Here is a 251,918-nt window from a genome sequence, read left to right on the forward strand (position 1 = left end):
GGACATTTGGCAACATCAGAATAAATTTTGGTTATCACATTTGGAATAATGGGTACAAATGATCTAGTAAGTAGAGGCTAGGGATGCTGCTAAATATCTTAAAATGGATAGGATAGGCCTCCGGGACAAAGATTATCTGGCCCAACATGATAATAAAGCTCAGATTAAGAAATCCTGCTTTACGGATTATTATATGCATCCTTCATTAACCATAGACTACCTTGGAATTATATTAAACCATGTTTCCATTAAGGGAAGAATCTTACAACTACACATTTCCATTTAACTTCTCCCTTCCTTTGTGTTACTGTTATATATTTCACTTCTCATGCTACAACTCCTATAATATATTGTTATTTTTTTGTTTTATAAGGTCAACCATCCTTTTAAAAATTAAAATAAAATAGTATTTATGTTTATCTATATTTCCAGCGCTCACCATTCTTTTTTGTAAATATGAGCATCAATTTGGTTTCATTTTCATGCAGCCTGATGAGCTTCTTCTAGCATTTTTCCCTTAAATTCTAGGTTTATTTCCTATACCCTTGTTATAAAGTTCAGAGCAGATTTTCAGCATTAAATAGTGACACATATCAAGTTTCAGATATTTATTATTCATTGTAAATCCCAACACAATACACCAACATGATTTCATGCATTTAAAGGGGAAATATTTTCTGGGTAAGTGGAAAATTGTGTGGATGCCTTCTGGAATATCTTCAGTCTAAGCAGCTTTATATTGAAACGTTTCATTGAGAAATCTGGACCTTCTTTCTTCAGTTTTCTTTTTTTTTAATATTTTTTTATTTATTTATTTGATAGACAGAAACCACAAGTAGGCAGAGAGGCAGGCAGAGAGAGAGGTGGGAAGCAGGCTCCCTTCCGAGCAGAGAGCCCAATGTGGGGCTCGATCCCAGAACCCTGGGATCATGACCTGAGTCAAAGGCAGAGGCTTTAACCCACTGAGCCACCCAAGTGCCCCCTTTCTTCGGTTTTCTGTAACCTACATTCACTGAGCAGAACTTGTATTGATCACTGGGATGCAGTTTGTTCCAGAGTTCTGGGTTATTCTTCCTATCCCGACTAACGTCTGGATTGAACAATGCCAGTCACAAGACTACAGCACTGCTTTAGTACCTCCTGCCCCAATAAATACTAAAAGGGGGATCAAGCTCAGACGCTCCTTGGCCTGACCAATGATCTGTCATAACATGGCTGTGGCAAAGGCTTCTTGTCCAGAAGGAAAAAGAACAAATCTGCAAGGCCCAGCACTTGTAGAGTAAACCCTACCATGGGAATGAACCCCTTTAGACCCCCCTTTTTTTTTGTAGTAGAAATCTGTTATATTGAATTCTCTCAGTATTTATCAGAAAATATCCTTATTTTGTCTTCATTTCTGAAAGTTATTTTCCCTTAATGTTTTATGTTGACAATTGTTTTCTTTCTCTTTCTCTTTTTCTTTCTGTCCTTTAAAAATATCATTCCTTTGGCTTGCATTTATTCTAAGGGGAGGTCAGGCGGAGTTCTTATTGTTGTTCCCCTATAATGTATTCTTTTTCCCCAAGATTTTTTTTTTTTTTTTGGAGATTTGCTCTTTATCTTTTGTTTTCCACAATTTTACTATGATATGCCTAGGTGTAAATTCTTATTTTTCACTTTGAGGATTTATTGAGATTTAGGAGTCCATGTTTGGTTTTTGTTTTGTTTTGTTTTTTGTCAAAATAAATAACTTTTTTTTCTTTTGCCATTATTTGTTCTTTAAATACTTTCTCTATCCAATTCTCTCTTTCTACTCCTTTTGGAACGTAAAGCACACAAGTATGTTGGACCACTTGATATTATCTCATAAGCTGTTGATGCTGATGTTTTTTTCCAACCCTTTTTCTCTCTGGATTAATTTCAACTGAACTGTTTTCAAATTCGATAACCCCTTCTTCTATCAAACCTGCTGTTAAACCCAACTGATAATTTCTTTTAAGATTTTTATTTATTTATTTGACAGCGAGAGTGAGCAAGATTACATCCATATTTTCTGATATAGGCTTTCAGTATTTATAGTGGTTGTACTAAAGTTCTCTACAAAGTCTAATAAACGGGTTATCTTCTTAGGTCTACTTTTATTGTTGTCTTTTTCTTGATTATGGGTTCCATTTTTATTTTCATGCCTGTTAAAAAATTGATTTATAGAGATTATATGTAAAACAACAGTGAAGCTAAAGCATAATTTTTGTTCTGTTTTGATTCTTCCCAAAGCATAAGCCCTTTCCTCAGGTAGGGTAAGAATGATAATTCAGATTCTTCCAAGAATCATGTTGCAGTCAAGCCATATATATATTTTTAAACTCAACTGTTATTAGTCTTTGATGATAATGTTTTTTTTTTTTTTAAGTATTTGAGCTCGGAGTAGGTCAGGTTACTTTCAGGTAATTTTGGCTCATCTTCAGATTCAACTCCAGCAGGATTCATAATCCAAACATTGCAAGGATGCAGAGAAATGTACAGTTTATTCTGGTTGTCCAGCCTTTCCTCCAATGCAGCTTTCTTGGCAATATTTGGATGTGAGTGGCATGTGGAGAGAGAATTTTTAAAATAATTTATTTTTAAATCTGGAGCTTATTCTGGTTATCCATTACACTACGTTTAACAGTTTAAACATTTGAAATGAAGATATTTCAGTTGAAACAAAATGATAATTCTTGAGGGGTGCCTGGCTGGCTCAGTCAGTTAGCCACCTGCCTTCAGCACAGGTCATGATCCTAGGGTCCTGGGATTGAGCCCTGTGTCTGACTCCCTGCTCATCAGGGAGTCTGCCTGTCTCTCTCCCTCTGCCTCTCCCCCAATCTGCTCTTTCTCTCTCTCAAATAAATAAAGTCTTAAAAAAAAAAAGTAATATTTGAGATAAAAATACTTTATTATGGGGGTGCCTGGGTGGCTCAGTCAGTTAAGTGTCTGATTCTTGACCTCTGCTCAGGTCTTTATTTCGGGACCGGAAGTTCTAGCCCCACGTTGAGCTCCACAGTGGGTATAGAGCCTACTTGAAATTTAAAAAAATAAAAATTATTATGTGGACCTGGCTGGAGGTAACCCAATGGCAAGGAACAAGAATTATCTTGAGATGGTCTAATTACAGGCCTGCTGGTTGGTATCAACTATTGGCTGGGAACTCTACTTGGGATGACCAGACCATCCCCACACATCATATCACACATGGACTCCTTATATTGCACTCAAGGTTGCAAAATCATGTGTCCCAAGAAGGTCAGAGAGAACTGTATCACCTTTATGATTCAGCCTCAAAAGTCACAATTGTTTCCACCATTGTTGAAACCTGACCAGATTCAAGAGGGATCATGGACACTACTACTTGATGGGAGGATGTCAATGTCACATTGTAGAAAAGAGAATGTAGGATGGAATATATGGTTGAGGCCATTTTGAAAACTCAATCTGCTATAGTCTACCTCCAGATTTCAGTGTCTCCCACAAACCCACACTGCTGTCTTAAAGCTTAGTTGGTTTTTCCTGATCTCCATCTTTGGTGGGCCAATTCTTCAACTGCCCATATTTTGATTAGCTGCCTACTCCCAAGTATGAATTTGTTCATTTATGAATATCTCATTTCTTCCTGAGTATTAGTTCATTTAGACATTCTTCTGTTTATTGTACTTTGCTGATCTCATAAAAAATGATTTTAATTTTGTTAATGTTTTTGTTACCATGTGCCTTTCATGTCCTATATTTTAACTGGAAGCAGAAATCATTAATGTTTAATTTCAGTGTCTTTTTTTTTTCCTATTTCTATTAGTTGCTTTATTTTAATTAACTTTTCTTTCATATTTCCTTGTTTTCCTTTTTATGACATTAACTATTTTAAACATGCTTATTTTATAGTGTCTGACTGCTTGTTTATATTTGGCCTATAAAACCCATGTTTTGCTTTGTTTTGTTTTTTTCCTCTGCTATTCCATGAGTCTGCTTTGTACCATGGTAGTTTGTTTGTAATATGTGATTGTAGGTTCATTTTCAGTGCTGTTTTTTATCTACGGAAATCCTGTGCAAGCTAGATGGAAAGTATGTGTGCCCCCTTCTCTACTCCAGTGAATGTTTTTGCTTTACAACAAATCTCAAGTATCAATACCTAAAAACCACTTCTTATGTTAATTTCTTACCCTGGGTTTCCAAGACTAAGGTTATTGTAAATCCCAATTCCTTAACAGAAAAAGAGTATTTTTTTTTCTAACCCAGATCACAACAGTAATAACAAATTTGCTTCCTGTCTCCTACCCTTCCTAGTCCTACTTTCCAATGCTAGTACTGGAGTCAGCAAAATACTTTCTCTTTTGCTAGCAGGTGCTATGTTGCGATCTTCCAATGGGGGTACTGAAGGGACAGTACAAGATTTGAAAAAGCAACTTAATTCTTTTTTTGCTACTTTGTTCTCCATATGATGGCAAATGGATCAGCAGCAAGGAGTCCTGGCGGTATTTACCACAGTGGCCCCAGCCCTCCTGCTCCAGTGGTAAGTGCCCCCAGGTCCACAGAGGTGGGCTCACAGACAGATAACTTCCATCTAGATTTTCCATGATCATAATGGCAGAGCATATTTCTAAGGCATCCACAGTCTTTTCAGAGGTCTAAATATGTACCTTGTAGGGCTGTCCTGTAAATGTCTAAAATCCTCTTCTGTTTACTTTTACTTAGTCCCAGGGTGATGGCTGCTCCTAGAAGTAGCTACACCTGTTTACTTCTAGCACTAACCGCCATTTATCTATTTAATTAACTTCCAATGTTCCTTGTTCAAATTACTAGCTCAGTTTCTGACCAGGCAAAAGAGATCTGGAACAAATTCTGCTCAGTGGAAGAACTCCATATGAATTATATAACTATTCTTATTAGTTCTTCTGTTTGTGAAATGTAAATGTAGGGTGAGCAAAAAGGGAAGCAAATCACTTAATGTGCATTGTACTCAGAGACAGGACCAGTTAATGAAGCTCATCACATACCCAAAAGTCAGAAGAAATGGGGCACTGGTGATTCAGCCAAGAAATTAAGTAATTTCCTCTTGACTTTCCCTTTTCTCTTTAAGCACATCTTTGCTTTTGTCTTTTGTCTTTGTTCTTGGAAAAATCACTTAAATGTTTCATTGAGCTATTTAGTTATTCAAATGTAAAGTAAAAGACCATTGCAGAAATAAAGGCATTTGAGAGCAGCAATTTTTAAAGAGCTAAACCACTCTGCATAACAACACAAAGGTTTGCATTATAGGCATTGTTAGTTCACTTGGGACTTTTTTTTTTTTGGAGAAATATTTGGTTTTTACATATGAAATTTAGCTATGATGTGCTTGCAAAGTGTTATTCTTATGAAATTATGTTTGTCGTTGAGCCATGGTTTACCACTTAGTTACTGCAGCCAGCCAGCCTTAGTGCACCTAAAGTTTCACTTTATAATGTACATAAATATGTACAAAAGAACTAGGCAATTCTGGATCAAGTCAAACCTGGACTGGACTATAGTTCTTTCACATATTACTTAAGACTTAATATATACTTTAGGAACCATAATGATACTGGATTATTATATTATGAAGAGAATGTTCTATTTGTGTTTCCAAGGCCAATACTTCTAGTTGGCAGGGGGTGAGGTCTCCCCATAAATCAGTGAATAATCTTATATTCAATCATCCTGAAAAGAGGCAGATCATAGGACAGACAATGCCTGAGAGATGGAGAATTCTTTCTTCCCTGTAAGCCACACTTTCTTAGAGCCTGACTTCATAAAGTGGTGTAAAGTATGCCTGAGTGCATGTTGAAGAGATAGAATTTTTAAAAACTTCATGTTTTTCATAGGAAGCTAGAGATACAGCTACAAAAAATAACTTATTGATGACATCTCCTTCAATCTGAGGACAATTAAAAAAACAGCTAATATTTATATTATACTTAGGGTATTATAGGTAATTCTAGTATGGTATATACAGTACATTATGGAAATTATAGTATAATCATATTATACTAAGCAATGGTTTTTAATATTATGCTAAGCTTTTGATTAAATAATCATTTATCCTGACAACAAACTCAACAGGTAAATTTTATTATCTCATTATCTATATATGTTATAGCCATTGTATCTAGTATCCTGCTCCACGAATTAAAAGAACGAATTTAGGGGCCCCTGGGTGGCTCATTGGGTTAAAGCCTCTGCCTTTGGCTCAGTCATGATCCCAGGGTCCTGGGATTGAGCCCCACATCAGGCTCCCTGCTTAATGGGGAGCCTGCTCCCCCCCGCCACCTTCTGCCTGCCTCTCTGCCTACTTATGATCTGTCAAATATATAAATAAAATATTTTTTAAAAATCAAAACATTTAAAAAAAGAATGAATTTATGTCCATTCTTGGACCAATGTGGTAATGGAGAGCACAGAATTCTTCCCTTTGAAGAACCTCCTAATCCTGAGAAAAAAACATGATTGTAGCAATGGATCTCAAGACAACAAAAAGTGATTAGTAGCCAACAGAAGAATTCTGAGCAAAAAGAGATTCATATTTGGAACCACATAATCCAGAAGACAAGTAGAGGTACAGATTGCATGCTGACTGACTTCAGAGTATTCATGAGAAAAACTCTTCATTTGACTTCAGAATAAATCCCTAAAGGGAAAGGAATTTTGCAAGGCATGGGGAAGGAAAAGGTCCTGCTACCCGGAAGGTGGGTAGGTGGGGTCTCTAGCAAGCTGATATTAAGTGGCCATCACTGTAGATAAGCTCTGTATCTCCTACTGGCAAATTGAATAGTCTACCTGGCAAACTGCCATAGATATGAATGCGCTAGCCATGAATATATCTTTCTGGAATATACTTGACTATTGTCTTTAATGATCTCATAACCATGTCCAAATGTGGGATTGGTGACACAATACTGTGCCATGGCAGAAGAACAACAAGCCTTGTTGTCCAGAGACCTGTGTTTTCTTCATCTTATACCTTTGATTCAGTGTGTGACTCTGGGAAAATCAGTAATTCCTCTAGAGGTCCTCTTTCTCATCTGCTTTACAAACATCCCTTCCACTTATAGGGTTTCTCCCTGCTAATTCTGCTTAACTAATAGCAGATCATTCAACTGAATGTTTACAAACTTTTAAAGCTACATTGCAGTGAAGATAAGATTCTTGATGTCAAACTTGGTAAAAAAAAAAAAAATTGCATAATAAATTTTAGAAACAGCCTATATTAGCTTCATAATTTATTTCCAGAAAAATATTAAGTAGCTCAACTCAATTTATTAGAATCCACCCACACTTATATCCTAATCACTTTCTAAATGTCTACATTTGTTATAAAACTTAATTAAGCTGGCTATCAATTAATCTTTCCTGTTGATAGGCCAGATTAAAAAAAAATTTTTTTTCTAATCATTTAAAAAAATTGAGACAATACAAAAAAAGAATCTCCCCAAATCCACATTCTTTTTTTTTAAGATTTTATTTATTTATTTGACAGACAGAGATCACAAGTAGGCAGAGAGGCAGGCAGAGAGAGGGAGGGAGGCAGGCTCCCTGCTGAGCAGAGAGCCCAATGTGGGGCTGGATCCCAGGACCCTGAGATCATGACCTGAGCTGAAGGCAGAGGATTAACCCCCTGAGCCACCCAGGCACCCCCCCAAATCCACATTCTTGATATAATATTATTAGTATTGTTATTTACCAACTAACTTTTATTTTCCCCTAGGAATATATTTAAGAAAGAAAGTATATGAGTATTTAAGAATGTATATGCTTTGTTTTAAACATGATTTGGAACACACAATATATAACTTTCTATCCTGATTTTTGACATTATTCAGCAGCATTTTGCCAGGCTATTAGAGTTTTTTCAAAATATATTTCAGATGGTTATGTGATATTATAAGACCATACCAGCAAATTTAACCATCTTTCAAATTATTGAGCATTAAGTTTGTTTCTGGCTCTTGACAAGTTATTTCCAAATGATTTTTCAGAATGAGTTTCACTAGCCCCAGTTCAGAATACTATTTCATTGTCCCCTTGCAAAAACTGAACATTTTATTTGTAAATTTTTGTTGACCTGACAAGTGAACAATGACTTCTCTTTGTGTTTTAATTTGCATTGTTTTGATTAGTGAAGTCAATTTTTTTATTAATTAAGTCAATTTTAAATGTTTTAATCATTTGTACTGATTCTGAGGATCATTCACATAGATCTACTTTTAACAGAGGTTTATAAGAATGCCTATAGCAAAAAGTATCCATCAAGTGTCCATAATTGTGGTGTCCCATGCAATTGTGAAAAATAATAGAGAAATCACCACATATACCCTTTACCCAGTTTTCCCCAATGGTAACATCTTGCAAAACTGTAATGTAATATCACAAAGAAGATACTGACTTTGACACAACCCAGATACATGTTTTCCATCACAAGATTCCACTCCTTACTCTCTGACCCCTGGCAATCATGTAATCTACTCACTGTTCCCATAATTTTGTCATTTCTGGAATGTTATATAAATGGAATTATACAATGTGAAAGCTTTCCAGACTGGCTTTTCAATTGTATATAATTTCCTGCAGATTTATTTAATATGTGTGTTATACCAATAGTATGTCCTTTTTGTTGTTGAATAGTATTCCACAGCTTTCTTTATAGCTTTATAGTTGAATTTTAAAGATTATTTCAGAATATATTTGCTTGACTTTAGGGGCTAAAGAAGGGATAGAAAATATAGCTGCTATTTATGAAGTTATTCAGTCGTTTCCTTAACTTCCACTGATTGCAGACTACTGGGCTAAACATCCTTATGCACTTGGTTCCAAAAACGACTAAGACCCAAATAAGGTCAAAATTATTTTTGTAGCAGTGCTAAGACTGAAATCCAGTTGGGCCTAGATTTCAGGAAACAAGAAAATGACTAGCTCAAGAACATTTTTTCATGAATAACAATTTTCTAAAATGTAACAACTGTCCTAGGTTAAATTACAACTGGTTATAAAAAGACACAGTTTTTTTTTAAAAAGCATTTTATCCAAAGGACTAGGCGCTTATTAAGCCACGCCTTATATCCGATTTTTCCCCCTTATACTCGATTTTAAGGCCAACTACAAAAATCGAGTTTTACAGGAGCACTTGAGTATGTAAACCAAGCCGCGTCTGAGTAGCCATCTCTTCCCATCTACTACAGTTCCCTGCACCAAGCTTGGATCGGAAAGGCTGGTGTCGCTGAAAAACTCTAGCCTTTTACTTCCTCTGGACTACAACCACCTATCCGAAATTATTCGAAGGTCTGATTTTAAACAAAACTAAACAAAAAAGATGCTAGTAGGTCGCCATTAAAAAGTTTCTTTACAATACTGACAACACAGAGATAGAAACGCAAAGTAGAGACCGGAAGAGAAAAATTTGGGGGTGCGTTCAAAACGTCAATCAGTCCCTTGACACTTACGGTGCGGTATTAGCAAAACCTAAGCACACACTACACAAATAAGTGCCCCTTCTCATACCCGATGACTCCCGGCCTTGGGCTCTAAGTAAGCCGCTCACAAGGCTTTGGTACAAAGTTCGAAGCTTGAGCCTTGACCGTTGCGACACACGGAAATAGTCGGGAGCCAGTGGCGGGAAATGTTAGGAGAAAAGAAGGTTGCTAGTCCGGTCAAGGTCCAACGAAACAAATGCAACCAGGAATTGGACTAACCGCAAGGCAGAACTGATTCTGAGGAGCTTGTGGAAGTGACGTAAGAACCAGTGGCCGGAGGAGGCGGGGCCGCAAAGGGAGCGCGCCCTATTGGGGCCCGGGAGAGGCCGGGGGTGTGGCAGTGCCGGCCGCGAGGCGTCCGCCCGGGTGCACGGGAGGGCGGGGTCTGGGCGCGCGACGCGCGCGGACTGGCTTCTTTCAGGGGCTGGAGGCGGTCACTTTAGCTAGATTGGGGTCCCGAGGCGAGCGAGGGCCATGAGGACGGCGAGGGAGTCCAAATTCCGCAGCCTCACACTCCTCCCTCAAGCGGCAGCGACTCGGTGGCCCGTGGAGTAACCGCTGCCTTTGTTCCGAGCGCCTGTCTCTCCTGTCACCTCAGCCCCTCACGCCGTCGCGCTCCTGCTGGCCCGCCCTTGGTCCCCGAAGCCTCATTCGGCTCGTGCCGCGCGGATGCGGCTGCCGGGCCTGACTGTGGGCTTTGAGAGGGAGGAGGAGGAGAAGCGGTGCCTAGGCGGCATGCGATGGGGAACTGCTGCTGGACGCAGTGCTTCGGGCTCCTCCGCAAGGAAGCGGGGCGGCTGCATCGTGTAGGAGGCGGTGGAGGGTAAGCCCGCTGGGGGAAGGGCCGGGCTCCTTCTGGCTCCTCCCTTTCGGCCCTTGCGGGGAACTCTCTTCACTGTCTGAACTGCGACGGCTTAGAGTAGGCCGGGAGCCCCTCTGCCCTCACCACCTAACGGGCGTCGAGCTGGTGGTCATAGAGTGGAGGCCCTGGTCGAGGGGGGCCTCCCAGGGAAAGCTAGAAAAGGGGGCGGGCGTCGCTCTTGCCGCCTCCTGCAAGACTCCCTCCGATTGCGCTGTCACGCGGTGTAAGAGCCATGGAGGGCATCACCTCTGGGAAGCATGAGCCTTTCCCACGAAAGGGCAGTGGAACGGGCTCCACAACAACCCGGACACACCCTACGTTGAGTTTGGGCTTGATGCCAAAGGTTGTAGCTCTGTGTTTGACCCTCCCTTTGCGCTGATGGAGCCGCTGAGAATCTGGCTCCAAAAAGTTGAGCCTCAGAGGGAATTTTAGTAAAAGGCATTGGGATGCTGTAGTCAAATAAGTAAGGTTCCAGACATTGAATAACTCTTTGACAATGTGAGAAGACTTGCCCAATTGCTGGGATTCCAGTGGGCTTTCGGATTCTTAGTATTGATAATAAGAGCAGTGTGTAGCTTTTCCATATTAATATTTTGGTTATTTCCAGAGGAATGCTGTACTCTGAGTGCTACCCATAAGCTCTGTATACCTAGAGAAATAACAGTCCTTCTGAACCTTACTTCTCTTTATTAAAACTGGTATATGTAAAACACACCACCCATAAGATAATAGAATTTCATAATCCATTTTTTGTGTTGTTGTTTTTTTATTTCTTAGGGTATTGAAAAAAATTGAACAAATTCCTTTGAAGTTGGCTTTGTTGTAAAATATTTCCCAGGAATTCAAACTTAGAATAAAAAATCTGAAAGAAGCCACTTTCTGTACGGAATAAGACTGCACTTTATAGAACAGATTGCTAAGTTTTCTGATCTCCCTCATTTAACCAACATTAGCAGGTCATAAGGTGTTCAGAATACAAACTGGAGCCACACGATTTATAATCTGGATCTTTTGGTGATACAGATTTTATATATGATTCACTCATTGGTTCATCAGGCACAGATTCGTCGCGTTCATTGAGTCACCTCTCTCATACAAAGTAGCCAAAATTGTATATTAAGTATCCCTGAATGGAGAAGTAAGGAATTAAAGATTTTGTGCCTAGCTTAGTATTTTGATTTCCCTGACTTAAGGGCTGTTACTGTCAAAGGGGAACATGACAGCTGTTTTTATCATATCAGAGAGAATCATCTAATTTACTTCTAATTTTTGTGTGCATGTGCACCTGTGTAGTCAAGTATGCTTAAATAGGTTTGCCTAAGGACGAGATGCCGCAAAGTCTTTGGCTTTGTTAATATTTTATTTGTAGTTGTGTTGTAGCATATTCAATTCTAATTGTGGCAATCAGGTCTTATACTCTAATTTTTGGGTAGACAAAAATCACTTGTTTTTGATTTTTGAGTACAATGGGGTATCTGGGATTTTTGTTTTGTTCTTTCTTTGTGATTTGACTAATTAAGTTTTCCTTAGAGGGTAGCATTAAAATTGTAGATTTTATTCCCTGAGCAGGTGAGGTTGGCAGCATAGGGAAGGGGTTTGGAGAGATCAGTGAATTAGTGTGTTAATTGTCTGTAGATATGCCATAAAAATATAATAGTTGGATCTGTATTCTTCTGTTATGGGCAAAACTTGAACAAACAAATCTTGTTGAAGCAGTGAATGTCTGTGGGTGTGGGCACTGTCATCTAAAACCTTATAATGGTGATATTGCTACTGTTTATTTCAGTCCATAAACATAGGTGTAGACAATTTCTTTACTTGAATATTCTGAATAACTTATTGTTTTACATTACTTTTCACATTGTTTTAGTAGCTTCCTGTAAGCATGCAGAGACAGGTGGATATAGTTCATTGTTATTTATAGAATAAAGTTAAACTTTACCTCATTTTAGTTGCTTTTCTTTTTCTTTTTTAATCACCTGGGAATTCTGATTTTAAGTGTACGTTTTTTAACGTACGATTTTAAGTGTACGTCTAGAGAGTTAACTAATAGTTTATCTAAGGGCAAAATATTGAGGGGTGATCACAAAGACTTGATCTGATTTATATTTATCACTATAGTGGCCACAGGTAGAATAATCCTGGGCTTTCTTAGACTGTTTTAAGCTGGACATCACAAGGGTGCTTTATGATATAGGGCCTTAGCCTGACAGATTTCTCGAAGGCATCTCCAAAGTCAGATCACTCAGTTTTCACTTTCCAGTTTCAAAACCAGAATTACTAATGCTTTAGTTTATAAAATATAAGAGAATTCTAGATTTTATATTCTAGAATATCTGTCAATAGTCAAAATATTAATATCAGTATTGAGATATGTCAGAAACCTTTCTACTAATAAAATTATCTGGGGAGTAAAGCAGAGGGAGTTAAATATCTTTAAGCAGTAAGATTTAGACATCCTAAGGAGTCACCTTTTCCACTACAGGGAGTTTTGTTTACCAACATGGTCTAGAGGGCTCCACCTACTAGTTGGTTCTTGGGCAGTACTAGAAATCTTGTATAGATAATTTTGGTGGTTTTTCTTCTCAAACTGAAGACCCATTTATGTTTTGTTGTATTTTCTCATTTTTATCTTGCCATATAATTCCACACAGTGGTTCCAGTTAAAATGTACTATAGTTTTATATAAATGTATGATCATGTTTTGTATCCTTGATATTAACATTTGTTGGCTTTTTGGCTCCAGTAGCAAAGTTGCCTTCAGGCGGTAGTTTGCGGTGATTTGCTATTTTCTTTCCTGGTAAGAAATATTTTAGTAATAGCTGCCAACATCCAATTACTTCCTATATGTGCTGGCTCTGTTATAAGTACTTTACATTATCTCATTTATTCCTCACCACAATCCTGTGAGGAAGATAAGTACTATTACATAGATCATAGATTAAAAACTGAAAAGTTTACCTTGCTCAAGACAGCTGAACTGGGATTGATTCCAGGTCACTCTGAATTCAGAGCCTTTACCCTTAACTTCTAATGGCTCGTGGCTTTTTATTTTGTAGGTAATGTGTGCGTACTTCTGAAAAATTTGACTTTATTCTGTGTGATAAAACTGTTCTTTTCTTGAAACTATGCACTTGACCTTGGCAACATTACTTTTATTATTTTCCTGTTTATCTCCTGACTAGTTCTTACTCTATCTGCCTATTAAATACAACATTTTTCTGTCCTGTCTTCGCTTTATTTAGTTCTCTTCACACATATACCCAAGCCTGAAGAAATTTTATCCATTCCTATGATTTCAACTACCGTGACTTCCAAATCTCATTTCTTCTAAACAAACCTCTTGAGGCTCCTGGGTGGCTCAGTCGATAAACGTCTGCCTTTGGCTCAGGTCATGATCCCCAGGGTCCTGGGGGATTGAGCCCTGCATTGGACTCCCTTCACTGGGCAAGCCTGCTTCTCCCTCTCCCTTTGCCTGCTACTCCCCCTGCTGTGCTCTCTCTCTCTCTCTCTCTTTCCGTCAAATAAAAAAATATTTAAATAAATAAACAGACCTCCTTCCAAAGGTTCAGTACTATATTTTCAGTTGCCAACTGAATACACTGGATACATTTGGATATATGAAGGCTCCTCAAATCAACCTATCTAAAATACCTAAGAAATATCTAGAATAGGTATTTCTCTCCCCCAAGATTTCTTCTTCCTCTGCTTCATGTATTCTCTCATTCCCTTACCAGCTACATTCATAGTTTTCCAAGCTACTAACTCAACTTCATAGTCCTGTACCCCTCTCTTATCTGCTAAGTTCGTCTCTCCTTAATACATAATGAACCCATTTCCTTTGTTGGTATTTGTGCCTTAAACCTTGTCTTTCAGATCACCAGGTTTCCCATTCTTAACTGTTCTCCGCTCTTGTATCTCTCATACTTCAGTCCCATCTTCCCTTTCTGTCATTGGAGTTAGGCTTTCTAAAACCCATATTGGATCATACCATCCAATATGTGGTATTGGTGCTTAAAGTGCTTAAGCCACTTTGTCTGTGTCCCATTTCCTGTAGGTAACTTGCTCAGTCTTTTTTCCCTTCTGTGACAGATGATAAGTTCCTTGGCATTCAGATGTGCAACATAACATCCATTTGTATGCTCGGGATTTTATGCAGCTTCTGTGTTTGGGGGTGAAGAGCGTAATCTCACTCTTTGTTCTCTCCTTCAGAAAATCATTTCAGAATACAAATCAGTGAGAATAACATTGAAAAGAAAACAATGAATCTATTCTAATTTCAAAAAACATAACTCATTCATAAACCTTAATATCTTAACTTTTTTGATCAATGATACCTTCATAGACAGTATCAAAAATAAACTCCTGACAAAAATAAACTCCTGACAAGGGCATCTGACTCTTAATTTCGGCTCAGGTCATGATCTCAGGGTTGTGGGATTGAGCCCCATCAGATTCTTTATCTCCCTCTCAATCTGTCCCCCCACCCTCCACATGCATGGTCTCTCCAAATGAATGAATGAATGAATGAATGAATGAACGAACGAACGAACGAACTAACTAACTCCCAACAAGATAACCATATCCATTTTACCATTTACTAATTGTGTTTTCTAATTATATTTGTCTTGGAGTATTCCATTTAAAATTGTAGATTTTACTTCCTGCTCACATGAACTTGGCAGCATAAGCAGGAAAGATCAGTGAAAGTATTCTCTGCCATTCTTTCACTTGCCATATCCCCAATATGCTATAGACTAGATGGGCTATATGCATTCCTGGTTTCCTAAAATACAATATTCTCTCATCCTTGCCTTTGTGATATTTCTTCATTTCCTATTCTTCGTGAGCTTTAACTTATCCATTGCGCATTGCTTTTTCTATGAAACCCGCTCTAGCCCCCTGAGACAATATTATCTCCCTGAGGAAATAATATTTTCTATAGGCTTAAATCTGTTTTATAACAGATTGGCAAGCTTTTTCTTTTTCTTTTTTTTTTCTTTTAAAGATTTTATTTATTTATTTGACAGAGAGAGAGAGATCACAAGTAGGCAGAGAGGCAGGCAGAGAGAGAGAGAGAGGAGGAAGCAGGCTCCCCACTGAGCAGAGAGCCCGATGCGGAGCTCGATCCCAGGACCCTGAGATCATGACCTGAGCCGAAGGCAGAGGCTTTAACCCACTGAGCCACCCAGGCGCCCCGGCAAGCTTTTTCTGTAATGAGACAGATAATATATATTTTAGGCTTTGCAGGCCATAAGGTTGAAGCTTTGTTGCAACTGCTGTACTTGGCTGTATTAGTTCAAAAACACAGGCAATATATAAACAAATGCATGTGACTGTTACAATAAAACTTTGCCTTTCAGAAACAGGCATTGGGCCAGATTTGGCCCATGGACCACAGTTCGCTGACTTTTAGTATCTTCCTTGGTAGACGGTTAAAAGCTCCTCAAGGTCAGGGACTATGCTTTATCTTTATTGCCCTCTACTCTCAGTGTCTCATATTTGTTGAATGAATAGGCAGAGAGTATTATTTTTGAACTTGGAAGATTTAGAAAACACAGTTTTCTCTTATCCTTCTTTTTCTTTTAGATGTTTGTCTAACTTTGGCAAAAATGTCACTCATTCACAGAGTTAAACATAAAACCTACCAGTTTAATGTTGATTTACTTTAAAAAATCATATAGAGTACCAGTGAGCATTTAATATTTTATCATAATATATGTTGCTAAAATGGTAATCAGTAGTGTCATTATTGAGAGATTCAGTTTACTTTTCTACATCTTTGTCAGCTTTGAAAAATATACAAGTTTAAGATGTTTCTTTTGAAATTTCAGAAATTAGGAAGGAAAACTGTAATAGATTTAAATGGATATGAATTTTCTGAGTATTCTGTATTTTACCTTAAAGACTTCCCAGAGCTGTGTTCTGAACCTTACTCTATTCTTCCTTAATATATTTTTTTCTTCTTTAATGTACTTTTCCTGGGCAATGGCATTAAAACACATGTCTTTACCTATTATGTGCATACTAATGAGCCTGGTCATCTCAGTGTTAGCTCTGAAATATCATACTGCCCACTCAGTATTTCCATTTGGGTATCAAACATAACTTCAAAATCAGTTTACAAAGCCATCCTCATCTTTCTTTCCTTCTCATAGGCCTTTCCTCATTTTTTTTCTTTTGTAAAGCACCAACCATTTCTGCTACTTTGTGCCCTACCTTGAGAGTGGTAAACAATGTATAGTCACCTAAACCAGGAACCTGAGAATCATGTTAAACTCCTCCCCTTCAATCACCCTCCAAACCCAGGTTGTTAAGGTTCTGAATGGCATCTACATCTTTCCAACTTCTACATCTTCCCTGCCTTCGTACAGATCCTTTCATCTTCTATATATTTGTAGCTCCACCCTCTTGCTGATAACTTTTTGAGCTGATGTCTTTCTAATCTGAAAACCAAAAAGAGACACTAAACCTTACTTTCCCTTTAACAAACTAAAGAATTGTCTTGGTATCTCCATTTGCTCACTTCTTACTCAGTCTTTTTTTTTTTTTTTAACACATTCTTCTCTTGTTTCTTTTTTTTTTTTTTTTAAAGATTTTATTTATTTGACAGAGATCACAAGTAGGCAGAGAGGCAGGTAGAGAGAGAGAGGAAGGGAAGCAGGCTCCCTGTCGAGCAGAAAGCCTGATGCAGGGCTCGATCCCAGGACCCTAAGATCATGACCTGAGCCGAAGGCAGAAGCTTTAATCCACTGAGCCACCCAGGCGCCCCTTACTCAGTCTTCAAGGCAAGCTAACGTTCATTATCCCTGCTACTGCTGATGTTGTTGCCCACTACCAGCATAACATCAAAACAGCCATCATAATCCAGTGGATATTAGTAATCCTTATTGTACGTGATTTTTTAGCTGCATTTATTGCTGTTGGCTCTCCCTTCACTCCTGTAATTTCATACTTACCATATTTTCTATCTACCTCCCTGGGTAGTGTCTTCTCTATCTTCTGTGAATGTTCTTTTTCATCACTTCAGTCATTAAATGTTGGAGTCATTCAAAACTGAATTAGACTCTTCTTGTACTATACTTTCCTTAAAGCATAGCGTGCATGTCGTCACTAATCTAGGAGCATCTTTTAACTCTGTTCCCACATTTCTTAGTCTATCCCCAAAACCAGATTTTTTTTTGTACCTTCTAGTTTTTCAGCCTACCCATTTCTCTCACCCCTGCCACATTAGTCCAAGCTGTCCTCATAGCTTGCTTAGATTTCCAATAACCTCTGTTAAAATAGCACTCTTCCTCATTCATCATTTTCTGACACTGCTTTAGTTCGTCATAGCACTTACCACTCCATGACTTTGTAAACTGTTTGTTGTCTGTTCCCCTTTAATATGGTAAAAATTTCATGAGGTCAGAAACTTTTGTTTATTCCTATGAATCCAGTGTAGCAATAGTGCTTGCCAGTATTAGGCACTAAATAAATATTTGTTGACTGAGTGAGTAGCCTACCCACATGTACCCACATCTATTCTTGACCTATTTCAGTTGGTCCTGTATTTTGGAGTCAAAGTAATCTCATGCAAATCCATAATGCAAACACAACTTAAAATTCTTCAGTGGCTTATTGTACTTTTAGAATAAACACTGAAATCTTTAACTAGGTTTCAAGGCTTTGCATTATCTATTCCTTGCCTTCCTTTTGGGGGAGGGGTGGCCCTCATCTGTGTCACATTCTTCCTTGAATCCATTTCTTCTCTTTTACTTATGTAACTTCTCTCATCTCTAGATGCCAGCTCAAGGATTATTTCTCACAGAAGTCTTCCCAAACCACCTCCTAATATCAGAGAATAAGTCCTCATACCATCATGGAATCATCTTCCTTTTCTTTTGAGCACTTCTTCAGGTTTTTATGATACCTAAAATAGTGTGATTAATATCTGTTTTCTGCTTTCAATGTAAAGGAAGCAGCCCATGCTTGTTTTTGCTGACCATTGAACACTCAGCTCCAAGTTATATGCCTAATATGTAGTATGTAGGCAATAAATACTTGTTCACAGAATTAATGAGTATGTTTCTTAAATGTATCTTGCTCTTTTCATTCCCCCTTGCTTTTGGTACCTGCTACTCCCTGAAACATTTTTTCTCACTACTTGGGGCCTGGCTAATTCCTCCTCCATCTGATTTTTGATGCCCCTCATTTGAACATATGCCACTCAGAGTGTGCTGAGTTATTAATGTAGTTGTTAATTTACCTGTGTATCTACCCCCATTAGATCCTAAGCCTCTTGGATATATGGGTCAGCTTTTATTCACTTCTGTATTTTAGCTACAAAGCTATATATGTCTGTCATTCAGTAATCCAGGGAACTTCACTTAGAATTAGAAAGTTCAATATCATAGATACATAAGTAGCAACAGTTTCTAAAAGAAGAAGGTGGTCAGCAATTTCAGATGCTGCACACAGATTACAGAGAATGGATGAGAAAGAACCAAAAGATTTCTAAGGTCCCTTCTAGTTACTAGTTTCCTCTAATTCAGGCCCCTTTAAATAGCAGTGACCTTCATATCATGCATCTTTTTTGGACACAGTGCTATAAACCTAGAAATCAACCACAAGAAAAAGTCTGGAAAGACCACAAATACGTGAAGGTTAAATAACATGCTACCAAACAGTGGATGAGTGAAGCAAGAAATCAAAGATGAAATTTTAAAAATTACATGGAAACAAATGAAAATGAAAACATGACGGTCCAAAACCTCTGAGATGCAGCAAAAGCTGTTCTAAGAGGGAAGTTTATAGCAATATAGGCCTACCTCAGGAAGCAAGAAAAATCTCAAATAAACAACCTAACCTTGCACCTAAAGGAGCTAGAAAAAGAACAAACAAAACCCCAAACCAACACAAAGGATTAATAAAAATCAGCAGAAATAAATGATGTAGAAACTTAACAACAATAACAAAAGAACAGATCACTGAAACCAGGAGATGGTTCTTTAAAAAAAATCAACCAAATTGATAGGCCTTTAGCTAGACTTATCAAGAAAAAGGACTCAAACAAAATCACAAACGAGAGAGGAGAATTAACAGAAATACAAACAATTATAAGAGATTATTATGAAAAATTATATGCCAACAAATTGGGCCCTGAAGCCAAAAGAGATGGATAAATTTCTACCCAAAGCTAGAAGAGATGGATAAATTTCTGGAAATGTATAATTTACGAAAGCTGAAGCAGGAAGAAATAGAGAATTTGAACAGACCAATTACCAGAGAAAAAATTAATCAGTAATAAAATAAAACTCCTAAAAAACAAAAGTCCAGGCACCAGATGGCTTCACAGGGCAATTCTACCAAACATTAAAAGAAGAGTTAAGTGATAAGTTCCATGGCATTCAGATGTGCAACATAACATCCATTTGTATGCTCGGGATTTTATGCAGCTTCTGCGTTTGGGGGTGAAGAGTGTAATCTCACTCTTTGTTCTCTCCTTCAGAAAATCATTTCAGAATACAAATCAGTGAGAATAACATTGAAAAGAAAACAATCTATTCTAATTTCAAAAAACTTAACTCATTCATAAACCTTAATATCTTAACTTTTTTGATCAATGATACCTTCATAGACAGTATCAAAAATAAACTCCTGACAAAAATAAACTCCTGACAAGGGCATCTGACTCTTAATTTCGGCTCAGGTCATGATCTCAGGGTTGTGGGATTGAGCCCCATAAGATTCTTTTTTTTTTTTTTTTTAAGATTTTATTTATTTGACAGAGATCACAAGTAGGCAGGGAGGCAGGCAGAGAGAGATGGGGGAGAAGCAGACCCCTGCCGAGCCCAGAGCCCGATGAAGGACTCGATCCCAGGACCCTGAGATCATGACCTGAGCCGAAGGCAGAGGCCCAACCTACTGAACCACCCAGGCACCGGAGCCCCATCAGATTCTTTATCTCCCTCTCAATCTGTCCCCCCACCCTCCACATGCATGGTCTCTCCATAAATAAATAAATAAACAAACTAACTCCCAACAAGATAACCATATCCATTTTACCATTTGCTAATTGTGTTTTCTAATTATATTTGTCTTGGAGTATTCCATTTAAAATTGTAGATTTTACTTCCTGCTCACATGAACTTGGCAGCATAAGCAGGAAAGATCAGTGAAAGTATTCTCTGCCATTCTTTCACTTGCCATATCCCCAATATGCTATAGACTAGATAAATTACTTCTCAAATTAGCCCCAAAAAATAGAAAGGAAGAAAAACTTACAAATTCATTCTATGAGGCCAGCATTAACGGGATAGCAAAACCAGACAAAGGGCCACCAAAAAAGAGAACTATATGCCAGTATCTCTGATGAACATAGATGCAAAAGCCCTCAACAAAATACTAGCAAACTGAATTCAACAATACATTAAAAAAATCATTCACCACAATCATGAGATTTATTCCTGGGTTGCAAGGGTGGTTCAGTATTCAGAAATCAATCCTTGCGATATATCACATCAAGGGGAGAAAGGATAAAAACCATGTGGTCGTTTCATAGTGCAGAAAAGGCATTTCACAAAGTACAACATCCATTCATGATAAAAACCCTTAACAAAGTAGAGTGAGAGGGAACATACCTCATATATGTTATGTATGTTAATATATATGTTATATATGTTAATAAAGGCCATATATGAAAAACCCACAGCAAACAACATACTCATTGGTGAAAACAGAGATTTTTCCTTATGGTCAGGAACAAGACAATACCACATAGTACTGGAAGTCGTAGCCACAGAAATCAGACAATAAAAAGAATTAAAAAGACTCCAAATTGGTAAGGAAGAAGTAAAACTTGCACTATTTGCAGAAGACATGATACTATATAAAAAAATCTTGAAGACTTCACGAAAAAACAAACTGATAAATGAATTCAGTAAAGTCTTGGGATACAAAATCAATGTACAGAAATCTTGCATTTCTGTATACTAATGAAGCAGCAGAAAGATAAATTAAGAAAAACAGTCCCATTTACAATTGCACCAAAAATAATAAAGTATGAAAGACCTGTACTCTAAAAACTATAAAACACTGGTGAAAGAAATTCAAGAAGAACCAAAGAAATGGAAAGATATTCTATGCTCATGGATAAGAAGAACATATATCGTTAAAATGTCTATACTACCCAAAGCAATTTACACATTTAATGCAATCACTATTAAAAGACCAACAGCTTTTTTCACAGAACTGGAATAAATAATCCTAAACTTTGTATGGAACCATAAAAAACCCTGAATAGCCAATGCAACCTTGAAAAGCAAAGCTGGGGGCATCACAATTCCAGACCTCACATTAAATTACAAAGCTGTAATCATCAAGACAGTATGGTACTGGCACAAAACAGATACATAGATCAGTGGATCAGGATAGAGACCCCAGAAATGGACCTTCAACTCTATGGTCAACTAATCATTGACAAAACAGGAAAGAATATCCAATGGGAAAAGGACAGTCTCTTCAACAAATGATGTTGGGAAAATTGGACAGCCACATATAGAAAAAAGAAAGCAAAAGTAAACTGAGACTGCAAAACTACAATGAGAGATCACCTCACACCTGTCAGAATGGCTAAAATCAACAACGTAAGAAGCAACATGTTGGTGAGGATGTGGAGAAAAAGGAACCCTCATGCAGTGTTGGAGGGAATGCAAACTGGTGCAGCCACCAAGAAAAACAATGTGGAAGTTTCTTAAAAAGTTAAAAATAGAACTACCCTACAATCCAGCACTACTAGGTAACTACTCAAAAAAATATAAAAACACTAATTCAAAGAGATATATGCGCCCCTATGTTTATAGCAACATTATTTACTATAGCAAAGTCGTGGAAACAGCCCAAGTGTCCATCTATAGATGAATGGATAAAGAAGATGTGGTGTATATATTCAGCCATATAAAAGAATGTAATTTTTCTATTTGCAACAATATGTGTGGGATTATAGAGTATAATGCTAATCGAAATAAGGCAGTCTGAGAAAGGCAAATGCCATAAGATTTCACTCATGTGGAATGTAAGAAACAAGCAAAGGGGGAAAAAAGACAAAGCAAGAAACAGACTCTTAACTATAGAGAACAAACATGGTTACCAAGAGGGGAGGTCGGTGGGGGTATGGGTGACCTAGGTGATGGGGAATTCATCCATAAGCCTTGGAGGTAAAGGGGAAGTTTATCCTAATGGGCACTTATCCTAATGGGCACTGGGCGATGTATGGAATTGTTGAATTACTATATTGTATACCTGAAATTAATATAACACTGTATGTTAACTGTACTTCCATTAAAAATTTTTAAAAAAAGGCAGTGACCTTTTTAAACCCATGTTTTCTGTCTTAAACATGTGTAACAAAGAGTTGTCTTTCCTTTCCAAGGCATAAAATGAATTTTCTGAACATCCATTCTTCCTAAATTTGCCCTCATTAATGAGGGACTTAATAAACAGTAAATATTATTACTTTATTTTAAAATCAGTTAAGCGTCTGCCTTTGGCTTAGGTCATGATTCCAAGGTCCTGGGATTGAGTCCTGCATCAGGTTCTCTGCTCAACAAGGAGCCTACTTCTCTCTGCCTGCTTCTCCCCCTGCTTGTGCACTCTTTCTCTGACAAATAAGTAAAATCTTTAAATTAAAAAAACCACCTACGTTGACACTATCCCCACCTGGAAAATCTATTGATGGATCATCCCTTGAGATTTGAATTATTAAACCTTCATCGAAGTATTTGATAATAATTGAAAAATGATGTGTCTATCATCTTTATTGTAATAGTCTGAGAGATATCTGATTTGTAACCTTTCCAATCTTCTGTTCAGAAGAAAAAAAGTATTGGGAAGCTTTTAATTTTTAATATACTTTGAAACAATTTACCACAGTTCTTCATTATTTATTTATAATGTTAAACAGAAGATGTAGGGAAAGACTTTCCTATTTTATTTTAACATATAGAAGTGTATGAAAAAAAGGTACAATGCCAATGTAGGATTTGTGAAAATTTTACAGTTATCTTTTAGTTAAGTCACTTTGGTGTAAAAGAGTATCTGCTATGCAAAATAACATGTAGAAGCATAAAAAACTGCACTTTTGGTCTACTCTTTATGAGACTGATTTATTAATAAAAGATTGTCTTGATATCTGCTTTTGATAACATTGATAAAGATATATACAAGAATCTTCACTTGTGTAATACATTTACTTTTAAACTCTCCCAAATTCTTTTAAAGGTTTATTTATTAGAGAGAGAGAGAGAGAGCCCTCAGTGGGGAGGGGAGAGGGAGATGGACAGAGAATTTCAAGCAGACTCCCTGCTGAGTGTGGAGCCTATCGCAGATCTTGATCCGCACAACCCTGAAGATCATGACCCAAGTTGAAATCAAGAGTCCAAAGCTTAAGCAACTGAGCCACACACGTGTCCCACTCGTCTAAGTTTTTTATGTGCCACCATCATTCAGAGTATGTTAGCTTATCTTTTCTCCCTCTTTAATATCCTTTACATGTTTGTGTCCATTTTCACTTTTTTGGCAGTAGTAGAATAAATATACAGCAACTTGGTTTAGAGACATAAGGGATATAAGTATTATGTACAAATGAATGTCCATGGATGACTTTTGGGAGTTCTAGACTGTTATGGGAGAAGAAAAATAACCTACTATTTTCTTTAAATCATTGTTTTTGGAGCCGCTTTTTTTCAGCAGCTTAGTTTTCACCATAATTATACACCTGAATATAGATGATCTTAAATAGAACAGTGGATTGTTGCCCACATTATTTCAAACTTCCCCTTTACCTCCAAGGCTTATGGCTGAATTCATAAAAATTAAATGCACACATGTTGTGACTTTAATCATTTTCTTTACAGTTAAGCTTTACTTTTTGTGATACTGATGTATTCCTGGAGGACTCTTCCAGCTTCTCATATCACTTAGTTCTTTATTTTCACCCCTGGCATTTAAGTCTTATACCTTGGATTTGTCACATTTTTTTTTCCCTCTCACACCTTCATTCTTGACTCCTGCTTTCATACTATGTCCCTATTAAGATTCTGATCTCCTCTCCATCATACCATTTTTCCAGTCCGTTCCCCATCCAGATGATTTTCATGTTCTAAATGTTTCTTTAATCTATCAATTTCTCTCACTGACTCCACTATAGTACCTAGACTCAAATTTAATTGCAAACATTATTCATGTATTCCCTTATTCTTTATGCATTTATCTCTACTCATTTCTCTAGGAGTCACATGGTTCCTGACACTTGGAGGAGCAACTTCTTATGTGGACCTAAGTTTACTCCCAGCTTGAAGGGAAAAGTGGTGTTTTTATTCCCCTGTAGTCATTCTGAATATAGTAAACATTGATTGATTAGTTCTTTGACTGAGGGTATTGATTTTACCTGGAGTATTTATTCAAAATTTCCACTTTCATACATGCAGTTCTGGTTCATTTCATTCATTTATGCTCCTGTGTAGTATGTCATTGTATAAATAGGCTATCATTAATTTATCCATTCTCTTGTAGATTATCTTGAGGTTTTTTTGCTATTACTACTTCAGTTAACATTCTTATAAATGACTCTTTGTATGTGTGTATGAGAGATTCTTTGGGTACCTATACCCAGGAATGGAATAGCTTTGTCATAGCTGACATATATCTTCAAACTTAATGGAAAATATCAAACTTTTCAAAGTAATTTTACCAGCTTATACTTTTACCAACAGTGGTTTACATTGTTCTACTTCCTAACACTTGGTGTTGTCAGATGTTTTTCCCTATCTGTTAATGTGAATGCTGTCTAATATTTACACTAAAATTTTATTTTATTCCTATATTCTAGCAACAAATAATACATATTTTAAAAATTATTTTCCATGTTAGCAGTGAAAAATAAACTAGGAATAAGTCAATAGTAGATGTGTAAAATCAAAATAGCATTTAAAAACAAAAAACAGGGGCACCTGGGTGGCTCAGTGGGTTAAAGCCTCTGCCTTTGGCTCAGGTCATGATCCCAGGGTTCTGGGTTCGAGCCCCGCATTGGGCTCTCTGCTTGGCAGGGAGCGTGCTTCCCCTCCTCTCTCTCCCTGTCTCTCTGCCTAGTTGTGATCTCTGTCCGTCAAATAAATAAATAAAATATTTTTTAAAATAAATAAATAAATAAATAAATAGAAACAAAAAACAAATGGAGGATAGTGACATGTTTATGGGTAGAAAGATGAGAACTGAGTGCAATTCCAGCAGTTGCACTGAACTTAACAAACTGATTCCAACAAATTTTATGAAAGAACAAAGAAACCAAAAATAGCCTGCAAATTTTGAGGAAGGCAACTTGCCTTATCAGATATGTTCTAATAATCAAAACCCTGTTGAATGGTCCAAGGCCAGATAAATAGATGAGTAAAACAGAATATAATACCCAGGCTCTGGAAATCAACGGGATGGGGAGCTCAGGAATCTTCATTTTTTAAGAAAGTGACTGTTACATGCCAAAGTATAAGAATGGCAGATTATTAAAACAGCTGTTAGAACTAAATATATATTATTAGAGGTATTTTCGTGTATTGTGTCTATTTCAGGGACTTACTTTTTTTCCCTTTCTTATTTCAGCTCTCAGAGGTGTACTTCAGTTTCCTGTCAGTAATAATAACTTAATAATTGATTTTTGTCCCAAGGTAGGAATGGATGCCATTCCTAGATTTACCATTGCCATTTTCTCATGTTGTTTTCTCTGATACTTCCAACATTCACTCCTCCAAAAATCTCTGGTCCGTATGAGCTTGGGAGTTCTCTCTTGGAGTTTTGTTATTATAGATGAAACAAATTGAGATTCTTTGAGATTCAATAGCTTTAGTCAAGAGTTACAAATATGAAAGCAGATAATATGGTTTTTAGCTGCCTATTTTTATTTTTAAGCAGTTATATTTGCATAATGAAAAATCTTAAATTGTTCTGTACTGATTTACTTCAAATTTTTTAGCGACGTTTAGGGAACTTTGTACAACAAGACCCATTTATATGCTAACAATAGGTCTACAAAGTAGGATGGCTATTCTTTATTTTTAGATTTTTAAGAAGTTAATGAAAGTATTAGACCAGATTTTCTTATAATTTTAAGTGTCAGCAGGTTTATTTACTCCTAATATTTAGTGAAGAACTTTTTATGAATAATAGAACAAATGCTTTATAAATGCTAAAAGCATATACTGTAAGCAGTGTTATGTATAAAATCACACGTTTAGATTCTCAGCTGCACACAGTATTGGAACATGCACATCAGTGTTTTCAACTGAAGAACTATGATCAGTTGAACTTGGAGGAGGAATTGAGGAAGATCTAAAAGATGTTTGTGTTTGATCATGGATATATGTTGAAAAGAGCTTAGTTACCGGAGTTAGATCATTTTATTTTTGATGTTGTTGTTGTTTTGGTTTGGTTTGGTTTGGTTTTTTTGGTTTGGTACTAAGTCTTCAAAAATCCAGTATCTATTTGAAATATTCAGACTGAATTCTTAATTCAGACTAGCCACATTTCAACTGCTCAATAGCCACACCTGGCTAATGGCTATCATATTGAACAGTTCAGATCCATAAGATTATAGTATCTCGTAGAATTATTGTGGAGAGGAAATGTATATAAAAATACATATAAAAACTAAGTTCATTTAAAAAAAAACCCTGAGTTCATAATACATTATAATAGCCTGTTATAGGTACTGACTAAATGTAAATCGCTCTTTGATCTCCATTACAGTAATAGCTTGTTATACTTTGGTTTTTGTAACATTATGTATACCAGGAAGCTTCAAGTCAATAAAACATTTTTTTCAAATTGAAGAAAGCAAAGTGTTATTTCTCTAAACCAAGTAACAGTAATCAAGAGTCAGGCCTTTGGAATAGACATTGCTACTTTTTTTTTTTTTTAAGATTTTATTTTTATTTATTTGAGAGAGAGAGAGAGAGTACAAGTAGGCAGAGCAGCAGGTAGGGGGAGAGGCAGAAGCAGACTCTCCGCTGAGCAGGGAGCCCGATGTGGGACTCGATCCCAGGACCCTGGGATCATGACCTAAGCTAAAGGCAGCCAGTTAACTGACTGAGCCACCCAGATTACTACTTTTAATCATTTTGTTTATCTTCTAACATTTAACTTTGATCAAAGGTTGTTGTAAATGTAGTTTAATTAGTTGATATCAAATCTGGTTTTAAACTGACCCAGTTTCTTTTTTATCTCATTTTCCTCTGTTCTTTTTTAATGGTGCCATTTATATACAACTAAAACTTCATTTTTGAAGAAAATATTCTCAAATAGGACCTATGTACTATAATGAAATATTACTGCACAGGACTTGGGAGACCTGGATAAAACGAGTCCTGTGATTTTTTCCTAGGTCTAGCTTTGTTGTTTCATTAACACATAGCAATTTTGTTTGAACAATCACATTGGTGATTTCTCCTTGTCCCAGCCTCTTGCCCTCAGCTTTATTGGGTTAAATAGAGAAAACCAGAAGGCATATTTGGCTATTAAAAGTGTGAGATATAACTGTCCAGGAACTGCTTAGTACTTTTATGTTCAGATAAGGACATTCTTTCGCTGTGAGTAAAGAATAATGGGGTGGAAGCTCTTAGTGAGTACAGATTTAGAAAAAGTTAGGCAATTCAAATAACCTGTTACCTGGGAGCACAACCTACCACTGGAGCCAGGAAGATCAGTTCCTTGAACCAGGGACTCCTCTACATATAGGCTTTGGATTAACTCTGCTAACATTTGTTTCTCTGTTTCCTGTACTTCCATTTCCTCTACTTTACCATAGCTTCTTTTAGATGTTAACTACTTCTGTTTAAGTCTCAGAGCCCAAGAGCTATTCTGTTTCTTTAAGGTAATTTAGCTTGTCAAGGTAGCAGGTGCATTAATGGTATATTGCTTTTATAGTTTTAACTTTTGTTTCTTGGTATTTCACTTTTGGGGAAATAACTCATTCTTCCTCTCTTTCCCAGGAATAAGCTATACTTCTATATCTCCATAGTGATTGGAAGTAAAATTCTTAAAAATAATAGCCATGTGTATGTATTAGTAATAACATGAAGCAGACATATGGGAGAGGAAAAATTGCTGGCATTGCATCTTTGTTTAAGGAAACCTTCCTTGAGATAGGAAAAGAAAACAAAGATGAATTTCCTGGGTTTGAAGCCAAGAAGAAAAGAATGGTGTTCTTAAAGATTGGGAATTGAGAAGTAGCCCCAGTGTTAATTATAGAAAATACAAGGGCATTTTGGACTGATGTTTATCTTAATGTAAGAGACTTGGAATTTGAATAGCGAACTCTCATCTAGAGTTCTAGAGAACTTTAACTACGTGTGGACGTCAAGCTTAAGGCATCTAAAAACACCAGGCCTCTCCTTTCCTAGCTTTTTTCATCTCAGTAAATGGCAACTTCTCATTCTTCTGGTTGTTCGGGACAAAAACTTAGGAGATATCCTTGATTCTTCCTTTTTACATACATTCCTACAACTAATTCATTAGCAAATTCTGTCAGTCTTTTTTTCAGAACTGCTTTTTAGGACTTCAACTTGATGATCCATCCAAGCTACCATCATTTCTCTGTTGTGCTAGTACAAAAGATTCCTAATTGGCCTCTTAAAACTTAGATCAGATCATCTGTTTAGGATCTTCCAGTGAAGTGCTTTAAGAATAAATTCTTAAAGAATGGTAGATTTAGAAAGTCATGATTTTGTACCTTCTCATGAAATAATGGAGCTAAGCAGTGATTAGTAGTGGATGCTGAAACCATTTGGTGAAAGGTTGATGGGAAGCTTTATATTAGATGAACTAGGCTGACGATACCTGAACCTACAAATCATTCTCGGAGTCAGTAAAAGTAAGGCAGACAAAAATAAAATTCCTCATAATTTGGTTCAGTAGCAGGTACCACATACGAAGAGTTCTTGCCTTAAAAAACTGCCCTCAATTTAAATCAAATTGTCAGTACATAGGAAATACAGAGAATAGAGGAGGCAAACAACACCAAGAGGAAAAAAGTCAGCCAAACCTAAGAAGTAAGAAATTCTACGGGACAAATGACACAATTTCTCCAAGAAATTGGGGCATGAAAAAAGGTGGTGGCACAGCAAGGAGGGCTGTTATAGACTTTAAAAGAGACTTAGACGGGGCCTAACAAGCAAATGCAGTAGGTAGACCTTGTTGGAAATCTGATTTGACCAAATCATTTATAAAAAGATAGGGAGGTTGAAATATAGACTGGCTATTAGGTGATGTTAAGAAATGATTTTTAATTTTGTTAGGTGGTAATATGGTTAGGTTGACAAAAATGTTCTTAACATATAGAGGTAGTAACTGAGGTAAGGGTAAGATAACATACATGTCTGGGATTTGCTTTAAGATACTCTACCAAAACAAAAGAAGGGAGTTGTAGTAATAAGACTAGGAAAATGGTAATTTTTTAAGTAGGGTGATGGGTACGAGGAGGTTTATGATGCTTTCCTCTCTACTTTATTATATATTTCAAATTTTTCATAATAAAAGCTAAAAAAAAAAAAAAGGTGAATGCCAAAGACCAAAATATCTCTTGTGAATTCTGAGCTACTGAGAAGAAACTCCAAAATCCTCTCCATGGCCAACAAAGGCCCAAAGACCCTGGCTGTTTCCCAGACCCTCTCTCTTTCTCCTCTACTCCAGCCATTCAGGTCCCCCGCTCATTTAGAGTATGCCAAGCACAATTTTGCCTCAAAGCTTTTGTTTCTCTTTCTTCTGCTCAGAATTCTTTTCCTCCAGTTATCTAGCTAGCTGGCTTTGTCATAGCCTTAGGAGTCTTTGTTCCAGTTTTTCTTTAACAGAAAGACTCGCCCTGACCACCCTATGTAAAATAACCTCCCTCTCCTAGTCTCTATCTTTGCATACTCTGAGGTATTTATTTTTTCATAGCACTTCTCACCACCTGATCATTTATGTACTTACTGTTATTCATTCCCAAGAATGTTAGCTGCAAGGCGGCAGGTTCTTTGCCTGTTTTATTGACAGTCGTTATTGCCAGCACTTTAGAGCTGTGCCAGCCACTTAGTTAGGTATTCAATAAATATTTATGAAATAAAAATGTAAATGCTTGAGGCCACATTTAATAAACAAGTACTCCCCACCCCCCACCCCTGTTGTTCTACTTACCTTTCACTTGTATTCTCATCTATACCTAGAAGTAGAGGAGGATTGCCAGGAGTCGCGCTCCTTATTCTAGAATAAAACTGTGAGGTAGAAAATACAAAATATCAGGGCAGTTTATTACAGGAAATACTGAGAAAGTTGTATTCCAAATGTATTAGGATTTTAAGGATCCAATAATATGAAAAGATTTTAGTTTCAATTTCTTTCATTTACTGCTTAAGTAATGGAGAGCTCTGTGAAATCTAAAATGCTACTTTCTTTTTTTTTTTTTTTTAAGATTTTATTTATCCATTTGACAGACAGAGATCACAAGCAGGCAGAGAGGCAGGCAAAGAGAGAGAGGAGGAAGCAGACTCCCTGCTGAGCAGAGAGCCCGATGTGGGGCTCGATCCCAGGATCCTGAGATCATGACCTGAGCTGAAGGCAGAGGCTTAACCCACTGAGCCACCCAGGCGCCCCTAAAATGCTACTTTCAAACAGCTGGCTTTCCAATTACTTTTAAAATGTGTATCACAATATTTCTCGACTTCCTTTCAGATAAATCCCAGGACAAAGCTCTTCTAATAAAAAATGTTGCCTCTGAGTTTGCCAAATTGAGTATTTACTTTAATCTATTAATCTAATCTTGGCATTTATGATACTAGTAGCCAATATATGCCCTTTGTGAATAATAAGGTCACAATCTAATCTATCTAAAAAAGGAAAGCTTAAATGTTATTTTCACATATTTTGCTTTTCTGTTTACCTTCCATTTTCATTGTTTTGGTTTTAGTAGGTTTTTTCCTACTAATTTGCTCTTTTGCCATTCTATATTATATAGACTCATGTTTATTTATTAGTCGGGACTTTGGTTGTGAGATGGAAATCCAGATCAAACAATCTTGGACAAAAGGTAGAATTTCTTTTTTTTTTTTTTTTTTAATTATTTGAGAGAGAGAGAGAGCATGAGAGAGAGCATGAGAGGAGAGAGGTCAGTGGGAGAAGCAGACTCCCTGCTGAGCAGGGAACCCGACATGGGACTCAATCCCGGGACTCCAGAATCATGACCTGAGCTGAAGGCAGTTGTCTAACCAACTGAGCCACCCAGGCGCCCCAAAAGGTAGAATTTCTTATAAGAATACTAGGTTTCTCAACTACTGCCAGATCATGGGCAGATTGGGGATGTAACTGATTATTAGGGATGACTTCAGCACTGTCAGAACATTCTTTTGATTGATTTCAGTCCTCTCTTTGCAGATTTTCAGAAGCTTAACTCCTAGCACCACCCTAGAGCTCTGAGGAAAATATTGTCTGTCTGCTCAGTTTCTGTATAACCCTGAATCAATAAAATGAAATCTGGGGGTTGGCTATGGTCTTGTTTGGTCAGATAATCAGAAAGTCAGTCATGCAAGAGCATGATCATCCTCACTATAGTTAGATGTTAGTAAAAGGGACAGAAAAGTGAGACGTTTACCACAGCCAACACCTTGGAATTCTAAGTTTAGTCATGTATCTGTGTATAATTGGAATAGAACATAGTGCTCTGCCATCTAATATAGTGTAGTGCAGTAGTTACTTCCCTTGGTTTGGACAATGTACCACTCGGCTTTAGGTTTTGCTTCAGCAGTAAAGTCACAGTGATGGTTTATACTGAGATACTTAGTATTACTGAATTTTATTTCATTATCCAGCTACATCACTCAGTAAATCTGGAGGGAAAAATTGGCTAATCAGAGACAATTTCTTCATTCAGGAAAAAGAGTGGTAGTTACAGGGAGAGAGCATACAGTATTTTAAGCATGAATCCAAATGCTAGAACACAGTGCTATTTGAAAGCTCAACTCATTTCTGTTTTTGTCTCAGAAATAGGGAAAATAGAATAATGGGACAACTAAATGCTTGGAGAATTAAGGTTATTTTTTTTAATACTGGATATGTTTTATAAATTATTAAATCTGGGAAATGACATTACCAAATCCTCTTGTTTTTATTAATGATCTCTTAATGGGCAATAAAACTGTTTTGCATTTGTTAGCAAATAAAGATTGTACTAAAAATGGGGCCTGTGATTTCATTGTTCTTTCTGTTCTTTATAAAAATAAAAATTTAATCATGATAATATAACATTTTCTTTCACTAAACCTATATGCCCCTCCATACAAACATATACACATAATACTCACAAAGCATTCTGAACTGTCCTAATCCAGGATTCTTGTGATCTCTTAAGAGAGTACTTTCTGTCTAAGGATCCTGCCACATTAGGAACCCTCAGTGTGACTTTTGATCTCTGTGGGAGCATGGAAGTCCTTTCCTCCATTAATTTAAGCAGTATAACAGGAACCACATTTTAAGTTAAAGTCTTACAGTCTCCTGGCACTTCTAGTATTAAAGAAATTTGGGTGCTTCTGCCCTACAACCAACTTTCATACTATAATAGAGGACATATAGTTAATAGAGTGCATACATGTCTTTGGAGCAGCTATAACAAAGGTTCTCATTTGATTACATGTAAATTTCACTAATAGGCATGGAAGAGAATGATTAAAATTTGTATGGGTCTGGAAAGAATAGAAAGCACCTAGCTTTATATAAACATGGAATCCCAGCATCTGGAGATAACCACTCTTAGCATATTGGCATATATATTTTCAGATTTTTATTATTTTGCAAATGTTTAAGAAAATTGGAAACATACTCTTACACATTATTTAACACATTGGTATTTTAACATGATGCTTTCCTTGATACAGTAAAAATAATGAGATAAATTTTAAAAATTATATTCTGTTCTGTGTAGTAAATACAACAAATTTATTATTACAGGTTTAGTAAATATTAAGATTAGTGGAAAAATATTGGTTGAATACTTCTAAACTCATAACTTAGTTTGAAACTCTCAAAAATGTTTTTACAGAAATGTTTTTATGCTACTATATTGGCTCAGTTTTGGGATTAATTGTAGTTTTGTAAAGTTTTTCTGTTTTTCTTCCCAGATCCAAGTATTTTAGAACATGCTCAAGAGGTGAGCACTTAACTATAGAGGTGAGTAGAGTCATGAATCTGATTGGATAAAAATACCTTCAGGAGGACAGGAGAGACATTTTTCTTTTCATTAAATTTAGTATGGACTTTTTATATTTCAGTATTGATGCTAGTGAAGAGGGAAGGAATTGGGGTGATGAAAGGAGGGGTGAATAGAGAAAAGTTTGTGGATTAAGGGTCTGACCTTCCAATAGAATTGCTGTTTCTACTTAAGAAGTGGTGTTTTTGTTTTTTTCTTTTTCACTCCACACAATTCAGAGAGGGGGTACTCTTCTTGCAGTTATAATGGCTCAATAGGCAGTGATTCTAAAGATAGACGGTTGGCCTGCCCTAGTAGAGAGGTGTAGCAGGATCAAAGCAGAAAGCTAATTTTAAGCAACTTTACGATTCGAGTCACTGAGTTGCTTATTCTCTGTATGTAAAAATATGATAATAGAATCTAGTCAGCTCCTGCTATGTATTACCTATTTCACCATATAGGTTATAAATGTCATCAACATAATTCTTGATACAGTTGCGTTGAACACGTTGGCAGTCATCCCATTTTAGGGATGAGAATCAGAGGCTTAGTTAGACAGGTAACAAAGAAGTTGGGCTTTGTTACACAGCCCCTTAAGTGGCAGAACCTAATTCTAGTCCCAATCTGCCTGCCTTCAAAGGTTGAACACTGTACTTTACTGCCTTCTATATTAAATAAAGAAGCATATAAATCAGAAACTAGTTTTTTTTTAAATCTCAAATTAAAAAAGTTCAAGATGATTTGAAAAATTTTTGTCATCTCTTTAAATTCTTGTCTTTCTAAACCTTTTGAATTCATTGTTTTCTTGATCTTTAAGTAATAAAACAATGTAAACAATAAAACTATTTTCTTTCAGTGGTTATTTAGCAAATTATTTATATTTAAAATGTACATATATTTGTAACATAATTTAGTAGTAATGACTTTCATCCAATCATTTGACATACTCCTGTTTATCACATCATCATCTAATTGTTTACATTCCTTTATGCAGAAAGACACTGTATTTGGGATAGTGACTACCGTCTGGCAGATATTCAGTAAATAGTTAAATGAATGAGTAGATGAATAAATATAAACATTATAAGATAAATTCTTATTTGGGTATCTTTAAAGTCCCTGTTTCTTGAGTAAATTCTCCTTACGACATTTAATTTGTTCGGAGCTCAAATGGAAACTGGTAGTGTGGGTTTAAAAAACCCATATGAAATAATTCAGATGAAAGTTTTAGTTTATAAATCTTAAAAAGTTTCTGATTGATGAAGAAAATTGCTGTAATTCTCCTTTTTTTTCCACATAAAATCATAAATAATAGTATATGCTTATCTTGGCTATCTGACTGGATTATTGGATATATCAAATGAACTCATGTATAACGGGACACATGACTCAAATATCCTAAAAATATAAAGGTATATTATTTTCAAAGTGAAAAAAAGTAACAGTTTTTTCTGAGATATGTACCTTAGACAAATATCCCTTCTAACACTTGCTTTCTTGTTCTTTCAGTTTGAGAATCTAGTAGAAAGTGATGAAGTAAGTATTTCCACAATAATACAAAACCCATATTTGTTCTCATGGGTCATCTCATTAATTCTAGCCATTATTTTTGAAATGTTTATTTTATTGTCTTTATTTTAGGATTTTTATCTTTTGGTTCTTATTTTGTCTTTTTAGTCCTTTACTATGTCCTTTTACTAATTTATATTAGTATATAATTCATAATTTTCTTATATATAATGTATATAGTGCTGTATATATGATATGTATATAGTTTTATGTATTCATTTCATGTACTCTATATATGTAAGTGTGTGTATATAGACATACTTAAAATATGATTTTAATATTTTATATAGAAAGTATATATTATATAAATATATAAAATATATTTTAAAGCATGCTGTAGAACTCCAGCAACTTTAAAAAGAGCTATTTCTAACCTCTTGCCATTAGGTAAGTAAAATTCCTCAACAATCCAGGGTTCTTTAACCATAGTTTTCATAGATTTCTTTAACCATATTTTTTCTTTAACCATAGTTTTCATAGATTTCTCAGGGTGGAATTTATACATGTCCATTCTACAATCACTTTCTGACTTTTTAGTCATTATCTTTTTTAACAGTTATTCTTTTTGTTGATTTCTTTGCATTTCATCCCATCTAAAACTGAAATATAAGATGCATTTCAAGTACAGATATATGAAAATAGGGAGAAAGTAAGGTGTAGAATTATGAAATGTAGTGTGTATTTCTGATGCCCTGGTTGTAGTTAGAAGATTTTTAGTCTATGAGCTAAGTTTCAACTTAACTAAACTAATTGTATGAATTTGTACAAGTTACTTAGCCCCCATTGGGCCTACTCTATACAACTCTAAAATGAGTTCTACTGGAAGAACACTGCAAGCTCTGACCTTTTATCACTTTTGTTTCCTAAAGAAAGAGGAAAACGTATCAAACAAATTTAAATTATTCTTTAGCCCAACATTTCCCACAGTGTGTATGGAAGAATACTTGTCTCAGAATGTAAATTAGCACATTAAAGCTTCTAAGAAGAACTATTAAAGAAACTGTTAAGAAAATTATTTAAACCTATTTAACTTAGCATTTCCCAAATTAATTTGGGTGTAAATCCTTTTTAAAAACAATAATACATGTTTATTATCATCTGGTAGAACACGTTGGAAAACTTAGCCTTTTGTTTCCCAGTAAAATTTCTGCCAAATATTTTAATGTTTCCTAGAACCTCGTTTCTTTCCCATTTCAAAGGTTACTTTAATTCCATGTGTTTTTTAGAACTAGTATAAGCAAACACTTAATGTAGTATTTTTAAAGTTTCTAAACTTCAGAAGTGCTAAATGTAAGAGCTCTTTCAGTCTTTATTACGGTTCATCCCAGCATCACACTGCTTTTTAAAAGAATATGGTTCCATGGGGCGCCTGGGTGGCTGGGTTAAAGTCTCTGGCCTGGGTTAAAGTCTCTGCCTTCAGCTCAGGTCATGATCCCAGGGTCCTGGCTCTCTGCTCAATGGGGAGCCTGCTTTCTCCTCTCTCTCTGCCTGCCTCTCTGCCTACTTGTGGTCTGTGTCTGTCAAATAAATAAAATCTTTAACAAAAAACAAACAAACAGACAAAAGATTATGGTTCCATGTATTTTCCTAAGGTGTTTTTTGTTTGGTTGAGTTTTTTGTTTGCTTTCATTTTTACTAACCAGTCTTTTCCTCTTTCGTGTCATATTTTGTGTTTGCTTTAACTGAACATCATCTTGTTTTATAGTGCTATTCCTTATCATTTGGAGTTTTATTCCTGCTGTTACTTGGCCATATATTTTAACTATCACATATGAATAGCTTAAGTGTGTAAAAAAGATACATAAATCCGAATCAGTCTTGGAAGTAGTTATGATTTACTTTGGAGGAAAAAAAAAAAAAACTATAGGTAATTTCATAACCATGTAAAAAAAAAAAAGAAAAACAATTAATTCTCATTATTTATGGTAATTATGTCCTATAAAGTTGCCATAAGTGCTGAGTCAGTGAATACCAACTGGAACATTACTCTCAGGGGGAATAGAGAGATTCCTGTAAGCTTTTAGTCATATTTTCATAAACCAATCAGTAAATAACCTTGTTTCATGTGTCTGTTTGACAACTTATTTTAATATATATTATTGATTCATTAACTTTGAACTCAAGGCCAGCAGCACTATAAGTCATACCTGAAGTCTGTCTAACACACACATTTTCTCCCTAAGGCTTGATTCAGCCTCCTTGGGACAAGGAACATTAGACAGCACTTCAACACCACACAGGGGGGTCATTTTAAATAGTGGAATGACCAACAAAAAAGCACAAACATACAAAAAACATGGTCCTCAATAGTCTGTAAAGAGGACAGTATGAGAACTGAAACGAGAAGGCAGAGCATCACCATGTTCTACCTCCACTGGGAATATGCATTTTGGGCAACTCAAAGTTTTTGCTATTTTGTGCAAGTCTATTCATGATCACAAAAGCACAGGTATTATTAATTTTGATGTTACATAGGTGAATTTGCAAATATGGAATTTATAAATAATGAGGATAACTGTAAATGATAAAGTCATAGAAGATATCTTGTCTAATACTATCCTGACCCCAGAAGTTCATTTGGTATAGAATATATATTAGTTAGAAAAAATTAAGAGAGGTGCTTTGGTGACTCAGTCGGTTAAGCGGCTGCCTTCGGCTCAGGTCATGATCCCAGGGTTCTGGGATCGAGCCCTGCATCAGGCTCCCTGCTCAGTGGAGAGCCCGCTTCTCCCTCTGCCTGCTGCTCTGCCTACTTGTGCACTCTCTCTCTCTCTCTCTCTCTCTGTCAAATAAATAAATAAATAAATCTTTAAAAAAAAACAATTAATTATTGGACATTTCTTATTTTTTTTTCTTTAAAGATTTTATTTATTTGACAGAGAGATCACAAGTAGTCAGAGAGGCAGGAAGAGAGACAGGAGGAAGCAGGCTCCCCGCTGAGCAGAGAGCCCAATGCGGGGCTCGATCCTAGGACCCTGAGATCATGACCTGAGCCGAAGGCAGAGGCTTTAACCCACTGAGCCACCCAGGAGCCCCCCGATTAATTGTTATATAATTTAGCTATATATTAAATTTTGCTCTTGAGAAATAGTAAAATTTTAAAGCTTTTAAAGATAGTTTTAATAATAGAATTTATTTACTGTGATAAAAATAAACAGGAAATATTTTGATTAAGTAAAAATTTTGTTGACTTGCCTTACATAACATTCAGCAAGTGAAATTTCTTTGTTTAATTTTTGCATAGGGGGAAAGCCCAGGAAGCAGTCATAGGTAAGGCTTTTTATATTTTAAACAATGTCTGTGTGAACCATAAGAAGCTAAGAATTGAGGCTCTGTCATTTGCTTGCTTTGAGGCATTGAATAGTTTACACTTCAGGACCTTAGTTTTCTCCTTCTATAAGTTTGAGGCAAATAATATCTCAAAGTATTATTTTGAACATTAAGGAATTTAATGTACATAAGTACCTAGTGCTCTCCTATTGAACCTAAGTCATGTATTTTTTATTTTAAAAAACTATTTAATATCAATAAATACATTTCCTTGAATTTTTAAAATATTAACCCTCTTTTCCTTCCTCATGACATTCTAAAATCTTGTTTTACTAATAGGTTAACTAGAACCTTGATATTCTAATTTAAGCAACCTTTTTAGATTCTTTTGAAATTATATGAGCTACTTGAAAAAAGAACCATCTGTCTTTAACTGGAGAGTTCTTCATATCAAGAGAATATTTTCATACACTGTTTCATATTTTGAATGCATATTCTTTACCTTTTTTACTTTAGCATACATTTATTAGGCAATTATGTGGCACTGCGCTAGGCACTGGAATTAAAAAGTCAAACATGCTTCTCTACATTAGAAGAAAGAATATCCTGGTCTGGGAGGTAGTTCGTGTAAATGACTAATTTCAACATAAGATGGAAAAAGAGATTAAATAGCAGTTATAAAATATGCAAGGAAAACCTAAAGGAGAGAACATTTCCCCAAAATGTGTGAGAAGAGGTGTGTCTAGGTAGACTTTTTTAAGGAGATGACACTTAGGTTGATCCTGGAAGTGTTAGCTCATGAGAACTTCTTCAGACAGAAGAAATTGCAAGAACAAAGTGGGTTGAATGAAAAGAGGCACAAGAGAACTTTGTGGAGGGATGGATATGTTTTTATCTTGCTTTGTGTGGCAGTTACACAAGTGTATGCAATTGTCAAAACTTAATGAACTGAACGCTTAAAATTTTATTTGTTATACCTAAAAAAAAAAAAAAAAAAAAAAAAAAAAAAGCCGTAGGCAGAAAGGGCTAGAGGAACAGAAGTAGGGGACATTAGCTTATACTGGTGGTTAAAACCATAATTATCAAGTTAACCTAACCTGAGATCGAGAACAGGAGGAAGTGAGGTGCCTAGAGCATGGAGAGAGAGTAGCAGTCTGAGGATTGAATAAGCAAATACTATAAGAGGATTCTGAAGACGACCAAGACTAGGTAGGCAAAAACAAGTATGAGAGTATAGAAAGCCAAGGGAAGTCATAGAGATGATGGGCCGACAGAAGGAATGGAGAGAATGGCCATCACTGTTGCATCAAACTGAAGTAAGAAGATGAAGACTTAAAAGTGTCTACTGGGGGGGCGCCTGGGTGGCTTAGTGGATTAGGCCTCTGCTTTTGGCTTAGGTTGTGACCTCAGGGTCCTGGGATCAAGCCCCCTATCGGGCTCTCTGCTAGCAGGGAGCCTGCTTCCCCCTCTCTCTCTGCTTACCTCTTTGCCTACTTCTGATCTCTGTCAAATAAATAAATAAATAAATCTTAAAAAAGAAAAAAAGTGTCTACTGCATTTGGCAACATAGAAGCCACCTTTGCTAGAGTTACTGGGGAAGAAAGCAAAGCTAGACTGCCATGAAGTAATGAGAGAATGGGAGGTAAGGACAGAGAAGGTAAGATAAGCATAGTAGTTAAGAGCAAGGAGCTAGACTACTTGAATTCAGATCCGAGATTTGTCACATATTATGTGACTTACTTGGACATAATCTTTCTTCATCTCATTTCCCTCATGTGTATTATCTCTATATCTACCTGATAGTGTTGGTGTGAGGATTAAAATTAGTTAATATGTGTAAAGTGCATGGGAGAGAACTTGACGCAATAAATGCTAGATGCGCTAGCAGTATACATTCAGTTTCATGAGTTTTAGCAGAAATGGGAAGGAGAGAGGGTGTAGCTAAAGATAAATACAGTCAAATGAAGGTTTCCCTCTCTTTTCTCCTTTTTTCTTTCTTCCCATTTCCCTTCAAAAGGAAGAGAGGTGAAGACAGAAAAAAAAAAAAAAGAGTAGGTTAAGATGAAAGAGAGGGGCTAATTGTTAGAACAATGTCCCAGAGAATTCCGTGGAGTAGGGGAGAAAGGGTGGTATCAGTGGTGAATGAGTCAAGATTATACTCTTATGTGTAGCAGATGACCTTGAGCAAGTTAAGCAATGTCACCTCTTCAGAGGATGGAGGGGGAAATAGAGAAGATCGACTTTAGCTAAGAGGAGGAGGAAAAAGAAGTTGAAGGAGTTGCTGGTTGGTGCTCCCCATGTCTCAGAGTGGGATGGAATTGACTTCTTAGAGAAAAGAGTTTGAATGAGGAACTTAGAGTACTTGAAGATTTTAAGTAGTTAGCTTAAGATGTGAGAAGGAGTTGACCATGTCTAAGAAAAGGGTTATTGCTAATGTTAGATTTTCTCTAGCAGCTCTCAGGAGAAAGGGCTAATCGTGGAATTGATCCAGGGTCAGAAAGTAAGCTGGGTGAATGAGGTATCATGATAGGATTGCAAGAAGGTGAGATGTTGGTAAGAAAGTACTTCAGATTTGCCATGGTGTCCACATTGGTTGTATGTGAAGTGTAGCAAGGTAATAAGGATAAGTAGACAGGGAGAAAAGGGAAGGATCAAGCCCCTGGAGTACCCAGAGCGACTGAGCAGGATAAACAGGAGGGTAGTGTGTATGTGAATTGAGAGTTCCAGAATGGTAAGAGGGCTATCAGAGCATAGTGTACTGAAGTTTATACTTTATGGTGAACATTTTAGGATATGGTCAGATGGCTGAAGCAGAGCCAAAGTGATAAATGTAGTCCGCATTTCTTAAAAGTGGTTATAGTACTGAAAAATACTCTGATGATATATCATCATGTTCAATGTATATACCAAATTATAGCAAATGTTAAAATGTATACCTTTTTACTCTTAACCATTAAAGTTATAGCATCATGTTGCTTTAATACTTTTTTGACAATACAATTTTAGTATTTTTCTGGTTGATCAGTGTTTTGTGTTTTATTTGGACTTGTTCTCACCAAAAATGTTTTTTTCTTTTCTTTCTTTTTTCTCCCTCATTTTTTTCTGTAGGCCTCTTACTGAGGAAGAAATTGTCAACCTAAGAGAGAGGCATTATGATTCTATTGCTGAAAAACAGAAAGCTCTCGATATGAAAATTCAAAAAGAGGTAAATAGTATTTTTATGTTGCTTAAGTATATGTTATCATAAGACCTCTGTTTATGTTATGGAGAAAGTTTTCATTAATTAATATGGTCCTTATGAACAGTCACTGGATCTATATTTAGATATTATATAGATGAAGATTATTTAAAATTTAAAAAATTTTAGTTTATTATAGTTTGTTTTATTTCAGTTTAATTGATCAGAAATCATATGCTGCCAAAAATGAAGATAATATGTTCTTTTAAAAACTAATTCCTTAATTCACAAATAGAGACTCTGACGAGATACATGTATTTTTATGTTTAAAAACAACTTTTAAAAAGTCTGTTTAACAGTAAATATTTTTTAAGTCCTTTTGTTTGTCTTGACTTGTTTATTCTTAGTAAGTGAACCATAAACTATAATCATAAATGTTATACTTACTTTAATGTGTTTATAGGAATGGTCTGTAATTATAGTTTTGCTATTCACTAAATGGAATTAGTCATATTCTATTATAGATTTAAGAATAATCTTTTAAGTATTAACTAGTGATTTCAGCAGCATTCATTTATGCTATGCAATAGATGCTAAAGAGAAAAATTGTTGAAATTTTTTTAAGTTTGATATGACATGCAATGGATTACCACTAAAGCAGTTAGTATGCTATTATGAATGGCAAGAACTTAAATTTGAAAGTAACTTTTGATTAACTGGATAGAAATAAAATTCAGAACACATGTACATCAATGAGATATGAACTTTGTGAAAGCTTACTTCACTTTGATAGATGGTGATATGATTGGCCTTAGTTTAAAGACCTTGGACTTACGAAAGCCAAAACCATTAAACTAGTCAGGGTGATAGGCATTGGAACAATTGTTGAGAATGAAGATCACTGCATATTCTAAAGGAAGAAATAGTTTTGTATTTCTGCAAATTAAATGCTACTACTTCATAATTCAACTTCTAAAGAGTTCGATAATATGTTTGATATCATTGGAATTATTTTATAAAAGGAGAAATTGAAATGAGAAATCACAAAAATTTTGATTCTATTATGCTTTGTAGAGATCATTTATTTTTTTAATTTTTTTTTAATTTTACAAACAAACATTTTATTTTTAGAGCAGTTAGACAGGTTCTGATTTTTGTTAATCCTTATTGTTTTGTTCATGTACAGTTAGCCTTACAAGAAGAGAAGTTAAGACTAGAAGAAGAAGCTTTATACGCTGCACAGCGTGAAGCAGCCAGGGCAGCAAAGCAGCGAAAGCTCTTGGAGGTGAGGGGAAAAGACCCCAACATATATTAGGGCTGCTTTTCTCCTGATTTTCTCTGACAAATCCTAGTTGAGATTCTTTCCCCATCCTAGAATCAAGGGCTTCTTGTTGAACAACGAATGTATTTATGTATATATTCTTAGGAATTTTAAAGACAAATTAGCTTGTATTTAAAAACTAGAAATAACATCAAAGTATGTGCTTGATATTGAATGTTGTTTCGCTTTAAATTAGCAGAAGCTAATTCTTGTTTATCCCAAAGATGAAATGTAGTTTTCCAAAATCCAGTATTCTTTTGGAAAAATAAATATACTCTTAGGTGGAAACATTGTAAAACTACTCTTTAAACATAATTTCTGCAGCGTTTTTTAGTTTATTTTTGTGAGTATTTTTTTAAACAACTCCTTGAACTACTGCAATTTCTTATACTTCTTTGAATCTGGTAAGCTGGGCAATTTGCCTCTTTTTCAAATATTGTATATTTCTTGTCTTTATTCTTGTGTCTTTGGGAGATTGGGGTTTGAGTCTTGAGAAACTTTGGCATATTATCAGAGAAAGCAACAGATTTATTATATCTCACCATGCTACATGCTAATACGGCATTACTATAATGCCAGACCATTATTAATAACAGGCACTTACAGTATTACTGTTTTAGTTAGTTTACATGTTTTACTTTGTTTAATACTCGCAACAATCCTAGCAGGTAACATTTTCAATCCTCATTTTATAGATGGGGAAGCCAAAGGACAGAGATGTTAAATAACTTGCTTAATAAAATCCTAGTTAATAAATGGTAGAGCCAGCATTCAAGTACAACGGTGTTGAGCCAGTTATCCTACTTAGTATCTTCCTCCGTATCTTGTCTATGTGAACTCTCTACTCTAACATTAACTGAAGTAGTACAAAGATCATGTCACATTATAATTATTGTAGCTTAGAGAAACTGAAAAATCGTGTCATACTGCTGTGAGTTTACATGTGACCTGTGTCCTTTTTCTCCCTCTCATTCTCCCCATGCTCCCCTGTCATTTTGATTAATCTGTTTCAGCAGACTAATTAGATTATATGGGAGAGTGGGGGGGGTGTTTTTTTAGTAAGTTCTAACTAGTGGAAAAGTTTAAAAATTAACTCACCTACTAAGAAATAAAAATATTTTTCTGGCTATAATTTGTATAACTCTTTTTACTATAATAAATTCTCTACTGCTCACCTTTTTTTTTTTTTAATTTTTATTTATTTATTTGACAGACAGAGATCACAAGTAGGCAGAGAGACAGGCAGAGAGAGAGGCAGAGAGAGAGGAAGGGGAAGCAGGCTCCTGGCCAAGCATTGAGCCTGATGCGGGGCTCGATCCCAGAACCCTGGGATCATGACCTGAGCGGAAGGCAGAGGCTTAACCCACTGAGCCACCCAGGCGCCCCTCTACTGCTCACCTTTTAAAGTCAAAAGCATTCCATATGCAGAATCTATTTGGGTCCTCTGAGTTTTTCCCGAATTCTCTGTTTTTTCTTCCCTGACTAAATACTGATGCAGGAACATATAGCACTCTGTACAACATCCACTGATACAGAAAAGATACACAGATATATGAAAGTTCATCTGATTTTCACAATAGCTCTGCGAGTTTGCTTGGGCAGTATTATAGCCATCTATAATTTACAGATGAAAAAAAACAAAGTAAGGTACATGCCACGGGCACATAGCTAATAACTGTCAGAGCCTTAACTATCTGACAGGTCTTCTAAATCCTTTGTTTTTATTATTTCTGAGTCAGTTTAGCCAGGTCTTGTAGATCTTTAGTTCTTTTGCTACTTATTTCAGCCAAAATAGAACATCATCTACTGTTTTAACTATTTTTTTTTCTTACCATTCATCCTTCCAGTTATTCGAAGTTCTTAGGGGTAAGAAGAATGTTCAATACACCAATATATATCTGTTTAAAAGTTAGTTTTTAATAACATTATGAATATTCTGACCCTTAATGATTATACACTGAAAGATCAGGAGAAATTGCAACCATAAATAAGAGGATATAGAAATGAACAATGATACATTTAAGGAAAAAGACTTAAGTAGAATAACTTTTAAAGTTTTTTTTAGGAACTAGAAAAAGTAATCTTTTGGTGTTGCATGAATGATTTTTTAAAGTATAATTTTGCAATAGAGAGTGATTTTGTATTGCATTATGTTTCCAAAGCAAGAAAGGCAGAGAGTTGTGCAGCGATACCATCCTTCAAACAATGGAGAATATCAGAGGTAAATAGTGAAACATACTACTTCCCTTTGTGGTAGAAAATGTAATTTCCAAAGAGAGTACAGTTCAGCTCTGGGTGTTTGTATACATATTATGTTTGTGTGTTCCCTAAAAAACATAGACACTATCTTGTAAGAATACTGAAAACATTTGCTTTCTTTACATTGGAAAGTGATCATTATTTAATTGAATTGATTTCATTGCATTTTTGAGAGTGGTCGTATCTTCCATGTAGAAAATGATGCAGTCATACACTGAATGCTTTTGGATAAATTGCTTATCTCTTGCCTTGCTTGTGTTTTCCTTAGCACATCTCTCTTACAATAAAGTTTATATGCGATCATTTTTTAGAAGACACATTCCAGAGTCATATTTTCCACTCATTAAAAGAACCTTGTTTGTGATTCATTATTATAAATTATGAAGATGGGCTTACTACTAAACATTGACTTCAGTGTTAACCAAAATCTTATCATTTTCAATTTATTGCTAGCATTAAGAAAATTAAGACCCATTTTCATTAGGTTACTCTAATTGTGTAGCAATTATAAATTTGTGTGGGATAGACCTTCAGACTAAAATACCATAAATTAACTTAAGCATGCATTATGTTGCATCTATTACGAATATATTTCTTTTACTTTACTTACAGTTCAGGACCAGAAGATGACTTTGAATCTTGTTTGAGAAATATAAAGTCACAGTATGAAGTTTTTCGAAGTAGTAGTAAGTCTTTTAAAATATATGCATACTTTTTTACTTCATGCCACTGTAAACAGATAATTGGAGATCTTGGCTCTTTTTCGATAGAACTTTCTGCCCTCTAAATTTGTATTTTCCAGATAGGTCAGTTAACTAGTCCTTAATTATACAATTTTATTATACAATTTAATTATACAATTATACAATTTTCCTTTTTACTTTTTATTTTGTTTATTTTTTTAAGTAGGCTCCCTGCCCAGCATGGAGCACAACAGGGGGCCTAAATTTGTGACCCCAAGATCAAGACCTGAGCTGAGATCAAGAATTGGATGCTCAACCAACCAAGCCACCCAATCACCGCCTATCTTTCCTTTTTAAAAAGGAGTTGGAGCAAAGAAAAATCTCAGGCTATTACTATAGATCTTGATGGAGAGTCAAACACTCATTTTTCCATTTCTACTGTGGTACCCCCCAGAGGGCTTACCTCTCTGCCTCCCAGAAAAAGGGAAGGTGGGAAGAAGTAGTACAAAAGTGTACTTATTTTACTTACTACAAATTGAGTTATAAGATCAAAGTGTTTTTCTCTAAGTTTCAAAAGTCAGAATTCCTGTACTTCCAATAATGGAAGCATAGTAGTGCTACTACTACTATCCAGTAGTGTTTCCATTTTGAAAACATTTCTTTCATTTTTATTTTTTTCATTTATTTTTTGTTCCTCTTTGTAATTGACTGTTACCTAGAGTTCATTGTATTGGAAAAGTTTATAATTCATTTAAATTTGCATGTTTATTGTGCTGTATGGCAAAAAAAAAAAAAAAAGAAAGAAAAAAAAGGGAAAAAAGCACTATGTTGTTCCTAACAAAAACTTGCCAGTGTGATGATTTCAATAATTGTTTCTTAAGCTATTAAAAGGAATAATAATAATATATATTGTTATATATTAATATATACTTGGTATATATTAATATATTATAAATTATATCATTATAATAATATTATAGATAATATTACAGAATAAATGGTTGTGATCAAAGAGTACAAATGACCACATTTGTGGTATAGTATAATGACCACATTATATTTGGTGTATATCCTAGGACTCTCATCAGATGCCACAGTTCTGACACCAAATACAGAAAGCAGTTGTGATTTAATGACCAAAACTAAATCAAGTGGAAATGATGACAGCACATCCCTCGATCTAGAGTGGGAAGATGAAGAAGGTATTTTATATTCACAGTTTTACCTTAAATTTTAATCCATGATAGCCTATAGAAATCTACTTGGTATTTTACTTTATATTGAAGGGAGTGCAAGGCCTTAAAAAATCGATATAAAAATTTCTTGGTCTCTTACCTTATTAGTGATTATCATTTGTTGATAAATGGTTTAGAAAATAGTATAATTCTTAGTGTTTGTTGAGCTTTTAAAAATAAATGTTAATTTTTCACTTTAATATTTCTGTAATCCACCCATTTTGTTACTCAGTAAGAATTACTGCCCCCTTGTGGTCAACCTAAAGCCAAAATTTTATTATCTTTTGGTTCATTATATATATATATTTTTTTATAACTTTAGCCATTTGTTAGGAGTTTTTTGTGTAGTACAACAGCTTTAACATGAACATAGGTTTTAATTTTAGCTGGTATGTTTTCCTAGCTGTAGTATTTTAGGTAGATTTCTTACTTTCTTTAAGCTGCAGTTTGTTCATCATAAAAAGGGAATAATCTTACTTTAAAGGATGATTATTCACCGTTATATATCCAGGGTCTAAAAATGCCTGGCACATAATAAGCAGTTAGTAAATATTGAACAAATAAACATATGAATGTTGTGAGGATGAAATGAAACTTATATAAAACACCAGTACAGATGTGACAGATAGCAAGGCCTCTAATGTGGGTTTTTTTTTAAGATTTTATTTATTTATTTGACAGAGAGAGAAAGAGAGAGGTATCACAAGTAGGCCGAGAGGCAGGTAGAGAGAGAGAGGGAGAAGCAGGCTCCCTGCTGAGCAGAGAGGCCGATGGGGGGCTTGATCCCAGGACCCTGAGATCATGACCTGAGTCAAAGGCAGAGGCTTAACCCACTGAGCCACCCAGGTGCCCCTCAAATGTGGATTTTTTTTTTTAAGGACATTTCACTGAATAAGGCTCAAGTTTTCATTTTCACTTTAAGAACTATGTAATCCATGAAAATGAAGAACCAATTACAGAATGTAGGACTTTAAGAAGAATAGTAAGCATGAAATATTTCATAGAATTTTGGGATGTAATACCTTAGTCCTCTAATTGAGCCATTTTTTTTTATCATAGAGAAACAGAGATATAGGAAGCTTGAATAACTTTACCAAAGATTGCATTAACTTAATTAAGTCTTCTTCTCAGCCAGTGTTAACACAATCCTGTACTTACGTTATTTCCTATCTGAATCCCAATCAGCAGACTTTAATAAAATATATTTTTATTGTAGCATCTTGTTCAGTTTGATCTAAAGCCTTTCAGATCTTTTAATTCCTGATTCTGTCATCCAGACTATCCGTATGCTAATTAGATTTGTAGATAACATGACTTTCAAGGTTATTCAAGTCATTAACACAGTTATTAAACTAGACTATGTAGAAGACAGAACCCACCAGAAACCTTCCCATAACATAAGGCCTCCATAGGACTGACTCTTTAAGTAAATTTACAAATCAAGTCTGATTATTAAACAAAAAGTACATTATTAAACCGTAATGTCTTTTAATATAGCCTTTAAAATTTTCACTGAGATTTCTAATAATTCCTTCCAAATAACAGGAATGAATCGCATGCTTCCAATGAGAGAACGTTCCAGAACAGAGGAAGACATTCTCCGAGCAGCACTTAAGTATAGCAGCAAGAAGACTGGAAGTAATCCTACATCAGCCTCTGATGATTCCAATGGCCTGGAGTGGGAGAATGACTTTGTTAGTGCTGAAATGGATGATAATGGCAATTCCGAGTATTCTGGATTTGTAAATCCTGTATTAGAACTGTCTGATTCTGGCATAAAGCAGTCTGATGCAGATCAACAGAAACGATAGGGTAAAATTGTATGACCCTGTTTATCAGTTGTGACCAAATGTTAAAAAACAACTAGAATGTATCAGTGGTTGTGCTGAGCCTTTTTGTAAGAGGGAGATAAGAAAACATGTTGTAAATGCTTATTAGAAAGGAATAGGAATGATAGGCTATATCTGAGTTGCTTCAGAATTAAGTGCAATTTCATCATCTGCCTTCTGCTTTTCAAAAACAGTGTAATGGTTCTGTCATGTTATCAGTTAAATTTATTTTAACTCTTCTTTATAGCATTTGTGTTTACTATTTGTAGATTTTCACTTTTTAAAATAGTTTTATTAGTTTTACTTTGAATGCTTCCTTAAGCCTATTTCAGTAGTTAACTGTGAAAATATTAAGGCATTTTGTGTTAATTCTCAGCAGATGTGAAGGGAGCATGAGGAGGGACTGCCAGATCAGATTTATAAGTGTTCCCTTTTCCAACATTATTTATTCCTGTGACTTATTTAACTTTTATTATCTAATAGTAAGCACAATTGAGTTGATGACCCTAAAGAAATGCTGAAATATCAGTTTTTTCCTACACTTAACTGCATTTCCTAGTATAATAATGTTGATTCAGTCTGAACAAAGGATATGAGATGTTCAAATAGGCTTTCAGAGTTCAGACACTTGAAGCTAGTATTCAAAAGTAATATTTAAGAAAATACATATATTTAGGTCTTCACTTCCTTTTACATGCTGCCACTATAAATGAATATTGACTTTAAGTTAATTGATATATTAAATTTCTAGGTGTCATTTTTTTAAATTCTGTATTTCCAATGAATGGTCTTAGAAAGATTTTACACAGAACATATTCTCTGTGCATGATTTATAAGAAAGGAAAACCTAAAAAGGCAATACGGGTATTTCAAAATAAAATCCTTTCTGGTGTGAAAGGATTCATTGATTTTATTAAGCTTTCCTTTGCCTTGTAATACAAGGTACTTTAATGGGATGGAACTAAGCATATCAGTATAAATAACTGCATTTGTGATATACAGTGAACTGTTCTTTTCCCTAAAGCTTGTGTCTCACTTTGAAAGGCCAAGGCTATAAAGCACTCCCTAATTGCTTGTCTTAATTTTGCTGAGGATTGAATATGATTTTAGTAAGCAAACTCTTTTCTGATTTTTCCTTGGTGTTTTTTTTTTCTTTTTTTCTTGCAGCGATGACAGTGCATGTTCTCAAAAATATAGGAAGGTCCAGATATAAATAGTAACTTAAAGTTCTTGCTGTACTTAAAAAAAAATCATGTGGCCCTTTCAATATTTGAACTGCTAGGCAATGATGCTAGGCAATTTCTTCTTCTTTTTATCTCATAGAAATAAATATGATGCTTTAAATATGTAAATATATTAGGTAATGCTATTATTTATGACTATCTTAACATAATTTAAGTTGTAGCTTTGTCACTGGAAATATTTTAAAGGTAATCTATATTCACATTGCCTGTGTTATGCTTTTTAAAGTTTGTATACATCAGATGTATATTTTTGGTTTGGCATAAGCTACTATTGTAATTTTTCTTGGCATTTTGTTCATAAAAAATTTTTTGAAGGAATGGTAACTTCTCAAGGATTGTGAATAAACACATTTTTACATTTAAAAATAATAAATTATTTGACCATTACTAGTTTTAGTCTAAAAACATACCATATTTATGTCTCCTTAGGTATAATTACTTTATTAAATCTGCTGTGAAGACAAAAAGGAGTGAGTTAGGAAAGCAGGATGGAACTAAATTTGAAAATGTTTGTGTTTTAACTGCTAAGAAAACATTAATTTTCTTGTTTTATGTATTTATAAAAAAGACTGGAAATAACATTTTTTTATTCAGCAGATATTTGAGAATCTACTGAGTCTGATAGCTTGTTAGGGACAGAGTAGTAAAAAGACTTACAGTGCCCAAGCTCTTGCCTACATTCTGATGAGAGAGACAAGACAATAACAAGGAAACATGTAAATAAGAAAACAACAGATCACAGTTAGAAAATATATGAGATGATAGGATGCAGGATAGCTGGGGACAAGAAAGTCTTCTCTGAGCTGATATTTGAGCTGAGACCTAACTGTTGAGCAGGAACCAGCCAAGTAAAAAGCCTGTCTATAAAAAGCATGTTTATAAAATTCCTGAGGTGTAGGAGAACGTTTGGTATGTTCTGAGAATGAAAAGATCACGGGGACTGAAGCATCATGAGGTAGAATGATATATGATATTAGAGGTGTATTTAAGGGCCAGATCATGTAAGGTTTTATAGACTATGGTTAAGAGTTAATTTTATTTGATGTATAAAGCCACTGACTTTCTGTAAGCCAGAGTGGACCGTGATCCAATTTGCATTTTTTAAAAATTCCTCTAGCTGCTGTGTAGAGAATGGGTTATAAGAGGACAAGAGTATATGTGTGATACTTGCCATGAGACATGATGTGACTTGGGTTAATAATCGTGATAGGAATGCAGAGCTGATAAACTTCAGAGGTAGAGTTAACAAGATTTTCTGATGGGCTAGATGGGGGGCAAAAGTAGAGCTGGAATCCAAGAGAATCCAAGAGAACTGTAGGATAATGCATCTAGCATGGTGCTCTGGCGACCTTGCTCACTGCACATCTGTATAGCAACACTCAACCACACTCCTACTGAAATCTTAACAAAGCCCTGTGATCCTCCCCAGAACATGGCAAGATAGGCAGTCTTCCAGGAGATGGGACAAAGCCATTTATCATCTGCTCCCCTATCTTGCAGAAGGCTGCCATGAGGCAATTTCTCATCTCACTCCCTGGTTCTAGTGAAGCAGAGATTTCCACCTCACTCCCTTTCACTACAGATGTAGGCTAATAGGCTGGAGTTTAGAGTTGGCTCTTCAGCAACAGAGCTGCCCTCCATTTAGGTGTCATTTGGCCTCCCTGATCCAATGTCCAAGGGATAGCCCTAGGGACCAGGGATGTGGAACACTGACTTCATGCTGACCTTGCTTTTGCAATCTGTGGAAGTAATTAAGTCTATTTGAGCTTATTGTCTCCCTGCTGGTTAAATCTGGAAATATGACAGCCAATCTAGCAGCTACAACTACACTTCACAATAACTTTGGTTTCCAACTTGACAAATGTAGTGGGAGGAACAGATTTAGGAAGGTGAAGGAAATTGAGTTCTGTTTTGGAAGTTAAATTTGAGGTGTTTATGAGGAATTTATATCAAGACATCAAGAAGGTGATGGGATGCATATGTCTGTAGTTCAGAGACCAGGTCAAGGTACACGTTTAGAAGTCATTAATAAGTAAATGGTATTTTAAGTCATTATGCCAGGTAGGATCACCCTGGTGCAGCATATTGGCAGAGCAGCCCAACTAAGTGTTGATATTTAGAGGTCGGGGGTAGCGAAACTGGCAAAAGCAGCAGATTTAAGATGGATGCAGGAAACCAAAGAATGTGTATCACAGGAACTACCGGTGGCCGTGTGCCACCACGTGGAGTGATGAGTGATGTATGGAGATTTGGAGCTAATACGCATTGAGGGGCGGAGCCAGAGCCATCTTAATCCCCAGTCACAGCCTCTGCCTGAGGCCTATGGCACTCCTTCCTTAGAGTAAGCAGTCTAAGAACAGTTCTTTCCCTTCTCCAGAATGAGTTTCAAAGAACATGGTTACAGAATTAAACTTGGACTTTATTATATGCATGAATGTTGTTAAAATTTCAAATTCATGGAATTTAAAAATGCATGGTACATAAAAGTCAATGTTTGGTAAGAAAACTGAAAAAGAATCCTCAACATAGCAATGGTTCATTAAAATGTCCAAAATACTGGTTTTAGATACTGAATATATACAAGGAAAACTCTATTTTTGGGAATGAACACTATTATTCTACAGAAAGGAAATCATAGAAAAGGTATTATTGCTCAGATAGGGCTTCCTATACTAAAACCACAATGATGCACTGACAGTTCTCCAAAACACATTACGCTAGTACCCTAGTACTGCAGGTACCAACAGGCTACACCACAAGTAACAACACGCCCACAGCCTTGACCTTGAAAAACAGCTACGTGTGAAATAATATGACCAAACCAAGAGACTGTTCCTTACAAAACAAAACATAGGACTAAAAGCAAGCATAAAAAGAAAATAATCCTACTGAGAACACTATCCCTTCATCAGCATGGATACTTCTTGTACATTAACCCTCACAGATGTACACTTAAATATGCTTAATAATTCTTAATAACACACAGTAATTCCAAAATACATCTAGGAATGTAACAAATGACTAAACTGATGACTAATACAATTTAAAAACTTCAAAATGATAATAAGAGTTGCCAAATTTGACAACAGATGACTTTAATAAACTGTGAAGTATCCATTAAATGTCTACAGATTTCTTCATCCTTCATGATTCTCCTCTCAGCCCTCCGTGTTCACAATTCATTTTCATCCATTTCTGTAGGAGAAGTGTTTTGGGTGGAGCAGGATGGGTAACCACCATACTCCGGTATGGGCTTCTGGAGCGGCCAGTTGTTTTCTTGCAAGAGTGATCTTGGAGACAAAATAAATTGAGTCTCAAAAAACTCTAACGACTCTCCATCTTCCTTCTCGATCAGGAACTGATACTCACCAAATCTGACCATGCACTTGTAAGGCAGGTCTATTTTATTTAGGTAGCACAGCTCCTTGTTGTCCACAAGCAGACTGGTCTTCTTACTCATGTTTTTAATTTCAAAAGAGAGAACTGAACTATCAAACTTTTTAAACAGCTGCAGAGAAAACTGAACTCGGGAAACCTGTTTGTCCTGAAAGGTATAATGACAGATGTTGGAATTTCGGCCAAATTTCACCACCTCGCTGGAAGGAAGTTTTTCTCGGTTACAAAACCTTATTGATTGGAATACACCACTTTGCTGCTGGCCAGGATGGTAAACAGTTATCTGGAGACAAGTCACTGTCTCTTCCGTATCAGCATCTTCGAAACTGGACATGATGCGTCTTGGAATATGACTTGCCTGCAAGAATCAAACCAGCATGTTAGTACACTCCCATTTTTTAGGCACTGAAATCTTTAATTCTAATATTTTGATGAAAATCTGATAGGGATTTATTTAGACTTTAGGAAAATAATACATAGACTATGGTGAGTGCTGTGAAGTGTGTAAACCTGGCGATTCACAGACCTGTACCCCTGGGGCTAATAAGACATTATATGTTTATAAAAAAATTAAAAAAAAATAAACAATGCTAAAAAGAAAAGATAATACATAGAATACTCAATTAATTAGCACATATGTGAAATTTTATACCAAGTCCCATGAGATCTGGTGTATTACTTTTTCTTTTTTTCTTTTTTAAGATTTATTTATTTGAGAGAGAGAGAGACAGAATGAGAGTGAGAGAGAGAGAGCATGAGAAGGGGAAGGGTCAGAGGGAGAAGCAGACTCCCTGCCGAGCAGGGATCCTGATGTGGGAATTGATCCCAGGACTCCAGGATCATGACCTGAGCCGAAGGCAGTCACTTAACCAACTGAGCCACCCAGGCGCCCCTATTACTTTTTCTATCTCTTTTTCCACTTCTAGTTTGACAACAGACCATACACACAATCTAGACAATAACAAGAAACACTTGTTAATAATAAAGTGATTTGATAGGGGCATAAAGAAACTTCAGTTCCATTCTCATTTAAATATAGTGACTTGGCCCATAGAAAATATGACAGCTATATTTTAAAAATCAGGAATAAATAATCCCTTTGGTTTGAACGCCCTCAGAGGATATACACATGAAGAAAACCTACAGTTTATTAATTAAATTGGAATTAGATGTTATGAATTATAAAACCTGATTAAAGAAATTTAAAAATTATAAACAATTTCAACATTTGTTATTTACATACTCATATTTCTAGTAGGTAAAGGGTTAAATATAATAAATACTTAGCTAAGATAGGGAAGCAAGCTAAGTGTCCACTGATAGATGAACAGGTAAAAAAGATGTACACACACACACACACACACACACACACACACACAGCCATATTATGCAGCCATAAAAGGAGATGAGATTGTGCCATTTGCAATAACTAGGATGAACCTAGAAGACATTATCCTAAATTAAATTAAGTCAGACTGAGAAAGACAAATACCATATGATTATACTCATACGTGGAATCTAAAAACAAATGAATAGACAAATAAAAAACACAATATGACCTGCAAATACAGAGAAACAAACTGATAGTTGCCAGAGGGGAGGGAAGTTGTTAGGCAAAATGAGTGAAGGGGAGTGGGAGATACAGGCTTCCAGTTACAAAATGAGTAAATTACAGAAATAAAAGGCACAGCATAAGGAATACAGTCAATGTTACTGTAATAGTAGTGTATTGTGACAGATGGTAGCTACACTTGCAGTGAGCAAAAGTATAAAAAAGTTCAATCACTATGTTGTACACCTGAAACTAATATATCATTGTATATTAACTATACTAAAAAAAAGTACTTAAGTGCTTTATAAGTTTTATATTGTAAAATTAGACATTACATAAGTTAGTTCTAAATACCATAGTCTGTACTCCTACTGGAATTTATTTATTTTTATCAATTGTTCCCTAATGACTGAACAAACTGTCATTAGTCACATGCTAACTACTATTAAGAGCTAAATCCCTCTAGAGCTCTTGGCCCTGTGGTGCCCTCCATCTACACTTGCCTACATGCACCTTTGATAATCAGTGGAGTAAAGCAGTATAACAGGACCGGAGAATTAATTACCAAACTCTTGGAGAGATTATTCTGACACAGATCTGCCATTTTAAAACTAATTTATTTTAAAAGAATTAAATGCACACAATTTAAAAACTGATATGGTAAAAAAAAAAAAATTTTTTTTAAAGAGTATCTTCCCTCCACCCTAATCCTTCTAGAGTCAATCACCATAAAAGTTGCTCTTATCCTTACAGAAATTATCTTTATACAATAAACATAACTATGTGTGTGCTCCTACACACATACACACATAGTTCTATGTAGAACATAGAACTTACATTCTACACATACAGAAAATTTTTTCTGACACAAACAGGAACAAAGTGTATTTAGTTCTAGACCTTGCATTCTTTTTTTTTTAAAAGATTTTATTTATTTATTTGACAGACAAGTAGGCAGAGAGGCAGACAGAGACAGAGAGAGGAGGAAGCAGGCTCCCCGCTGAGCAGAGAGCCCAATGCGGGGCTCGATTCCAGGACCCTGGGATCATGACCTGAGCCGAAGGCAGAGGCTTTAACCCACTGAGCCACCCAGGCACCCCTAGACCTTGCATTCTTAAATTAATAATACAAATGGGTGATTTGTTTCCATATCCACACATATACATATACCTTATATTTGAAGGCTACGGAGAATTCCTTTAATCCAGCATGGTGATAAATTACATCAACAGAGTGATGCTGACTGTTCCCTGCATTCCTTAAAAACTGTTTAGGGTTTGGAAATCAATGATCTTAACTGAAGTTGATTTGTGGTTTTGTTTGCCATCTATATTAGATGTTGGTATCAGAATTATTATGCTGCTTAAAAAAATAAAACCAAAATGCTTTCCTTTTCTTTCTACACTTGCTGCTATTTATTTCTAAAATACAATCTTTCCTCTTGTTTTGCAGCTATGGCGCTATTTTTTTTCTATTATTAAATTCTTTATTTAAATTCAATTTAGTTAACATATACTGTATTATTAGTTTCAGGGAGAAAATTTAGTGATTCATCCTTTGTATATAACACCCAGTGCTCATTTATGTCAAGTGCCCTCCTTAATGCCTATCACCCAATTATCTTCCCTCCACCCACCTCCCCTCCAGCAACCCTCAGGTGCTCAGAGTTCAGCGTCTCTTATGCTTTGCCTCCCTATTTTCGTCTTATTTTCCTTCCCTTCCCCTATGTTCATTTGTTTTGTTTCTTAAATTCCACATATGAGTGAGTGCTAAAAATCAAACTCTCAATTTATTCAATTTTCAACAAATGATAGAACAAAGCAAAATTTCTTTAAAAAAAAAGATTTTATTTATTTGACAGAGATCACAAGTAGGCAGAGAGGCAGGCAGAGAGAGAGAGAGAGGGAAGCAGGCTCCCTGCTGAGCAGAGAGCCCAACGCGGGGCTCGATCCCAGGACCCTGAGCCTAAGGCAGAGGCTTTAACCCACTGAGCCACTCAGGTGCCCCCAAAATTTCTTTTTTATGGATTCGGAAATATATTTTTAATTTTAAATTTACTTGTCATACATTGTTTTTGGACATTATTACATCATATCATACTACCCAAGCAAACAGGACATGCCCAGCTTGTGAGAGGAACCCTCAAAATCATGGACCAAGGATAGTAAAAATTACTATGAAACCAATGCAGCAAGAATTAACACACAATAGGTAGAACTGTGATTTGAAGTTGACTTTAATTTTGATAATAAAGTCTCATTATTCAAGAAGCTGACAGCATTAAAGAGAATAATTATAACAAATCCTCAGATGATACAATTAGTGGTTGACAAGAAAAAAATTAGCTGTTAACAAGTAAAGAACCTAAAAAGGAGGGGCAAGAATCTGTCAGTGATCTCGGCCTTGTCTAGGACACACCACCACCATTCTGGTTTGTTCTTGGGACTTCGGATAATAACAGTTCCAAAGGGAGAACTGGATTAAAAACCACTGTGTATTCTGGGTACAATCTTTTGGTAACACCCAAATTTTGTTTTGTGTTCTTCCTATAACGAATTAGCTTAGAATTCATGCTTTTGAGCAAATCTACCAAGAAAAGTTTGCCCCATACAAGCTCTTATGCCTAGTTCTCAGGGTAGATATATTATTCACTGCAAGGGGGGAAATTGGCATTCTGGTTTGGCTACTAGTTTCTTGGTGTGCATCGATTCTTAGGGTTTGACAAATTTTGGGATCACAATGTGACTCTCCAAAAATACTGAGGTAGACAGTACTACTGTCTGCCTATTTGCTGCCCCTCCCTACCAGGCCTTGCCCCTTCAGAGAGATGATACTTCCCACTGCAGTGACAATGAAACATGAATGGAAGTGACATAGAAGCTTCTTTGCAAGCAGAAGCTTTAAAAGCCACTGTGTAGTTCCACCAATACTCTTGGCCTCTGCCACCTCGGACGTCCCAAGATCCTGGCTGGGATCATGACCTGAACCAAAGGCAGATGCTTAACTGACTGAGCGACCCAGGTGCCGTAGTAGATCTTTAAAAAAAAAAAATTACTAATGTGCAAATGCTCAAAAGCAGCTTTTTGAAATGCCTGGCATAAGTTGTCAAAGATAGAAAAACAATGAGCTTAAATAGACAAAAAAGTGGTTACCTCTGGAGGGAACCTAGGGTCAGAGGTGGAAAGGAGACTTTTCATTGCACATTCTATACCTTTGAAATTGTTTACCATGCGTACTTAATGTCTAATCAAACATTTAACAAATATTTTCTTTACAAAATTACAAACCATCTGATTCTTATGGAATTAGATGGAAGTGGAGATTAGCTAAGTATTAAAGGGGCTAACTGTGATGATAACTGACATTAAAAAATTATAAAACAGGGGGCGCCTGGGTGGCTCAGTGGGTTACAGCCGCTGCCTTTGGCTCAGGTCATGATCTCAGGGTCCTGGGATCGAGTCCTGCATCGGGCTCTCTGCTCAGCAGGGAGCCTGCTTCCCTCTCTCTCTCTCTCTCTCTCTGCTTGCCTCTCTGCCTGCCTCTCTGCCTACTTGTGATCTCTTTCTGTCAAATAAATAAATAAATAAATCTTTAAAAAAAATTATAAAACATGGTTTGCCTGGTTGGCTCAGTCAGTAGAGCAGGCAACCCCTGATCTCAGGGTCATGAGTTCTCACTCCACGATGGGTATAGAGCTTAAAGAAAAAGTTCCGAAACACTGTGGTGATACATAGTAACATCTATATTCACAAATGAACCACAATAAATAGATAAATATATAGAAATGAAAATGAGCAAATGAGCCCCGCTATCAAGAACTTTATCACAGAAAGCATAATACATAAGGTGAGGGCCCCATTCTTGAGTGTCAGAAGAGTAAACCTCTCCTTTGCTGGACAGGAAGAAGTAAGTACATACTTACCTGGGAGTCTTTGAGCTGTCAAGAGAAGGGTTAGACTCTGAGGTTGCCTTCTGACTCCTCTCAAAGGAAATAAAAATAGATATGTATAGAGGTGTTATGAGCAAAAATATAGTCTCTAGGGGCCTGCTCACACTCCCACATCCCCACCCCTGCCTCTCTCTCTCTCTCTCTCACACACACACACACACACACCCCAGCTATCCCTCCCAAAGTTGGGCAAAGCCAGTAAAGAGACATACTACCTGACCTTGCAAAAAGGCTGTTTGGACCTCAACTGTCATGAACAAAAAGAAATTTCTGCTCAAAGGAGGAACCACGTGTCGAAGCAGTTTAACAGAAAGTTTGGTGCCCCTGGGTGGTCATGCATGCCAAGAGGATTCTCATGCTTTAAGTTTGTTTTTTAAGGTAAGCTGTAGTGAAATAATGGAGTTTGTTCTGGGCCATGTGTTAATAAGCAAGGTATTCTAACAGTTTTATTTTCATCCCTCCTCAGCTCCCACCCTATGGATAATCTCAAGAGAAAGTATGTCATTGGTCGTTGCAAGTAGCCTTTTTTAAAGGCCCTCTCCCTGACCAACACCCAACACTGAGCTAACAAGAGGGAAGAGAAACCCGAAGCACAGTCAAAGGCAGGTTTATTCCCGCGACTAACCTTCCTCGCCGGTCCTCACCCCCAGTGTGTCTTCGAAGACATCTGTGAACTCTACTACCGTTTAGCAGAATCAATTCTTAAAGAATAGGTTTCTCAAAAGGAGTGGTGAAAACCCAAAAAAGCAAGAGGAAAACCTTAAGAGAGCTCACTTTTGCTTCTGAGACAGGGTCCTCCTTCTCCCACTCGACCTGATTAACCTGTTACCCTAATCAGATCTGCAGAGTCCAGCTTCTTGGCGGCTGTGGACATCCGCTACGGGGTACAGCGTGGGTTCTGGCTTCCGGAGGCTTTGCGAAATTCCTCCTTTCAAGCTGAAAACTGGGGAAAGTCCCAGAAAACAGGAGATCACTGTATTTTCCTAATGAACCACTGGGGCAAGAAGGGCAGGTCCAGAAGAACCCTCGGCAGAGAACCGGAGTTCCCGGGAACCCGAAGCCCCGCGGAAAAGTCCCCTGGGGGACGCCGAGGGGTCCACGCACAATTGCTCTGTGAGCTCCGCTTGATAAATGGAATTCTTTGTTCTCTGATTAGGAAAACAAACAGAACTCTTGCAAAGCACACGGAAAATTATAAAGAAAACGCATCCCATTTCTGGTATTTCCTTTCAGTAGCCCCCCCCCCCCCCCCGCATTTATAAATACTCCTAAATTTTATAAAGCTGGAGCCGTGCCGCATCGAATTGTTCGAGCGCGCCGGGCGCTGAGCCCGCAGGAACAGTGGGTCTGACTTCCCACCGAGCCCCGCGAAAGACTCCGGGACAAAGCTTCCCTCTCGGGGCGATGAACAGACAAGACACCCTCCCCACTTCACCCCCAGCCCGCAGCCCGCCAAGTACCTTGGGGCCCGGGAGTCGGTGAACTAACTCCCCAGAGCGGCTTCGCTTTCGGGGTTCCGCGCGACACTAATGGAGGCCACCCCGCGGAGGCCGGAGTCGGGAGACGGTCCCCGCCTACCGCCCCGAGCCCTCAGCCACACTAGAAAGCGCCAGCCGGCCGCGCCGCAGCTCCTGGGGCAGGGACAGGGCGGGAGGGAGCCGAGGGGGCGGGGCCGAGCTGGGGAACCGAGGGGCGCAGACGCGCGCGAAGCCCGGGAGCGGGCGGCTGCGGGCCACGGGTCCTCCCGCGCGCGCCACCCTCCTCCCGCTCCCGGCTGACTGCGCCCCCTAGCCGGCCCCGAAGCCTTCATAAAGCCGGGACGCAAGCCCCGCGCCCGCACCCTCCCTCCTCCGCCAGGTGCCTGTGGCTGCAGATGCCGGATCCACGCGAAGCCCAGACCCCCGACCACCTTGCTACGCTTCCAGGCCAGGTCTGAGGCGCAGTAAACTGGTGGGGACCTCACCGCCCCAAACAAGAGGCCCCTTCGAAGAGGATGTGGCTAGTGAGCTAGATTTTTGAAAACGGAACAGAACCACTTCAAAGTTGAGGACCCCTCACCGCTCCCGCCCTTCCGCCTCCCCACTTCCAGTGTAGGCCTGGGACCGGCTAGGGGCAGGCGGGGAGTTGAACTTACTTCCTAAATTAGCCAGGTGCACGGCTTGTATTATCTCATTTAATCCTGACAGTAGGGAGGGTAGGTCCCCCTTACAGGTGACTGAACTGTGGCCTTGAGAGTGGCTAAGTGTCCTGTTGAGCAAGAGCAGAGACAGGATTTGAACGCGCCCCAGAGCTCCAAATGAGTCCGTGGCTACCCATGATGCCCTCACCTTGCCCCAGACCACTCCAGGGGCTTCCTCTCCCGCCCCAGCCACCGGACAGTACCCTCACCCAACATCCAGGCTCTGCGGTTCCACAGGTACAGGCTGGTACAAGGTACATTGAGAAACACTTAACGTCCCAGGAGTCCTTTATAGCCTCCAGTGAAATAGGTAATAGTATTTTTCCTGTCTCAGGGGGAAGGTTTGAAATGAACTAAAAGTGAAGAAAACCTCAAGACAGTACATGTCAAGAGCAGGATAGGAGTGAAACTCAGTAAGGAGTAGAACACCGAGAAGACAGGAGGAAGGACGTGACTGACATGGAAAGGGCCCACTTAACGTCAGAGCGTGGGACTCTACCCGCCAATCCTGGTAGGTGTCAGATGGAAGCCGTTTATCTGTCTGGATTCTAGCCCTACCTTGCAGAACAGTTGCTCTTTGCAGGTCAGTTTCCTTGACAATAAAATGACATTAATACTTGCTGCTTCCCCATCTGATAAAGAGATTCTGTGGGGTTAAATTTTGACCTCTCAGTTAGATGTGATCAGGAAGGGTAAGCCTGGGGAAGGAGGAGTACAATTACATATGAGGCTGACTTCCTGTAAGGCTGCAATTTTGTTTGTTAATCATCAGCATTTATTATCTCTTCTCTGGAGTGGGGATAGCCACAGTATCTTCTGGAGAACATTAGAGCATGTAGAAGGTAAGATATGTAACTTGTCAATGCCGATAAACCTATACAATAAAATAATATTATCAGAACTGGAGTTTCTGATCTCCAGCCTTTAAAATTAAGTAAGACTTGGAAATGCTTTAAAAGCTATAAAGGACTGGTGTAGTAGATGTTATTAATAATATTAATGAAGAAAATGAAATGAAACAATTGCCAAAATTTAAGATGAAGATCATTTCATTTTTCTAGTAAGTAAGTATTCCTAGGCTACGGATTTAGGAAGAGATTAAAAGGAACCCTTCAGAGAAGTGGATACCCCAAAAGTCAGGCTAGGATTGTTTATCAAGGCAAAACAGAGGAAAACAGTAGGCAGGTATTTTGTTGATACAAAAAAAGAGGTATTTACTATTTGAAATATCAGTGATGACTCATTTAGTGTAAAAATAACATAAAATGCCCACAATCTAGTATATTTTTCCATGGAAAGATTCCATGGAAAGATATTTTTCCATGGAAAGATTCTTAAGAGTAGTTTTTGGATATTTTCAGTAGCCCATAATTAAGCAGATATACCTGAAAGCCTATTGTATTTCACTTAAGATCAAAAACAGAGGAAGCTAATTTGTGATAATACAATCACACCTTATAGGAAAAAAAAAAAAAGAAAAACATTGCTTGTTTGTGTTGCTTGCTAGTAATTGGGTTATATGAAACCCAACTTCTGTTCAATGCACTCTATGCCCATTGGATACACATTCATCCAAGCCTCCACTGCCCAGCTCAGATGCTCAGATTTGGGGTAACTCAGCTCAGGAGTGCCTCATTTCATGGCTGATGTTTTCTACCAACTGGTGAAAATACTCAAAATTACTTGAAATTTCTCATTTAACTCTTTTTCCATTATTCTCTAAATGGGAGACAAGTGGAAGCCCGAAGTGTTGGGATTGGGACAAAGGAAAGCTAGTGTGGACTTCTCTTCCTCCTCCCTATTGCTGGAGTCACGTTAACCCAAACAATTTAGATCTATGTGGAAAGATCTGCCAAATGCACTACTAAAGAAAAAAGCCAAAGTGCTGAACAAAGATGCTGCCATTTGTAGAAAGAACAACAAACCAAAAAAAAACCTGTCTGTAAATGAATGAACTATCGGCGAAGAAATCCAAGGAACAGAATAATTAATCTGAGAAGAAGAATTTGGGGGAAAGAATGCAGAAGATCTATGTGGGGAGATATTTTTCATTATGTACTTCTTCATGCTGTTCAGAATTTTTCTTATTTGCATGCATTGTGGTTACACACTCAAAAAAAAATCAGCTTTTAAAAGAAGAACCAAGTAAGAGGAATCTCCCAGGAGACAGGTTTCAATGCTCTAATGCCTCAGTATTTCTCATAAGATAGAAGACTACAATAGAATTCAGGTTCTCAAGAGAGTGGTCAGATGGTGAGATGAAAATTAAAGCCTGTAAAGGCAGGGTACCGGAAGGTGAAGGAGGAGGAGTCAGCCTGTTTGGGGCCATCTGTTCTGCTCCTCCCTGGAGGTAGTTGTGGGAAAGTTCTGTGGTAAGATAGCCCCCAACATACCCACCCACTGGTGTACGTAATTTATATAACCTCCTGCCCTTGAGTGTGAACAGAACCTGTGACTATAGTGGGATATCACTCCTACGACTAGGTTTCTAATCATTTGTCTTTGAGATAATCCAAAGGGAAATTATCTAGCTGGGCTGGACCTAATCACATAAATCCTTAAAAGGGACTGAGCCCTCCAGGAAGGCAGAGACATATGCCCATGTTAGCCAGGAACTGCCTATGGAGACCACGTGGCAAGGAACTATTGGTGGTACCTAAGAGGTAAGAGCGGTCCCTGGACAACAGCTCGCAAGAAAATGAGGACCTCAGTCCTGAAACTAGAATTCTGCCAACAATCGGAATGAGCCTAGAAGGAGATCCAAGCCTTAGATTAGGATTGCAGCGTTCTCAACTATAATGTGCCCAGACTTCTGACTGCTGGGAACAGAAATAACAGATGGGTGCTGAGGTTTTTTACTTGTTTTCCTATATCATAGAACCTTTATTGTTTTTTCTTCTAAATTTTTAAATATTACATAACATCCATCTTTTAGTTATGATACCAGTTACTGACATCTAAAATGTATCTTCGTGGAGCCCCTGGGTGGCTCAGTTGGTTGGGCACCCATTCTTGATTTTGGCTTAGGTCTTGGTCTCAGGGTAGTGAGATCGATCAGTGAATCAGGCTCCTTGGTGAGCAGGGTATCTCTTCATCCCTCTTCCTCCCCCTGCTTGTGTGCATGTGTATGTGCATGTCCTCTCTCTCTCTCTCTCTAAAATAAATAAATAAATCTTTTTAAAAAAAAAATAAAATAAAACATATCTTCATTTACAAATATTTTATGTTTTGTCTATGGAACAGATTATTTAATGGGTGCTGCTTTATGCTGCTAAATTTGTGGTAATTTTTTAATGTAACAATAGAACAGTCTACTAATAGAGTTTTTTTGTTAGAGGATCTCAGTGGATTATGAGAATCCCCAGTAGATCCAGTCCTAATAACCCATTATGAGATCTAGAGGCTTTGTAAGCAGGGAAAAAAGGGTCAGTTTTGGGGGGGTGCACAATATCTACCTATCACATGTCCTCCAAACCAAATAACTTAATCTTTCCCTTGTTGAATCTAAACTTTGTCATATAGCACTCCTCACTGGTATAATTTTTAGGAAAAAACTAAAACAAAACCCAAAAACCTCACATCTCCTTTAATATTATACTTACATATTTACATTACATTTGTTAGTGCTTCTTATTAATTTTTAAAATCTAAGGAATCACTAGCATTCTAGCAAATAACATTTTATACTACTGAGAGATCAGAAGCTATACATTAAATAATGTATAACACAATACTTTTATTTTCTCATTTTAAAAAAAATATTTTATTTATTTGACAGAGATCACAAGTAGACAGAAAGGCAGGCAGAGAAAGAGAGGGGGAAGCATGCTTCCCGCTGAGCAGAAAGCCCGATTCGGGGCTTGATCCTAGGACCCTGGGATCATGACCTGAGCTGAAGGCAGAGGCTTAACCCTCTGAGCCACCCAGGAGCCCCTTATTTTCTCATTTAAAAAAAGAAAACATTGCCTTAGAGAAATGCCATACCTGGAATAAGTTCTCCATCTGGCCTCCATCTCTAGTTTTCTGTTTATGTTTACCATAATTGTGCGGCCAACTAAGTGCATAATTCAGGGGAAAAAGTTCCAGAGTTAACATTCTGGCCATTAACACCATAGAAATATCACTATTCCTTGCTGTTTGGTGGCCCTCAAGTTTATTATATATTGAATTATAGGATATAATAAAAGGGTAAAGTTAGTCTTCAGATCATCTTGCTCCAATCCAGAAGTAACTTCAGAAGTGTAACCCCTTCTGAACATGGGCTCCATGTGCACACTTTATGTAACCTAGGATGGAAAGACTTACCTAATCCAAGATGGAAAGACTCTCTATCTACGCTACTTAGTTATCTTCTTAGGATTTAAAAATATTCCTCCTGTTTTCTGCCACCACTTTACTGAATTTGTACTTGTTAAAGCAATCTTTGACCTACTTGCCAAGCCAGTGGACACTTCGTGTCCTCATCCTTTGTCACTTCTGGGCACCTTTTAGTACTGTTGACCACCCCCACTTTGAAATGGAGTCCTAACATGAGTTTGTTTTTTGATAATAGATGAAAAACAATGTCATGTTCATTGTTTCTTACTGACCTTCTTTTTCCTTGGCCCTCAGGCAACGGACTCCATCCTGACTTCATTCAAATAAGGAGTTTCCTTGCACTTTGTTTAAAAGAGGAAACTTCTCTGTAGTAATACAACTCCCAGAATACCTCTCACCAAAGCCATCCCTAAAGGGGTGTGTCTTACGGTGCAAAACTGCTGGAAGTCCGAGTTGAATTACACAATCAGATTCTGGGACAGTGACAGACTGTTTTCTTTCAAATTCCTACTTCCTGAAACCGAGGCTGTTTATGAGAAACAGTGTATTTCAGGGAGATTCCACTAAAATTAACCTTTTTCAGAGTCAGATTTGCTGGTCTTAAAAGTGTTTATCTTCTTCTTCGAGACAAAGGTGAGTATCAGCCTTTAAATGACAAAACACAGTAGATGTGGATACAAAAGATGGCATAATGTATAAGAAAGTATTTTTTCTGAACTGTGACCTTGTTTCTACTTCCTGATCTTGTCTACATTTAATAACTTTAAAACTCTAAGAATACTTGCACTTCCAAAAAACGCCACAGAAAGAGGGTGAGGGTTGGGAAGGGGAAGGAGCAACAAACTCCGGTTACTGGAGAAAGAAAAAAGGAACCTGTTTTTTAGAAGGTTTTTTGTTTTGTTTTGCTTTGTTTTTTATAGAAGGTTTTAGTAACAAAGTCCCTATGTCAGGTAGCTTGCTATTGAACATCTGGCTTTGTCACTGAATTGAGGTGTTTGATTAAAGTGTTAAAAGAGATGGGATTGGGACGCCTGGGTAGCTCAGTCGGTTAAGCGGCTGCCTTTGGCTCAGGTCATGATCCCAGGGTCCTGGGGTCAAGCCCCACATTGGGCTTCCCTATTCAGCGGGGAGCCTGCTTCTGCCTCTGCCTGCCTCTCCCTCTGCTTACTCTCGTCCTTTCTCTCTCTGTCGAATAAGTAAATAAAACCTTAAAAAAAAGAGAGAGAGAGAGAGAGGTGGGATTACTTACATGAAAAATTAACCCCAGGACTTTTGCCTGGAGTACGTAGGTAATCATAACAGAAACTATCACTTGTACGATGACCTCAGTGATTTTGCCAGGAAACAGATAAGAGTGGAGAATTACTCTTTTTGTTTGGGAAGAACTGACGGGAATTCTGGGTGTGGTGAAGCATTATATAGACAGAAAGCAGTTAGAAAAATTAAATTACTTCATGCTTTATGCAAAGGAGTCTTTTCATTAACAAATTTTATCATTTGGAATTAGGGCTCTAAGACTCATTTGGAAAGCCACAAATTATGAGCTTTAGAATAGGTTGGGACTTGCAGGTGGGCAGAAAGGAGGGGATTTGTGTGACAACATAATGGCACCACTGTAATATTTGCTTCTAGCTCCCTCTGCCTTTTCTTTTCTTTTTACTTAGTGCAGCTAGTGCTTTTATGAGAAGCAATCTCTGCTTTTGGCTGATACTTCATTGTTAAGAACCTTTTAAATTCCTTACACATAATCACTGCTGCTGTTCAAGTCTACACATGATACTTCAGCATAGTCTCCACGCTCCTTTGTTTCTCCTGTTTCCTCCTTTGCCTCGAATACATTTTTAGTATTGAACTATATAGAGCATTTGTAATTGTACTACGGGAGCTGTGCACCCCTATCTCCATGGGGTGTCAGCAGATTACATGTGTGGTGAACACAATTTTGGGTAGGGCTGGGTGTAGTTTCACTTACCACCTGAGAGACACACCAGGCTTAACCAAATGCCAAGTCAAGTCTTTATATCCAGTGACCAAAATCATTTACTTCTCTCTTTCCACCTTCCCCTCCCAAACTCTGTCAACTTGCAGCCTCGAGAGAAACAAAGCACTTAAAAGTATTCTGGCAGTAATTTTACTTTCCACTTCAAATATCTTTTGAATTGGAGTTGAAGGAATTCAAGTTCTTCCCTAACAAGACACCAGAATTTTATAGTATCCCTCACTGGCATGAGTAATGTTAAGGTGGTTGGTGATGGGGGCAGCAAAAAATGTACAAAGAGTAGAGCAAGAGGCAGGAGACAAAGTTTATTCACTCTCCAAGGGAAGACAAGGGCCGGATGTCAAGAGAGATGTCAGCCTGAGTTTCTATTAGATTGGGTTTTTTGAGGGATTTTAAAGGATGTGTGAGGGTTTCAGCTATGCCATGCGGGCGGGGTGTGTATGACATGACTCTTGGCCAGGTAGAGCGGGAGGTGACAGGTATCTCCAGGAGCTCTCTCCAGGGCTTGTCCAGGATGTGCATTGTGGTCAGGCCAGAGAAGAGTATGTTTTGTAGTGGGGTCTGTTTTCTGAGAATAAAGGGTACCATGACATAGAAAAACAAAGAGTGAGGGCCAGGTATAAATACCTATGAGTTTTGTCTGTAACATTGGCTGGGGAGGGGGCTTTAAATAGATTCCTTTCCAGAAAGGAGCCAATAATTACTTTAAATATATATATACATATATGTATATATATACATATATATATACATATATATAATTATTTACATATACATATATATATATACACACATACATATATATGTATATGTATATATGTATATACATATATACATATACATATATATAATTATTTTTAGAGCCATATGTAAATCATGATGGATGTTATAAAATCTCACATGAAATAATACTGTATAATGAGCACACCTGGCATATTAAGCTCTAACAATCTCCCCTTGAGTCCTATGGGATCTAAATTTGGGTTTAGAACCTGGAATTTTCTTTAAGAATAAGTGCATTCATTTGAAAATATTTTCTGAAACTCTGTGGTTCCTCCCATTCCAAAAGAATTTCACTGACCCCTTTCCCTGAACACAGTACACTGACTACTTTTACTGTCCCTTAATCTATTTCAGAGGATGATGGCTTTTTAGCATAAAATGTTCATTGAAAATGCTTTCCTGGAATTTTAAGCACCTAAGTTTTGGAGAATTTTCATAAGAATGTGCTTTCAAAGTTTTGATGTAAACTCATGCCATATTTTTGTTATTGTATCTGTTGCCTCTCTATATAGGGGAATCCGTTTCTTGTTATTGACAGAGATATCAATTTTTGCAGGACATTGTGGTTTCCTGTGTTTCTAGAGTTCTGTGAGATAGACAAATTAAAAAGTAAGAATATTATCTGGTGCCACCATTGTATGTGTAAGGAACAGAAAGAGATGATCATAGCTTTATTTTTTTTTTATTTAATAATTTTTTTATTTTTTCAGCATAACAATATTCATTATTTTTGCACCACACCCAGTGCTCCATGCAATCCGTGCCCTCTACAATACCCACCACCTGGTGCCCCCAACCTCCCACCCCCCACCCCTTCAAAATTCTCAGATCGTTTTTCAGAGTGCATAGTCTCTCATGGTTCACCTCCCCTTCCAATTTCTCTCAACTCCCTTCTCCTCTCCATCTCCCCTTGTCCTCTATGCTATTTGTTATGCTCCACAAATAAGTGAAACCATATGATAATTGACTCTCTCTGCTTGACTTATTTCACTCAGCATAATCTCTTCCAGTCCCGTCCATGTTGCTACAAAACTTGGGTATTCATCCTTTCTTTTTTCTTTTTTTTTTTTTTTACAGCTTTATAAACATATTATTTTTATCCCCAGGGGTACAGGTCTGCAAATCGCCAGGTTTACACACTTCACAACACTCACCATAGCACATACCCTCCCCAATATCCATAACCCCACCCCCTCACCCAAACCCCTCCCCCCATCAACCCTCAGTTTGTTTTGTGAGATTAAGAGTCACTTATGGTTTGTCTCCCTCCCAGGGGGTAGGAGAAGAGTAAATGATCATAGCTTTAATATCAGTTATACATAATACAGTTTTCTTGAAGTATGGTGTACAAACTACTGATTTCAGCTGGCACATATCCAAACTTCGAAAATTTGAGTTTTATCTTTGGTTTAATGTGAATTAAAACTATAATTAGCTCGGGACATCTAGTGGCTCAGTCGGTTAAGCATCTGACTCTTGATTTCGACTCAGGTCATGTTCTCAGGGTGGTGGGATGAATCCTAGTGTTAGGCTCTGCAGAGTCTCAGGGCAGAGTCTGCTTGCGATTCTCTCTCTCCTTCTGTCTCTGCCCGTCCCCCTGCTTGCATGTGCTCTCTCTAAATAAATAAATAATTTTAAATACCAAATAATTAGCTCATAAAATTTATGATTTAATGAATATTATTGCTCAGGAAGATGTTAAGTGAAAAGAAAGTGAGGTGTTTACTACCAATTTTAAGGAAATGAGGAATTACTCTCACAGGTAATATGCAGATATGGTAAAAATTATGGAGGTGAAATGTAAATGGCTAAAGTTTTAGAAATATTGAACTAATGTGTTTGATAAGTGGATATTTTCTAAATCACTGTAGAGATTTGAACCCCACTGGTCCTTGATTATGCAGCTCAATTAATAATAACAATCTGTTAAATTTCATAATTACAGATATACAAAATAGCTGATAAAAAATGCTTTATCATTTTGTCATATCTTCAGTCCTCATGAATTGCCATAAAATTGAAGGAATATAGAAGGTAACCAGTATTTTTTGAAACAACAATCATAGAGAGGATAGGGGATCTGAGTGGCTCAGTCATTTGGGCAACCAACTCTTGATTTCCACTCAGGTCTTGATCTCAGGGTCATGGGACAGGCCCATGCTGGGTTCTGCACTCAGCGTGGAGCCTGCTTAGGATTCTCTCCCTCTCCCTTTGCCCTTTCCCTGGCTCTCTATCTCTGTCTAAAATAAACAAATATAAAAAAAAAAAATAAAATTGGAGAGAGGGTGAATCAACCCCAAATAAAAACTGTAGTTCTATTCTGCCTGTTTTCCCACACACTGATATCTTTGCAGGGCGGAGAGGGGTGGTGTGGGCTAAAGGGTGAGAGAGGAGGAGGGAACCATGAGCATCATCTAGGTCAAGGGTCATTAATGTATCATGAAGTATGCCAATGGTCCTTTAAAAAATGATCATATTGGTCATATCTTCTAGGGAATCCATTCTAGGGAGGATATAATTCTTAATATGGAGAAAATTCACAAAGATGTTTATCATAAAGGTATTTACGGTAACAACAAATTATAAGCATTCTTTTTTTTTTAATTTTTTAAATTTATTTTCAGCGTAACAGTATTCATTGTTTTTGCACCACACCCAGTGCTCCATGCAATCCGTGCCCTCTCCAATACCCACCATCTGGTGCCCCCAACCTCCCACCCAAATTATAAGCATTCTAACAAAAGGGAAAGGTCAAACAAGTTATAGTACAGTAGTCCCTCGTTTATCCATGGTTTTGCTTTGCACTGTCTCGGTTTCCCACAGTCAACCCCCACCAGAAGCAGATGATCTTTGCTTCGTCACATGCCTGCATTGTTCACCTGACTTCATCTCTTCACACAGGCATTTTATCAGCTCACATCACCACAAGAGAAGAACGGTGAGTACAGTACAGGCATATCTCTTTTTATTGTGATTGCTTTATTGCACTTTACGGACACTGAGCTTTTATAAACAGAAGGTTTATGGCAACCTTGCATGGGGCAAGTCTGCCGGTGCTGTTTTTCCAAGAACCTTTGCTCACTTCATGTCTCAACGTCACATTTTGATAATTCTCTCAAATGCTTCCAACTTTGTTGTTATTGTTATGTGTGCTATGGTGATCTGTGATGAGTGATTACAACAACTTACGGAAGCTCAGATGACGATTAGCAGTTTCTAGCAATAAAGTATTTTTTCATTAAGCTATGTACATTTTTTAGACATAATGCTATTTCACACTTAACAGACTAAAGCATAGTATAAACGTAACTTTTATATGTACAGGGAAACCAAAAACGTTTATTTGACTCACTTTATTGCAATATTCACTTTATGGTGGTAGTCTAGAACTGAACCCAAAATATCTTCAAAGTATACCTGTACAGGAGTGCCCGGGTGACTCAGTCGCTTAAACATGTGCCTTCGGCTCTGGTTGTGATTCCAGGGTCCTGGGATCGAGCCCTGCATTGAGCTCCCTGCTGGGCAGGGAGCCTGCTTCTCCTTCTTCTCCATACTTGTGTGCGCGCGTTCTCTCTCTCTCTCTCTCTCGCTACCTCTGTCGCTATCTCTGTCTCTCTCTCAAAAAAAAAAAAAAAAGGTATGCCTGTACAATAACGTATTTTGAGAGAGATACTACATTCACATATGTTTTATTACAGTATGTTGTTATTACTGTTTTCTTTTTTTTTTAAAGATTTTATTTATTAATTTGACAGATAGAAATCACAAGTAGGCAGAGAGGCAGGCAGAGAGAGAGGAGGAAGCAGGCTCCCTGCTGAGCAGAAAGCCCAATGTGGGGCTTGAACCCAGGACCTGGGATCATGACCTGAGCCAAAGGCAGCGGCTTAACCCACTGAGCCACCCAGGCGCCCCTTATTACTGTTTTCTTATTATGGCTGTTAATCTCTTCCTGTGCCTAATTTATAAATACATACTTTATGTATGTATATATGGGAAAAAAAATACTGTAAAAAATCTGTAAAACAAGGTGAAGAATAGTACCAGCATAGAAAATACTGAGTGAAAAACAGATTCAGGATCAATTAACTATTATACTTACAACTACACAATTCATGTACAAAATATAGAAAGATATAAATTCACAAATATTCTAAAAGTGGTTGTTGTCTTAGTGATAAATTAATTGTTCCTTTTCCTTTATCTATGTCTGTATATTTATTTTTATATTGACTTTTCATATTACTATATAAAATAGTAATATATAATATATATAACATATAACATAATATATATAACATATATAATATATATATTATATAACATGCTTGTATTACTTTTGACATAACTAATAGAATGTGTTAAATAAAACTATGCTGCTGCCTAGTTAAAAACAACTGTGCAGTCTTTGAAAAATAAATCTTACCTTTCCTTTATTTGGCATACAAATAACTAGCTGTCTGAAAAAGAGAGGATTGAGTCTCAGTGCTAGAGAGAATGGGCATAGAGAGTCAGAGAACATAGATGGACATACCCATTGAAATACTACTCTCGGTTGATTTTTCTTGCATTGATTGCTTCAGTCTCAACCATGGTTTTTACTGCAGTCAACTTATTCTTCTGAAGAAAGGAAAAAAGGAAGGAAAGAGGCAAGGAAACTTTACATGATATGCATGCTAATAATTTCCTAATTAGTTTCTCATTCTTTTGGATTCCCATAAGCTGGAGTTGTACATTTATGTCTGTATGTGTTATACTTAACATTCATTGTTGCTATATCTTTGCATATACTCCTAGCACCCCTCAAAGTATATTGTGTCGTTGGCTTGCCCAGGAAACTTCGCTTAGAATCTTAACCCTAGCATATCTAGTTACTGTGATACATTCCCCATGAGTGCACTATAAGCACGAAAAAAATATGAAAAAATTTCAACAAAATTCGTCTGTTCATAAGTGTTTTTCTTTTCTATAAAAAAGAAGACGCTTAGGTCCTCATCACATGTCCTTTTATTTGACCACTTTTTCAGAAGAACTTAATCTCTGATTATAGTTTGGATGCTGCAGCTCATCATTTTCCAAGATAACTGTATTCCTACCCAGAAATTTGCTTCCCTAAATCCTGCCCCGTGTTATTGTGAGGGATAATAAAATGTGAGTGAATAGCATCTCTTCCAAGATATTACTCAACCAGGTTTGATTCACATCTCCAAAAGTTGCAGGTTCTTTAATAAGAAACATTTGAAGCCTTTTGAGCCCAGATTCCCCCTGCCACCTCCCACCTCCCCTCTTCCCCAGTGGGCCAGAGAGGTGGGTGGAGGACACCAGGAACTAGGTGGAGCTTCTAAAGGCACAGCTTGCCAGGCAGCTAAGAAGCAGACAGAAACACCCCTACACCGTCAATTCCAGCCTGCAGGCTCCAGCCTCTCAATGTCGATGTGGCAAAGCACTTCACCTTTGTAGCTCTCCTTCAGGACTTTTTTGGTTTTTTTTTTAAGATTTTGTTTATTTATTGACAGAGAGAGACACAGGGAGAGAGGAATACAAGCAGGGGGTGTGGGAGAGGGGGGAGGCGGCTTCCAGCAGAGCAGGGAGCCCAATGCGGGGCTCGATCCCAGGACCCAGGGATCATGACCTGAGCCAAAGGCAGATGCTTAATGATTGAGCCACCCAGGCACCCCTCCTTCAGGACTTCTGGAAACATATTCTTTAAGTATATATCCACTCAGTAAAATGACCTCTCATTACTTTACTCAAATCCAAAGGTGATTTTTAGACTTCATTTTTCTCTGTCTATGCAATTTTGACACTGTTGACTTGTGTGTATTTTCTTTTTTGGTTTCCATATCACTGTGCATTTCTGACTTCTTTCCTACTTCTCTGGCTGCACTTCCTTTTTATATGCTCTTTCTCTGCCCACGTCATATACTGCATTGTGCTCTCTGCCTCCTCTCTCTCTTGCGTGTTCACATTGGATGAATGCCTGTTGCTGCACTTGTACCAGTTTTCACTAAAGGTCCTGCGGTTCTTCTTCCAGAGTTCTGGACTCACATCCAGGTGTGAACTTCTATTAGTAAGTATCTGTATTCTACATCCTACAGGCATCTCACATCAAACATTTTCAACACTGGATTTATTTACCACCTCCATGAATATTTTTTTATATTGATATCTGGCACTAAAAACCATGTACTTGCTCAAGCTAAACACTTGGGGCTCTCCTAGACCCCTTATTTCTTAATCAATAATATCTAATCAATTTTGAAGTGACCTTGATTCCATTTCTTAAATGTCTTTGGAAACTACCCGTATCTGCGCATTCCTGGTTTAGGCCCTCAAGATCACACAGTATATCCTGATCTCCTCAGCCTCTAGCCTTTGTCCTGTTGGACAAGATATTTCCAAGGGCCTAGAGCATTCTTCTACCCGAGAACTTTTTCGCAGTAACCATTTTGGAAAACTAAGTCTATACCTTTTATCTCTGAATTCCCATTACCTAACCCAATGCATGACACATTGTAGATACCCAATATGGATTTGCTATAAAAGTAAAATTTCATGGATTCCTACTTCTCTGCCCTATTTCTTTTGTTTAAATGAGACTTACCACAACTTAAAGCTCTCTAGCTTACAAAGGACATCGTTTTTCTCCAGAATTAAATTTCTTTAAAAAATCCATCAACTCAACACTTGAAGAATTACATCTGCTTTCCCACACACACATAATGATGTCTACTCAACTAGAGGCAGTAGAAGGTTGAGACATTTGACAAGTTGTGAACCCTGCCAAATGTGTCTTCTAATTTTTTTTTAATCTGATAATAGCTCTTTTGTGTGAGATGACATACTTGTCAGACAAGATTTTCCTCATCTGTGTCTATAGTAGCTACAGAGGTGTCCGCCCTTCAAGGAGGTTCTGGCCCTACTCCAGTCTCTTCCATCCTGCTCTATCTGCATCACGCCTGTCCTAGACACAATGTGAGGGACCTTTTCCTTAGATAAGGTGTGATAAAGGTGAATACACCACTGACGAAGTTTGGTTACTGGGATTCATCATTTGTGTTAGGTGGGATTAAAGAGGGAGGCAGAGAGGTGAGACTGTCTAGTTCTAAAGTAAGGCTGAAAGAAAAGCAGAAGATTATACATGCAAAAAGCATCCCTAACTTAACCATACGACTTGAGTGGAAAGGAAGTGTCACTAATATATGTACAGTGTCACAATGTTTGGTTAAATCACTTCTGACTACACCTAGCTACCTCAATTGAGAGGCAAAAATCAGACTGCTCAGTAATTGTCAAAGAATACTTAGTTTAATTTTAAAAACTTACACTTTTAAATACTTTATTATAAATATGAAGATATATGTATATATAATAAAATATTTATATAAACATATAACTATGCAAAGAAACAATGATATCAAAATGTTTATAGTGCTTATGTCTTAGTGGTACTTTGGGTAATTCTTATTTTCCTTTTTGCCACATTTTTTTCTCCACATTTTAAAATAACATCATTTTGTGCTCATTATAATGAAATGTTTCAAAAAATCTAGATCTTTAGGGGCACCTGGGTGGCTCAGTGGGTTAAAGCCTCTACCTTCAGCTCGGGTCATGATCCCAGGGTCCTGGGATTGAGCCCCACATTGGGCTCTCTGCTTGGCAGGGAGCCTGCTTCCCCCTCTCTCTCTGCCTGCCTCTCTGCCTGCTTGTGATCTGCATCTGTCAAATAAATAAATAAAATCCTAAAAAAAAAAATTTAGATCTTTAAAAATACATCAGAGGTGGTGGCTTAGATGGTTAAAAATACATCAGAAACCACTATGGTACGATCTTCAAGATTTTCATGACTTAAATACGTTGTGATGGAGGCTACTGGAAGACATCCAGTAGACTGGTAGTACCTTTCACTCGCAAGCCAGAAGCTGCCATGTATGAAAAAGCAAGTTACAGTGAAAGAAAAGAAAAGCACTAATTATTATGCAACATAGATTACAGAAGTCTTACAATATCTCAACACGGTCTTTCCCCAGATCACAGTTGTCAAGGAAAAGCTTTTTGACCACAGCTGCACATACACAATGTGTGAAAGTCTGAGGGAACATGAAGGAATTAGGGAGTTCCCCCTGGCCAAGTTTTCTCCAAAAGATATATCCCTTCAGGGAGGGGCGCCTGGGTGGCTCAGTGGGTTAAAGCCTCTGCCTTCGGCTCAGGTCATGATCCCAGGGTTCTGGGATCGAGCCCCGCATCGGGCTCTCTGCTCGGCGGGGAGCCTGCTTACCCCCCTCTCGCTCTGCCTGCCTCTCTGCCTACTTGTGATCTCTGTCTGTCAAATAAATAAATAAAATCTTTAAAAAAAAAAGATATATCCCTTCAGGGAGGGGAAAAAAAAAGAGTGGGGTCGGGGGACAAACCATAAGAGACTCTTAATGGTAGAGAACAAACTGAGGATTGATGAAAGGCAGTGGGTCGGGGGATGGACTAGATGAGTGATGGGTAATGAAGGAGGTCACTTGTTATGATGAACACTGGGTATTGTATGTAAGTGATGAATCACTGAATTCTATTCTTGAAACCAATATTGCACTGTACATTAACTAACTAGAATTTAAATAAGAATTTGTAAGAAAAAATATATATATATATCCCTTCAGGTCACTCTATCTCTTCAGGTCACCCTATCCCATTCAACTTGTTCTGAATGCACAGCTCAACTAAGACCTGGCCCTTTATTTCACTTTCCCGGAAAGATAGAGACCTTAGCTGAGACCCGTTTGGAATTCAAAGTGGACATGTTGAGAATGTGATGCTTACTGGGTATCCAAGTGCAGATATCCAATAAACAGTTGGAAATATGCATCTGAAAATTTTAAGAGAGAAGTTTGGGACTTGGGAACATAAGTTTCCTCTATTCTCTTATCTAGATGTTTCAAGGAGCAATCATGCAACAATGCCTATGACATAATGCAGGAAATAAAGAGTAGAGATTATCCCTTATTCTGTTCATTCTCTTCTTATAATAAAGTCCTCTGTATTCAGTATTATTTTAAACTAGAAAGTTCTAAATTAGAAATGGATCAGAATCTATGAAAATCTATTTGGGGTGTTTTCATATGAGGCTTTTGAATTAATTCCTTTTCCTCATTATATAGCTACACATAGTCATTGTAGAAATTATGAAAAGAAGGGGAAAATAATTGAAAAGTATCACTGAGAGCCAAGACTTAATATTTTGGTGTATTTTTTTCTGATTATGTTTCTTCCATTTTAAAAAATTATGGTGAGGTGCACATAAAGTTTGCCATCATAATCATTTTAAGTGTACAGTAGAGTGGTGCTAATTTACATTCTCACTCTCATACCCCATCACTCTCATCTATCCACAGAATTCTTTTCATCTTGCAAAACTGAAACTATGTACCATCAAACCATAGTTTCTCATTCTCTCCCTTTGCTCTACCCTTGCAAACACCATTCTACTGTCTGTCACTATGAATTTGATGACTCGAGGTACCTTCATGTAAGTAGCATCTTGCAACATTTGTCTTTTGGTGACTGGCTTATTTCACTTTGTATAATGTCCTCAAATAGCATGTGTCAAAATTTCCTTTTTAAGGCTGAATAATATTCCATTTATGTATATACCACATTTTGTTTATTCATCTGTTGATGGGGCCATAAGTTCCTTCTACCTTTTGGTTACTGTAAATAGTGCTGTTATGAACATGGGATACAGATGTCCCTGAAAGTTCCTGCTTAGGGTTATTTTGGACATGTTCTCAGAAGTGGGATTCCTGGATCATATGATAATTCTATTTTTAATTTTTCTGGAAATACCATGTCTTCCATAGCAGTTGTACCATTTTCTGTTCCCACCAACAGTGCACTAAGATTCCAATTTTCCACATCCTGGCCAATACTTCTTTTCTTTTCTTTGCTTTGCTTGCTTGCTTGCTTGCTTTCTTTCTTTCTTTCTTTCTTTCTTTGTCATGTAGCCATCCCTATGGGTGTGAAGTGGTTTCTCATCGTGATTTTTATTTGCATTCCCTATTAGTGATAATGAGCATCTTTTCATGGGCTTATTGACCATTTGTATATCTTCTTTCAAGAAATGTCTATTCAAGCCTTTTGCTATTGATTAAATTAGGTTGTTTGTATTTTTACTGTTGAGTGGTATGAATTCTTTATATATTCTGGATATTAACTCTTTATCAGATAAATGATTGGCAAATATTTTTCTATTCCATGGGTTTCCTTTTCACTCTGTTTAATATGACCTTTGATGCACAGAAGTTTTTAAAATTTTATGTAGTTCTATTTATTTGGGTTTTTTGTTTGTTTGTTTCTTATCTGTGCTTTTGAGATCATACCCAAGAAATCACTGCAAAATTCAGTATCATAAAGATTTTCCTCTGTTTTTTTTTTTTTCTAAGGCTTTTATAGTTTTAGGCTCTATGTTTTTGAGGGTTTTTTTTTTAAGATTTTTATTTATTTATTTGACAGAGATCACAAGCAGGCAGAGAGGCAGGCAGAGAGAGGAGGGGAAGCAGGCTCCCTGCTGAGCAGGGAGCCTGATGTGGGGCTCAATCCCAGGACCCTGGGATCATGACCTGAGCCGAAGGCAGAGGCTTTAACCCACTGAGCCACCCAGGCGCCCGGAGTTGGTTTTTTTTAATGGTGTAAGGTAAGGGTCCAAATTTATTCTTTTGCACATGCATATCCAGTTTTTCCAGTGCCATTTATTGAAAAGATTGTTCTTTCCCCCATTGAATGGTCTTGACATCCTTTTCAAAAATCATTTGACCATATAATGAAGGTTTATTTCTGGGCTATCTCTGCTATTTCATTGGTCTGGGTATCTGTCTTTTTTTTTTTTTTAAGATTTTTATTTATTTATTTGACAGAGAGATCACAAGCAGGTAGAGAGGCAGGCAGAGAGAGAGGAGGAAGCAGGCTCCCTGCTGAGGCGAGCCCGATGCGGGGCTCGATCCCAGGACTCGGAGATCATGACCTGAGCCGAAGGCAGCGGCTTAACCCACTGAGCCACCCAGGCGCCCCTGGGTATCTGTCTTTATGCAAGTACCACACACTGTTTTGACAAGTGTAGCTTTGTAGAAAGTTTTAGAATTAAGAAGTGAGAGATCTCCAACATTGTTCTTCTTTTTCAACATTGTTTTGGCTATTTGGCTATTCAGCATTTTTTGAGATTTTATATGAATTTTAGGATGGATTTTTTTCTATTTCTGGAAAAAACTTTATTGATCTTCATTGACTTTTTTAAACATAACAGCTATCACACTGTGTAGACAATGTTATATTCTGCTTTTCTTCTTTCACATTATATTTATCTTATTATTAAAAATAAACATTACTTCTTAGGGCACCTAAATGGCTTAGTTAAGTGATCAGCTCTTGATTCCAGCTCAGGTCGAGATCTCAGGCCTGTGAGATCAAGGCCAGCATCTGGGCCTGCAATGGGTGTGGCCTCTGCTTAAGATTCTCTTTCTCCTTCTCCCTCTGCCCCTCCCCCCCTCTTGAAAAAAATAAAAAACAAATAAAAATAAGTAACCATAACTTCTTTTAATTTAAATACTTTGTAAACATACTTTACAATGACTACATAAAGGAAAATGGACAAATGAAAGTATAACTGAAAGATTAGAAAAATTTATGCCTCAAATTATGTGACTTGTATATGCATTAGATACTATAAACATAGAAGTGGGAAAAATTTGATCCAACATTGTAATTCTTATATTATTTTTGACCAACTACAATTCTGGGATTCATTTATTTACTTAGCAAACTTAACTGAGTCTTTATAGTTTTTCAAGCCCTGGAAACCTAGACATAAATTCGATATGATCTTCACCCTCTGCGGAAAGGAACAAATATTAAATTTTGTGAAAATCTAGTATGTGTCATGAGTTTTCACTTTCTATTTTAATGTTTGCCTTAATCTAATGGGGAAGTGGTGTTAATCCCATTTAGAGATGGGGAAAATAATGTTCGTTTCAGAAAGGCTGAAGCCACCTGTCGGAGGTGACACAGAGTAAGTGGCAGGGCTGGGACACAGCTCAGGGCTAACTGCTTCCAAAGCTCATGCCCTTTTCCCTCTCCCTAGTTGCCTTTTGGCACTTATGACCTTGAACAAGAGACAATACATACAGCTACATGTAACATGAACAGAATGCTGTTATAGCTATTAATTGTGCTGGAAGGGAGTCAACAAGGGCTTTAGAGAAATAGCATTATAATTTAAGACTTCAAACCTGAGAGTTTCATTAGCTACAATGGGGAGAGCAGCATTCACTGATTCATCCATTCACAAACCTGCACTGAGCTTCTACTGTGTGCTAGTCCCACAGGTAGCTCCAGCTGTGCTCCAAAGACTTGAAAGAGAATGAGTGTGACACTGACCACCCTCAGGAGTCAGTCTCTTGGGAGACTAGTAGGTAACTGACAAATGACAGAGCCTTGTGTCAAGTTCTGCCACAGAGTCAAATACAGAGTGCTGGGGGCCACCCTTCCAGGGTACTCAGGCCAGAAGCTATGCTGTGTTGCAGGTGTGCTGAGCCCGGCAGACTGGATTCTCCATGCCAAGTTCAGATGCTTGCACTTGATTTGATAGGCAACAGCAAGTCAGAAGACATTTTTAAGCAGGGGAGTGACAAGGTTAATTATGATTTTTAAAAGCTATCTGGAAGCGTGTGAAGTACAGAGTGTAGAAACATGGGAAGAGACAGGTGGCAGGACAACCCATCTGGAGGCTAACAGTGCCAACTAGAGATGGAGAGGACCCCGTCCAGATAACAACAGAAGAGACTAGGAGAGTAGAGACCCTATTTATAAGAAGATGGCAGAATTCATGGACTGTAGGATGTATAGCGAGAATCAAGAGAACAGAATATACAAAAGCTTCAGGTCATATATATGTTCAGAACCACTGCATTGTTTACAAGTGAAGGACTCATTCAGCATTTTATAAATAAGTAATGAATTCTCTTTGAATTATCAGTACTCATTTTAAATATTTAGTCATTCTAAAACACTAATAGTTTAATATTTGTTTTTTTCTCCCAAGCAGTTTACACATAGCCTGCAACGCTATTTACACTGTTAATTCTGTTAGCAAACTCTTCCTACATGGATAATATAAATGAACTTTTTATCGTTGTGATATTGAAACATAAATTTTGAGAAAATGGATTAGAGAATTTTTTTCTATAATGAAATTCAAAAGATTAATGGACTTTTTTCTAAAATGCGGTTCAGAAAAGGTCAGAAATGGTCAGGTAAATAATATGCAACACTATTTTAATGTTTCACAAAAGTTTTCCATTTTTTTGGTCATTACTAAGTCTTGTAATTTATTTGGTTCTTTTTCGTTTTGTAGAGCCACATTTGTTTTCATTAATAAGCAAAGATATACATCCGGTTAAAAGTTGAATCTCTTGCGCCTGTGCTGTTATGTGTGACCAGAAGAGGGCGGCAGTGAGGCACTACAAAGAACGAACAGGCCCTTAAATTGCAGAGGCAATTACCACCATCCTGTAAATGACCTAAACATCCGTTTGGGCTGACATCTTAATTAACTGATTCATTTTCTGAACCAGAGACTATGACATAAATATTGTCACAGAATTTTCAGAACATCAGATGATGTCCTTATAATGCAACAGAGTAATAATTTTGTGGAAATTTCTGTTAAGATTGATGACCATTAACACTGAGACATATTCTGAAAATTTTACATCAGAAGGGAAAAGATTAGAGGATGGATTAAAAGTAAACATGTTATTTCTTGTTCAAGAGCATAGGCAGAGAATTTAATAGTTTACAAAGACAATAAAAGGAATCTTATTTACTTTGAATATTGCAGATACTCCTGAAATAAAAAGAAATATTTCCAATTTATCAAATATATGGTAAGCAAGGCATAGGATTAAGCAACTAAGAGATTCAGTAAATATCTCCTCTTATTTCAATTACTTATTTCAAATATTTCAATTACTGAAAACAAATATATTTTGTGTACCTCATATGTGCTAGGAATTACTCCAGGCTATAGAAGGGAATAAAACAGACACAGGCCCTGCCCTATTGCAGCATATATTACAGTGGGGAAGAAAAACATTAAGCAAAACCACAATTAATTCCTAGTTTTACAACTAAGAAAAAAAATGAAAACCAGTCTACCACAGGGCCCCAAGTAAACTAGTTTACTTTCATTCTCAAAATTGGAAATTAAATAAAATTTAAAATAGGATTTAAGAACAACTCATTTGCAGTTCTTAATACCAATTTATATTATGTATTTCCCTTAACAACAAGTAAAATGGGTAAGGAGGAATTTACATGTTGATAAAAATATCATTGCGTAAGAGTTTTTGGGTAGTTGATATACGACAATAAAACACTGTCAATTAAGTGTCATAAAATGCCCCAAGCCTTCTCTGGTGGCCTGCATTTGATTAAACACCATGTCAATCATCAGGCTGGCTCCAGCTGCAACTGAGAATCTGTCCTCACTTGATCCGCTCTAAATCCTAGGTCCCAAACCTAGAGAACATTTGTGCAAATAGAATCCCCTACCTCCTCTTTTTCATTCATCTTCATTGGCATCTCTGACATCCCGGATTTCCAGTTTTCCCAGGCTATGAGCCCATTTGTAGGCCCTCCAACCTTTCTCTGAGCAGGGACCCATTGGCTCAAAAGGTTATCTATATATTTAAACGCACTTTCGACTTTTGTTATATTCCTTCCCTCCACTGTATACCCTTTCCAGATGTGGGTTGACTGAGACAGCCAGCCCCTCAGCTGACTCTGATGGGATCCATTACTGATGAACCATAGCTGGGCCCTCCCTGATTCTTTTATTCATCCTTAATTGATTGTCTTTCTAATTCTGTACAGTCCCTGTTTCAATCCAGGATCCGCCTTTTCAAGCTAAACTCACTCCTCCCGCCCTACCTTTCAGATCTCCATCTGTTTGATTTAGGATACTGGGTTATCTACGTTTAACTCTCAAATTTTCTCCTTCCCTTCTGCCTCACAGAGACAATGTTCTCCCTTGTATCTAAGCCATCTCCTTCTGACTTCTTAAACCAACCCCTTTTTAACTTGTCTCGTGGTTTTTCTCATTCATATTCCCTCTTTCATCTTTTTTTTCTTTTCTTTCTCTCTCTGTTCCTCTTTCTTTCTTCCCTTTTCTCTCTCCCCTTTTTTTTTTTTTTTTTTTTTTTTGCCTACTGACATCTTCTTGGCCTACACACATGTTCAAATCTAATGGTTGTTATGAAATATTCATTTCTCCTGAGACCGTATTCCACCTTTCTCCTTCCCTTAACAGCAGTGCCTCTCAGAGTAGGAGTCTGTATTTATCCCTTTCACTTCCTTGTTTAACACTTTTGCATCCATTTCTTCTGGTCTTCCCTCTTCTGAAGTGTCTACTTATGTGATCAACGAGAACTTTCCCATCACTTGATCTAGTCACCTTTTCTTAGTGGCTACTCTGGGTCTTCCTGTGGAACTTGTTGCCCATTGTCATGTCTCCACTGTTCTTTATTCTCACATTTCTAGCTGTTTCTTTGGAAGCCATTATATCACTATCTGGCTCCCGGGTAGAGGCATTCTCTAAAAGGCCACGTCTTCTTCAGATTCTACCTTTGCTTCTTTTAATCTAGTGTAATGACTTCTATTATTGCCAAACCCTGCCCTTGTGGATGCACCCCAAATTCCTCTTCAGTCCTAATCTTTCTCGTTAGTTTGACTCACATTTCCCACCTCTTACAGAGAGCTTCATTTCTCTACAGGATTCATGGGTACATCAAACAGACTGACCTGAACTCATCATCTCTCAGTAGTGCTCCATGCACCCTAGACTACCGAACAGCTGATTCTGATCATGATCTGTGAGGCCCTTCCTCTTGCTCTTTGCTCCCCACCCCACCCCATCCATCTGAAATGCATCTCTTTGTACCACTCTCCTTTTCCCCAGACCCTGCCTCTCCCATTTTCTCCATTTGTTGGAGTCCTATCCATTCTTCAGTTTAGTTCATATTTGGCCTTCTTAACAAACACTAGCTTAACTGACTCTCCCCATCCCCATTTTTCATCCATTCTTTGCTTGGAAGTCAACTACACCTGATCCCCGTCACTCTTATATTTGAGATACACATTTGTGTTTGTCATCTCTATTAAGCCCTGAGGCCTGAAACTGTTGAAACTGTGTCTTATTGATCTTTATATCCCCTGTAGGACCTGACACATAGGAGAAGCCCTAGAAATTTCGGTTAATTTGCATTATTGGAAGGAAAGTTTCACAAACCTTAATTTTTTCAAAGGTTTTATTTATTTATTTGACAGAGATATAGAGAACATAAGTAGGCAGAATGGCAGGCAGAGGGAGAGGGAGAACCAGGCTCTCCTCTGAACAGGGCACTTGACATGAGTCTTGATCCCAGGACCCCAAGATCATGACCTGAGCTGAAGGAAGATGCTTAACTGACTGAGCCACCCAGGTACCCCACAAACCTTAATTTTTTTTTTAAAGAATTGTGAAGAACATGATATTTTTAATATGCAGGCTACACATTTGAGAGACTATAGGAAGTTAAAAAAAGCAAATTTATATCAAATATGGTTGACATTCTTGTCTCTGTCCTACTTCAGTTAAGGCAGATTTCTAGAGCATTACATAAAATTTCACTTTGTAAGGGAGTTTTTTTAGGAGTGAAGAAATTCCTGGAAATTAAGATTAAGTTTCAAGCTCTGGGATTTTATTTAACTATCTTTAAAGTTAATAAATTGACCTGCTACTGTTTCATGGATACTGACACAAGACATGAGACTCTTGGGTCAAAGACAGAGGATGTTATTATTCAAGAGCACAGCAAGAAGCATGAGCATCATGTAGACATCAGTTTCTCATGTCCTCCAAGTCTCCAAGGAGTGACACTGAGCAGTCCAGGTGCATGTGGGTAGGTTTGTGTTGCAGCCAATGAACATGGATCTTGAGGAAGCTACTGCTTTTATAACAAACCTGTTCTTGTTCCAGAGGGAGACATTACCTCATCCCTCAAGGTTGCTACAAATACAAACCTGATTAATTGCCCAGGAGAGGAGGAATTTGGTGGGTATTCTTGACACACTCAGCAAGAACTTGTAGTGATGCCCACAGACCATGGTGGATGGCCTCTCCCAAAAGCATTCTGTGAGAATAAGACTTTTGGTTATCTTAGTGCATCAGAGGGACTTAATAAATATTTGTTGAATCTAATTAATTAATTAGTGAGAAGAAGCGAAACCACAGAGGAATTTAAAAAGTCAAAAAGAGTGAATCCCTAAGGGAACAGTTCTAGATTTCAGATCTGATTAGGAGGAAAAGTCAGAAAGAGGAATGAGAACTAAGACCACATGACTTTATAACAAATAAAATTTCTAAAAACTTTACATCATGGGAAGTGGGAAGGACTCATGTACAAAGCAATCAGATTAAGTCCCAACAACCTAAGACAATGCCTGTAGCTTGTATTAGTATTACAGTAACTACAGTCCTTTGTATCTGCAGTGTCTTGCCACACACTAAACTTCATTAAAAGTTTGGATACTATGCTCATTTAGGAAATGTTAGCACGCATTTCTTAAAATGGTGAATTGAACTACAAATCAAAGTAGATTATGCTAATGAATTTGATCAGAATTAAATACTCACTTCGAAAGTTGCAGTCGAACAAATGAAATATCTTAAAATCCCATGATTCTTTTTTTAATTGAAGAATAATTAATATACAACATTATATTAGTTTCAGGTGTACAAGGTATTGATTCAACAATTCTACATATTCCTTAGTGCTTGCCAAAATATGTGTAGCTACCATCTGTTACCATACCAAGTGATTACAATATTATTGACTGAATTCCCTATACTGTACTTTTCATCTCTATGACTCATTTATTTTATAGCTGGAAGTTTGTACCTCTTAATTCCATTTATCTATTTTGCCCACACCCCCACCCACTTGCCCTCTGGCAACCACCACTTTTTCCTCTGTATTTAAGAGTTTGATTTTATTTGTTTTTTCATTTGTTTTGTTTTTTCTGGATTGCACATATAAGTGAAATCATTGGGCATTTGTCTTTTTCTATCTGACTTTTTCACTTAGCATAATACCTACCTGGTCCATCTTTTGTTGCAAATGGCAAGATCTCATTCTTTTTTATGGCTGAGTAATATTCTGTTACATATACCACAACTTCTTTATCCATTCATCTATCAGTGGACACTTGGGTTGCTTCCATATCTTGGCTATTGTAAATATCGCTGCCAGTAGACATAGGAGTAGATATATCTTTATGCATTAGTGTTTTCATTTTCCCAGTAGTGAATTATTAGATCACACGGTATTTCAATTTTTTTTTTAAGATTTTGTTTATTTGACAGAGTGAGAAATTGTAAGCAGGCAGAGAGGCAGGCAGAGAGAGTGGGGGAAGCAGGCTCCCAGCCGAGCAGAGAGCCTGATGTGGGGCTAGATCCCAGGACCCAGAGACCATGACCTGAGCCGAAGGCAGAGGCTTAACCCACTGAGCCACCCAGGTGCCCCTCAATTTTTAATTTTTTGAAAAACTGCCATATGTTTTCCACAGTAGTAGCACCAATTTACATTCCCACCGACTAAGCATGGGGGGACCCTTTTCTCCACATCTTCATCAATACTTGTTATTTCTTGTCTTTTTGATCCTAGCCATTCTGACTTGTATGAGGTGGTATTTCATTGTGGTTTGATTTGCATTTTCCTGATGATTAATGATGCTGAGCATCTTTTCATGTATCTTGGCCACCTGGATGTCTTCTTTGGAAAAATGTCTATTTAGGATCTCTTCCCATTTTTTAACTGAATTGTTTGTGGGTTTTTTGGTGTTGAGTTGTATAAGTTCTTTATATTTTTTGGGTATTTACCCCTTATCAGATATATCATTTGCAAATATCTTCTCCTGTTCACTAGCTTGTGTTGTACTAAAATTTTGTCTTTGAACTAAGGATGCTGAGATCTAGTTAGTTTCTGTTGAGGATTTCAATCAGGAGGTCATGTAAAGCCATGGTAAGTGGATCAAATAAGGATGATCTATAGAGAAGAATAGAACAGACCTTGTATGTTCTGTTTGCCTCTATACTCTTACAACCTGGTGTGGTACCTGATACATAGCAGGCTCCCAGTAAGTCTTGCTGGAATGAATAAAACAGACTCTGGAGGGGGAGAAAGAGAGGGAGAGAGATTACTTTTGCTCCCAACAGCTTTCCATTCCTGACTGTAATCCCTCAAGAGGACTATCTGCATTTCCTATCCTTATGTCCATGAGAGATCCCTGTGTCTATCCAATAAATTCCCCTTTCTGCTAAAGTTAGTTTGGGCATGTTATATTCCTTGCAGCTAAAATAAACCTAAGAATCTCTGAATATAAGATTCCCAATCATTAGATTTTAAAATCTTCTGATCCCCAGGGAGCTGTGGTTCGCCCATGCAAATCAGAAATCTTGATGACTTGTCCAGAAATCACTGAATTCCAGAAGTAATCATGCCTCTACTTTGCTTAAGTGTACCTCACATTTTTGGGACAAGGAAAAGAATAGAAACTCAAATTCACCTGAAAATAAAGGATTACCTCCAAAAATAGAGCTTGATGATCTTTCTTAAAAAGGCAACTTCTCAGGGCACCTGGCTGGCTCATTCAGAGAGGCATGTGACTCCTAATCTTGGGATCATGGGTTTGAGCCCCATGTTGGCTGTAGAGGTTACTAAAAGAGAATTTTTTAAAACTTAAAAAAAAAAAAGTAACCTCTGAAGAAAAACTCCAGAAACTTCAACTTGAAGATCCTTTTGTAAAAAGGGCCAGGCCTTAGGCATTATTGATTGAATATGACTTTATTTAAGGTCCATAGGGAAGATTAGGCATGACCTGGAGACACCTGCCAACCTAAGCTCCGGAAGAAGGAATAGCAGGTCACAGCTTCACCTCAACTTCTGGAATTCTGTTGGACTAAACTTGGTGATGCAGGAGACTTCTTTACAGTTTACAGTTGTACTCTCAATTTTTGTGCAGCACGTGGAGAAGAAAAGTTATTCTTTCCCACTCACTGAAGTAGCAGGGAGAAAATGCCTATTTGGGAGGGCACATATAAACCTCCAAAGTGGGAGGGAGGTAGTTGAAAAAAGCCACAGGCAATCATTCTCAGTTTGAAAAATAGAAAAATAAAATACCTGGAGGCAGGGGCGCCTGGGTGGCTCAGTTGTTTAAGCATCTGCTTTTGGCTCAAATAATGATTCCGGAGTCCTGGGATGGAGGCCAGCATCTGGCTCCCTGCTCAGTAGGGAGTCTGCGCCTCCCTCTCCCTCCACCCTTCCTCCTGCTGGTGTGCTCGCTCTCGCTCTCGCTCTCTCTCTCTCTCTCTCCTCTCTCTGTCAGATAAATAAATAAAATCTTTAAAAAAATACTTGGAGGTAGTTTGGTGCATTTGCCAAGAACATTGGAAGTGAGACAGATCTCCAAAACCATTTATCCAACTTACTAGCTTAGCTCTATGCCCTGGGTTAAGCTGTCTAAATGCTTATAACTTCAGATTTCCCATGTACAAGATGAGAATAGTAATTCATACATTTGCTCTAAATATTAAGTTGGATGATGTCTGTAAGTTTCTTGGCCAATGGTACCAAGCTAAATGCTCAGTACACAGTAGCGATGATTAGGATTGTAATTGCTTAGTAATTCAAGCATTAGTGAAGAGTGTGTTGCTTTTTTGTGGAACAAAAGGGAGATTGATATTTTTGAAGCTGAAGAAACATGGCACTAAAACATATGATTAATAGCTCTTCGCTATTGCTTTTGTAACATAAATCTCTATATGATAGAGAAATGTAAAAGAGACGAGTAAACATCTTAACAAGATGGTAGGTGTACAGTAAACAACCCTTGATTGTGGTATCAATCAACAGTTAGAAGTATAAACTTACTTTAAAAAAGGAAGAAGGAGGAGAAGAAGAAAGTCCCTAAATAGGAGGCAGGAGTGAATTCTCACATGCAATCTTCTGACCTTAAAAGCAGTTGTGAACTCTATGACCTGTAGGTGGCGAACTTGGATAGGGTGAATACTAAAGAATGACTACCTAGAGAAGAAAGCAATGGTTTTTGTTTTGTTAAAGGAAGGCCTAAGTAAAATTGATACATTTGTAAAGGCGGCACACTACACCAAGCCAAGAGTATTCTTTGCTGACACATTCTGTTGCTTCCTCTAAATGGACTGTACATCTACTTGTCCAAGTGAGTCTGTCATCAGTCATATGTGCTGTTGAGGGACAAGACTGTTAGTTTCTGAAAGAAATGTTTTGGTTCAGCATTCTTGCTGGCTACTAGTCACTGATAAGAGAACAGAGTATCATGTAGGGGACATAAATAGATTTCTTAAAGTCTCTTGAGGAATACAGAAATGTTACCCTTTCAGAATATCCATATGTAACATTTTAATTATCTGAACCCATTGTACATGTCCAAAGTATCCACATCTTTTGATCTATATGAATAATTATATCCTCCCTTGCTTCTTTATTGCCACTCTTGAGCATTTGTTCTGTACACTTCCCAAGGCAATCCTTTAGGGACCAATTACCATCCTTTATTGACATCATCTCACTGGCTGATGGAAATGTCTATGGAGTACCACACTGGGCATTCAGGAGTCCTAAAGGAGCTTTGTAGTACTTTACATATCTATGTGCCCTGCTTGAGAAACATTTTCTTACTTAAAATTCTACCCTGGGGTACTAGTTTTATCGTATTTACTAGTTTTATCAGATCACAACTACATATAATATGTGAATTAATGGGAAAATTCATGTGACTTTCCAAAACCGTGGTTACTCGTGCAGTGGCTTGAGATGTTTTGTTGGTTCTTTCAGTTGTGTAAAAGCCTAGTAACTCACCCAACATGATAGATTGATGACCTTTTGCTGCCTTATAAAAGGGTCACTGTCCCCAAAGAGCCTCTCAGCTTGTGGGTCAGGTGAAGGGACATTTTTAGACTTCTATGGTGCCTCTGTCCTGTCATTTATCATAAGGTTGAAATTATTGCCCACACGTTGGCCTCCCCACAATTGTGTACTTCTGAACTCCAAAAACTATACCATATTCATCTGTTTATTATTAAGCAGACTGTGTCAGGCACATAGTAGGTACTTGTGAAAATGTTGAATGGATTAAAGAATAAGTATATGACTTTGGAAGAACAAGAGAAGGCAGGATAGAAGAAAGATCAATTTAGGGGGAAAAAAGAGGAAAATAAGCCAACCATCCATGAGGAATTGTACCTATGATAGACAAATATTATTCCAAAAGTATAGAAAAAAAAGAGAGAACAGCAGTAGATTGTGTCCAGCCCAATACATTTATTTTTACTAACCAAACTCTCAAGAGGTTGATTTATAAACTAACGTGCTATTTTACCATCTCTGGGAGAGAACACATCCCTTCAGAGATTACAGTGTTTGTGTCGAGCTTACACAATCCCTTACCCAATCCCATCTACTTCACATCTGCATTCATTCCAAAATGAAGAAAATCCTTAACTTTTAGGATGAGACCGTTCTGGTTTTCCAGTAGCTTCTAAAAGCTTCTAAAAAGTTGCAGGTGCTCTAAGATATGGTAGAAAGAGAAGTTATCAGGAAGTTTAGAAATTGTAAGATCTTATCTAAGAGTAGATTTGGATTTAAAGGTCCACTGGTGAAAGTCATCTCCTGGAAGGTGGGAGCAAAGAACAAACAGAAACAGGTTCTGAAAGACAGTGGAAATAACAGGAGCCACACATTATCCCAAAATGTTACCATGGAGTTTACCATGGGGCATCTCACAGGAAATAATAGGGATGGCAGAGGACATGAAGACCATACACGGTGATGGAGAGTGTAGGACAGTCATGCCTGCACATGGTGAGCACTGAGTAAATGCTGACTGAATGAGTGGGCCATTGTGGGCCTGAACTGCGGCTCTGGGAAGTCATGAATTGCTTTGTGAATGGCAGGGTTTGTTTATTTATTTACTTATGTATTTACTTAGGTACATCTAAAAAGGAATTGAAGTGATGTGCACTATTAAAATGTATATAAACCAGAGTAGAAAAAGTTAAAGCAGAAATCATTTAAAAGAAAGGAAGAAAGCAATGTGCTGGAAACCTGAGGCTAGAGAATTATGACAATGGAGCTAATTGGAAGCTCTGAGCTTCTTAGCAACTAGTTCAAGAAAGAAACATGCTGGATTATACAGTCTCATCAGCCAGTAAAGGGAAGTTTGTAAACTTATCTGGAAATGGAGACTTATTCTTGGAGCTTAATTCTAGAAGGAGTTTATTGCATGGACGCTTAAATGAGGAAAGAAGACATTTAATAATGTTTTGCAAAAGCTACATACATGTAATTCATAGACAAAGCTCTAAAGGTAACCACCAACAATATACCAAGTAACATAGTAGATGACAAGGAGAGGGGGAGAAGGGGTTAATGTATGCACACATACACTACCGCTCAAGCAAGAAAATATAAATATTGACTACAGTCCCCATGTTTGCAACTAATTGTGAGGCACTATCTATAACTTCCTTAATGCCTATGCTCGGTAAGGAGGAGGAGGGTAGTATGGAAGGTTCTTCTTCTACTTCCCTACACTTTCTGGACCTGTGTAATCTGCGCTTGGGTGAAACAACACCATATATTGGTTATTGATTTAAAGCATATACCATTTTCTCTAGACCAGTACCCCACCTCATAGGATGTCCTCCAGCTGGCTTTGTAACTGAGTCTTCAATAGACTATTGCTTTGCTCTAAGAGCCCAGCTGCTCCTGGGTTATGGTAAGACCAGTGAATCCTGTGGGAAATGGCCTATACCATCCTGACCACAAGCCAAGTTACATGGATTACCGTTGATGAATTAAGCCTTTAGTGAGTCCACAGAAGACATTGCTAATAGAAGCATACAGGAAAGTCAAATCTATATCCAGAACAAATACCCATTCTAGTGAAAAAAATTGCTACCAAGTCCACAGTGAAAGGGGTTCAGTATGATCAGTAACTAGGCGGCCGACCATGCCACCCGCATCACACACATTTGGAACTGTATGCAGGGCTCAGCGTGGGTCTCTGCTCCTGGTAATGTAAGCATTCAGTGATGATGGTGGCCAGGTCTGCCTTGTGAGAGGAAGTTCATGAGACTGAACCCACAAATCACTTCCCTCTCTGTCATGGCCACTCTGTTCCCGAACCCAGTGAGTAATACTCAGTGATGCTGGGGAAAGAGGACAGCTGACATTTGCAGTCCTGGTCTTCTTGCCCATCTGATTCTGGAAAGTCTTCTCTGTCCATTGGTGAGCTTTCACATGAGGCACAAGCATTCTCACACCATCAACCTATTTTGAGAGGTCCATGAGCATACCTCTACCCTAGACTTTCTTGTAGTCCAATTATTTTTCCTTTCAACTTCCTCATCAAACCAAACCTTTAGGTTCTATGTACAAATCTTCACTCTGATAATCTTCCATTCTAGATAAAGTATGCTGTTTGATCTCTTTCTCAAAGTTCTGCTTATTATAAACATTTATCTTCTACTTGTCCTTTGTGACCAACAGTGTGAAGAGCTCTAATGCTATTATCAACTTATTTATGGCTGATGCCAGTGTATTATATACATAATCATTACTAACTCAATCTTCAATCTTTTTTCCCTGCCTATAGGGAAATCCCTTAAGGCTAAGTTAATAGGTGTAGGGAGAGATGGCATTATAGGAGAATGAGGTGCCATGAGAGTTGGAGTCATTTGCTCATGAAACTTTCTTGTGCTTTTAGAACTTTCTTGAGTCTGCTCTTGTATATGCCACTTCAAGTTGAGGATGGAGAGCTGCTCCTCACATCCAATTTTGAGAACAGGTCAATCAAATAGCATCTAATTTGGAAGGCAGCTCAGGTCTCAAAACCAGTTCATTTCCCATGGCCAGATATTCAGTCTTCACCAGAATCCAACAACGAAGATCAGGAGATGTTTCCCAAGGAAAATAGTTACTTGTCAGAGAAGCATGGCTTTGCTCTCAATTATGTGGCAGTGTTATGATTCTCTTACTGGGGAATTTCATAGGCTCAATGATCTGTTATAGATATTTTGTACACAGTAGATTTTCTGAGTCACAAGATCTAAGTAGTTAGAGTGGCTTATTCTTTAAACTGAACTGCTGAAGAATATTCTTTTGCTGTTGGCCTTCCTTACATATAGAGCCTTATGGTTTATTTAATAAATGGGAAGGAACAACACCGGTGTAATATTATTGTGCCTCTATAATGCTAAAAGCCCACCAAATGTGTGTGCCTCTTTCTTCATGGAACTGGGTACAAGATGCCACAAATTGTCTTTCACTTTGGAGGGGATACCTCTAAATATTCCAGATCTCTGGACTCCCCAAAACATCAATGAATTGGCAGATCTCTGAACTTCCATGGAATTTATCTCTTATTCTCAGTCAGATATGTGTCTTACCAAGGCATCTTATGTATTTGTTACTTTCTGACCAAAATGTGATAACAAATCCCACCTAGTACAACTAGCACAGTGAATCCAGAATCTCTGGTAAAGGTACTCATGTTAATAATTTTGATTCAAAGGAGCTTTGTTGCTTTTTTCCTCCTTAGTCTAGTATTTTAGAATTCATTTTCACACATATTCTCCTGTCTTCTGCTATATAAATTAGAAGTCATACAAGTCTTTTGATATATACGCTGTCTCCTCTAGGCATAACCTGGTCAGACTCTCCTGATACTTCGATGCCTCAGCTGCATAGTTCCAAGAAGTAAGACAATGAAGCTCCTTGATTCTTTTTTTTTCCTTTTCCTTTTATTTGTTTTATATTTCCTTCCTTCTGTCCTTCCTTCCTGCCTTTTTTTGAGTAAACAGCATATATTGTATTTATTTTTTATTTTTTAACTTGATATACAGTAAAGTTGATCTTTTATTTAGCCTTTATTTTGTAATTTTAATGTATCTATAGATCTGTGTAATAACTAACACCACAATTAGGATATGGAACCAATTTCCCTCTAAGTACTGCTTTAGCTGCTTATCACAGTCCCAAAGGGAAACAGTGTTCCCAGTCCAAACTGCCAACAGTTGAAGCTTTGTGAAGACCATTGTTAAAATTGGCAAGTATTAAAACAGTGATTCAGATAGCATAAGCCTTGAGGATATTATGTTTCAGAAAGTGATCAGCTTGGTTCTGGATATATAGGAATTTTAGTATACAACAGGGGCTGTATATGTCAGAGTGGAAAGTCAGGATAAGGATGAATATTTCTTATTATTTTAAACCAAGTAACTCAGAGGCTTTCCTAAGTTTAACCGAACTCCTGTGCTCCTAGGCTCCCTTTGGATCTGATTACTCCGCTGTAAGTTGGATTAGAAAAAATCTTGGGATAATTTGGTTTCTAAATCTTTATTTCTTGCATATAGTTCCTGCTAGAACCAGGAAGGCATACTGGATAATGAAGATCTTTTCATTTGCTTTTGCCAATCTTGTCACATTCCAGAGAGAGGCAGGGGAGTCATCATAGTAGTTATAGTAAAAATCAGGAGAAAACAACCATTTGCTTTAGGGGGGTTGTTGTTGTCATCTTAATCACTGAGATGTAGTTTTGTCTGAAAGGAAAAAATAATCCAGATGGTTAAGTTTCTTTTCATTCTTCAAAAGATGGGTGTTACTACTTTTGAGGTATATGGGATGGTTGGGGGGCACTGGCCTCCTGTAATATTGGATGGTTTTAGCTGGAGTGGAAGCTGGTGCCTTCTTGAGCAGAAAGGAGTGAACTCATTGGGGTTCTATTTGAGGCAGGACAGAAGGTAATATTAGTATGAGGGTGAGTCTCAGAATCTCAGCTTTGGGAGAGCTGCGTAGTGAATATAATATACTAAAGCCACATATTCAAGAGGCAAAAATATAGTTTCTTATAATTTTCAATGACTTAATATAATCTCAATATTAACATGCCATTTCATCTGGATAAGGGAAAGCTTGACCTAATTAAATCCAAGCAGATTCTAGAAACAGGTTTTCCTCCAACAATTCCAGGTTTTTTTGGATTTCTGAGGGTGATAGATACAAGGTTTTCACAGACGGTCAGTCAAACATCTTTGATGAGCTCTTGGGATCTTTATTCAACCTGAATAGGTGGAGGAAGTGTTTACTGTTTATAGTCCTTTGCTATGAACTTTTCATGTGGCTTTGCATTTTGGAAAAATAAAAATAATCAAACAATAAATCCAGGCCTTTAACTTGAGTCTATCTCTCAAAACTATTAAGGCTTCTTTTGTTTACTGCTGTATCCTTAGTAGCTAGAATTGTGCCTGGCACATAGTAGATGCTCAGTAAATATTTGTTGAATAAATGGAAGTAAGTAAATAGATGAATGAATCAAAACTCTAGGCCTCAAGTGTGCCTGGGTGGCTCAGTCAGTTAAGCTTTGGACTCTTGGTTTCTGCTCAGGTCTCATGGGTGCTTAGATTGAACCCCTGTGTGAGGCTCTGCTTGAGGGAGGTCTGCTTGAAGATTCTCTCCCTCTGCCCCTCCCCCCCCACTTGGACACATACATGCTCTTGTATACACTCTCTCTGTCAAATAAATTAATGTTAAAAAAAAAAGTCTAGGTTTTCATTTGTTTCTTTTAGGCCTAGTTTCCCCAGCAGAAGAGTAATCGAATGAACAACCATATACTGTAGAGAAGAAAAAGAATTACCCTGGATAATGGAAAGAAGATTTACTCATAGAGTGGGTAAAAAGAGATTCGGGTAAACATCTTTCAGTTTTGAATCAGAGACAGGCAGACAGAAACTGTATTTGTAATTATAAATTCTAAGGTAAAAAAAAAAAAGCTTTAACTGCAAACAAGTTATTTAATTATCTCCTTGAATGAGTATCCTTTGCCTTTTGTGTAAATAAGGATGATCAAAAATAAATGAATGAAATTTAGCTAAATTTATAACATCTTTACTTAGATATAATTTATATACCATAAAATAACTTATTTTAAGTGTACAATTAAAGTTTTTAAAAATAAATTTACCAAGCTGTACAAATATCAGAATCCAGTTATAGAATATCTTAATCACCCAAATATGATTCCTTATGCTCATTTACACTTTATATTTACACTTACATTCCCAATCCTCATTCCCACTCTATTAAATCTACTTTCTACCTCTCTTGATTTGCCTTTTCTTAAAATTTCTAATAAACGAAATAATAAAATACTTGGTCTTTTGGGTCTGGCTTCTTTCACTAAGCATGTTTTTGAAGTTCATCCATGTGGTAACAAGTTCTTTTTTATTGCCAAATATTTCATTTCATGGATATTACATTGTGTCTATCCATTCATCAGCTGATGGACATTGGGTGGTTTCTAGTTTGGGGAAATATAAATAGTGCTGCTATGAACATGTGTGGGCAAGTCTTTAGATGACATATGTTTTGATTTCTTTTGGGTCAATACTTAGGAGTGGAATTACAGGGTTTCGTGGTAAATTTATGTATAACTTTTTAAGAAACTGTCAAACTATTTTCCCAAAGTGACTATACATTTTGTATGTCCACTAACACAGTATGTGGGCTCCTGTTTCTCTACATCCTTGCCAACTTCTGTTATTTTCTGCCTTTTTGAAAATATTGAATATAATCTCATGAAGAAAAAGCAATCATCTGTGTTTCTTTATGCCAGCTTTATTGCTAGTGATATAATGACAGCTAAGATATAATTGGGAACATTTAAAAATATTTGGAATGGAAGTTGTAAAACTTGAAAAGAAGCAAAAACTCTCTGCCATCCTGTTAATTTTCTTAAAGCTCTATTTTTTTCTAGTCCCCCTTCTATTAGGAACTCTTCATGACCCCTCTTGGTAGTCTGCTGGGGTTGTCTCATACTGGGATTTATGAGAACCAATTATTAAATTTTCAGGAATTTTGTGGGCCATTTGTTAAATACAACCACAAAATTAAATATTTAAACTTAAAATTACTAAGTTATTTAAATACAAAGACAAAACTTATTTCTTGATTACTTTACAGTATTTTACTATTATCTATGTTTTGAAATTTCCTATGTCTATTGCATTTGCATGGTGGACACACTACATAGTGGTGTGCTACTGAACATGTATCTCTTCCTAATGCTATTTCCGGTGATCCTAGCCTGATAGCTTAAAATCATCTATGGTAGGAATATTTACACCACAGAAATTGGCACATGCTACAAACCAGGGCTTTTTTTTTTTTTCCCCAGAGAAGTGGGTTGTTAAGTATTTACTGGGTCTAAATTTATCTTGTCAGTATTTTTTATTAAGTTTATTAAGGCTGTAGATGGTTTTGGAGAGAATCACATCATTAAAATATTAAGGCAACTAATTGGTTGTTAGTTCTTCTTCTATTCACCTCAGTAAAATTTTCTTTCCACTTATAGCTTGAATCCCCTTCTTAGTAATATTATTACTTGACAATTTGTATTTTGGAGATAGAGGTGGGCAACAACTATGTCTACCATAGTTATATATTTTTTCATTATCTTGGTCAGGCACTAATTATAGTATTATCTCAACCTTATACAATGAACTGGGAATGTCTTTCATATTTTTCTATCCTCTGTAATAATATAAGTTCCTAGAAATTACATGTTTCTAAAAGATTTGATCAGAATTGACTATGACACCTGAGCCTGGCAGCTTTCTTAGATATACTAGGTAAGTTTTTTTACTCAGTCTTAATTAAATCTTAGATTTTTCTTCAATTTTAAAAGTATATCAAAATTATCCTAGAAAATATATACTGTAAACAAATGTTCACGTTTTTTACAAGGATTTGTACATTATAGTCTCTCTCTGTCTTTTTAAAGATTTTATTTTTAAGTAATCTCTACACCCAACATGGGGCTTGAACTCACAACCTCGAGATCAAGAGCTGCACACTCCACTGACTGAGCCAACCAGGCACCCAATGATAGTTTCTTATGCTTCTAAAATCTTAATCATGATGGTGTTTATACCACTTTTCCCATTCTGAAATTATTATCTCTTCTTTTTTCCCATTAGATTTTCGTGAAAGCCAATTAATTGGCCTTTTCGAATAGCTACCATTTCGCTTTATGTGCTATTTCATAATTTTTATGTTTATTCATTCCTCCTACTCCCCTAAGACTTAGTTTGTTACTCCCTTTCCACTTGCTTAGTATGAAAGCACAGTTGGTACTTCTTTGTTTTTATTATAAAAAGTTATCAAGCTATGCATTTTTTTCTGGACATAGTTCTGTTTGCATCCTTTAAGTTTGGAAATATATTCGAAAAAGACAGTAAGATGAGTTGCAAGTGCTATTGAAAAATCCAAGCAGATCAATTATAAAATCTAATTTTTTGTTAGTAATTTAGAACTTTTATGCATTATGGCCAAATAATTTTTCCTATTGGGGGTTTGTGAAGTTTCTTTTGAGCCTACTATATTATTAATTTTTATAAATGCTCAATAGTTACACACATTTAAATATATATTTTGGATAAGAGCAGAAGGGTTTTCATTTTAAATACTTTTGATTAATAAACTATTTTATGCCTTTTTTATGCTTACGTATAATTATACTTAGTGGGGTTTTTTTTGGAAGTCACTTTTTGAATAAAATATAATAAGCAACTTTAAATACACTTCTATCTTTACTTATTTCCTACCTTGTTTAAATTAGAAGTATGAGAAGGTGATAATAAAGACAATCAGGAGAAGATGTGAGGGAATAAGAATCACACAAAACAGAAGCTTTAATAACTTTTAAGGTGGCACAGACATAGAAGAGGCACACTACCTAGGAAGAGTGTTCGCTAATATCTAGATGATTGACATAAAATCCTTCAGAGTACATTTTACCTTGGAAGTGACGGAGATAGAAAAATAAGCAGAGAATTATACTAATTATAAAGACTTCAGTCCGAATTTGGTTGGTGCCAGGATTAAAGGGCAAACAACATGTAGCTAAGTTTCTTTCTACTGTCTGTAAGTGCCCAAGGGGCTCACAGCAAGAGAAATAATTGGTCACCTGTCTCATAGCTTAGTCACCTCAGAGAAGCTGGCAAGTAATTCCTGCCACATAGTAAGTGTGTGACACATCAGGCCTCCTTAACTCCAGACCCTGAGTTCTTTCCATTTGCCTTAAAGCCTTTCTAGCATATGCTCATGAAGAAAATGGCCGAATTGAATAAGGAATCCTATTGTGAAATATATTTTAACTTCTATACATGTTCAAAATTATTTGAAATTACCTATTATGAAACCCATAGTTGTGCCTAGAACTATGAAACTAAGGGTAAATAATGTAGACCAAACAATGAAGGGCCTGGATTAGATGATTCATACAAGATTATCTAAGTGAAGGACGCCCGTGGAACTGTTTACAAAATTTGACTCTGAGTTTCCTGGAAGTAAAGGTGAAAAGGGACTATATGATAAGGTTTTGATCCTCATAATCCAATAAAAAGAAATGTATCCATTTAATATGAAAATCTGAATATCTCCTATTTTAATCATAGGAGAATTTATTATGTGGGACTTTAAATAAAAATAACACTAACCAGTATAATGAACATCCTCAATAGCAATTTTTATGAGACAATTATTTTCAAAATTATAATTTATAAACCAATTACATTTTTTACAAATTAATTATCATAAAATAAGGAAAACAGATAAAATCCATTTTGTTCATAGCATAGCACTTTCCTTTTAAAAAAAGAAAATTCATGAATTAGTAAGAGAATACCAGCAGTAGACTAACGGAATTCACTTGTTTTCCATTGCTTTAGATAAAAAATTACATACATTTTCTTCAGTGTTGTACAATTTTTACTGCTTGTTATATTTTACTGAAATTGGATACTGGATTATCTATCTGCTGTTTAGTTGGGTATCATCAGCTGAATCATCTTCATCTGTAGGAGTGACCTACAAATTATTGCACCTAAATGGTATCCTGTAACATCTAAATGTGATTCTATAAAAATAAGGTAAAGGAAAAAAGACCTCTGCCATCACTGAGTCTCTTTCCCCTGATTACCCAGGATCGGATTCCCTAGACAGAAGATGTGGTTAGCATTTGATCCTAATAAAAGGACCCCAAATACTTAGATACAGTTCATTTTAATCTTAGTTGAAAAGATTGTGGACAGACACTTAGGAGAAAGTGAAATCAGCATAATATCTCCTCTTCAAGTGCAGTCCAGCTTTCAGAGTGGTAACGTGGATTTCAGCCCTCCTCATAATTGTCCTTGATGAAAACAGAAGGATTTCACAGCACAGAAAGCAGTGGTTTATGAGGCTGGGTACAAGACAGACGTACAAGAGAACTCTGTTCATCGTCTTCAAAGTGAGGCAGCGATGGCACTGTCGCTGCTGTGGCCACATGTAATATAGCCTGTAGCTCTTTAAAGAGGATTAGCTTTAGCGGCTGGGAGCATTCAATGCTGGTTTCATGTAGAGTAGAATATGCTAATGAAATGTAAATGTCCAAGGCAAACATTGCGTAATATGGAAAACCCTCAAAACTGAGCTTTGTCTCTTGCACAGTGGGAAAACAAACTTTATCATCAGAAGAAGTAGAAAAGGAACGACCTTCCACTTGTCTGCCTTATGTATCTGCTTCTATAAAAAGTGAATTAAAATATATACATATATTTAATTTAATTTAATTTAATTTTAATATCAGTGAAAAAAACAAAATTCAGTCATTCAAAAATATCTTGATAGATCTATGCTCAGAGATGGGTGTGAAATAATTCATATTTGTAGAAAGGAATATATACATAATATGGGTTTTTTAAACACTATTTTTTAAATACTACTGTAGGTTTACAAAGGGCTTGACAGAGTAGGTTCCCCTCACCCATTTCACCTTAAAATTTTTTTCTGCATAATGTCCTGCTGCTCACTGTTGAAATATACTGTGTCTTTATCATAATTTTCCATCCATTGTTTTTACTGCCTTATAGGAATCCAGTATGAGGCTTGATCAGTCTCTTAAAGCTGCACACACATTCAATTAATATTAAAATTATTTTCACATGTTTAGAATTTCAGAACATATCTGACATTGGGAAGGTGAATTCATGATAAGGTGTGTGATTTGCATGTAACTGTGTGACACAACTTGGAATCCATACACATGGTTGCCAAAGATTGAAAGGCCACTAAAGAATTTCATTTCAACTGCTGGGAAATAAAGATCCCAGGAAACACATGGAACCGGGTGCCTATGTGCTCTTTCCTTAGTTACGAGCATTTCACTACACTCAACCACGTAGCTTAGGTTCTCTTGGTTTTTGTTGGTCAGTGGTTTGTGTGTGTGTGTGTGTGTGTGTGTGTGTGCGCACGCGTGTGCATGTGCATGTGTTTTATACCTCAGTTTTGAAGGGTTTGTCTCTGTAGACACCGAATGGTAATACATATTCATGAAAGAGTGCTCTTTCCAGGCGCTGCTACCACTGACAAAGCCTTAGCTGTTTCACACAGCAAGCTGACTGGGATTGTGTGTGGGGACTGCATGGCCAGATTAGTGCAAACAGCAAGCCCACTCCTCTGCTTGTTAGGCCTTGCCATCCTGACAATTTCCCCAATTGTCGCTTGTGACAAGGCTGTCATTAGGTGATGGCTTCTTTTGGCCATTTTCAGATAAAGATAATTTCCTTAACTTCCATTTTATTTGACAACAAGCAGTTTGGGAGAGAAAGGAAGTGCTTCAGTAGTTTATGGATTAGGGTTTTGTCACTTCAAAGGCATCTTTGATCTAAAAATATGTGCTGTACCAAATTCATTATGTCTTTCCTTAAAGAGCCTTTAAATTTATTGATCTTCTCCTCAATTATTCTCCTTTTACGTCCAGTCATGATGTGTGAGATGGTAGTGTTGGGAAAAGCCTAAGGAGGAGTGTGGGGAAAATGCAGCCAACTGGTCACTTCTAAGGCCATTACAAGAACGAAACAACAGGTGCTTTTGTTTAGTGTCGATTCTCTTCTGAATCCCTGTGCGGACAAAGGCCCTTCTGCTGTTTCTCGCTCAACGCAAAGATATCAGCACCAACAGATAAGACAAAATTATATTTGGTGTTATAACCTAATGAAGATCAAAACTTCACAATTTTTATAAAAATTGTGTCTGCAATTGTTTTCCTTCTCACCACTGACTACATGAGTTTCAAAAGCCCGTGTATGAGTAATAGAGACAGAGCAAGTGACTTCTTTATGGACCAATGCTTTGGCTTCCCCTACAAGCAATCTTACATTGTGCTGAGGCTCAGCTTGCTAAAATTCTTAAAACTGAATCATTATTCATAGCAGGAAATAAGAGGATAAGAATCCATATGTGAAAATTTACTTTAAAAACCTAGCAAGAGGAGAATTTACAGCTTCCGTAGTATCTTGTCTTGTTTAGAAAGTCTTCTTGCCCCTTTTGCCCTCTTTGTGTGATGGTGGTTGTTCTAACAATTGCTGTGTGGAATTATTGTGTTTTAAACAACATCTAGGACAAAGAAGTAAATAGTTTACATCTGAACTATCGTGGTTAACCATTGTCTTCTAACACTTCACATATAATAACTTCAATATAGGACAGAACAAGCTACTCACTTCCATTTCTGCAACTAGGAAAAGAGAGTTAAAACAAACAGCTTAATTTCTTTTTTCTTTTTTTGTCTAAATGTAGTATTTTATTAGCCTTTTGGCCTACTGTTTTCTAATGTAGAAATATCCTGATGCTTTTGATAATCAGGAAGTTCATTTGAGCAAAGCATGATTTTAAAACTTTACACATTAAAAGAAATAGGTAATTTGAAAGCATGACCTTAGGTTCCTAAAAGCAATAAAAGTTGTTTCTTTTGAAAAGTCAGTTTTCTGAATTTCCAAAGACTAGTAGAACATAATGTCTTTCATTTTGAAACTAGTTTAGAGGGTTGGGACTCTACCCTTAGGCCCATAATACTCCTCTCCACGAAGTCAGGATAAAAATAGCCGGCAAAGCAATGTCAGAAGCATTTTCCATGTGTTAGGTTATTTCATCCTTATTAAGAGGTAGATACTATTATTGACTCGATTTTCAGAAAGAAACTGAGGCTCAGAGAGGTTAAGTAACTTGCCCACTGTCTCATATCCAGCAAGTGGTAGTAGACCCAGACTAGTGTATTTTGGATACAGAGCCTCTGTTCTTAATGCTAGGGCCTAGAAGACATAGATCTGGACTATCTGCTGTTCCTGAATAAGTAAACGTTAGTTCTGTTGTCCTTTCCATCCTTCAGCTCCCCAGTCCTGGTCCCCTGCTCCACACAATCCAAGAAAATGGGAAGAGAAAGCAGGAGAGGAGAAGGCGAGGGGGTAGATCCAGGTTTCCTTCTGCCTGCATGTCAAACACAGAGGGGCTGGCATGCCAAAATCTGATAAATTCAGACAGTGGGGTTCATGGTTCCTTGTGCTGTCTTTTCAACGAACCCTCCACCACTTCATTACAGACCTCTGATGCCATTTCTCTTGACTTCATTGTAACCAGGAAACCTTAGTTTTGACTTCCTTGTGAGATCAGGAAAGGCCACTTTGGAGGAGGAAAGGAGTACTTCTTGAGCAAGAATGTTTTAGAGAAAGATCTCTGTTTTGTCTTAGAGTTCACCGGCTTTGTGACACGTGAATGTACCACATAAACTGGCAGGCAGCAACACCAACAGCCTGCCTCAGAGGAGACCGGAGTAAATACCCGCTCCAAAGAGATTGTCCTGAAATATGATACCAGTTGCAAGAGAGAGCCCTCTCCTCTGGTCAAATGAGAAAAATCATATTATCCTCACTGTGGTATACAAATAGCTTGTAAGCCACATTCTCCATTTGAATGATAACAATAAGTGCTAACCTCACTGCTGCGGGCCAGGGCCAGCCTGATCCCATCTCCAAACACAAACACTTCTGCCTTGGTCTTGGCTGGGGGCTGTGCAGCGGCCTCCCAACCCCCACCCCTTCTTCCCCCCTGTTAATTGGCTGAGACCACCAGAATTTGGAGGACACAGATGTCACTGATAGTTTTCCTAGGGAGCACATTCATGCCCATCTGTTGCAGCCTAGAAGGCTGTTCATATATCCACAAGGCCTTCATTTAATTCTTGTCAGAAAGTAATGTAAATCCAGTTTACCTCAGAGGTCGCAGCCGAGATTTATGCCAATGAGCCCCCTGCAATTTACACACACTGTAGTTGTATAGCATGAAAAGAAAGCCTTTCATGTTGGTGCATATTAACAAGAAAGCCTGCCTTCCGAGAGGGGCTTTTTGATTGAGGTTTCTCCTGATTTTAATACAGCCGATGCCAGTTGGTATACCCAGCCTTAGAAAAAGCAAAAAAAAAAAAAAAAAGAAGAAGAAAAAGAAATCTAATCTTTAAACTAAAGTTTCTTCTTTTATAAGATGTAAAAGAGAGAGAAATCCTAGCAAGTGGCACTGCTATGTCTTTAATTATCTGTTATGAGACAAACTCCCCTCCACTTGCTGAAGATGGAGTGTGACAGGAGAGCGTGTTCTGGCCAGGAGTCTGAGGAGAATTCAGTTGTAAGCAATTGTCTTTCCAACATGAAAATGTAGGAGTGACCAATTGAATTTGTCCCTGACTTTTCAGTTGTCTCTTTGTAGTCTGTTCAGAGGGAATTTCGGATTTTGATTAACTTTTTTGGACCAGGCTGGGTAGAAATTGATTCATCAGTACAGTGGTAGAATAATATGTGATATACACATATATATTTACAGAATTATTTTATTGGGAATCTAAGAGTACTGAAAGGACTTCCATTTATCCTATCTTTCTGTACATTTTGAAATAATTCAGGACTGTGTCAGTAAGCTGGAAGGCAAATGGTTTTAAAAACACCCATCCTGTCAAAATCTTCTGGAAAGTCTGAATATGCTTTTTATGTAGTATGTGACCTTGGGCAAGTTACTTAACCTCCATGACCTCAACTTTCTCAACCCTAAAGTGGGAATAATAAAGCCTACACTATAAGGTTTTGTGTCTGAGATATCTCCCATAGTACCTAAAGTATAGAAAGTATTCAACCAATGATAATTTCCCTTTCCATCCTGCCTTTTGGCGGTGTCTGTGACAGTAAACTGTATATTAAAAGTATTAGTTAACTTAGTTTAAAAACTCTAAGCATTCACATCATCAGATTACTTTTTCACATTAAAAAAAATTGAAACAGATGAAGTTGGAGATTTTCTTTCTACAGTTCGGAATTTTTGTTTTAAGGTGTTTAACTTTTTAATTCTGTAGAAAGTAGAATAATAGAAGTGTGTTACATAGTTTTGTTAAAATCAGGCTTGGCTTCTATACTCATTCAGGAGTAGCCTGTGATTTCCCAAGACAGTGTTAATAGGGGGCGTGCTTCTCTTGTTTTTGTAGACAATGCTCATTTACCCGTGCTCATGGCTTTGAAGTAGTGGGTATGATTATTTTTGCACACATTTAACTTTTTGTTTATATTTTACTTAAGATAATATTAAATTGGGTTGTGATTTCTGAGCACATACTGCTAACTGGAAAGTGTAGCAGAGAAGCCTAGATTATATGAGGAAAATGTAGGCGGAAGAGACAGATTAAAAATATGTGTTGCTGGTAACTCATTAAGCAAACACTTCCAATATACATAGTCATAGTCTGGACTTAATTACAGAATCAGATGAAGCAGTGGCTTCACTTTCCAGAAGAGAGTTCACATTAGGGAGGCTAAAGCCCAGTTTTGTTGACTCTCTAAACCTGGGAGTAGGCAGATTTAAAATAATTTCAGAACGGTCCTTTTCTGTTTCTCAGAGTTTATCAAGACCATTTCTTTTTGTTTGGAGTCCTTGAAACACAATCTTAAATTTTTTTACTATTAGAAATTTCAAACGTATTAAAGTAGAGGGGCAGTATAAGAAATCTGACATATTTTACTCAGCCTCAACATGTAACAATCTGGAGCCAGTCTTGCCTAATTTATACCCTCACTTGCTCCCCACCTCCATGTCCCAAATTATTTTGAACCAAATTTCAGACTTCATGCAATTTCATCTGTAAATATTTAATATTTAATAATACTAAGATATGATATGAACTTTTCTTTTCTTTTTTCCCTTTTTTAAAACAAACTCCTTTTTAACATAACCACAGTACCATTATCTCACCTCAAAAATTAACACTAATGCCTTAATATCATTTATTGCAACTTAATGTAATCAGTGAGAAAATGGAGGGCCCTCCTTTTTTTAAGGAAATGGATTATTTGGCTTCAGTGTTATAAAACTGGCTATTTTGCTCCCATGATGTAAGAATTTCATGAGTACTTTTTTGTAGCAACTTTTATTGCTGATTTATGTGGTCGATAGGTTTTGTGGTATATGGTAATACCTTCCTAGAATGAAAATTTGTTGTTTTATTGGAAAATAAAAATTGCATCATTATTTTAGTCTTACCCCACCTTCATTGATTCATTTGGATAAGTGTTTTCCAAACTTATTAGCTTCAAACGAAATTATACATGGAAAGCCACTATATATAACGGATGGAAATGAAATTACTCTGGGGCCATGCTGCCAACCACTCATTTGGCCCATTCTTTCCCCCTGTGGGGTCTTGCAGGTTTTGGTAAGTGAAATGTCTTTTTATAAACCTATACCATTTTCCCGTTTTGGTTTTAGGGTAAGACAAATTGCTGTGTGAAGCAGTGTAAAGAATAAGAGAGCGTTGCCTACATAGTTGAAATTACCAAAAAATGACTATACAGTACTTAATTTTGAAGCTTACTACCACTAAAAAGAATGTTTCACTTAAAGTAATTAAAATGTTTATTGTAATGGGAAAAATCCACTGTGCTCATAAATAATGGCCCCAGTTCTTAGTTGACTCTACTGGGGCCTCCTGGGAAGAGATGTATTTGCTCCCTGTCAGGATTAATCTATAAATGCAATCACCACTTAGACCTCATCAGTTCTTTCCTTCCCCTTCATTGGTCCCTCTGGAATTATACTGCAGCTTGAATAAGGTCAAAATTAGGATAGTTTTCCCCAGAAAAAAAAAAAAAAAAAAACCACAGCCATTATTATTTCAGTGCTTTAAGATTTGAGAATCAACCCAAGAGTTGTTTCTTTAAACATCCTGGAATAGACATTTCTGTCATAGAATCCATATTCTACCAAAGTAATGCATCCTGTTTTTTAGTGTGGTTATTGGTTTCTTCTCCCAGAAAACCTAGGGACACAGAGTGGTCTCACATAAAACCACAGTGGATTGGATATTTAAAAGCTTGTGTCTAACACCTGCAGGTAATCCCAGTGAGTTGCCATTTGAACTTGGACAAACTATTGAACTTCTGACTGTTTCTTCAAATGGGGACCATGTTACTAGCTATCTTCTTCCTTGTAATCTTACAAAAGTAAGATAATTCTCCTATTTCCTTTCGACAAGATTTGATATGAATGCCTTTGCTTCTGTAATAGTGGAAAGGATAGAATGGATTCTCCAACTTGTCTAAATGTAAGTAAACTCATCCTCATTGGTTAGAATAATGCTTTGGAATTTTTTGTAAGCTAAATTATATACTTATTTTCCTTCCCCAATAAGGCTGTCTTTGAGGGTTCTCTATTCTGTTTCTGGGCAACCTTCTGAAGTATCAAATGCAAGATATAATGGATACTCAGCATATGCTTAACTACCATTCAGAGTTTGCAAATGCAGTACATGTTATTTTATAAACCTGTAAGTTAGCTATGAAAACCAAACATTGAGGAAATAGTAGGAAACAGATGGTTAATTTTTCCTAGTAAAAGGCTGTGTAAAAACTAATGTGTTTCACTTGCTTACTTTGATTTACTTATTTTTAATTTTTTTCTATTAGTTCTACACTGGTAAATCTTCCTTCATTAGCTAAAAGCAAGGAACACAATTAACACTAAGTCTCGGATCTCCACCCTCCTCATTAGAGAAAAAAGAAAATGTGAGCTCTTCTGTTGAGGAACTACCAAAGAAAGTGAGTGGAGTAGTCCAAAAACAATGAAGTTATCCTCCACATCAGGTGACTGATTCCCTGAGCACATTTGCTCCATGACTGAGCAGTATTTTCCCCAGGAACAGAACTCTTCTAGAAAGTGGAGAATCCTGAAATTCTAAAACTGTTTTCATTTTCCACGTCAGCCTGAAGAAGGGAGGGCCTCAAAGCTGTCTGCAGGTTACAGAGAGCAGAAGTAGGTCTAGTTTTTTAATAGTCTTTCTGGCTCCTAAAATGACCCATGTTAATTAAGGACTTTGTATACAACGTAGGATGCATAGGAGCTGTGAAGAGGTAAGTAAACAAAAAATTAAACGTGCCACCCTTTCTTTATAGACACCTTTCTCCCCCGCTTAAGATCACACAGGAGTGGTAAAACCCTGCCGTCAACTGCTACAGAGCCCCTTGCCCCTGGGCTGTATTGGTTATCACTGTGTGGAAGTAGTTCGGGGTGTGGATGTCTGCCTCACTCAATGCGACTTTTGCCTCTGTGCCCTCAAAGCATGTGGATGTCCCAGCGGTCGTCCCTCAGCAGTCTCTTGCCACTCGAGAAAATATAAGACGCGTTTGTTCCCAGGCCAGTAGGAGGCTCCCTGCCAAGACCCATCGGTGGCTGGTGACATGCACACGCTGTGTGAATCACACAGCCACATGGCGGACTTTGATTATGTCAGGCCCGGAGTGTGGGCTGCCAATCACCAATCCAGAAGCCCACCCCCACCCCGGCGCCTTTGACATTTTAAGTAAAAAATAAATAAAGGGCTTTGTGTGTATCTCAGAGTGAAGAAGAAGATGTGGGGTTGCGGGTGTTTCTGTCTGATCTGTAATCCGATGGACGCTCTCTCCCTGAGCCACTTCAGGGCTCACTTGCCTGCCGCCTCAGACAGAGGAAAGAAAGGCTGAGTGCTGGAGGCAAACAGCTGATTAAACCGAGTTGGCTGGGTTTTAAGATTTTTTTTTTTTAAGCAAATAAAACTCACATCTTTCTTCCTGAAAATGTCTAAGTGGTCATAATATTTCAACTCTCTAACAGATTTTTATTCATTAATTGAGAGTGGATCTGGCGAATTACTTAGGGAAGAATCCCATTATTGTAAGACTTGATACTGAGAAAAATATCAAGAATCTGAAAATGTTACATAGTGAAGCAATTTTCTTTCTTAAAAACATAAATGCTAATTACGTCAATAAGGAAATCTAATCCAAATAAGATAAAGAAAAATTAGGAGGCCCTTTAAAAAAACGAAATTTTATTTCCTGAAAATGTTATTGATAACAATAACTGATAACTTCGGAGCACTTATTACATGCTAGGTGATTCTCCTTGTGTTTTACATATATATTATATTTACATGGTTGTATCATACAATGTTACAATATAATTCAATTCAATAAAACTCTGTGAGATTGGTCCTATTATTACCCTGTTTTGCAGATGAGGAAACTGAGACCTGACTTGTGTAAGGCTGCTCAGCTCACAAGCAGCAGAACAGAAATTTAAATCCAAGAACCCTAACCGTGTTTACCGTGGCTCTCTACTGATGGCTCAGACAGTGAAAGTACACCTCTTCATTTTGCTGTTCCTATAATTTCGCAGCCCCTTCATCCCTTTTGTCTTGAGACAGACTATTCCTTTGTGGGCTACCTCTAACTCAAAATCTGCATGTCTGTTTGCGAAATAACTCTACTGGCTGTGAGAATTATGAATACAGATTTGAAAATATTTTGTTGCCGAAGTAACCTTAGTCCCCACATTTGCTGGCTTTCATCAAGTATGTAATGCTTCATAACCCTAGCAGTTTTTGTACTTCATGCCATTTCCATATATATACCACACCATCACCTGCACTTTCCTCCTACTTCACCCCCGGAGACACCCAGCAGGTTTGCCCTTCTGACTATGAAGCGGGGCATTTCTGTTGCCTCGTCCACCAAACCACACACTACATTAGCAATCGAGTCTACACCATTTCTTCTTCTTCTTCTTTTTTAGATATTTCTTTATTTATTCAACAGAGATCACAAGTAGGCAGAGAGGCAGGCAGAGAGGGGGAAGCAGGCTCCCCGCTGTGCAGAGAGCCCGATGCGGGGCTCAATCCCAGGACCCTATGACTATGACCTGAGGCAAAGGCAGAGGCTTCACCCACTGAGCCACCCAGTGCCCCTATTTCTTCTCTTCCAGTGAATTTTTCCTTGCCATGTTTTTCTCTAGAACCCTGGTATCTATTTCATGAGAAGGTGGGTGTGTTTTGAGGATAAGTCAGAAACCCTGAATTCTTACCCTGATCTTTGCTTGGGACTTTGGGCAGGTTACTCAACCTCCTCCTGCCTCAGGTTCTTCCCCTGGAGTTTGGGTGAATGATACCTGCCACTGAGAGTCTACTCGCCTGTTTGAAGATCCTTCCAAGTTTGTAAAATAATTTTTTCCTGCTCTATGACTGCCCGCCAGTGTTATGGCAGCTGTGGATTTGGGGACATACGGAGTCAGTACAGGTGGCAGTTCTTCTCTCATTTGGAGTGCAAAAATACAAGAAAGCTCCTCCTGGAAGTCCCATTTGCAAGTGCCGAATCCTTGAATAGGACCAGATGGCAGGTTTGGCTCACCTTGACCTGAGATGTTGCTCTTCCAGCCATGGGGGCCAGGCTCGTAATTCGTCAGATGTCACCACGGCTGATGGAGTGGGTAACTGTAGCTGGGGACTATGAGCAACAGGCCCCATGATGATGACCTTTTTTTCCCCTCCTCTTTCTTCCCGAGGCCAGCAGGTAACCCATTGGTGACCCGGAACACTCTGACTGCACTTTCCTGTGCAGTCAAGTTTGATAAACACCTTCAGCAGCTGAGAACAGGAGAGGCTGGGGCACAAGGACGAGAGAGACAGAGACAACTTGGAGAGAAGGGACCGCTGAGGCCTCCAGTCTCCCATTCGAACAAGGTGTGGCCCTCAGGCTGGAAGTCTTGATATAAAGAGCCATTGGAAAGAACTTCTCTGTCATGTATAGAATTCCCTCCCCCCTCCTTTTTTTTTTTTTAAATCACAGCACACTCCTTCATTTTCTTTGTAAGTGAAAAGAAAAGGAGAATCAAATTTCTTAGCCATCTAGTGTTTGTTACACTAATGGTTCCAACTGCCTGTCTTATCATTATTTCAATAGTCTCTGCTAACTCATGGATCCTTAATACGAGATGAGGATCTCTTCCTCAAAGTCTCTTGTCCTGTCACTCTCCAACTAGATTTCTTTTCCTTATCTCTCTCTCTAGCTGTTCCAAACCCTAACCCCTTGAGAAGTCCCAGGGCAAGTGCCCCACCCTGCTCAGAAAGGCTCCTTTGCTGTCCTCAATGGAATCACTTGCTCCAACCCCGAGGGCAAAAACTGACATTTATTACCTGTCCAGTACTCCTAGACTTGAGTTTCTGTTTTCCTATTTTCAATTTTTTAAAAAGATTTTATTTGTTTATTTGAGAGAGAGAGAGAGAGCTTGAAAGAAAGACCACAAACAGAGGGTAGGGGTAGAGGGAGAAGCAGACCCTGTGCTGAGCACAGAGCCCAAAGTGGGACTCCATCCCAGGACCCTGGGACCATGACTTGAGCTGAAGGCAGACGCTTAACTAACCAAGCCACCCAGGTGCCCTCCTCTTTTTAATTTTTTCATTAAATGTCAAATCAATATCAAAAAATTATAAAATAGGTGTAATATAGCCAGAACATGATAGATGCTCACAGATTAATCTAAGTCAAAAACATACCACTTTCTTTGAAGTCCCCTGTGTTCATACACTTCCCTCACATCTTCACTCTCTGCTCCATAAACCCACTGTTGTGAATTTTTAGCTTATCATTCCCTTTCTTTTCTTTTTAATTTTACCATGTATATTTGTATCCTATAATATTTTTTTTAGCTATAAACGTTTTAAATGTTATGCATGTATTCTGTGACTTGCTTTACTATATTTCTAAATTTCATCCATATATTGCTACATGTAACTATTAATCATTCATTTATTTGCTTATTCTATTCCGGTGCATAAATACACTTCAGTTTTTTAATCTATTTTCCTGTTGAGAGACATATGGATTGTTTCCTTTTGTTTGTTTACTATTACAAACTGTGTCATTGTGAATGTGCCTATATTTCCTCGACTCTGGTCCAAGATTTTCTCCAAACTAGAGTATATGCCTAAGAGTGAACACTGGGTCATAGTGTACCCACTGTGTGCATTTTTTGTTTTACTGAATAATGCCAAACTGTAGTTTTCAACAGTGGTGAAGGGAAGTAACACTGTTCTTGATGACTGTTACCCAACTTAAATTTTTTCCCAGTCAAGAAGTTGTGAATGTTTATGGTTTGCATTTGTATTTCCTGATTACTAATGAGGTTGGACACAATTCACATGTTCATTGCCATCAATGCTTTCTCTTGTGTGAAGTGTCTGCTCATTTTTTTTTCTACTGTGTGATTGGTCCTTTTTTTCATTGACTTACAGGAATTCTTTATAGATTCAGAATAGAAATCCTCTGTCAGTTTATATACATTACAAAATACTTTCTCCCAGTTTATGACTTGTCTTTTCACTTTCTTTATGATGTCATTTTACTAATTAGAAGTTTATCTCTCTAATTAAATATCAATCTTTTGTGGTTTGCTTTTTTTACAAGTAGTTTGAGAAATTCTTCCCTTACCAAAGGATCAAAAGGATATTCTCCCTTAGATATTCTCCTTTAGGAAATTCAAATCAAAACCACATTGAAATACCACCACACACCAGGTAGAATGGCCAAAATCAACAGGAGAGGAAACAACAAGTGTAGGAGAGGATGTGGAGAAGGGGAACCCTCTTGCACTGTTGGTGGGAATGCAAGTTGGTGTAGCCACTTTGGAAAAGAGTGTGGAGATTCCTCAGAAAATTAAAAATAGAGCAACCCTATGACCCTGCAATTGCACTACTGGGTATTTACTCCAAAGATACAAATGTAGTGAAAAGAAGGGCTATAAATACTCCAATGTTCATAGCAGCAATGGCCACAATTGCCAAGCTATGGAAAGAGCCGCAATGCCCTGCAACAGATGAATGGATAAAGATGATGTAGTCCAATGAACAGACATTTCAGCAAAGAAGACATCCACATGGCCAACAGACACATGAAAAAGCGCTCCACATCACTTGGCATCAGGGAAATACAAATCAAAACCACAATGAGATACCACCTCACACCAGTCAGAATGGCTAAAATTAACAAGTCAGGAAATGACAGATGCTGGTGAGGATGTGGAGAAAAGGGAACCTCCTACACTGTTGGTGGGAATGCAAGCTGGTGCAACCACTCTGGAAAACAGCGTAGAGGTTCCTCAAAAAGTTGAAAATAGAGCTACCCTAGGACCCAGCAATCACACTATTGGGTATTTACACTAAAGATACAAACGTAGTGATCCAAAGAGACACGTGCAGCCAAATGTTTATAGCAGCAATGTCCACAGTAGCCAAACTGGAAAGAACCTAGATGTCCATCAATGAGATGAAAAGATAAAGATGTGGTGCATATATACAATGGAATACTATGCAGCCATCAAAAGAAATGAAATCTTGCCATTTGTGATGACGTGGGTGGAACTAGAGTGTGTTATGCTTAGCGAAATAAGTCAATCAGAGAAAGACAATTATCATATGATCTCCCTGATATGAGGAAGTTGAGAGGCAACATGGGGGGTTTGGGGGGTAGGAAAAGAATAAATGAAACAAGATGGAATTGGGAGGGAGACAAACCATAAGAGACTCTCAATCTCACAAAGCAAACTGAGGGTTGCTGCAGGGAGGCGGGTAGGGAGAGGGTGATTGGACTATGGACATTGGGGAAGGTATGTGCTATGGTGAGTGCTGTGAAGTGTGTAAACCTGGTGATTCTCAGACCTGTACCCCTGGGGCTAATAATACATTATATGTTAATAAAAAAAATTTTTTAAAAAGAAGATGTAGTCCATATATACAATGGAATATTACATAGCCATCAGAAAGGATGAATACCCAACTTTTGTATCAACATGGATGGGATTGGAGATTATGCTGAGTGAAATAAGTCAAGCAGAGAAAGTCAATTATCATATGGTTTCACTTACTTGTGGAGCATAAGGAATAACATAGAGGACATTAGGAGGGAAATCGGAGCAGGAGACGAACCATGAGAGACTGTGGACTCTGAGAAACAAACTGAGGGTTTTGGAAGGGAGGAGGGTGGGAGGGATGAGTGAGCCTGGTGGTGGGTATTAAAGAAGGCATGTATTGCATGGACACTGGGTATGACATATAGACAATGAATCTTGGAACACTGAAAAAAAATTAAATTAAGATGTAAAAATGAATAAATAAAAATAAAAATAATTTAAAAAGATATTCTCCTTTATAAGTTGCATACTTAGGGGTGCCTGGGTGGCTCAGTGGGTTAAAGCTTCTGCCTTCGGCTCTAGTCATGATCCCAGGGTCCTGGAATCGAGCCCTGCATCAAGCTCTCTGCTCAGTGGGGAACCTGCTTCCCCCCTCCCCACCTGCCTGCCTCTCTGCCTACTTGTGATCTCTGTCTGTCAAATACATAAATAAAATCTTAAAAAAAAAAAGTTGCATACTTTTGTCTTTAACATGTAAGTCTTTAATCTAACTAGTATCGATAAAAAAAATAACCAATTAGCTCAATGCCGTATACTAAGCTAGTATAGTAAACCAAATTTCCCTATATAAATGTGTCTCTTACTGCATTCTATTTTATTTAGAAGCTCAATTTGCCTACTCTAGTGCCAGTAACACTTAAATCATTTAATATAATATTGTATTAGTTATTGGAATCTGTTATGACACTCTGCCTCCTCCCTTGTTATTTTTCATTAGAAGTACTTTGATTATTTTTGAGAATTGTCCTTCCACATAAATTTTAGAATCATTTGGTCAAGTTGACACACACACATAGAGCTGTAGCAATTTTGATTGGAATTGCATGAAGATATAGATCAATTTGGGGAAAATTGGTATCTAATAATATTGCGTTTTCCAGGCCACTACCATAGAATATCTCTTCATGTATTTAGATTTTTATTAATGCCTTTTAATGAAGTAAGTTCTATAATTTTTCTCCAGAAATCTTGCATATTTATTATTAGAATTATTAAGTTACTTCATTTGTATATACACATATACACACATATATTATTTTTTATTATACCTTACGTATTTTATGCCCTGGTAAATGGTGTATTTTTATTAAATTATGTTTTATAGCCACTTGTTGCTCATTTAAAGGATATTTTGCATAAGATTGGATTTATTGGCCTATTGAATGGTAAACTCTTTCTAAACTGTATGTTCCTGGTGTTTTCCTTGTAAGAAGATTTTTCAACTACTAGTTACAATTCTTTAAGATTTTAGGACCCTACAGGTTTTCTGTTTCTCCTTGGTTTCTTTTAAGTAACTTATACTTTTCTAGGAACTACCCATTTTATTATTTTCAAATTTATCAGTAAAAAAGTTTCCATATTCTCTTATTAACTTCTTAAAAATCTCCATAGCATCTGTCACACCCCCTTCTAAGATTTTTATTCCTACTTCTATTTGTTTTTTTTCCATCTCTTGATCAGTTTTGCCAGCAGTTTATCAATTTCAGTGGTCCTTTGAAAGAACTTTATTTTGTTGAGCTTCCTATTGAATATGTTTTTTATTCCATTAATCTCTGTTCTTATTTTTATTTCCTTTCTTCTACTTTTTTCATATATATATATTTTTTTTTTTTACTTTTGGTTATTCAAGCTTAACTCTTGAATTTTCCAGCATTCTTTATTTCTAAGTATTTTGGCTATCAATTTCCATCTATATTCCACTTTGACTGAATTCCACATTTTAACATGTAGTATTTATCATTGCATTGTTATATTCTCTAAATTTCATAATGATTCTTTCTTTGACCTGCAAGTTATTTAGAAGTTTATTTCTTAATTTCCACCTATATGAACATTTTTCTTTTGTTATTGATTAACAGCTTAATTGCCTTTTGGTCATACAGTGTCATATGTATACTGTTAATCTTTTGAGATTTGTTGAGATTTGTCTCATGGCACAGTAGACATTAAATTCTTATAAATGTTCCAGGCATGCTTGAAAACAATGTATATTCTGCAATTGTTTGATATGTTGTTTCATAAATATCTATTAGATCAAGTTTGTTAATTGTGTTGATAAAATCAATGATATCATTACCAATTTTTTTAGTCTGCTTAATTTATTAGTTTCTAAGAGGAGTGTATTAAATTTTCCCACTATGATTATGTATTTGCATATTTTTCTCCATGGTTCTTTCACTTTTTTGTTTCATATATAGTAAAAGTTATGCTTCCAGATGCATACAAGTTTAGAATTGCTTGCTATACCTTCCTGGTGAACTGAACCATGTATCACTGTAAAGTGGCTTTTTTATCTTTATTAGTGCTTTTTTCCTTAAAGTCTATTTTGTCTGATATTAATGTAATTATACTTTGTTTTAGTTAGTATTTTTCTAATATATCTTTTTTCTATCTTATTACTTTTAGCCTTTTTTAATTCTCATGTTTTAAGTAAATCCATGTAGCTATTTTTTTAATCAAGTCTATCTTTATGTTTTTACTGTAACATTTAATTCACTTATATTTGTTTGAAATACTAATATATTTTAATTTATTTCAACCATCATATTTTATATTTTAAATTATCCTGGGACACCTGGGTTGCTGTTTGTTAAGCATCTGACTCTTGGTTTCAGCTCAAGTCATGATCTCTCAGTTGTGGAATGGAGCCCTGCTGCACTGGGCTCTGCGCTCAGCACGGAGTCTACTTTGTATTCCCTCTCTCTCCCTGCCCTTCTCCCAAATAAATAAATAAATAAAATCTTTTTAAAATATTTATTTATTTATTTGAAAGAGATTGAGAGCGTGTGAGCAGGGGGAGGAGGAGAGGAGAGGAAGAGAGATAACAGACTCTGCACTGAGCATGGAGCCCACTGTGGGACCCCATCTCAAGTACATGATCTGTGCTAAAATCAAGAGTCAGACACTCAACCAACTGAGCTATCCAGGCACCCCTTTTGCTTCTTTTGAATTGTTTTGTTTCTTTTCATTTTTCACTTTCTACCAGCCTGAAAGTTGTATGTTTTATTTCAATTTTTTAAGGATTATCTTAGAAATTTTTATCATAGTCTAAAGTTAATATCTCTGTTCCTTCTACCAATTCCAAGATCTTAAAACACTTTAACATAAATCACTGTCCTCCTGATATATATGCTCCTTATGTTTGTATTTTTCTATTTTTTTCATCTCATTGTTATTGTTGTAGCTTTATACAATCAGTATTTACATTTAGCCAACAATTCACCATTTTTGTTGCTTATTATTTTTCCTTGAATCTCAGACCTTTCATCTGTGATCACTTTCCTTGTATCTAAAGCATATACTTTAGAGACTTGGTTAGTAAGAATCTGTTATGTTTATTTTTAAATATTTTTATTTTTCAGGTTTTCCCCCCAGCATATTGAAGATATCCTCTCACTATCTTCTAGTTTCCATTGTTGCTTTTCAGTAGGTAGCTATAAATTCATTGTTGTTTCTTTGAAGGTATTCTGTCTTTTCTCTCTGGCTACTTTAAAGATCCTCTGTATGCCTTTCGTGTTCCCTAGTTTTGCTATGATATTACTACATATAGATTTTTATTTATTTATTTAACCTGCCTGAAGATTATGGGTATTTTAATTACTTTCTTTCTCCTGTCCTTGGTCCTTATCTCTCCAAACATTTCTTTTGCTTCCCTCTCTTCTTCCCTTCTAGGATTCCAATGAGACATGTTCTAGAGCTTTTCTATCAATCCTTTGTTTCTTTTTTTTTTTTTAATTTTATTTATTTATATGACTGAGAGAGATATAGTGAGAGAAGGAACACAAGCAGGGGAGTGGGAGAGGGAGAAGCAGACTCCCCACTGAATAGGGAGCACAATCCAGGCTCAATCCCAAGACCCCAGGACTGTGACCTGAGCTGAAGACAGACACTTAACAACTAAGCCACCCAGGTGCCCTAATTCTTTCTGCTTTTTAACCTCTCTTTTGTATTTTCCATCTTTCTGTCTTCTTTTATTGTGTTTTAAAGATTTTATGTATTTGACAGAGAGATCACAAGTAGGCAGAGAGGCAGGCAGAGAGAGAGGGGGAAGCAGGCTCCCCGCTGAGCAGAGAGCCCAACTCGGGGCTCAATCCCAGGGCCCTGAGACCATGGCCCAAGCTGAAGGCAGAGGCTCAACCCACTGAGCCACTCAGGCACCCCCTTTTGTTGTGTTTTAGATGAAATGTTCTGATTCATCAACCAGTTTAAAAATTTTAGCTTCAACCAGAGCTGGTATATTTATCAAATCTATCTAATCCATGGAATTTTATATTTTTAATTATTACTTTTTCTTTTATAGAAATTCTATTTGATTCTTTTTCAATCTGCCTGTGCCTTTTTATAGTTTTTTTTTTTTAAGAATTTTATTTATTTATTTGACACACAGAGATCACAAGAAGGCAGAGAGGCAGGCGGGGGGGGGGGGGGGGGCGTGGAGAAGCAGGCTCCCTGCTCAGCAGACAGCCCGATGTGGGGCTCGATACCAGGACCCTGGGATCATGACCTGAGCCAAAGGCAGAGGCTTTAACCCACTAAGCCACCCAGGCACCCCCTTTTTATAGTTTTTTGCTCTTAATTCATACACCCAACATACTCTTTCAGATCTTTAAACATGTATACTCATATTTCTTGGTATTTTATAGGTGGAAATTCTTTGACTCTTAGTTTGAAGTCAGATTCCTTTAGAGAAGATTATGTTTCATTCCACTGATTGCCTGAGAAAACTACCAAACTACCAACCTAGGACCTTTTTTTTTTTTCATGAAATTCACATGTAAAATCACCTTTTATTTGCTGTAGCTATTTTAAATAGCAAACATGGTGTTAGAATATTATTTATCTCTGAAGATCTTGAAAAACATCGTATAAAATCTAAAGAATGAATGAAAAACATGACTAGGTATTTGACATGTTTTCAATAAACACAGTTAATTTCAGAATTTGCATGAGGTCTGCATGAGGCCTAGGTAGGGATGTCATTATGTGATAAGTTGGGATTTATAGGGTGTGTCCTCCTAAAGATATAGGGTTATTTTTAAATAACTTATTTTAAAGTAATTATCAGGTAGAAGTTCGGTGGATCTTGCAGCTTCAAATTCTCACAGGCAAAAAATTTCATTCTCTCCCGGAAAGCAGCAGGTTTTGCCACAGGCAGATTTCCTGGGAGGTGGCAGGAGAGGATGGGGATTTACTTTTAGCTCGCCCTACACTGACAATTCAACCTTTTAGGACATCAGTTTTATGCAAGGGAACAGTTTCCTCTTATATGTCCCACCTTGGGTGGGCCTTGGGGTTTATTTCCCATCTTCCCACACTCTTAGATAGTGAAAACCAGAGTTTCAGCTTAGAGCGCTTATAATTTCTCTTGAGGCAAAGGCTAGTTTCTGTGTTGGTTAATTTTCTGGGTTCCAGCTTTTACTTGGTTTATGTTTTCTGAGTAGACCTTCCTTTCTTACCATTTTATTGACACATTTTAGAGGTGTTAAAGTGCTTCTCCAGCATTTTTGCCTGTCTTCAGTGAGAATGTTGGTGAGGGTGTATAGCCTTCCATACTGCTAGAAATAGAAGTCTACTCTTTCAGGTTTTGATGACTTAGAAGTCGCCTTCTCTTCTCCCTTTTTATCCAGTTTTAAAATGTTAAAAATGGCCATTACCCAGACATATCTATCCAAGCTGCATGGGTGTCTTATACTCCAGTCAAACTTCTCTTTCTCCTTCTGTCTCCCCCTTGCACCAACCAGTACCAGAAGCACTATGGTCAAAGTTGGTGTGTGGGATTGCTCAGGGAAGGGTGAAAGGGTGTAAAAAGCTGGATTGTCATTGCTAGTGATGGACTGGAGAAACACATTCTTGTTCTATGCTGGAGAGCAGAAAACATTTCCTCATAGAAACAATACAATAGATGATTTAGAATGTAGATGAAAAGGTATATTTCGCACAATTATTCATATACTTATGAATTAAATGAGCTCTGTGGCTTTGTTTATGAAACTAACCAATCATAAATTGAATTCCAACAAAGATATTTTAAACTGAGCTTTTAGACTATAGTCGTGTTTAGTATGCCTTGTGTAGTTCATTTTAAATATATTTATGTCTTATAATTATATTATAGACTTCTTGGCAATATAGGCCATCTCTTCTATTTCTTTATGTTTCCCCACATCTTCTAGCTTAAAGACTATGACTCGTTGGCCAGTGGATTAATACAGAGGTGGCAGCCAGTAGACCATGGAATACATTTGGAATTCTTTTATTTTCCCTGATTTACCCCCTTTTCCTTAGTATTAATTGTCGGAGGAAAAAGACTCACAAATGCCAAAAGAAAATGAGGCTTTGAATAGTCTGCTGATTTGCTGACTCTTAATGATGGCTGATTTGTCAATTATAACTCAGCCACTCAGTTAAATTCTACATCACCAATCGAAATAAAGTACACGTTTATCAAATCAAACATGGAATGAGCACATGACAATTTGGCTACGTGTGTGCATGTGTGCCTTAGATTCTAACTTTGTTTGGTATCTAGTGTTATTCTAGAGGTATCTGTATATCTTATTGCTTTTTCTGGCCTCTCTCTATTTAATTTTTAGAAAAAAATATATAGGGGGATGTCAAAATAGAGAAAATGATCAATATATTACAAAAAATAGAGGGAAACTAACATGATTCAATTTAGAAATACATACAACTCAAAGAATGCCACAGTTCAGAGAGCAAAAATTGATATGTGTTGAAATTGAAAATGATTCTTTTATAAAGGAAGCTGACCAAAATTTCCAGCAGGACTACTGCCTGAAGGAAAATTTCCTAGGCTCCAGCCTCTGTTATGCTTAACAATGAACCATACAAGTCTGGACAGATGGTTGGATTCCAAAGTGTTTCTCACGTTACAGTATTTTCATCCTATTGTCTCTCCTGAATTCTGCAGGGAAAAGAGAAAATGCTATAACTTTCAAAAAGTGTAAAGAATATCCTCAGTACCTTTTGGATAGTCACAAGTACTAAACATTAATTATCTAAAAAATATCTCCTTTTTTTTAAAGAAATACTTTATTGGTTAAAATCGAATTACTTATTCTTGACAGTAGGATTTATCTTTCTTAGTATCTTTATTGCTAGAAGTACAAAATCTAGGATGTATTTATGTCTTGTCCATTCAACTTTGAACCTTGGTGAAGTAGAAACTTGGGACTCATTCTTAAGACCATTCGTATCCATCCAACAGCAATACTGCATTTACTCTCTAAGCGGCCCTCAAATTTGTCCAGTTTTCTAAATCCCTATGACTCTGGTCCAAATTGATGATATTTTTTACCTAAATTGTTGGCAATAAATGTCTGACTGGTCTACCTGCAGTCACCTTCTTCTCTGCCCCCAGTACACACTACAGCCAAAACAGAATGAACTTTTTCCAGATACAAATCTGGGGTCATGTTTTTCCTGCTACCAGTAGTTTCCTATGACTTTTAGGGTAAACACAAAATTCCTTACCTGGTATACAGGGCCTTAAAAAGCCCCTACTTAGCTCTCCAAACTCACCTCATATTAACTTTCTCCTTTAATCCCTGTTTCAACTAATTTAGCCTTCTATCATTTCCTTTATATTTCTTTCTACTTAGGTCCATTCCTCACTATTTTAACTTCATTAAGCCCTGTTCTTCTTACAGAGTTTAATTCCAACATCACATCCTCAGGGAATCCCCCATTCATCTGCTCTCATTTTACCCAAATTATTAGGTCAGTCCTGTTGTTTGTCCTCACAGAACCACATAGCTTATCTCTCTTTCACAGCACTTAGACAAAAGGAAGAGATTTATGATCCTGGGCATTAGGCATCAGGGTTTCAAGTGAGGGAACAAAAGCAGAGTTATATTTATTTAGTAATCAACCTCTAAGATTCAAGCCGATGTTTCTAAGCCACAGAGAAAAGTATACATAAAGATATTATACTTAAGTGTTCTCAAAAGAGACAGGAATTATTTAGTAAATAAGTATCAGATATTCTACAGCAAGAGACAGGCTGCTAAGTGTGTAATTGAAGGCCTGGAAAGATATTAGCAATTGTTCCCACTTGACCCCCATAAAATAGAGTTATGAAAAATGAGTCTCAAAAGTGCTTCTCAGAGGTCTCTCAAATAGTTAATGACAGAGAATGAAGTTGAATTAGTCACAAATATCCATCGAACACTTTCATGTGTAACAGTTTTCCTATATCCAAGTCTGCTTTTCATTTCTCCATGCTATTTCTGTTTAAACATTTACAGAAACAGAGAAATTAAAATTTATTTCAACTTGTTAATATAACAAAAGATGACTTTCTGCCTTAAGAGGATGATATGGCACCAATAAGATCTTACTATAAGCCTTTAGACAAAGGGGTGATAAGCTATTAAAATTATAGTACAGTAGTTTTATTTCTTTGTGCATGAACTCTTCATATTTTCTTCTTATATCCCTCTTTCTACATGAAGTCTTAAAAATGATCCTAGCAAAGAGAACCCCCTTCTTGTTTTTATTTGAAGAAAAGTGAATGTGTCCTATTCACCCATAGCTAAATGCATTTCTCAGTCTTCATACTAACCTCCCATTCTAGCTACATCTCCCTTTTTCAGGAATGCTGGAACTAGAATGGCCTTTGCTACATGGCCTCTTCCTCATGCTAGTCCACTAATTAGCTCTCTGACTAGCCCTCACTTCTTGATTCCTTTCGTAGAAAGGCAAGCTAATGGCCAGCTCTTACTACACAACATTGACTTAAAAACACTTGAGCTAAAAGGGACACTGAAAACCATTTAGTCCAGCAATCCAAACTATGCAGGAATACTTTCTGAAACATATTAAACAGAAGAGCAACTTAATTTATAGTTATGCTTAAATGCTTCCAGTAACTAATTCCTCACAATCTCACTTGTGAATACTCTCAAGTAACAAGAATTTTGTATTCAAGTACTCTACTTGTGTTCTTCATCAACAATACACAATTATTTTAATGAAACAAGCCTGTAACGTCTGAAAACTTTGCTTTGGCAGTTTGTCTGTGTAAAGAATATGTGTGTATTTTAAAATCCAAAGCATATGAACTATACCAGTCAGGTTAGAATGAAAAATGAAATGTGTAGGTTATACAGTGAGCACATCTTTCATTCTGTATTCCTCTTGAGTCTTAGAATAGGAAAAAAAAAATTTTTTTCTTGCTATTTAAATTCAAAACTAGCTTCTTAAAGTGAGGCCTTGTTAATCCCAAAGCCTATACAATAATTCACTGCTTTAATGTTTTTGATGATTACTTCATTGCATGTATAAGCTAGGAGAAAAAGGAACAGGGGTCATCCATTTATCTGTTGCTTTCTCCCCTTTCAGACTCTCTTGCTTTGGTAATAAAATTCTGTGTGCCTACAAGAGTGTCTAAATCAGACAGCAGCTCCGCAATCTATCCTGGCCAACTCAGAAAGAGTTCCTTTGTTTCATTTGTTCATTGTAAACAAAACAAAAGGAAGTTTGTTTTGTTTCCTATGTATATTCTTTAATAAAGGGAAGACAGACAAAAAGATTTGTTAACCTAGTAACTTTCCGTTAATTTGTTAATCTAGTTACTAGTTAATCTAGTAACTTTGCCAGGCATTTTTGTACTGTTAGTAATTTATTTTGTTCTTGAAATTACCTTGACTGCCATAGATCATTACAGTATATTCAAATTTGCATATGAAAACTCTCAACTGTACATATGTTAAATAGCAATATAAGTAGATTCATCCGTCCATATGATAAATTCATCCATATGATAGATCTAGGAAATTGGGTTTTCTGAGATATCATTTCTCTATCTTATTTGGCAAGGTGCCTGGCTGTGAAGAGCTTTAAATTTGGCATCTGCCATTGCCTATCTTGGTCCAAATTATGCGATGCTAAGTACCATGAAGAATACTTCACAGGGGAAATCAGTAGTGGGTTATGAGAATGGTAAACTTCATATCACCATGTGCTTGTAACTGAATATTAGAACTGTCAGCCAGATGCTTCCTGTACACTTCCAGAGAGACAGAAAGTGTGGTGCCACTGGGATCCAGAGGCACCGATGTGAAGTATGCGGAAGATACATAAATCATAGGGTATATTCACTTCATTTGGCTTCGTGGGATTCCGCTGACATCACTGCGGGTAACCAAGGTCTGTACCAGGAGCCTCTCCCTTCTGCTCTCTGACGCCTTCGAGGTGCTGCCCATCCAGACCAGGCCCTGCAGTAATTTCACACACTCCCCTAATAAAGTCCTCAGGGGCTGTCATGTATTTTCATGTGTTTGCCCTATTATCCCTCCCTGCTTGAGCCTTACAGATAATTGATGATGCTTCAGTTAATCATCTTTCTCCCGCTTTTGTTCACCAGGTACCTCCGCCTTGAAGGGGTTCTTTTATTGAGAATCGATGTCTTCTTCTGGGTAATCGATCACCGTAGACCCAGGGACACTTGACTCATCATTGAGGAAGAGTAATCGTCATGAATAATCAAAAAGCGGTAGCTACCCTACTGCAAGAGTGCAAGCAAGTGCTGGACCAGCTCCTGTTGGAGGCGTCAGATGTGTCGGAGGAGGCCAAGAGCGAGGACCAGCAGTGCAGAGGTGAGGTCCTGATGGGAGGCACTGAGGGGGGAGGGAGAAGCCAGCAGGTCCGCTCTCAACTCCCCTGCCTGAACGACGTGTTTTCATCTCTGCCCTATTTTTCTTCTCTTGGCAGATGACCACCGAGAGATGAGTGGATTTCTAGGGCATGAATGGGACATGGGCTGCAGGCGGACGGGCAGGGGAGGAAGCCCACTTTGTTGCAGTGAATTGCTGTCAGTTCTAATTTTAGGCTTCAGTAAACATGAGGCTACAAGAAAACAGTGTAGTTCAAGAAGAACAAAGGGTGCAAGTGGACCGGTGCACGTAAATTTCAATTATTAAAAAATTGAAGCAACTTCTGAATGGTGGCACATACTTTTTTTTCAAACGAGGCTTTTGTGTCTCATCAGTTTCCATAGGCTTCTGTGGTTTCCGTAAATATGTCATCTCATTGGTCCAATCCCTCTCTCTTTTTTTTTTTATTATTGATACATTTCTCATGCTGCATTCACATGCTGTTTGTAAAATAAATCCTCTCACACTGATAAATACTGATGGCATCACTATCAGAATTGAATTGGCCTTTTGCTCATTTCATAGTTTATGCCATTCACACTTTTAGATAGGTCATGGTTTGGGAAGTTTTGATCACAAAGTCTAGAAAGCTAAAGTATTTCTTACTTCTTCCATAGCCAGTTTTGGAGAGAGAAGCTTCTTTCCTTCGATTTCTTTTTAGCATTTGGATAAATGTTTCTCCATTTCTATAAGTATGTCCCTTTTGTGTGCTTTTAATATTTTTCTTTGTATTTTTAGAGACTTGCTATTCCTTGCAGAAATAAGATGACCACATAGAGTGCACACTCCCCATCTCTTTTGTTTTTGATGTTATGTAACTGGAAAATGTTCTGGAGAAGCCTTTTCCCCATATTCTTGTATATAGGCACACACATTTCTTACAGAGGCACTTTTAGGGACCTGTAGATGTCTTAAATTTTTGTAATCTGTCATTTGTGCTCCTTAGTTTATGTGATTTCCTTATTTACTAGCCACATACACGCTGTGTGCTTTTGCTTGCTAGTTATAGGTGCCCATCAGCCCGAGCACACACTGGCAGGTGTTAGACCCTCGTCAGGGAGCGGCGGGTACTCAGTGCCTCCAGAACATGCTGCAGTTCTCCCCAGGGGCAGTGTGTTGTGTTCTGTCTACTGAGGTTTTTCCTCTGGTCCTTTCACTACATGGCATCCTTTGTCTACTCAGCCCAAATTCCGTTAAGCTTTGTGTTCTCCCTCGTGAAAACTCAGAGTTCCCAGTTGGGTAGCATTTTCTTCTTTTTCTTCCCAAGTGGCACATAATAGAAGAAATAATCAGTTTAGTTCCAGATAAGGCAAACAGGGCCACAAAAATCACTCGATTAGCAACGGCCCTTCAGGTAAGCTGCTTGGAGAAGGAAGTGATCAAGAGGCAGAAGAGGGTACTGCTCCATCAGGGGCTGACTGCTGCGCTTGGCTGAATCTGATAAGTCAATGGGGGAGGAAACCTATGCTGAGTCATTGACAATTTCAGCATTAATCGATCCCCATGGAGGCAAGCTGTGGGGTCCACCCTATGCACTGTCAGTACAACTGAGTGTAGTCTGACACAGAGTCCTTCCCTTAGCAGGTGGTTTCTGAGTGACGCTTGTGGGCAGGTTGTGCTGTCCCCAAAGTCATTGCTCGCGTGTACTCCAAGGGAAAGACATTAGTAGAGGGTCACCTATGGCAACAGGACCAGTCAGAGGACTTGAACATGATCACTGTGATTTTATTCTTTCTCTTCCTCCTCTCAATCCTATCCTCTTCCCTCAGAAATTGTTCTTGTCAAGGGCACCTGGGTGGCGAGGTCATTAAGCGTCTGCCTTCAGCTCAAATCATGATCCGAGGGTCCTGGGATCAAGTCCTGCATGGAGCTCCCTGCTCCGCCAGAAGCCTACTTCTCCCTCTCTCCCTCTCTCTCTCTCTCTCTCTCTGTCAAATAAATAAATAAAGTCTTAAAAAAAAAAAAGGAAAAGAAAAGAAATTGTCTTTGTCAGCATGGGAGACTACCCCAGCAACTTCCTCAGAAATAGAGAAGGAACCGAAATCTAAACACAGATATATTTTTAAAATGTACTTCAGAGGCGTCACTGACTTTGGCGACACACTAGACTGTCCATGCTCTGGCATGATCCGCAGGGAGAGGCTGGTGAGGGAAAAGCAAAAATGAGATGTGTAGAACAGATTTTCTCTGTCATCATGAAAAAAATTGAAAATATTTAAACAATTCTGGGCCAGTGTATGGTAAAACTCTTCAAATCCAGAAATCAGCTTCCTCTTGTCATTTAACTACTCGTTTGCCTCCTGAATTTGATACTCATGGACAGAATTTCCACATAATCGATCAGTCAAATGGGACACTTCAAAGTGAGAAGGAACACTACAAATAAGTACTCTAGGGCCACATAGGATTGTCCTAAGTGAACGGGACTTAGCAGTCACCCTATTCCCAACTCTTTACAAATATCATTTAAGAAACTTTCTTTAGGGGCAGCTGGGTGGCTCCATCGGTTAAGCGGCCCACTCTTGGTTTCAGTTCAGGTCACAATCTTGCTATCGTGGGATCAAGGCCTGCGTCAGCCTCTTGCTCAGTGTGGAGTCTGCATCAGATTCTCTCTCCCTCTCCTTCTGCCTCTTCTCACTCTCTCCCTCTCTCTCTCAAATAAATACAATCTTGAAAGAAGAAAGAAGAAAGGAAGGAAGGAAGTGAGGGAGGGAGGCAGGGAGAAGAAGAGAAGGAAGGGAGGGGAAGGGAGGAAGGAAAGAAGGAAGGAATAAATAAATTAATTTTTCTCTACATGTATATTGGAACACTTTTTTTTTTAAAGATTTTATTTATTTATTTGACAGACAGAGATCACAAGTAGGCAGAGAGGCAGACGGGGGCGGGGGGAAGCAGGCTCCCCGCTGAGCAGAGAGTGTAATGTGGGGCTCAATCCCAGGACCCTGAGATCATGACCTGAGCCGAAGGCAGAGGCTTAACCCACTGAGCCACCCAGGCGCCCCTATTGGAACACTTTTGGCCGTCAGAGGGCTGGGCTTTCTAGCAGATTATGACCACATGAATCCCTAATGCCAGGGCTGTGCTTCCTCTGGAGGAGTGCTACCACACAGCCGGTGCTCAGTAGTTCTGAGTAACTGAATCAGAGAGCAATGATTTCAGTGGGATATTTGTAAATCATTCTCAGTGGTCTGCACGGATTACTCACTGGTGTGGCCCATTTGATATCTCCTCAATGCCAAGCAATGTTTCCCCATCAACGGTCTTCCTTACATTTGTGCAGTTGGTGGCAAGGACACAGAAGGGCATCGTGGCCTAGGGCAGAGTTAGGTTTCCTTCCTCCTCTTCCTTTTGTTTTTTATTCTCTCTGTCATATCTCTTTTGTCCTATGTAGCATGTCTCATGTAGATATAAGACCAATCCTTCTTTTAACCATCATAATGGGATTTGCAATGGTGGTAAGATAGGATGCCTGTCTTCAGGAGCTCACAGTACAGTGAGAGGGAAGTATGATGACACAGCAATGGGATGAATACTGAAAGGCCATGCATTTTGGGGTTTGGGAGCACTCTGGACGAACATTTTAATTCCACAGGGTGGTCATGGCAGGCTGATGAGAAGTGGTCACGTTTGCTCTGAAGCCAGTCAGCCTGAGCTTGATCATGAAAGGATTGGGGGAGGGAAATGCAAATGTGAGGATGAGATGTACAAAACCATTAAAGAATTATATTCAGGGCAATGGCCTGGTCTATTTTGTCTTTTAGCAAAATGGGGATCAACACCGCGGAAGTTGGAATGGATGGGGCAAGGTAGGAAACAGTGGTTCAGACAAGAGTTACTGATAATGAAAAGGAGGAATTTAGGATCTACAGAATTTGGTAACTGGTTAGGTTGAGAGGGGAAGAAAAAGCAAAAAGTCTATCCTGATTTCTAGGTTTTATTCTTGGGTGACTCAGTGAATGGTGGTAGCAGTCATCAAAATAAAGAATAGAGAAACAGATTTAGAAGAAAGATGGTGAGTTCAGCTTTAGATACTTTTTAAAAAAAGATTTTATTTATTCATTATTCATTTGAGAGAGAGAGCACAAGAAGAGGGGAGAGGCAGTGGGAGAGGGAGAAGCAGATACCCCACTGAGCAGGGAGGCCGATGCAGGGGCCAATCCCAGGACCTGGATGGAGATCATGACCTGAGCCGAAGGCAGATGCTTAACAATCTGAGCCACCCAGGCGCCCCCAGCTTTAGACACTTCTGAGTGTGAAATGTCTGAAAGATAAGCACCTAGAGCTTTCTAACTATCAGTCGTGTAATCAGGTCCATAATCCTGAACGCTGGGGCTTCACACGTGCTTCAGCATCCAGAATTTTTCAAATGTTAGGAAGGTAGTATGGTGCAGGGACCATCTGTTACATTCACACTCCAGCAGAAGCAGGGGCAGCATCTAGAGTCAAACATTAAAATTTTTGCAGCAAAACTTTTGGCTAATCTCACTAAATAAGATAAACAAGACCATAAAGAGCTCCCAGTCAGTTCAAGTCTGGTTAGGGTGCCAAACTTAGGAAAAAACATTCCAGTTTCCAGAGTTTTGGGTTTTCTAAGTTTGGATAGGAGATCGCAGAGCTCCATAATGAGGATTGGTGCCCAGGAAGATATGGCACATGTCTACTCATGTGAAACAGGGCCATTTCACAATAAATTGGTACTATTTCAAATTTCATTTGGGTTTTTTGTAACAATCACCTCTATTCAACTGTAGTCCGTAGTGAAAGTATGGAATGTCTTAGAGAAGTAAAAAGAGGTTGTACAAATTGACTGTCTGCCTTACCCAGCTGCCACAAGTCCCAGATGTCAGTCCATCTCAGTCCCTTTCTCATTTTACAGGGAAAATAATATTTCCTTCATTCCTTTCTCTGATTCTTCACGCAGAGATAGTCACCGAAGTGCTTTACTTCCTGCTAAAAACCTTTCTTAATGCCTGACTACCCCAATTTACCTGAAGGGCAAAGTAGACCAGGGCCACCCCTGACAGATAGCTTTGCGCTATTATTCTTTGAGTCAGAACCCCCAGCTTTCCACCAGCCAGCAAGAGGTAGGAAAAATGTTTCTTTGCCACTGAGGTGCTTCATCATAACATTGGTAACTCAACAGCCTTTTCTTTGACTGCAATTTCCTTACCTGAACTCTGACCTTTTCAGCTTCACTCCCCGGCGACTTGAGGACCCTGATCCAGGAGGCAAAGGAAATGAAGTGGCCCTTCGTGCCTGAAAAGTGGCAGTACAAACAAGCCGTGGGCCCAGAGGACAAAACAAACCTGCAGGATGTGATTGGCGCCGGGTTGCAGCAGTTACTGGTAGGGAGAGCCACACCACCTGTTCCTCTGACACCCCCAAGCCAGGCATTTAGCCTCTAAGTGGTCTAATAGATTAAATTTCTTTGAAGCATAAGACAGCCCCTACCCTTATGGTCGGCTCTGCCAGATTGACTAATGTGGGGGAAACAGCTTTTAGAAAGCATCGCCTGCCTATGAGACCTTCCGCTGGAAAGCCGAGTCAAGTAAAAGTGAAGAAGGGTGGTCAGGGGGTCCAGGGAGAAACCCGTCATCCTGAAATATTTATTATATCCTTGGTAGGCCAGGAGGAGCAGTTTTGGTTCTACCATGTCTCGTAATGTTTTTATTTTGAAATGCTCCTTTTTTAAAGTGGAGTAGCTTGGGAAAAAAAGGAGTTCACGACTATTTCATCAATGTGACTTGCTCTCTGCCATGTCCCTCCTTGTACCCCTAAACCCGGGATCCTCCTCACTTGCTTATCCCCTCACAATGCAGGCTGTTCAGGAGGCATCAAATCAAAGTCCTTGATTTACTTATTCCTCAACTCACTTATTGGAAATTAGCCAAACTAATATCTCTACCTCGGATAGAAGAGGACCTCACAAATAGCACGTGAACTCAGATTTGAGCTCAGCTTTCAGACTTAGGTTCTGGGGATGCTACAGGGAGTGTCATTGTTCTTTTGGGTAGCACTGATAAGGAAGAGAGTCTATTAGCTTATATGGTTGTTGTTTTTATTTTTTCATATAAAAATATTTATTTGTCTGGAGACCAGGCATTACAAACAATGATAATATCCTAAACTCTTTATTTCAGCAGTTTACATGAGAATGTGTTTTTGGGTCATCCCAAAATAAGTATATAAATACTGTCTTCACCGATCAAAACAGAAATCTGGGGAAGAGTCCCTGATCCGCATACATCTAATGGCATCTTTGGAGGCTTGATAGAATAACAAAACCCCCACTTTTCCCACACCTCTCCTCCCATAAATAAACAAACAGACTGGGATTAAGTAGACTGAGGACTGCAGGCCAGGAAAAGGGAATACTTGGAAAGAATGCAGGGATGAGCCAGGGATTTTAAATTGGCGGTCTTGGTATAGGTGGAAAAGTGGAATGGAATAATAACTACACTTAGTGTAAAACTGTGGATTTTACAAACTGTTTGCACATGCACAAACAAATGCTGTGCAGTTAATTCTCAGAATGGCCTTCCAATGATTATTACCATTGTCATCCCCATTTTACAGAGGAGGAAATTAAGGGGCAGGGAGATGAATGTGCCCAGGGGAACCAACCAGTGATGGTGGAGCTACTCCTTTCTCCACTTCAATGCCAGTTCTCCCTCAGGAAGCCCCAAATGAAGAACTTGAAAGCACAGATAGAATTCCTGAAATTTGTTAACCATAAGGCGAGATGCAGGCTCTCCCGCAGAGCTTCCTGCAATGATGGAAATGTTCCATATCTCTGCTGACCGATACATTAGGCCTTGGCCGCCTATGGCTTTCCAGTACTTGAGATGTGGCAAGTATAATTGCAGAACTGAATGTTTTTCATACTATTTAATTTTTTAAAAAAATCAATTTCTGTATAAATAGACATGTGGATAGGGCTACTATTTTGTTGAACAGGGCAGTTCTTCAGCAGTGATGCTGAAAATGAGACCTCACAGCAGCAGCACTAGATTACCTGGAAATTTGTGGGATATTCAGATTCTTGGGCCCCACCCTAGTCTTACCAAGCTAAAAGCTCTGGGGCCGAGAGTCTAGCAATGAGCATTAGACAAGCCCTCTAGGTGATTCACGTGCGTGCTAGAGTGTGAGAACCAGTGTTCTAAAGGAAAGAATAGGATAAAAAGCAAAGGGGAAAGTCAGAGAGCCTGACCAGGGATGTGAAGGGAGAAGCGACATGGTAGGGGGTAAAGGGGACTCCAAAGTGAAGACTGCAGGAGACCTAAGATAAAAGCAGTCCCCTGGGGCCCCTGGGTGGCTCAGTGGGTTAAAGCCTCTGCCTTCAGCTCAGGTCATGATCCCAGGGTCCTGTGTTAAAGCCTCAGCCTTCGGCTCAGGTCATGATCCCAGGGTCCTGGGATCGAGCCCCGCATCAGGCTCTCTGCTCAGCGGGGAGCCTGCTTACCTTCCTCTCCCTCTACCTGCCTCTCTGCCTACTTGTGATCTCTATCTGTCAAATAAATAAAATCTTTTAAAAAAATAAATAAATAAAAGCAGTCTCCTTCCCATCAATTCCAGGAACTTGTTTGGACTGGGACCAATTCCTAAAAAGCCAGTAATTGTTTACCTGCTTGGAAAGCCTTGTGTGATTGGGCAGCCAGTGGTATGGAACTTTCAAGTTTTTCTAGGGAAGGTGAGAACAGGATAGCTTCACAGATGGTGGGACCCCTGCTTTGACATTTGGGGTTTAGAAAGTCCCTCTGAATTTCAAACACAGGCTGAGACAGGGAAACAGCGCATCACCATAACCAAAGTTTTACGCCTCTCAGTCCGTCTCACAACCTCCAGACCCCCCTTTGCTGCATGCATAGCTGAAGTGACTTTACTGAAAAACTGAAGATGGTCTTTTGAAAACGTGGTCTGGCTGCATTTGAGGATGAATGTGAGTTGGGAGACAAACTGCTCATAGTCGTTAGACTGTTTTAAGGGCCCATTTATTATTCCTTCTACTTTCCCTCTGTATACTGCATGGATGTCACAGTTGGGGGAAACAGAGACACCAGGAATTAAGATGTTTGTGTCCAGCTCCCAAGATCACGAGAGGCAGTTCCAAGAATGCGTCCATTAGGTTTCTTTAGCTCCTGATGTATTTAATCTGGGAGCTTTTTGGACTCTGAGCATCATTTTCTTTAGCTTCCCCCATCAAACTATAAATTAAGTAACCACACCTCCCCAAGACTCTTAGGATGCTTTCCTATTGTGTCAGACCCCAAGTGCACAGTTACTAACCCACTCTGTTTTGTAAATACGGAGAACTAGAGCACTCTGTGAACTCGTGCAACTTGTGATATCTTAGCTTGTCAAAAGTATCTCGAGTGAATTCCATGATTTGTTGTTGTCACATTACCCTTGATTTCAATATTATACTCTACTGAAGCTGGATGGCCATGTTTTAATAATCAATTAATTATGAGCTTCTGTTCTTACATAAAAAATTAGTCAAAGACTACTGACCTTGTCTTTTCAGCCAAGTTAGTTCTTCTTACAGTTTTTTCACAAATCTAAACTTGCCATGGTTTTCTTTGCCTTGAAATGAACCCTTCCCCTAAAAAGTTTCCCCTCTATTTTTAAAATTCGCATTACACTTAGAGTGTAAACCCTGTTAAGTTTAATTTAATTAAACTTAATTCCACAAATAACAGATCAAAGCTAAGCATAGAATTCCGCTGAGTGCCTGGGTTGGTGAAATTAAGGGTCATTTATAATGTTACTCTCTTGGGCTGAACTTAACTAAGAAAAATTATATGTGTTTCATGCTTTGCTTTCTGCTCTCCTCAGCCTCCCCCATTTCCTCCCTCCCCGTGTACCCCCCTCCCCCTCCCCCACCCCCAGTCTTTTCTCCTTTGGTGTGTGGCCACAGACAGAAATTTATGGCAGAGGCCAACCTCCTTTACACTCCACACAAAGCTCGCTGGCTTGAGAGGGTTTGTTCACTCTCTCCCAGGAAAAACACCTGCAGTACCCTCCCCGAGAAACCTGGAGAGATGGGAGATTAATGTGGCTGTAATAGCTGGGCAGTGTTTTTGGTATTATGCCCTCTCCCCAGGTAGATGGGTCTTTTCCGAGATGATACCAATTATTTATTGCTGAAACATCTGTTGATAACTGCAGCTGCCCCGTGAAACAAAGCATATCATGGGGTCACAGGCTACAGGGACCTACAATCCTACCTCATGCTAGTTTAAGACTATTCAACCACACCCCCAAGTCCATGGGTTACCATCATCTTTAATGTCTCATCATGCCCTAGAAAATACTTTGTAAACACTGCACTGCCCTGCCCTACAGGCTTTGAAGTATTATTTCATCTTCATTGGTAATTTATATTCCAGTGCCATTGTGCTGTGGGAAAAAGAGGGGGAACCTTTTTTGTTTTCCATTTAATTGTATATCGCCTGACACTTTGACCCGTATTATTAGTATTAGTCAGAAAAAGGATTTTCTCCCTCTCTTATTTAAAAATAAAATTTCAAGGCAAAGTAAGCGCTCCTTCAGCTCTTTTCACTCAAAACAATGTTTACACTCTAAGACGGAAAGATGAAAAGCACAAGCGATTTTTTTCGAGTGTCGGGGAAGGGCATTTCAGTTTTTGAAAGAGAACAGTAAGGCCCTTATAAATATCATTCAACAAAACCTTTGATGGATTTTTTCAAAAAGTATTGAAGGCATTTACCGTTCGCTTCTGTTTAGCTTGCTTTTAGGCAGGCACAGTAGAGTTCTGACTAGTAAATCTACCCTTGCTTCTGAGATGCCAGGGAATGAAGGCACCAGCCTCAGCGGAGATGCCACATTTTGTCATTTTTCCAGTAACTTTTACACTCCAAAAAAAGGATGATTTCTGCATAATTAAAGAAAATATGAAAATAAGGCTTTCAAAAAGGAGGTAAAGGGTGTGTTTGGATTTGCACATGTGTGACAGTTGAGAGCAGGCTGAGTTGCCAGACTAAGAGAAATTGTTGGATAGGCCCTGGTTTTGAGCCAGGCAGCAGATTTGGGGGTCCTGATCTTGGTGAGGAGCTGTCCTCTCCCCAGTCTTGTTTCTGTGGAGGGAGGGAATCTAAATTTAGTGTGGTGCCTCTGCAAAGAGATGCACGGTTGGATAAAAGTCAAGTCCAAGGAGATAAAACAGTCTCAGAATGAGGATATTTATTCCATTTTCTTCTCAACTGTATAACCATGAAAAATGGGTAATCTGATAAGCTTTATTCCACAAGTATTTTTTGAAGTATCTGTGCTACCTTGCAATAATTTGAAGAGAGATCAAAAATAATAATAATTATAATAATAATAGTAATAGCTATAATAATAAATGATTAGTTGTTTTCTTATGCTATCGTGGGTGAAAAACCTTTGAGGTTGAATAAAGTTTGATATATTTAGCTTCCAGAATATTTTTCTAATGTGTCTCTTCAAATAATCTTGGTGCCTTTAATTTGTTGATATTTTTATTTCTAAACTACTTAAATACTAATGAGCCAAAAATTAAAATATAAGTAAGCACAAATAAATAGAAGAGTTGGTCATTACAATATTGTGGGGAAATGTTTTTAAAATGTCTAGTGTGATCAACCTAGGGGCAGAGAGGGACAAAAGAGTCTTTAGAAACAGATAAGTATAAATTAGGAAATGAAAAGCCAAGTTGAAGAAAGATACATGGTATAAGGATTAGGTAAAGTGAGACGCTATCCTTAGGAGCAATAAAATTCCCCTCCTTAAAGCAGCTCTGGGGTAAGAGATTTTTTTGTGTTTTTTTTTTTGTTTGTTTTTAAAGATTTTATCCATTTATTTGACAGACAAGTAGGGGGAGGGGGAGTGGGAGATGGAGAAGCAGGCTTCCTGCTGAGCAGGGAGCCTGATGCACGGCTGATCCCAGGACCCTGGGATCTTGACCTGAGCTAAAGGCAGATGCTCAATGACTGAGCCACCCAGACACCCTTAAAAAGGTTCTTAAAACTGGGTGCCTGGCTGGCTCAGTTGGTTAAAGGATTGCCTTTGGCTTGAGTCATGATCCCAGGGTCCTGGGATCGAACCCCACATTGGGCTCCCTGCTCAGTGAGGAGCCTGCTTCTCCCTCTCCCTCTCTTGTTCTGCCTGCTTGTGCTCTCTCATGCTCTCTCTGTCAAAGAAATGAATAAAATCTTTTTTTTAAAAAAAAAGGTTCTTAAAACTAATTTAAAACACATTCATTTCAAGGGCCAGTTTTCATATTACAAATAGAAACTTCAAAAGCAGTAACAGGTGATTTGGGGATTATGATTCTTTCAGCAAGTGATTTTTTTCCAAATGAAATTTTCATCTTTAACTATGTGCTTTGGGGCTTTAATAGCTGAGATCTTTTTCATCAGGGTATATAAAGTAAAATGAATGCAAGCTACACATTCATTCATTTATTCAGAAAAACTTTATTGAGTATTAACATGTACCAGACATTTGATATGTATAGAACACAGAGAAATGCAAAAGAAATAAGAGACCTAGTTCATGTCCTGGAAAAACTACCTGAATGAAAAGACGGGGCAGCCAGCCCTTTGTCGAATGACCCACTTGTTGGAAAGGTTCTTCCCATTTATTGACCACCTAATATGTGGCAGGTGCTCAATATATATTCTTCTAATTCTCCTCTTTATTTTTTTTAAAGATTTTATTTATTTATTTGAGAGAGCAAGCATAGCTGGGGGTGGGGGGAGCAGAGGCAGAGGGAGAAGCAGTCTTCCAGTTGAGCAGGGAGCCTGATGCTGGTCCTGATCCCAACACCACGGGATCATGATCCTGGGATCATGACCTGAGCCAAAGCCAGATACTTAACCAACTGAGCCACCCAGGTGCCCTCATATTCTAATTCTTACAGACTTGGCCATATGACCTGTCTTAGCCAATGAAATGTGACTAGAAGTGACATATGCCAGTCCCAAGCAGAAACTTTATAAGCCATGGTATAGTTCAGCCATTGGAAATTTTCCTTTGCTTCACAAACAAGATAGTGGTTATTCCCTCAGCCTGGATCCTGAAAAGGGCAAGATACATGGAGCAGAGTCTCAGAGTTAGAGCCAAACTGCAGCCAATGCCAAATATGAATAACCCCAATCAAGACCTAGGAATCATTTTTAATTCTGTCTTCCCCTTCAACCCTCATATCTTATTATCAAGCCCCCCATTTCCTCTTACATAGCTCTCAAATGTGTCTTCCTTTCTCCAACCCTACTGCAACAATAATGGTTCAGACCATAACATCTCCTTCCTAGATTATAGCCAACCCCACTCCCTACCTATACCCAGCCCGTCTCCTTATTTATCCTCATAAATAAGGATAGTAAGGTTATGCTGCAGAAAAAAGAAGTGCCAAAATCTTAGAGATTTGAAGCAATAAAAGTTTGCTTCTTCGTCTTGCTGTACGTCCATCTGAGGGGAGGGGGTGGAAAAGAGTGCTATCTGCTTCATGTCACTCTCCCTCAGGGACCCAGCTTGATGGAATACCTACTATTTAGAATATTGCTGGTTGCCATGGCAGGAGGAAGGGGAAATGATGAATGGTACAGTGCTTTTAAATACGTGCATGCAGAAATGACCAGAGGTCACTTTAAGGTGGTTTTGGTGGTGACCATTGGTCAAATTAAGCCATGTAGTCACACTTCACTTCAAGAAGGCAGGGAAGCACAATTCTACCATGAGCTCGGAGGGGGAGACACAGAGATAGATTGGCAGACAGTATCCATAATCCCCATGGCTCACCAGCTGTACTCCATACTGCAACCAAAACCGACTTTCTAAAAGGGCGATCTGACACTTTTTCCTTGCTTAAGTCCCTGGGGGATATCTCAGTTAAGTTAAACAAAAGATTTGTAAATGTACCTCTTACAAAAGCACCTACTAGTAATCCTGAACAACAGAATCTAAATAAATCGAAATAAATTTGGATGATCATGCTCATTAAAGGGGTGGGATAACTAGTTACTTTTGTTCTTTATATATATATATACATATATGTATATATATGAATCTTCACAATCAACATCTCTTACCATTACAAAAAAAGGAAGGGGAGAGAGAGAAGAGTATCCGTTGATCAGTTGCCTTTAAATCTAGATGGGGTCAAATGTTCAGAAAAACCTAGGTAGAAGTAGTAAGGCTACGCTGCACCACCTCCTTCAGAGCAAGTATAAATGCCACATTGCTTCTATCTTAACAATGAACAAGCTAAAGCCATTATTTAAGTGACTCACACAAGGCATCTTTCACTGATAAGGTAAGGACTATTCTTATTTTGGAATCTTCTCTGCCCACGTGATGGCCTGCTATTAGCTAAGTATCATTCTGCTCCTGCTTTGCTTCTGGAGATCGTTTTAAATGCACACACCTGTGGGCCAACACATATGGAATATGGATGTGTATATATCTATATAATTGGTATGCACAGACACAAGTTATTTCTGTATCAAATGCTAGAATGTCAAAGCTGGAGGGAAATTTACAGATCATCTATTTCAAGCCCATCCATTGATAGATGGGGGACCGAAACCCAGAGAAAGAAGTGGCTCCTCACAGGGTACAGAACCAGTCCATGGGAGCCACAGGACACGGCACCCAGGCATCCTGGTCCTGAGCCTGATGTGTCCTCCCTGAGTCTGCACAGCTCCATTCTTCACACGGACCTATTGCAGGATTGAGCCAGACTTTCCCTGCTCCTTCCTATCCCTCCTGCTGCCCTATCACCTGCCTTGCATCCCCTCTGTTCACACAATTGGACTTTTGTACTCAAAGCAGAATCAATTAAGACAGAGATTTTATCATTTCCAATTGTCAACACTCAAAACTTTAGTTTCTTCTACAGAACATTTTAGTCCTTCTTTTGAAAACCAGTCAGACACAATGTTCAGATTTATCAAAAATAAATTTCATTTAATCAATGAAAATTAGGCGCCCTTGGAAGAGAAATATTAGCGCCAAGGCCTATGAAGTTTCAGACTTTAAGATAGAGTATGATTAAAATCACCAAGGATTTAAGCCCTGCTCTAAAACTGTGCCAAAAACTGCCCCTTTTAATATGGTACTTTCAAGTTTCAATGGAAGATAAATTAAAACGATGACTTGTTTTTAAAATTCTACCAACGAAACTCTGGTTGCCACAGAATCAGGCATGTGAGTTATCCCTTTGATGAGGGCTAACCCTGTGGCATGAGTTTCATGTCTCCCCATAATGAGACCCAAAGGCTGAGCCAAGTCTTAGAGGAGTTGATCTGACTAAGATGAGCAGGCAGAACAGCCCGGTTCAAAACGCAGGAAATGAAGAGGTTGCTGCGCTGGGCAGACAGAAGAAAGCAAAGACTTTCAGAAAGGGATAAACCCTCGGGGTGTGTTTATTCAGTCCTGTCAACAAGTAAGAATAACATTACCTAAGTCGTGCATGTGAAATAAATAAGGAGCTTAAACAATAATATTATCTTGGAAAATACATCTTCATATATCTGACACTGTTTATATTCGTTTAAAGGCTATGTCTTTTTATGTCAACAAATACCAAATTGTGGCAATTTCATATGATTCAATATGATACGTTCTTCACAACATACACTCCTGATGAAAACCCTGGAAAGTAAATTGGACTATGCCCATTTTCCAGATGAAGTGATTGGCTCAGGGAGCTCAAAAGCCTCTCCTAGCCCACACTACAATGTGGCTAGGCTGAGACACAACCCAGATCTCCCCTTTGTGCCACCTCCCTCTGCCTGCCATCTTCCTGTCATCACGTGCAATCACCTGCTCAGCTTATTAAACCAACTTGCCTCAGTCTCAAGGGCAGACACTATAAAATGTTTAGGCTCAAGAAATTTCACAGGTATTTGGAATTAGCCCCTTCTTTTTTAGGATGTATTTGTACCCCACAAATGAGAGACTTGCATGATCCCACTGATAAATTTATTCTGAATCTGTTGCCCTTGATTTTTTTTATGCTCATCCCTTCAGTAAAAACTTCTTAGCATTTAATAAGTTATATGCTTATACTATGCTTCACTATGTTATATATATTTTAGAAATTTAAGAAGAACACTAAGATTAAGTGACTAATTTAGAATAAGTTTTTTTTAATTGCATTATTGGCATGAGAACCTTTTGACTCATGTTAAAATTATAATCAAGTATGTTTAATTCATTTTTCAAATCTTAGCACTGTGTTGTGAAGATATGGCTAGGACAGGTTTTTTCAACACTTACTTTTAATGGCTCTCATAGTTGAAAAAAATTAGGCTTCCAAGATGGGAAGATCCCAAATAAAAAAGGTCAGCTAATTCGTGACACTCATATTTCAATCCATCCACCAACCCTGAAGAATCATTTGTTGAAATTCAGCTATGAATTTCCACCTTCTCTAGTATCAGTTGTGTCTTTTTGCAAGTTAATCAGAAGATATTCTTCTTTTAACAAAGGATGTAAAACTCTTCATGAGAAAGATTTTTAAACAGGTTAAAAGTTTCCCATTTGCGTGAGTTATCTTTATGTGATGTTTTATTTTTGGCATGAAGATCACAGTGATGAAAACATTTCCAGTCCCCAATACCTGAAAATTTTTTTTCAAAATTCTGGTTGGATAGCATACTATTGTCGACCACTCATCACAGGAAAGGCAGGAGATTTTGGAGAACTTGTCTGTTTATAAAAGAAAATGTCTAAACTCTTTAAACATGACAATTCTTTAAAGAACTTTGCCTTGACATGTCCATAGTCTTTCCCCCTCTCATTACGGATTATTCCAAAGTATCTGTGAGTTGTGACAGTACAATCTGTCAGTCTACTTAACTAGGTATACATAAACTGCAATATAGGCAACTGAAGACTGAGTTCAGTGTTCTTTCTCACTGTTGGCCCCTCCAAGATGAGGGCTTCCTCGAGCGCCATCCATGATGAGTGGCCATCTGACATACAGGCAAAGTAAGGAGCTGGTGTCCATGCACTTTTTAAAATGTCAGTAAAGCTTAATTTCTTTCTTACCGGTAAATTTCAGTGGAATCTTTTTGAAATTTTCATTCTATTTTGAGATCTGAAAGACTGATTCCATAGATCTACCCCCAATCCATTCTGAAAATAATGAGACTTTGTTTCTTAAGCAGCTACTATTGAGCAGTTTACATATATTTTCTTCAATTTTCTCAGTAATCTATGTAGTATTATTATCCTTATTTACATATAAGAAAGTTGAAATTAAAAAGTTAAATGAATTACCCCAAATCAGATAGTGCCTCAGTATACTAAAAGGCCCCCCCCTTTGCCTTTTCCTGCAGTATCTCCCTAAAGCAACTGAGGTGATTGGTCCCTCTTGAGAATAGCCTCAACAAGTTGGCTTCTTTTCTATATGTATGTATAATCTGTCACATTTTGGAAGTATTACCAACTCATTATCGAACTTTTTATATTTATTCACCATTAAAGACTGGAAGCAAAATCTGTTTCTTTCCTGGTTTTTGAAAACTTATCATACTGGGCATGAATTATTCCCACTGACACTGTATATGAAATTGAAATCTCTGGGCTTTCTGGAGTCATTGTCAGGTAGAACCCTAAAACGTCTTGTTTAGAGGAAGTCAATTATCATATGGTTTCAATTACTTGTGGGACATAAGGAATTGCATGGAGGACATTAGGAGAAGGAAGGGAAAAATGAAGTGGGGGCATTGGAGGGGGACACAAACCATGAGAGACTGTGGACTCTGAGAAACAAACTTGGAGTTTTAGAGGGGAGGAGGGCAGGGGATGGGTTGGCCCAGTGATGGATATTAAGGAGGGCACATATTGCATGGAGCACTGGGTGTTATGCGTAAACAATGAATCATGGAACACTGCATCAAAAACTAATGAAGTACTGTATGGTGACTAACATAACATTTTAAAAAAATCTTGCTTAGAGGTTAGACTCCTAATCTTCTCTCTCAGTAGCTTTCTCATTTTATTACTTTGATCACAAGAATGTGACAGCTTCCTTTCAGTCTTTGTGGAAGACTGTATCTTTGCCTGATATGCTTAAAATGTACATTACTGACACCTATTTATGACTTTAATGGTTTATGCCAGAGATTTCAAATGCTGCTTAATGAGCTGACTGAATCAAGATTATCTGGGATGTGTGTGTGAGAGAGTTGGGGGTGGGGGGAAAGGCCACTTCTTTAAAATATACCCAGAGATTCTGATTTTAGGTCTCTATTGAGACCCAAGAATCTATATTAACAAAACTTCACTATTTACTAATGTACCACCTGGTTGAAGTCCTACTATTTTGTTCCCCTTCTTAAGCATCTTATATGTCATTAATAACATTATTTGTAATTGAATCATATTTTAAATGTATTATAGAAGTTCATTATTTAAGAATATTATAGTGAATCATGAAGACTACTTTGTGACATGAATAACCGTTCCTTAAGTTGACATTTCCTAGTACAGTAATCTGAAGTTTTTTTCTTAGTGAGATTTTATTAAAGCAAGGTTAACCCTTGCTGATTGAATATTTATTTCTGCTGCACTTACGTGAATATAATTCTCTTGGACTATAAGATTCTAAAGTGACGATTCAATCCATTTCTTTCTCTAAGATCACAACAGGCACAAGTCAACTTTCAATCCTTTCAGTGATAATTAATACTTTAAGAACCAGTAAAAAGCCCTAGGGACAAAGATGTCCAAACAGTTCTCTTTGTACTATATATGCCACTACTCTAGTATATGGTTTAGGTAACAATGACAATGACAATCTGGATAAAATTAAGACAGCATAAGTAGGGGCTAAGGAAGCTGAGTTGGTAGCTAGACTGCTTGGGTTTGAATCCAAGCCCCCTTATTTGTTTGTCATCATGGGCAACCTATGTAAACTGCAGCTATAATGATAATAATAACAGTATCTACTTCATAGATTGGAGGATTAAGTAAGTCGATAACATGGAATGCCAAGGTGGTTAGGATGTGGGAGAAGAATGCATCTTCTTCATCAAGTAACCCTTCTTCTAGGGACCCACCCAGTTTTGGACTCGTGATCAATGTGTTGAGTCAGACTGTAATGCTAAACTTGTGGTCTAAATATTGATTTTTTTTGTTTTTAACTCTGACATTTATATGCTCTGTATTTTCTAAAATCCACCCAATCCATTTAGCTGGGAATTTACATCTTCAGAATGTTTATGGATCAGATAACACCATATCTGTTTTTCTTATTATTGTATATCCAATGCCCATAAGATGCATCTAGGAGATGCTCAATAAATATTCTGTTGGGTGAATGAATGAATTCTCAGTAAATCATATGCCAGGAATCATTTGCTACATCATAAAGCTTCATGTGCAAAGTTTTCCCCTATTAATGGAGTGTATTGTAATGAGGAGTTCCCCCTCATTTTTGAGATTAAGCTCATGGGCCCCAAATCAGTTTTCTGTCCACAGCCAAGTGTTACATCAAATAATACAGATTTTTTATTTTGCTTTTCATTTTATATTTATTTCCAGTGAAAAGACCTCTAAGAAAATAATTTTGCTATGGTTTTGTAGACATTTTCATGGTCAAAAAAGAAGGAATAAGGATTCCAATTTCTCAGGCTTCGCTAACATTTTTTTGTCACCACAAATAACCATGACATTAGCATCAATAATAAATATTGTAGACATCTGTATGTAGTTTAAAGGCACAGCCAACAGGATTTGCTGACACCTTGCCCTTTGACTTCCTAGACTCCAGAACTGGGAGAAATAAATTTCTATTGTTTATAACAGAGTTTATGCCACCCACTTTATGGCATTTTATGTTATGGCAACATCCTGAACAGACAAAGACAAAGCTGTGTGGATAAAGAAAAATTTCTCAAAGATGGAAGATGCTAGGTTTATATACTGATGAGAATGATGCAGTAGAGATGAGGAAATGAATGATGCAAAAAGAGAAAGAGGGTGTTTACAGACAGTGTCCTTAAGCAAAGAGGAAAGGATAGAACTGAGTGGGAGGTTGACCTTAAACCTGCCAATGGGAGTATAGGTGGGAACATGGGCTTCACAGCAAGAGGGCTGGTAAATCTGGATAAGACGATGAGGAAGGTTGCTTCTCATTAACTGTTTGCTCAATGAAATAAGAAGCCAGGTTGTCCATGAAAGTGTGGAAGCTTGAGAAGAGAGCAGAAAGGAGGATGGTGTCCATAGGCATTCAGAATGGTCCAGCATTTGATCTACTGTCGTAGGCTGTCCTACAATACAGCCTCTAACAAAACTAGACTGCCCTGAACCCCTGGCAACAGGATCATTTGCCTTTATACCAAGAAGGTTGGGAAAGCACCAAAATCTGTGTGTGACGTGTGCACACCCGGCCAACTTTGAGGAGTTTGTGCGGTGAGATCGAAAGTGCTTATGAGGTTCTCTAAAACAAAGAAACACATCAGCCAGGCCTACGGTGGTTCCATGTGTGCTGAGTGTGTTTGTGACAGGATTAAGTGTGCTTTCCTTATCAAGGAGCAGAAGAAAATCGTTGTGAAAGCGTTGAAAGTACAAGCACAGAGTCAGAAAGCTAAAAAAAAAAAATTTTTTTTTAAAAAGTTTTTTTGAGTAATAAAAAATCAGAAGAAAAAAAGAAGAGTGCAGAGAGTGTGAGCATAGCTGGACTGTTGGACTGTGCTGAGAGCCAACTTGAAGTTATGGCCATAAATTTAAAGTGTCACGGTTGTGTGTTTTTCTCCAGCCACATTCAGTTGCTTGGGCTGAAACTTGGGTTACACAGAGAAGGAGATAGAATATGGGGATTGTCAATGACAATAAATAATATTCATCATCACCTTCTGTGTTCAGAGCCATCTGAAAGATAGATACAGAAAAGCAATCTTCATTATTCTAAAATGGATAGGAGAATGTAGACTTAGGTATTCCGACAGTGGGCTGATAAATTCTCTCTCGCTCTTTCTCGTGCGCATGCGCTCTTTCTCAAATAAATAAAATTTAAAAAAAAAAAAACAAAAAAAGAAAAGATGGGAGAGGAAGATCTGAGGCAGGTATACCCCTTCCATTAGATAGTTCATTCCCTCTTTAGCGGGAAGGAGGAAATGAGGGATGGGGAAAGGCTAACAGGATAGCCCCGGGGGTTTGCAGCTACACCTGCACTTGGAATCACCTGGGGATATTAAAAGAAATTGATGGCTGGGTACGCTTGCAGAGAGTCCAATTTAACTGGTCTGGGGTGCCATTTGGACATCTGAGCTTTTTAAAGTCCACCTAGATGATTTTAATGTGAGGCCAACATTTTCCCTTAACAATAAATATGATTGGAATTTCCAGACAAACAGGACAGAAGCAGAAAGTGACAAAGGAGTCAAGAATGGTTTTTTAAAAGTCCCTATATTTCTGCACCATAGGAATTTAAAGAATTGAGTGAGAACATGAGGAGACTGGTAGCATAGCAAAAAATAGTAGGGTCAATGGATTACGTGGTTGTCCCTATAAGGTGACAGAATTGTTGGAGTTGACCTCCTGAAAAAGGCAGCTAGAATACAAGAGAAATCTCAGAGAGTCAAGTGGTCAAGTTGAGATTCAGATTGTGTTGCTGCCAAAATGGCAAGTTCTAGGGTATTTCTGACCCATGGGAGTCATAGGGACTAAGGCTGGGTGTAGAACAAGATCCCTGAGGTACGGAGGCTGTGGCAAGAGAGACTGGGGTCCTGAAGGAATCATCGATGTAGATGTTGAAATGACCAAGGATGACTGGAGTCATGGTGGCCATAGCAACCTGAAAGAGGCTAAGTCCCTGGCTCCCAGGGACCATGAGATTCACAGGATCCTGGAGAAGTGGTTCTCTCTTTTGAAACTGCTTTCTTTTTCTTTTCTTTTTTTTTTTTTTTAACATTTTATTTATTTATTTATTTGAGAGAAGAGAGAGACAGTGAGAGAGAGCATGAGCAAGGAGAAGGTCAGAGGGAGAAGCAGACTCCCCGTGGAGCTGGGAGCCCGATGCGGGACTCGATCCCAGGACTCCAGGATCATGACCTGAGCTGAAGGCAGTCGCTTAACCAACTGAGCCACCCAGGCGCCCTTTCTTTTTCTTTTAAAAGATAGCCAATTCCTGGGACGCCTGGGTGGCTCAGTTGGTTAAGCAGCTGCCTTTGGCTCAGGTCATGATCCCAGCGTCCTGGGATCGAGTCCCGCATCGGGCTCCTTGCTCATCAGGGAACCTGCTTCTCCCTCTGCCTCTGCCTGCCATTCTGTCTGCCTGTGCTCGCTCTCTCTCCCTCGCTCTCTCTGACAAATAAATAAATAAAATCTTTAAAAAAAAAGAAAAAGATAGCCAACTCCATCTATGGTAGATCTGAGAGAGAGGATGAAAAGCAGGTAGAGATGATTGAAACGTTATCTTTAGGTATATAAAGAAAAAGGTACCCAACTATTTTCCAAAAGGGCTTGAATCTGCATGTTCCACTGGTAAAACAAAGGAAGGCTGATGAAATGTTAACCGGCCTTCTGCATAAACCTTAGGAAAGTTCAAGTTTTGTTCTCTTCCTCCCTCTCTACATTTCAGTGGATGAATACAGAGCATGGCATGCTTGGTCTTCCATTGACCTTGAGTAGTCCAGCTCCATGGCTTCCCCTCTTAACTCTGCTTTTATTGCTGATGTATAACTATGCAGGCATCACCACTTCTCGTTTGTTTATTCTGCTAATTCCTCACCTCAGGATATCACCCCCACTTTCCCCTGCCTTCTTCCAACCTCCCAATTTGCTATGCAACAATAATTTCCCTTTACACTGTTCCTGCCAATTGCAATGCCAGATGGCTTCAGTTCTGAGTCCCCTCACCCAGCCCCCCTAGAGAACAGCTGCCATTGTCATTGCCGAAAACGCATCCGGCTTTGAACCCATAGCTGGGACCCAAACTTGATGGTCGGCATCGGGAGGGGCTAACACTAATGCAAGGAACCATGAAAACGGCACACACTTTTCCTTGCTGCTGTTCAGCAAAAGCCCTTAGCAAAGGCTCTTTAGCATTTTTTCAATCATCTGTGTATTGAAATCTCATTGTGGAGTTTAATTCCTTTACCACCTGACTCAGCTTTCTAGCCATGAAGTTCCCTTTGTGCCATAAACTCAATTAGAACCCCGTATTTCCATTCTGAAGCAGATGTGAAAAAACAACTGTGGGGTTGTTACACACACACACACACACACACACACACGCAAGCCTGTCTCTAGAAATCCAGACACTCTCTCATCTACACCCATATATTGTATGGCAACATGATCAGTCAACAAGAAAAACACAATTTGGTGGCGATGTGGGCAATCTGACAGCCTTTACTATCAGGCTGAGAGAAGACAAAGGGATAGAATTCCTGCTCGGGTTTGGTTTTGTTTTGTTTTTTCCTTGAGTTATCCTAAGTTGATTCCAACACTAAAACTCTGTTGCTGCGAGATTGTCTAAAAAGATCATATTTTTGAGTCCTCTGTGATGGCAGGTCAGTCATAGGCCTACAGACCCAAACAAAAGAATCCTGAATCAAATTCCATGTAGACCAATATGCATTTCAAAGGCACTGCCCATGTAGGCCTTGGGTTAGGGTTTTTGTGTTGTTTTCTTTTTCTTTCTTTTTTGGGGAGTGGGGGTGGGGGGAGGGACTCTCTTTCATGTTAATCTAATTGCGCATAACCCAGGCACATTTTACCGCGTAGGGAAACTCTTTTAGTGTCCTTCCCTGCCGCACACTCTGGCCTCCTTTCATTCCCCTCCTTCTGAAGTCAGAGTGCTCCCCGGGTGTACATCTCGGGGAGATTCCCAGGACGGTGATGTATTCTGCGCCGCCGCGGAGGAATTTACTGTCCCCTCGCTTGGCAGCAAATGAAAGTGCGTATTAATGTCTCAGAGCGCCCGGAGGGACGCGAGAGAGGGGCCGCAGGAATGATAGCCACCTCCATCTGTATGTAGAGCGCAGCAGGCCGCTGTTTCAAAAGAGGGAGACAGAAGACAATGACAAGAAAGAAAAGATTCTCCTGAGTTGACTTCTCCGCATTTTGCATCGTTAGGTTTTGGAGAGAGATGCGAGAGGTTCGGCACCGAGCGGAGTTAAATTATGCAGCTGTGGGGATGCCAGGTCCTCCAGAATAGGATGCTTCGTTTAGATTTTCCACAATGCTATTGAAGTGCTTATTTTCCTCCTGAAGAGACACAAACAGATGCAAACTTCTGTAAACACTTTAGAAATGAATTCAGTGAGTTTGGCCTCTCAGCAGTGCTCAATAGCTGACAGAAAAATGTCTAATTAGTGCAAGTGGAAATAATAGGGCCACTTGGATTCCTTCCATCCTCCTCCAAGTCTACTTTTCCAAGGAACTCAAAGGGCCTTTGTCTGGCAGGTCACCCTCTCTCAGGCTTTTGTGCTGCAATCTATTAAGAGTAGAAGGGGGAAAAATAGATTAGGCAATGTTCTCTGCTCAAATATATGGCGTGTTCATGCGGGACGTAGAATAGGGTGTTTGCAGCATCAGTTTACAGGTGCTCCGGGAGGGATTCCTCCATTGGCGACAGCCAAAAGCAACTCGCACGTGCTGAGAAGGCCCCCTTTTAGGAACCAGCTTTCCCTCACCAACTGCCATAAAGCCTGCTCATTTTCCTTCTTCTTTCTCAGTTTCTAATAACATCGCTCCTCAGAGTTGGTGGAGAGAAGAAAGAGCGTAAAAGAAATTAGAGGCTGAGCCATTTTCTGAAATAAGCCTTATAGAGGTTATACGCATGATCTATTATTTCCTTTCTACTCTATTGAAAAGTCCACTGACGTTTATTTCCAGAGCCTGTCTTTTCTTGCGATTTTGTCGTTCAGGAGAGTAGGAATGCATGAACTGACTTCTTTTCCCTATTTTCCCCCCACCGTGCTCCCTGTCATTCATTAAGCAACCCACCCTGTGCTGAGCACTCAACTCACATTTCCTCTAATCCAAAACAGCACTGCAAATAGACATTATCCACATTTCACAGATGAAACTATTGCGAGTCAGAGAGTTTAAGTAACTTGCCATGGCAAACAAATGGCAGCTAGGAAACAAACTCAGATATCTGTGTTTTCATTTCTGACATTATGTATTCTTTAGTCTCTAGACGTTGGATTTGGATCATTTTTACATCTCCCTCCCATGTTTTTAATTCCACCTTTTACTCTATCTTCTGGAACTGATGAAATACAGTTATAATAACTCACTTTGAGGTCAGTTTCTGTTGATTTATTTTTCTCTGCAATATGGGCTTCTTTTCATGCCTGGTAATTTTTGACTGGATGCCAGACATTGTGAATTTCACCACATAGGATGGTGGGTACTCTGTGAGCCTATAAATAGCCTTGAGCTTTGTTTTAGGACTCAATCAAGTTAGGAAATTGTTTGATCTTTTTCAAGCTTGCTTCTAAACTTTTAGAGTGCCCCAAGAGCCACCTTATTCTGATTTTGTCTCACCATTGAAGTGATGCCTTTTGGAATACTCTACCCCATGCCATGTGAACGACAAGATTTTCCTTTCTGGTTGTTGGAAACACAAGTCCTACATGAAGCCTGGGGACTGTTTCCACTAATCCTTTCAGGGGGTTCTTTCTCCAGCTTTGGGTGGTGTCTTTCCATGCATGAGCTCTGCTGAAAATCCAAGAAACCCTCTTCAGATCTCTGGACTTCTTGCTATGTGCAGCCCTCTCTGTGAACTCTGGCCCCTTTGGCCTACCCAGACACCCAGAAGCTCAATCATCTCAAGTCAGGAAGACCACCTCATAGAAGTTTCCACTGAACTTGCAAAGTGTCTTTGCAGCTCAGTGTGAAGAATGTTTGCTGGTATAATTTCCAGGTAATCACTAACTCATCATTTGCTCTCATAGTACCAACTTTTACTAGAGAATTTCAAAACACTGAAATTAAAGGTCATCTCCTATAAAGTTTTCTTTTTGTTCCTTTACTTTTAAATTCGTAGGAAGAATGTTCTTTTCAATTTTTTTTTTGTCCCTTTTAGAATTTGCTCATCATAATAAAGGATATGGTTTCTCTAGAAACAGCTTGGATTCAGTGAGTGAAAAGTTTAGCCCTTGCTCCAGAGACCCAGCTTTCTATGCCCAGATTAGTCACTGAGCAAAATCACCTTGATCAGACCATAGGGAGAAAGTGGAAAAAAACTTGACCCTTAATACACTTGTGTCCCTCAAGTGTTGGCCAAGGATATGGAGAAGTTGGAACTCTGTTCACTGTTGGGATTGTAAAATGGTGCAACCTCTAAGGAAGACAGTCTGGAGCTTCCTCAAAAAAAAAAAAAAAATTGAAACTGGAATTACACTATGATCCATATATTTCACTCCTGGATATATAGCCACAATAATTGGAAGCAAGATCTTGAAGAGATATTGTCATGTGCATGTACTTAGCAGCACTATTCATTATAGCCAACAGTTTAGAGCAACCCAAATGTCCATCAACAGATGAATGGATAAACAAAGTTTGGCAGATACATACAATGGAATAATTCAGCTTTAAAAAGGAAGGAAATTTTGTCACATGCTACAGCCTGGATGAACCTTGAGGACACTATGCTAAATTATCACAAAAAGACACAGTCACAAAAAGACAAATACTATATGATTCCACTTACTTAAACTACCTATAATAATCAAATTCATAGAAATAAAAAGTAAAATGGTGATTACCAGGGGCTGGGTTGTGGTGGGGCAAGGGGGTTGTCTGACCAGGAAAGACTTCCATATTCACAAGATGGAAAAGTTCTGAGAACTATTCCACAACAATATACTAAACACTACTGAACTGTACACTTGAAAATGGTTAAGATGGTAATTTTTATGTTATGCATTGTTTACCACAATAAGAAAATTTACTTTAAAAAGATACAGACTTGGGTTCCTGCCTGATCCTGACCCTTTGGGCTTTGTAAATTTCTTTTTAAAGATTTTATTTACTTGACAGACAGAGATCACAAGTAGGCAGAGAGACAGAGGGGGAATCAGGCTCCCTGCTGAATAGAGAGGCAATGTGGGGGCTCAATCCCGGAACCCTGAGATCATAACCTGAGCTAAAGGCACAGGCTCTAACCCCCTGAGCCAACCAGGCACCCCTTGGGCTTTGTAAATTTGGCAAGTCACTTAACCTCTCAACTTCAGTCTCCTTCCCTTACTTAGATGTTATAGTTACTATAAATTTAAATGTGATAATGTCTGTGAATGTTTTTCATGAACTAGATGGTGCTACAATAATGGAAACCATTTTTATCAGAGGGGTAAGGATCGAGAATCACCTCTGGAAAATAGCCTGTCACTAAGCATTGCATCCCAAGTAGGTATATGGTTACCCAGAAACTGAAGTGAGGCACCTGTGAGAAGGGAGAGCAGAACTGACCATCACACATACACCAAAGGGCAACACGAAAGAGAGGGAACTCACTGTGGTTTGCTGAGAACCCTGCAAGATACATGGTCATGATGAGCAGGGTGACAGCAGTAGCATTGCTCTTTCCAAGCACAAGTTTTAGGAAGCCTAGTAGTGGAAGAGGCTACAAGTTCTGCAGGTAACAGCTGAGGTTGGAAACTGAAGTACTGTGTCATGTGTATTTAGCATAGGAAGGACTCTTGACCAGAGACCAACCTCAGTGAACAGAGCCAGGCATACATAAAACCATAAATTTTCCTTTCCATTTGAATTTACAGTTTATGAATGTCAATTGACTGACTAGTTCTTATTTTAAAATTTGACAATTCTCAATAGAAGTTTGGAACACTTCAGTTTTAGTTTTTTGGGGTTTTTTTTTTATTGGAAGGAACAAAGGTTCACTCAAGCAAATTCACAAAATAGGGTGTACATTATTATGAAAACATAACGGAGCAATCAAGGAGGCCTGGCACCCTAAGAACGGCACTCATGACAGGTGCATTTGGATTCAGAGCCATCATTCTTCCATCTTCAGTCTGCGGTTGCCCATAAGTGTGACTTAGCTACATTCTATTTTCTGCTTCTTTCTACCCTACCATTCTTTCTATGTTTTTTAGTTCAGATTTTAAAGTTCATTTTTTTCAAGCCAGGCCACAGAGTCATGAGACCAGGGATCTGATGAGTACTCTTAGTTTAGCTTTGAGCTGGTGGTGGGGTAGGGAAATGGAGTCAAGGTCAAGTAGCAAAATACATGCCAGTTTCCAAAGCAGTAACTGTGGGCAGCTCAGTTTTCCTTAGAAAGGATTATGGCATATTAGGCCATGATTAACTTTGGGATCTTAGAGAGGATCTAGGATTCTTTCCCTCCTGGATTCTGAGCAAATTGAGAAATATATCAAGAGTTAAAAGACAAGAGGTTAAACATTACCATTAATTCTGATAAAGGCAAAATTGAAAGATATAGCTTCATAATTAGACCACAGGAGGTCTGCTAGCTGAATCCCAGAATTATGTAGACATCCCCATTCAGTCACAGGGATTACAAGGGCAAGCAGAACCCCACATAGAGTGTGGCTTTCTAGATAAGACTTTTGATACACAAAAGCAGAGTATCCTGTTTCCCTTAGACACCCCATCCCCAAGGAAAAAAAGAGAAGAGCTAAGCCAGACATGCCAGTTTCTTCTTCCCAAATTTACCAGTCATATTAGTCATTCCACCTCCCCTGGGGCAGAGTGGGTAAAGAAGTAGAGACCAGGAGTGCTACAGTAAGCCAGCTCCCTTCACATAGAAGGAAACACCAAGAAGAGAGAAGAGCTATCCCCACGCCCCCCCCAGCCCCACCACCGCCTTAATAATTGGCATCTCTATCACAATGAGAACAGTGATCAGTTTGAACAAAAGGATAAATACAAATGCAAATGATCACTTTCTAGACTTAATAAACACAGTGATAGCTTAAAAGCCTTAACGCGTTAAGAAAGCATCAGTGTGAAAATAGAGGGGTTATTGTGGTGGTTATTGATAGGCATTGCCTGATGGGTGAAAACCTATAAATATATGTTATGTTCTACCTACAGTGCTATAGACAGCACACAAGTATACCAAAACTCAAATCCTGTTATCAGCACCATCTATAGAACTCTGGAATGGGCCAAATATAAAAGTTTAGGCCAGTTTTACTCAGAGATACACAAGTATCAAATTAAAGCCCAAAAGAACAGTTCCAGGCAGATTTTGAAAAGCAGAGGTTACTCTCTACCAATTTGAATACATCGTCTTTTAGTTTCAGTTCGTTAAAGTAAATAATGCTCAGACGAGCAACTGTAACAAGACTGATTATGTATTTGGAATTTACTGGCATTACTGCAAGTATCAGATAATTGATATCCAATTCCCGTTTTCCTAAAATAAGGTCGGTACAACATGGGACTTCAACATGTGGGATTTGGACCTAGACTTCCTGTGTTCAAATTTCCCCTCTAAGTCACGGATCATGTGATGGTGGCCATGTTACTTCATCTCTATGAGTCTCAGGCTTCCCATCTGTAAAATGGGGGTATTAATAGAATCTGCCTCTTAGGATCGTTGTAAAGAGTGAGTGAATTAGTACATGTAATGCACTTAGCACCATGCCCCACATCTAGTTTTACTCAATAATTGTTAGGACTTAGGATTACGTAGTGAAGGAAGCAGTGCTTTGTGTAGTAACATTGTGCTAGGAAAATGAGCAATGCTTTCTTGGGCTTCCCATGTGAACCAATACACTCAGAAAGCACTGCTTGATTTACTTTAGCAAATGGAGAAAGTACTACCGAGTGGGAAGCTCATTTGTGCCATTGATTCCATGACTTTGAACATCTTGAGTATAACGCCTTGGAGATCAAAAGATGATCTTTTCCCATTCAAGTCTGCCTTGCTTATCTCTACTTCTCAGTCTGTGTTACAATTTCATTCCATGCCTGTTTTCTACTTTTTCTTGTTTTATTCATTAACTAAATACAAGATAAATTTAAAATACTTCCTAAAATTCTATATTTCTTCTTAATTAAAATGTAGGCAGTAAGTGAAGCAGAGTGTTATGAACTGATGCATAACGTTCTTCTAGATGCTAAGATGACTGAAAGAAGCAACCAGCATGACAATAGGTCTAGTGCAATCTCATTTATGAGAGAGAAAAAGAGGGAAGGGGGAGGGAGCAAGGCAAGACAAGGAACCAGTTAATGTCTAAATATACACAAGAGGGTAGAAGTTTCTAGAAGGATCGCCCTGAAATCATGGTGAGGAAGAATGAGACTGAGATTGGGGAGGAGGAAGGGAAAACATCAGGTAAAGAGTCAGGAAACTAAGGGGCACTTTTCATTTTTACCTTATGTTGTTTGAATTTTCTAATGACAGGAAATATGCATTTATCACTTGTAGAGTTTTAGAAACATAGTGGGGAAAACGAAATGAAAGAAAGGTTTTATCTCACAATTGACTTGGATTTTCCTTATTTATTTTTTTTCTTTCCGTTCAGCCGCCCAATAAAGTAGGTTTCTTCCCCTGGTTCTAGGTTTTGTTGTTCTTGTTTTGACTGAAAGAAAGAAAAAGAAAGGAAGGAAGGAAGGAGGGAGGAAAGAAAAGGAAGGAAGAAAGGAAGCAAGGAGAAAGGGAAAGGAAAGGAAGGAAAAGAAAAGAAAAACAAAAACCGAGAAGACTAAGCTTGGTCCCAGGGCGGCCTTCTCGTGCGGGGCGCGGCCTCCGTGCGGTTCTTTACGTCCCGGGATGTTCCCGCAGGCGTCCCTGAAAGCCTCCATCCTCGCCCGCGACTGTGCCACCGCCGCTGCCATCGTGTTCTTAAGCGACCGCTTCCTGTACGGGCTCGACGTCTCGGGCGAACTCCTGCAGGTCGCCAAGGGGCTCCACAAGCTGCGGCCGGCAACGCCAATTGCCCCGCAGGTGGTCATTCGCCAGGCCCGACTCTCGGTCAACTCAGGTAGGCGCCCCTCCTGCAGCCCCCCCCAGCCCGGCGCCCCAGGGGCGCCAGGGCCGGCCGGCCGGGGGCTCGCCTTCCCTCCGGGGCTCCTTGACTTCGGCGGGAGGCCGGCGGGCACCGGGCGGGCGGGCCGGCTCTGCAAGCCGCGGGCTCTCCCCGCCCCCGGCCCTCCGAGGTGCCCTTCCACCCGCCTCCTGCCGGCACAAAGGCCCTGGCATAAAGGGTTTCAGAGCCAAAAGCGGTAGAGAAAATTGTGAAAGGGTGTGGAAAATACTAATTGGAGCTTTTGTCTTCTAACAAATCTGTCCTGCTGCTTTCAAACAGGGGTATCTGAATTGCTATACTTCTGACCAAGAGCCTTTAAAAAGCAGATTAAAATTCGACTATTTTCTCTTAGTTCTCCTGTCTCCAGCCACTTGACTATGCTGACAATAGAGCTGACAAACCCACCGAAGTAATCCGAGGGTTTTTTCCATCACTGGGGACACCGGTACAGTACCTGATTAGGCCCTAAAGTATCTTTTTTTTTTTTCCTTCTGTCACTTTGAATGAAATGAAAAATGAGGCTGACATTCTAACTTAGGAAGTACTGTAGAGGGGGGTTGGAGGGAGAAAGGGCCTGCTATGTATTACAGTGAAGTTTACTTCTATAGAATTTTTGAATTATTTAAATTACTGATAACCATGAGGTTGAGAAATGTGTAGCCTGCCATCCTCATTTCTAAGAGTGAAAGAATACAGGACAAAAGTAGAAGGCAAATCTGCCCTTCCCAGAAACAGGACTGGCTCATTTTTTTAAATTGATTTTATAAGTCTGGTCTTCAAGGGGTTAAAATATCTTTACTCCATTTCCTTTGAAAAGGAACTGTACTGACTATACTAAATGGGACAATTGTTGGATGCAGAGAGGGACAGAGATAAAAGGGCATGAGGGAAATGGGCTTGTGAAGGTTTACTTTTCAAAAGCCCAACTTCATTCACTTTCAAGTTCTTGCAGCTGTGCATAAATTGTGTCCGTGTTTATTACTTTTCTAGAGTAACTGCAGGGACAGAGTTGAACTTGGGAAAACTTTCTTCCTTCCGATATCCCTGATTTTGGACATTTTACAGTGTTTGGAGTTTGTACTGTTTGGGGTATGAGAGAAACCTAACAACTCATCTTCTTTTGGATGGCATCAGATGGTCATGTTGTGTGTGCAGGGTGCTCTGTAGGGAGAACAGAATGATGGAGGCCAGGCATGCACAGGCAGAGTTCTAGCATTGGTTCTCTTCAGTTAGAACTTGGAATAGAGTAACTTGGAATAGAGTCGATGTGGCCTATTTTATGATATATGGATTTGCTATAGTGTGACATGGAAATTGAGGTCAAGCGGTAAGTGGGTGTGTTGATAGCTTTGCTTTGCACAGCCAAACTGATCTTTTCACTTGTTTGTTGTGTTGTTTCTCTCATGCTTGTAACTGTGATAACAAGTAAGCCTAGATATCCTCATGAGCTGTATGCTCCTCTGCTACTACGTAGCCTATATCTTAAGATAAAATCCAAAATCTTAGTCCCCAGTGGTTGGGTTGTCTTTTCCTCAAAGATACTCCCAAAAGAGCCACAAGAAAATGAACACAGCCTCAGAGTTAAGTGATTTTTGTGAACTTCTCCCCCAAACAACTCTTTCATTTTTCTAATTTACTTTAGGGGCGGGGGGGGGGGGCGCCTGGGTGGCTCAGTGGGTTAAAGCCTCTGCCTTCAGCTCGGGTCATGATCCCAGCATCCTGGGATCGAGCCCCACATCGGGCTCTCTGCTCAGCAGGGAGCCTGCTTCCTCCTCTCTCTCTGCCTGCCTCTCTGCCTACTTGTGATCTCTGTCAAATAAATAAAATCTTCAAAAAAAAAAAAAAAAGAGAGAGAGAGAGAGAGTGCAATAGTGGGAGTTAAGGGGAGAGAAAGACTCAAGCAGACTCCATGCTGAGCTCAGAGCTTAATGCAGGGCTCGATCTCACAACCCTGAGATCACGACCTGAGCTGAAATCAAATCAGATGCTCAACTGACTGTGCCACTCACCCCCTCCCAAAAAACTCTTGGGCTTCCCCATACAGTAAGAGACGAGAGCTTAGAACAGCGGTGGTGTCCTGATAAAGAAAGTAACAGGAGAAGAGGTCTCCATTCTCAGCATTTGGGACTCCTGGGATAGAGAAATGAGAGGACGATGTATTATAAGAAATAAGGAAGAGGAATGAAGGTAATATGAGGGGACAGCACAGTCGCACTGTTACCCCTTTGACTCAGCCCTTCCTGGTATCTACCCAAAACACACGCCTAAGGTCGGGGCATTCAATATGGATTTCATACACAACAGAGGACATCCTGGGCCTGCCCAGCAAGGAGAATAATCCTTTTAAGCCATAATTAGAGATAAAGGTTCAAATTTTTAGTTCTTTCACATGGAGAATTAAGCAAGCATTATAATCTATTAAACAGATATTGTGAATTTTTTCTTAAGTGCTGGAAATGTAGAAAGTGTTCTAAGTTAAAACAGTAGTGTGCTGCTCATGACACTGTGGGCAGAAGCGTTTACACTTGGATATGGTCCAAAGGGAAGGGATTGTCATTTTAAACCCCATGTAGGGGCAAGAGACAGGTCCACGGGACTACATGAGGAGTGACAAAGCAGGAATTCTTAAAGGTTTGAATAGCTATGAGAGGTGAATGACCAGGTCCACCAGCTCACCCAGAGAAGTGGCAAGGAAGCTTGCTCTCTATCCAAGCTCTGGGGTAGAGGCCAAAAAAAACTCCCCAAATAAACAAAAAACCCCAAGACTATGTCAGATGTGTGTGAAGAGTCTGAATTTACTCTATGCACAAGGGAGGGAATCCCTCCAAATAATTAACAAAAAACTAGTTCAGCACTGACATTTTTGGGGCCCAGCAGAATATCAAGTACGGAACTATGTTCCAGAGAAACATCCACACTCCAAGGGCATAGGAATCCCACAGGAGAATAATCCTTGCTGAAGATGCCCTTGGTTAAACCGTATAAGCAACAAAAGGAAATGAAACATGTGAGAGAATAACAATATGTACAACAAATAGGAAAAATGGCCCTCCAAAACAAAACATAAAAATAGAACAACCAGAAAGACTCATACAGCTTAAAAAACAGTATGTTTGAAGAATGGAATGTAACAGGAAAAGAAAATGAATTCACCCTTTGAAAAAGAACTAAAGAGACTTTTCAGAAATTTAAAGATACCGGCAACTCAGTCAGTGAAGTGGCTGACTCTTGGTTTCCGCTCAGGTCATGATCTCAGGGTCATGAGATTGAAGCCCTTGTCGGGCTCCACGCTCAGTGCCGAGTCTGCTTGAGATCCTTTCTCTCCCTCTGCCCCTCCCCTCAATCACACGTGCATACTCTCTAAAATAAATAAATAAATCTTAAAAAAAAAAAAGGCATTTAAAAAAACAGCAATTGAAATTAAAAAGCAGTGTGGTTGTCAGAAAGTTTAGCAATTAATAAGGGAATTGCTTAAAAGCAAGCACAGCTTCTCGGTTCCTCTTTTGTACCTGCAGGCCACAAGAATGTAACCACATGAGGAAGGCTAGAGAGAGCCAAACATCCAGCGGCTCTCCTAGTTGGTGGCTAAGCTTCTCGAATTTCAAGTGCCAAAACAGATGCCAGCTGCCAAACAAATTCCTTAAGCTGAGGTGAATACAATAAAATAGATCATTAGTAAAATGAAATAAAAACAAAAATACATACAACTGTTAAGTCCAAAGCATTTATTATTAGATTGAAGAGTCATAAAATTACTTTGGCAAAAGATATAAAAATTACTAAATGCTCACTCTCCATTTTTCACTTAATCTCATCTCAGACCAGTGATGAAAAGTCACAAATAGCTAGCTTGGTCAGATGGCTCTTAATCTGGGGAGTGTGAGTTCAAGCCCCACATTGGGTATAGAGGATATTTAAATAAATAAAACCTAAAAAAAAAAAAGTCTCATTATAGCAGTGCTTCCCAAACTTCATCAACCCCTGGAAGATCTTGTTAAAAATGCAGACCCAGTGCACCTGGGTGGCTCAGTAGTTGTACATAGGACCTGAGCCATCATGATCTCAGGGTCCCAGGATGGAACCCTACATCGGGCTTCACACTCCTCAGGGAGTCTGCTTGAGGATTCTCTCTCTCTCTCTCTCTCTCTCTCTCTCTCCCTCTGCCCTGCCCCCCCCCACCTCATGCACATGTGCACTCTCTCTCTCAGTCTCTCTAAAATAAATAAATCTTTTTTTAATAATGTACAGATCCTAATTCAGTAGGTATGTGGCAGAGCCTCAGATTCGACATTTCTAACCAGCTCCCAGACAACACTGATGCTGCTGTTTTCCAGATCTTGCTCGACTAGCAAAGGACTCTCCAGGGCAGTCTGGGTGGCTCTGTCAGTTAAGCATCTAACTCTTGATTTCAGCTCAGGTCATGATTTCAGAGGTGTGGAATCAAGCCCAAGTGGAGCCCCTCCACTCAGGGCAGAGTCTGCTTGTCCTTCTCCCTCTGCCCCACCCCCTGCTCATGTTCTTTCTCTCTCAAATGAATAAATAAATAAAATCTTGAAAGAAAAAAAAGAAAGAAAGAAAGAGAGAGAAAGAAAAAAGAAAAGAAAAGGAAAGAGAAAGAAAGAAAAAAGAGGAGGCATCTGGGAGGCTCAGTTGATTAAGTATCTACTTTCAGCTTAATTCATCATTCTGGGGTCCTGGGATCAAGTCCCATGTGGAGCTCCCTGCTCAGCAGGGAGCCTGCTTCTCCCTCTCCCTCTGCCCCACCCCCCCACTTGTGCTCTCTCATGTGTGGGCTCACTCTCTCTCTCTCAAGTAAATAAATAAAATCTTTAAAAATAAATAAATAATTTTTTAAAGGGGCTATTCAAAAATTCTAAATATGTGCCCATCTGTTACAGATGAGTGGTAACAGCCTTCCAATAAAGATAATTCTGGGCCAGTTTCTTGGGTATTCTAACCCCCTAACTGACCATCCTGAAATACATTCCTGCAGCAGATCTAACAGAAGGAGAGAGAGTGATGGCGTTGAAAATTATATTTAAGGAAAATACTGAGAATAAAGCATATAGAGATAGGTGGATGAAAATATGAAAGAGGAATCTTAAAACTTGGAGAATAGAATGAAAAAAACACGTAAGTGTAATAGGACTTCTGAGAGGACTGACTGAAATTGGAGAAAAACAGGTCTTTGCATTGAAGAGGTGGACCCAATCTTGAGCAAACTTTTTTTTAAAAATCACCTAGACATAGTGTGGTGAAACTACAGAAAATCAAACAATGAGAAAATCTTAAAGGAAACAGAGAGAAAAGACAGATTATGTATATGGGAACTATATTTAAACTCACATAAATCATTTTATCAGGAACAACAGAGTCCAGAAAGCAGTGGAATCTACCAAAAAAAAAAAAATTTTTGAGAGGAAATGCTTTCAACCTAGAATTTTATACTCAGCAAAGTCATCATTCAAAAGTAAGGACGAAAGAGACATTTCAGACAAAGACTAAAAATATTTATTATTCTCAAGACATTTTTCTCCCAGTTTCTCTCTCTCTCTCTCTCTCTCTCTCTCACACACACACACACACATTAACGAATGTATTTTGTTAAAGAAAAAGTTGAATCCATAAGGATGGAAGAGGAGATTCAAAAAGCAATGATAAATTAAAGAATTGGTAAATGCAAATGCAAACTAATTAAGATAAAAATAAAAGGAAATTTTATAGTAGTATCACTTACATAATTTATCAGATACAAAAAATCTTATAATATTATCAAACTGACCAACATTGTATTAAGTTAATGATAATACAGTACAGGCAAAGAAGGCTTATTCCAGATATATAAGGAAGGTTGATTATTTAAAAGTTGATTCATTCAAGGGTACTTGGCTAGCTCAGTTGGTAGAGCAAACAAGTGACTCTCGATCTCGCAGTCATGCATTCAATCCCCTTTGTGGGTAGAGCTTACTAAATAATAATAACAATAACAACACCAATAATAATAATGTAATAACTGATTCATTCAGCTCACCTCTTGGACTGAATAAACAAGAAAACTATGTGTTCACTGAAATTGATGTAAGAAGTGTTTTACAAAATTTTCATCTTGTTCAGGTTGAAAATATAGAGTTAGAGATGTTCTTGGTAGGTTCTACTCAGGAGAGAGAAACAACACAGTAATTTGAACAAGGAGAGTTTAATATAAAGAGTAATTAGCTATGTCAGGGAATTGATGAGTGATTACTATTAAGTGATAAAGAGAACTCTGAAGAATATAGGATAAGCAGTTATAAGGAGCAGCCGCTATCCCTTGTACCGAGATAGAGAATAAGGAAAAGTTCCCAACCCCACACCAGGACTATGATCCAGACCTTGTTGGAGAAGACACAGCCATGGCTCACAGGACGGCAGAGAAGTCAAGGAGGTTCCATGCCAGCAGAACTCCCCGGAAATCCACCTTCTTGGGTGCTGGGGGAAGCCACCCACAGAGAGGCACTCTGGAACTCACCACACGGCTGCCTTCAAGGAATGCCAGGAGGGAACATTCAAGGGGAGGTCCTTCCCTGGCCCCACTCCACTGCGAAGTCACCTGAGAGGATGCTGCAGGCAGCTGCTGGCTGCTGGGCACTGTTGACCTCCGCAGACTGAGGACCCAAGCGCTGGGGAAGCCACCTGTGTTGGAGGACACAGGCACAGGAGAAGCCAGGAACACGGTGCAGGGCAGGCACTGGAGAAGCGACACGCACTGCGGGAGCCCGGCAAGAACTGCACACTAAAATCAGGAAGAGAAGCAGCCTCCCCTTGTGGTATCTCTCCACACCCTCTATTGAAAAAGCTGACAAAGGAGAACTATTTACAAGGTCCATTCCCATTATTGCAAAGCAGGCAATGAAGGGTGAATTTGGAGCTGAATGGCCATCAGCTGGTAGCTGCACAAGAGGAGACTTCTTAACCTAGTAAAAGGAAGCAATCGAAAACCTTGGCAAAACTACTGATGAAAAACTAGAAATGTTCCTTTTCAAATCAAGTAAAGAAAAAAATATATCTTGTTATCACTTCTATTTGATACTGACCAAGAAGTCCTCCCGATGCAATGCAAAAAGGAAGAGAGATAAGAGCTACAAAGATTAGAAATGAGTAAACACAGTTATCAGGATTTTTAGAAAGTACGATTGCCGACATAGAAAACCTCAAGAAATACACAGATTATTAGAATTAAGACATTCAGCAAGTTTGGTGATAATGATTCAATATATTTTAAAAATACCCACCCTTAGCTATCAGCAAAACCTAATTAGAGGGGCACCTGGGTGACTTAGTTCGTTAAGCAACCGAGTCTTGATTTCCGCTCAGGTTGTAATCTCAGGGTCCTGGAATCAAGCCCCAGGTGAGGGCTCCCCACTCAGTGGGGAGTCAGCTAAAGATTCTCCCTCTTCTTCTCTGCCTTCCCCTGCTCATGTGCACTCTCTCTCTCTCAAGTAAATAAATAAATCTTTTTAAAAACCCTAATTAGAAAATATAACTTTTAAGAAGAAAGATACCTGGATGCCTGGTGGCTCAGTCATTAAGCGTCCGCCTTCAGCTCGGGTCGTGATCCCAGGGTTCTGGGATCAAGCCCTGCATCTGGCTCCCTGCTTGGCGAGAAGCCTGCTGCTCCCTCTCTCACTCCCCGGGCTTGCGTTCCCTCTCTAGCTGTGTCTCTCCCTGCCAAGTAAATTAAAAAGAAGGAGGAGGAGACGAAGAAATTTTTTTTAATTCATTTACACAAGTATTTTATGTTATTGCTCTCTGTCTAAACACATCGGTATGAATAAGTTTTAATCAGACAATAAGTCATGATTTCAGAATGTGCTTTTTCTTTCCTTCCCTCATTTCTTTCTTTCTCCTCTTTCTCTCCTTCGTTCGTTCTTTCTTTTCTTTCTTTCCTTTCTTTCAAAGTCATTCACAAAAAGAAGACATAACATTTTACAAGGGTTTGCCTTTACTTCCCAAACCTTATTCTATATGAATGAGTGTATATGTGTATAAGTGTGTGTAAATCTAATTGCCATTTCAGATACTGTACAACTTGCCACTTTACCAGTTCCTGGAAATCTCACCCTTTCTGTTCACTTTAGTGTATGATGTAGTTATTGATTTTAAATTTTATTTTTATTTTTAAAAAATATTTATTTATTTATTCTAGAGAGAGAGCAGGGGAGGGGCAGAGGGAGAGGGAGAATTTACAGCAGACTCCCTGCTGAACAGGGAAACTAATGCTGGGCTCAATCTCACGACCCTGAGATCATGACCTGAGCCGAAATCAAGAGTCCATCACTTAACTAACAGCCATCCCGTCACTCCTGACTTAAAATGTTAAAATAGAATGTTTCCAAGACAGGTTATGTTCCCTGTTATAATGTGTTCATCTTAAAGCATAAACTACTAGTAGTATTGAAGGCATGTGTTCAGAACTAATTGTGTAGCATTTGGTTGCTTCTTTTTCAGGGAAACTTCTAAAAGCAGAGTATATCCTGAGCAGTCTAATAAGCAACAACGGAGCGACGGGTAAGGTGCTTTCCTATCTTACAACAACTCTCACCTGCGGTCCTACCGGAGTTCTAGTTTAAAAGGAACTGAATGACCTCATAGTTACTGTACACTAGACATCTCCAGAACTACCTGGAAGTTGGGTAACAAATCATTTAAACCTTCAAATATCTTGCCTGAATTTCTGGGCATTAAATCCAAGAAGTTTCCCACTAAGTTGAACAAAACTTCCAGTAGACTTTTAATCCCTGTGTGCCTGGATCCAAGGTTCCCAAGCTCCTTGAAACTTAGAGACATTTCCAGTGGGGAGGCACTTTGGTATACAGATATTGGCTATACACCCCTCATTTTGTGGCCACCATCACTAACCTATGGTATGCATACTTACCATCTTCCACACCACACACACACACACACACACACACACACACACACACACACACTGGGATTAAAAGCTGGGGAGAAAACAGAGAATGTGATGTGACACAGAACCTTGGAGAGTATAATAATGAATTTGACTCTATTTTTGGTGTTTGACCACTGACAGTTTTCAGGCCCCAGCCTACCCCCAACCCTGTTGTCCCACAACTGGGCAGGCTGGCATTTGGGGGTGTTGTTTTTTGGTTTGTTTTAAAGCAACTCATCAGTAAGCCAAGCGTAGCTTGTGGGAGATTTTACCCCAGCCCCACACACCCTAATCACAATAAAAACCAAAGCCACTCACCCCTCTTTACTCACGTCAAATGGACCAGCTTGGGTGCCTGCCTGCTCTCCTCAGAAAGGCTCCTTATATGAATACAAAACCTTTTCATACCTTCTTGGAGTGCATGTGCAGCCATCAGTCTCGACCTCCAAACCAATTTTGGGTGGACTGGAAGGAGGAGCTGGCCTCCCCAGGAACCAGAGGGAAGCAGACCCCAGGCAGAGGTAACAGCAAGAGACAGCCCCCATGATAAGGCACACAAACGAAGTCAGTCTGGCAGGACATAGTCAGTTGGGAGAGTTGGAGACCAGACAGGAGTTCATTTCTGTGAAGCCTTATAGGTTACAGCCAGGACTTGAGATCTTTCCCTAAATGCAGAGAAAAGATCATCTCTCAAATCTGGATCACATGTGCTCATGACGGCTTCTGTGAAAATACTTTCATTTCACCAGGCTATTTCCTTGATAATTCAAAGCTAAAACCATCTATCTATCTATCTATCTATCTATCTATCTATCTATTTAAAATATAAATATATTTGTTTATTTAATAAGTTAAATAAATATAATAAATAAATAAAAATAATAAATAAATTTAAGTTTATTTATTTATTTTTATTTTTTTCCTCTCTTTTGTCATAGGTACCTGGCTGTACAGAAATGAAAGCGACAAGGTCCTGGTGCAGTCAGTCTGCATACAGATCAGAGGGCAAATTCTGCAAAAGCTAGGTACCGTCATCAAACATTCGCACCTCTTGGGGCTCATTTACAAAGGCTGGCTGCGAGAGTTTACTGTGGAATTTTCTTCATGTATCTGGTTATCATTGCTAATCCCCACTTTGCTGAGTTTCCTTATTGAGAAGAAAATGACATTTAAGATCCCAGGAGTGTTATGAACATTAATAGAACAATATATTTTCTGTTGAGTTTTGTTCAAGAAATACGTAGTTGTATAATGTGATGTGAGCCCCAGGGTTCTCCGTGTTATCTCTGGCCCCTGATTTTCAGTTCTATGGGCCTCCGTGTGCTAGAGTGACACCTTATTCTACAACACCCTGACACCTTACCCATTCATTCCTCCAAGGGCATTCCTGAGCTTGTCAAACAAAATTTATAGAATGCTAACTGTGCTTTAAAATGCATGGCCATGCCCCTGCTGTTTAGAGCCCAGCAAGCCTGAGCGCTCTGCCAGTAGTCCAGGAGAGGGCTTTTAGCACTGTGCCCACAGACAGAGCAACCTGAACATGGGGGTTTGGGGGTGTGGTCTCAAGGAGGGGTCTGAGGAGGGAGGGGCACAGAGCAGAAGCTCTGCTATAGGCTGGAGAGAGGAGGGAAGGAGATTTGCTAGGAGGAAGGAAGGAGCCCCTGGGGACCCCGTGGGCTTCTTAGCCTATCCCAAAGCCCTTTTCTCACCTAAATGCAGAAGACTTTAAAAAAAACAACAAAAAGGAAGAATAAGAAGGAGCTGCAGGTGCTCAAATAAATTTTCAAACTAAAGTGTTTGAAAAAAATAAATTTTTTAAAGATTTTGTTTATTTGACAGAGAGAGACACAGCAAGAGAGGCAACACAAGCAGGGGGAGTGGGAGAGGAAGAAACAGGCTTCTTGCTGAGCAGGGAGCCCAATGCGGGGCTCAATCCAGGACCCTGGGATCATGACCTGAGCTGAAGGCAGACAGTTAATGACTGAGTCACCCAGGCACCCCAAGTGTTTGAAAATTTTTAACATAGAATGGTAATTAGTTTTCTTATAAATAATGGAATTGATTTTATATACATAAAATCAACAGTAAAAATTATATATATAATATATATATAATTTATAATTTTTACTGTTTCTCTGTGAAAGGGAAGAATTATCTGTATTAAACTAACTGGAAATATAGGTTGCTGTTTTTCCAGCAGATTGTTATCTGCTGATTGCTATCAATATAACTCAATCTCAAGTTTTCCTAACAGGAGCCAATGAGTCTTCTTTCTGTATTAATTTTCAAAGGTATTTTTTTTTATTATTAACATATGATGTATTATTTGTTTCAGGGGTACAGGTCTATGATTCATCAGTCTTACAGAATTCACAGCACTCATCATAGCACATACCCTCCCCAGTGTCCATCATCAAAGGTATTTTCTTTCACAATACACAGATACTGGCAGTTTGTCCCGTCTCCCCTCTTTTTCCAGGGATGTGGTATGAAGCAGCAGAGCTAATCTGGACCTCCATCATAGGATATTTGACACTTCCCCAGCCAGATAGAAAGGTGGTGTATCTAGTGCTTGTTTTTTTCTTTTCCTACATTTGTCTTTGGGTGACTATCTCCTTATGGCACAATTCAGTGTATCATTTGTCAAGTTTATTGGTTCTGTTTTTATTGATTCTGCGAGGGCATAGGACCAGGGACATTTGGTTACCTTCCTCTTGTGTCTTGCCCTGCCCCCACTCACAGCTAGACTCCTGACATGTATTTAGTGTTTCCGCATTCATTTCTATCTATCTGTCTATTTATTTATTTATTTATTTCTATGACCCATTCATCTCTTTATTTGAGCATGGACTTAGCTTTTACCTGGTTCCACAGCAAAGTTGAGGTGGCCACGTTGCTTATATGTAAAGTCATTTTCCTTGAGTCAGTGGACAGGCTTCCATTCTATGCTCCATTTGTTTCTGGGGCATCTTTATCCAAGAAATCGAGAGGCAACACTTGCTTTCCTACTTGGTGTTTCCTTCTCTGTGCGTCTGTGGGAATGTTTTCCTTGTTAACTGGAGCAACAGGTCATCTCATTTCCCTGAGCTGTACCAGCAGTGCCGCTGCCTACAGTCCGTCTACGACACAGACAGAATGGGACACAAGGACTCTGGCTTGAGCCAGTTCTTTAGGCCTAACAGTCTGGAGAAGTTAGGGTTGAGAGTCCAGTAAAGCTCAACTAGGAAACAGTTGTGCTCGCCTTAGGTCTGTGTCTTCAGGATGTGATGATCTTTTGAGCCCTGCGGCGTCTGTTTAGAAGTATTTCCACTGTAAGAATAAGAAGAGCAGCCACAGTAGTTCATGTGGAGAACTGATTGTTGCCTTCAGGCCCTGAGAGGCGAGCAGAGATTGACCACGAATTCCTAATCTGTGTTTTGTTTGTTTGTTTCCTACAGGGTATTTCCACATCACTAGGTATACTGGCAGACATCTTTGTTTCCATGAGCAAAAACGATTATGAGAAGTTTAAAAACAATCCGCAGATTAACTTGGTAATTATCACATGTCACAACCGGGGTGCAGAGTGGCCTCCCCTAACAAAACTGCCAACATTTTTGGTGCTCGGTGCATCAGTCTCATTCTCGCTCCAGGCATCAGGGAGCACAAGTGTCTCCCCTCTCCGAGTCACGTGAACAATCCTGGGGACAATTTCTATGGTGTCCTATTTGGCTATATTATCTTAGCATTTAGCACAGTACTAGACATACAAGGTTACTAAAAAAAAAAATGACGAGTGAATGAATGAATATTAAATATCATCGGGGCGATAAATGCTTTGAATTCCACTGATCTTCCAAATCATCACAGAATTCCACTTCCACACTTGGGCTATCTCAGTGATAAGGTAAAAGGGTAAGAGTTTTAAAGATTTTATTTTGTTAAGTAAGCTCTACACCCAACCTGGGGCTTGAAATTAAAACCCTGAGATCAAGAGTTGCATGCCCTACTGACTGAGCCAGCCAGGTGCCCCTAAGGGGTAACAATTTTAAAACTCTCCTGAACCTCTGTTCAAATCAGAGCCTCAGTCACTTGTCAAGGTTCTTATCCTTAATAGCAATGATTACTAATATTTATGTATTCCTTTACAACTCAATACGTAGGAGCTACATAAAACCCCATAAGATGGGTAGAGCAAAATGTATTATTCCCATTTTAGAGGGAAAAAAAACTGAGGTCCAGAGAAACTAAATGAGCTCTAGAGTTTGCACACCCAGTACGAAAGAATACTAGAAGAACCAAGGTTTCCGGCCAGTCTAGAACATTAGCATAGACACCGAACTGCTCTCCTGCTCAGCACTGGTATTGAGAGTTTTAATATTACATGAAGATTACTATTTTTATTAAATCCTAAAGTGACAATAAATAGTAACTGTATTTAATAGTAATGAGTGTAGCATAAGAACACACGCAGCTTGCCACTGGCGATCTGAGTCTAAGCAAAATGTTGCTTTTGTTGTCAGACCAACACACAAGAAAATGGTTATATCCCTTGTTCAGCGAAGTTATCTTTGATGATTGTTGAAAATTATAAACTACCGGGGTACCTGGCTGAGTATGTGATTCCTGATCTCAGAGTCTGGAGCTCAAGGACCACAGGGGGGATAGAGCTTACTTAAAAAACAAACAAACAAAAAAAACTATTAATTTTTTTAAAAATTGCAAATTTCCTCCCCACCCTGAACCTCCTTGTGACCCCTTCCTGCTTTATTTTTCTCTGGAACACTTATCACCACATCAGACACAATGCATCTTACTTGTTTTGTGTATTGACTAATCCCCTCCCCTCAATAGGAAGTGAGGTTATTACAGCCTCACTGTCTGCTATCTCCTTCGTGCCTAGAACAGTATTTCTAGGAAGAATGAACGAGTCTTAATTGCTGTGAAATCATACATTAAAAGGCTCTTTGCCAAGAACAGCGCAGGAATCATCAGCTAATCTGACTGCAAGATATGCAGCTTCTGTGAACAAAGACTTGCACGATCCTCCAGAGAAACTTGTGCTGGTTATTTTGTACAGGCAGGCATTGTGAATTTTGGCCCACGTTAGGCCCTCTCTGGGGAGCAAAGGGTGTGTGACGGGATTGTGTATGGGCGCAGGGAGAGAGGGCGCTCAAATCCTCGGGTCTTTGGAGCCACTTCACTCTTTCTTGGCACTATTCCGAAATAGTTGTGATGAGGGGCAGAGTGTCGCTCAGAATCCTGAAACAAAAGCAAAGGCATTTCAGAGCCTGCGTTTTGCTAATGGATAAATGATTGTCAATACAACGTTTTGTCTCCTATTTTCTCATAGGGTTTGCTGAAGGAGTTTGACCACCATTTGCTCTCAGCTGCAGAAGCCTGCAAACTGGCCACTGCCTTCAGTCCCTACACACCCCTCTTTGTGCTCTCAGCAGTGGTAAGCAGGGGGCAGCCCCCCCCCCCCCCCACCAAACTCTGCCCAGTGAGGGAAGTAACCAGCGAGAGGGAAAAGTCTAACCCGAAGTGGGCTTTGTGCACATCTTTAGATAATTATGATCAGGCCTTGTGTATGGAAGGGTTTTATCAGTCAGAGTAGTAACATCCTGGTGAAGGCGGAATTAATTCAGCCTGAGGGTATGATGTTGTCTGCCTTAGACCAAGAGTTCCCAAGCACATCAAAATTGCCCAAGGAGGGATGCCTGGATGGCTCAGTGGGTTGAGCCTCTGCCTTCGGCTCAGGTCATGACCTCAGGGTCCTGGGATCGAGCCCCTAATTGGGCTCTCTGCTTGGAGAGAAGCCTTATTCTCCCTCTTCTCCCTCTCTCTCTCTGCCTACTTGTGATCTCTGTCTGTCAAGTAAATAAATAAAATCCTTAAAAAAAAAAAATAGCCCAAGGAGTCTTTTCAAAATGCACATTCCTGATCCACCCAACATCCACTAAATGCAAATCTCTGGGACTGATACTAGAAATCTTTCATTTTGAAATACTGCCCTGGTGCACAGAGAGCTTTGGAAGCTGCTACTCTATGATTTTGACTACTATTAAATAAATGGTGTCTTTGTATATGGTAGCCTTATTTACACAGAGAAAATTACTATGTTCATGTCCCATGTATAGAATCTCTTTGCTAAAACTAACAACAGAAGTAACAGCAACAACAACTTTATAATCTTTGATCAAAAATATCAGGCCTGAGTCTCCTGGCTGGTTCAGTCAGAGTAGCGTGCAACTCTTGATCACTGGGTCATGAGTTTGAACTCCACCTTGGGTATAGAGATTACTAAAATAAATAAATTAATAAATAAATAAACTTAAAAAAAAAAAAAAAAGAAGTATCAGGCCTACAGCAAGATGGTAACTCGAGCTAATTTCTTACCCCCTCATGCCAACCAATCACATACAACCCTGTCCCTTCTCCCGATTCACCAAAAATACTTTGGGTCCTTGACTCAAGACTTGATTGTGTATTTTCCTTAGAATATCTGCGGCATGTGTTTATTTTCCTATAATGCTTCTAATGACTGTCCTCCAGGAATGAAGTTTTTCCTGATTCAATTCTAGTTTCTAATTCAATGTCTGATTTTGTATTTGGTATTTTCCTCAGAACATCCGTGGCACATGTTTATTGTCCTATAGTAGTTCTGATGACTGTCCTCCAGAAATGAAAAATTCATATCTGTATGAAGCCAAAGAGGCCTTCGAAATTGGCCTCCTCACCAAGAGATATGACAAACCAGCCACTGGAAAACAAGAGCTTCATAGTCTTCTCAAAGCTGCTTTCGGCCTGACCACAGTGCACCAAAGACTCTACGGGGAGACTGAGATGGTCCGCGTAGCCAGTCAGCTCTGTAATAAAGCTATGGGAAAGCTGTACAGTTTCAGTACTTCCTCTGGAAGTCAGGAGAGAGAAGCTCTCTCTCAGCAGATCTTGTCTATTATAACCCAGGTGAAGGATCGTTTACAAATTCAAGGCTTCTTAAATTTAGATGACAAGTCTTATGTTCCAGAGAGTTTCAAGCATGGGTTGGATAAACCCATCTTGCATGGGCATGTGGATTTCCAAAAAATCCTTGGAGCCTATTCACAGCACCACACTTCAGTGTGTGAAGTATTTGAAAGCTCTTGTGGAAACAACAAAAATCAACAGAAAGATGCAAAAACCAGAGTCTGTATCACTACTCTAAAAACAGAGACGAAAAACGTAGATACTGTGAGTACTACCGAAGACAAATCACATTTTCAAAAAGCCATGGTAATATCGTCCTCCCGAATGGCTAAGAATAGTCAGGAGACACTCAGGAGGATAAGAGGGAAAAACTGGACCCATTCTGATGCATTTCAAGTCTCCTTGGCTCAAGATGTAGAGGCTGAGGTTGAGTCACCAGACCACAGTTATGGTGAAGGAGCTGTTTTGGACAAGTCTCTGAGTGACAGCCATTGCTCTAGTTGTTGGAGCAAGTTATCAGGGGCTAGTTCTTCTACAAGCAGGGAGGAAGTGAATTATATAGATGATAGGCCAACCAGAAAAGAGCCTTGCAAAGAAGAACATCTTGTGGATACTCAGTGTTCCACCGCCCTATCTGAAGAGCTAGAGATCAATGAGGAAAGCAGAGCTGTACATCCACTGTCTTTAGAACTTCATGGTCTCTCTCTCCAAGTGTCCAAGGATGACAGTTTAGAGTCTTCTCAAAGTCAGCAACACAAACACATGCCCTTGACAACCTTCTGTCCTCATAACACAACAGCCATATTCTTGGCCTCTGGTGCAGGGCCGTTAGAAAGAGCTCCAGAAGATGTGCAGAAAGTCAGAAACATGGGATCCAGAAACACTTCTGCTCATTCCAGTCCCTCAGTGGGTTCTGCTTCTTTGTCCTTTTCTGATTCTGGTCCACCCAAGAACATAGCCACATACCCTTTGGTCCGAGAAGAAAGCTTTGAACTAACTGAACTTCCAGAAATCAACTACAATGATGAAGACAGGCATGGGGAAGAAATCAAAAGAGGCACAGGCCTTACATTCAAAGATAGCTCCTCCTGGATTGACCCAGAAGGAGAAACAGAGGAAAAAGAGGAGGATACACCCTTACACTCTCACATAGCCATGGAGGTGTCTCTGGGCAAAAGTTCTGTGACAGCATGTAACTCTTCCACTCTTCATTGGCCTGTGCAAAATCCTGACTCAGAAAAGAGTGGCGGCTCAGTCAAAGAGCAGAACATTGACCCTGATGCCTCCACAGTGGATGAAGAGGGCCAGCTGCTGGACAGCACAGACATTCACCCCACCAGTGGGTGTGGCTCTTCTAGCCTATTTGCTCTGAGGCAGCCGCATGATCAGGGGGCTGAGACCCCCGGTCCATCTGTAAGCAGTAACATTGCCTTCCCTGATTTTAGCAAGGACTGCACTACCACAGAGGAAGGAAACAAACCAGGAAACACACTAAACTGCAGCCAGAACTCCAGCTCATCCTCGCCATGGTGGTTGAAATCACCTGCATTTTCCAGCGGTTCTTCTGAGAGGGAAACCTCATGGTCCTTTCTGAATTCCAGTGGAAGTTCTTTTGTTTCATTGCCAGGAATGATAAGGCAAGAGATCCTAGAGGCTCGAACCCTACACCCTGATGATTTTGAAAAACTCTTGGCAGGGGTGAGGCATGAGTGGCTATTACAGAGACTGGAGAATACAGGAGTTTTTAAGCCCAATCAACTCCACCAAGCACACAGTGAGTACAACCTTTTTGGTAGATAGAGCCTCAGGAAGCCTCTGTGTATGGTTGGGGTCCTCTGAAGAGCTTGATGTGTAGATCACTTAAAACTCATGAAAGACACAGACCCCTCTTACACTTCGTGAATATACAGAAAAATATGTACTTTGGGGGTTTCCCTCACTCTTGGTGTGTGTGGTGGACGCTAATGGTCGCAAAGACTAGAGGCTTATTCAGGCCACCTCATATGTTGGGGGCTGCTGTGAAGACACACAAGGCAGTAAGGGAGACAAGAATCTTACAGGACCAAGGGACAGTCATCAGTCGGGGTTTAAAAAAGCTCAGCATCTGTCTTTTCCATGGATTCTCATTACCAACCAGCTGATTTCTGTTTTTCCTCATTCAGATTCTAGGGGGCAGAGTTTGACCTAGTTAAACATCACTCTTCTTCAGGGCAGAGATTTTCACACCTGTCTGCAAGGGTTGAGCAAGTGCTCAACCTCTACTATTGCAATCAGCAATTCCTTCTTGCTTATGGAACAGCCCAGTGTCACTTACCATAGCAGGGAGTCTGGGTTGGGGCCATCCGGTAGTCAATGTGTCTATTACAGCTTAGAAGTGGTGGAGAGGCGGGGAAGGAGACAAAAGAAGGTTCCTCTCTGGGGGCACCTGGGTGGCTCAGTGGTTGAGCCTCTGCCTTCGGCTCGGGTCGTGATCTCGGGGTTCTGGGATTGAGTCCCACATCGGGCTCTCTGCTCTGCAGGGAGCCTGCTTCCTCCTCTCTCTCTCTCTGCCTGCCTCTCCACCCACTTGTGATCTCTCTCTGTCAAATAAATAAAATCTTTAAAGAAAAAGAAAAAAAAAAAGAAGGTTCCTCTCTTAGCCCCGAAGATCATATCGTAGCACCCTCTAAGACACTGAAGAATTGTTTGAATGAGAGAAAAGAGACAAACTCTGTAGATTGCTAAGCACTGGATACTAAAATAATAGTTCTTGGGGAGCCTGGGTAGTTGGTTAAGTGACCAACTCTTGATTTCAGCTCAGGTCGTGATCTCAGGGTCCTAGGTTCTAGCACCCTGTGAAACACAGCATCAGGGTCCATGCTCAGTGGGAAGTCTGCTGGAGGATTCTCTCTCTCCCTCTCCCTCTCCCCTTCTCTCCACTCTCTCTCTTTATCTCTTTCTCTCATGTAATCAATCAATCAATCAATAGAGTAGTAGTTTTCAATCTTGTCATCATATAAGAATCCCTAGGGGTGGGGGAGCTTTTTAAAATTTCCAGTGCCTCACCCCAGAGTGTCCAATCTAATGAGTCTCTGGTTTGGATCCAGGCATCAGAATTTTTTAAGAGCTCTTTAAAAAAAAAAAAAGATTTTATTTATTTGAGAGAGAAAATGAGAGAGATAGAGCATGAGAAGAGGGAGGTTCAGTGGGAGAAGCAGACTCCCTGCCAAGCAGGGAGCCTGCTGCGGGACTTGATTCCAGGACTCCAGGATTACAACTGGAGCCAAAGGCAGTCACTTAACCAAATGGGCCACCCAGGTGCCCTTAAGAGCTCTTCAGTAAGTTTTTATAAAGACAATGTCAGTCACTTCTGTTCAAAGTATTCCAGTGCTTTTCCTGCTGCCTTGAAATCACACTAAGATACAGATCAGTTTTCACAAAAAGAAGTGAAATGCTACTCTAGTAGGGTCTCCCTATTCACTATTCCCTTTCTAGGGATTCTGTAGGTTCAGAATCACATTTCTTAGAGTTAGGCAACCCTTTATTGTTACACCTATGTGCCAGTTTGTGGGTAAAAAGCCACATGTACGTGATCTCAGACCCAGTAGGGGAATATTATTATCCCCAGTGTACAGATAAGAAAAACAGAGGAAGCACAAAACAACTTATACATTCCTCCATCTTGCTTCCCCCAGTTCACTGCCTTTCCTATGGATGTGTGCAAGCAGCTCGCCTTCTGTTTCCATCCCCAGCTTCTCTGACTGAGTGACCCAACCCTGGCTACTGTCTTCCCCAGCCTCCAGCCATCTCCCGCCCCAGACCCAGACCCCTGAGTTTATCTTACTTGAAGTATTTTTCTCTCCTGAGTCACCTGTACCTTCACCCATTATCAGGACCTAGATGCAGGAGGTCCTTGTTCACATCATTTCAACTGGGATCCCAAAATGTTGCATTTCTTCTCAGAGTTCATGTCTTTTCCCTCTAAGAAATGCTTTCTTACTTGCCCTGTTCTGCCTTTCTTTAAGGTGGAGACAGTTTTTTGCTTTTCCTTCTTATCTTTTCCTTCTTCAATTGAGTAGAATCGAATTGTACGGTAGCTATATTTTGTCAAGTAATTCCTGGACTTTCCCAGCTTAAACAGAACAAGTAAGAGAAAATTAAGGTGCACTTTAATAGATAACCATGGTTTCTGGAGTTGCCAGGAGTCTCTGAGGGAAAGTTTTTTCGTTTATTTCTATCTATATGGTCTGGTACCAGTCGTAGGTTCCAGGTTCCCCAGATAATTAGCAGAAAATACAATCATATATCACTCTTCCAAGATGGTCTCTGAGGCTTTGCTGCTTAAAAAGATTTTCTTTCCCACTATTTTCAGACAAAAACTGGCCTTATCTTAATCCCTCACCATCACAAGCAAAAGATTTTGTGAATCTTCGTTACATTTGCAAAGCTTTAGTTTATTGTATTTCACTAACTTTGCAGTAGTAGTCATAGAAGAGGCTGAAATTTGAGAAAATATCTAAAGAAACTGAAGATATCAGGCAATTTGGATTAGGATCTGTGTCGCTTCAACTTTATTCATAAATTATAACAAACTTTGAAAATAACATCCATTTTTATCTTCTCTTTTTTTCCAGATGCTCTTTTATTAAAATACTCTAAAAAATCAGAACTATGGACAGCCCAAGAAACTGTTGTATATTTGGGGGACTACCTGAATGTGAAGAAGAAAGGCAGACAGAGAAATGCTTTTTGGGTTCATTATCTTCATCAGGAAGAAACTCTGGGGAGGTATTTCTTTACAACATCTATACTTCTAATGCAAAATGGGTTAATTATGCCTTTCTGTTACTTAATCACTTATGTGATTTTGAAAGAGCCAGAAAAGTTGGCCACAATGTATATTTTCAGATCCCTACTCCTTTCTCTTCATTAACTGACAGTAGTTACCACACACTGAACAACATTATGTCAGCCATTTTACATAGATGTACATGATGTCAAACCTCTCAGGGAGACATTGTTATCCTCACTGTACAGATAAGAAAAATGGAGTTTCTGACTATATGGCAGGGCAGAGAGCCTCAAACACTCCCACTAAAAATGCTGGCAAGAAGTCTAGTTCAACTATGAAAACTACACTTATATGTAAATAAACAGTCTGCAGAAAAGGTAGGAAACTCCTTTGAGGCTAGGGATGAAGCATTTTTGGAGGTATAAGTGCATACTGAGCCCTTGAGACACCTCCTGTAGACATTCTGAGTGGGGTAGAATGAGGTGGCAGCTAGTGACCAAAGTTACACATGTAAGGGAGTGTATAGAGATCATCCATATAAAACAGGGATGCAGGAATGGCTACATCTTTAAGGAGAAACTTATATTAAAAAAAAAAAAAAACAAGGGGTACCTGGGTAGCTCAGTGGGTTAAAGCTTCAGGTCATGATCTCAGGGTTCTGGGATCGAGCCCCGCATCGGGCTCTCTGCTCAGCAGGGAAACTTCTTCCTCCTCTCTCTCTGCCTGCCTTTCTGTGATCTTTGTCTGTCAAATAAATAAATAAATTTTTTAAAAAAATTAAATTAAAAAATAAAATAAACAAAAAACAAAACAAACAAACAAACAAAAAACCCCAAGCTCCTGGGTGGCTCAGCTTCTTAAGTGTCCAACTCTTGATTTTGGCTGAGGTCATGATTGATCTCAGGGTCATGAGATAGAGCCGCATGTCCGTTTTCTTGTTCATCAAGCAGTCTGCTGGAGATTCTCCCTCTCCATCTGCTCCTCCTCCGGCTCTCTCTCCCTCTCAAATAAATAAATAAATCTTTATTTTTACAAAAAAAATCCCACTGGGGTAAAACACCCAGAAAATTTTTTGTTTGGCCTTAGTTCTGGATGACAACTTCAAGCAAAAACTCACCTGAGAAATAGTCACCACAAATGGTCCGCATTAGGTTTGAGGCCTAATTTTATATCATCTGTGTACTTAAAAAGACCTATAAGCCAAGAATTTTAAGATGGACCCTGTTCTTTATCCAAATCTAAATAATGTAAGAAATAAATAGGAAGAGAAGAAAGAGAGAGTGAGAAATTGGGTGATTCTTAAACAATGGAAGTATATTTCTTGAAAAGGTTGTTGTTGATAATAATAATAATAATAATAATAGGAACATGTAAATCTACTTACCAAGTATATATGTGCCAAGACTTACGTTAAGTAATTTATATACTAATTTAATTGATCATCACAAAACACTATGAGGCAAATATTATTATCCCCATTTTACAGATGAGGGAACTGAGGCATAGAGATATTAAGAAACTTGCCCCACATCACACATCCAAGCGATGAAGCTGTGTGTTATGGGTTGAATGAGTTTTTTAACAGCTCTGTACCTCCAGCCTCAAATTCATATGTTGAAGTCCTAACCCATAGTACTCAGACTGTGATCTTATTGAAAGAGAGTCATTGCAGATATAATTAGATAAGATGAGGTCATTTTGGAATAGGGTGGGCCACTCATCCTCTCTTATAAAAAGGAAATTTGGAGATAGACCTGCGCAAGGAGAATGCACGTCAGATTGTAGTTATGTTGCCACAGAGCAGAAACCACCAGAAGCCAGGAGGGAGGACTGGAAAACATCCTTCTCTAGTGGCTTCAGAGGGAACATGGCCCTGCCGACATCTTGTTCTTGGACTTCCAGGCTCCAGAACTGTGAGAGAACCCATTTCTGTTGTTTAAGTCACTCAATTTATGGCTCTTGGTTATAGTAGCCCTAAGAAATTAATACAGCAGGATGTGTCATAAGGATCTGAAATAGGAAATGAAAGAGAGAATAAGAAATGTGAAAGATGAAAAGAGAGGATCCAACGTATATCTGATCCGAAAAAGATAACATCAAATAGAAAAGAATTACTATTTAAATAGATAATAATACCTGATAATTTCCCAGAATTGCCAAAATACATTAATCTTCAAATACAGGAGTCATAGTAAATCCTAAGTAGGATAGAAGAGGAGGGAAGAAACTAGGAAGGCAGGCAGGCAATCATAAATCCACTTCTAGCTACATAGCAGTGAAACTTTAGAACACCAAGGTTAAAGAAATAATCTTAAAAGCTGTCAATGAAAAAGGAGTTTACTGCTAACAAATCCTTACTGAAGGAAAATGATCCCAACAAAATGGCATAAGATGCTAGAAAGAATGGACCTCTGTTCCCAGATTGATGATCTTCTACCTAGGGCTGGAGGTCCTCTGACAGAATGTTTGGGAACGGTTCCAGTACCAGGGTTTGCTCAAAGTTCTGAACAGATTCAAAGCTACTGCAAGCCGAGCGGTCCGTCCATAGCAGAAACACTGGATTAACCCTGTTAGGCAACTGTTCCTCTGCTGGCTGCTTTCTGATGCCTTAGAGGTTCCTCCTCTGCAGCCTCCACTGTCAGATTGTCTTTTTTTTTTTAAGATTTTATTTATTTATTTTTGAGAGAGTATGTGATCAGGGAAAGGGGCAAAGGAAGAGGGAGAGAGAAAATCTCAAGCTGATTCTGCATTGAGTGCAGAGCCCATCACCAGGCTTGATCTCAGGACCCTGAGATCATGACCTGAGCCAAAACTAAGAGTTGGACACTTAACCAACTGAGCAACCCAGGTGCCCCTCAAATTTCCCTTCTGATCCTCAGGGGTCTGAATGGCCAAAACTTCAGCCAACTTGGATTTCATAATCCTATTGGACTCAGTAATTTTGTTGTTGCTGTTAACATATAATGTATTACTTGTTTCAGTGATACAGGTCTGTGATTCATCAGTCTTACACAATTTACAGCACTCACCATAGCACATACCCTCCCCAGTGTCCATCACCCGGCCACCCCATCCCTCCCACTCCACTCCCCACCCAGCAGCCCTCAGTTTGTTTCCTGAAATTAAGAGTCTCTTATGGTTTGTTTCCCTCTCTGGTTTCATCTTGTTTCATTTTTCCCTCCCTTCCCCTATGATCCTCTGTCTTGTTTCTCAAATTCCTCATATCAGTGAGATCATATGATAATTGTCTCCCTCTGATTGACTTATTTCACTTAGCGTAATACCCTCTAGTTCCATCCACATCGTTACAAATGGTAAGATTTCATTTTTTTTGATGGTGGACTCAGTAATTTCTGGAGAGCGTTTTCTCTAGTTGAGGTCTATAACTCTGACAATTCTCTTTGATTTTTGGAGGTCACTCTGGACACATGCAAATTCCTCATAAATTCACACTGGCTTATAGCAAATATAAACTCCAGTAAAGTGTGATAGTTACTGTTTTGCTCCTTTCAACACTTAATCATTTACTGCCCTCATATGTTGTCTCCAGCTATGCATAAGTCCTTGAAATATACAAATCCTATGTCACACTTTCTTCAAAACATTCAGAACTAGCACAGGACTACATGATGATGGAAACAAGTATTTGTACAGATGAAGTAATCACAAAAGAAAGGGATAGAGGAAGACTTCAGATTGATTAACTGACCTGTTTAAGGCCATGGTGCAGGTAGTAAAAGATCTGATTGCAGAGCCCGCACTTTCCAGTGTCCATCCTGGCTCCCTAGACTCGCCAAGGGGGGCTGGCTAACTGCTACAGTAACTGGACACTTGCTCTATAATCACCATCGTCCTGGGGCAGTGTATCAGAAAGTGTTCTTCAGGAAAACAGAACCAAGAAGATATATACACATATAGACAGAGAGTTATTGTCAGGATTTGGCTTGCATGATGATAGAGACCAGGAAACCTCAAGCTCTGCAGTTAGCCAGCTGGAGACCAGGAGAGCTAATGGTGTAGTTCCAGGTCAAAGGCCAGTAGGCTCAAGACCAGAAAGAGCTGATGTTTCAATTCAAGTCCAAAGGCAGGAAAAGACCAGTGTCCCAGCTCAAAGGCAGTGTGACAGGCGGAATTCTCTTCACTTGGGAGAAGGTCATTCTTTTCATTCTATTTTTTGTCCTTCAACTGATTAGATTAGGCCCATCCACATGAGGGAGAGCAATCTGCTTTACTTAGTCTATTGATTTAAGTGTGAAATTTATCCCAAAATAACCTCACCAAAACAGCCAGAATTATGGTTGATCAAATATCAGGGCACCCTATGGCCAAGTCAAGATAGCACATAACATTAGCCGTCACCATCAACCAACGTGAATTATGTTCTCATGTTCAGGAGGCTCTTACAAAATTATTTGAGTCATGAAACAAGAAAGGATAGTTAATATTGACTGTCCAAGGTAGAGAAAGAGTAATGTCTTTTAAGAATTTTTACATCTCTCCTTTCGTCTCTGCTCTCTTCCTCTGTGATAAGATCACTTTTGCATTTCTTTTGTATGGTTTTTTCCTCTGGTCATAGATATGTTGGGAAAGAATATAAGGAACAGAAGGGGCTCTGGCACCACTTCACTGATGTGGAGCGGCAAATGACCGCACAGCACTACGTGACAGAATTTAACAAGAGACTTTACGAGCAAAAGATTCCAACACAGATATTCTATATCCCATCCACATTATTACTGGTAAGATTAAAGAGGGCAAGTGTTTCGTTCAACAGGTCTATGCGTACATATTTGCTAATGCCCAATAAACTCAGTTACCAGACTCCCTCAACTGCTTCATCTTCTTCATCTACTTAGGGAGATGTGTAAGAACTATGACCTTCTAGACCCTGAACACATAATTTGGATCTTCCAAGTCACCCTGTTAAGTCTGGTATCTGGTCCCACATGGTCAAGTGAGCTTTTTTCGTATCCTTTCTTTGTGTACTGGCTGTACTTTCAAAGAGAGAAGAAGGACCCTAAGATGATACGGAGTACAAATTATCCCCTCAACAACCTGATGCATGAATTCACTATTTTACATCTGTTAGTCCCCACCCCTGGCAGCCAAGGAATTACCAAGTCATCGTTTAAACACCTTTAGTAAGGAAAAATAATTATTCCCTTTTCACTTTCAAACAATTCTACTTGTTAGGAAGTTCTTAGATCTAGCCCAAAGGTGTCTTCGTCTGATTTCTACCTATGAATTGCAACTCCACCTTCTGGGGTCATTGAGCCCAATCCGTTTTTACTATGCTATCTCTTTAAATATAGAAAGACACTGACTTTTCTCTTATTTGGGTGAAGAATATCCTGCCTTCCCAAATATGTTGGATCCTTGGCTCATTCATACCTAAAGATTTTTTTTTTTTTTACATTGGCCAAAGACATTTTTTGACCCGCATTTTGTTACTACCAATTACAGCTATCATCCATTTTTCACTTTCTTTATGTCAAGCACTATGCCAGGCATTTAACACATCAACTCTAACCTTTGAAACAACTTGACAAAAGAGATTATACCCACAAATGTTTGAACTGCTATTCCAGCCCAGCATTCCAGGCCATGATTTATCTCCATGACAAGCTAGATCTCTACAGTAGGTCACTTCATGGCCTCATTTTTATGTGAGTATTTTAATAAAAGAATAAAAATTATTTTAGGTTCTATTATATGCCACGTAAAATGTTAGGCACTTTACATGCATTTTTCTTATTTAATTTTTTTTAACAGTGCTATAAGGTCGTTATTATTACAGTATCTGCTTTACAGATGAGCAGACCAAAACCTCCAGAAGTAACAGAGCTCCTAAGCGGCAAAGCCTAGGTTCAAAGTGAGGTCTATCCAAGCCCAAAGCCTGTGGCCTTCCTAGTCATTATGGTCTCCCATTTCTATTTTTCAGATTTTGGAAGGCAAGACAATAAAGGGATGTATCAGTGTGGAACCTTACATACTGGGAGAATTTGTGAAGTTATCAAATAACGCAAAAGTGGTTAAAACAGAATACAAAGCCACAGAATATGGATTGGCTTATGGCCATTTTTCCTATGAGTTTTCTAATCATAGAGATGTTGTAGTCGATTTACAAGGTATGTGAAATTGGGATTTTTAAATTTTTAGTGTTATTCATATGTAAACATGAGGTCTCGTAACTAGCTCTTCCAGTCGTTATTTAATTTAATAGACTGTTCAGGGCCTAAATAGACCGCTATTTATAATTCAATTGATTGATTTTACTGTATGTAGCAAATGATGTCTGGAAAAAATGTCTAAAGTGTCTACAAGGGTCTAAAGTGTCACAAAATCAGTGAGATCTGGCTCACATTCTGCTGGGCTCAATTCTAGAGCAAATCCATTTTTTTTATTTCATTTAAGTATATTTGAATGATGTAGGTTTTTTAATATTGCATGCTTTAATATGTGGAAAGACTTTCCACTCGTTCTTTTCTTCAGCCCTTTACCGTTATTACAAGTGTGACATTAGGTTTCATAATGGGGTCATTGTGAAATAGAAAGTTGTGTGCACTCGAATCTGACTTTTAAAAAAAAATCTCTGCATTTATATTTTAATTTTATTTCAGTTCATCTAGTATTTTATTTACCAGAATTATTAGCCAATACTCTTCATTTAAATGATAAATGAGTTTTCTTATAACTGTTTTTAGTAATGATTCTATGACCATTCTCCAAGATTTTCTCTATCCCCCTTCCATAGCATTTATCATCAGTCTCTATCATATTATGTATTTTACTTATTTATATTGCTTATTAATCTGTCCCACTTCACCAGAATGTTAGCTCAATGAGTATAGTGATTTTTTACTTATTGCTTAATCCCCAGTACTCAAAACAGTGTCTTGTATACTGTGTATGCTTGATAAATACTTGCTAAATGAACAGATGAATTAATGGGTTAGGCACTAAAGCAACTTATGAATCGTGAAATGTTCAATATATTGTTATCTCCGTAATTAAACTAAGTGCATTTTTTTGCTCTCTTAATTCCTTGAAAATTGGTGGTCTAGGTATGTCATATTTGACAAATTTAATTGTCCAATGTTCAGTTTCCCTTCTTAAACCAGTAATTGGAATACACAATACCAAATCCCTTAACAGAAACTTATTAAACATAAACTTCAGCATAGCCAAGTTTTTAAGGTATCTCTCTAAATGAATACATTTTATTTTTCTGAAATACTTTACTGACCTTTATAAAAGATTTAATTCTCAGACATATGAATTTCTTTTTTAGGTTGGGTGACTGGGAATGGAAAAGGGCTCATCTATCTGACAGATCCCCAGATTCACTCTGTTGATCAGAATGATGTCACAACCAATTTTGGAAAGAAAGGAATTTTTTACTTTTTTAATCACCAGCATGTGAAATGTAATGAAATATGCCATCGTCTTTCTCTGACAAGACCTTCAGTTGAGAAACCAAATAATTCATAGACTCTCTGGCGTGGTAATGGGATAGGCTTAGTGCTCCTTACATGTGTGGGGTCCTGCCCTCTTTCCAGGCACACACAGTATGGCACAGCCCATCCCCTTGGGCTTAGGCAGGACCATGGGACTAGTTCTAGCCAATGATGTGAGACGAATTGTTGAATATCAATTTCAGGCCCTTATTTAATTGCCAGTGCAAGCGGAATTACTTTCCTTCCACCACAAAGAGCAGAATATGTCAGGAGATAGCTGCTTATTAGTGTTAAGCCCTGCAGTGAGGGCAACCTGAAAAAGTCCCCACCGGACCCATCGTGGACACAAAACAGATGAGAAATAAACTTTTGTGGCTTAAGCCATTGAGATTTTGGAGTTTTCTGGTCAATATCTATCAACGATGGTACTATGGGTGTTTTTCCTATCGATTTAGGAGTTTTCCATATGTATTAAAGAGTTCAGGACAGGGTGCCTGGGTGGCTCACTGGGTTAAGCCTCTGCCTTCAGCTCAGGTCATGATCTCTGTGTCCTGGGATTGAGCCCCGCATCAGGCTCTCTGCCTTTCTAGGAGGATGGGAGGTGAGGCCTAGCAATTGAGTTAATGATTAATCATGTCTACATAATGGAGCCCCTGTAAAAATCCCCAAATTACCAATTCTGAGAGCTGCCCGGGTGCTGAACGACATGGAGTTCCTGGGAGGGAGGTGCCGCCACAGAGGGCAGTAAGCTCTGTCGGTGTCACTCCCCCATACCCTGCCCTACGCATCTCTCCCACCTGAGGTTCTTCTGTTTCTTTCATCGTATTCTCTTACAATAAACCAGTGAATTACTTAGTGTTTTCCTGACCCCTGCGAGTCACTGTAGCATAGTATCAAACCCGAGGAGGATGTCATTAGAACTTCAATGAGCAGCCATTCCGTAAGAAGTACAGGGAACACCTGGGACTGCAGTTAGTGTCAGAAGTGAGGGGTTCTTGTGAGACTAAGCCCTTAGCCTGTGGGATCTGATGCTAATTCCAGGTAGGGTGTCTTAGACATGAACTGAATGATAGGACATCCAGCTGGTGTCAGAGAATTAGTGTGGGGAGAAAATCCACACCACTGGTTTCAGAAGTACTGTGAATGTGGTGCTAGTGTATGTGAGTAAAGGAGAAATACGAAGGAGTTTCCCCCTCTAGAACATTATAAAAGAATTCCAGCTAATGAACATAGAAGGAATGATGGAATTAGGAAATCACAAAACATCCCTTATTGAAATAATGGGCCTGGGCAAAAATCATGGATAACTGTGAATACTATTAGGGGAATAGTTGATGAGGAGCTTTATAATGGAAGAATCAGGCTGATGTTACTTATACCTCAACCAATTGTATCACCAAAAGTGGGACAATAAATCAATGATAAAATAACACTTTGGGCACAATTAGGGATTTTTAGTGTTTACTGAGTGTTAGATAAAATTAGTGAGGTGGTATCTTGAAACACTAAAGCCAAAAAAAAAAAAAAAAAAAAAGTGAAGGTGGAAGTAAGAAAAACTTGGTTCTTTCTTGATAATGTTGAAGCAGGCGTAAGGGTACATCGGGCTTCTTTATACTAGTCTTTTTCCTTTTGTATATATTTTTAAGTGTCCACAGTTTTTTTAAACTAGGTGTTCATAAAAAGAAGAACTACCAAGGATTATCCAAAGAATTGGGTGGATAGAGATGATAAAGACTATGATTTGTATCAACTAAGCTAATCAGAAAAGAATGTAAGAAGGAGCAGTCAATAATGTAAAGTCACACAGAAAAATCAAGAAGAAATAGAATATGCCCTGGCTGAGGGCCTGAAGATTATGAGGAGAGATGACTGACAGCAAAAACAAGTAATTGGTTGACAGAGTGGCCTTCTGGATATTGCAGAATAGAGATCGGCAAACTATGGCCCCTGGGTCAAACCCTGCCACCAGCATTCCAAGTTTTATTGGAACACGGCCACACTCACTCAGTTACATATTATCTGTGGCTGACCTTGTGTTACAGTGGCAAAGATGAGCAGTTGTGTCAGAGTCTGTGTCCTACAAAGTCAAAGATGTGCACTATTTGGGCCTTTATAGGAAAGGTTTGTTAACCCTGGTGGTAGAAGATAAAATCAGAAATAAAGGTCAGGATGTTGACATAACAAAGAAATATGGGTGTCTCTACCAACACACAAAAAAAGGAGGTAACAACAATGGGTGAAGAAATTGGAAATCAGAGGCGATAAGGAAGTTGATGAAAAACATAAAGCATGTGTTGGAGCTCCCTTTTCTTTGTGATGTCAAAAGTCTAGGCTATCCATTGAATGAGATGAGGCTAGCAACATCAGGCTATGAGAGGAGGGAAGGTTATGAAATAATGCATGTTCTATATCATAAAGAGGAGAAATATTTCAACTGAGGAGAATTCACAGAAAATTACATTTTAAAAATCTCTTTAAATTGTTATTTATTTATACCAACATTAATATACCCAACATCTGGCTTAAGAAAGTAAATGTCATACTAATGTTGAAGACTCCAATGGACCTTTCCCTAATCTTCACCTCCTCTTCTATGCGAGAGGTAATCACTACCCAGAAAGTGTTGGTTATCATTCCCTTTAATGTGGCTACACATTTACTTTTATTTAATGTTGTTATTCATTTATATTTTGTATAAAAGCAACAATAAATACCCAGTGCTAGGGTGTTTTAAAAAAAAATATTTTTAAGGTTTGTATAAATGCAAAAAGACCAGAGGCATTAAAAATGAGCCAGATTGGCTTTATAGAAAATGAAAAATATAGTCATTGACATTTAACATTTAATAGAAAGATTAAACAGCAAATTAGGCATCACTCAAGAAAGAATTACTGAAATGTAAGGTAAATGTGAAGAGATCAGCCAAAATGCAACAGAAAGATAAAGGGTTGGAAAATACAAAAGAAAGAATATGAGATTTGGGGGAAAGAAGGAGAGGTCTACCATCATGTGGTGGGGGTTCTAGAAAGAGAAAAAGAGAATGAGATAGAAGAATCCTCTCGGTCAAGTGAAGAAAACAAATCAAGAAGAACAGATCAATTGTGTCAAATACTGCTTATAGATAAGAAGAGTACTGTGAATTAAATTATTTACTAGTAACCTCGGTGTGAGCACATATAGTTGAATATTGGGGGTGAAGGCCCAAATGGAAAGACGCAATCGTTTTTTTATTGCTGCATAACTAATTACCACAACTTAGCAGCTTAAAACAACACACATTTATTATCTCACAGTTTTTCTTGGTCAGAAGTCTGGGCACAGCTTAGCTGGTCCTCTGTTCAATGTCTCCCAAGGCTGCAATCAAGGGGTTGGCCAGACTATATTCTTATCTGGAGGTTTGGCAGGGGAAGAATGCACTTCCAAGTTTACCAGCTTGTTTCAAAACTCATCTCCTTACAGTTGTAGGACTGACATCCCCACTTTTTTGCAAGTTGTTAGCTGGAGGCCCAGCTCAGCTCCTGGGGATCATTGCACCTTCCTGCCATGTGACCCCCTCACAGGCCATCTCATCAGCTAAACTCCTTCACGACCAGCGGAAGGTCATCTCCCTTCTTCCCAGGAAGCAGAGTGAATTTTATGCAACATCACTTAATCAAGAGTCTGTTGGATAGAAGCAACTCACAACTTCTACCCACCATCAGGGAGAAGGAACTACAGTGGTGTGGTTCATCGGGGGTTACTTTAGGGTGCATCTACACAAACAGAAGAGTTTAAGTGAGAAGAGAGGAAAAGAAATGGAGAAAGAGCATGTGGAATACTGTGCGAGGTATGCTTCAGTAGAGAACAAAGAAATGGGGTGGTGGGTAGTGGGGGAAGTGGAATTAAGAGAGATACAGGTTATTTTTATATAGATGGGAGAAGTCACAGCACACCAATGGGAGAGTTACAGAAGAAAATGAGGAAATGGGGCACCTGGGTGGTTCAGTCATTAAGTGTCTGCTTTCAGCTCAGGTCGTGATCCCAGGGTCCTGGGATTGAGCCCCATATTGGGCTCCTTGCTCAGCGGGAAGCCTATTTCTCCCTCTAGCACTCCCCCCGCTGCTTGTGTTCCCTCTCTCCTGTGTGTTTCTCTCTCTGTCAAATAAATAAATAAAATCTTTTTTTTTTAATGAGGAAATGAGGGGCACCTGGGTGGCTCAGTGGGTTAAAGCCTATGCCTTCGGCTCAGGTCATGATCCCAGAGTCCTGGGGTCGAGCCCCACATCGGGCTCTCTGCTCAGCGGGGAGCCTGCTTCCTCTTCTCTCTCTCTCTCTCTGCCTGCCTCTCTGCCTACTTGTGATCTCTGTCTGTCAAATAAATAAATAAAATCTTTAAAAAGAAAATTGAGGAAATGATGATACAGGGGAAAGAGAATGGAAAATTGTGGGTGCACTGCCCTTGAGAAGGCAAGAGGGAGTAGAATCCAGCACACAAATGGAAGGGATGGTATTAGACCACAGCATGGATCGTGTATCCACGGTAACAAATGAGAAGACAAACTACTAGAGTGCAATATTGAGGACGTGAATACATATAATAGGTAGTACTGTCTGGGTAGTCTATACAGCATCCTTCGGTGCACTCTCTTGAATACAGTTCCATCTCTGTCGCCATGACCAGAACCTTAATCAAGATCTGTGTGATCTCTGATTTCATTGTTGCTCCACATCCTCCTCGGAGACACTAGTGATCTCTCTTAAATACAAATCTTACCATATCATTAACTTGCTTTAATTCCTACCATAAAACACATATAAGGGGTAAAAGAATAGAGAAAGGATGTGAACAGAGGATTCACAAAAAGGAAATACTATTTTCACTCATCAAATTGTGAGTATGTTAAGGGGTAATACTCAATTCTGGAAAGGTAGGAAGAAATTCTGTTATCACTGATGATAGGAATGTGCATTACAGTAGTCTTTATGGAAAGGGATTTAACATTATATGGTGTCCATTCTTAGACCCACTAATTCTTCCATGAATCTCTAATGAGGGAATAATCAGAAATGTGAACAAATACAAGTGTGCCCATCATAACTTTTACTCATGATAGTAAAAAAAATGAAATAATTTAAAATTTCAAGAGTAGGGGAATAGTATTATATAATTCATCCACAAATGTTATTCATCCATTGAAATTGTACGTGTTCAAAAATGATTGCAGGGGCAGCTGGGTGGCTCAGTGGGTTGAGGCCTCTGCCTTCTGCTCAGGTCGTGATCTCAGGGTCCTGGCATCGAGCCCCGCATCGGGCTCTCTGCTTGGCGGGGAGCCTGCTTCCCTTCCTCTCTCTGCCTGCCTCACTGCCTGCTTGTGATCTCTGTCAAATAAATAAATAAAATCTTTTTAAAAAATAATAATTGCATATAAATTTTTTAAGGATTTTATTTACTTATTTGACACACAGAGAAAGAGCACAAGCAGGGGGAGCGGCATACAGAGGGAGAGAAAGAGGCAGGCTTCCCACTGAGCAGGGAGTCCACGCAGGGCTCAATCCCAGGCTTCCGAGATCATGACTCAAGCCAAGGGCAGATGATCAACCAACTGAGCCACCTAAGCACCTGCATATAAATTTTAAAGTAAAAAAAAAAAAAAAGCATTTATAGTATTGATCCCAATATCAGTACATATGTGTATGTAAGTAGAAAAAGTAATACATAATATATGGAAACGGCTATTGTATTTTTCCCTAGCTAGTGAATTTATGGTAGTGGACTTTATTTTCTTCTTTGTCATCTATATTTTCCAAGTTTTTAGAATAAGCATGTACCACTTATATCAAAAGATGTATTTTATGAAATTTAAATTTTAAATTTTAAATTTTAATTTTTTTAAGACAAAGTACACATTATCAGATGAGCATATAGGGCCCATCTTTCTCCTCAGACCATCATGCCTCTTAGTCTTGGAATGTACTCTCTAGATACACTGAACTGCTAATGGTTTTAGTTTGAGGTCAACCTGCTTCCTCCCACCCCACTACAGGCTATTTTTTCCCTTGATGACTGTTTTCGTGCTTTTCTTATGCCTAGAGGACAGTCACCTCCTATGTCCTCTCATCCTTGAAGACTCACTCAATGAACACTTTCTAAAAAAATCCTTTACTCCCACCCTCTTTTTCTCCACAACCTAAAGTATCCCTCTGTTGATGTCCCCAAATAATTGTGCAACTCTCACTGCATGGTTATTGTGGAAGCTATTATATACTTATGTCATATTATCTACACTACAGTTAGATTATAATTATCTATTATTTTATTTCTTATTTATTTTATTTTTATTATTATATTATTTCTCGTTGCTGCTTGACAAGTTAACCCAAAACTTGGAGGCTGTGAATAACAAAGGATTATTATACACAGAAGATTACAAAAGGCTATTCGCTTGAAGTTTCCACAGATCAGAAACTGGGGAGTGGCTTTGCCGGATAGTGCTGACTCAGAGACTCCTTAAGTTTCCATCACAATATCAGCTGGGGCTGCAGTCATCTGAAGGCTTGACTGGGACTGGCGCTTCTGCCTCCAAGCTCTCTCCTGTGACTGTTAGCAGGAGGTGTCTTCCTTGCTGGCTGCTGGCCAGAGGCCTCGGTTCCTCTCTACATGGGCCTGTCTGTAGCACAACATAGCAGATGGCTTCAATCAGAGGGAAAATTCCAAGGGAAAGAGACAGGCAGAAGTCACCATGTCTTTTATAACGTAACCTCAGAAGTGACATACCATCACTTCTACATACTAGGGGTTACCCAGATCACGGTCTTACCATGTGGGAGGAGACCAAAAGGGCATGAATATCAGGGATCACTAGAGGCTGGCTTGGAGGTCATTCTATTTCACCAGCCTAAACGGAGCCCTTTGTACCCCCAGCACTTGCTTCTATTACTGTCTGCTTAACAGTTGGTGCTTAGTTCATTTTTGTTTAAATAATTGAATGAATAAGTAAATGCTAATTCTATGCATTTTAAATGCTCAGTAACTGCTTATTAGCTAACCATCTCTTGCTACATAAGGCAAGAGGCTAATAAGGATTATGTCTTAATTACAGAAGAATGTCTGAGCTCTCCAGACTTTAGGAAGCCGTTCTATAACAAGGTAAGATATGGGCGGATAAGTGGGTGGACAGAAGGGTGGAAAGTTGGAGGGAAAGAAAGACAAATAGAATATACTCAGTTCAACTTCTAATTTATAAAGAAAATAATTTTGCTTCCTTATGTTTAAGCTTTTCTCATTTCTTCCCCCACTCCTATTCTTTAATGCTTATTTCTCACAGCAACGTAGCCACTGGGATATTTTCAAGTAACTTCTAGAAAAACTTCATAATTGTGTTTCTAAATTGAATAAATAATTTTCATTTTAATCTTTCGCGTGTAGTGTCAAATGACAATGTATAAAAAGCTGAGTTTCAGGCGTTGGGTTCAACTTAAAGAGAGACTTAATTTTTCTCCCTTCAGACATCAGAATTAGCAGGCTTTTGTTGCTGTCTTTTGGCACTGCTATTGTTTTGGAGATGATGTTTGTTCTGTGTAGTTTGGTTATACAGACTTCCTCTGCCCAAACCGTTCAGAAGAAACTAGGTGTAAAGTGTAAGAAGCAAGAGCGAGAGGAAAAAAAAAAAAATCTCTTTATTATGGTGCATAAACCTTCAGTGTGAGGGGGCTTTGCAGCTGCGCAAGGAGAAAAATGCATTCAAAACGATAATGCCAGTGTGAATAATCCTTTCTCGAATGCTGCTTGCAGACTGCTCCAGCTTTGTCAGGTGAACTTGAACCGGGCCATCAGCTTTGCCCCCATTCCCATTGCACACTCTGTCTATCACCCCGGGGCATTCACCATCTTGACTGTTGTTTAAAGAGAACAAGCAATCCATCATTGAACCAGGGAGTCACTTTCTCATAGAAAAGTAAAATCAGCATGTGACACGACTCAGCCCTAGTGTTTTGCAGATTAAAATGATACATGGCGACTCACGTGTTACTAGGAAGATTAAGTCGGTTATCTTGTTCCGCTGCTCAGACAAAAGAGATCCCCCTCAAGCAGTAAGTGGGAGCTTTACAGAAGCTGGAAAAGTTGGACCCCACTGTACACGGTGGTAAAAGAGAATTGAACAAGAAGACAGAAAAAGAATGTTATTTACATCCCCACACCTTCCCCGCGGAAGACTGGACAAAGAAGAGTCCGTCCCGAAAGGGGGAGCTGTTAAATCTTTGCAGAAGACTTTACAGTTTGAGATGCCAATTTTATGACCAGAGACACACACACAATTTACTGTCTGACTGCCTCTTCAATTGATTTAAATATAGTGAAATAAATGAGCAGCCGCTGGCCTGGGGGCAGTTTGCTTCATAAGAGTAAGTTGCAAATCCTGCAGCTACAGTATCAAGTTATTACCACTGTTATTCTATTGTGTGATCTACACAGTAATAAAATTTTAAATGAATCTCCTACAGAAATGAGCTCACAATGGACAGCCTGTAATTTACCAAGCCCAGGCAAGTATTTATCATATCTCAGAAAATAGCATCTTTTTCAATAATTGAATCCGTAACTGTTATATTTGTTTTTACAAAGTAATTTTCAAAAGGGGGCAGACAAAAATAAGTATCAAAGTGCTTAATTTTAGATTAAATAAGTGCATTAATGAAAATTAATGTACGAAGACTCCATTTCTTCCTCAGGAAATGTTTTTCAAAACTTAAAATAATTTTAAACTTTAATACATGTTTTGCCATTTAGACCTTAACACTGTAAATGACACAGGTTAAAGAGAAAGAATCCTGTGTTTTCTTTCAGGTTCTGGTGAATTTTAGGAAATGCCTTCTTAAAATACAGACCATTTTTCTAGTTGAAGGGATTCAGAATCAAAGAATGCCCTATTCTGTTACTTCTAACTAATTTTTAAACATTGCTCATCTATCACCAGCTGGATGTGTGTTCCGTAAGTGTTCTGTAAGAACAAATGAGAGTCCCGGAAATGTGTACGTTTTCTCTGCCAAGGACAGAGACCAGATTTAACCTTCTTTTCCTACACAAATCACCAGAAAGGAGAAGGACTGTTTAAACACTTTTGTTAGACATTTGACATGGTCTTTTCCAAATAACAGAAGGACGCACAGCGACTGGCTTTGAGGGGCCGTATTCCCCATGTGCTTTCAATAGGGAACATTCTCTCTGGGCCGAGCACCTGGATCATGTGCAATGTTCCCTTGGGCGGGACAGCAGTCAAGGAGCCACCTGCACTGGAGAGGGTGGTGGATGAGGGACAGGAGCCTCTGGCCAGCTGTAGCCTTCCCCAGCCTGCAGGGCATATTGGAGCATGAGCTGAGGCAGGCCAGGCCGGACCTGCACCCAGGCATCCATCTGAGTGGCTGTCCTCTTTGCCCCACCATAGACAACTTAGCAAGAGCCTTCAGTGGGTATAAATAAAGGGTAAAAGCGACAGAGCCCAGGAGCCTTTGAAACATGCCTGTGCAGAGACTCGAAGACATCAACTGTCCTGACAAAGCCAGTTTAAAATATCAGAGCCCTAGGACCTTCAGACAAGCACCAGACCACCTACTTCAAAATAGACCTAAGTCATCCCTCCCCCGATCTCCTCTTGCCCTCCTAGCAGCACAGCCTCTGCACTGGGCTGAGCTGAGCAAGGACAGGCACTCAACAAAGATGCTTCCTAGGTATCTGGAGACAGTGTGATCTCAGAGGAAGGTGAACTAAACTTGACATTTCTAAAACCTTACATTCCCAAGTACTAGCTTTTTTTTTTTTTTTTTAAACACTCAACACTTGGTTACCAGAAAGGAGGGGAAAAATGCAATAAAAAAGAAGACTGTTGGGGCACCTGGGTAGCTCAGTCGTTAAGCATCTTCCTTCGGCTCAGGTCATGATATCAGGCATCGAAGCCTCATATGGGGCTCCCTGCTCACCGGGAAGCCTGCTTCTCCCTCTCCCTCTCCCCTGACTTGTGGTCTCTCTCTGTCAAATATATAAATAAAATTGAAAAAAAAGAAGAAGAAGAAGAAGGAGGAGGAGGAGGAGAAGAGAAAGACTATTGCTTCAGATTCATCTTATAGAGGCCGATAACAAGTTTGTTGTTGTTGTTCAGTGGCTACATGGCAACTGATGACTCAGAGGTAGACAGCTCCCAGATGTCCTGAATGTCAGGAGAATGTCAGACTTTGTCATCAGGAACCTAAAAATTAAGTTTCAATACAGACCAGGATGAATTAAGTGCTTGATCCCTTGGTATATGTCAACTGTTTTACTGCCTTGACTGTTTTTGAAAAGGTGCCCAAAATGCCATGCTCTGAACATTTACTGACTCAAGTGTTTTTAAAACATAAACTGAAAAAGATACTTGAGGGAAGTTAATGTTATATAAATGTTGAAGTTCAAGTTATGAAGAAAATATCATTTTCAGGAAGCATTTTATAATTTGGCATAGCTGAGTCGTGCAAACGCTAGAGGAGAGAAGGGACCTTACTAAGAGGTTTGCATATTTATTATAGTGTTTTCCATTGGAAGGATTAATGATCTATTCCACTCTTGCTGAAAACATCTTCCCTTCTGCCCCTGCAAAATAACCCTACAATGATTTTTCTCTTTCAAACTCTAACAAAATCATGTTTCTTATGAAAAGAGGTAAGCCTCGGAGAGGTACCTAAGTCTAAATTCAAACGTGAGATCTTTAGGGAAATACACTCACTTTTTTTTTTTTTTTTGAGAAAACTGTTTAAAAATCCGGAGTGTGAATAGCTGCTTCTCAGTTGGAAAGGTCACTCTGAGTGCACTGTCCACAACATTAACTAGAAATGACCCTTGTCATCACTCTCAGCATGTGGGACAGAAGAAACAAATGAAAAGACACACCCAAAAGATGGTTTCTAGAATAGGCCACTTGGATAATAGATGAGATGCTGTACTCATGGGTCGCATGGGCCTCCTGAGGCATTGTTCCCACTGCACATTGTAGTGTGCTGGGTGGCTTCGAGATGACAAGGCCACAGGCAACCACAGACTCTCAACTGGACCGCCATCACAGAGTGATGGAAACGCTGTCTACTTTCAAATCTCCCAGCTGAGAGCACTCCTTGAGCAACACACTTCAAGTTTTCATTTTGCATTTTCCTGACAATGTATTCCTCTCTATGCACATTTTTTCAGACAATAAATCAAGAAAAATGTTTTCATCGAATGATGTCCCCACAGTTTTCTCCCCCTGCTAGGTAACTGTTGTCAGGAAAGATTTCACTGAGCAGACTGTGCTTTGTCCTTGCCATGGTAAACAAAGAGTTAAGTTACAGAGCCAGCTGGTTGCTTGCCAGGGAGGTGAGAGAGGGAAGAGCAGCCAGCCTTCCCTTTTCTTCCCATACCATCAAGCTTCATCTTCTACACTCCCATCCCCCTCTCCTGCCTCCTCCCGCCTGCCCCTTTCTACCTCCCTAAGACCAAAAACATACAAATTAAAAAGCAAGGACTTGTGACACTGAAGTTATTCATGGGGCTATACATACCATCTGATCTTTCCTCTTCTGGGCAATACTTAAACATCAACTCATGGGGTGCCTGGGTGGCTCAGTTGGTTAAGAGGCTGCCTTTGGCTCAGGTCATGATTCCAGGGTCCTGGGATCGAGCCTGGCTTTGGGCTCCCTGCTCAGTAGAGAGTCTGCTTCTCTCTCTCCCTCTGCCCGCTGCTTTGCTTATTTCTCTCTCTCTCTCTCTGTCAAATAAAATCTTATTTTTAAAAAATCAGCTTGGGCTCAGTCCCTTCTGGTTCTACTTGCAGTCACTCTCATGAGGCCTCCTGGAAGGGCAGGGGACAGGGAAATCACGGGAACATGCCCTAGCTCTGCTGTGCACCAGAGAGTGGCCTCAGAGTTCCTGTATGTGAAATAGGTATAAAAAGACACAGCTAGGGATGCTGTCGGGAGGACTAGAGACCATGCTTGTGAAGGACTTAGCACCGTGGCCAGCACATTTTGGTGTTCAGTAAAGGATAGAGCTTTAGCATCATTATATCCATGCTCTTTCCCCAGGGCCGTCTGGCAGAATCCATTTTCCCCTCCCACTCTCACCAACTTTGGCAGCCAAGACCTCTTCCCTGTGTGTAACCTCAGATTCTCCCCCAGACTCAGAACCAGTCCTGGTCTTAGGGACAAGTCATTTCTGATCAGGGTGGGGAGTGGAAAATGCAAATAACAGCACTGATGACAACAGAATTACAGTCTGCTTGTGTATTTACTGATGTTCATTCATCATTACCACGTCGTCTTGAAATATCATTGAAACCATATCAAGTTGCTGTTTTTGAAGTCAAAATCATCTGATATTGGCAAGTTCGTATGATTTCAAATTAAATCATGCCCAAACAGGATCCTCACATTTTCTCTCTCTCCAACCTCATTCCCAAGTAGTCCTACATCCTCCAGCCTCACCTGACTGTGGGTCCTCAGATGCGTCGGGCGCTCCCACAACTAGATTTCCCAGGCTCTTTCCTGTGCCTACAGTGTCTCCCCCTACCCACCCTCCTTGGAAATTCTTGTCAGTCAAGACCCTGCACTTGTCATTTCTTCAGGGATCCCTTCTCTGGCCCTTCTCCTCACGCTCACGCACACACATGCACACACACGCACACACCGAGAGGCTCCATTATACCATCACAAACCTTTGAGGTGGGACCTCTGTTGCACAGGAACTTCTCGTTTACGAATCTGCCTCCCCTATCGGATTATGAGCACGTGAAAGCGGAAATGGAGCATTCCCTTCATCCGCACCAAGGCCTAGACCTGCACGTGGTTGTTAGTCAGGCCTTGCTGACTGAAAGAAGTAAACCATTAAAAATCACGAGATTAATGAAGAGTTTAGTTTTATGGGACGCCTGGGTGGCTCAGTTGGTTAAGTCACCGCCTTCAGCTCGTGTCGAGATCCCAGAGTCCTGGGATGGAGTCCCATATCCGGCTACCCCTGCTTTGCCGGTAGCTTGCTTCTGCCTCTCCCCGTGCTTGTGCTCTCTCTCTCTCCGTCAAATGAATAAATAAAATCTTTAAAAAAAAAAAAAGTGTAGTTTTATGATTGGCCCGTTGTGGCGGAATACAGTATTTAACGTTGCACCATGCACATAGCACGTGTTCCATAAATGTTTGTGAACTGAATGAATGATGGCAGGTGAAAAATCTCTTAATTAGATCCAGAGGCTCCTCTTTATTTGTACAATCCAAATAAGAAAGGCGTTCTCAGACACTGAAAAAGCTCTGCCGACATCTTTGTCTTACAAAAGACTCATCTGAATGATAATGAGCGTGGAAAATGGATTAGCTCTTGGGTGGACAGGGGGTTTTTTTTGTTTATTTGTTACTTGTTTTTTTTTTTTTTTTTTGTCTGCATGCAAAAGTAAAAATGTTTGAGTGCCCCATCATTTAAGGAGATTAGGTCCCCTCTTATTTTTCATGATTTTGATTTTAGTACTTATTTAATTAAGAAAATTAAACTATCTGTGGGTTGCAAATTAAAATTGGCAAAAATTAATGGTTCCTTGTATTTATTACTGTTGATTTTTACTATTATTTTATGTATCTGCTAATTAGACAACTCTGGAGAATTGATTACCATCTGTTCTTGGACCCTAGTGATAAGGCATAATTATCATTACGTGTACTCTACCACTGTGTGGCTAAAATGTGTTAGTAATCTAATTTTTTAAGATGATTAATTGGGGAACCTGACTGGCTCAGTCAGTAAAGCATGCGACTCTTGATCTCAGGGTCGTGAGCTAAAGCCCCACACTGGGAATAGGAGATTGCTTAAAAAAAAGATGATCAATAAACATTGCTAATTCACATTACATGTATTATATGATAGGCTTTAGATAAAGCATGATTTATCTTAGAAATACAGAAGGTCTAATTTATTGGTCCTGGCTCAGAAACCATCTGTTTTTAAGTGCACTAAGAAGAGTATTTTTCAAGGTGCATGAATTAAAGAATTTACCTCCTTCTTTAGACAGAGCAGATAAACATCATTAAGATTAAGGGCACATTATAAAACTGTAACAGACACTTAATCTTGCTGTATCAAAATGCTGCCACTGTTTCCTGGCTTTTTCCTGATTAACCTCTGGGTCAATCTGCATCACCCCCATGCAAGAGTTAAAAGAAGACTAATAGCATCAAACTCAAGATTTTAAGATCAGAAAAAGCACATGTGACGTCACTGCAGCTGTGTCTGGTGCAGAGTAAATACTCCATCGATGGCTGCTGTTGCTGTTGTTTTATCATTGTTATCTACCACCATATTTTCATTTTCTAAACCAAAGCAGAGTCACAGTTACAAAGTTTTGCTTTCCTCTTGAGCAAAAGCTATTCCTACTTGAATGCTCGTTGCTCTAATCCTTGTTTACTGATCGAGTCTGCTTTCTGTGTAGTTACCTTGCTAGTCATCCAAGTGGTGTTTCTGTATTTTCCATGCTTCAGGCTCTGCTGTAAGTCCCTTCAACATCGTGAATCTTACATCCTGATTAGGAAAACATGTGTTTCCAAAGGCCTCCTCTTCCAGTAACGTCACAAAATAGTTTATGAACAGGGCTGAAGCACTTCGAAGCTTTGGGAGGGTTCCAGTCACCTGAAATCAACACATATTCATTTTTCTATTGCTGTGTAACAAATTACCACAAATGTAGCACCTTAAAACAATACAGTGTGCTATCTCACAGTTCTGTGGGTCAGAAATCCAGACTGGTGTCGCTAGGATCTCTGTTCAGGATCTCACAAGGTTAAAATCAATGTGTCAGCTTAAGTCCCTTTTCCAGCCTCATTCTTGTTACTGGCAGAATTCTGTTCCTTACAGCTGTAAGAACATCTCCTTGCTGGCTGCTGGCTAGGGGATGCTCCCAGCTACTTGCGCCTGCTCTCCAGTCCTTGCACAGAGCCCCCTCCACCTTCAAAGCCAACAACAGTGCACTGAAATCCTTCTCATGCTTCAAATCTCTCTGACTTCTCCTGCTACCAGCTATAGAAAAACTTTCTGCTTAAAATAGAGTCACCTGAGTGAGTCAAGCTCACCTTGATAATCTTCAGATCTTAAGATCAACTGCCTGGGGATTTTACATCTGCAAAATCTCTTTAGAGCATTACCTAGAAAAGTATTTTGACTAACCAAAGTGTGGGAATCTTGGAAGGCCATCTCTAAAATCCTGCCTACCACACACAAGATGTGCGTTGGGTTCTCCTGATTTTGAGATGCGGAGTTTCATGCACGTTTTAAAGTTTTTAATTGCAAGGAACAGACACTCTTTACATGTGAGATAGTAAGAGAAGTAGTTGCATGTGAAAATCCAAGAGCTGGAGCAGGCAGGGGACCCACAGCAGGTGTTAGTAAATTTTTGCCCTGGTGATTTTCCCCTGACTGACTCCCTCTGTCTTTCAAGTTTATATTTCCAGAGTTTGCTTCTATTTAGGATGTAGAATACCAGAAGAGAGACATGGTGCCTTCCCACCTTAGCAGCCAAAAAAAACTAGAAAATCTACAAACTGTTCTTGAGCCCATATGAGAGCTGAGGTTACAAGGCAATCAAATAAATTAAATCCCAAATAATTGCAAGCCCCTCCAAGGAGAGATAGGAAACACAAACTCTTTTACCTTTGGCAAAACATAAAAGAAAGAGATGACCACCATATAAGTTAGTAAGGAGAAATGAACTAAAAATTTACTGAAGTCTTAAAGGACAAGTATATGGGTTTGGAAAAGCTGGGAGTCAAAGACACAAGGGGGCATTGCCCTAATTCACAAGTTTTTTCCCACTGGGGTCTCATGAGAAAAACTAGGGACAGAGTAGACATGGAGGAGGTGATCAGTGGTACAGGCATATAGGAAATTTGGGGCCGTCACTGTGGCAAACGTCTGACAAACCCACCCAGCCCGCTGGGTCATTCTTTCATAAAAAGCAAAAAAGCCTGAGCCTACTGGAGGAAGGGGCAGACCTATTTTTTTTCTAGGGGCTGAATAAAAGCAAAAGCCTTATGCCCATAGACAAAAATAGGAAAAGTCTTGGAGTCGGTATCCTGCACTAGTATAAGGATAGGTATACTATTTCTGGGAATGGATAAGAAATTCTTTTCTATCCATGACCTACAAATCAGAATTCAGCAGGCAAATGCTGATAAAACCCTGTCCCTGAGAATCAGGCACAGAGAGGCATGTCCATTTTCAGATTTAAATGTTATTCAACTCAGCTTGTATTACTCTTCTACAAATGACGTCAAGACTTCATTGAAATGATATGAAATTTTGAACAGCATAAAAAAATTCACCGTTAACAGGTAAAGCAGTCAACAGAACTAGTCATCAGACATGACCCAGATGGTGGAAGTATCAGTCAGAGATTTTTAAATCACTACGATTAATATTTAAAAGATTTAATAACAAAGTTGATAGCATGTATGAGAACAGAGAGGGAATCTCAGCAGAGACATAAAAACTATTTTTTTCAAGTCAATGGAAATTTTACATAAAGAAAAATAGAAACACATTATCAGGGTTAAAGAATTCCCTAGATGCGCTATCAGCAGATTGAGCACAACTAAAAAAGAGCCAGTAAATTTGAAGATAGATCAGTATATATTATATAAACTGAAATAAAAAGAGTTAAAAGAGTTTTAAAAAATGAGTAAAGCTACCAAGAGCTGTGTAACAATACCAAAAAAACTAACATACATGTAATTTGGATTTCCAGAAAAAGAAGTCATTAGAGAATATGGCAGAAGAAATATTGAAGAGGTAATTTCTAAGAAACTTCCAAAATTAATAAAAAAACAAAATTCTATAGGCCAAAAACCCAGAGAATTCCCCCAAAACATAAATACCAAAAGAAGCCACACCTAGATTCTATAATCAAAGAGCTGAAACCAAAAAATGCAGAGAAAATCTTGAAAGCAGCCAGTAGTCTGAGTTATGAAGGGGGCATAACGTTATAACATACAGAAGAACAGAGATAAAAAGTATAGAAGATTTCTCATCAGAAACTAGACAGGTCAGAAGACAATGGAGAAACATATTTGAAGTACTGAAGAAAATCTCTTTTAAAAATGAAGACAAGGGTGTGCCTGGGTGGCTCAGTGGGTTAAGCCTCTTCCTTTGGCTCGGGTCATGGTCTCAGGGTCCTGGGATCGAGTCCCACATCGGGCTCCCTGCTAGGCGGGGAGCCTGCTTCCCCGCTCTTTCTCTCTCTCTGCCTATCTCTCTGCCTACTTGTGATATGTCTGTCACATAAATGAATTAAAAAAAAAAATGAAGACAAGGGGTGCCTGGGTGGCTCAGTGGGTTAAAGCCTCTGCCTTTCAGCTCAGGTCATGATCCCAGGGTCCTGGGATCCAGCTCCATGTCTGGCTCCCTGCTCAACGGAGAGTCTGCTTCTCTCTCTCTCTCTCTCTCTCTCTCTCTGCTCCTCCCCCATCTCATTCTCTCTTTCTCTCTCTCAAATAAATAAAATTCTTTAAAAATAGTTAAAGGTAAAAATGAAGACAGAGGTTTTCAAATAAACAATAGCTGAAGGATTTCTTCACAAGCAAAACTGCTATAAGAAATGTTTGAGGAATTTCCTCATGAATCTATAAAAACTAAAGAAGAGTGGCAGAAATATTTACGATCAATTAATTAAGGAGAAATAAATAAATATAAGTGTATATGTAAAGGATGATTTTCTTATTTTCAGTCACTTAAAAAGATAATTGTGTAGAGCAAAAATTATAGCAATGTATTATGATAACACAAAAAGTAGGTAATAGTAGATATAACAAATATTGTAAGTTTCTTATACATAAAATGAAGTTATATTATTTGAAGATAGATAGTAATAAGCTCATGGCAGATATTGTAAGCTCTAGATTAAGCATTATGAAAAAGTCCAAATGAGAATATAGTTACTAATCAATAGCAAAGATCAAAAAGAATCATAAAAATAAATCAAAAACAAGACAGAAAAGGGGGAAAAAGGAGAACAAATGGAAAACAACTAGAAAGATGATAGATTTAAGCCAAACCATATCATTAATAGCAAAAACATAGGGGTTGGGGGAATTCACCACCAAACATTAATCAAAAGAAAGCTGTAGTAGCTATATTATTATTAAACAAAGTAGGCTTAAGAAAAAAAGATTAATATTAGAGGTAATGAAGGATTTTGATTAGAATTAGTATTGAGTCTATAGATCAAATTGGGAATCTAAAAAAGTGACTCCATTTTTTATTTTTTTAAGATTTATTTATTTATTTTAGGAAGAGAGAGCTGGGGAAGGGGCAGAAGGAGACACAGAGAGAGAGAGAGAATCTCTAGCAGACTCCCCACTGAGCACAGAACCCGACATATGGGGCTTGATCCCATGACCCTTAGATCATGACCTTAGCCAAAATCAAGTTGCTTAACTGACTGAAGTTTGATTGTTGGCATCTGGAAGCCCCACCACTCTTTCTTTCTTTCTTTCTTTTATTTATTTATTTATTTATTTATTTATTTATTTATTTATTTTATTTATTTTCAACCCACCACTCTTTCTTACCTTTCTGCCCCCCATCTGGTCAAGTGACCAGAAAGCCCAGGTCCTTTCTCCTTTGACACCAGCAGGAAACTAAAAGTATGCAAATTCCAACTTACAGAAAGGGTTCTTAACCAGCCCCACCTTCTAAACACCATAAAAACCTAAGCCCATTCTTTCAAGCCATTTTAGACATATCTGGAAGCCTGTCTTGTTCTCCCCAGAAAGTTTTCTTACGTGAGTGGTACTCTCTTCACACTCTTTTGGTGCATTTGTGGCATCATTAGTCTTGACATCCAAATTTTGCAGCTGCAGGCTGATCACAATAGGGGAAAATTAACTACTGTAACAACATAGAATCTTCTGTTCCATGAGTACCATACATTTCTCCATTTATTTAAGTCCTCTTTAATGTTCCCATAAATGTTTTCTAGTTTGCATCATGCACATCTTGTCCATATTTTGCTATATTTATCTTTGAGTAGTTGACATTTTTTATGCTATTACACAAAGTATTATTTACTTATTTCAAATTCCAAATGTTCTTTAATAGTTCATGGAAGCATAACTGAAGTGCCATCAGCAAGATGGCAGAGTAGATGTTCTCTACCTTCAACGCTTCAACCTTCAACCCTTCAACCCTTCTACCTTCAACCACAGTGCACCGATTTTGACAGTCACCCACAGACAAAAGTCCATTCGTGGGAGTTCAGGAGCCCAGGAGAGGAGTTGCACATCATTATAGCAGACGAGTCTGAGAATAGATGCGTTGAAGAGGGTAGGAAGAACAGTACCACGTTGCTTCCGTCACTCTTACCCCAGGCAGGATGGCTGCAGGCATGGTTTCTCCCACAGGGAAAACTGAAAATACGTGACTGAGAGCCTGGCTTTCCTAGCTATGCAGTATGCTACCCAAGACACCCACTTCTTTCTCACTGCACCCAAATTACTGAGGTGATTTGCAAGCCTAAGGGATTGGAAGAACTTAAGAGTATAGCAGCCAGGGCTCTGAACTCATTAAAGAGATCCTACTAATGGCTTCATGGTTCTTCTGTCTACTAACCCATTCACAAACTCCATTAGGAAACCCACTCACCAACAACTGTGGATGCCTCAAATATGGGGCCCCCCGTTGCCCCCACATCCATTCCTAATGTTCCCCATGCATAACCCTACACTCCTCTCACTCCTAACTCACAAGCATTTCAGAGCACTGCCCCAGGGGAAAACAGGAGACCCTCAGCACCTAGCCTGGTTTTGCAGGATTGAGAGAAGGTATACAATCTTAGTTATTTCCCCCAAGAAAAGCAGAAAGTGTGGAGTGGGTACACCCACAGAAGATGTCTGAAACCACTTCAGAATCCTAGCTGGACTAACATGTGAAGATATCTCTGTCCAAAAACCTGTCAGTAAAGTCTGAAGAGGTACTGGCTCCTTCAAAAGTGAAAACAGCAATGTAAGACTTCAAGGAACCTGAAAAATCAAGGAAATACAACACCACCAAAAGAACAGAATAATCTTCTAGCAACCTACCCGAAAGAAATGGAGATCTATGACTTGCCTGACAAAGAATTCAAAAAGATTGTTTTAGGAAGCTCAGTGAATGTAACTCAATGAGTACAGAGATAATGCTGTGAACTCAGTAAAACAATGCATGAATAAAGGGAGAAGTTCAATGGAGATATAAACTATATAAAAGAGAAAGTAAGAAAGGAATCTCATTTACTATAGCATCAAAAAATAAAATACTTAGGAATAAATCTAACTAAGGAGGTAAAAAATTTGTATTTTGAAAGCCATAAGACACTGATGAAGAAATTGAAGGCTCAGATAAATGGGAGGATACCTTATGTTCTTTGGATTGGAAGAATTAGTATTGTTAAAATGTCCATACTATCCAAATTAATCTATAGATTCAAAGCAATCTCTATGAAAATTCCAATGCTATTTTTCATAGACATAGAAAAAAAAATCCTAAATTTTTTCTGGAACCATAAAAGACCCCAAATACCCAAAGCAATCTTGAAAAGAAGAACACAGTTGGAGGCATCACATTTCCTGATTTCAAACTATAGTACATAACCGTAGTAATTAAGGGTATGGTACCATTTTATGATTTTATGTCAGTACCATACAAACAAACACATAGGCCATAGAACAGAATAGAGAGTCCAGAAATAAAATACAGTCCACTACTCTTTAACAGTGGTACCAAGCATACACACTGGAAGAAGGATAGTCTATTCAATAATGGTTTTGGAAAAACTGGATATCCACCTGCAAAAGAATGAAACTGGACCCCTATCTTATTCCACTCCCCAAATTAACTTGAAATAGATTTTAAAAGCCTTCAATGTAAGATTTGAAACTATAAAACTCCTGGGAAAAAAACTTATGGGAAAAGTTCCTTGAAACTGGTCTTGGCAGTGGTATTTTTGGATAAGAAACCCAAAGCACAGGCAACAAAAGCAAAAATAAGCAAGTGGGCTACATCAAACTAAAAAGGAAAGGGGGGAAAAAATCAACAAAATGAAAAGGTAACCTGGGGCGCCTGGGTGGCTCAGTCGTTAAGCATCTGCCTTCGGCTCAGATCATGATCCCAGGGTCCTGGGATCAAGACCCACATTGGGCTCCCTGCTCAGTGGGGAGCCTGCTTCTCCCTCTCCCTCTGCTGCTCTGCCTGCTTGTGCTCTCTTGCTTTCTCTGTCAAATAAATAAATAAAATATTTAAGAAAAAAAAAAAGAAAAGTTAACCTAGTGAATGGGAGAAAATATTTGCCAACCATATATCCAATAAAAGGTTAATATCCAAAATATATAAGGGACTCATACAACTCAATAACAAAAACAACAAACAAACAAAAAAGTAAAAAATAAATGCTATTTTTAAATGAGCAGAAGAACCGACTAGACATTTCTCCAAAGAAGTTATACAAATGGCCAATGGGTATATGAAAAGATGCTCAACATTACTAATCATCAGAGAAATGCAAATCAAACCAAAATATCATTTCATACCACTTAGTATGGCTAGGATCAAAAAGGCAAGAGATACCAAGTGTTGGTGGGGATGTGAAGAAAAGGAAACCCTTGTATGCTGTTGGTAGAATTGTATATTGGTGCAGCCATTACAAAGAAGTATGGAAGCTCTTCAAAAAAATTTAAAATGGAATTGCTATATGATCAAGCAACCCCACATCTGGGTATATATCCAAAGGAAATGAAACCAGTATCTCAAAAAGATATCTGCACTCCCTTGTCCATGCAGCATTATTCACAATAGTGAAGATATGGCAACAACCTAAATGTCCGTCTACTGGTAAATGGATAAAGAAGATCTGAGACAGAAAATGCAATATTATTCAAGGAAATCCTGCCATTTGGGACAACATAAATGAAACTGGAGGAATTACACTAACTAAAATAAACCAGACAAAGACAAATGTTGTACAGTGATCATTTACATGTGGAATCTTAAGGAAAAAAAAAGGTTAATTTCATAAAAACAGAGTGTAGAATGTGGATGCCAGGAGCTTAAGGGGTAGGAGAAGTGGGGAAATGTTGACAAAGGGTACAAGTTATAAGATGAGTAGGTTCTGAGGATCTAATGTACAACATAGTGACTATAGTTAATAGTACAATATGTATATTTAAAATTTACTAAGAGTAATCCTTAAGTGTTCTCATCTCAAAAAGAGAAAAAGAGAGGTGACTGGCTTGCTCAGTCTGTGAACCACGAAACTCTTGATCTTGGGGTGTGAGTTCGAGCCCCACATTTGGTGTAGAGATCACTAAAAGTATTTATAATAAAAATAGATTTTAAAAGATATATAATTGACTTCTGTAGAATGTTCCTATCTCCTCTGGTCATACTCAATTCTCTTGGTTCTAGTAGCTTTTTTGTAAATAGGTAATCTTGTCAACAGTGATCAGTGGTATTTTACTTCTTCCTTTCTAATCTTTATGCCTTGAATTTCTACTTCTAACCATTAGCACTGACTAGGAACGCCAGTACAATATTGAATAGAAGTGGTGAGAGTAAGCATCCCTGCTTTGTTCCCAATCTTAAAAGGAAAACATATAGCCTTTTATCACTAACTATAATGACTGTAGGGTTTTTGTTGAGGTCCTTTATTGGGTTGCCAACATAATGTCTTTCTATTCCTAGTTTTCTGGGAACATTTCTGATGAATTAATGTTGAATTTTGTCAAAAGTTTTTTCTGCAATTATTAGTCATATGAATTTCCTTTTTTAGTTTCTTAATATGGTGAATTCATTTCTGATGAATTAATGTTGAATTTTGTCAAAAGTTTTTTCTGCAATTATTAGTCATATGAATTTCCTTTTTAGTTTCTTAATATGGTGAATTACATTGGTGAATACTCAAAAGTTGAGCCAACTTTGCACCCTTGGGATAAACCTTACTTGATCCTGATGTATTTTTTATATATATTGTTAGATTCAATTTACTAAAATTTGAGGCGTTTTGTTGTTTTTTTTAAGATTTTTGTTTTATTATTTGACAGAGAGAGACACAGCGAGAGAGGGAACACAAGCAGGGGGAAGTGGGAGAGGGAGAAGTAGGCTTCCTGCGGAGCAGGGAGCTGGATGCGGGGCTCAATCCCAGGACCCTGGGATCATGACCTGAGCAGCAGGCAGATGTTTAATGACTGAGCAACCAAGGCACTCCCTTAATTATCTATCTAATAAACAAAATAAGTTAATACTTAATAAACTAAGCTATAAAAACTAGCTATCTAATAAAATAAATTTCTTTTATTATAATGTCTTTGTCTGGTTTTTTATCAGGGCAATCCTTGTCTCATAGAATGTGCTGAGAAGTATTCCAGTCTCTTTTATTTTCTGGATACATTTGTGTGGACTTGGTGTTATTTCTTCCTTAAATGTTTGGAAAAACTCATGGGCAAAAACTAACTGCGTCTGGAATTTTCTTTTGTTTTGTTTTTTTGTTTGTTTGTTTTTGTGGGTAGTTTGTAAGATGTACATTCAATTTCTTTAACGGTTAGAGACCTGACACTAAGAGGAAAGTCGCCATGTTCTGGTATGGTTCATTGGTACAAAGTACCTCCACCATCAGCCGGTAAGGAAATAGAGATTATGTCTTTCTGGTTTTGTTTTAAAGATTTAAAAGAATGGGAATTTAACTGTGTTTAATGGGTACTGAATTTCTGTTTGGGATGATGAACAAGTTCTGGAAGTGGATAGTGGGGATGGTTGCACAATATTGTGAGGGTATTTAATGCTGCTAGTTGTCCTTGAAAGTGGTTAAAATGGTAGGTTTGGGGGCGCCTGGGTGGCTCAGTTGGTTAAGCAACTGCCTTTGGCTCAGGTCATGATCCTGGAGTCCCGGGATCAAGTCCCACATTGGGCTCCCAACTCATGGGGAGTCTGCTTCTCCCTCTGATCTTCTCCCTTCTCATGCTCTCTCTCACTGTCTCTCTCTTCAATTAAATAAATAAAATCTTTTTTTAAAATGGTAGATTTCATGTTATATTTTACCAAAATAAAATGTAATATGTGTTCAATGTTGAAAAATAGAAAATATCAAATAAATGAAAGTTATAAATTTTTAAACATTCATAATCCAAAGAGGTTACTATTAAAATCTAAAGTTTGAATGTCTTTGTCTATAAAACAAAAGTAATAATAGTGCCTACATCAAAGGGTTATTGTGAGGTTTTTACACAATAATTCATGTAAAAAATTTGGCAACTGCCTTCACATGGGGTACGTTCATGATGAAACATAGCTGTTATTTTACCTATTATGTGATAATTTTACACACATTATTGTAAACTGCTCCTTTAAATCTAATGATATATTGGGAGGATATGTCAACATGAATAAAAAGACACATGATGTCTTATTCCTGTACACTCTTCCACTTTAAGAAAATTAATGCCCCCACATAGTTTAGTTACAAGGCTCTTATTTACTACAGCAATGTGCAAACTAAAGAAAAACTGGAAATAGTCTAAATATCCTGTGATTGGAAATATAGTTTATAGGTGTGGAACCAAGAGTTCAGAAAAGCTAAAGAACTTACTCAAAATTACACAGAGAGCTCGAACCCAAACCCTTTCATTACAAATGCTGTGCTTTTTCTTTCAATATACTCCTTTTGATCATCAAACCATTAACCATTAGTATAGTATAGGCAAGAGAGTCTTTTGTTAGACCTTGAATATTTTGAGAGATAGAACTTTTTTCAGCTTGTAGGAATTCTCATTCTCCCCTCTACCAGTTGCCCCAGCAAAAGACCATTGTTAGAAACTTCTTCCGACACATGGTCCTGCTTTATTTTCAAATCATCAACTGATCAGGAACCTTAAGCACACCAGAAGTTTTGAATACATGGTCACCTTCTCCTGGGAGATCTTTGGTCAAATTACCTTCCATAGGCCTAAAGTCCCCTTAATATATTTAATGACTTTTTCCTTCTTTGCATTAAAAAAATAAAATAACAGGGGCACCTGGGTGGCTCAGGCTATTAAGCAACCGACTCTTGTACTTTGGGCTCAGGTCATGATCTCAGCGTCATGAGATAGAGCTCTGCATGGGGCTCCACACTCAGCTCTGCCTTCTTCCCACTCGTGTGCACGTCCTCCTTCTCTCTCAAAAAAATAAATCTTTAAAGAAATGAAGTAAGGTGCCTTGGTGGCTCAGTCTAAGTGTCCGCCTTTGGCTCAGGTCCTGATCTTGGAGTCCTGGGATCAAGCCCCGCATCTGGCTCCCTGTTTATAAGAGTCTGCTTCTCCCTCTGCCCATCCTGCTGTTTTTGTTCTCTCCCTCTCTCTCTCTCAAATAAATAAATAAAATCTTTTTTTAAAAAAGAAGGTATTTTTTTAAAGGTTTTATTTATTTATTTGACAGAGATCATAAGCAGGCAGAGAGTCAGGCAGAGAGAGAGGGAGAGGGAAGCAGGCTCCCTGCTGAGCTGAGAGCCCGATGTGGGACTGGATCCCAGGACCCTGAGATCATGCCCTGTGCCGAAGGCAGAGGCTTTAACCCACTGAGCCACCCCGGCACCCTGTAAACTATTTTCACTTAAGTCATACCATGATCACTGTGCATCTTTCTCAGAAAGAAAAAAAAACTTTACAACACAACAACAAATAGAATAGAATGTTTGTCAAGTTCCTTTGGGTAATTTTTCTCCAGAAATTATACCAGCTTACTATTTAATGTTGCTACCGAAAAAGAACCAAGCGTCACCTTGACTCAAACAAGGAAATGAAGTGAGGATTAGATGTTTCCATTGTCAATCTTATTTGCCTGAGCAGAAGCATTAAGATGACTTTAAGGTGACTTTGAAGCAGATGCCAGGTTAAGGGCAAACCCAATTGGAGAGTCTAGATTTGCTTAGATAGATAAGAAAGAAAGAAATTTCCCAAGGAAGGAGCTGAAACTGATTGGATTAATCTACTGAGAGGCAGGAAATAAAAGGACAGCAATTTACCCGATGATGGTCTCCAGATCCCTTGGTGTCCTGAAATTGCTACCCCTTTGTTTATTGTTAAAGCAAAGTAAAGCCTGGTTTAAAGAAAGGAGTCATACCCCAAACTGGCGAGTGCCAAATATACACCCTGACAGAACTTTAGGAGGCTTGTCTTGACCATATTTCATGTGTTAATTGGTTATTTTTAATTACCTGGGTGATACAAACTTAGAAAATTTTATACCCTATTATATATAGTACGAAGGAAAAGGGCCTCCCTTACTCCACCAATCCAATCCCATTCCTCTACGGCTACCGTTATTATTTGGTGCATATTCCTTCATATGGTTTTCCATGTTTGTAAGAACAAGTGGGTATAGATAAAAACATGTTGATATTTTAGTTTAGACTGGATGACTCCATGCCTGCATTGAGCAAGGCATTACAATCCACAAAGTTAATTCTGCAGCAGCTTGAGAAAGAACTCGGCCTTCTAGCCACTTGTTCTGCTGTCCTCAGCACACTGGACAGTTCCAGCACTGCCACACCCCACCCCACCCCCACCTACCTGCCCTCTCACGCTCAGCTGCGAAGGAAAGGCAAAGAATTACAGTTCTCACAGTTGCCCCTCAAGCAGAGTTCCTAGAGTTCAGTGCCAAGGGTATGAAGAGGGGACGTTGACTCCACCGACATCCAGGACCTGGAGAAATGGCTGGCTAAAATGGCCTGAGGGGCAGATCCAAAGCACAGGATGTGAATGTGTACCTGTGTGGTACAGTTTTGGAAAGTTTTGGAAAGGGGTGTGATAGCTTGCAGTTGGTAAAGAAGGGGTACAGAATGTCATTAAATGTCATTAAAAACATTTTCTTGTTCTGGAAACACATTACTGTTGAAGGTAACTTGGAATTTTTTTTTAAGTTTAGTTCTCCCTCATTGCTTTCTAGTCACCTACTCAACTTGTGTGCCTTCCCTTTGCTAAGGTGTATGTCATGTCCTTTTTGTGTATGCTTAATGTAGGGTCAGGGTGTTTGTGACCATAATAGGTAGATCCACATAGAGGGTATATTATCATGAGGGTATGATATCATCTGAAAAGGTTCTTATCCTCTACTTCTGTGCTTTGGTCCCTTTTCCTGAAACAAACTTGTCTGTGTATGGAACCAGTTGATTTCCGGTTCCCCTTGACATTCATGGGCAGTACATCATCTGGTCCTTTGTGACTTTTCAGATGTGTGGTTATAGTTCCAAGTAGTCTCCCGACCTGTGGAGACAGGTAGAAGATAACAAGGCTGTGTTGACAGTGGGTCTGTTCTTCATCAGCTCGGCGACTTGTCCACACTCCAGGCTCATAGCACTTAGGTTTCAAAAACGTCTTGAACCCTTGGACTCATTCCCAGATGATGGAACTGTGAAGACTAAATCCTCAAATGCCAAGTGCCTGGTGTGTTCTAGTGGTCTCCCTTAACTGGGGAGCATAAGGAGATTTAGAAACTGTTCTGTTTTTCTGGATGGCCAGGGCTCCTGGGCTATCTTCTTGTGCCATTTGCCTAGCCCTGATGTACTCTTAGCTGGAAGGCTGTGGAACACACATGAATAAAAAAAGTTCTCCATTAAAAAAAAAAAAGATTGGATGATTCCATACATAATATTCTACAACTTGACATTTTCATCTACTAAAATATTATGGACAATTTACCTCTTCCCAGTTTTGCTTAAGGCAGACTTTCCCGGGAATAAGGTACATGGGAAGCATGACCATAGCTAATTCAAGCCTCTTGCCAAAGAACCCTCCCAAATTATATGCACGTAGCTTAACCAAGGCCATTTGGAAATAATCCTTCATATTTGTATTCATTGTCTTACTCCTCGGTTCCTGAATGCCCATCCCAGACTAGTGCCAAACTGGCTGCAACAGACTCAGTTTAGTTTGGGGGGGACACCTGGGTGGCTCACTGTGTTGGGTGTCTGCCTTCCTCTCGGGTCATGATCCCAGGGTCCTGGGACTGAGCTCTACATCAGGCTCCCTGCTCAGCAAGGGTGACTGCTTCTCCCTCTCTCTCTGCCCTTGCTCATGCTCTCTCTTTCTCTCAAATAAATAAATAAATCTTTTTTTTTTAAAGAATATATTCTCACCCCCTAACTTGCACCACATCCTCAATACTTCACAGTATTGTTGCAAGTATGCTTTTCTCAGCTCTGGAAGGTCCTAGATGCAGCTTGAAAAGATGAACTACTGTATGAGGAAGAAGAATTTTTATTTAGGCAAATCCATTTATGACCACATCTATGACAGAAGTTGGGGGAAAGGTTAACATTTGAGAAAAACTTCTTTCTTCTTATCAAAGAAAAAGAAAGAGGACACCAAGATGTGTCTTCATTGAGTATGCATGTAAATAAGATATTTAGATCTGACTGTTCTTTGTCTATAAAAAATGACTTCATCAGCATTAGCATGACAAATATTTATTGAGCTCCTACTGTGCGGGAGGCAGTGTTACAGGTAATGGAGATAACACTGAACAAAGCATGCACACACACACACACACACACACTTGTCCTCCTGGAGCTTGCATTCTAATGAAGGAAGACAATGTAAGCAAAACACAAAATACATTACTTGTTGGTGATAAGTGTAAGAAAAGTCAGGATGGGTAAGTCGGTGCTAGGTGAACGCTAGCTCACAGGAGAGAAGTAAAAATCCCAGCTGCCAGGCTTAAGGCTGGCTCCTTCAGGTTCCACTCCCTCTCCTCTGAGGCCTGCCTTCTCCCCTCTTCAGCAAACCAGACCATCATGTTAATAAGAGTTGATTTGTAAATAGCGTCTCCCTCACCCCATCTCTATCCCCCTTTGGCCAGGCTCCTACTTTTCTGCTCAATGGCACAGATGCGGCTTTGAGCTGACTGGGACCAAGCAGCTATTAGCAGCAAATCCAGTGAGGGAAATTAATGAAGGGGACAACTAATAAAAGACAGCTCAGGACAGCCAGACTAACTTGCTCGGAGCAGTAATTAACTTTTTTTTCTTTTTCTCTCCCCCCTCCCTTTTTTTTTCTTAGCTCATGAAGGTAAATATGCCATCAGCCCTGGTCCAACTCTTCTTTATTAAAATGGTGAGAGCAGAGCTATTCATCGGGACCTGAGACTTAATCTGTTTTTGCCCAAAGAAGAACAATTTTAAATTACTTGTGGGATGTGTTTATAGATCCATGATGGCCAAATCAAGAGACGCCTTTAAAGATGAGAAATAAAGAAGGCAGATGAAGGAATATGAGTCTCTGAATAAAAGAAATAGTCATCCTCTGCCTGGAAGCAGCTTAAAAGACAGCAATCTTTTTTGAAAGGTTTGCTTTTCTCCCCCACCTAAAATGACTGGCTTCTGTTCAGTGCAAGTGCTGAATGAAACACAAGATCGGACTCAAGGTGCGTGGCAAGTCTTATGCATCAATGTTAAATACTAGCCCAGCTTGAGGGACTTCTCAGTTGTCTTCCTCAAGCCTCTAGTTTCCATTTTCAAAGACACATTTATTAAAGGCATCTTAAAATTTGATTCCCCTATCTATTTTTGGAAATCAATCTGGCTCTTTTTAAAGTAAATCTTTCTAAAAACATACCAAGATAAAACTGTTAGGGTGTATCCAAAAGTGTTTCTAAAAGCAAATCTATTGTATCTTATACGATCTTTGAAAATCGGACCAAGAAGAGGCTTTGGACATACCTCCTCTTACCACAGGCAAATCAGGCTAAGGGACTTACTAATGGTCATGTAGTCACTCAGTAACAGAAAAGAACTCTCACCAGGAATTTAGCCTCTTGACTCAGTCCAGAGCTCTGGCTTCTCCAAAATGGAAAAGCCTCATCACATATACTCTGAGTTAATAAGTTAATTACAGTACTTCAGTTAAACATGTTTGTTTAACCATATGTCCCTTTATAGGGTTGGGTACAATAGGATCAAAAGATGTTATCACAGTGAGTTTTATCCATAGTGTCCCAGGAATCACTCTACTCTTCAAAGGAGCCTCCAGAACTTATCAAACCACCTGAATCACATTCTGGATAGAATGAGACAAAAACATAATCACCTTCAGGGCTCTCTCAAGAATAGGTGGCTTCATTCAAGAGGGGCAGTTACCCCGTTAATGGGTACCCTCTTGTAAAATTGCCCTCAATCAGCCAACATTATACAAAGGAGAGTACAGCTCCATATCATTAATTATTTCCCACAACGTAGCAGAAAAGGCAGGTGTGGTAAATGATAGAACTTTATGCAATGTTCACTTTTACATCAGCAGTGTGGAGAAATAAAATTAAAGTTTATTAAAATGAGATAGAGAAAAGTGGGGTTGGAGACAACACATGCTTCAGAAATGAAAACAGCTTTTATTATATAGGTATGTCGAGTAGTCAAATTCATGGAAAGAGAAAGAATAGTGGTTGTCAGAGTAAGGAAAATGGGAAGTTGTTATTTATTGGCTACAGAGTTTCAGTTTTGCAAAATGAGAAGTTCTAGAAGGTACTTGCACAACCATGTGAATATACATGAAACTATTAGACTGTACACTTACAAAATGGTTAAGGTGATTTTAAAAATCACTTTTAGGCTGCAGAGTCAAAGGAATGAAAACTTTTCTGCATGACCCAAAATTAAAATTAAAATGGCTTTTATAAGAGAATCTTCAGGGTGTCTGGGTGGCTCAGCAGGTTAAGCGTCTGCTTTCAGCTCAAGTCATAATCTCAGGGTCCTGGGCCTGATCAGGTACTTGCTTGGTGGGAAGTCTGCTTCTCCCTCTCCCTCTGCAGCTCCCCCTGCTTGTGCTCTCTCTCTCTCTCTCAAATAAATAAATAAAATCTTTAAAATAGGGGCGCCTGTGTGACTCTGTTGTTAAGCAGGTGCCTTGGCTCAGGTCATGATCCCAGTGTCCTGGGATCAAGCCCCGCATTGGGCTCCCTGCTCAGTGGGAAGCCTGCTTCTCCCTTTCCCACTTCCCCCTGCTTGTGTTCCCTCTCTCGCTGTCTCTCTCTCTGTCAAATAAATAAATAAAATCCTTTATTTAAAAAAATCTTAAAAAAAAATCTTTAAAATAAAAAAAGGAGAATCTTCAAATTTTTCAGAGATAAGCCACCAAATTTTAGTCAACTAAAAGCATTTTTCTTACTATAAATAAATTATACAGGTCTCAAATAAATACACACTCACTTTAATCAGAGTGGGCTGTTATAATACAATAATAACCACCAAGTCCTGGTGGCATTTATTTATCTATCTATCTATCTATTTATTTTTAATGTATATTTATTTGAGAGAGAGAGAGCAGGTATGCAGGGGGAGGAAGAAGCAGAGGGAGGGAGAGATCCTAAAGCAGGCTCCCTGCCCAGCATGGAGACCACGATGGGGCTCCATCAGAGCTCTGAGCTGAAATCAAGAGTCAGAGGCCCAACTGAGCCATCCAGAAGCCTCTCCTAGTCGCTTTTAACTCACGAGTTTTCCTCCCTCACTCAACACCCACTGTGACTTCAGGTGACTCTTGAGGACCACTGTTCTTTATATGGTCACTCAAAAGCCCAACCAGCTTTAATATTTTGTCCTCACCATCTCAAAAGAAGAGGAAGATAGAGATGGCGGGGGGGGGGGGGGGGGAGAGCCAGTAGTAAAGGGCCTGAGCATGCCTAGTAGGGCTAGAGCATCAGTTAACAGTAGGGCTTGGACATCAGTTATTGGTGGAGACTAGGCACATCCTCCACGATGTCTGGCAGCAGTGTTTTGTCAGATGGAAAGAAATGAAATGACAGGTTTTAAATAAGAGTTGCAGAGTAGTGTGAAGATAGTACCACTGAAACTGTGTTTCTTGGAACAGGCAGGAATAGTGGCCAGTGTACGCCGGAGGCACTGTCAGGACAAAAATAGTTCTCCTCAAACAATGATACAATGCTGAAGGGTGCAGCTGGGAATGTTACAGTTTCTGTGAGAAGCAGTGAGGATGCTCTGTGGAATAATCCATAGCTGCCTTGTTTAATGTTGCTTTGAGAGTCCTAATCCCTTCAAACATACTACCAAAATTTCTAAAATTAAAAAAAAAAAAATTCTAGGATGCCTGGGTGCCTCAGTCAGTTAAGCAGCTGCCTTCGGCTTGGGTCGTGATCCCAGTGTCCTGGGATCCAGTCCCGAATCAGGCTCCTTTCTTGGCAGGGAGCCTGCTTCTCCCTCTGCCTGTGCTTGCTCTTTCTCTCTCTCTGACAAGTAAGTAAATAAAATCTTAAAAAAAAAAATTCTAAAATTCAAAACGGTATTGTGAATACCAAAAAGTTGAGAAGCCTAATGTTTATGAACAATTTCCTTCTAGTCCCCTACAAGGGGTCTTATAATATCACTTAATTTGTAGGGGTAGAAAAAGGGAGCCCTTGAAGAAAATTGAATTCTGGTCTCTTTTAGGTAGAAAGATACAGAAGCAGCAATTACCTGGAGAGCTATACCCAGCAGGTGCCATCCTAGAGGTTTGCTCCAGTTTGTTTTGTAATATCTTATCATCATTATCATCTTACACGTGTTATTATGGAAGACATGAGTGTCCAAGAGATTCAGAGCAATGTGAAGGTGTGGAGGGAACCACTGGCTGGGGCCTTCATCAGGTCAGTTTCATCTGCTATTGTTCAGAAGACTGGCTTTGAAAAAGCTCTAGGAAGTCTAGAAATCTCTCCCCAGTATAGGAGAGCAGAATAGTCTACATTTCTAGAACAGTTTTACTCAAGTAGAACTGAAGGCTTTTTAAAATTATTTGATCACAAAAAAAAAATAGCAAAAACAAAAACCACCTCATTTTTCACTGAACTCTTTCTGAACTTCCCAGACTGAAGACATTGTCAGATGGACTCTTCAGTTCCCTTGAAAAGGATAGGAACTTCTTTTGCAAATGCCAACAAGAGCTCAGTAAAGGCTTGCCTGTGCACATACCCACTGCATTGGACATGGTGACTCATTTTCTTCCAACTTAAGAGAAACACGAGGTTTGAACTCAGGGCATCAGGATGCTTTACTGCTCCACCAGCAAAATCATGTCTTCCTCCTTGTCTATTTCCAAGTTCCTGCCATGGCAGTTTGAGAGTTAAAGAAAATAAAATTAGTTTGATTTTTAAAAAATTTCTTTGATCATGTTCTAGGCATTGTGATATGAAAAGAAGTATGAATGCATTAATACCATACTTATCTAAAGTTATGGCTAGACTTTTCTCCACATAGTTTCAAAGGTATGTTCAAGGTTTTAACAGCATTTTATTTCTTTTCTGAAATTTCTTATTTCTTACGAAATTTCTGATTTCTTATCTGGAAAGCAAGTCAAGAAAAAAATGAACCATATCCTCACACTCGATAAGTTTTCTTGTATTTGTTTGGATGTGGTGTTTCAGTGGATATAAAAGGTTGAAAAACACAAAATCAAATTCAAGTTATACCCAGAATCCCTCATTTTTAATTATTCAGTGCATACCAAGATTTATGTATTACAGAGAGAAAGCAACAGCAAGCCTGTGGGGTTCTCTTTTGTCACACTGGCACTGGTTGGGTTTCTTTCTGCTTTTCTTAGACCAAGGAGGCAATAAACCCCCTTGAGAGTCATAGAGCGGCCCGCAGAGCCCTGACCATGCGGAGAAGCTTTTATGCCAAAATACAATGCACAAAGGGATCATAAACACGTTTGAAAAGGAAGATGACCTCTTTGTCACAAGGAATTAGGCTTTATTGCTAGCTGCTGCCATGGAAACCAGCCTGAGTCCTCTCTGCTTCTGCTGAAGGTTCCAGTTTTCATTTTACATGGACTCCAGCACTTTCACTTCATTGTTTCTAGATCAAATAAAATAGGTGAAAGTTTTGATTCTTTGCTCCAGGGTTGAACATCTCCAGGTATGCCTCCAGGCACTGGAGTGAAGAGAAAGAAGAGAAGGTGATGATGGAATCATCAGAAAGAAAGGAGAGATGAAGAAAGACGTTGGTGACCCCGCCTGCTCTACAATTCAACATGATCAGAGAAGAAATACACTCGTTTCTGAATTTTTGAAACCCGGGTTACAGTACAAACAGCCTCCCTCGGAGATGGGTCCTTGAAATAAATTTAACTTTTTGTATCTTGATTTCCTACATCCCTGGAATTCAATGTACACTACTGTCTGCAGAGGCTACCATCGAACGTGAATCTAAAGCACTCTCCCCAAAGTCCAATCAAAATTAAAAGTATGCTTCTTTGGGGAGGAACCTTACTTAGATCCTAAGTCCTTTTCTTTCTTAAGTAATACGATTTTTGTTTCGTGAGAATCTTGACATGAAATCCTAATGCTTACACAGTTACAGTCTTGAAAAGTAAAAGGGAAAAATAAGTAAAAAGAGAATTGATGATGAGCTAACCACCAGTGAAGCTCTGCGTCCAAAAGCTTGTAGAACACCTGAAAAATGGCGGGGAGTCAGCTCGGTGAGAGGCGGGGGCTCAAGAGGGAGAGGAAAGCTCTGCGGATCCCACTTTCCCGCCTGCATTCCCCACCCCCACCTCTGCGAGATTCCAGCGCTCAGATCCCAGGAGGCTGAGCGTCTCTCCCACAGGTGAGACCTACCCAGGCTGGAGCGCAGAACTGGCGCCTGTCCTGGTGCTCAGGGAGCCCGGGCCTTTCACCGGGTGTTCCTAGTCTATAATCCAAGTTGACTTCCCCCTCTTTGAGCTTTGAGCTGCTGGAGAAGGCGAGTGCGAGCAAAGGCAGACAGGAGCACTCCCATCGTCCTCCCTCTGGCACCAAGGGGCGGGGTCGTGGGGGGAGTCATTTGCTGTAGTGCACACACCATCAGGACCCTTTCCCACTCCATCCTCCCAACTCGCGCCACCTTGCAGGGAAATAATAGCTTCGGCCGCACTGGCTTTCCCATTCTGCTTTCCGGATGACTGAATTTCTTTGCTCCTCTCTCCCATCGGGGACCATCTGAAACTGCCCCCAAGTTGCGTTCCCAGGAGACTCCCTCGGATTCGATTCGGGGACTAAAGAGCAAACTCACTTCAGCGTCCTCCGTAAAAGGAGCTCATCCAGGCTGGATAAACCAAACTGAGAAAAGAAAACCATGGAAGTGGGGTGGGGGGGTGCAAGAGAACCCCTCCTGCAGTCCTCGCTCCTCCCTACCCGGGCAGACCTTGCCGGTGCCCACTGCGTGCCACGTGGGGCGGCCCTAAGGAAGGCGCATCCCCCCAACACACACCCCCAAAGGCTTTGGGGAAAAACTGCCTAGAACAATGAACACTAAAGGAGAGGGAGAAGTAGGGGGGTGAGAACCCTCGGTTTTCACCCCCCATTTTTGACATTCCTTAGGTTTCATCATTAAAATGGATCCTTTAAAAAAGGAGCTTAACGCTGCCGTTCCGACAATTTGACCCACACACTGTTAGCGAAGTGAAAGATCTGGATCGAGCTTTGTTGCTTCGCTACCAATAGAAGACTTGGGGAGACCAAGCCTCCGAATTCTGGCCACATCAAAGCAGTGATTATGCAAATACCCCCCTTTTTTAAAGAATAAAATGGAAGGGGAATTATTTATCACACAATGAACCCCCTGCCAGGGAGGGAAACAATAGATCAGACCAGATAGCCCTTCTAGCCCCAGGCTGGGGGAGCGAGAAGGGGGGGGGGGGGTGCCGGAGCCCTCACGTTTTATTGGTCTAACCTAATTTCACTAATTCTCTTTTCACACATTTTCTTTTGCGGATTCGGAGGCCGGGACTTTCACGCTCCCGGGAGCGCCCTGCATCGGTTCGATTCAAGGGCTGCCTGCTTTATTTAATTAATACATTCAAAGCTCGCCTGGGAGCCCTAGAGCTGAGGGGGCGCGGGGGGCGGGGGGAGGCCGAGCACGAGGAGGAGGCGCTTTTAACGGGTTCCAGGTGTCGGTGCCCAGAAGTCACAACCTGCCCAAGGCTGTGCAATGCAGGGGGTGCACCCGGCGAACTGCAAGCGGAGGGCGAGGCGGGTGGGGGGCTCACAGCTCCCAGCCTCTCCCGCAGGCCTGGCCCGCCGCAGCCAGGAGCCCCTGCCCCCTGGACCGGCTGGTGTGCGCTGCTACAGCGGGCCTTGGGCCCAGATGTCCTTCATGCGTAATCGGGCTAAACTCAGGGAAGGACCGACTGGAACCTCGCTCTCTGCGGGACAAGGCCGCCTGCTGTCCTCGCCTCAGCCCCACCTGCAAGGCTCGGCCCCGGAGGGCGCCCACCCGACCCCTGCTCAGGTGCGGCCGGACTCCGGGCTCCTTAGCCCTGCTCCCCACTCCCGCCTCCGCTGAGCCTGGGCCGGGGTCCCGCGGTGGGCCCAGCAGTTAGCAGCCCGTCTTTCTGCTGCTTTTTTCCCCCTCCTTATTGGCCCTTAGCTGGATTTATTTAAAATCTGGTGAAGGAAAAATTAGTCCGGTAACAAGGCCTGGGGCAGTTCAGAACCAATAAATCAACCAGTGCGGGAACCCTGACGGCGTCGAAGCGAAGTTTCCAAAGAGGACGGGACCGACGGTCGCACCTCTCAGCCCTTAGGTAAACACGCGCAGCGCACTCGCAGGTGCTGGAAAGATCTAGCAACTCTGGCGGTGTGGGGCTGTCATTGGAAGAACGTCTCCTTGGCCTCGTTTGAAACGTTCTTCACCAGAGAGCTGCCAGAGAGGGAATGGCTGCTCAGCCGCCCACCAGCCCGCTCAGTGCAGACCGAGCTCTTCCTGTCGTGGTCACAACGTGGAGAGGAAATGGAAAAAATACAAGAGCGACTCTAATCCCCACTGCAGAAGCAGCGGCCTCAACCCTGTAATTCTCATTCTTACAGAGGAGGGGAAAGGACGGCTGGGCCTCAGCCGATGGGCTGTGGAAGCTGCTGCGCGACATCCAGCGCGAAATGAGGCAGAAAGATCATCTGTAACCGCGAAAAGAGATTGGGCGCCATCAAAAATCATTGCACCGATTTAGTGTAAAATAAGGTCTGCTCTACAGGAGGAAGGGAGAGCCTGAGTATAGGTTACAAATGGTAGACGGAATTCGCCCCGTGTATGACATGCTGCGGATCTGTGTGGGGACCCTCAAGCTCCTGCTAAACGTGTCTCGGGTCCTGTGTACGGGTGGCTGCTCGATTCAGCTAAAGAGAAGGCTCAGTTGTTGGCTGTACTGCGCTTACTCAAAGCTGCGCTTACTGGACTGTCTCGCCATCCATGCCTCTCCAACTAAACAATTAGGGTCACCCGTTTACGGGATCACCCCACCAATTGAGGTTTCCCATAGTCTTGGGAGCCTAACTGCCCCTGAGGGTTTGTCTCTACGGACCTGTGCCATGACATGTTTCTTTGGCAAATTTCCAAAAAAGCACCATATATCGTCATAAGCATCATCACTAGAACAATTATTTGGTATTAAAACTGACGTTCTACCCTACTAAAATTGTCTTACTTCCTGGCTTAGCTTTTTAAATATTAGAAACATAGATGTGAATATTAAAGATATAGCATTGCCTCCTCATATCACATCATCAAGAGAGGCTAGGAATAACAAGATCTTTAAATTAGAAGAGTTTTCCAACAAGTCTCTTTTATATCCAGCTATGAAATCAAAACAAAGCAAACCCTTGGCTTGGTTTTTCCTTTGATTAAAAATAAAAGTTTATTAAGATATTAAACACTTAATATTTTGTACTTGGATAAAGAAGAGGAGTAGTTTCAGATAGCTATCTCAGGAGAAATTATCATTGCTTAATGCAGAGGAGTGGAAGATTTAGCCTAAATCAGAAGCAAATATGAAGTTCATGGGGGTGCGGGGCAGAGGGGGAGGCTGCAGGGAGGCATGAGCAACCAACATTTCTTTGCTAAGCTGATTTAAAAAAAAAAAAAAAAAGCTTGTGTCCTCCAGTGGACACCCTCCACCAAGGAAGGGGCTTAACCCTAGGATGTGATCAACCTTCACTTGGTCATCTTTGACCCATGGTGCTATTCATTTCTGCTTTGGAAATTGAAGTACAAGTTGTAGAGCTATGTGTTTGGGAGATTAGGAAACCACTTTTGCTTTCCCTCTGAAGAAGTTTTGACTGTGTGATTATTTTAACAAAAATGGAAAGCTTAGCTATTTCCCACAGACACAATTTTATCCCAGCTCACTCTGAATAGATATTCTCCAAGAGTTTGCTTTTAAAACCAACAAGTTTGTTAAAATGGCTAATACAAAATCAGCTTCCAATAATGAATTATAAATACATCATAGATGTTAGAGTTGGAAGGGACCTTGGAAATCACTGTCCAGTCCCTACAATTTACAGGTGATAATTGAAACTCTAAGTGTAAGAACACATTTCTACACATTCTAACAAGAAACTTCAGCTCCACTATTTTTTTTTTTACATCAAAGTTTCTGAACTTTGGAACTTATCATGATTTAATTATCTTCTAATTCTATCCCCCTTTTTTTTTACTGATCTTGTTCACTCTTAAAAATCAAGTTTTGTTTGTATGCAGTTAACTCTGATGTCAGTATTAGTGTCTCAAATATGACTCAGCTTCTTGTGATCTCTTAGATTTTATATGTCAGTGAAATTCTACACACAAACACTGATGAAAAATACAACTACTCTATCTCAATCTGCTACAGGGAGAATTTCAGAAAAGCACAACACATTCTTCTAAAAACCACAAAAGCAGGGAAAAGTTAGAATACAGCACACAAAAATTATGAAAATTATATATTTTATTTATAGTTTAATCACAAGAACAATTTTTGTTCAAGATGTAAATACATACTAGAATAAACTCTGTAAAATATACAAAAAATACATACTTTTCCCATGAAAATTTTCTTTATAATAAATAGAAGGGAACACGTGTGTGGCTGATCCTGATAATGCTCCGTGTCTGCTCAGGTTTTCAGTCTGTTGATTTATTTTTAATCTCTTGAAAGAATGGGGGAGTTCCTTCTCCCCTAAAAGGTCAAGATAAATAATGCATGAAACAATCCTCCCTCCCGATTTTTCCCTTTTCCTCCACATTTTTCCTTTTGATAGAGAGTTCAGCCTAAATTTCCACGCTTGCATTCAATCATTACAAAGCCTACAAATTATACAATGACTTCTAACCTGGCCCTCTAACAAAACAACTTTTTTCCCCTTATAAATCATAAGAGACAGATGGCAAAATGGAGAAGAAAAAGGAAAGAGAAGAACGGGACAATAGGCATTGTGACGAATCTGGGAAACAGAACAAAGTGCACATCAGAGAGGGAAAGTTTGGTTTGACAGGTGAAATTCCCACAGCCCTCAGACAGCAATGGGAATAAAGCAGATGCCAGCCATTGCAAATCTGTGGATAATATTATTACCGGTAAAATCATTCAGATGCTAAGATACATTTGTTTCTACTCGACATTAACATCTCTATGTAGAAGCAAAGGTGAAGAGATCAGAGGAACCAGTTGCATTCCCCCTGGGAGATTCACACGAACTGCTCCGAGTCCCTCTGGTGTTACAGAGATGGGGGAGGAGCGTCAGTCCGCTCTGCAAACTCTTTAGACATGCCACCTTCGTCGCTTTCCAGCATCTTTCTAGCCGTAGAAACGCCCCCCCAAATTCTACCATCCTCTTTGACAATAAGCTCCATCACACCGTCAATAAATTAGAGACCGTCTGAAGGAGGAAACCCTTAGCCAAGGAATGCAGCAAACAACCCAGGATTCAGAATGCCTACATCTGCCCCGTAAAGTGAGATGGTTTCCGGGGCATATAGAAGTGGGGACAGGAGAGGGGTGGGAGGAGGGCTTGGTCAGGGACAAGAACGGGAACCTACTAAGGCCTGGAGCGGGTAACAAGGAGGGCAGTTCTAGATACAGTCCCTGACTATGGGGAGGTGAGGTGCGTAGCGGTGCTTGTCGGGAGGTGGGGGCTGCCAATAGTCCATGTCAGAACCCGCCGGGCTGGCAGGAGATAAAGTGCAGCTGTAGGGGGAGGTGGAGTTGGAGGACGCCGAAGAGGACGGCGCTGGGCTGTTGGTGCAGCTCCAGGTGGAGGCAGGCGACGGGCTGTCTCCGCTGCTGCTCAGGGAGGCGCTAGCGCCTCCCGGGCTCAGCAACACAGTCTCGGAAAAGAGCGCCCCCGGCAGGCCTCCGCCGCCACCCCCGCAATGGTCCGCCAGGCGCAAGGTCTCGGTGAGCGCCCAGATGTAATTGTGGGCGAAGCGCAGGGTCTCGATCTTGGTGAGCTTGGCATCCTCAGGAAACGTGGGGAGGACCTCGCGCAGCGCGTCCAGCGCGGCATTGAGGTTGTGCATGCGGTTGCGCTCACGGTTGTTAGCCTTCAGTCTACGGGTCTTCTTGATGCGCTGCACCGTCTCGGCCGTCTTGGCGCCGCGGGAAACGGCTCGCGCCCTGGAGGGGCGCCGCTTGCACTCATGCACCAGACCCAGCAGCCGCGCGGGCCGGCAGCCCTCGGCTCCGGCCGGAGAGCCGCCGAGCCCACCCGGCCCGACCTCGGCCCCGCGCGGCCGGCGCGCCCCGCCCGACGCGCCCAGCTCCTCCTCTTCCTCCTCGTCCGCGCTGGACGACAACGGGGTGAGGGCAGCAGAGGCGGGGGAGGCCGAGCCGAGCAGCACCAGCACGTCCTCTTCCTCCTTCAACTCCAAGGTCTCGGATTTGACAAACATCCTACCGAAGAGAGCGGGGAGGGAGAAAGAACCAAATGAGCTGTAAATACAGAGGCCAAGGCACGTACTCGGTGTCAGTGGGAAGTACTCCTGCGCGCACCCGCGCGGACTGGTTCGGAACCGCGCCAAGGAAGAACGTAGTTAGGGAGAAAACCCCCGCCAGTGCTCTCCAAGCTCCTGAGAAGCCCCTCGTTGTGATCCCGCCGCCAGCCAACCGGCCCCCCCCGCACTCGGCGGGCCGACCTCAGGGATGTGTAGAAGTCCGGAAAGGGACAGCGACCCCCAGGACAAAGATTCTACGCGAGCAAAGGGCATTCGGACGTGGTGGAACCGGGTGCCGGAAACAGCCGTGCAAGCTGGAAGCCCCAGAGAGGATACTTACGTAGTTTGCTCCCTAAATGAGTCTCAGGGTCGCTAGTACTTTGGCGTGTGCTGAAGCGATTCTCCGCGCCGCCGGGAGCACAGCGCTGCGTCCTCCTCCTCGCTTGAAAACAGCGGCTCCGGTGCGGCTCCACGGGGGACCGGTCCGACGGACGAGTTTGCCAAGAGCCCCGGCGGCCGCGGCGATCCGCCTGGATCTCGTGTGTTGTGGTGGTGGTGCGTGTCTGTCAGTCAGTCCTCGGCCGTGCGGCTCCTGGCACGCGACTCCCGGGCACTCCAGTTAAAGCGAAGCTGCTTGTGGTTCAGTGGCTGCGTGTCTGGCACACGACTCTCCTTAAAACCCCTTATATACCACCAAGAAAACAATCAGATCTGCCCCCGGGGCCCCCAGCTCCCCCCCCCCAACCCCGGGCCGCCGCCTCCTCCTCCCCTTGTGGCGACCCCCCTTCTCCCCCGCTTTTCCCTCCCCCGGCTTATTCTTTTCATTGCATTATCATCATTCATTTCTTTCTCTTTCTTCACCCACTTCCCCCCTCCCCGGCCCTGCCATCCATCCTCCTCCTCCCATCGCCCCCGCCTCTTTTCCCCCTTTATCTAATCAGCATAAAATGGTTCTAAAGCTCCTGTTGGAGCTCGAGGCTGCGGTCGGAGCGGCTGAAGCCGCGGTGGCGGCTTCAGCTCAAGCTGCGGCTGTTGTCGCCGCCGCTGCCCATTGTGATTGGTGGCTCGCGCTCGGCTGGAGCGTGCCGCTAATTTATTAATGAATGGAGGTCGCGAGGCGCAGCTGGCCAATCACGGCGCCCCGGACTCCGGGAGGCCTGCGAGCCACGCGCACCGGAGCCCGCTCCCTTTCAGCCGCTCATTAGGGGCCGGAGCGCCGGGGGCCGTTGGGGAGACCCAGGCTACCGCCCCCGCCCCCGTCCTTGAGACCGCACCCCCCGCCCCCCACCCCCGCCCCGGCGTGCGCTCTCGCGCAGTACCAGGCGCTGCCCGGCCTTTCAGCTCCCGGACCTCGGGATCCGAGGAATTAGTTAATGAGGGTCAGAATGCCGGGGAAAGCAGCTACCTTCTGGTGCTGCCGGGTGCCTCAGGGCAAAGCCTCTTAGGAGCTGTATCAAATAGGAAATGGTTTTTAAAACGCAGTCATTTGGTTAAGGGGGGAATATGTAGTAGGGGTGGCGAGTTGTGGGCACGTGGTGGGCACGTAGGTTCCAGAGAGACTGGAGTGCGAGGGTGAAGGAAGAGGACGGTGGCGGGTTCATCGAGGGCGTCTCGTAGAAGGAGAGAGATCGAGTGTGGGAGCGGTTGATGGGCTTTAAGAGAACGTGAGAATAAAAGCGCTCACGTGTTAGAGCTGAAAGGACTCTCCTCATTTTACCTGTGACAAACTGGGTCTCCGGGAACTGACACAGGTTTTGTTTGTTTTGTTTTGTTTTTTGGGGGGTTAACCCCTGTTTACCGCAAGGCCAGACAACCAGGTGACTCCCCGCGACTGTGGCAGCGAGCGGAGTGGGAGGAGCGGCCGACCTGCCGCTCCCGCGGGCGCCTGGGCCGCGCTGACATTTCCGTGACCTCTGCTCCGCGCTGGGGGGCGTTGTAGGGACAGGGGGCCCGTCCTTCCCATACCCCCGGCTTTTCAACGGGAAAATAGAACTGACGGTGACTGGGCTTCGGAGGAAACTTGTTCTACATTGCTTGTCAGCCCTCCCTCACTCCTCCTCCCTGCGCTCATGCCCACCCTCCTGTCGACGTGGCTGACTTTTCTTAGAGACAGAAGCATAGTCCCCAGAAGTGTGTGCTGGGCCGGGCAGTAGACTATGCTTGAGTAGTGGCGATGGATCTGGACTCTGGTCGATGGGAGAGGACTGCCTTAAGATCCCTTTTGCAAATTAAGTTTAAGCAAGGAACATTTGGAATGTTGGGTGTTGAAAAGTGGCGAGAGAAAAAGATAATTGTCTGCGGGTCTCTGTCTCATTCAGTCTGTAGGAATTGGAAACAAGTTTATTTGAGAAAAGGGCATGATGAAAGTGGTTGTCAGTGTTTTGGCATGGTTTTAATTTGTTTGATATTTTCTGCAGGGGTAAGCAGGATTGGAAAGCACAAAGTAAAGAAAATGAAAATTAGAATCCCATGAAAGAGACTTTTGCCCAGCTCAGCTCTACAAACTCCAGACTTCCTTCTGTCTCAAAATGATTTTAAAACTGCCACGATTTTCACTTTCCTCACTCATATTTGTGTTTTGCCTCTCCTTCCTTTTGAAAAACAAGTTCCCTAAATTTAAAAGCATTATTTCCTCCAGGTTACCTCCTCCATGTTTTCCGAGGAGCTTGATTTCATTTGTGAGAAGTGCAAAAAATTATCAAGAAGGGAGAGACACGTTCAGTCTCCAACATACAGTATTTGCCTCTCTGGCACTTCTTTGGGTCTCTGGTTCTAAATCACGAACCTACAGAATCAGAATTTCATGAAAGAGTTGGATCAAGCAGAAGATGTGTCCGTAGTAAAAGTTACCAGAAGTGCTTAACGTGGTTGCATGTACACCTTAGCATTATTTTCCAGGTGATGCTCACTGATCCCAAACAAACATGTAGATACTCTTCACAGTCCCCGTAAAAGAAAGCCTTCAAGACTGCAGTGGATGCCAATGTAACAGAAAACAAAGAAAGGTTTATTTTCGTTTCAGTAGAAAGGTACCTCCTTGGACAGTTGTTTTAATATTTTAGTTTGGCTAGAAGTGCTGGTTTGATCTGATGAAAAGATATTGGGGGGGAAGAACAGAATCAGAAACCAGTTAAGAAGAGGCTTAAAGGAAAGACTGACCAGTCTTGTATAACTGAACAGACACGGAGATCAAGCTGGGTCTAGTGCTTAGTGTGAGTGAAACACAATGGATTTCTTTAGTTGATTGTTAACAGCATTTGGGTGTATGACCCCCCCCCCCCCAGTTTTTATGTTCTCCCACGATTTTATGTTTTTATGATGCACCAAAAGGGTACATGCTTTCTATTGTCAAAATCCAAACTTCCTATACTGTCTACGAGAAGTTAATAATGCATATTTAAGTGTGTCCTATGCAGATATTTAGTAAAAATAAAATATTGTTAGGATAGATTTCACATTTATGATTACAGAAATTTCCTTCTAAAGGGAAAATTGTGCCAAGAAACTTAAGGTTGTACACATGTTCAAACATTGACATCAACCAACCTCTAATCCATGTAAATATAAAGATATCATGGGCATTACAGAATTTTATCTTTGAAATAAGGGCTTCTAGGGGTCTATGCTGTGGTGTATGTTAGATTACTGTGCAAACTACAAGAGTTTCCAAAAAAAATCACCCTTTAGATCATCTTGGAATTCTAAGAATTTTGGTTGTATGTTTGTGTTATAGCTTTTGAGAGAAGCATTCAGTAATAGAACACTTCTGGAAATATTTCCCACTATGAAGAATATTATTTTTAAAAAAGAAAAGAAACAGCCCCAAGAAGAGTCTAACAAGGCTAGTGAAATTCAGAAGCCGGCCATTCACACACAGTTGCAGAATTCTATTTGTTCAACATTTTGTTGGGTTTTGCTGAAAGAAAGAAATTTCGATTTGTACTCAGATTTGCGAAGAAGTTACCAACGCGGAACATCCTTAGCTGGACTCTTCTAGCACTCTTTTAACTTAAATAAATTCAAGAGGCACTTGTGTGGTCTAAAAGATTGTCCAGATGAAACGAGGCTGAAATGTTATGCGAAGGGGGAGGGGAGAGCGTGAATAGCATCAGTGAGGATGGTGACCGAGGGCCGCTCCTGTCCACGGCGTGAACTGTCCTGAAGGGTCAAACTGTTCATCTTCAGCCCTCTTTCAGTGTGCAATCCTACTTTAAGAGAACAAAAGCTCAAAGCAGGCAGTTATCAAGAAATGGGAGCACAATGATTTAAACTCATCCCTAAGCCTTCGAAAGAAAGGGGGTCGAATGCGTGTAGCCAGAGAAAAGTGAAGTAAGGGGAGGGGTGAAAGGGTGGAGATCTTTAGAAAGTCTTTGTTGCTTCTAAGAAGCTTGAACTTTACGGCGACCCAAAAGCCCTAAAGTTTAGGGTAGGTGTTGCTGTGGGGCCATAGGCTACATCCCATCCACACTTCGACCTCACAAGTGGCCAAAGAGGACAATTGGTCTCCTCCCCAAACTCTTGCTGCAGGTGAATGGGGGTGAGGGGGGTGGCGAGGCCGCGGCGGGGCGGGGGGGGGGGGTGCGCTGTTCCCAGAGAATGCGAGAGGAAAAGTTTGCCTGCGCAGCGGGCCTGCCCCCAGTTCCCAGTAAATCACCCTGCTTGCAAGGAGAGGGCGCGTCTACTTTCTGCTTAAAGGACAGGATGACATGCCTGCCAAGAGGGGTTTGTACCCTGAGTCCCGACCCTCCGAGTGAGCTCTCAGAAGGGCGGAAAGATGGCGAGTACAAGTTAGCCAATCCTGAACATCCTTAGTTTTTCCCTGGGGGGCTACCAAAGCAGTTTCCAGAGCCGGGGGAGCCGGACTGGGAGAGATTAGCTTTCCCTATCGAGGACTCCTTGCAATGCCAGAGTTCGTTATTTGTGCTCACAAGCGCTGGGAGCTAGGGTGGGCTGGGATTTTTTGGCTGTCCTCTTCCGGCGAGCCAAGGAAGCCCGGAGAAACAGCTATGTAAACTCACGCCCCACCTTCATCCTGGACCCCCTGCACGGAATTCTCCGTCTGCCCTGGTTTTCCCCTCGTATGGAGACCGGGGAGGATTCCGCGTCAGCCTAGTTCGGGAGAGTTGCGAGCTTCACCGCGCCAGCCCTTCCCCCTTCCGTGCGCGCGTACCGCCGAGACATCCACCACACGAGATGCCAGGCGAGGAAGATCGTCCCGCTGCCCCGGAGCCCCGCTGCCGAGATCCTTGCCCCAAGCCCGCACAAAGTGCTTAACGTGTCTCAAACCAAATATTCAGGAAACCGATCTTGACGCACAAGGCCGTCTTGGTGGTGGCGGAAATCTGCCCAGCAAGTGCTATGATGCTCCCTTTCTTCCGCCCTGGCCCTACTCTCTCTCTACCCGCTCTGGAAAGGCAGCGCCCTGCAGGCTTCTCTTCACCCCTGATGCGACCCAAGTGCCCATCTTCTTTCCCAGAAGGAAAGAAATCACTGTTAGAAGATTTTGCCAATCCCCGCCAGCTTTCTGATTGTTTTCCTCAGGTAAGGGGAAAAGAACAGCCGGCGCGTGAATGGGGGCCTTGGGGGCCCACTAGTGAAAGAAGGTTCCCCCACCCTAGCCCTCTGTGCCTGCAAAAAGGGACATTGGCTATCCAGGGGAAAGTGCAAGAAAGAGAGCACTAATCGCTGAACCAGGAGACAAACACGATTACCAGCTCCGAGCCTTGAGTCAGAAAGTCTCATAGACTTTAAGATGTTAATCCCCAGCATAATCCTTCCTTTGGCGTGTAGGAATAGTGCAGCCACAAGAGTTGTTTTGTTATTTATATTGGCGTTTAATAAAACTCAGCCAGTGGTGAATGGGCTGCCCACTCTCCAATGGTAATTAATTCCCTATTTCAGTGACCCAATTGTCCTGGGACAGAGCGTTGGGCCCGTCCCGGTGCCCCGGTCCCCCTTTGTGCGGATACACGGCCCTCGTGCTTCAACAGCTATGGAAACTCATTCTTTTGATGTCATTCAAGGAGTTTTCCTTGGGCATCTTCTAAACTTCAAGGACCCTTTTCTTTCTCCGTTTCATGAAAAGCAGTGCGAGCTTGACCACCTCTGTAGAATTTAATGATTTGGTGAAAGGGCCCTTTGGGGTTTGTATAAGGAGTTAGACTGAGAGAAAGGAAATTTGGCAGCCTGCTCCCCAGCGTGGACAGTACCAAACCTGGAAAACACAAAACTTATTCAGAGCAATGGATAAAGATCTGAAAGCTGATTTTTCCCCCTCTCCTTTCCCCGCTAAAGAAAAAACAAAACCCCTCAAACACCGAATTCTCTTCTGGAAAGAAACGTATTCTTTATTGTGACTGATATAGATTAAAAGGGTGAGATTGCGGTAAATAGATTTGCATCTTTAGGAGTTTCTTTAATCGTATCTTTGGGGAATAGGGTATCAGCTTCCCACTTTAAACCACTCATGCAATCATCCCTCCCTCCTACGTTCAAAATACACTTAAGGAGCACCCAATGTGTGCCAAGCACTGTGTCAACCTCTGGGAACAATGCGACGCCCAAGACGCGATTCCTACACCGTAAAGCTTGCATTCAACTTAGCAGGTAAAAGAGAAAAAACAAACAACAACAACAACAACAACAACAAAAAAAAAAACTTAAAGTCAGGAGACCTTGTGTTATGTAGACAGTAAGACAGGGTAATAGTGTCAGGAGAGAGCGAGGCCACGATTTGTTTTTCAGAGACCCATGGTATATTTTAAGAACCCAACACATTCGGGGTCGAGCCTTGTAGCTGATGTTATTCATGCTTTCATTCCCCCAAATAGTTCTCGAGCGCCTACTGTGTGCCAGGCGCCGTGCGAGACTCGGGGTACGCCCGGCGAGCGAACCAGACAGCTGCGGCCGGCCCGGTGGTTGGTCACGTCAGTGTGATAATGCCACCGCTGACACCGCGCTGCTCAGAGAGGCGACGGCCGGGTCTCCAGGCCGGGAGGGGGCGGCCGCGGCGCGCCCGGGCAGCGCTCCCTGCACAAGTAGCTCTTCTATGTCTTTATACGCACTTCCAAAAAAACTTCGCAAGTCACAGAAACAATACAGAATTCAACTAAGAAAATACAGAGTGAACCATATGGCCTGGGTGGCTCGAGTCGGCTGCATTTTCCTCCAAACAAAGAAGGGATTGAGAGTTGAAGGAAAGGAGAAAAAAACCAACTTTCCGGCTGATGAAGCTGTTGTCTGGAGGCAATGATCCCAAATCTGAAGGCTTTATTCCGGCTCCGACGGAGACGTGATATGTCATATGATTAGCATCTTTCATATTTACAAGAGTGGTATGGGCTGCCAGTCTTGAGAGAAAGGCCAGAGAAAGAAGGGGGCATATGCTGAAATGGATTTTGCATTTGAAAGAGAGAAAGGAGATCGGATAAATACACTTAAACGAGGATTTCGTTTTGCTCCTGTTGAGTTCTAATGGATTGTTGATTGAGATTTTAGGGGCCTGGAACCGAGGTGTCAGCAGTAATTTAAAGAAGGCATTCAGTCCCCCAGCGCCTTTTTTCTCCATTTCCCCCTCCCACCCCTCCCACCGTCTCTCATTTACGCCTCCAAGCAGTACCGGGACGGAGGGGGCTTTTAAAACAAAACACAAAACAAGATCTCTCACTCGAGGGTGATACCCAAGGGAACCCGAACGCCGATGGGTTTGAGGAAGGCGCCCCCTACCGCCGACCGCGCCCCCGGGGGTCATGCTTCCTTCCTGTCACACCTAGAGTTTGCAGGTCGCGCAGCTGGTCCCGGAGAGCTGGGTGCGCGACGGGGTCCTGGCGCCCCCTGGCGGGACCATGGGGGACTACGACGGGGACCCTGGTCCGCCGGCTGCAAACACGACTTTGGGCTGGGCATCACTTCGCAGTTCCTCGCGGTTCACCCTCTAGATTCTTCCATCTGGACTCATGTTACAAACGCTTGGTACGGCTGCTTCTAACCATCAGACTCAAAAGCGTCAGTGGTGTGGACCTCGGAGCCGAAATAAACATACAAGACACCACCCGCCCCGCCCCCCAGCAGTTGATAGCAGGCAAGTTTGAGAATAAGGGGGCCTAGGCCCCAAGACTTTTGAGGATTTCTCTATTCAACAGCTAAAAGTGATGCCAAGATGCAATAGACTAAGGGAAAGGCTTGGGTTCCAGACTGTTAAAAGGACTTCATACGCACTTACCAGGCATATGCTGTGTCTGTATATTATGTAATGTGTGTAGATCAATGTTTCTCCTCACACACACAGAGCCACTTGCCAGATTCCTTCTCAGATTGCTTGTCATTCCCCTGGTATGTTTTTCTCTTCCAAATTGATATTCGATACACATTTTACCCAGCTATCACGCTTGATGGGAGAAGGGGCTATGAGGCACATGGGGCCAGTTGCCTTAAGCCTCATTCTCTGTATTCAGGTGCCCAAATTCCTATTTCTGCTCCCCATTTTTTTTCTTTCCCACTATAATTTACTTGCCCTTAACTTTGTCAGGCAAATTGTGCATTCCCAAGTGTCAAAGATAACTTAAGGACTTATACTTTTACACTTCACCTGTGAATCTTATAAGCTTGCCCATATTTATCAATAATAGAGTCTGATTAATAAGTTATATTATTGTCACAATAATGAAATGTCATGCAGAATTTATAATATTTAATCTTTAAAATCATGATGTAATGCTTAGTATTAACTCCAATTTGTAGACGACATGTATATCCGGGTAATTGCAGGGAAATACAAACACATACATTCTGGAGAGAAAAATATTTATAGTGCAGTTTTTTGGGGCCATTGGGTAGTGTTTCCTTCTTTGTGTTTTCCAGGTAAATTTGGGAACATTTATAATCAGAAATTATTATTTACAAACCACTGGCCTTCTGGAGACCTCCTTTGCCTTTTGTAGCTATACTGAATTTGAGATCAACACTTTCTCAGGAAATGAGTCATTGGAAGGCTTAAGGGAATGTTTTAGGGCTAACTGCATTGGTCATTGGGATAAATTGCTAGCTGCTCCCAAAGAATCACATAGTGTTTGGTTTCTTCTCTGAATGAATATTCCTTTGGCCCCAGTATCATGAAATAGGCATCAACGGTGCTTACCTTCCCCCACAGCGATGCTTGGAAACAATTCTTTTGTTCAAAATAAGCTAATTAAGAAGTAATGTCTTATTAAAATAACAGCTTTTTCCTTCCCTCTTATTCCGATAGCTCAAAATGATTTTTCTTCATCTCATAAAATAAAATGAAATCAAATAAGATATACAGACTTTTGGGGTACATGGGTGGCTCATCAGTTAAGCCTCCAACTCTTGATTTCAGCTCAGGTCATGATCCAGGGTGTGGGATTAAGCCCCATGTTGGACTCCATGCTGGGTGTAGGCATGCTTAAGATTCTCTCCCTCTCCCTCTGCCCTTCACTCCCCCTCTAAAAAAATAAAAATAAAATAATACATAAAACATATTAAATAAAATGCATACAGTCTAATAAGTCAATAATACATTTCTTGGTTCTAAGCATTTGGCCAAGAAAGAATACCTAGTGATTTCAATCACAATTTGGTAATTAGAAATTTATGGAGAAAGAAATCTAACTAGAGAACACAGAGTAAATTTAATCATTGTAGAGAACCAAGTCAAAATTTAAGTTAACATAGCATTCACAGAGATGAGGGCGATTAGTCACTTTTCCTCCTCTTTCTTTTCATCAGTCAGTATTGATTACATAGTACGTAGTTTGTAGCTGTGCCAAGGCTGTGTCAAATCAGTATCAGTGATCTTGACAAAATTATCTTCTAATGGAATTATTGCTTTTGCAGTTTTTTCTCCATTTCATCTTACCCCATATTTTTACGTTGCCGTGAACAGCCAAAAAAAGAGACAGTGTTTTCTGGCTGATACTTGATGGAAACTGAGAAATTAGAAAATACTTCTTGTAGAGGGGTGGCAGACTTACAATGAGCCAGGCATTGTACCAGGTAGCAACTTGAAATATATTATTTCATTTAGTGCTCACACAAATCCCAAGGAGGACATTATTGTTGTGACCATTTTCACACACAAGGAAACTATTGCCCAAAGGCACATATTAATTAAAAGTCAGGATCCCAGGCACAGAGTAGATCTGTCACACTGTATATTCACACTTGAGGACTCCAAACCTACACCCTTTCCTTGAGAAATGAACAAAAGAACTATTTGAAACAATAATGATGGAAATTTCCCCCCGAATTGATATCAGACACCAGCCACAGATCCAGAAACCTCAGAGAATACCAAGCAGGATAAATACTCCACCCTGCCCCCAAAAAACCACATAGGCCTATCATTTTCAAATTACAGAAAATTAAAGATTTTTTAAAATCCTAAAAGGAGGTGGGGTGGGGCACACCTTACCAGTAGAGGAACGAAGACAAGAATTACAGCTGACTTGTCAGAAACCAGGTAAGCAAGAAGAGGGTGGAGTGAAATATTTAAACTATTGAGATAATTGGGGTGTCTGCGTAGCTCAGTCAGTTGAGCTCCCAACTCCTGATTTTTGCTCAGGTTGTGATCTCAGGGTTGTGAGACTGAACCCAGCGTTGAGCTCCATGCTCGGTGTGAAGCAGGCTTAGATTCTCTCTTTCCCTCTGCCCCATCCTTCCCCTGCTCACTCGCTCTCGCTCTCTCTCTCTCTCTCTCTCTCAAAAGGAAAAAAAAAAAAAGTGGACATACAAAAAAGCCCCACCCGCCTAAAATTCTGTTCCCTGAGAAGTTATCCTTTAAAAGTGAAGGCGAAAAAAAGACTTTCTCAGAAAAACAAAAGTTGGAGGATTTTTTGCCAGTAGGCCTGCCTGATCAGAAATGTTAGAAGAAATTCTCTAGAGAGAAGGAAAATAATACAGTTTAGAAACTCCGATCTACATAAAGTAGATAAGCATCAACTAAGGAATAAGTGAAGGTAAAATGAAATCCTTTATTGTTCTTATTTTTAATTGAGCTAACAGATAACAATTTGTTCAAACTAATAATAACAACAATGTATTCAGTTATGTATACATATGTGTATATATATGCTTATGTCTGCTTATATATAAGTGAAATGAATAAAAGCAAAGATATAAAGCAGGGAGAAAGGAATTAGGATTATTTTATTATTATAAGGTACTTGTACTACCTTAGAGTTGGTATAGTGTTATTTGAAAATGGATTTGGATTGGTTGTAAATATATATTGCAAACTCTAGGGCAATTACTAGAACAAGTAAAACAAAACCAAAAAATAACAACAAAAAGAAATACTGATATAAGGAGGAGAAAATGGAGTCATATAAAATGTTCAACTAAAACCAAAAAAAGGTAGAAAAAGACAAGACAAAAATAGGAATAAAGATAAAGGGCAGCAACAATAATAAATATGTTAGATATTAATCCAACTATATCAACAATCACATTTTGAATGTCAGTGGTCTAACTAAAAGCACTAATTAAAAAACAGGGTTTGTAAGAGTGGATCTAAAAACACAACACAACTGTATATTGTTTACTGGAAAACCACTTTGAATATAGATAAATATAGATTAAAAGTAAGTGGAAGGAGAAAAATGTACCATACTAATACTAATCAAAAGAAAGTGGGAGCAGCTATATTAAGTTCAGACAAAACAGACTTCAAAGTAATGAAAGTTATCAGGGATAAAGGAGAACATTATATAATGACAAAGGGGTCAGTTCTCCAAAAGACATAACAATCCTTAATGTGTATGCACTAACAACAGAGCATCAACTTAAGGAAGGCAAAAACTGATAGAACTCTAAGGAGAAATAGATGAAACTACTATTATAATTAGAGACTTCAATACGCTCCTCCCTCAGGAATAGACAGATTCAGCAGGTAGAAAATCAGTAAAAACATAGTTGAATTCAACAACACCATCGATAAATTGGATATAATCAACATCTCTAGACTACTTTATTCAGCAATAGAATACACATTTGCCTCACATGAAAGTTCATCAAGCTAGAGCAGATTCTGGACCATAAAACACCATAGCATAACACATTTAGAAGTACAAAATCATACAATGTTTGTTCTTAGACCACAATGGTATTAAACCAGAAACAGAAAGATAAAAGAATCCCAAAATATATGGAGAATAAACAACACCTTTTTTTTTCAGATTTTATTTATTTTAGAGAGAGAGAGAGCATGCACATGTGTACACATGAGGGACACAGAGAGAAGGAGAGTGAGAATCTTAGGCAGACTCTGGCTGAGCATGAAGCCTGACTTGGGACTCGATCTCATGACCCTGAGATCATAACCCCAGTCACAATCAAGAGTTGGATGCTCAACCAACTAATCCACCCAGGTACCCCTAAACAACACACTTCTATATAACATATGGGTCAGAGAAGAAATCTCAAGAAAAATATTTTGAACTAAATGAAAATGAAAACGTAACTTATTAAAATTTGTGGGATGCAGCAAAAACAGTGCTTTAAGTAAATTTATAGCACTGAATGCACATATTAGACAAGAAAGAGCTAAAATCAATAACTTAAGTTTCCACCCTGGGAAACTAGAAAAAGAATTAAATCCAAAGCAAGCAGAAAAATATATAAGAAGAATTAGAACAGAAATCAATGAAATTCCAAAGAGAAAGTCAGTAGAGTAAATAAATTAAACCAAAAGATGACTCTTTGAAAAGATCAATAAAATGGATAAGCTTCTATGCAGACTAAGGAAAAAAGGGCGGGGGGGACACAAACTACTAATATCAGAAATGAAAGAGAAAACATCACAGATCTCTTATAAATGGGCCAATTGCTTGAAAGATACAATCTGCCAGAACTCATAGAAGATGCTCCACACCATATGTCACCAGTGAAATGTGAATTAAAACAACGAGATATCACTACACATCTACAAAATGGCCCAAATCCAGAACACCGACACCACCAAATGCTGGTGAGAATACGGAGCAACAGGAACTCTCATTCATTGCTGATGGGAATGCAAACTAGTATAGCTACTTTGGAAGACAGTTTGGTAGTTTCTTACAAAACTAAATATGGGGGAGCCTGGGTGGCTCAGTCGGCTAAGTGTCTGCCTTCCGCTCAGGTCATGATCTCAGAGTCCTGGGATTGAGCCCCACCTTAGGCTCCCTGCTCAGTGGGGAACCTGTATCTGCCTCTCCCTTTGCCCCTCCCCCTCCCCCTGCTTGTGCTTTCTCATGTTCTTTCTCTCAAATAAATAAATAAAATCTTAAAAACAACAACAACAACAACTGCTCTTACTATATGATCCAGCAATCACACTGCTGAGTATTTATCCAAAGGAGTTGAAAACATGTCCAAACAAAAAACTGAACACGATGTTTATAGCAGCTTTATTCATAATTGCCAAAACTTGGAAGTAACCAAGATGTCCTTCAGTAGGTAAATAGATAAATGACTTGTGGTGCATCCAAACAATGGAATATTATTCGGTGCTAAAAAGAAATGAGCTATCAAGCCATGAAAAGACATGAAGGAATTTCAAATGCATATTACTAAGAGAAAGAAGCCAAAATGAAGAGTACATTATTATATAGCTCTAACCATACACATTTTGGAAAAGGCAAAATTATAAAAAAGATCAAAGATCAGTGGTTGCTAGGGTTGGGGAGATGAATAGGCAGAGCACGGAGGATTTTTAGGGCAGTGAAAATATTCTGTATGATAATGAACATATGTCATTATATTATTTGTCCAAACCCATAGAATTAGAATTACAACACCAAGAATAAACCCTATCGTAAACTATAAATTTGGGTGATTATGACATGTCCATGTAGGTTCATCCTTGGTTAAAAAAAAAAAAAAGGTACCATTCTGGCAAGTGATGTTGATAATGTGAGGAAGGTATCTGGGAAATATCTACACCTCCTTTTCAATTTTGTTGTAAGCCTAACTGCTCTAAAAAAGTCATTTAAAACAACAAAAGAGGGGCACTCGACTGGCTCCATCAGAAAAGCATGTGATCTTGATCTTGGAGTCAGGTTTCAGCCTCAACTTGGGGATAGAGATAAATAAATAAATTTTTAAAAATTAAAAAAGTAAATAAAACAACAGAAGATAAATTCTAAGGAATCTCCTTGAGTGTGGGGCAGGGGGCAAAGTCAAAGATATAGACAACATAAGGAGAAAATACTTAGAGGATCAGTCTAAGAGTCCGTTATCTAACCAGCAAGTTTCAGAAAAAAAAAAAGAAAAAAAAAAAAAAACAGAGAAAATACAGAAGGTGAAATTATCTCAGATGTGAAGGACCGGTGAACAGATTTAAAACAACAAATACTGTATGTTCATAGAATATCACTCAGAATTAAAAGGGATGCTGATATACATAATAACATGTATATACCTCAAAAACATGTTGAGTAAAAAGAGTTGAAAGAGTAGCTTCTGTATGAGTTGATTTCTGTGAAGTTTTCAGCAGGCAAAACTAATCTATAGAGACAGAGCAGATCAGTGGTAACATGGGAGGGGATGGATTGACTTCATGGGATTGTCGTATGTTAGAGAAATCATTCTGGTGGAAGAATGACTGGAGACAATGAGTTGAAGAGCTGATTAGGGACATGAAGTTCTGGGCACATGGGATCTGTGAGATCAGTTATCATAAATGTGTTCTGGCACCCAGCTGCACATTAGTAGAATTTTCTCTATAGCACCCAGCAGCCCAGGTGTGAGATATGGAAAAGAATATTTGGAGTAATCAATCCATGGTTAGAGTTTTATCAGGTAGAAAAAAAAACTGCAGCAAAGAGTCAATGCACCAAGGCAGTTGAATGTAATTAAACATGATGTTGTCTGGGAAGACAGGAAAAGATCAAAAGAGACCAATAGATTGGCAGACCAGTAAGGAAATAGGAGGTGAGAAATCATGATGAAGCCAGAAGTACATGTTGGGGAAGTGAAGGAGAGGCTGTGGCCAGTGGGAGATTGGGGTCATTTAGGGTGATGATAAATTCTGAGCAATTTTTAAAAGTATAGACAATATGGAATGAACTCTAAGGTAATATCGTTCAGTAAAAAAGGCAAGGTACAAGAAAATGTGTATAGTAGACTACCGTGTAAAAGGGTAACACCATTGGTATTTATTTACTTTTATGTTAATAAAATATTTCTGGAAAGAAATATAAGAACCTTATTATACTGAATGACTCTGTGGAAGAAAACTGGGTAGCTGGGGGGTACAAGGAGGAAGCAAACTTTTCACTCTACTCCCTTTTGTTCCTCTTGAATATTGAATCATGTGTATGTCATTACCTATTCAAAAATATATTTTAAAAGTAACAAAAGAAAGAAGGAAAAGGAAAACATAATGAATAAAAACAGAATACAAAGTGAGGTATATATGCTTCAAGTATATAAATTAGGCATATATATATATATATATATTAGATGGTAAGATAAATAGGCTCAGTTTGATTTGTTTAAAAACATAGAAGAAAATACTTAAAAAGAAGAAAGGAAAATACATCGCCTGGACATTCCAGATTTTCAATTATTCAATGGTTAAACACTGAGCACCTATTGTTCTGGTGCTGGTCCCTAATTAGAAACGCAAACTATGGTTCTGAAGAGCCACTGACACTACACTTATGAATGTAGTTCCTTTGCAATATGTTCTTTATTCTGTCCTTACTCCCTTATATTCAGTCAGCTTGCTTAGGCAGTATGCTTGGCACATGAAAGCAAGTCTTTTACAATAATGTCCAGATTCAGCCGTTATCTTCAAATGCTGTTCATTACACTTTGCCTGATGCTCTGATTTTGTACTCATGTGATATTTCCATGGGGTCTGGAAGGACATCGCTATCCATTCAAAACACTGGTAGGGCCTGTGATACCTAAAAAGAGTCACAGACACTTGGAGATGTCTTCTGGTATACACATGTGTGCACACAAACACACCCATACCTCATCTATGATGAAAGACCTGGTATCTTTTCATGCTGCAGAATTTGTCAACCATGTGTCTTCCCTACTGGTTACCCCTCTCCATGCACATCCAGCCCTCTTCTATTTCTCAGTGTCTTACCTGGTCTTCAAAGATCTGGCCTCTACCTCACACCCCAAAGCCTGATACTGACTCTAGGGATAAGGAACCTGAAAATGTAGGAAATCATGTATCTGAGCTCCCAACATCATTATGGCCATGATAGTTCTTGGTTTATTTAGAAGCATACCCTCCAAAAGAAGGGTCAAAGGCAGCTGATTTTCTTACCTCATAGAATTCTGTCAAATTTCTCTATCAGGGAGAATTTTAGCTTGTCCCACATAGGAGCAGAGTGGTGTGTATAACTACTTCATCTCTACTCCATGCTTGGGCTGTCAAATGAAACAAGTTGCACATATGCGCTCCAGAATATTGAACCAGACTGCTCTCCATTGAATATAGGACCAGCCACAGATGCTCAATGAGTACACTGACTTCAACTGGACCAAAAAATTCTTTCTATTCCCCAAAGCCACAAATCCATAATTCAGCCAATAAAATAAATGTACTAAAAATTTTTGTTTCAAAAGAGGTGACCTAAGACTCTCACTTAGGAAGTCTTCTCTTTACTGGCTCTTCAACCTGAAAGTTGACCACTTCCTGATTTTTCACACGCACACACACACCACCCTCATTTACTCTAGTATCAGGACTAGATTTGCCTGATTAGAAAGAAGAATAGGAAGAAAAGTCAATAATTAAGAGACTAACAAAAGAGTTAAAAGATATCAACCTAAATATTATTTCAGGATGAAAAGAACTCAGAGGCTTGCAGAGATATTTGGGTTGTATATTTCCTTCACTTTATAATCAACTCATGCTAATATAAACCAAAGATACAACTTGATCTAAACACACATTTCACTCATGACTAATTACAAAGCAGGCATTTCAAATCAACATTGAGCTAATGTTTTTAGAATAATTATTTAGTTTTCAAGGTCCAATATCTGTCGAGTAAATCACCAATTTCCATTTCATTCTTATTTAATATAAAAAAATCAAATTAGTATAAAGCTATTTCACAGCTGCCTTTAAATTAAACCATAGTCAAGAGCATGCAGCATTTGGGGTTTGCATTGGCATTGCCAAACCAAACATTCGTTTTGTTCAAATATTAAAGAAACTTACTAAAAGTTACATTTTACTGTGAAGTTTTAAGCTGGACTTCATAATCTCAGATTTTAACTTGTGCTTTTTCACAAGTGACTCAAATGCTAAAATGTATATTTCTAAGGACAGGGGTCAGCAGCAGAGTAGAATATGAAATATTCTTTCTAAATCAACTTTTGAAAATAAGAATTTTTAGAATCACTAGCTCAGCTATTAAATTTTTTTGATAATAATCACTTTCTTGCATTAAGCAGCAAACTGAATCCTCTAGTAGCAATGTAGACCTTCGAAGACCTTCAAAGAGAAATCAACAATCTCATTTCTTCAGAGTTTGGATGAATGCTTAAAAGTGCAATTGCTGTCACAATCAACACATTTGGGAAAAGACTGGGGGAGTTATGAAACATTTTATTTGTTCACTGGCTCTTTTTCCTCCCAAACATAAAAGAATAGTTCATAGAAGTGGGTTGGTCATTTTTTATTGTAAAATAATTCAAGTAAGCAATTTTCTTCATCTTTAAAATGAGTATTTAGTGACTTGGGTCACTGACATATTTTTTGAGCTGGCAAAAACAAACACTTCATTGCTGTTAATTATAATCAAGCCCTTGCCATTTTTCCATATGGAATAAATAAATGGTCCTTTGTTATTGTCAAAAATCATACAACAAATGGGTTAACATCCTAACATATATGGGTAACATCCTAACATTATATACATGTTAGCAAAGATTATCTCTGGGTAGTGGATCCCTAGGTACTTTTAGTTTTCTATTGTATATTCTTTGTATTTTCCAAACTTTCTACAAAGAGAATGTATTCTTTTCATAATAAAAAAAATTCTTAGGGGTGACATCAACAAGTTGGTGATAGAGGTTGTTCCTGACTTTGTCCACCCCCCTCACAAAAAGAACAACTGTTCAAGAATAAGACACCACTGAGAGCCCTAGAACATAAAGTTAAGGCTGAAAGAATGCCTTGCACCACATGAAGAGGTCTTCCCTGAGCCTCTGGAGCTTCCAGGGAGGAAAAGAGACCCGTGGGACAACCCATCATCCCCAGTATTGTGGGTCATTTTAAGGGAGTGTCCGCTTTGATCTCACATCATGGGGATTGCAGGGGAATTTGCAGGGCCCAGCCACTGGGAATCTGACAAAGGGGAGAAGGGCTTATAACAACCAGCACAGGCAAACTGAGTCCATACCTACAGTGCCCAAGTCGTCATCCCAACCAGGGGTTTTGCTCATCTGTAGAACCAAGACCAGACCACACTCTGACCAGGGAACTCTGCAGTTTACAGATTGCCTGATTTGGTTCCTCACACGAGTTCATCGTCTTCTTCTTCTTCTTCTTTTTTTTTTTTTAAGATTTTATTTATTTATTTGACAGAGAAAGAGACACAGCAAGAGAGGGAACACAAGCAGGGGGAGGAGTGGGAGAGGGAGAAGCAGGCTTCCCAAAGAGCAGAGAGCCCAACACGGGGCTCCATCCCAGGACCCTGGGATCAAGACCTGAGCTGAAGGCAGTTGCTTAACCAACTGAGCCACCCAGATGCCCCTCACATGAGTTCTGCCAGCCCTAAAGCTGGGCTTCCCCCAAGCCCTGGCCAAGGAGCTGAATCACAGCCCACCTGTGGTGGTATGTCTTCTGGTCCCATCTTACCAGAAGCAGTAGCAACAACTCCTAGAATCTGTATGGTCCAACAGCCATAGAGCAGAGAAGTGGGCGGGCAGAGCTGACTGCTCCCAGAACAAAGCCAGTACTGGGAGTGGAGTGTCCTCACACTACACATAAGGAGAGGGATTAATTCATAGCCAATATTGAGGGTAACTCCTGGCACCTCTCAAAGAGAGAACCTGCTCAGGAAATTCAGAGTAACCTGAAGTAGCCCCTCCCCCTCCCACCCAGACAAAGGAGCTTCAACAAAGCCTCATCCCTGTGAACTGTGTGTTTCGACCCCATCTCACTAGCAGGGTTGGTGACAACGCCTGGAAACTCCTGGTAACTGTGTGGCCCAGCAACATTCAAACCAAGAGGTATGTAGCAGAGCCAACAGTTTGACAAGCAAAGCCAATGGCCCTGTTCAGTCAGGGAACTTGGGATGTAGGTTGGCTTAAGACAACAAACAAACAGCTTTAAAGCTGCTTCTCCCACTGCATCTGGGCATCTAATTCATAGCCCCATCCATTGCTAAGTACAGCCTTCAGCCCATCTGACCAAAGAACCTAACATATAGGAAACTACACAGTCCATTCAACAGCACTACTTACTCTGGCACTGGAACAGAAAGCACAACCCAGGCTTCCCCCCATCTGCAGAAAAAAAACAATGGCCTCACCTGACCAGGGAATTCAGTGTACAGACTGGCCCGATTTGGGTCGCTAAACAATGAGCAGTAGAGGGCCTGGATCCTGTCCTGTTGCCCTGCTACAGCGAGGAAGCTAACTCACAGCACTGTAACACTGAGTCTCAACCATGTAGTAAGCCTAACCTGAAAATCCAGGCAACTACAGAGACCATCCTACAGTCTCACTTAGGTAGGGAGCCAAGCCAGCCATTCTATTCAATTGTTCTCAGCCAGTGGCACAAGCCCCACCAAATCCTCAGTGCTCAAACACTTACTTCATCCAAAAATAGACAAGAGTATGCCCCACTTGCTCAAGGACAATATTAAGAAATCCAAACAGAGCTGACTGGTGAAGAATTATTTCTGCCAAAGCAAATCTGTGAAGACTAGAAGAGGAGCCTGATTACTCAAATGTACAGGTGCCAATATAAGGAATCAAGGATCATGAAAAAAAAAATCTTGAAAAATCAGGTAAATATGACACTACTAAAGAAAATTAATAAAGTTCCAATAATTAACCCTAAAGAAATGAAAGTATATAAATTGTCAAAGAATTCAAATAATCTTCTTAAGAAAGTTCAGTGAACTACAAGAAAACACAGACAGACAACTAAACAGAATTAGGAAAACAATGCATTAAAAAAAACCGAGAAGTTGACAAGGAAACAGCAATAACCATCCAATAAATAAAGACTACCTCCAATTTTTTAAACTTTTAAATGAGGATTGTTAAGTGAATTATGCACCACTATTACTATATTGCAGAGTCTAACTATAACTATATATTCGCCATTATTGGTGAGATTTACATTACCTGTTATTATGGTATTAATTAGCATTCTTTTATTTTTGCTCAAAGAACTCCCTTTAGGATTTCTTGTAACATGGGTCTGGTGCTAATAAAGCCTCTGAGCTTTTGTTTGTTCAGGAAACTATTCCTTCCTTTCCTTTTTTTTTTTTTTTTTTTAAGATTTATTTATCTATTTGAGAGAGAGAGCAGAGAAGCAGAATGGGTAGAGAAAGAGGGAGAGAGAGAATCCAAAGAAGACTCCATGCTGAGAATGGAACCCAATATGGGGCTTGATCCCATGACCTGAGATCACAACATGAACCAAGATCAAGAGTTGGATGCTTAAGTGATTGAGCCTCCTAGGCATCCCTTTACCCTTTTGTTTCTGAAAGACTTTGTTGGGTATAAAATTCTTGATTGCCAGGTCTTTTCTTTACATATTTTGAACATGTCATCTCATTTTCTCATGGCCTGTAAAGTTCCTGTTCAGAAATTTGTTAACAGTCTTATACCAGAAGTTCCCTGGTATGTAACTTCTCTCTTTTCTCTTGTTGCATTTAAAATTGTCTTTGACTTTTGACAACTTAATTACAATGTGTCTCAGTGTAGCTCATTTGGTTTCAACCTATTTGGGATCCTTTGTGTCTCATGGAACTGAATGTCCATTTCTCTCCTCAGGGTCTCTAATTGCTTTAAATGTAGTTTCTGTCCTTTTCTCTTTCTCTTCTCCTTCTGGAATTCCCATAATGCGAATATTGTTTCTTTTCATTGTGTCTCATAAATCCCATAGGCTTTCTTCACTCTTTTTCATTCTTTTTAGTTTTTGCTCCTCTGACTGGATAATTTTCAATATGCCTTTCAATGTCCTCTATGTCACAAATTCTTTCTTTGGCTTGGCTAAGTCTACTTTTGAAACTCTCTACTAATTTCTTCAATTCTATTTTTTAACTCTAGACTTCTGCTTTGTTTTTGTTTTAGAGGGTGCCTATTTATTTGTTGAACTTCTTGTTTTATTCATGCATTGTTTTCCTAATTTAAATGCACACTAAATGAATCATTCACCATGATCAAGTGGGATTTATTCTTATAATGCAAAGAGGATTCAACATATACAAACCAATGTGATACACTACAATAATACAATGAAAGAAAAGAATCATATGATAATCTCAATAGATGCAGAAAAAGCATACAGCAAAATTCAATATCCATTCACAATAAACTCTTAACAAATTAGGCATAGAGGAACATATTTCAACATAATAAAGGCTACATATGACAAACCCACAGCTAATGTCATACTCTATGTTGAAAGTGGAAAGCTTTTCCTCTAAGATCAGGAAAAAGACAAGGGTGTCTCCTATTATCACTCCTATTCAACATGGTACTGAAGTCCAGCTAGCACAGTCAGGCAAGAAAGATATTGGAGTTGGAAAGAAAGAAGCAAAACTGTCTGTGTTGCATGTAACAACATGATATACATGAAATTGTATATTAATCATGCATATCATGAAATATACATGATATACAGAAATTCTAAAGACTGAAAAAAAAAACCCCTTCAATCTAATCAATAAATTCGGTAAAGCTGCAGAATACAAAATTAACATACAAAAATCAGTAGTGTTTCTATACACTAATACTAAATTTTCTGAAAAAAGAAACAAAGAAATTTATTTCACTTATTACAGCATCAAAAACAATGAAATACTTAGGAACAAATTTAACTAAGGAGGTAAAAGATCTCTACTCTGAAAAGTACAAGACACTGATGAATAAATCAAAGAACAAATAAATGGAAAGGCATTCATAGGTTGGAAAAATTAATACTGTCAAAATGTCAAAACTTACTTAAAGCCATCCATAGATCCAATGCAATCCCTATCAAGATTCCAATGGTATTTTTTTTTAATCAAAGTAGAAAAAACACTCCTACAACTTATATGGAACCACAAAAGACCCCAAATAGCCAAAGAATTCCTGAGAAAGAACCAAGCAAGAGGCATCACACTTCCTAATTTCAAGCTATACTATAAAGTTGTAGTCATCAAGACAGTATGGTACTGGCATAAAAACAGACAATTAGACCAATGGAACAGAATCAAGAGCCCAGAAATAAACCCTAGCATATACAGAAAATAACTGACAAGGGAGCAAAGAATACCGATAAGGGAGAGACAATCTCTTCAATAAATGGTGCTGGAATAACTGGATGTTCACATATAAAAGAAGAAAACTGGAAACATATCCTACAATACTCACAAAAATTAATTCAGAATGGATTAAAGACTTAAACATAAGATCTGAAATCATAAAATCCTAGAAGAAAACATAGGAATAAAGTTCCTTGACATGGACTTAGGTAATGATATTTGGGATATGACATCTAAAACACAGCAACAAAATAAAAAACGAGTGGGACTACACCAAACTAAAAAGCTTCTGCACAGCAAAAGGAACCAACAGCTAAGTGAAAAGAATACTTACAGAATGGGAAAAAAATATTTGCAAGTCATATATCTGATAAAGAGGTAACATCCAAAATGTATAAGGAACTAATACAACTCCACAGCCACCAAACAACCCAGTTTAAAAAAAAAGGGCGGAAGACCCGAATAGACATTTCTTCAAAGAAGACATATGAAGAGGTACATGAAAAGATGTTCAACATCACTAGTCATTAGGGAAATATAAATTAAAACAACAGTAAGATGTCACCTTATACCTCTTAGAATGGCCATCATTAAAAAGACAACAAATGCCAGTGCAAATGTGGAGAAAAGAGAACCCTTGAGCATTATTGTTGGTAGGATTGTAAATTGGTACAGCCACTATGGAAAACAGTATGGAGTTCCCTCAAAAACTTAAAAAAAAATAGAACTACCATATGATACAGCAATTATACTTTTGGAAATATATCCAAAGGGAATGGAAATTCTAAGTCAAAAATGTATCTATACCCCCATGTTCATAGCAGTGTTATTTACAATAGCTTAGACATGGAAACAACCTAAGCATCCATTGATAGATGAATGGATAAGGAAATTATGATATAGGGGCACCTAGCTGGCTCAGTGGAGCATGCAACCCTTGGTCTGAGGGTCAGAAGTTCAAGCCCCACACTGGATGTGGAGTTTATTTTAAAAAACAGAAGTTGTGTGGCACCTGGGTGGCTCAGTGGGTTAAGCCACTGCCTTCGGCTCAGGTCATGATCTCGGGTCCTGGGATCAAGCCCCGGATCGGGCTCTCTGCTCAGCGGGGAGCCTGCTTCCTCCTCTCTGCCTGCTTGTGATCTCTCTCTGTCAAGTAAATAAATAAAATCTTAAAAAAAAAAACAGAAGTTGTGATCTATCTATTGATCAATCGATCAATCATTCTATATTATTCAGCCATAAAAAATGAGAAACCCTATCATTCATGACAACTTGGATGGACCTTGAAGGCATAATGCTAAGTAAAATAAGTCAGAGAAAGACAAATATTTTATAAGCTCACTTAAATGTTGCATATTTTTTTAAAGATTTATTTATTCTTTAATTTATCTGAGAGACAGAGTGAGGGCTTGAGCAGGGGGAGGGCCAGAGGGAGAGGGAGAGGCAGAAGCAGATTCCCTGCTGAGCAGGGAGCCCATCATAGGGCTCCTTTCCAGGACCCTGGGATCATGACCTGAGCTGAAGGCAGATCCTTAACCAGCTGAGCCACCCAGACACCCCTATTCATGGCATATTAAATATCAAAAAACCAATCTCCTAGAAAAAGAGATTTCACTTGTGATTACTAGAAGTGGAGGGTAGAGGGAGGAGGAAGTGAAGGAAGGTGATTAAAAGGTACAGAGTTCCAGTGATATCATAAATAAGTATAATGTACAACACGATGACTTTAGCTAACACTGCTATAAGATATACAGGAAAGTTGCTAAGATAATAAATCTTAACAGTTCTCATCACAAGGAAAATGTTTTTCTTTTTTTCTTTCTTTTTATTGTATCTATATGAGAAGATGGACATTAATTGAACCTGTGGTAATTCATTTCACAATATATGTAAATCAAAGCAACAAGCTATGTCTTAAACTTACGCAGTGATGTACATCAATTATTTCTCAATAAAACTGGGGGGAAAAAGAGTAGTATAGATAAGTGACCTGTAGGGCACCTGTGTGGCTCAGGCAGTTAAGCATTTGCCTTCAGCTCAGGTCATGATCCTGGGGTCCTGGGATCAAGTCCTGCATCTGGCTCCCTGCTCAATGGGGAATCTGCTATTCCCTCTGCCAATTTCTTCCCTGGCTGATGAGCTCTCTCCCCCTTTCCTCTCTCTCTTCCTCTCATAAAAATAAATAAAATCTTTAAAAGAAAAAGATAAGTGAACTGTAGAACTGTAATTATTTTTAGAATGGAATATCAAAAGGAATGAGAATATTAAAAACTATCAGTATTCAAACATGGGAAGGCATCTCATGAGAATAATAAATCAGGTGTAAAAGCATAATGTGATTCCATTTATATAAAGTTGAAAAGTCTGCACATGATAACACACATTACAATTTTCTATGTTTTCAGAAGTTCGGATATCCTGAGGATGACCCTGTAGTAGCAGTAAGGGGACACAAAGGGGCTTCCTTGACGTTGATTATGTTCTATAACCCGAGTGCTGGTTACAAAGATGTATTCACTTTGTGAAAATTCACTTAACTGTATACTTGTAATTTATGCACTTTTCTATACGTGTGTATTAAAAAATACTTCAAAATTTTAAAAAATTGGAATCCATTATATAATCTATCCATTATCATCTATATGCCAATAGTTACCATGTAAATAAATGCACAGGAAAGAGACTAGAAGGGCATCAGCCAAAAGTATTCTCTCACTCTTTCATTTGTTCACTCATCCAACAGATACTTATGAGCACCTGCTATACCAGGTACGGTGCTGGGTATTAGCCATGGCCTGGTACTGGGCACTGCTAACTCCAGAGGTGAATTTCTAGTGTTTGTCTTCTTTTTGTACTTCTAAAAAGTTTTACTGTGAATATATATTTACTTATAAAATAACAGGGCATCATATATATTTATTTTTAAAAGATTCTGATAGAAGGACAAGAACCGCATGTTCCTCTCAATAGATACAGAAAAAGCATTTGACAAAGTACAGCAGCCTTTCTTGATTAAAACTCTTCACAGTGTAGGGGTAGAGGGTACATACCTCAATATCATAAAAGCCATCTATGAAAAACGCACAGCAAATATCATTCTCTATGGGGAAAAACTGAGAGATTTTCCCCTGAGGTCAGGAACACTACAGGGATGTCACCACTGCTATTCAACATACTTCTAGAAGTCCTAGCCTCAGCAATCAGACAACAAAAAGAAATAAAAAGCATCCAAATTAGCAAAGAAGTCAAACTCTCACTCTTTGCAGATGATATGATACTCCATATGGAAAACTCAAAAGCCCCTACCCCAAAACTGCTAGAACTCATACAGGAATTCAGTAAGTGGCAGGATATAAAATCAATGCACAGAAATCGTTGCATTTCTATACACCAACAAGACAGAAGAAAGGGAAATTAAAGAGTCAATCCCATTTACAATTGCACCAAAAATCATAAAATACCTAAAAATAAATCTAACCAAAGAGGTAAAGAATCTATACTCAGAAAACTATAGAGTACTCACGAAAGAAACTGAGGAACACACAAGGAAATGGAAAAACATTCCATGCTCATGGATTGGAAGAACAAATAATGTGAAAATGTCTATGCAACCTAGAGCAATCTACATATCCAATGTAATTCCTATCAAAATATCATCAGCTTTTTTCCTCAGAACTGGAACAAATAATCCTAAAATTTGTATGGAACCAGAAAAAACCCTGAATAGCCAAAAGAATGTTCAAAAAGAAAACCAAAACTTGTGTCATCACAATTCTAGACTTCAAGCTCCATTACAAAGCTTTAATCATCAAGACAGTATGGTATTGCACAAAAACAGACACATAGATCAAAGGAACAGAATAGACAGCCCAGAAATAGACCCTCACTCTATGGTCAATTAATCTTCAACCAAGCAGGAAAGAATAGTCCATGGAAAAAAGACAGTCTTTTCAACAAATGGTATTGGGAAAATTGGACAGCCATATGCAGAAGAATGAAACTGGATCATTTTCTTCTACCATACACAAAAAATAGACTCAAAATGGATGAAAGACCTCAATGTGAGACAGGAATCCATCAAAATCCTAGAGGAGAACACAGGCAGCAGCTTTTGCACAGCAAAGGAAAGAGTCAACAAAACCAAAAGACAACCGACAGAATGAGAGAAGATATTTGCAAATAACATATTAGATAAAGGGCTAGTATCCAAAATCTATAAAGAACTTATCAAACTCAACACCCAAAGAACAAATAATCCAGTCAAGAAATGGGCAGAAAACATGAATGACATTTCTCCAAAGAAGACATTCAAATGGCTAACAGACACTTGAAAAAGTACTCAACATCACTAAGCATCAGAGAAATACAAACAAAACCACAAAGAGATACCACCTTATACCAGTCCAGAATGGCTAAAATTAACAAGTCAGGAAACAACAGATGTTGGTGAGGATGTGAAGAAAGAGGAACCCTCCTACACTGTTGGTGGGAATGCAAGCTGGTGCAGCCTTCTCTGGAAAACAGTACAGAGGTTCCTCAAAAAGTTAAAAATATGACTCAGCAATTGTACCACTAGGTATTTATCCCAAAGATACAAATGTAGCGACCAAAGGGACACCTGTCCCCCAATGTTTATAGCAGCAATGTCTACAATAGCCAAACTATGGAAAGAGCCCAGATGTCCATCAACAGATAAATGGATAAAGAAGATGTGGTATATATACACAATGGAATATTATGTAGCCATCAAAAAATAAAAAAAAAAAAAATCTTGGGATGCCTGGGTGCCTCAGATGGTTAGGCATCTGCCTTGGGCTCAGGTTATAATCCCAGGGTCCCGGGATTGAGTTCTTCATTGGGCTCCCTACTCAGAGAGAGTCTGCTTCTCCCTCTCCCTCTGCCTCTTACCCTATTGTGCTCTCTCTCTCAAATGAATAAAAATCTTTAAAATAAAATAAAATAAAATCTTGTCATTTGCAATGATGTGGATGGAACTAGAGGGTATTATACTAAGCAAAATAAGTCAATCAGAGAAAGACAATTATCATATGATCTCACTGATATGTAGAATTTAAGAAACAAGGCAGAGGATCATAGGGGAAGAGAGAAAAAAATGAAACAAGATGAAACCAGAGAAGGAGATAAAACATAAGAGACTCTTAATCATAGGAAACAAACAGGGTTGCTGGAGGGGAATGGGTATTATATAAGACTGATGAATCACAGACCTGTACACCTGAAAAAAATAATACATTGTATATTTTTAAAAATCGTAAAAAATTAAGAAAAATAAATTTTTAAAAATATTCTGGAGGTACCTGG

The 251,918-nt window shown here is 39.3% G+C and overlaps 4 protein-coding genes and 2 pseudogenes across 18 annotated transcripts; 3 read left to right on the forward strand and 3 right to left on the reverse strand.

Annotated features, from left to right (window-relative positions):
- Positions 1–529: 529 nt before the first annotated feature.
- Positions 530–1,213, reverse strand: LOC125093291 (cytochrome c oxidase subunit NDUFA4-like; annotated as a pseudogene).
- Positions 1,214–9,846: 8,633 nt separating this feature from the next.
- Positions 9,847–50,556, forward strand: AP1AR (adaptor related protein complex 1 associated regulatory protein). 4 transcript variants are annotated; one of them, XM_047718225.1, is made up of 10 exons: positions 9,850–10,314; positions 33,507–33,576; positions 35,105–35,131; positions 38,409–38,434; positions 41,543–41,639; positions 42,799–42,897; positions 45,096–45,154; positions 45,805–45,878; positions 46,952–47,077; positions 48,656–50,556. In XM_047718225.1, exons 1-10 carry the CDS (start codon positions 10,232–10,234, stop codon positions 48,919–48,921), a joined length of 927 nt encoding a protein of 308 aa, XP_047574181.1. In that variant the 5' UTR covers positions 9,850–10,231; the 3' UTR covers positions 48,922–50,556. The 4 variants fall into 4 exon arrangements, with proteins under 4 accessions (XP_047574183.1, XP_047574184.1, XP_047574181.1 ...); XM_047718226.1 differs by having other exon boundaries at positions 9,853–10,314; positions 33,528–33,576; XM_047718227.1 differs by lacking the exon at positions 42,799–42,897 and having other exon boundaries at positions 9,847–10,314.
- Positions 50,557–50,727: 171 nt separating this feature from the next.
- On the reverse strand, positions 50,728–61,014 carry TIFA (TRAF interacting protein with forkhead associated domain). Of its 4 annotated transcripts, none has more exons than XM_047718229.1 (3): positions 60,541–61,014; positions 59,910–60,023; positions 50,728–53,937 (listed from the first exon to the last, which is right to left on the reverse strand). In XM_047718229.1, the coding sequence occupies exons 2-3, from the start codon at positions 59,952–59,954 to the stop codon at positions 53,356–53,358; spliced, it is 627 nt and encodes a 208-aa protein (XP_047574185.1). In that variant the 5' UTR covers positions 59,955–60,023; positions 60,541–61,014; the 3' UTR covers positions 50,728–53,355. The 4 variants fall into 4 exon arrangements, with proteins under 4 accessions (XP_047574185.1, XP_047574186.1, XP_047574188.1 ...); XM_047718230.1 differs by having other exon boundaries at positions 59,855–60,023; positions 60,541–61,012; XM_047718232.1 differs by lacking the exon at positions 59,910–60,023 and having other exon boundaries at positions 60,541–61,012.
- Positions 61,015–61,754: 740 nt separating this feature from the next.
- ALPK1 (alpha kinase 1) lies at positions 61,755–184,114 on the forward strand. Of its 9 annotated transcripts, XM_047718236.1 has the most exons (16): positions 61,755–61,951; positions 62,055–62,101; positions 71,182–71,296; positions 125,041–125,272; positions 130,520–130,674; positions 155,064–155,262; positions 163,795–163,854; positions 165,181–165,267; positions 166,722–166,798; positions 167,680–167,775; positions 169,575–169,679; positions 170,849–172,964; positions 175,804–175,957; positions 180,538–180,700; positions 181,903–182,089; positions 183,253–184,114. In XM_047718236.1, exons 4-16 carry the CDS (start codon positions 125,152–125,154, stop codon positions 183,450–183,452), a joined length of 3,720 nt encoding a protein of 1,239 aa, XP_047574192.1. In that variant the 5' UTR covers positions 61,755–61,951; positions 62,055–62,101; positions 71,182–71,296; positions 125,041–125,151; the 3' UTR covers positions 183,453–184,114. The 9 variants fall into 9 exon arrangements, with proteins under 9 accessions (XP_047574192.1, XP_047574191.1, XP_047574190.1 ...); XM_047718235.1 differs by having other exon boundaries at positions 61,755–62,101; XM_047718234.1 differs by lacking the exons at positions 61,755–61,951; positions 62,055–62,101 and adding an exon at positions 66,058–66,209.
- Positions 144,047–145,272, forward strand: LOC125093295 (60S ribosomal protein L34-like; annotated as a pseudogene).
- Positions 184,115–222,133: 38,019 nt separating the features above from the next.
- Positions 222,134–225,171, reverse strand: NEUROG2 (neurogenin 2). Its single transcript, XM_047718244.1, has 2 exons — positions 224,477–225,171; positions 222,134–224,095 (listed from the first exon to the last, which is right to left on the reverse strand). Exon 2 carries the CDS (start codon positions 224,092–224,094, stop codon positions 223,276–223,278), a length of 819 nt encoding a protein of 272 aa, XP_047574200.1. The 5' UTR covers position 224,095; positions 224,477–225,171; the 3' UTR covers positions 222,134–223,275.
- Positions 225,172–251,918: the final 26,747 nt, after the last annotated feature.

The sequence above is a fragment of the Lutra lutra genome, chromosome 2 (assembly GCF_902655055.1).
Source record: "Lutra lutra chromosome 2, mLutLut1.2, whole genome shotgun sequence".
NCBI lineage: Eukaryota > Metazoa > Chordata > Mammalia > Carnivora > Mustelidae > Lutra > Lutra lutra.

Coding starts and splice junctions, on each gene's coding strand:
- ALPK1 (XM_047718235.1), top strand. CDS start 125,152: ATGAATAATCAAAAAGCGGTAGCTACCCTACTGCAAGAGTGCAAGCAA. Junction 155,263..163,794: donor CCGACTCTCGGTCAACTCAG/GTAGGCGCCCCT, acceptor CTTCTTTTTCAG/GGAAACTTCTAAAAGCAGAG. Junction 163,855..165,180: donor AAGCAACAACGGAGCGACGG/GTAAGGTGCTTT, acceptor CTTTTGTCATAG/GTACCTGGCTGTACAGAAAT.
- AP1AR (XM_047718225.1), top strand. CDS start 10,232: ATGGGGAACTGCTGCTGGACGCAGTGCTTCGGGCTCCTCCGCAAGGAA. Junction 10,315..33,506: donor CGTGTAGGAGGCGGTGGAGG/GTAAGCCCGCTG, acceptor AGTTTTGTAAAG/TTTTTCTGTTTTTCTTCCCA. Junction 33,577..35,104: donor GTGAGCACTTAACTATAGAG/GTGAGTAGAGTC, acceptor TTGTTCTTTCAG/TTTGAGAATCTAGTAGAAAG.
- TIFA (XM_047718229.1), bottom strand. CDS start 59,954: ATGTCCACAGCCGCCAAGAAGCTGGACTCTGCAGATCTGATTAGG. Junction 53,938..59,909: donor ACTCTGCAGATCTGATTAGG/GTAACAGGTTAA, acceptor TGATTCTTGCAG/GCAAGTCATATTCCAAGACG.
- NEUROG2 (XM_047718244.1), bottom strand. CDS start 224,094: ATGTTTGTCAAATCCGAGACCTTGGAGTTGAAGGAGGAAGAGGACGTG.